Source organism: Balaenoptera borealis, assembly GCF_965194805.1.
Source record: "Balaenoptera borealis genome assembly, chromosome: 11".
Lineage (NCBI taxonomy): Eukaryota > Metazoa > Chordata > Mammalia > Artiodactyla > Balaenopteridae > Balaenoptera > Balaenoptera borealis.
The window spans coordinates 26,295,660-26,544,421 of NC_138868.1; the positions used below are offsets into that span (position 1 = coordinate 26,295,660).

Consider the following 248,762-nt stretch of genomic DNA (forward strand, 5'->3'; position numbering starts at 1 on the left):
CGCTATTTTACCTGAAAACACTTAAATCGAATGCTGGAATTCGAATCCAATCAATACATCTATGTATTGTATCAGAGTGAACTTTTCAGTAAAAACTTTAGACATCTGTCCTCTTCTATATATTACACTAACATATATTTAAAAAAATATTCCTCCTTGACTTTCAAAGCATGAAAGTCACAGAATTTCCCTTTCTCTAGATCCCACAACTGCTATCATCCAGGCTCAGAAGTAATTTTGTACAAACAAGTAAGCTTTTTAAAATCAAATAACTCTCCTCTAGAACAAAAGGGTTCTGGGGCTCCGGGTAGCCCAGGCAGGGAGAAAGCAATAAATAGTGGGTGCGGGAGGTGTGTGGAGGCAGTAAGACTATATAAAGTCCTTCCAACACAAAATACCTGGAAGGAGGAGGGCTGGGCTGGGCAGGAGAGGGGCAAGGGTCTAAACGCATCACGGCCTGGTTCTGTTCACTCTGGGGTGGCTGTCAGATACTCCTGGGTGTCTGAAAGAAAAACGAGCCAGATGGCACGAAGAGGTCCCAGGCTCCTGGGAGAGACGGGGCAGCTACGATCACGATAGGGTGTGAGTGGAGACACACGGCAATCCACCCGTTAAAAGCTGAGTGCTACCTACAAAACTAACGATAACAAAAAGCTTCTCTGATTTGTAAACTTGCACTCATAAACACAAACCCTCAAAACAGAATTAGGTACATTTTTCAACAAGTCTTTTCAACAGTGATACACAATATTCTTCCTTTTGGCATCAGTGCTGTTAAACAGAAATGTACTAAGCAGCCATTTTCCAAAGCAACACTACAGCTGAGAACAGGTCCAGTGGGTAACACTGCTGCTGTAGGGAGCAGAGGCGTTAGGGTCTGACAAGGATCTTACTGAGGATCGCATCATAGTAGGGACTGAAGACCATCTTGTTATAGTTGACCAGGCGCACGAACTTAATGGCAACTTCCTCCAGCTCTGTTTGAACGGGACCTAATCCCCCTGGGGCTGTGGGCAATGGCTTCTGATGACTGGAGACAAGGTAGGTTTCTAAGAAGGTCAGGACTCGGGAATCTGCGATAGAAAAGAATGCAGTTGTTTGCTTCTTGGTCAGGGTGACTTTACAAGCTTCTATTTATGCTTCAGTTTTCAGCTTAAACATCACCTTTTCGGGAAAGTCTTCCCTGACCATCCTGAGGCACCTCCCACGTCTGAACATTCATCCCATTTGTACTGTACCCACCCCCCCACCGCCACAAAGCTGGTCCGCTCCACGGGGTGGGACCATGCTCATCTTATTCATCATTCTCTCCCCAGCACCCAGCACAGTGCCTGCCATGAGGCCTGGCCACCAGGCAAAGCCCAAAATACACTTGGAAAGCAAGGATAAATGTATGAACGATTAAGGGGAGATTAGGGTGCTGCCAGGTTCTGCTCTCAGAAGAGCAAGGCACACTGAGACCAACATTAGCCATTGTTTAAGATCATATAAAAAGTGGGAGGAAAAATAAAGCAGGAAATGCAAGTTCAAAAAAGAAGAGAAAGGGACTACCCTGGTGGCACAGTGGTTAAGAATCTGCCTGCCAATGCAGGGGACACGGGTTCGAGCCCTGGTCTGGGAAGATCCCACATGCTGCGGAGCAACTAAGCCCACGAGCCACAACTACTGAAGCCCGCGCGCCTAGAGCCTGTGCTCCCCAACAAGAGATGCCACCGCAAGGAGAAGCCCGCGCACCACAACAAAGAGTAGCCCCCCCTCGCCGCAACTAGAGAAAGCCCGTGCGCAACAACGAAGACCCAATACAGCCAAAAATAAATAAATAAATAAATTTATTTAAAAAAAAGAAGACTCTTGGGCTTCCCTGGTGGCGCAGTGGTTGAGAATCTGCCTGCCAATGCAGGGGACACGGGTTCGAGCCCTGGTCTGGGAAGATCCCACATGCCGCGGAGCAACTGGGCCCGTGAGCCACAACTACTGAGCCTGTGTGTCTGGAGCCTGTGCTCCGCAACAAGAGAGGCCGCGACAGTGAGAGGCCCGCGCACCGCGATGAAGAGTGGCCCCCGCTTGCCACAACTAGAGAAAGCCCTTGCACAGAAACGAAGACCCAACACAGCCAAAAATAAATAATAAATAAATAAATTAATTAACTAAGCACTTTAAAAAAAAAAAAAAGAAGACTCCAGCACTATTGGCTTGTGATCTAGATTTTCCCATAAGCCCACATGAAAGAAGCCTAAGCCTCCTTCTCCAAAGCCTGCAATGAAGGCCATGGAGTTGTGGGCAACTTGTCCTACTCTGAGGAATCATTTAGTTTGATGGTTCTTTAGCCCACCCCCTGCTATGATATTTTTGCACTTTCCTGTGTACCCTCAGCTGCCAAAAAAGTGTGTGTGCAAGCCGCACCTTGCAGATTTTATTACAAAAGCAATAGCGGCATTTATATTAAATAAGCGTTTTCAAACTTCACACCCACCTCATGCCCTAGGGAACCTTCTCAGGTGCAACTGACTTACATCCTTTGGAGTCCAGTAACACACTTAACTGGCTGTGACTAAACAACCTAGATGACAGGACTAAGGGAGCAGCTTAGTAGCCAGTGGTCTCTTCGCAGCACTTCCCCACATCCCCACCCCGGTTGACAACAATGAGCTCGACAGTCCGAGGGCCCTGCAGCATCAGGAGGGTCCTCCTGAGGGACCTGAAGATGAAACTGTGACTAACGCGGGCCTGGGATGAAATAAAAAAAAGTCATGGTATTAGAAGCACACCCATGTCACTGGTTCAGCCTCTACTCCAACCTAGAATCTGATAACCACAGATCATTCTGCTTTTGCCTGAAGCCTGCTAACTTTTCATTATTTATAAGATGAACATCTATCTGAGTTCATAAAGAAGTTAAGGAAGGACTTTACAATTAATTAAATGACAATAATTAAAAAAATTAAATATTAGATGTATTAGATGTAAAAATTAAATATTAGATGTAGTGAACAGAATCAACCAGTGATGATGGAAAGTAACAGCTCATATAGCAGAGTTATATATATATATATATGCCCCCTGCACTGGAAGTGCAGAGTCTTAACCACTGGACCGCCAGGGAAGTCTGGAGTAATATTTTTAATAGCTGCAACTCGTTAGTGAGTCCTCCCTATGTGCTGCCAGGTTCTGCTTAAGCACCTTACATATCTTATCACCTGCAGTCCTCTCAGCAACCCTGCAGGTGTTGGTATTACCCCCTTTTTAGAGATGATGAAACTCAAATATCACGTCACTTGCTCAAGCTACACAGTAAGTGCTTGTAAAGAAAACCCGTCCTAGCCTTGTACTACAGCTATGCTTCTCCCTTACCCTCGCGCCACTACCACATTCAAAACGCTTCTGACTCCAGATCCGGGGGAGAAGGGTCCCCACGCCAAGCAATTCTCTGTGACCCCAGCTGGGCGTCCTACAATTTTACTCAGTTCTGACACTACGTGGAGATAGCCTCAGATCCCACAGGTTAAGGGCTCAGGTCCACGAGACTGCCCCTGACTTCAGAAGCCAATCACAAGGAGGAGGCCCCCAGGTCATCCACAACTTCTGACTTGACTACAAATCGGAGGTTGCCATGACGTCCTCTCCCTTGGATTTTGATGATTTGCTAGAATAGCTCACAGAACTCAGGGAAACGCTTACTTAGGTTTACCAGTTTATTAAATAATAAAGGATCTGATAAAGGATACAAATGAAGAGTCGGAAGAAGCCATACATAGGGTGAGGTCGGCGAAAGTCCCGAGGGCAAGAGCTTCTGTTCTCGCAGAGCTGGGGCGCACCACCCGTCCACTACACGGATGTGTTCAGCAAACCAGAAGCTCTCCAAACCTTGTACTTCTGGGACTTCTGTGAAGGTTTCATCATGTAGGCATTTCTAGCCCCTCTCCTCTCTCTGGAGGATGGAGGGCGGGGCTGAAAGTTCCAAGCTTCTAATCATGGCTTGGTCTTTCGGGTGACCAGCCCCCACCCAGGAGCCCATCAAGAGTCACCTACTCAGAACGCAAGACACTCCCAGCACCCAGGAAACTCCAAAGGATGTAGGAGCTCCGGGTCAGGAGCCAAGGTCAAAGACCAAACACCAGAACAAAAGATGCCCCTAGCGCTCTTACCACTGAGGAAACTACCAGAGTTTCAGGAGCTCTGTGCCAGGAGCCAGGGGCAGAGACCAATATATTGTTTCCCGCCACCTCACAGTGCTGGACGGAGCAGGGTTCTGAACCAAGACCGGTGATTGCAAAGCCAGAGCCCTCAGGACAGTGATGGCTGCCTAGTCACTTGGCCAAAGCTTCGGGTCGCCCTGATTGCACTATGGTGAATAATCACTCTCTCTTCACTCACTGGCACTCGTAATCCATCAAACCCTTCTAGATGTCCGCAGAGGGGCCTGTCTGCCAGCCCATCACAGGCATATCCCTGGTCCCGCCTTCGCCCAAACGTACCCACGATCCTGCGGATGGGGTTGTCAGGACTGGCCACGGCCTGGATCTGGCCCTTGAGCACGGCCTCCTTGTCCGTGGTGAGGGGGCTGAACCCGCACAGGGAAAGGCAGCTGCTCACCTCCAGGCAGACTTTCTCCCCAACAGTAGTCAGGGCATCCTCCAGATGGAAGGAGCTTGAGCAGAGAAGGGAAGGAGAAGCCAGTGAAGAAAGGGCCCATCAACAAAGTGCACATCCACCCCCCCCTCCCAGCCCCCGCTTGGGGAGAGTCACAGCGACCAATTCACAGACTGATGGGTTCAAGGGGAAAACTGTGCCTCTTCCCTGCCCCGAACCCCTCAGACTGCATCCATCCAACTCAGGGGACTTTGTCTCTCTACCCGTCTCTCTCTGCCAGAAAGAACAGTGGCAAGGGGAGGGCTCAGGTTATGCCTGGTCTAACAATCTAAAAGCTAACTTCTTGCTAGCATCTGAGTGGTGAAATAACCCTGGAACTGACTTAGGACTACCTTGGACACCTCTGGAGCAACACACCAGAAACCAGAAATGTGGTAGCCATGGGACGGAGTGGGAGAGAAACTTTTCATTGGATACTACTTTGTCCCTTTAGGCTTTTGAAACACAGTGTATTAACGACTTTCAAAGAACAAATAAAATTGAAATCTAAAAGTTAAAATTCACACCTCGATTCCCTGGGGCTCCTGGGCTCCCCTGGATTCTCTGTGGAGAGCCCTTGTGCTGGTGGGCGTTGTCTGAGAAGGCAATTGCCTTGGTCCTGGATCTAGAGGCTGTGTACAGTAGAATGAGTGGGAGCAAATGTGAGAGCCCCAGGACTTGCTGCTGGCGCCAGGGTGGACAAGGCAGGGCTGGCCTCCCAAGGAAGCGCCGGACAGGCCCTCCTCCTCAGTAGCTTTGACAGAGCAGTTTTACTGGAGGGGGACCTAGGTGACAGCCCAGGGCTACACCTGTGCAAGGGCCTCAGGCCAGGCCTCGCCTCAGCAAACACCCTGCAGGCCTGAGTCAAGACTGTTGAGCCCCAGGTCACAACTCGTGGACACGCCCCTCATCGCACTGAACACATGCAGGCTGTGTGCAAACTCAGCAGCCAATTCCTCCACTTTGTAAGGAGGAGGAGAAGGTTTGGGGACATTCCACTTGAAGAATCCTCTGAGGTGGACGTTGTCAGATACAGGTTTACTTAGAAACATTCAAAAATATTCTATATGCTGGAAACCACGTAAATCACCTAATCTGATTTCACTGCAGAAGCACTTGCCCTCACACAAGTGTGGATTGGTGCTGGTTGATAAATAATCCATTTACACTCAGTACAAAATGTCTATGAGGAGTGTGCAAAGGGCAGAAAACTTTAATCACATTCACACACTCTGGAGGAATGCAGCTTGTTTCTTATTTGACCTTTCCCTAGGACTGTGTTGACCAAACTATTAGTTGATTATGAAAGCAATTCACTGGGTAGCAACCAGTATTTTTTTTCTTTTTAATGGAACAAGAATAGAATAGAAATATCAGGAAGTATTAAGGACAGTTGGGTAAGTTTCACTTTGTCAAGTTTTTATTGCAGTTACATGTGTGTCCAAGTATGCACCGTAACCACAGAAGGTGAATTTCTCACTATGCGTCCTGGTCACAAACATTTGAAAGCCACTGTCCTAGAGCCTCGCTAATCAGCCCTGGAGCGGACTCTAACCTTGACCGTGTGACCCTGAGTAAATCCTGCGCTGCACTGCCAGGTTTCCTCAGTCTCTGGCGAGTTTCCCCGATTCTGCCTTACACCGCAGACCCCCGCCTCAGTCTGCTCCCTGCCCCCCGCTGCCTCCCACCATCTGTTGAAGGCCCTGGTCGCCACAGCTCTCCGTCACTTACGGCAGATGCATATCTGTGAGCAGAATCTTCACAATCATCTTGAGTTTCTCAGCGAAGTCGGCCTGGCTGGAAATTCCTGGGGCTGCCATGCTGAACGTGACCAGCAATACGGCCCCCAGGACGGTCAGCTGCTCCAGCTGGAGCTGGAACTCTTGGAAGCGAGAAAGGTCCATCAAAACTGTCTGCAATGAATAAAACAGAAATCATCCTGAGCTGCAGGTTCGGGCTGTGACCGGCAGAGGGCAGTGGGGCCGCAGCCCATACGGAGGCCTCTGAAGTTCCCCTGAGGATTTTCTAGTCCTTTCAGAGCCGGCCATAAGGGAGTCAGGTGTGAATTCTTCCACCACAGCGCCCCTCTCCCTTAGGAAGGCTGCAGTACAACATGAGCCAGACTGGGTGTAAACCCAGACTTCATCATTTAATAGCAGCACAACCTCATGCAGGTTTCTTCAACTCTCTGAGCCCTAGGCAAAATGGGGATTCCTCCTTCACAGTGCTGTTTTAAAGATGAAAAAAAGGGAGAGGGATAAGTTGGGAGACTGGGATTGACAATATACACTCTATATAAAATAGATAACTATTAAGGACCTACTGCATAGCACAGGGAACGCTACTCAATACTCTGTAATGACCTATATGGGAAAAGAATCTAAAAAAGAGTAGATATATGTACATGTATAACTGATTCACTTTGCTGTACAGCAGAAAGTTAACACAACACTGTAAATCAATTATATTCCAATAAAAATTAAAAAGAAAGAAAGATGAAAAAAGACCATGTATATAAAGTGGCTGGGACTTCCCTGGTGGCGCAGTGGTTGAGAATCTGCCTGCCAATGCTGGGGACACGGGTTCGATCCCTGGTCCAGGAAGATCCTACAGGCCATGGAGCAACTAAGCCCATGAGCCACAACTACTGAGCCTGCGCTCTAGAGCCCAGGAGCCACAACTACTGAGCCCACGCGCGGCACCTACTGAAGCCCGCGTGCTCTAGAGCCCGTGCTCCACAACGAGAAGCCACCGCAGTGAGAAGCCCGCGCACCACAATGAAGAGCAGCCTCTGCTCGCCACAATTAGAGAAAGCCCGCGTGCAGCAATGAAGACCCAACGCAGCCATAAACAAATAAATAAATAAATGTATTAAAAAAAGAAAGATAATAATAAAGTGGCTGGCAGAGCCAGCACTCAATAAATAGGAATTACATCATTAGACGGGAAAGAGTAATGAGGTACACAGGGGGCCAACTCATCCCAGTTTTTCCGGGCGTGGCCTGGTTTAAAAACTGAAACTCCCAAGGCCTGTGAACACTACCCCCTCCCCACTCCCATTCCCAGTCCTGGGCCAACCAGACAACCAGCCACCCCATCCAGGGCACAGGAGGGAAGGAGGGGAGAAATACACTTATTCACCTCAGTATCCCCCTCAGTATCCAGCACAAAGGAGGCTCTCAAGAACTGGGGCGTGAATAAAGAAAGAGAAAAATGAACGATAAGGAGAAAAATGAACGATAAGTAGAAAAAGTAGGAATGACAGATAACACCTGGAAAGTAGTCAGTGAGTGAATTTCCATGACGGCGTCCCTGTGTTACAGACAGGCCCAGGCCCTGCCAGGCCAAAGTCCCCTGTGTGGGGTGAGGTAAAGGGAAGTGGAAAGGCTGAGGAGATATGACTTCTGATCTGAGTTTTTACAGATTAATCAAATAAACTTTAAGGACCAGTCTTGCTGTACGAAATTGACACACCAAATCAAGACATTAACAATGTGGAGCCTTAGCCCAGAATTCTCCCTAAGAAGTAAAAACCATCTTTGAAGGGAGACTCCTCTATTGTTAAACAGAGAGGCTTTACCAGTCTCTTTTTTGACTTCATTTTGTTACAGGGCAGCATCCTTGCTTTGTGGCCTCCTAGCAGTATGCCGTACTTGGGTTTAGGACGCAAAGGATTTCCAAGGATCAATTCTGAGAGTAGACATCTGTCCCCAGTGAAAACACCATTTTCCCCAAGGCTTTTTTTTTTTTTTTTAAAGCTTAAATCTTGAGTGTTACATCTTTTTTTTTTTTTTTAAACTTCGGGTTTATTTATTTATTTATTTATTTATGGCTGTGTTGGGTCTTCGTTTCTGTGCGAGGGCTTTCTCTAGTTGCAGCAAGCGGGGGCCACTCTTCATCGCGGTGCGCGGGCCTCTCACTATCGCGGCCTCTCTTGTTGCGGAGCACAGGCTCCAGACGCGCAGGCTCAGTAGTTGTGGCTCACGGGCCTAGCCGCTCCGCGGCATGTGGGATCTTCCCAGACCAGGGCTCGAACCCATGTCCCCTGCATTGGCAGGCAGATTCTCAACCACTGTGCCACCAGGGAAGTCCCCCACGTCTATTTTTTAAGAGAAATGTCTGCAGGAGAGAGAAGAGAGCATGTCACTCTGCAGGAAGGAAGCTCCCCATCCCCACTTCAATACCCCCTTTAGAGCCTGCTCTGGCACAAAACAGGGAACTCAGAGGCAAGAGGTGAAACCTTAGGCTCACAACATCTCAAAAAGAAAAATAAGGAACTGAGAAAGAAACTTAGAGAAGTAGCAGGATCTGAGGCTAGAGATAAGAAGCCTGAGTGCCCTTAAAAAAGAGGGGGAGTCTAGACGCCAAGCCAGCTATTTGCTGGGGGGATCCCCCGTTAGTCATCTCCTTAAAGGACTCCTGCAGTTAGAAGCACTTACTACGAAAAACATACAAAGCAAAAAAATATTGCTCTGGGCTTCCCTGGTGGCGCAGTGGTTAGGAATCCGCCTGCCAATGCAGGGGACACGGGTTCAAGCCCTGGTCCGGGAAGATCCCACATGCCGCGGAGCAACGAAGCCCGTGTACCACAACTACTGAAGCCCACGTGCCTAAAGCCCGCGAGCCACAGCTAGAGAAAGCCCGCACGCAGCAACAAAGACACAACGCAGCCAAAATTAAATAAATAAAATAAATAAATAAATTTAAAAATATGTATATTGCTCTGCATGGAAGGGGAAGAAGTTTCTTTAGATAAAACTGAAAAGCACCGTCACTGTTAGGGTTTTCATCAAGATGAGTAAAAACAGGACAGAAGCTCGGCAGCACAAATTAGAAGCCCCATACACTGCTGGTGGGACTGTAAAATGAGGCAGGCACTTTGGAAAATAGTCTGGCAGTTCCTTAGAATGTTAAACTTAAGAGTCACCACGTGACCCAGCAATTCTAATCCTAGGTACATACCCAAGAGAACTGAGAACACATGGCCACACAAAAACTTGTACACAAATATTCAGAGCAGCACAATTCACAACAGCCCAAAAGTAGCCCATCAGTTGTCCATCAACTGATGAATGAATAAAGCAAAATGGGGTATAGCCATACAATGGAATATTATTCAGCCTTGAAAAGAAATGCTGCCACAAACAACATCGTGGATGAACCTTGAAGATATTATACTAAGTGAAATAAGCGAGTCACAAAAGGACAAATACTGTGTGATTTCACTCACATGAGGTAGCTAAAGTAGTCAGGTTCAGAAACACAGAGGAACCGGGGGAGGGAAGAATGAGGAGTTAGTGTTTAAAGGGTACTGGGTTCCAGTCTGTTCCATGAATGGGTGGCTGTGATGGCCGCAGAGTCATGTGAACGTACTTAGTGCCACTAAACTGTACACTTAAAAATGGTACATTTTATGTTGTGTATATTTTAACACAATAAAAAAGACTTAAAAAGAATGAAGTACTGATTTATGCTACAACATGGATGGACTTCATGCTAAGAAGCCAGACACAAATGGCCAATATTGCATGATTCCGTTTAAACGAAAAGTCCAGAATAGGCCAAATCCATAGAGACATAAAGAAGATTAATGGTTGCCAGGGGGTGGGGGGAGGGTTGTGACCGCTAATGGGTACAGGGCTTCTTTCTGGGTGACGGAAATGTTCTGAAATTAAACAGTGGTAATGGAAGCGTAACTCTGTGAATGTACTAAAAACCAGTGAATTATACAACTTATAAGGGAGATTTTTCTGGTATGTGAATTGTAACTATTATTTTTTTTAAAGTTCAGCAGCACAAAAAAGAAATGAGCAGTCAGACTGCTCTGGAGCACCTACTTCAGGGAAAGGTCTGTGGAGGTGGTCCCACTTCAGAAGCTTCAGGTATGCATAATTCTGGACAGCAACAGGATCTGGCCCGGGACCGTCCCCAGAGCCAGAGGCCTCTCCCACAGCCGGCAGGGCATTTCTACACTTCTGATTCATAAGGTCATCTGCGGCTTCTTCCAGCCACTGGGTGACAAAGTCCAGAGAATCTGTGAAAAGCAAGGCTTCGAACATTACTGGAACGCTCTGGATGGATGCTTCCCAGAATTACTTTAGGGAAGATCATCCTGGAACTGTGGTAAAGTATAAAGTACGGACTTTGGAATCAAATAGGCCTCGGTTCACGTCACAAGATTGCCAGTTACCAGCTGAGTGTTCTTAGATACGTCATAGTCAGTCTGACTATCAAGATTCTTAATACAAAGAAATGTCCACCACCACCTCACTGGCTGCTGTGAGGACTAACCACGACAGTGGATATAAATGCCACCTCGGATGTTCGACAGACCTCCACTCTCTTCTCTCCTACCCTGGCCACTCCTGCATGATACGTGGCTGGAAGCTCTGATAGCTCCAGCTCAGTGAGATGCAAAAATTCTTGCCCAGAGACAGATGGGATGAGACACTGACTAGAGTTTCCCAGTGTAAAGTATCCTCCACACTGAAGATGAGGCTTGTCCTTGTCTAGATCTTAGTCTCGTATCAATCTGGTTTACTTTCAGCCTTGCGGTGGCGGGGAGGGGTAAGTTCTGTCCCGTGTTTGACGCATACTGTGCAGTGTTTGGAGCACTGCAGGGGGTGGGGGGAACCTCAATTGTCTTTCATCCGCCAGCATGCTTCCCCTACTTTTCTAAGCTGAATAACGCACCAGGGACTCTGAGGGACACGAGAGAGAGAAGATGAGGTTTCTGTCCACAGTGTCTGAGCAAACACCCCTCTGACAGGGCCTGGAATAGGTGGCAGCCCTGCCAGTGGCGGCCACCTTAAAACAAAACGGGCAGCCGAGGGCACGGCTGGAGTCCACTCTTCACTGCTGCAACAGGACACACCTCTGGTTCTGCCCACATGCTGATCACGCCGAGCTCTTGGTTCCGAGCTTCGTTCTCCCTTCAGCCTCTGCAGACAGCATTCTGTAGGCGGCCAGCTCTGGAAAACCTCGGCTTTCATGCCGTGAGAGATAAGCACTAGACTCGGACCAGCTCAGCGCCTGGGCCCCGGCTGTCCGCACCTGGCCCTCCTACAAAGGCTCTTCAGCCTGTAAACTGCAACCCTGGTTTCTCCTGAGGGGCAGTAAAATACCGGTTGAGAAAGGGAGCTGTGTGGTCATCAATTCTGATCAAAAATCTCAAAATCTGGGGACTTCCCTGGCGGTCCAGTGGTTAAGACTCTGAGCTCCCAATGCAGGGGGCACAGGTTTGATCCCTGGTCAGGGAACTAAGATCCTGCATGCCGCCTGGCACAGCCAAAATAAAAAAAAAAACCTCTCAAAATCTCTTACCACATCTGTAAAACTGGTTTAAAAAATAGTGCCTACCTCATAGGCTTACTATGAGGTCACCTATGGCAACACAGGTACACCCTTGACACAAGCCTAGTACACAGTAAACACTAACCAATCTTCTAGTACTGCTCCTTCAACTCTGCCCTTTCTTGACTCCTCCTGGCCCTCAGGACCAGTTCCAACTTCTCTGCCTGGGGCTGGATGAGCAACTGCTGACCTGATTCTGGTCAGGCAACACAATCTATCCAGAGACTGCCATTTTCATCTTGTGACCCACAAACTTAGAGGCTAAACGGAACTCGTAATAAATTGGAACTGAAGACTGCAATTCACTTAGAACATCAGCTGCCAGTGCAGAGACCAAAAAAGCACCCTAGAAATGAAACATAGTTTGGATTCTAATTTATCTGTTTCCTGCAGTCATCTGAGAGGTTCATAAAAATGAGACTTTTTCTGGGTACAAAACCAGAAGATTTATGCATATAGAAGAGAAGCAAAGTGAAATTTCTTGACGTACCTCATAGAGGGGAGAAAAGTGAGCTAAAGAGTCCTAAGAAGTTTGTCATGTTTTTAAAACCAAGGCCAAGTATACAATTCACCTCAAACTGGTGTCTTCATAAAAACCCATTTAATTTAGGACTTCTTTTTTTAAATTTCTGTTCTCCTCTCCTGCTTATAGTTCTCTTGCTTGTCAACTAAGTTTTCAGGGCCTAACATCTTGTGCTTTTCTGTCTTCAAATTAGACTACTCCTGAAACAGGAGGGAAGGGGGCAGGGCACAACCTTTGAAAGAACGACATAGCCCGAGGACATGACATAAACTGACTAGAACCAAATGGGCCCAAGATGGCGGACACTTCCACTAGACCTTGTGCCTCAGTATACACATCAGCAAGCTAAATGACACATCCACAGGTGCCATGACAGTTCCAAGGCCAACCATAAGGATCAAAAAGTAGGTGGTGGCCCAATTCCTGGAAGTCACCGCCCCTTCCTGAAATAGCTGGAATACTCCTCCCACTCATTAGCCTATAAATTACCCACCCCTATAAAAACTGACAACCCCATACCCTGGTGCTTTCTCACCTTCTGAGATGGCCCATACTCTGTCTGCAGAGTGTTTCTCTCTAAATAAATCCACTTCTTACCCATCACTTTGTCTCTCACTGAATTCTTTCTGCGATGAGATATCAAGAACCTGAGCTTCATTAAGTCCTGAAACCAAGTGTGTGATCTCAGTTGGAAGACCGTGGGTTTTGGCTGGGTTTGAGTCCCAGCACGTGGGTTCAAGTCCCAATCTGAGGTGCATGGTTTCACTCTCATACTAAATTCTCATTTTGTTTTGAAAATATCATTATGCGGCAAGCTACAGCCACTAAAATGAAAAAACACAGACAACGAACAGGCACCACAAAACATTAAACATACTTGGCTGCTTCTCCAAAAACTCTTGAAACTGCTTCCTTTCATATTCAACTGACTGCTGCATGAGATGTGGCCTAATGCTACTGACAGCAAAGTTTGCCATGTCCACTTTCATTAGGTCCAACACGGAAAAAATTGCCCTGAAAGAGATAAAAGGATTTATCACTGGGCACTTGTAAAAGTAAACACTGCTGTTAAAAAAAATGAAGTGAGCTGATTTGAGACAGTTTTTTAATCTCAGAAAGGGTGGCAAGAAAAGTTGGAGAAGCCATGAGAACGCAGATTAAAAAAAACAAATTTAGAAGAAAGGACTGCAAATTTTTAAGCTGCTCTCTGTCCCACCCTTGCCCCTAGGCAAACATCACTTCCCCCACTGCCTGTCAGGCCCAGAGCTCATTCTTTGGCTCTGGGTCAGCGCTCTTGGCGGCCGCAAAGGAAGGACGGCCCCAGACCGGAGGTTAAGAGCAGAGAGTTCACCACCTGGTCTCCATGCTCACACAGGTTAACATGTTCACGGCAGGTTTTATGCTCTAGCTCTCATGGCATAATTGCTAGTTCACACTCTGAATGTAACCGATGGGCAGACGTGACCCAATGCCGAGGATGCCTTCCATACCATGCCTGTCACATACCAGCAGCACTCTTACCAGAGGTCGGGAGCTGCTAAGTGACCTACTTGCAGAAGGTGGATAAGAACCCAAGGTGCAGGTTTAGGTGTAGTCCTACACAGAGGTAAGAACAGGATCAAATGTCCTCCCAGTCCCCTGATGCCCTTTGGGACTGACTGAACATCGTATGACAGAATAAATTCACCCACACATAAGGTGATATGTATGGGAAAGGATACACATCTGAGGAACAACTCAGGGCCCCTCAGCCTGCCACTCTGTCCCTCTCCCAAATGCGTGGGGCAGCCCACTTTCTGGAGGGTGTTCTGCCTCTCCTTTGAGCATTCCCAACAGTCCCCTAAATCCACCTACTGGAAACCAGAGACTATTGGAGACTGCCAAGTGGCAGACCACTGACTGGAAGTAACCCACAATCATGTTTTATGCTCACAGTGTTTTTAAAAGCCAGGATTTCTAGCTTCTCTTGAAAAATCAAAAGATCTGGCAACCCGGGCCCAAACTCCATCACGACTACAGTCGGCTGGCACTAAGCGGCCACCGTGGCCTCCTTCAGATAGGGTGTATACTCCCAGGTTACCACTTTCCCCAGTCCCTTCTCTTTCCAGTAGGAATCTGAGTTAGGTTGAGTTTGCTACCAGCTATTTCCCCAGAGGACTCTCTTCCAAGGAATTCCTCATTTAACTTGGCTGATTTTGAGCTCTTACCGACTATATTATTTCTAATGTCTAGCACCGTGCCTAGCACATAAGAGGTAAGAGCTTGTTGAATGAATGAACAAATCAATAACTATATTTAGGCAGTCTTTGCAACATGCTCTCTCTAAACCCTGAGGGAACCTGACAATGAAGGGCATTTTTCTATGTAATGAACATTGACAGCATAATGATATCAAGAAGGCTAGAGATTAAACTTTTTTTACTTATAAAACTTTTGGAAAGCAACTTGGTAACATGCAATGAGTCTTAAAACTGTTCACATCCTCTGACACAGTAATCCCATTTTAAGAACCTATCTTTAGGAAATAACCTAAAATAAAGAAAAAAGTTTTGTGCAGAGATGTGCACTGCAGGGTTAAATACTAAATAACTATACATAATCTAATTGTCCATCTTAACAGAGAAACAGTTAATCATATCTATGTGAATGAATATTTTGCAGCCACTGAAAATGCTTATGGAGAGTTTAAAAAAGTAACGTAATGTAAGTTGGTTATAAAAGGGCAATGCAAGAGATCCTTGTGGTGTTGGAACTTGTTCAGTATCTTGAGTGTGGTGGTGGATATTCGAACTTAGGTGATAAAATTGTATAAAAGTTACTATACATAAACATATACATGTGTATACAGGAAATCTAAAAGAGATCAGTGGACTGTATCAGTGTCAACACCCTGGTTCTGATAGTTTTGCGATGTCACCACTTGGAGAAGCTGGATAAAGTGTACTGTATTATTTCTTACAACTCCATGTGAATATATAATTATCTCAATGATACTTTCAATGAAAAAATAAGTGAAATAATTAGGGTGTAATGTTAACAAAAAAAAGTCAGGCTTGCAGTGCCCACCGGGAAGTCTTCTTTGGTTCAGCTGAAGTCAGACTCACAAGACGACAATAAGCCACAGGTTTGGCACCATCTATTCACACAGCTTGCCAACGGGGCGGCACCAAGCACTCCTCTTCAAGAAGAGTTACAATACAGTCATGAATAGACAACTCAGAAATGTGGGAGCACCCTGACTTAAAAGCTCATAATCTCCACAGCATGCCTTCTAGGGTCTCTATGGGGGGCATGCCCAGTTATAAAAGTTTCCCCACTCACGGAAGCATCAAGTATGATGTGCCATCGAGTATTTATAGTTCATTATCATTTCTTTCTGTCTAGATGCAATTTACCAGTTAGAGGTCATTTTCCCCATAAGCAATGTTACCTAGTAGTATTTTGATACATAACACCTTCATCTGTTTACAGGAAAACAGTTAAGCAGTTAACCAAACGTCAAATTCTCAGGCAGCATCATGTCAATCCTTTGCCGATATTAGCATATAAATTATATAAATTTGATCACAATTGTATACATTTAAAAATAAACATTCAAAAGACTAAAGGAAGTTAACATGGACTAAACGTTAGTTAATAGGATTATATTAATGTTAAATTTCTTGAATGTCCTGGTTGTATTTTGATTATGTGGGAGAATATCCACATTCTTAGGAAGTAGTTGCTGAAATAGTTAAGGGTGAAATGTCATAATATCTGACATTAACCATCAGAAGGTTCAGGGGAAAAAATATACATACATACGTACATACTCAATGTGCACATACTCAGTGTATATATAAAAAGATAAAGCAAACTGACTAAATGTTAAAAACTGGTGGATCTATGTAAGGGTTGTATGAGTGTTGATTGTATTGTTTTTGCAACTTTTCTGTAGGTTTGTAATTTTTCAAAATAAAATGCTGAGGCAAAAAAAAACTTAAAAAAATTTATATATCAATATGACAATAGTGATTGTGCCTTTGTGTGGTAAAATTATGGGTGAATTTTTTCCTTCTTTCTCCTTTTCTACAGTTTACAAAATGTTTGCTTTTTTAAAAATATTTCATGCTTTTTTGTTTCATTGGATTTATATTGATTTTAGTAAAAAACGGATTTGAATTTTAACATTTTTAAAACATATGCTAATTATCAGTCTTTACCTTGACCTGCCTTCAACCAGTTAAAGAGTATACAGACTATAACCTCACCCAGAGTCTCAAGTTCACTGTCTTTTTCCCCTTCCTTCCTTCCTTTCAGCCTTCCCTTTCTCTTCCCTCCCTTCATTCCATCCCTCCCTCCTTTTCTTATCATAATCATTATTTTTAAAAAATACAGAACGCTTCACGAACTTGCGAGTCATCCTTGCGCAGGGGCCACGCTAATCTCTGCATGGTTACAATTTTAGTATATGTGCTGCCAAAGTGAGCACAGCAAAATATTTGCTTTTTAATTTTTTTTTTTTTTTAATTCATGAATACCTACACTTGAGGAAGTCTAACTCTGAAAATAGGCTCTGTATTTTAGGTGCCCTGAAGGTGATTAACACAGTGCCCATACCTGAAAAGGGGCACTATTTCCTTAAGGTCCTTTAGTTTCTTCACTTCCTCATCTCGAACAGGTGCGCACAGTGTCCCCATCATGCCAATAATGAATTCTGCCAGCTTGGAAATGTCCAGGGCCCCATTCTCTGCCTCCTGCTTTATCAGATCCAGATCCAAGACTTCTGTTATCTGGTTTCTCAGTCTAGTGTGACCAGGCAGCAAGAAAGATAAGAGTGTCTACAAGAGAGCACAGCCAAGTTTAATCAAAGCTTCCTAGTCAGAAGCCATTTTTGATTATATGTAAAGGAATTTACAATTATTCCAATAAGGGCTTACCAACTGTTATCGTAATGGTGCACACATTTTAACCTCTTATTCAACAAATCGACAGAAAAACATGTTTACAAATCATTTAGACTAGCTATTTAAGCTTCCATTTAAGCTCTAGGTAGCAATCAACTGGACGCAGTAAGAAAAAACTGTTAAAAGTGAAAAAAAAAAAAAACCCCACATTAATTAGTGTGTGCCTGTGAGCTAACGACAGATGGCAATTTCCACAGACACATTACTTCTTTGGAAAACTGTTGCTAAAGGTGTTACAAAAACAGTTCTACCTTTCACTTAATGCCTTCTCTATCCCAAAGACTGAATCGCTTTTTTGGTCATTATTTATTGAAGGTGTTTATTAAAATTTTTATAAATTATCTATATTTTATAAAATAACTTGTTTTCTTTAAATAATTCTGTTTTCAAAAATATGAACCTTCTTTTCATTTAGAAGAGTAATGCCCTCAGGTTATCACAGCTTCTTTGAAAATTTTTAAAGGGCAGTAAGCCACAAATACCCTAAATCCACATTTCAGCAAGCAATTTAAAATCCTTATCCTTCAATATCATTAAAGCCTTCTGGCACAGTAACACAGAGAGGTTGAATAAATACTCCTAACACACGAAGAAAGCACCACGACTTGCTCTTCGCCTCACCTCTTTAATCTCACCAACAAGCTTGATGGCCCGGTCATAAGTTGGGGGGTCTTCACTTAACTGGACACTCAAGCAATCCCAAAAAGCTTTATGTACAATATCCTTTACTTTCTTCTCCAAGCTGGAGGCAAATGGAAAAAAAAGCAAAAGCAAATAAAATATTATTGCCTCAAACTACTTTCAAAAGCACAAATTCTACAGGTTTAGGGTAAGAAAATTTTTTTAAATTATTTGGATGAGGGAAAGATTTCCCAGATATACCTAAACCAATCACATACTTATTTTTAGTTAGTGATTTATTTCAATGAGTACCTCATTGGAAAGAATAACTTTTAACTGATTTGACAGGTGACGTTAGTCCAAATAACAGCCCATAACAGTGCCATATGATAAAAAGAATACTGGAAAGTTCAGATCTGTTAATTTAAGTTCCCCGATACCAGCAAGTTTCCTAAGATGTTTATGATTAAGTAGTTTAAGACTTTAAACTTTAAGTTTGTTTCCTAAAATTATCCTATTCCCATGTGACATATTGGACAACTGTTTAATTAGGTACCAAACTACTGATATAACAACTTATATATAGCATTTCAGGAAAACCAGTCTTTATGTCATGAGAGCAAAACAAGTAATTAATTCTTCATGATTAATGTGAAAAAGTACTATCCTTGCAGAACATATAAGAAATGTTTGTCAAGTCATATTCAGAAGCCTCATGCGGGAGACACTATAGCTTGCTGACCCAGCAGCCATCGCTCCTCCTTTGTCAACAGAATCCCGATTTTTTTCATGGTACTTTCACAATTATAACGGGCAATGTTTTTTCCTTCTTGCGACAATCCATCTTTAAAAGGTGCACCTTACAATCAACAGAATTTTAGATTCAATATGATATGTGCCAGGCACTAGGTAGGGATAGAGAATAAAGCATAGTCCTTGTCTCTAAGGAGTTTACAATCTGGTGAAGAATGCAAGTAAACCAACAACTACAGTAAAATGTGATAGTTACAAAGAAGAAATGAAGGAGACAGTGCAATGAACACACAAGAGGAGGCAGCTAAACCCTATGGAGTGGGAAGAAGCTGACACGCAAGACTTCCACAGGAGGTTTCCAGACCTTTTATTACATTGTCAAGGATCAGTGGTCCTGAGATCTACTATCGAACTCTAGTAATTCCCAGGATAAGGAATATATTTTACCAACATACGAAAGGAAAAATATATTAGAATATATTGACATCAAGTGAAGGAAACATTTCCAGAACTGGGAAATGGCTTTGTTCTACCAAACAAGATAACTCAGTAACCACCTTACCTGTCTTCTGGTAATTCAACTGGTTTAATCCGAAAGTCTCCATTTATGACAATTTCATGGGCTATGGTCATGTTAGTGACTCCTTTTGCTGTCTCTAGAAGTTCTTCTACTGTCACGAATCGAGGAGGACTAGCTATAACAAAAACCCAGTGTAAGAGGTCTGTTCCTCTAGATTAGGATTTCTATTAAATTAAGGAGAAGGTAGTGGTTCTGGTACCAGCTAATAATTTCAGTTATCCCTTTACTTATGAAAATATTCTGGCAATTTCAAATAGAATTTTACCTATTTCATATTCTTTTTTTTCTTTTAACCTAGAATCCTAAAAGCACAGATCATTTACAATACTCAAAACATCTTTTTTTTTTTTTTTTTGCCAAAACTGGTCAATGGAAAATGACTACAGTAAACTAAGACTTAGAAAAACTTTTTAAAGTTACTGATTATCACCTTCCCAGCAAGCTGAGAGTTTATTTTCTAATCCCTATGCCTCCTGTCTACCCTAAATGGAAAAAAGACACCAGATTTAGGATCTTCTCTTTTGTTCCCATCAGCAGTTTACATTTTGCTCCATCGTTAGCACTGTGCCTTGAACGAGTCTCCCCAAATTAAAATAGCCTTGAGACAGGTGCTGTTTAAACAGTGCTAAAACCACTACCCTGTACAGGATACTAGGACAATATAAGAATTCTGAAGTTGACAAAGGAACAAATTAGAGTGTGTGACACAAGAATTTGTAGAATGCAGGCTCACTGAATCAAAAACCTCAGAGTCATCTCTGACTTCTCCCTTTCCACTGCGCTGCTATCCAGGTCCTGCAGATTTTACTTCTGTGTCAACTGTGGCAATAGCCTCATAACTGGTCTCTGTTCTTCGCTTTCTTTTGATAAAGTTTGAGATTTATCTTCCATAAAAAAAGTTCTCACCAATCTCCCCAGGTGTTCTAAGCCAAGGAACAAAGGGTAATTCCTACTTTTAAAAAGTCTATGATTAAATACTTGCATTTTTGGTTTATCAGTTATATCTCAATAAAGCTGGGTTATTTTGTTTGCTTTTTTATAGAAGTCCATGATAGCAGGTCTTTAGCTTATATCAGAATCACAGGGAAGGCTTATGAAGACAGATTGCTGGGCCCCCTCTCAGGGTTCTGATTTAGCCTGTCTGGGTGGGGCTGGAGAACTGCATCTCTCATAAGACTCCAGCTGATACTGATGGTTTCAGAAATCACACTTTGAAAAGCACTGGCCTAGAAGATGATTATATTAATTTTATGTAATGGTGATAAGATCTGGGCTTAAAATGAGATAAAAATGCCACTGGTTTACACCGGGTTTAATAGTTGTAAAGATCTTCCTAGGTTAGTGAAAAGTTATTTTCCCTCTTCTTTTACTTTTTTCTTTTGCTCACCAGAAAAAGGAATCAAATCTAAGAGCTGGTCATATTCCGTCTGGTAAAAATCTTTATTTACTCACATAAGGGGAAGTTGAGGAAACTCACAAAATTTTTTTCAGCATTTCCAGAGAATATTAATAAAATTAATAAAGAATATCAGCTTTGTGGATACTGGTAAAATGCAATAAATATCTAAAATCAAGGCCCAACAGATCTTTTCAATTCTCAGTATTATTTAGATGTCAATTTCTACCAAATGATCTACTGATAAAATGCAATCCCAATCAAAATCCCAGCAAAGTTTTTGTTGAAATTGCCAGACTGATTCTAAAATTTGTATGGAAATGCACAGGACCTAGAAAAGCCAAAACTATTTTGAAAAAGAAGAATAAAGTTGGAGGACTTATACTAAGTGATTTCAAGACTTACTATAATGCTAATAATCAAGACAGTGTGTGTCTGGCATGAGGACAGACATATAGACGAACTGAACAGAGCAGAGGATCCAAAAATAGACTGGTGCACACACATACATATGTATATTTGTGGTCAATAAGGCAAGATTAGTTTTTTTATCAAATAGTGCTGGAACAATTAGAAATCTATAAATAATAGAATGACCCTCAACCCTTACCTCACATGATAAATAAAAACTAACTCAAAATGAACTGCAGACCTAAATATAAAAGCTAAAACTGTAAGACTTCTAAGAGAAAACACAGACAAAAATCTTTGCGATCTTGGATTACACAGAATTTCTTAGATAGGATACAAAAAGCTTAAAATGTAAGAGAAAAAACTGATAAATTAAACTTTACCAAAAGTCAAAACTTTTGCTCTGTGGAAGACTCTATTACGAAAATGAGGGACTTCCCTGGTGGTCCAGCAGGTTCAAGACTCTGTTCCCAATGCAGGGGGCCCGGGTTCAATCCCTGGTTGGGGAACTAGATCTCGCATGTATGCCACAACTAAGAGTCCGCATGCCACAACTAAGAAGTCCACATGCCACAACTAAAAAAAAAAAGATCCCGCATGCTGCGTCACTTTGGAAAACAGTCTCTCAGTTTCTTATCAAGTAAAACATACATACACTTACCACATGACCCAGCAACCCCATTCCTAGGTCTTTACCCAAGAAAACTGAAAACATATGGCCATGTAAAGACTTGTACTCAAATGTTCATAGCAGCTTTCTTCATAACATTCAAAACCTGGAACTAATCCAAGTGTCAGTAAAAGAATGGACAAACAACTGTAGTATAACTATACCATGTAATACTACTCAGCAATAAAAAAGGAACAAACTACTGACACATGCAAAACCATGGATGAATCCTAAAAGCATTATCCCTAGTGAAAGAGTCAGATACAAAAGACTGTACAGTAGGGACTTCCCTGGTGGCGCAGTGGTTAAGAATCCGCCTGCCAACGCAGGGGACACGGGTTTGAGCCCTGGTCCAGGAAGATCCCACATGCCATGGAGCAACTAAGCCCGTGCACCACGGCTACTGAGCCTGAGCTCTAAAGCCCGCGAGCCACAACTACTGAAGCCCACGTGCCACAACTACTGAAGCCTGCGTGCCTAGAGCTCATGTTCCGCAACAAGAGAAGTGACCGCAGTGAGAAGCCTGCGCACTGTAATGAAGAGTAGCCCCCGCTCGCTGCAACTAGAGAAAGCCCGTGCGCAGCAACAAAGACCCAACGCAGCCAAAAATAAATAAATATTTTAAAAAACTGTCGCTAAATTGTTACAGCATTTGTGCACTGACGCTCTGTTACAGAAACTGAAAACCTCATTAAGTTAAACATGCCCTTTGGGAGCCTGGCAAACAGATTCCAAAATAAAATGAAGGTCTAATTCAGAATGGCTTACTCTCACCTTTCTTCACTAAGGGGTTCTGGGACCGGAAAAGTCTACACACTCTAAGAGATGCTTCCAGTCACACAAGTGGATGGACATTTATTGAGGGCAGATGGCAAATGTCACCCAAAGAGCTATACTATAGACTGAGTACAGTGAAGCAAGGGGTAAAGCTTATCTATTGAACATATTACACTGTGTGGAAATGGTTTGTTACAGTATCTTCCTCACTAGATTGCAAGCTCTAGGAGGACAGAGAACATGTGTGCCTGGTTCACTGCTGGACTCCCGCTACACAGTGTGCACTCAATCAACACTGACTGATTAACTAAATATAGGGACACCATAATTCAGTCTGGTCTTGCACTTTAGAAAGGTAAGAACTCGGTGTCACGCATCTATCTAATGAATTTCATAAGGACCTGATTTAATAAACTAAAATGCTAAATGGGAAATATTAACTGGAATAACAATTGATGTTTTTCATCTGAATATGGCAACTTTTACTGATCAACTAGGTGATTAAATGCTAGAGCAAAAGGTGCATTGTGAGCAGAGAATTAAAGTATATTAAAGGGACTTCCCTGGTGGTGCACTGGTTAAGAATTGCCTGCCAATGCAGGGGACAGGGGTTCGAGCCCTGGTCGGGGAAGATCCCACATGCTGCGGAGCAACTGGGCCCGTGCGTCACAGCTACTAAGCCTGCTCTCTAGAGCCTGCAAGTCACAACTACTGAAGCCCGCGCACCTAGATCCCATGCTCCGCAACAAGAGAGGCCACCACAATGAGAAGCCCACACACCACAACGAAGAGTAGCCCCCGCTCACCGCAACTAGAGAAAGCCCAAGCACAGCAACAAAGAGCCAATGCAGCCAAAAATAAATAAATAAATAAATTTTTTTTAAAAAGTATATTAAAAAAAACTCCAAAAAAATAAAATGATACAAATGAGTCTGTATACAAAACAGAAACAGACTCAGAGACACAGAAAAACAAACTTATGGTTACCAAAAGGGAAAGGGAGAGGGGTAGGGATAAGTTAGGAGTATGGAATTAACAGATACAAACTATTATACATAAAATAAGCAACAAGGATTTACCGTATAGCACAGAGAACTATATTCAATATCTTGTGATAATGTATAAAGGAAAATAATCTGAAAAAATATATATATATATACACATAACTGAATCATTTTGCTATACACCGGAAACTAACACAATATTGTAAATCAACTATACTTCAATTTTAAAAAATCACCATTAGAATAAAAGGGTAATATTGGTGCAGGCAAGATCATTGGCAAAGGCTAAAATCAGTGAGTTGAAGTTTAAGCAGAAACAGGATGTCTGCATAGTCCCCAAGTACTGTAAGCAGATAGGGTAGGTGGTCTCCAGAGAAGAAGAACCAGGCATGACTCTCTTGACATAAGAAGCCATTTTTTTTTTTATAAGTTTATTTATTTTGGCTGCGTTGGGGCTTCGTTGCTGTGCGAGGGCTTTCTCTAGTTGCGGCAAGCGGGGGCCACTCTTCATCGCGGTGCGCGAGCCTCTCATTGCGGTGGCCTCTCTCGTTATGGAGCATGGGCTCTAGGTGCGCACGGGCTTAGGTGCTCCGCGGCACGTGGGATCCTCCTGGACCAGGACTCGAACCCGTGTGCCCTGCATTGGCAGGCAGACTCTCAACCACTGCGCCACCAGGGAAGTCCCAAGAAGCCATTTTTGACCTAAGCCACTCTGTGATGTAAGCCTGGCCACAGTGCTTGCTCTTGAACAGATCTCAGTAATTTAGTAAGATATGCGTAACAATGTGATACATATCTTTGAGTTCTGCAGGAACTAAGGCCCCCACCCCGGTGGAGGATGGTAACTGCATGCTGAGACCCCAGACTGGTCAGAACCAGAGGAATGATGATGTTGACCTTTTTCTACATTCTGTATCTGTTACTAAAAGTTCTGAACCCAAATTCCATTACATGCAGGGGAAGTGGGGTGAAGGTTTTTTCCCCACACCACCAAGCAATTCTCTGACACCAGACGGGTGTCGTACAGTTCAACTCAATTCTGACACTATCTACCTGGAGACAGCATCAGATTCCACAGGTTAAGGGCTCAGTCCTACAAGACTGTGCCCCCTGCCCCCACCCCCACTTCAGACAACAGTCCCAAGTACAGATTGTCACTTTTTTTTTTTCCCCCTAACTGGATACCTTTTATTTATTTTTATTGCCTGGCTGGGATCTCCAGTTCAGTTTTAATTAGAAGTAATGAGAGTAAATATCCTTGTCTTGTTCTCAAACTTACAGGGAGAAACATTCATTCTTTCACCATTGAGTATGATGTTAACTGTAAGAGTCTCTAAATGTCCTTTTATATTTTGTGGATGTTCTCTTCTTTATTTGCTGAGAGTTTTTACCATAAACTGATGTTAAATGTTATCAAAATAAGTCTATTTGTTTTAAACAAACACATTATTTTGCTTCCTATGAACCAGGCACCGTTCTAAAATGCTTTACAAATAGTATCTCATTTAATCCTCTAACAGTCCTAGTAACATGAACTAGTTTTGAACTAACAGTGAATTACTATTGTCCCCATTCAGATAAAGAAATAGGCATAGAGAGGTTAAGTAACCAAAATGACATGGCTAGTAAGTAGCAAGTCACCTCTGCTTCTGACAGACTGGCTATGGATGGGAAGTTCCAATAACCTCTCTTTGCGTTCAATTAATTCGCTAGAGCAGCTCATGGAAGTCACAGAAACATTTTACATACTAGATTACTGGTTTATTATAAAAGGATGTAACTCAGAAACAGCCAGATGGAAGAGGTGCATAGGGCAAGGTATGGGGAAGCAGTGTGCCACTCTCCCAGCACCTCCACGTCTTCACCAACCCAGAGCTCCCTGAACCCCATCCTTCTGGGTTTTTATGCAGGCTTCATTACATAGGCAAACTTGATTAAATAATTGGCCATTGGCAACTGATACAACCTCCAGCTCCACCCTCCTCCCCAGAGGTGGGGGGTGCGTGGGTGGGACTGAAAGTTCCAACCCTCTAATCACAAGGTTGAGTCCCCTGGCAAACAAGCTGCCATCCTTTGGTTAGGTTACCTAGGTGCTTTCCAAGTCAGCATAACAAAAGCCATCTTTCTAGCTCTCATCACTTAGGAAATTCCAATAGTTTAGCAGCTCTGTGCCAGGAACAGGACAAAAACCAAACATGTATTTCCTATTATAAATCACAGTATCACAGTTACCAATAGCAGTTCTACCCTTAAAACATTACTCTGTATTATAGTTTGCAAGGCTAAAGGCTATCTTTTTGCTTTTAATTTGTAGAATCCCAGATGTGATTTTATGGTTACTTATAAATTCAGTTTGGGAGAAATGTCTGCAAACAGCTAATTTCATATTTTATGAATTCTTATTTATGCTCTATGCAGGCAGTGATGTCTCCTGACCTGGTCCCCAGACTATGGGGTCTTAGTTTTACCACTGGAGTCCACAGCCCTATACCTACCTATTACTACAAGGAGAAAGAGCAAGAAAGCCAGAAACAATATTTTAGGTCATTGATTTTAAACCTCATTTTGATATCGATCTCTATGAGAATTTAATGAAAGCTTCCATGACCTTCTTCCTAGAAAAATGCACATACACACACATGTTGATACACTTTTTTGACTGCTCCTGGGTTCCCCAACTCTTGATCATGGGTCCCAGGATAAGTTGCCTTAAGGACATAACCATATACAATTTCAGATAGTCTAGTGTTGGCCTGACATTAATTTGGAATCATGCCATCAAACTGACAGGATGCCAAAGACAAGGACATAAATCAAAGAACAACTGAAGATCTAAACCAAAGGTACTTCTTTACCAGAAACTGCAAGTGATAAAACTACCATATTGGCCATAGACAGCCACATTACAGCTATCAGTCCTCGGTATCTTTAAATGCAACAGATGGGGGAATTCCCTGGCAGTCCAGTGGTTAGGACTCTGCGCTTTCACTGCGCAGGGTGTGGGTTCAATCCCTGGTCGGGAAACTAAAATCCCACAAGGCGTGTGATGCGGCCAAAAAAAAAAAATTTTTTTTTTATAATAAGTAAATAAATGTAACAGATGACATGTTAGTAGCAGTAGTATTAACAACTAATGTTTACTGAGCATTTATTATGTGCCAAGCACTGTTCTAAGGGCTTTACATGAATTCATTTAAACTTTACAACGACCCTAAGAGATAACGTGTATTTTCCTCATTTTAAAAACGAGAAAACAGATGGTTTCTAACTGTACATATTGGAGACAAGGCCTAACACATGCATGATAGGCTGTTATTAACAGCATGTTTCCTTCCCTGAACACAATTTGACCTACCTAGCAGTATACTGATCAAAATCTATGTGATAATAAACCACAATAAAATGGGGTCCACCAATGTTTGCTATAAGAATACTTTGTTGACTAATAAATTACCTGGGAGGGGCTTTTATCATTTTAAAAGAAACACACCTTAAACCCCAAAATGTTTGTACTTCTTCCAAATATGAAGGATTACTGATCATCTATACTTTAAAGAGATAACATCAACACTAACATTCTTAGACTATGACACCCCCTCTTAAAACTTTCATTTTTGCACTCACTTCAAAAACCTTGAGTGTTCTTAATAAAAGACATGAGTTGGAGCAACCGCTGGGAATGCATGCGGAAACTGCCACCCTTTCATCTACGAAGCCTGCTCCCTGCCAGGGATCTGAAATGACTTCACCACACACAGTTAGCAAAGTGAATCCCCTCAGCCTCGTGGGAACTAAGCCCCCAGGCAGTGAAGTTAGGGTGTGGTGAACTCACTCACAGTCAAAAACTTTTTTTTTCAACCTGCACAAGCACAGTCCTGGCTGGGACCTGCCTTGGGCTTTTCAAACACTCTTTTAATTAAAGCTGCAATTTGCACTCAACCTTCCTATTTCTCAGAGCATTTCAGGCAAACTGGAATGTCACTGAGGCTGGAGGAAAGCAGGAATATTCTGGACATTATTCTAAAATTTTAATTTCTCATGCAATTGAAAACCCACAAGTGACTAGGCTGTCAGTTGCTAATGCTAAAATGTTAATTATTGGCAATGTTATCATATTATTAGAACCTAGTTCAAGGCCACATGTACAAGGAAGCATAATAAAAATATCATCTGAAAACAATGAAAATATTGCTTCTAACCAAAGTCAAATGTGCTTACAGTGAGGTCTTTGCACTCTTTGGGTGCTAGGAGAGCCCGACTTTATTTTCTGTAAAGCTTCATCAGAATCTTCCACAGCATCTTCAAGGCCTTGCTCAGAATCATTTGATTTTGATTTTCCTTCTTCATTTATATTGGACTTGTCAAGGTTTTCAGACATTCTCAATTAAGTTCATTCACTTTCCTAGGGGGAAAAAGAAAATGAACCAAAATGTTCTTGCTCTGACACTAACTAGCAGTGTGACTCTGGACAAATGATTTAACTTCTTTGGCTTTCAGATTTCCCATCTGTAAAAATCAAAGGGCTTGCTAAAATCTTATCCAGCTATAATATTCTACTTCAATGATTAAACAGATCACCTGTAAAATGACACTTGTAACTATCAAATTTATGGACCTGTACCTCAGAGAGTAACAAGTTCGAATACCTCTGTCCCAATCTGAGTACCATGTCATGAGAACACAGGACCTTAAACTGTTGGGAGGTAACACTATAAATTGCCTGCTTCTATTTTAATCAAAGAGTGATTCAATTCTTAAATTCTTTACTTTCAGTCCTGAGAAGTGATAGGAAAACTCTGGAAATAATGCTTTTCATCGGGCTTCGAAGTAAATATACACTAGGCTGAGGAGTTGGTTCCCTGATCCTATTATGTGGATAAAACACCTGGGGATGACAAACAGAAGACAGAATCTCATGAAGCATTTAAGAAAAACGTGTGGGGCAAATTATTTTTATTAACTCCTTGCCAGTCAGCAGGAAAAAATGGTGAGTAAAGTAGGAAGTTGCAGACAACCATAATGTATGTGGTTGGGAGGGATTTTAATTGTCTTAGTTGCTGATTAGAAGAGGAGTAACACTTAACACGCTGGTTTGGGCCTGGTTAATAAAGGCCTGGAATAGTAACCTCTTAATTACTATAAATGGTTTTTGTCAAGTTTTTTTCCCCTAGAGTTCTCTATTCTTAATGTGTTTCCAAATAAGGGCAAAGAAAGACACAACATTTTCTGCATTTATAATACTGAAAATAATTAGCATTTGTACTATTAGCACTTGGAGATCACAAAACATTTTCATAAGCACTAACAGACTTTATTACACACCTGGATGTTAATCCAGGGATCAAAAGAAATGTTGACTATTTTCAGGAGGTTTGGGCAGACTCTCTTCTGTACATTAGAAGAGAAGAATCACTTGATATAATTATCTGAACATCAGATACCCCCATTAAACAGAATGAAGTTATTGGAATTGACATTTCAGGCCTGTATTATTAATATGAAGGTTGCTTTACTGTAGTTCCCTTCTACCTTCTAGCAACCCACTCCAGACACCCATCTCCTCTGTCCTAAATCCTATCTGGCTCTGGAAATGCTCCAAGACCCAAAAGATAACATTACCAGCATATTCTATGAGAAAGGACCAACAAAAACACGTCTAATTTTATCCTCTTCACATGCTGGGAATTAGCTCAGAAGGATGAAGTAACGCATTCTGTGCAATAAGGAGGAAAATCAGGATTTCCAGGTCTTTAATACTAAGTTTAGTAAACTAACCCATCCTTGTAAAATTCGGCTCATGGCCTACCTCCTCCCAGGTCACTTTCCAACCTCACCAGTGTTTGCACCTTTCTCTGAACTCCTGTAGGGATGGTTATTAGACATCTGGCTTTCATCACTGCCTTAAATCCAATTCAAAATATCCTGATTTAAATAGGAATAGAACGATGAAAAGGCATGGTCTAGAGAGAGAGAGAGACATTCTTACAAGGAAATATAGTGAAACTTGAGCGTTAATGGCATTATGAAATCACTAGGGGAATACAGCAGGGGGAGAAACTAATTCTGCCTGGAAGGAGGTTGAGATAACCTTCCCAGAAAAGGTGACATTTGAGCTTGTCTTTTTGAAAAGAGTAGGATTTCACCCAATTAAAAACCATCTGGAGAGAATTCCCTGGCGGTCCAGTGGTTAGGACTCAGCACTTCCACTGCAGGGGACACGGGTTCGATCCCTGGTCGGGGAACTAAGATCTGGCAAGCCAGGCTGTGTGGCCAAAAACAAAAAACAAAAAACTATCTGGAGGTGAAAAGGGGGGCCTTTCACTCAAAGGGCAGCATTTCACTCAAAGGGCACAAGCGAAAGCAAAAGAAAATAAGTAGAAGAACAAGCAGCAGGTGATGAAGAAGGAGAGATGGGTTGGGGTCAGATGGTAAAATTACAAGTTCTTATTTTTTAAAAAACTCTTCACCTAGATTTTTAACTTCTTAAGGGCCAGACCAACCACATTCCCCACGTATGCTCCACACATATAAGTATATCCTCCAAACAGATACCCACTAAGTATTTGTTGATAGCTGTGTCATCTCTTTAATGTCAGTTTAAACGGGACGCATGGGCGTTGGTCTCAGACATAGCTGGGTTCCAATTCTGGCTCTTTACTAGCAGTGTTAACTTCAACTTCCTCATCTGTAAAATGCAGCTACCTACCTCTTGGGTTTGGAGGACGTGTAAACGACAGAGCGTACATAACGACAGCTGGTGCACAATAGGCTTCCCACAAATGGTAACTATAATTAGAGGACTACAGGATGCAACGAGGAACCATTTAACTGCGTACAGCGTGCTCATTCACTCAACAAGCCCCCTGCTATGCCTAAAAAGGGAACCGAGGGGTAGAAGACCCTCGCTCTTGCCGTGAAGACCGTCTATCTGAGCCGCAAGCCGAGCCCAAGCTGCTCACAAGAGACTCCCCAGGAGAAAGGGTCTTTCAGCAAAAGAAAAGAGCTCTGTCCAGCGCCGGCGAGAATCACCTCCCCTAGCACTCAGCGCCACTCACGCCCAGCGTCCGGATTCCGTTGTAAACAACTGTTTGGGCCGGCGAGGGAGTGGCCGGGCCGGGGGCAAGCGAGGGAAGCGGGGCGCGCCTGGAGGACGGCCTCGAGGGGTGGGACAAAGGCTGCGCTAAGACTCAACCCTCCCGCCGTCTCTGCCTCTTCCTCGCCTCCACCCGACATCGGGGGGAACTGACCGACGGAAAAAGGAGAAGAAATGACTGTAATCTCGACCTTGTTCCTCCTGTGCGGGCCCCGCAGGGCTGCCAGCCTCCGCTTCCGCTTCCCTCACCTGTAGCGGAGTCGGCGTCCTCCCTCCTGCCGCTCGGCCGGGAATCTGGCGGGGGCCGGCGCTGCGGCGGAGGCGGGGAGGATGCGCGGCGAGCAGGGCGGTTCAGCCTCTGCCCCTCCAAGGCCGCACCCCTCACTGCGCTGCGAGCGGTCCTCCTCGCCCGGCTCGGGTGGGTAGCGGCCAGGGCGGCCGCTCCTCAGCGTCTGACAGCCGGAGACAGCTCTTAGCCCGGAGGCGCCGGTCCCACGCAGGGCGACGCCATGTCTCCGTACAGAAAGGTGGGAGGCGCGGCCGGATGCCGGCGGAGAGGGCCCAGTGGGCAGTGACTCGGAGCCGGGAGGCACCCCACCACCACCCACGCCACAGAGGGCGGCGCCATGTTTGCGTACGGAAAGGCGGGCGGCGGGGGAGGGGTCGTGGAGCCAGTCAAGTAACGGAAAAGGGTTGGCCGTTTAGCTGCAAAGCCTTCCCCGCCCTGGTTTTCAAATTTAAATATTACCTCACGTTTTGTAGCAGCATATAGTTCGTTCCCCTCCCCTCATTTTGGCTGTTAGAAAAAAAGGCATGCCCACCACCTTGATAGCCAAGTCTCATTTTAATGGCACAGATTCGGTTTGGTTTGGGTCATCTCTTTTATCTAAGTGGCTGCTACACTTTGTCGACAAGAAGAGCGAGACTTTAGCCCTGAAAAGATGGAAGGCAAGGGGGCAAACACGTCCCATGAGGGTTCAGCTCGGTTTAGACAGTTGAGAAACACAGTGAGCACTCAGCATTTTATGTACCGTCTGTGTTCTAGAAAGGAAACATCCCATGTTAAGACAAGCTTGTTCTGGAGCCTCCTTTCCTTTTGTCCCAGGTACCCGGGCCGTGGCTATCGCGGCGCTGGATAACTAGAAAACCATGCTTTTCTCAGCCTGTAGTAGTAAGATAGCAAGCTAAACGAATAGACATAGCTTTGGGGCCTAATCTTAAAAAGTAAAAGCTACGTGACTCTTGACTGTTCGTTAGTAAAACGCTTTAAGACTGAGCATCAAACATATGTGCCTTAAAATGAAGGTAACAAATCAAGTCTCCTACCTGCAGCCTATAAAACCTGCTAAATTTAAGTAACTAGAACAAAACAAGATGGAGTGGAATTTGTGCTTTCAAACGCTGTATCTAGGGCTTCCCTGGTGGCGCAGTGGTTAAGAATCTGCCTGCCAGTGCAGGGGACAGGGGTTCAAGCCCTGGTTGGGGAAGATCCCACATGCGGCGGAGCAACTAAGCCCGCGCGCCACAACTGCTGACCCTGCGCTCTAGAGCCCGGGAGCCACAACTACTGAAGTTCGCGCGCCTAGAGCCCGTGCTCCGCAGCAAGAGAAGCCACCACAACTGCAATGTAAAGTAGTCCCCCCAGACCCCCTCCCTCCGAGGGGTGAAGAAACAAAGACCCAGTGCAGTCAAAAATAAATTAATAAATTTATTTTTAAAAAACACTACATCTAAATTGATCACACGTGGAAAGTTACTCCTAAAGTATTGAAGACTGATTGCAATACAGCAACCTCAAACCATTCACTAACTAGCACATTAAAGTAAGAATTTTTCCCTTAAACACACACAGTTCTCAGATGAGGATTCACTTTAGAGGGGGGAAAAACGTTAAGACACTCAGTTAACTGGAACTAAGATTTAGGCAGAAAACATTCAGTTCTCACTTCTGAGTCCAGACTAATATACCATAGTCTCTAGATTAGAGGTTCTCAACCCTGACTCCACCTCAGAATCTCCTGGGGAGCAGTGGTTCTAAAGCTATCATCTGAAGCTCAGGGGGGTGGGGTGGGTGGTGATGCCAGGCAAGAATTTTTAAGCTTCCCAGGTGATTCTAAGAGGCAGCCAGGCTAAAACCACCTTCCTAGAGAGATCTACCCCCACCTCCACGCCCCTAGCGAGAGTCCCTCTACCTTCCTTGAAGGATGAGTATAAACAATTTTCACAGGTGGAGAAGATGCTGCAACACCACCAAAACCACTGATTTGACTTGGATGGCTCACTTGTAATCTTTTGATATATTTCGAATTGTTTCCTTTAAATATTAAAAACATTGACACATGTTCCAGTTTGCTTTTTGGCTACAAGAACTGGAAATTCAAATTACCTCAAGGTAAAGGGATTTCACTGACAGGCTACCTAGGGTTTGGAAGAGGCAAGCTGGCTGCTGCTCTAGATTACTACTACTCTATCAACTCCCCAGGACACACAGGATCTCTTTCATCACACCTCTGCTTCTTGCTGCAGTTGGCTTCACTCCTCTCTACGCTACAGACTAGCTCCTTTATTTTTTAGTCGTTCCTCCTTCAAAATTTAGATCTTTCTATACAGAATTTGATTGGCCAAGCTGATTTTTGTGCACAGTCTCATTAGCCTCCAGGTAGGCTGTCCTTGGATCAGTGCTTAGCCCTGGGCTACTCGGCTAGAGTGGTGGGGAAGCTCTTAGTCACCTAGGCATCAGTTGTTTAAGTGGGGATGGCTTTCCAAGAGGACATCATGGATTAGTGAATGAGGGCAAGCAGCAATGACGATCGACAGTTCTAGTGATGCAAGAGGGTCGTCCAAGGCATCCAGGGTAGCACCAGACCTGTAGTTTAAAACTTTGACAATGCTTGCCATAAACATGACCAATTTTTCTTAAAACTTTGTGCTGATGAAGTTTGAGGTAAACTGCGGTTTTACTAGATTTTCCATGAAATTAACATTCTATTAGAGGGCCACTTCTTCTAGGACCGTGAATATAACTAGGCAGTTCTGCCTTCCCCTGAAGGAGAGGTGTTAGTTTTGTTGCCAAATAATCATGTTATTCCATGAAGTGCAAAATGAAGGTTGCAAATCAGGTAGTACCACACACAGTTGCTGTCAACTATGGTCTCACCACACTTTCAGTAGTTTGTTTCTAAAAACTTCCTCACCCCTAAATTATGAAGTATCTTCTCTTTCACTTCATTGTAGAGAGCTGCCTTCCTTTCTTGCCTATGCAACAAAGCAAAATACACACCACAAAAAACCCACCTGACATAGTTATTCCCGGCTTTATTAGGAGAATTGGTATTTTATACTACAGATATGCCCTCAACTTTTTCCCATTTAAAGACTAGTCAATATCAGTTATATCTTACAGAAGATTGACATGCTAGCATATTGGTACATCATTTTAGTTTTCCCTACCTCTCATTAAAAGTCTAAATTTAAAATTCAGCCTCATTTTATTATTTTGTCTTTGAATGGTCATAATTCCTTTTTCTTTTAATTTTTAAAATTTTATTTATTTTTGGCTGCATTGGGTCTTCGTTGTTGCGCGTGGGCTTTCTCCAGTTGCAGTGAGTGGGGGCTACTCTTTGTTGCAGTGCGCAGGCTTCTCATTGTAGTGGCTTCTCTTGTTGTGGAGCACGGGCTCTAGGCACGTGGGCTTCAGTAGCTGTGGCACGTGGGCTCAGTAGTTGTGGCTCACGGGCTCTAGAGCGCAGGCTCAGTAGTTGTGGTGCACGGGCTTCTTTGCTCCGCGGCATGTGAGATCTTCCCAGACCAGGGCTCGAACCCATGTCCCCTGCATTGGCAGGCAGACTCTTAACCACTGCGCCACCAGGGAAGCCCTCAGCCTCATTTTAATCTTTTGGTTTTATTTTTGTGAAGATGCACAATTTAAAATTGTATTATAGAAGTATTATATTGCACATCTATTTGCCAAGTATATCTTGACAGTGCAGTAGTTCCAAAGTAATCATTAACTTGGATAAAAAGTTGAAGACTTTAGCTCTAATTTACAAGAAATGAAGGACACAGAGGAACATGATAAAGGATAGTACAGGCTTGCAATCAGCTAAATCCAGACTGTGGGAAACTCAAGAACAGATGACCAGGTTTATTCAATGACAGAAAGAGAGAAAAGGAGAAGGAAGGAGGGATAAAGAGAAAAACCTCTAGAGTAAAAGATTTAAGAAGCACATTAACCAATTGCACTTTATGAACTTTGTTTGGATCCCTATTTGAATAAACTGTCAAAATCATTTGAGATCAGAAAATGTGAACACTGACTGCATTTTGATATTAAGGAATTGTGGCTTTGTGTGTAATAATGACACTGTGGTTATGTTTCTTTTTAATTTAATTTTATTTATTTATTTTTGTCTGCATTGGGTCTTCGTTGCTGTGCACAGGCTTTCTCTAGTTGCAGCAGGCAGGGGCTACTCTTCATTGCGATGCGCAGGTTTCTCATTGCGGTGGCTTCTCTTGTTGCAGAGCATGGGCTCTATGCGTGCGAGCTTCAGTAGTTGTGGCACATGGGCTCAGTAGTTGTGGCTCGTGGGCTTTAGAGCACAGGCTCAGTAGTTGTGGCCCACGGGCTTTAGAGCGCAGGCTCAGTAGTTGTGGCGCATGGGCTTAGTTGCTCCGCAGCATGTGGGATCTTCCTGGACCAGGGCTCGAACCCATGTCCCCTGCATTAGCAGGCGGATTCTTAACCACTGGGCCACCAGGGAAGTCCCTGTGGTTATGTTTTTAATGTCCTTATCTTTTAGCTATTCATACTGAAATTTAATAGATGAAGTGATAAGATATATTAAATTTGCTGAGGTGGGAGCACAGAATAGATTAAACAAGATTGGCCATGGGTTGACAACTGTTGAAACTGGATGATGAGTACATAAGAGTTCATTATTGGGGCTTCCCTGGTGGCGCAGTGGTTGAGAATCTGCCTGCCAATGCAGGGGACACGGGTTCGAGCCCTGGTCTGGGAAGATCCCACATGCCACGGAGCAACTGGGCCCGTGAGCCACAACTACTGAGCCTGCGCATCTGGAGCCTGTGCTCCGCAACAAGAGAGGCCGTGACAGTGAGAGGCCCGCGCACCGCGATGAAGAGTGGTCCCCGCTCGCCGAAACTAGAGAAAGCCTTCGCACAGAAACAAAGACCCAACACAGCCAAAAAAAAAAAAAAAGAGTTCATTATTCTGTTCTCCCCTTATTTATATATGTTTGAAATTTTCCACAATAAGCTTTAAAAGATGTTGAAGTTTTCAAAAGCATTAGGACAGTTCAATTTTTGACTTGTCTACAGTTTATGGTAACTGACAAATTCACTTTAGCATAGCCTAAGTTTCTATCTTGTATCTTTAAGAAGTATACCTTTCAAGGTACAAACCATACTCCTATTAACTTGTAATTACAGACTTCCTTACTGTTTAATACTTTCTTATATAAACACTGCAATGTCATATCATTTAAATTCCTAGGATGTTCTATAAAGTATTGTGCACAATAATTATAAATCAACCCACCTAAAAGAGGTCAATACTTAACAGCAATACACCATCTAATACTCAGTTTCAGACACAAAAAGTTATACAAAAAAGTTTTATTAAGTACAGTTTCATATTTAGAAGAACATCCAATATTACAATGTGATTGGATCTTTAGGATACATAATTTATTCTTAAAATACACAAGTTATATACAGACACTGGAACACTCAGTCCCCAAAATACTCAATAAAGATGTCTGGGTGACACTTATAGAACTGAGCTAGCAATTTTTTCTTCTCTTTGGCAGAAAGTTTTGAATCCTCATCAATATTTTTTAGTAAATTCATTAGCTCATCCTTGGTTGTCTTCCTTGTATGGTCAGAATAATCACTTTGATCAATTCTCTGGCAATAAATATATCCTTAAAGTTTAAAAGTAAAAAGTTCAGTTAATGAATCTATTCCTCAGATTTAACTAGAAAAATCAAGCAACACTTTTATACTTATATATTTTTCCCCATTTTGTAAAATGCATGTAAAGATGCTAAGCACTGCTGACTTTCTAACCCTGTCAAGTTGCTTTTTGACATAAGGAGGCTCTCAGCTAAGTCTGGATAGCTCTGAGGAGATTGATTAGAGTCTAGTTGAAATTAAAGTGCAACTACTTTACAGCAAAACACTTTCAAATAAACACCAGGAATTTATCCTTGTGAGACATGGAAGTAGTATTTCTCAGATTACCTGCGTCTCTGTTTGGATCTCTTCCCTTCTGAATGTCCATGAGCTTAACACTGACAATTTTATGTAGAGTTCCAGGAATCTTAAAAAAAAAAAAAAAAAAAGAAGGAACATGGAACATTATTCAAATGCATTTTAACCTAGTGATCTATTACATAAGTTCGACTTAACTACTTTCAGAGTTTTACCTTAAAAACATCTTTTTGATGATCCATTAAAAAGAGTACCAGAAGATCAGTTTTGCCTTTGGATAAATTTTTATTGTCAACAATAGCTTTTGAGAATATCCTTTTCACAACCATTCGGTTGTCACTCTATAAAAATAAAACACACACCCAACAGTATATATTTTTAAGAATTGTAATATAAAAGGGAATGTTAAATATTAATAGCTACTATCCATTTCAGCATAATTGATGCTGATGATGGAATAATACATCCTATAAATATTACAGATACTGAATACAATTAACATTTAGACAAAAGACTTACTTCTTTCTGTAATTTAAATTCAGAAGGATGTGCTGCAACAGCCATGAAATACAGTAGTCTTCTAAATTCTTCTCTATTTTGGGAATCCAAAAGCTTTAGAAAGAGCTGAGTAGCTTCTAGTGCTATTTCAGTCTTCCCATTCACTTCAGCCAAAAGAAAAAAAATGCTTTTAATTTTGACCAGACACGACTATATCAAAGGGAACAAAATTCAAGTTAGAGCTTACGCTAATCAGTAAACTTATCCAAAACGATGTTCAAAAGCAAAACAAAAAGACTAGGAATTACAATGAATGACCAATACCATCAAGAAAGCCTATACTTGGGACTTCACTGGTGGCGCAGTGGTTAAGAATCCACCTGCCAATGCAGGGGACACAGGTTCGATCCCTGGTCCGGGAAGATCTCGCGTGCCGCAGAGCAACTAAACCTGTGCACCACAACTACTGAGCCCACATGCCACAACTACTGAAGCCCGCGTGCCTAGAGCCCATGCTCTGCAACAAGAGAAGCCACCGCAATGTGAAGCCCATGCACCTCAAGGAAGAGTAGCCCCCGCTTGCCGCAACTAGAGAAAGCCCGCACGCAGCAACGAAGACCCAACACAGCCAAAAATAAACAATAAATTAATTAAAAAAAAAAAAAAGAAAGCCTATACTCGAATTGGCCAGTCCTAAGTCCTTGTCATACACAAATCTTAAGATGTTAAATCTAACTTGGCTTTGTAAATAAATTCTCAGCCTATGTTTTCCAATAATTCACTACATTTCGAGGGTACACTATGTATACAGTACTGATGTATCCAACTCTACCTGAGAAAAATAAAGGATTCTCTGAAACCTGCCACTTGTTTTCAACAAACCATATGGAACAGTCTGGCTCACTGGTACAGAGACAAAGCAGAGTGTCTGCCATTGTGAAGAGAATGAAGGGGGAATGGTGATAGTGCTGATAACACTTTCTGAAAAAGAGAATTGCTACTCTATGCTTATTAAGCTTCCAGTGAATGAGAGCAGCATTCTCCTGTGGCAACCAGAAGTCCCTGAATAACTTCAGAGCTTATTAAAGCCTCTTTCCAAATGAGGCCTAGAAGTTTTGGAAAAAACACACTTTCCACGGATTAATCCAGATCCACTCTCAGCTTGAAGTAGTACCATTTTGGTTAATTTTGAGGACAAGTAACATTTTCCTGTTCCCTCCAAAAGAGAAATTCTTGTATCCAGTAACATCTTACTTACCTAGGAGTTCTGCAATTCCATTATGAACATCAGATAGGTGATTTAACAGAGGTTCCCTACTACTGTAATATTTGCTAATGGCATCAAACAGAAGTTCTTTCACTAAGTCTATTCTATCTGGTTGCTCAGGAAAGTTTCTGCTTATGTCTACAACCATCTGGTCTGGAAGGTATTCCAAGCAGTCAATTGCTGAAGAAAGCCACTCATCTTCCCTATGGGAGAAAAGAATTATTATTTTAAAAAGCAAAGGATAACCAACGTACACTCAGTACCTAATTTACTAGCTATTTCAAGTTTCCTACCAGAATAAATCTCTATACACCTAGATAAAGAGATGTGTAATTCTTTTTAATATATAGCTAGATCATGAATCACAGATAAAAAGTTGGGTTTAATATGTCTTTTTTTTTTTTTTAAGTGAAAACAGAATCCATCCACTACAATATAGGCCTGAGAAAGACATCAAAATTCAAACTCTGCTCCTTAAATTTACTATGGAGGTCCAGAAACTCTAAGTTGCTTGCTCAGGGTCCCAGGTACGACTAGATCCCAGATCTGACTCCTAGACCAGCATTTTTCTAATATAGTATTGCTTACTTCAAAGCTCTGTGTATGATCTATCATCTCTGACTTTGGCTAGAAGAGAATACAGGAAGATAAGGTACAGTTTCAAAATAATTAAATATTAATTACCATTTCTAATAAAATGCCAGTTGGGTAACTTAAGAAAATTGCTACATTTCAAGAAACAGAATGACTAAGTTGTTTTTTTTTTTTTAACATCTTTATTGGAGTATAATTGCTTTACAATGGTGTGTTAGTTTCTGCTTTATAACAAAGTGAATCAGCTATACATATACATACATTCCCATATCTCCTCCCTCTTGCATCTCCCTCCAACCCTCCCTATCCCACCCCTCTAGGTGGTCACAAAGCACCAAGCTGATCTCCCTGCGCTATGCAGCTGCTTCCCACTAGCTATCTGTTTTACATTTGGTAGTGTATATATGTCCATGCCACTCTCTCACTTCGTCCCAGCTTACCCTTCCCCCTCCCCGTGTCCTCAAGTCCATTCTCTATGTCTGCGTCTTTATTCCTGTCCTGCCCTTAGGTTCTTCAGAACCTTTTTTTTTTTTTTTTAAGATTCCATATATATGTTAGTATACGATATTTGTTTTTCTCTTTCTGACTTACTTCACTCTGTATGACAGTCTCCAGGTCCATCCACCTTGCTACAAATAACTCAATTTTCTTTCTTTTTATGGCTGAGTAATATTCTATTGTATATATGTGCCACATCTTCTTTATCCATTCATCTGCAGAATGACTAACTTTTAATATTCAATTTGTTAATATATATAGTTTAAAAAAAATCATGTCCTCCACTGCTGTGAACTCAGGACAATTAATTCTGCCACCACCCAGGTCATGTCATCTCCTCTGGTCATCAGCTTCATCATAAGATGTAGATAGATGAACTTTAAGGTCAATTTCTGATTCTGTACTTAAAATTTAAGGTAATCATAAATTTTTTTTACATGTTACTTTAGATTGTAGAAATGTAATTTAAATTCTTGTAGAATAATAAGCTTCCTCTTTATATAGAGAGTTCAATAAGTAGTATGTCGGGATTAATTTTTTCACATAAGGACTTAAGCTACCTTTTGACATTCAACTGTTTATTAATAATTCATTAGAATGTAGAAATGGTGAAGTACTAAAAATATAAGTTGTATTCCTTTCAAACGTTTGCATATTCCTAACCACTGGAACACTATCTGCTAAGGCAAAAATCACTAAAAATTAAATAAACTAGAAAATACAAGATTTTAACATTTAATAATTTTACTTAGGGGAAGAGTTTCAAGGTTATAAGGAATATAGAACTCCTCCTTAAGGAAAAATAAAATCATAATTCCCTTAGCACCTGGAGTTAAACCTTCAAATTTTTAATCAGGAGAGTGTAGTCAGAGGTGAGAGCAAGAGTTATTTTCATTATGTTTCTTTAATAAAACCAGTTAATTTAAAAATACACTTATTTTTTTTAAATTGTTATTTTTAATATGGTTGTAAAACTAAATATAATGACAGAACTAATTCTTAAAAGAGAACTCATGTATGAAAAGTATAGTAAACTCAATATAAAATAATGGATTTTTATCACAACAACCCGGAAGTTGGTGATGCAGTAAAATAAATAAATAAATAAATAAATAAATAAATAAATATATGCTTAACTTATAATACATATGGAATAAGTATATATTCTTTCTTTTTTTAACATCTTCATTGGAGTATAATTGCTTTACAATGTTGTGTTAGTTTCTGCGGTATAACAAAGTGAATCAGCTATATGTATACATACATCCCCATATCCCCTCCCTCTTGCATCTCCCTCCCACCCTCCTTATCCCACGCCTCTAGGTGGTCACAAAGCACCAAGCTGATCTCCCTGTGTGATGCAGCTGCTTCCCACTAGCTATCTATTTTACATTTGGTACTGTATATATGTCCACACCACTCTCACATTGTCCAAGCTTACCCTTCTCCCTCCCCGTGTCCTCAAGTCCATTCTCTACATCTGCGTCTTTATTCCTGTCCTGCCCCTAGGTTCATCAGAACCATTTTTTTTTTTTTTTTTAGATTCCATACATATGTGTTAGCATATGGTATTTGTTTTTCTCTTTCTGACTTACTTCACTCTATATGACAGACTCTAGGTCCATCCACCTCACTACAAATAACTCAATTTCGAAAAACACATATTTAATACACATTCTAGAAGACTATAAAAGCATATATAGTCAAAGGAGTCTAAGAATTTGACAAATCTGTTCATTTTGTTCCAGGTCCCTCTGAAGACCAGACAGCTCTAAGAGAGCAGACAGCCCCACATTTTAACAAAGAAGATGGAACATAATCATTTTCTTCACTTGATGTGCAAGTGAGATATATGTGAAACAAAAATGAATATGAAAAATAATGACATTTAAATCTCCTTAATTTTGACCAAGGTTATTTTGTTCATTTTTCCCAATACTGATAATATCAACTGACAAAGCATATCTGATCGTATGGACAGAAGTCAAAAGATTATCTTAAAACTAATATCTTCCTATAAACACACTCAAATTATTATATGTATTTCCACATACTGAGATTCACCGTAAGCCTTGAGAATCCCTCGATCCAGATAGTTCCTGTTGTTGACCAACTCAGGCTGCCTCTTTGGTTGAGTAACTTTAGGTACCACCTCTTGCCGTTTGAGGAGGGAGTCAAGGAGTGGAAGGTCTATAAGTTGTAGCAGACGCCCAACTGTTTCTTCTTGCCATACTTCATTAATAACTGCACAGGGAAAATAACAAGGGGAAAAGTAACGATTAATAGTTACTACACGCTCACCACAATATCTGCCTAGGCAGGTCTAAGCTAATAAACTTGTGGCAAAAGAAAAAAAAAAAAAGGAAGAAGAAGAAAGAGAGAGAGTCAATTTTATGAAGTAGTTTCTTATAACAAAGTAAAACAATTCAAGATTTGTTTAAAGTGTAGGAGAACAGACATTGGACAACAGGAATTCTTTTCATTTTTGTACTGTAAAAAGCAATATGGCTTGATAAGAGATCAAGTCATATAACATGTTAATAAGGACCTTGGAAGAAAGAATGATTCATTCAATCTGAAAACTGGTTTGAAACCATTGGCTGCAGATTATTCTGCTCAGGGTTTCCACAACTGGGATGGGGGAGGGAAGGTGGAAATCAGTCATTAAAACCACATTCCATTGCCACAGACAAGGAAGAACATATAACCCTGTTAATGTTTTAATATAATTGTCAAATTTTTATTTAACCTAATAAAATCTTAGGGAAAGATATATCTGAGAGCAGATTTTAAATAAATTTTTTAAAATCTGCATGTAAAACATTTCAGATTTGAATCTCTGCCAGCTGATAGGACAAAAGTCAGTGTTCCAGAATTGCAACACTGATCTATTTGTTAAAGATAATAGACCTCTGTTAAAACTTAATATAAACAGCTTTAATACACAGTGTGCTCTTTCTTTATGCTCTGAATATCTAAATTCTAATAAAGGTTAAGATTGAAAAAATTTAAATAACTTTATTTGAAGTTAGTCTTCTATTTCTTCCTGTATCATCTTTAGCTTACCTTGTGGAGACAAGTTTGCAGAGATATTTACGTGAGGGGAGTCAGCAGGCTTTAAACTCAGATTTTCCCACAGATCCTCTAAACTTGCAGATTTGATATCGGAGGACTTAAATAATGCATCTGCATACCTAAAATAAATTTATTTCATAAATTCCTGTTTATTAGTAAGCCTACAGAAATATTTTTGAATTTGACAGCTAAGAGTTTCTAGAAAGTTTATGTATTTCAGAGCAAAAACATAACAAATACAAATTCTAAGAGTAGAATGAAATACAAAAACATCCCACCTTCTTTCTCAAGCCTGAATATACACACTCTACATAAATTCTCCTTTGAGCATTTAGATTTAAGTAATTCAATGACTAAAATGTTAGTCGCCAATTTTAAAACATAATCAAACACAGTCAAACTTCATTATGCTTACTGTTCTATTAGTTATCTCTCTTTCCGGGGCATTCTCTGGTAGATAGCGCTCAAATACATAACTATAATCTCTTATTCATAATTCTGAAACCCAAAAAGCTTTGAAAAATTTAAAGTTTATTCAGAATTCATATAGTGACAAAACCTGTTCTGAGACTATCACAGTCTTTATCTATCCCAGTTAGTATGAATATTTTCACTGCAGAAATACTAATGTATTTGATTACCAGATGCTGTCCCAGATCCCTCTCAGAGTGTTATCTAGTAAATGATATATGTACATAATGACCTTTCTAAAATCTCCAAAGTTCCAAATTCCTAAACGCATCTGTTCCCAAAGGTTTCAGATAAAGCACGTGGACCTACATTTGGAAAGTACTGACTGTGCCCTACCTTATCCTCCTACTTCCTTCCTATACAGAGAGAGGTAAATTTTATCATGTTTTAAATATAGAGTTAAAAAAAACATTTGAAAGTCAATACACTAAAACTCTGACTTTGGGACAGATCTGAATTGTAAGAGCTTCAATTACATGGTCACCTCTTCACAGCTTAGCTGAGGGGAATAAAAGGGAAAAGTTTTATCTCATGACAAATAACTAAGTTAGCTATGCACTTATCACCTACATCCATTTCAATCACTGGGTTCTACAATTCTGTCCCCCAGGCTCCCTTTAAGTGATTCCTGCTCCTCCACCACTGCTGCCTACTTCCCCCCTCATCTGTAGACCACAATATTGCAAGATTCCTCTCCCCATTAGGCTGTCCATATAGCTGCCTAAAATACAATCTCATCATGCTTAACATCTTTCTGTGGCCTCCCCAACATCTGTGTGATCACGTGCAAACTCCTTACAATGTCCTATGAAACTTTCTGCATACTGGCTCCTTTCATATTTCACACCTGCTATTTTCTGGATTCTAGTGACAACCCACCTGCTTGTCTTCACCTCTCCTGTTCTCATACCACTTAGTGTATAAACTCTCTTAACAGTTTTTATACTGTAATTGTAACTTGAAGCAGAAAAATCAAAGTTTGTTGATGGTTTCTGCTAAATATATGAACAAACAAGAATTCTAGGAGATACCAAATAAACAAAAGTTTGCTCTACTTTATCAAATTTACCCACAGACCCAGATTTTAGCCTAATTTACTGTTCCACAAATAACAAAGACAGTCAGCATCTCATTAAAAAGTAGACAAAATCCTGCCAATATCCCCCCTGCCAATATTATGAGACGGACGCGCTACCTACTGCACTAAAGAGGCCCCTCCCCCTGCCAATAGTAAATGAAAATCTAACATAGACTAACCTGGAAGGTGAAAACAGTTTGTTCTCTTTGCCTAATTGACTGTCTTGGTTAGGTATCGTTGTGAATCTGTAAAGACTGCAACTACTATCTTCAAATGTAGGTTTTTTGTCTTTTCCAAAGACTTTGGTCGGAACTGCTTCAAATACTTTGTAGTCCATAAGTGCTTGACATACTCTCACTACTTTGGCCCGAGGAATATCTACATCACCAAAGTATTTATTCTGAATTAGGTGAGAAAAAATGACATCCACAGCTTCCGAACCAACAAAACAGTCATTGTGTCTTTTTAAATGATGCCTTCGTTTTTTCACCTCCACTTGTGTTTGAAGAGTGTTTATAATGCTGCTCCATACATATGTGGCTCCAAACGGCTTCTGGGCTACACTGAAACCTGGAATGCGAAAAATCACAGAGTCACCTCACTCATTTGTAGTAAGGTCTAAGCAATCCTTAAGCAAATCTCCAAAGTTATTAATAAGAAACAATTATGAGGGCAGCTTGTTATTGAAATATGAAATTATTAGTAGCAACTCATTAAAAAATGTAGTGCCTACTATATGCTAAACACTGTTTGATGTGCTAGGATACAAGAGTGGGCAAAATAAAGTCCCTGTTCTTATAGACTTATTCTTTGTGGGAAGATACAGACATTATGTATATGTTAGATCAGTGCCAAGAAGAAAAATAAAGCCAGGTAAGAAAGAGAATGCTGTTTTAGATGGGAGGTCAGAAAAGACCTCTTTGACATGGTGATCTCTGATCAGAAGCCTACGTAAAACCTGGGGGCAAGCTGTGCAGTTATCTGGGGAAAGAACAGAGAGAACAGAAAGAGCAAAGGCCCTGAGGAGGGGGTGTACTCCACTATGAGAACAGGAAGGAGGCCGCCATGACCTGAGTAGGTGACCAAGGGAAAGAACAGTAGGAAGTGAGATCAGAGAGGAGTGACAATGCGGTTTGGAGTGGGGGGATGCAGATCAAGCAGGACCTTGTGGCAGTTACCAATTATGTACAAGAGCTCTATTAAATGCCTATATAAATGCTCTAATCTTCAACAGCAACCCTATGAAGCAGACATCACCTCTATTTGAGAGATGGAAAACAGATTCACAGAGGTTAAGTGTAACCTCCAGACATTATATTGTAAGAGGTGGTACTGGGATTTGGTTCACAGTCTATACAATTTCAAAGCATTTATCAGTCAGATAAGACAGACATACAGATAGACACATGTATAGTTATAGATATACATACACACACAATGCTTGTTGGAATAAACTAATTTTTTTTAAAGCTTTTTATTATGCAGACTCATGAGTTAAGTACTTTGTTATACAGGATAAACTAACAGTTTGGTTCCTGTTCAATAGGAGCTTATAGCCTATTGCAAAGATAGGAAAAGCACAGAAATAAAGTAAGGTTTTAGAAAACGTGCTTTCAAAGATCCATCATATTTTTCCTCATTTTATTAAGTTGATATTTGGCATAACTACAAAGAAGAAAAGGAGAAACAATTAAAAGAAAATGGGGGCTTCCCTGGTGGCGCAGTGGTTGAGAATCTGCCTGCTAATGCAGGGGACACGGGTTCGAGCCCTGGTCTGGGAAGATCCCACATGCCGCGGAACAACTAAGCCCGTGAGCCACAACTACTGAGCCTGCGCGTCTGGAGCCTGTGCTCCGCAACGGGAGAGGCCACGATAGTGAGAGGCCCGCGCACCGCGATGAAGAGTGGCCCCCGCTTGCCGCAACTAGAGAAAGCCCTCGCACAGAAATGAAGACCCAACACAGCCAAAAATTAATTAATTAATTAATTAAAAGAGAAACTCATAGCTAACATCTTAAAAAAAAAAAAAAATGGACCTTAAGTTTTAGTAAGATGATGGAACTAAGTCTAGCTAATCGTCAGCCTGGTGGCTAGCTGGCTTGCTCTCTTTTTATGTAAACACATAGTATGCCTTTTTATGTGTTATACCTTTTAATGACCCTCTGAATATTCAGTTGTTCTAATTTTTAAGCCCCCATTTTTGTTAAGTATATAACTCCTTTATTTCCAAGATATTTTGGCAGAGAAATTGAAAACTGATTACATCCCTTAAGGTAGTCTAAGAAGGAAAACAATATGCAACGGTACAACAATAACGAATAAGGGGAATTATAATTAAAGAAACTCCTACTTGAAATTACCTTCCTGCTTTTTTAGATAAAATAGAATATGTAAGATGAAAGCAAAGTTTCTGAAGCACATTAAAACTCCACTTGGGAATTCCCTGGTGGTCCAGTGGTTAGCACTTGTGCTTCCACTGCCAGGGGCCCGGTTTCCATCCCTGGTTGGGGAACTAAGACCCTGCAAGCCACGCGGCGCGGCTGAGAGAAAAAAAAAACTCCACTCAATGCACTAGAGTCATAAATTTTAAGTGGGTCATTTGAAATTCATCTTTTGTGCTGCAATAAATATAGGGAGTGTAGTGAACCACAGTGTATTCACCTATAGTGTAATTTTGTAGCTACCATAAAAATTACTAACATACACACACACAGAAAACCCTTTATTGTTTGTGTATTTCCAATACCAAAAGTAGATGGGTAATTTTACTATCTATCCATTATTATGATCTTAGTTTAAAATAATCAGCAAGATTATGGGTTTTTTTAATTAATTAATTAATTAATTTTTATTTTTGGCTGCAGTGGGTCTTCGTCACTGTGCGCAGGCTTTCTCTAGTTGTGGCGAGCAGGGGCTACTCTTCGTTGCAGTGTGCGGGCTTACTGCGGTGGCTTCTCTTGTTGCAGGGCACGGGCTATATGCGGGTGGGCTTCAGCAGTTGTGACACATGGGCTCAGCAGTTGTGGCTCGCGAGCTCTAGAGCACAGCCTCAGTAGTTGTGGCACACGGGCTTAGTTGCTCCGTGGCATGTGGGATCTTCCCAGACCAGGGCTCGAACCCGTGTCCCCTGCATCGGCAGGCGGATTCTTAACCACTGCGCTACCAGGGAAGTCCCAGCAAGATTGTTTTTAATTATCAAAATTATATTTTAAAATTCCAGATACTTCATAATCCATTACTAAACAAAGAAGTAATTGATGCTAGTTTTCCAAATATGTGAGCAGTTTTAAGAACTGAATTATGGAGACTCAACTAGATAAATCAAGCTGAAACTAGACTTACTACTGGTACTGTATTTAGTCTCTACTGAGTAGAGCCAGAATCATGCACTGGATGGAATCTCAAAATATGTCCAGGTCGTTCCCCTGGTATCCAGAACTAGGAGTAGCTGTACTGGTTCCAGCAAAGGAGGATTAGCACTTAATATTCTTAACTTCCTAACATACCAGAGATTATAGCTGAGATTTAAATGAACTTAATGTCTGTTCTTTAGTCTTTTTTCAAATCTTCATTATATTATTAATAGTAGCTAACATTTGAGGACTTACAATATGACAAGCTCTGCCTTCTCTCATTTAATCCTGATAAACTTCTCTAAAATAGTTATTAATAATCCTAGTTTGAAGAAATTGAGGCTCAGGGAATTAAACAAACTTACCCTCAGTTTTACAGGTAGTAAATATATACTAGCTTTTCTTAGTACTTAAATATAAATATATTAAAAGTAAGTCAGCAGGGCTTCCCTGGTGGTGCAGTAGTTAAGAATCCCCCTGCCAATGCAGAGGACATGGGTTCGAGCCCTGGTCCGGGAAGATCCCACATGCCGCGGAGCAACTAAGCCCATGCACCACAACTACTGAAGCCCTTGTGCCTAGAGCCCGTGCTCCACAACAAGAGAAGCCACCGCAATGAGAAGCCCGTGCACTGCAACGAAGAGTAGCCCCCGCTCGCCGCAACTAGAAAAAGTCCACGCGAAGCCAAGAACACACAGTGCAGCCCAAAATAAATAAATTAGATAAATAAATTTTTTAAAAAAAGAAGCTTTGTAAAAAAAAAAAAGTTAGCAGATAGTTTTAGCATTAACCTTTCATTGAAGACTTGGATTAACTGAAACAGCTTTAAGTGAGCCAATGAGATTAAAGAAACAAACAAAAAAACAACTTTAAGATTTGTGAATCCTTAACCAAGCTATTTAAAAACACTTAGTAGTCATTACTCCTAAAATAAGATAGGTATCATAAATTCTATGATATATACTATCCATAGTACACAGGAAAGGAAAATAAGCAAGGTTCAAACTTGTAGAGCTCAGATTGCCTATTAAGTACCAACAAAACAGACTTCTGGGCTAGTAATAATACTAAAGGTGAAACACATAAATCATGACAGTTGAGCTACAAGTAAGTAAGCATAAAAACCCTAAAAGATAAGGCTGACTCACTTATTAATTTGAGATCAATAAGACAACTGATGGGGGTGAGAGCCTCAATGACGTGAAAAAGGCTAATCTTCACAGGGGAATTAAGAAATAAAGAATATATTTCCCCATATTAACTTGCTGTTTAAATATGGAAAATCAGGAAGTCTTGCAGGTTGGATAACACAGTATAAAAGATTAAAGAACAGGTTAGAGCAGGATAGCAGGCACCTGTGAGCCATACAATGTTTCCAGAGTTCTCCAGGCATAATACAATTCAGCCCTTTCAGGTCCCCTCTGTTCTCACTGACCATTAATTCCCAACCATTGCATCCTGGTTGCAAATATCCTGGAGTATTTCCCCTTAAGCATCACCACCCACAGACCCAAACTCATGTTCATACAGATATTTTAATACATAATCTACCCTGGACTTGACGACTAACTGTGCCAAAACTCACACCAGGATAACCTGTTTTTTTAACGCTGACTTCACCAGTTGAACACAGATCCCCCACATGCTGGTTTGAAACTTCTTATTTATCATCATCTAAGAGCTGAAATGAACATTGGTATCGCTGACCATGGCCCAGTAAGATGAATTATTGTGACTTCTAAACAGGATTCGAGAGACCCGAAGTATACAATGAATGTTTTGTAAGTCTAGCAATCAGAATTTAAGCTTCAGCTTGTCCTCAAACTTCACTTGCATATGAGCTGGACAATTCTTTAAAATTCATCACTATCTACATCTTGATGCTTCTTTGTTTACATTTGGTTAAGCATGTTCCAAAAGCATCATGACCTAACGATCAAAGTCTAGAGACCAGCTGCGATAACCCTGAATAAGAGACTTAACTTTTATAATTTGTTTTCTTCATTTACTGATACAAGAATTAAACACTATGTTTAAGGTATGTTTCAGGTCTAAACTGCTGATTTGTAGGACTTTAGAGACTAAAATTATATCTCTCTCCATTTTAGACATGGTCATTGAACACCAAACAAAATATGTAAGAAATGAAGCATAGGAACAAATTTGACCTGTCGGATAAGAAGCTTTGAGAAGCTATCAAGAGGCTCAGAAACTGTTTTAAACTAGATCTATAACATACTACACATGCTCGTGAGCCCTATATAAATCTAGGCTAGTTAACATTCAGTTTTCAAGCAGGCTTATCTTTATCTGTGTGAAAACAATAGCTATTTTTCCAAAGCAAAGACCCATCCTCTGCATGTATTTGAAATCTACCCAAAAAAGTTTACCAGCCATAAAAAAGTTAAACTTCTAATATTGAACTTATGTGTATTTGTAACACTACTAATAATCATCTTTACTTCTAAAAAGGCACACTAAATAATCAAGTCATTATAATAATAATTCCTTAAAAATCAAGTCATAAGGCAGATAGGTCAAGAAATTATATTTACTCATTAAGTCACAAGGGGATAATCAGCATCAACCATGATCTGTGCAGTCAGCATCAACTATGGCCCTGCTGTGAAAACCAATTTAAGGGTGAAAACAATTCTATAATCATGCCAATCAGTGAGATTATATTAACTCCTTAGATCAATAGACACATTATAAAACTGGATCCCAATGTAAGGTAAACATACACACAGAGTTACTAAAACATGCTACTTCTAAATGAATATGTAACAATTTTATTTTCATTTTTGGATATTACACTGCCCCCACCCCCAACACACACAAAAGAAAAGAATTCAGATAGCTCATGTTAGGCAGTTTTGCACAAAGCTTAAAGAAATTGTGAGCTACTGCCTTATTTCATTCAAATTTCCTTATACTTCACAGAGGTTCAAATTATTCAATACTTGTTAGTTGTAGATTATTGCCAACTATTAAAATATTTTAAAGAAGGGTTAACACAGTGGTTCTTAGTAGGTGATTTTACTCCCCCCGGACATTTGGCAATGTCTGGAGCCATTTTTGGTTGTTATAAGCTGAGGAGGGAGAAATGCTACTGATGTTTAGTGGGTAGAGGGGCCAGGGACACCGCTTAACATTCTACAGTGACAGGCCAGCTCCCGCAACAGCAAAGAAAACGTCAGCAGAGCCAAGGTTCAGAAACCCTAGGTTAATTGAATACTGTTTAGACATGGAAACTTGTGGTAATGCAGCAGGCACAGTGCTAGGTTCTGTGAATAGAAAAACACAAGAGTGTGGGTTCTGGAGTCCCAGAGAACTTGGTTCTCTATTCTTGGCTCCATCACTACTAATAATGCAATCTTGGGCAAACTGCCTAACTTTTCTGGTGCAAAACAGAGTTAATTCCACTTCCCTCAGTTATTGTGAAGGTCATCTGCGATATATATGTAAAGTGGCTGGCACGTACCCAGCAATTAACAGACGTATAAAAACGAAAGGGGAAATTGTCTCAATCTAGAAGAGCCGAAGGACATGTGGATTCACTGTAATGTAATATCCTGGATGGGACCCTGGAACAGAAAAAGGATATTAGGCAAAAACTAAGGAAATCTGAGTAAAAGCATGGACTATCAATATCGGTTCACTAATTGTGACAAATGTATTACACTAATGTAAGATGTTAATCATAAGGGAAACTGAGTGAAGGGCATATGGGAACTCTAAGCACTAACTTAGTGACTTTTTGTAAATCTAAATCTATCCTAAAAATGTTTATTTAAAAAGTAAAAAAAAAAAAAAAAAAAAAAAAAAAAAGGAAGGCCTCTTTCTTTCTCTTCCTTTCTTTGAACTAAGAAGACACAGTCCCCACCCTCAAAGAGTTTACCTTTTACCTATTCATACCACTTGGATGATGATGTCAAGCTCTGAACAGTAGTCAGTCAAATAAAGACCACTAGCAGGTGAGATGACAAATGTGACACATACCAGAAGATTTAACTCCTCATCAGAAGATAACAAGTATATAAAATCCTAAATCATTTAGGATTTGAGAGAATTTTACTTAAGAATTATTTTTTTTCAAAAGAGGTTTTAAAACATTACAGAATTGTTAAGACAAAGGAAAAGGACTACATTTATTGGACATTAACCAAAATTTCATGAAAATAGATAAATGTAGAGAGCTGTGCTTTGAGTGTTAAAACTAGGCAGATGTGACTGAGTGGGGAAAACTACCTATACGCCAATATCAATACTGCAACACTTTTACTGCATATTGGTTTTGGTAATCCAAAGTTTGTTTTCCTCTTACACAGCATTAGAGATGTCATGCTGAAGACTGACACTGCCTCTGAAAAGAAGGCTGCAGGTAAACTATGTAAAATAAATAAAGAACAATTTTAGAATATGTTTAGAGAGCTATTAACAAAAGTAGGCACTGACCCCTGCTTTAATTCATACAGATTAATGAGATAGCATATGGGAAGTACTTTGAGCTCCCTGGAAAAGTGATACCAGGTGAATTCAAAGAATTAGGTTACAGTATAAAGGGATAACAGGATAACATACCACTTTCTTGCTTGTCTATATTAAAAGACAAATTTCTTCAAACTACTTACTAAAGGTTAGCATACAGACTTTATTTCTTCTACATAAATCAGGTCCCTGGTTGTTACAGCCCCTTTAAACTATGGAAGAATTACTAATAGGTAGAGAAACAAAAATACAAAGCTGCTTGCCAGAGCACACAGAAAGAGAATGGCAGGGAACCAAGAACACAGGCTCCCATTACCATGCTCGCTAGGACTGTGACAAGGCAACTAAAGAGTGGGAAGGGGGATGAACATAGGATAACAGGTAGGGTTCCAACTGTAGCAACCAAAACAGATGAGAAAATGCAGTGGGCCCTTCTCTGCCCACTGCACCTGGTGTGCAGAAGACAGTGGTCCTTTCCTTGGGTTCAAATTCGATGACCAGCACTTCAACTCTTCCCTCTGAGAGTCATCTACCTAATTTTGAATACATATTCCCTTATATGAAGAACCTGTTCACTAATGACCAAAGCTCAGAACAGGTATTTCAGCTGTTAGAGAAGACAGGACTTTTAATCACATAAAATTTGGCAGGCTTCCCTGATGGCGCAGTGGTTGGGAATCTGCCTGCTAATGCAGGGGACACGGGTTCGAGCCCTGGTCTGGGAAGATCCCACATGCCGCGGAGCGGCTGGGCCCGTGAGCCACAACTGTTGAGCCTGCGCGTCTGGAGCCTGTGCCCCGCAACGGGAGGGGCCGCGATGGTGAAAGGCCCGCGCAACGCGATGAAGAGCGGTCCCCGCACCGCGATGAAGAGTGGCCCCCACTCGCCGTAACTGGAGAAAGCCCTCGCACGAACCGAAGACCCAACACAGCCAAAAATAAATAAATAAAGTAGCTATAAAATTAAAAAAAAAAAAAAAATTTTGGCAATTTCTTTCACTCAGAAAGTAAGCCTAAAGACTTCTCAAGACTGTTTCCAATATTATTTGATTTTATATTCCTAAATGATGAAGTATTTCCCTTCTCTTCACACTGTAAACACTGGAGAAATTCTGAATGTAGCCATCATGTGCTTATTTGAATCCTGTTAATTGGATAGTAAGATTAATGTTAAGATCGTTCTTAGAAAAGTACAAATGAAAAGTGGTTCTCTATCACAATTTATCATCAGCATTTTGAAGATTAAAAGGAGCATTACTAATTGTAAGTTAAACAGAAAACTGAGGCCACTGAGATGCACCCAATTTGTCCTATGTCAATCCACTGACCACTGTCGCCTTGAGGAAGGAGTCACAGTTTCACTGGTTTGCTTTTACAAATGAAAGGCTTAATAATAAGGGAACTAATTCCTACAGCAACCCACATTGTAGCTACAGAAAGGGGGGAAAGTTGTAACTTCTCTAAAAGGAAAACAAAAAAGCCAAGTATTATCTGTACCCCTTAACTCTATTAACTGAGACGTAGGGTATGCTAAAATCGGAATTTTAGAACCGATCATCCGATTCTGTTCAATTGTTTGGACATTTAAAGAAACCAAGATGTTAGCATACTAACATCCTAAGTAACCTGCCCCCCAGGACATGATTTAGCTGGCAAAATTCACCAGTGTCTCTCCCTATCTCATGCAACCATTGAAAAGGAAAAGCAAAAACTTCTATTCACTGAAATACTGCTTATCCAGAAAGTGTAACTAATAAATGCCTTTTATGCCAAGTTCCTGCCGGTAGAACTTAATATAACAGAAACCTCTCACCACTCCCAGGAAGAGTCTGGGCAACAAACTGGGCAACAGAGGCACTGGGCCCCTGGTCATATTGTGGAGTCAAGGTTTGTGGCTGAGGCAGTAACCAGTAATGATGTGGAGCACGTCTGGAGACCTACTGCAAGCGCCCGGCACGCAGCTGGCGCACAGACTAGCGCGCGGTGAAGTTAAAGTCTAGGTAACTTAGGAGAAAGCTGGCTGCGAGGGCACCAGGGTCCGGCACAGCAGCTCACCGGCGGGGGCGCCGGCCCGAGCGGCCACAGCTGTGCGGAGCTCGCGGAGGCGGCCGCGGACCTGGCTGTACCTGGCGGGATCCCCCGCCCGCGCGAGAACCTCAGCCTGCGCCCCCCGCCCACCCCGTGACCCCCACCGTCCCCGGACCGGGTCCTCGGCACCTACCGGGAGGCCTCTGCGCGGGACTCTGGAGAGCCGACAGGTTGAGCGCCGCCGCCTTCTCCCGCACCGTGGCCATGGCCGCAGCCGCGCGGACACCGCCGCCCCAGACCGCTGCACTGCGAAGTGAGCGCCAGCACCGCGGCCGCCAGTTAACTGGCCCGGGATGGGGCGGGGCTCCCGCCAGGCCCCGCCCCCGCCCGGTGATCTGCCGTTGCGCGCTGCGCGCCGCACGCCGCCGGTCACGTGCAGGCCGGGGCCGACTGTAACCTGAGGCCCCGCGGGCGAGGAAAAGGTGCGGATCCCGCCCTCGAGGCAGCCAGGTGGGAAGTATTTCGGGGTGCTGCGCCCTGCGAGTCCGCGCCGGCCGCACGCGGCCCGCATCCCGCCCCCGCCGTCAGCACAGCCCACGTGCAGGCAGAGGTATGCGCGCGGCAGGCTCAGACCAGTAGGGTGCCGCGTCTCGCCCTGGATTAGTTCTGGGGCTCGGCCAGCTGTTTAACTGTCTTGGCCTTCTGTGTTCTCACCTGTGACGCGAGGGCAGTATTAGTATCCGCTTCGCGGAATTTTTTTAATGAAGATTACACGAACCAATTCATGTATTTTAGTTGTTGAGTCTGGAACATAAGTGCTTAAAATTATGTCATGGTAATAAGTGCCTCGAGGTTTTCACGCATCCCCACCTGTAAAGAACAAATCTTTATCTGTTTCAGGAGAGCAATGTCTAGAGGTCACAGTCAGGAGGGCAGCTGGCTGGCCTTGGGGCTGGCTGCCAAGGAAATCGGTGCCTCCTCCAAAGTAACTCTGGGTCAGGTGAGTAGGGACAGAGTTAAGAAAGAAGGGAAGGGGCTGTTAAGGGGAAGTTGAAAACAGGGAATCCAGGGATCCAGCGCTGGGGTACCTCTGAAAAGATGAGTGGTGTAAGAGACCGATAATTCGATTGCCAGATACTTAAACCCCGCCCCCCCCCTTTTTTTCCAAATTTGGGGATTTTGCAATCATGTTAAACCTTTGGTACCTACAATAAATGTCTTCTTAGAAGGAGGATGCCTGTGTGATCAGGTTATAAACCGAATGGTTTTTTGTTTTTTGTTTTTTTTACTTTTGGCTGCATTGGGTCTTAATTGCTGCACGTTGGCTTTCTCTAGTTGTCGTGAGCGGGGGTTACTCTTTGTTATGGTGTGCAGGCTTCTCATTGCGGTGGCTTCTCTTGTTGTGGAGCACAGGCTCTAGGTGTGTGGGCTTCTATAGTTGTGGTGCAAGGGCTCAGTAACTGTGGAGTGCAGGCTCTGGAGCACAGGCTGAGTAGCTGTGGCGCATGAGCTTAGTTGCTCCATGGCATGTGGGATCTTCCTGGACCAGGGCTCGAGCCCGTGTCCCCTGCATTGGCAGGCGGATTCTTAACCACTGTGCCACCAGGGAAGCCTCAGAATGGTTTTTAAATGGGAGTTCATTACTTAGCTTATTGGAGGAAGCTCCTACACGTAGTTGCTTCAAAATGCTAAGAAGAATACAAACATGTGGTTATTTCAAAGAACACATACCAAGAAATTGCGACCCTAGGGACCCCAGTTTAGTGGGTTAGACGTGGGCCATTGCTGCTCCTAAGATTTAGAAACGGTTGCCAGTATTGTCCTTTTTTTATGCGCTCTCTCCCCCTGGTGGTAGTAAAACCCAACCGCACCTCTGTTCAAGGAATTTCCTTTGTCATTTCTCAGTTGATTACTGTATCTCAGAGATAAGATATAATTTAGGATGGGTTTCAGGTACTCAGTAGACCAATTAACTTTAGTCTACCCCATGCTGTGTAACTGAATGAACATACAAGTCCATCCCCACTACTTGGGTAAAAAAAAGCTCATCTTATTTCTGAAAACAAATCTTGACAAACACTAATATTGGGTCTTTTGAAAAAGGCAGGTGACCTCAGTGACTATTTTGATGATTTATATAACATTTCAAAGAATTTTTACCAGCCTGTGCTATCTTTGTCTATCTTACCTGGTGAAATGCTCTCTTTTACTTGTCTGCATTCTATGTGTCTTGGAGGCCTAATTCAAATCCCACCTTCTTTGCTGGACAGATTTTTTCCAGATTACACTGATATATTCCGTCTCTACAGACCCATGACATTTATCAAATACATTACTGTTTTATGGCCCCATCGTACTGATACTACCTAATTATTTCAGCACACACGTCTTGATTGCCTAGCAAAGTTGGAAAACTGTTCAGGGCAGGGAGAATATCTTAACCTCTCAGATTTCTTTCAGTATCTGTCGTGTTGGGCACATAGTAGATGTCTTATATAGTAATGATTATCCTCATTAAAATACAGAGCTTTTAAAAATATCAGCTTCATGCTTTTAAAAATCTAGTTTTGTTGTTGTTTGTTTGTTTTTGTTTTGGCCACGCCATGGGGCTTGCAGGATCTTAGTTCCTCGACCAGGTTTTGAACCCACGCCCTCAGCAGTGAAAGCGTGGAGTCCTAACCACTGGACCACCAGGGAATTCCCCAAATTTAATGTTTAGGAGCCTCTAGTTAAAAAAACATTAAAAATCTCTTTCATATCTAGGAGTGTCACAATCAGTTTATGACATGAAAGGAAGTTTCATCCATCCCTTTCTGGATGAATCTAGTGCATTGCTGCACAGCCTGCAGCCTCTTTCTTTCTTTCTGTTCTATAAAACTGCTATAAAACAGCGTGCAACTAGGTAATTTTTGCACAGTTTTTTTTTTCTTAACAGAGTGCTTTAAAATAATTTTTATTGATTATTTCTCAACCAAGTGTGTCAAGTCAATATTATGTTTAGCATATGGGAAAACTTCACTTGGTCTAACTTGTCTAAGCCAGTTAAGAGGCAGGAAACAGAACTGTTCTGGTGCAATCCTGCATACACACACACACACATACACACTAAATCACCCCCAAACAAACAACCAGCACTACCATTTTCTCTAGCAGTGGAAACTAGAAATGTAAATCTAGAAGTGTAAAAAAATGATGAATAAAAATCTTCTGGAAAGAGTAGGGGCAAGATGGCGGAAGAGTAAGACGCGGAGATCACCTTCCTTCCCACAGATACAGTAGAAATACATCTACACGTGGAACTGCTCCTACAGAACACCCACTGAACGCTGGCAGAAGACGTCAGACCTCCCAAAAGGCAAGAAAATCCCCACGTACTTGGGTAGGGTAAAAGAAAAAAGAAATAACAGAGACAAAAGAATAGGGACGGGACCTGCGCCAGTGGGAGGGAGCCGTGAAGGAGGAAAGGTTTCCAGGCACTAGGAAGCCCCTTTGCGGGCAGAGACTGCGGGTGGCAGAGGGGGGAAGCTTCGGAGCCGCGGAGGAGAGCGCAGCCACAGGGGTGCGGAGGGCAAAGCGGAGAGACTCCCGCACAGAGGCTCGGCGACAACCAGCACTCACCAGCCCGAGAGGCTTGTCTGCTCACTCGCCGGGGCGGGCAGGGGCTGGGAGCTGAGGCTCGGGCTTTGGTGCTAGCCGGGAGGGAGTCCGGGAAAAAGTCTGCAGCTGCCGAAGAGGCAAGAGACTTTTTCTTGCCTCTTTGTTTCGCGGCGCGCAAGGAGAGGGGATTCAGAGCGCTGCCTAAACGAAATCCAGAGACGGGTGCGAGCCGCGCGGCTATCAGCGCGGATCCCACAGCAACAGGGGCGCAGAGGGAAAAACGGAGAGATTCCCGCACAGAGGCTCAGCGCCGAGCAGCGCTCACCAGCCCGAGAGGCTTGTCTGCTCACCCGCTGGGGCAGGCGGGGCTGGGAGCTGAGGCGCGGGCTTCGGTCGGATCGCAGGGAGAGGACTGGGGTTGGCAGCGTGAACACAGCCTGAAGGGGTTGGCGTGCCGCGGCGAGCCGGGAGGGAGCCGGAGAGGAGGTCTGCAGCCGCCGAAGAGGCAAGAGACTTTTTCTTGCCTCTTTGTTTCGCGGCGCGCAAGGAGAGGGGATTCAGAGCGCCGCCTAGATGAACTCCAGAGGCGGGCGCGAGCCGCGGCTAACAGCGCGGACCCCAGAGACGGGCGCAAGCCGCGGCCATCAGCACGGACCCCAGAGACTGGTAGGAAACGCTAAGGCTGCTGCTGCCGCCACCAAGAAGCCTGTGTGCGAGCACAGGTCACTCTCCACACTGCCCCTCCCGGGAGCCGGTGCAGCTCGCCACTGCCAGTCTCCCGTGATCCGGGGACAACTTCCCCGGGAGAACACACGGCGCGCCTCAGGCTGCTGCAACGTCACGACGCCTCTGACGCCGCAGGCTCGCCCCGCCTCCTCCGTACCGCTCCCTCCCCCGGCCTGAGTGAGCCAGAGCCCCCGAAGCAGCTGCTCCTTTAACCCCGTCCTGTCTGGGCGGGGAACGGACGCCCTCAGGCGACGTACATGCAGAGGCGGGTCCAAATCCAAAACTGAACGCTGGGAGCTGTACGAACAAAGAAGAGAAAGGGAAATCTCCCCCAGCAGCCTCAGAAGCAGCGGATTAAAGCTCCACAAACAACTTGATGTGCCTGCATCTGTTGAATACCTGAATAGACAACGAATCATCCCAAATTCAAAAGGTGGACTTTAGGAGCAGGATATATTAATTTCCCCTTTTCCTTTTTTTGTGAGTGTATATGTGTATGCTTCTGGGTGAGATTTTGTCTGTATAGCTTTGCTTTCACCATCAGTCCTAGGGTTAGGTCCGTCCATTTTTTTTTTTTTTTTTTTTACTTAAAAAAATTTTTTTTTCCTAATATATGCTTTCTTAATAATTTTTTCCGTATTTTCTATTTTTAGAAATTAAAAAATTTTTTAATAAGTTTTTTCATATTTTTTATTTTAAAAAATTAAAAATTTTTTTTCTTAATAAATTTTTTTCTTAAAAATTTTTTTCTTATTTTTTACTATAAAAAATTAATAAATCTATTTTTAAAAATTAAAAAAAATTTTTTTCTGAATACATTTACTCTTAATAATTTTTTTCTTACTTTTTATTATAATAGCTTTATTTTATTTTATTTTATCCTCTTTTTATCTTTCTATTTTTTTCTCCCTTATATTCTGAGCTGTGTGGATGAAAGGCTCTTGGTGCTCCAGCCAGGCATCAGGGCTGTGCCTCTGAGGTGGGAGAGCCAACTTCAGGACACTGGTCCACAAGAGACCTACCAGCTCTACGTAATACCAAACGGCAAAAATCTCTCAGAGATCTCCATCTCAACATCAAGACCCAGCTTCACTCAACGACCAGCAAGCTACAGGGCTGGACACCCTATGCCAAACAACTAGCAAGACAGGAACACAGCCCCATCCATTAGCAGGGAGGCTGCCTAATATCATAAGGCCACAGACACCCCAAAACACACCACCAGACGTGGACGTGCCCACCAGAAAGACAAGATTCAACCTCATCCACCAGAACACAGGCAATAGTCCCCTCCACCAGGAAGCCTACACAACCCACTGAACCAACCTTACCCACTGGGGACAGATACCAAAAACAACGGGAACTACGAACCTGCAGCCTGTGAAAAGGAGACCCCAAACACAGTAAGATAAGCAAAATGAGATGACAGAAAAACACACAGCAGATGAAGGAGCAGGGTCAAAACACACCAGACCTAACAAATGAAGAGGAAATAGGTAGTCTACCTGAAAAAGAATTCAGAATAATGATAGTAAGGATGATCCAAAATCTTGGAAATAGAATAGACAAAATGCAAGAAACATTTAACAAGGACGTAGAAGAACTAAAGAGGAACCAAGCAACGATGAAAAACACAATAAATGAAATTAAAAATACTCTAGATGGGATCAATAGCAGAATAACTGAGGCAGAAGAAAGGATAAGTGACCTGGAAGATAAAATGGTGGAAATAACTACTGCAGAGCAGGATAAAGAAAAAAGAATGAAAAGAACTGAGGACAGTCTCAGAGACCTCTGGGACAACATGAAACGCACCAACATTCGAATTATAGGGGTCCCAGAAGAAGAAGAGAAAAAGAAAGGGACTGAGAAAATATTTGAAGAGATTATAGTTGAAAACTTCCCTAATATGGGAAAGGAAATAGTTAATCAAGTCCAGGAAGCACAGAGAGTCCCATACAGGATAAACCCAAGGAGAAACACGCCAAGACACATATTAATCAAACTGTCAAAAATTAAATATAAGGAAAACATATTAAAGGCAGCAAGGGAAAAACAACAAATAACACACAAGGGAATCCCCATAAGGTTAACATCTGATCTTTCAGCAGAAACTCTGCAAGCCAGAAGGGAGTGGCAGGATATACTTAAAGTGATGAAGGAGAAAAACCTACAACCAAGGTTACTCTACCCAGCAAGGATCTCATTCAGATGTGATGGAGAAATTAAAACCTTTACAGACAAGCAAAAGCTGAGAGAGTTCAGCACCACCAAACCAGCTTTACAACAAAGGCTAAAGGAACTTCTCTAGGCAAGAAACACAAGAGAAGGAAAACACCTACAATAACAAACCTAAAACATTTAAGAAAATGGGAATAGGAACATACATATCGATAATTACCTTGAATGTAAATGGATTAAATGCTCCCACCAAAAGACACAGACTGGCTGAATGGATACAAAAACAAGACCCATATATATGCTGTCTACAAGAGACCCACTTCAGACCTAGAGACACATACAGACTGAAAGTGAGGGGATGGAAAAAGATATTCCATGCAAATGGAAATCAAAAGAAAGCTGGAGTAGCAATTCTCATATCAGACAAAATAGACTTTAAAATAAAGAATATTATAAGAGACAAAGAAGGACACTATATAATGATCAAGGGATCGATCCAAGAGGAAGGTATAACAATTGTAAATATTTATGCACCCAACATAGGAGCACCTCAATACATAAGGCAAATACTAACAGCCATAAAAGGGGAAATTGACAGCAACACAATCATAGTAGGGGACTTTAACACCCCACTTTCACCAATGGACAGATCATCCAAAATGAAAATAAATAAGGAAACACAAGCTTTAAATGATACATTAAACAAGATGGACCTAATTGATATTTATAGGACATTCCACCCAAAAACAACAGAATACACATTTTTCTCAAGTGCGCATGGAACATTCTCCAGGATAGATCATATCTTGGGTCACAAATCAAGCCTTGGTAAATTTAAGAAAATTGAAATCGTATCAAGTATCTTTTCCGACCACAACGCTATGAGACTAGATATCAATTACAGGAAAAGATGTGTAAAAAATACAAACACATGGAGGCTACACAATACACTACTTAATAACGAAGTGATCACGGAAGAAATCAAAGGGGAAATCAAAAAATACCTAGAAACAAATGACAATGGAGATACGACGACCCAAAACCTATGGGATGCAGCAAAAGCAGTGCTAAGAGGGAAGTTTATAGCAATACAAGCCTACCTCAAGAAACAGGAAACATCTCGAATAAACAACCTAACCTTGCACCTAAAGCAATTAGAGAAAGAAGAACAAAAAAACCCCAAAGCTAGCAGAAGGAAAGAAATCATAAAGATCAGGTCAGAAATAAATGAAAAAGAAATGAAGGAAACAATAGCAAAGATCAATAAAACTAAAAGCTGGTTCTTTGAGAAGATAAACAAAATTGATAAACCATTAGCCAGACTCATCAAGAGAAAAAGGGAGAAGACTCAAATCAATAGAATTAGAAATGAAAAAGGAGAAGTAACCACTGACACTGCAGAAATACAAAAGATCATGAGAGATTACTACAAGCAACTCTACGCCAATAAAATGGACAACCTGGAAGAAATGGACAGATTCTTAGAACTGCACAAACTGCCGAGACTGAACCAGGAAGAAATAGAAAATATGAACAGACCAATCACAAGCACTGAAATTGAAACTGTGATTAAAAACCTTCCAACAAACAAAAGCCCAGGACCAGATGGCTTCACAGGTGAATTCTATCAAACATTTAGAGAAGAGCTAACACCTATCCTTCTCAAACTCTTCCAAAATATTGCAGAGGGAGGAACACTCCCAAACTCATTCTACGAGGCCACCATCACCCTGATACCAAAACCAGACAAAGATGTCACAAAGAAAGAAAACTACAGGCCAATATCACTGATGAACATAGATGCAAAAATCCTCAACAAAATACTCGCCAACAGAATCCAACAGCACATTAAAAGGATCATACACCATGATCAAGTGGGGTTTATTCCAGGAATGCAAGGATTCTTCAATATACGTAAATCAATCAATGTGATACACCATATTAACAAATTGAAGGAGAAAAACCATATGATCATCTCAATAGATGCAGAGAAAGCTTTCGACAAAATTCAACACCCATTTATGATAAAAGCCCTGCAGAAAGTAGGCATAGAGGGAACTTTCCTCAACATAATAAAGGCCATATATGACAAACCCACAGCCAACATTGTCCTCAATGGTGAAAAACTGAAACCATTTCCACTAAGATCAGGAACAAGACAAGGTTGCCCACTCTCACCACTATTATTCAACATAGTTTTGGAAGTGTTAGCCACAGCAATCAGAGAAGAAAAAGAAATAAAAGGAATCCAAATCGGAAAAGAAGAAGTAAAGCTGTCACTGTTTGCAGATGACATGATACTATACATAGAGAATCCTAAAGATGCTACTAGAAAACTCCTAGAGCTAATCAATGAATTTGGTAAAGTAGCAGGATACAAAATTAATGCACAGAAATCTCTTGCATTTCTATACACTAATGACGAAAAATCTGAAAGTGAAATTAAGAAAACACTCCCGTTTACCATTGCAACAAAAAGAATAAAATATCTAGGAATAAACCTACCTAAGGAGACAAAAGACCTGTATGCAGAAAATTATAAGACACTGATGAAAGAAATTAAAGATGATACTAATAGATGGAAAGATATACCATGTTCCTGGATTGGAAGAATCAACATTGTGAAAATGACTCTACTACCCAAAGCAATCTACAGATTCAATGCAATCCCTATCAAACTACCACTGGCATTTTTCACAGAACTAGAACAAAAAATTTCACAATTTGTATGGAAACACAAAAGACCCCGAATAGCCAAAGCAATCTTGAGAACGAAAAATGGAGCTGGGGGAATCAGGCTCCCTGACTTCAGACTATATTACAAAGCTACAGTAATCAAGACAGTTTGGTACTGGCACAAAAACAGAAATATTGATCAATGGAACAGGATAGAAAGCCCAGAGATAAACCCATGCACATATGGTCACCTTATCTTTGATAAAGGAGGCAAGCATATACAGTGGAGAAAAGACAGCATCTTCAATAAGTGGTGCTGGGAAAATTGGACAGATACATGTAAAAGTATGAAATTAGAACACTCCCTGACACCATGCACAAAAATAAACTCAAAATGGATTAAAGACCTAAGTGTGAGGGCAGACACTATCAAACTCTTAGAGGAAAACATAGGCAGAACACTCTATGACATACATCACAGCAAGATTCTTTTTGACCCAGCTCCCAGAGAAATGGAAATAAGAACACAAATAAACAAATGGGACCTAATGAAACTTAAAAGCTTTTGCACAGCAAAGGAAACCATAAACAAGACCAAAAGACAACCATCAGAATGGGAGAAAATATTTGCAAATGAAGCAACTGACAAAGGATTAATCTCCAAGATTTACAAGCAGCTCATGCAGCTCAATAACAAAAAAACGAACAACCCAATCCAAAAATGGGCAGAAGACCTAAATAGACATTTCTCCAAAGAAGATATACAGATGGCCTACAGACACATGAAAGAATGCTCAACATCATTAATCATTAGAGAAATGCAAATCAAAACTACAATGAGATATCATCTCACACCGGTCAGAATGGCCATCATCAAAAAATCTAGAAACAATAAATGCTGGAGAGGGTGTGGAGGAAAGGGAACTCTCTTGCACTGTTGGTGGGAATGTAAATTGATACAGCCACTATGGAGAACAGTATGGAGGTTCCTTAAAAAACTAAAAATAGAACTACCATACGACCCAGCAATCCCACTACTGGGCATATACCCTGAGAAAACCATAATTCAAAAAGAGTCATGTACCAAAATGTTCATTGCAGCTCTATTTACAATAGCCAGGACATGGAAGCAACCTAAATGTCCATCGACAGATGAATGGATAAAGAAGATGTGGCACACATATACAATGGAATATTACTCAGCCATAAAAAGAAATGAAATGGAGGTATTTGTAATGAGGTGGATGGAGTTAGAGTCTGTCATACAGAGTGAAGTAAGTCAGAAAGAGAAAAACAAATACAGTATGCTAACACATATATACGGAATCTAAGGGAAAAAAAAGCCATGAAGAACCTAGTGGCAAGACGGGAATAAAGACACAGACCTACTAGAGAATGGACTTGAGGATATGGGGAGGGGGTGGGGTGAGATGTGACAGGGTGAGAGAGTGTCATGGACATATATACACTACCAAATGTAAAATAGATAGCTAGTGGGAAGCAGCCGCATAGCACAGGGAGATCAGCTCGGTGCTTTGTGACCACCTAGAGGGGTGGGATGGGGAGGGTGGGAGGGAGGGAGATGCAAGAGGGAAGAGATATGGGAACATATTGTATATGTATAACTGATTAACTTTGTTATAAAGCAGAAGCTAACACACCATTGTAAGGCAATTATACTTCAATAAAGATGTTTAAAAAAAAATCTTCTGGAGTTTTTGAAAAAACTTTATTATTAAGGTAGCAATTTAGTGCCATTTTTTTCACTATTAAAACATGGAAAGTGTAATTTTTAAATTTTCACCTCAAATTTTGGCTAAATCAAACTTCACGCTCATATCTTAACCAAGACTCACCCTCCCCAAAATTGCTGTAGTGGACTATTTGTGTTTTAGGAAAGGTATCCATCTCATATTCACTCCTGTTTTCAGTGACCAAGTGGTTGGGGAAATGAGGAGGAGGCCACCGAAAACAGAAAGGAATTGAAACCTGTTTTCTAGAAAAGATCTGATACACAATTTATAAAGTTGCTACTTGGTTTCCAGCCCATGACACTGAATATTTCCCCTGTCTCGCTGGTTGTTATTCCTCGGTCTCCCTTCCTCTGATTCCTCCTCTTCTCCCTGCTACTAATAATGTTCAGGTGTCCCAGAGCTCAGTCTTTGTTCTCTTCTCTATCAATCATTCACTCCTTCAGCCAACCTTGTGTTTTAAAAAATCATTTGAAGGCTCCCCAAATCATATCTCTACTGTAAACATTTCATTAAAACTGCAGCCTCGTTTATCTGACTGCCAGGTCTACATCTCCACTTGGATGTCCGGTAGGCATCCCAAACATAACATGTCCAAAACCAAACTCCTGATCTTTCCTCCTCAAAATCTCTTCCACACAAATTTCTCCAGCTAAGTTAATAGCAACTCCAGCTCTATAGGAGCTCAGGCCAAATATCTTGGAGTCATCCTTAACTCCTTTTCTCTCACTATACACCCACCCAATCCATGAGGAAATCTGTTGGTCTATTTTCAAAATATGTCCAGAATATGACCATGTCCCAATACCTCCATTCCTACTACTCTGGCCTGAATCGCTATCACCTCTTACCTGGGTTACTACGGTAGCTTCCTAATTGGTCTTCTTGCTTTGATCTTTGCCCCACCCTTTTCAGTCTCTTTTAACAGAGCAGCTAGAATAGTCCTTAAACCATAAGTAAGATCATGCCACAGATTAAACCTCTGCAAAGGCTACTCATCATTCCATTCCAGCCACACTAGTTTCTACCTGTTCTGTTAACACATCAGTCACATTCCTACCTTAGGGGTCTCTGTACAGTTGTTCACTTTGCCTGCAATGCTCTTTTCCCAAATAAACCCACAGCTAACTCTCCTGTATTCAAGTTTTGGTTCAAACGTCGCCTACTCGCTGAGGACTTCCTTAACAATCCTATTCAAATACTACCGTCATGACCTCATCTCTCATACTTATCCCTCAGCAATCCAGACCCTCCTTATCTTGGTCTTTTTCTCTTTTCCAAATTTCTTATCCTTTTCTAATACATGTACTAACTTCTAAAAATCTATGTTTAGTGTCTGTTTCTTCCCTCTCCCCCAGTGTAATCTCCATGTGGTTAAGATTCATCAACATATCCCAAGTACCTAGAACAGTGCTTGGCACACAATAGGCATTCAATGAATATTTGGTGAATTAAAGAATAAAAAATAGACTCCACCTTGCTATTAAGTTCTCTTATTTACATTGCAGAATTGTCGCATAGGTTCCATTTTGAGTTTTTTCAGTATTTTTTCATTCTTGAAAGAAAAGAGGTCTATTTAAGTCTAACGTTTGCTTAAAAACAAAAGAAGGAGATCCTCCTTGGATCGCCACATTACACACTGTTGTGTGGTTGAATATGTCCTCTCCAGTCTTTAAGTGGGAGAGCTCCTTGTTGTAAATGTGCATGACTAGGTCCATAATCCAACATCCTGAGAGTTTCTTTTTTGTGTTTGGTGAAATATCTGTACGAGGGTCAGCTTCCTAACTTTTTATTTGGTGCAGCTCCCATTCCACATAGATTGTGTGACTGTATTCTGTGTCTTTGCTATTGCAATTTCTTCCTAGGTGGGGAAATACCACATCACCTGCGGGCTTATGTTTGGTGTGGGCGTGCTTACCCTGAGGACTTCCAACTGCTGTGGCTTTCAAAGGCCTTTTAAATGTGGCCTTCAGTTGGACTGCTCCCCTAAAGTCTTGTGACCTTATTCTTTTTGCCACTCCCCCCCCTCTTTGGCCACGTCACTTGGCTTGCAGGATCCCAGTTCACCGACCAGGGATTGAACCCGGGGCCATGGCAGTGAAAGTGCCAAGTCCTAAATACTGGACCACCAGGGAACTCCCTTTCTGCCACTCTTTATTCCACTGAATTAGAGGTTGATAGTTGGATTCTACCAAGATCTCCTTTATTTACTTACCATACCACCATCCTTTTGTTTTTGTTTTTTGTTTTTGGAAGAGAAGTTGAATGTCATCTCTGGCGTGTTTTTCTTCAATCTGGTCTTGTTCAACACCCAGAATTTTTTTTTTTAAGTTTGGAGCATTTGGATCCTATCTACTTATTGATGCAGCTTTTTTCCTTGTTTTTAAGTTCCTTTGGCCTTTTCAGTTGTAGTTTGGCAGCAGCCTGTTATAAACTGGTGCCTGGAAGTCCAAGAGTATATAATTCAATAATTACCTGTAGGATGTGTACAAAAGTGTTCAATCTCTTTTGCACTTGGAAATAAGCTCCCTAAATGATTTCAGGTTGTAGCTAGATTTGGGGACTGCTAGATCATCAGTGAGGCTTATATTTAGGACTGAAAAACTTTGTGCTGACTACAAATGTACCTGAGAGCTTTAAGCAGTACCCTCAATTTGTCACCACTTAGCTGATTTCTCTTCTGGGAGTTCCTTTTTGTTTTCAAAACCAAAAGGCATTACCCCAAATAGCAAGATGCTGCAGACATCAAATTATCATCCCTGCTTGAGATGTATGTGGACAAAGAATGTTGCCTGCCATTTCAGTAAACAAAGACTGTTACCTGCCATTCTGGTGTTTTTTGAATGGATAGATGATGAAATCCCATAATTAAGATCCAGGGAAATTATGGCACTAGACAGTGAATCCTAGAAAGAATGGTTCCCCTTGAAACATTGGGAAATTATAAGGCAAAAAGTCTAATTTGAAACAACTGTTTTTGTTTTGTTTTGTTTTTTAGAGGATTTTATTTTCAAAGGAAAGTACAAGTGAAAACAATCTTTTTTTTAAAATTAAATTTATTTATTTATATATATATTTTATTTATGGCTGTGTCAGATCTTAGTTGCGGCACTCAGGCTTCTCTCTAGTTGAGGTGCGCAGGCTCAGTAGTCTGTGGGTTCTGTAGTGAACCCACACGCAGGCTTAGTTGCCCCACGGCCTATGGGATCTTAGTTCCCCGACCAGGGATCGAACCCGCGTCCCCTGCATTGGAAGGTGGATTCTTTACCACTGGGCCACCAGGGAAGTCCCAAAAGCAGTCTTGAAGAGTCAGCAGCAGTTAGTTCTGTAGTGCCAGGTAAGGATCTCGAAGTAGCACATGGGATTATATAAATGTGTACATATCTTTGTATGCATGGGGATTTTTTAAAATTTTATTTATTTATTTATTTATTTATTTATTTATTTATTTATTTATTTTTGGCCCACCACATGGCATGTGGGATCTTAGTTTCCTGACCAGGGATTGAACCAGTGCCCCCTGCAGTGGAAGCGCAGAGTCTTAACCACTGGACTGCCAGGGAAGTCCCTGAAGCACCTGTTGACAGAAAAAAACCTGCACAACCTAAAAGTTGAGAATTATGTTTTATTTGGCCTACTTACTGAGGTCTATAGCCCAGGATAGCAGCCTCTCAGATAGCTCTGAGGAACTGTTCCAAAGAGGTAAGAGAGTTGCCAGGAGTTGCCAGGATATATAGGAGTTTTTGCTGGGAAAAAAAAAATTTAGTTGAACATCAAAAGATTATTGCTGGGCTTCCCTGGTGGCACAGTGGTTAAGAACCTGCCCGTCAATGCAGGGGACACGGGTTTGAGCCCTGGTCTGGGAAGCTCCCACGTGCCGCAGAGCAACCAAGCCCGTGTGTCATGACTACTGAGCCTGCATGCCACAACTACTGAGCCTGTGTGCCACAACTACTGAAGCCTGCGTGCCTAGATCCCATGCTCCACAACAAGAGAAGCCACTACAATGAGAAGGCCGTGCACCACAACGAACAGTAGCCCCTGCTCGCTGCAACTAGAGAAAGCCCGTGTGCAGCAACGAAGACCCAATGCAGCCAAAAATAAATAAATAAATAAATACATTAAAAAAAAAGATGATTGCTAATCACAAAAAACAGACATCTCGAGTTAATGATTTTGGTGCTTTTCTATGTATGGGAAGATACAAGAGTCTCTGCTCATTGAAATTATTCCCGTGACATACATCTTAGCTACCTAGGGCCAGTACCCTGCTTTTCTCCATCCTGAATTACCCTCAGGGCACACCATGGGAGTGGGGGGTGGGCAGCTACAGTGGCTGATGGCTTGGTGGCAGCAACCTGTTTTTTTCCATCCTGAATTCCCATCAGGATGTACCCTGCAGGGGCAGCTGCAGTGGCTGATAACTTTATGGCTGCAACATCCTTTGTTTACTGAAATGGCAGAAAGAATATTTGAAGAACTAATGACCAAACAACTTTCTTAATTTGATGAAAAATCTAAATCAACACATTCAAAAAGCTCAGCAAACTCCTAAAAGGTAAAGTCAAAGAAATCCAAACCTAGGCACATCATCATCAAACTGTCAAAAGTTAAAAACAAAAAGAGACTCTTAAAAACAGTAAGGGATACTCAATTTGGTTAACAGATGACTTCTGAACAGAAATCATGAAGTGCAGAGGGACAGCATATTTCAAAGTGCTGAAAGAAAGAGACTATCAGTCAACAGTTTTATATCCAGTAAAACTATACGTCAAATGAAAGAGAAATTAAGACATTCTCAGATAAACAAAAACTGAGAGAATTGTCACTAGCAGAACTGTCTTACAAGAAATACTTCATCAGGGACTTCCCTGGTGGCGCAGTGGTTAAGAATCCACCTGCCAATGCAGGGGACACGGGTTTGAGCCCTGGTCCAGGAAGATCCCACATGCCACGGAGCAACTAAGACGGTGGGCCACAACTACTGAGCTTGCGCTCTACAGCCCACGAGCCACAACTACTGAAGCCCGTGCGCCTAGAGCCCGTGCTCCACAACAAGAGAAGCCACCGCAATGAAAAGCCCACTCACTGCAACGAAGAGTAGCCCCCACTCGCCGCAACTAGAGAAAAGCCTGCGCACAGCAACGAAGACCCAATGCAACCAATAAATAAATAAATAAATAAATTTTAGAAAAAGAAATACTTCATCAGGCTGAGATGAAATGACACTAGACAGGAACTCAAGTCCACATAAATTAATGAAGAGCACCAGTAAAGTTAAATACATAGGTAAGTATAAAAAAATATATAAATATATTTTTGTTTGTCACTCTTTTATTCTCCTGATTTTAAAAGACAACTGTGGGAGTTCCCTGGTGGTCTAGTGCTTAGGATTCTGTGCTTTCACTGCTGTGGCCTGGGTTCAGTCCCTGGTTGGGGAACTGATATCCTGCAAGCCATGCAGTGTGACCAAAAAAGAAAAAGACAAATGCATGAAGTAATAGTTATAAAACTGTACTGATGGGCTTTTAATATATAAAGATGGAATTTATATGACAGTAATAACACAAGGGAGGGGGAGGGAACAAAGCTAAACTGGAGCAAATATTTTATTATTTAAATTAAGTTGGTATTCATCTGAATTAGATTATTTTACATTAAGATGTCAGTTATAATCTCCAGAGCACCACTAAGAAAATAACTCAAAAAATATATAGTAAAACAACAAAGGGAATTAACATGGCACACTGTAAAGTACCTATTTTAACACAAAAGAAGGCAATAATGAAGGAATAGAGGAACAAAAAAGACATAAAGCATTTAGAAAACAAATGGAAAAATGACAGAAGGAAATCCTACTTTATCAGTAAAGACAATAAACATGAATGGATTAAAAAGTCCAATCAAGGGAATTCCCTGGTGGTCCAGTGGTTAGGACTCTGCTTTCACCACCAAGGGCCCAGGTTCAATCCCTGGTAGGGGAACTAAGATCCCCTAAGCCACATGGTATGGCCAAAACAAACAAACAAAAAAACATGATCCAACTATATGCTGTCTGCAAACAATACACTTTATTTCCCTCCTCCCCCAAGCAATACACTTTAGATTCAAAGATACAAATAAGTTGAAAGTACATAAATATTTATCAAGAAAATAGTACATTGCTAGTAGTGTGCTAGGATTAGGATATACAAAGGGAAATAGCACACTGTTCCTATTTTTAAGTTCCATCTAGTGGGAACAACTAAGATGTTTAGAAATAATTCCATGGCTGTGTGAGTACTGTTATAATAGAAGCATTTGCAGAGTTCTCTGTGACCACAGAAAAAGAAAGATCAGACTCTGTCTGAAGGAAAATAGAAGGCTTCCCTGTGGGTCTGTGTTAAAGTTGAGCATTTAAAGATGTTTACCTGATACAGGAGGAAGTACAGGACTTCCAGTCAGGCAGAAGAAATATCATAAGTAAAAGCATGATAACATGCTTAAAATGGTGTACTCAGGGCTTCCGTGGTGGCGCAGTGGTTGAGAATCTGCCTGCCAATGCAGGGGACACGGGTTCGAGCCCTGGTCCGGGAAGATCCCACATGCCGCGGAGCAACTAGGCCTGTGAGCCACAATTACTGAGCCTGCGTGTCTGGAGCCTGTTCTCAGCAACAAGAGAGGCCGCGATAGTGAGAGGCCCGCACACCGCGATGAAGAGTGGCCCCCACTTGCCGCAACTAGAGAAAGCCCTCGCACAGAAACGAAGACCCAACACAGCCAAAAATAAATAAATAATTTTTTTTTTAAATGGTGTACTCAGCAATAAAAAGCTCTGTAGGGCTACAGAGTAGGGTCCATAAGGGTAAAGATGGGAGAGCTGAAGGGAGATTACATAAGAAATATAAGGTAGGCTACATCATGAGGGGTCTTAGGTGATCAGAAAGCCAGTTTCTGCTGAGAGTGTAGAGATAAGATTGAAGGGTTAAGAATCTAGAAGTAAGGAGATCAGCGAAGCCATGAAAGATACAGATATGAGAACTAAAATAGTACTTAGTTTTTACTGAAGGAGAAATAGAAGGAAAAAAAGGGAAGATTTAACAGATTCCTTCCTTCCTTCTACATGTATTTCTTGAGCACCCACTAATGGACATGTATAGTGCTCAGTGAATATACAGAGCTAGGTGGACGATTACACATGGTCAGAGAAGAAAAGGAAAGAGTCAAAGATGATTCCTAGTATTTCCAGCTTGGGCAATTATGGACAGTGAGGGTATCCACATTTTCAAAATCAAGGTCAGAGAATTAGAGGGAATCTTCCAAGAATTCAACTTATGTATCAATATGTTGAGCTCAAGACCTTTTGTAATTGATGACCAAAGTGATAAGCTAAGGGTGGTGGGAACAGATGGCAGTTTTGTTTTCTAAATATTTTTAAAAATTTTAAATTCTGGCAAAAAACACACAGTATTAATTTACCCTCAACCATTTTTAAGTGTGCAGTATTGTAGTGTTAACTATATTCATACTGTTGTATAACAGATCTGTAGAATGTTTTAATCTTGCAAAATTAAAACCCTATACCCATCAAACAACTGCTCCTCATTTCCCTCTACTTGCAGCCCCTGGCAACCACCATTCTACTTTCTATTTCCAGAAATTTGACTGTTTTAGGTATCTCATATAAGTGGAATCATACAATATTTTTTCTTTTACAACTGGCTTATTTCACTCAGCAAAATGTTCTCAGGGTTCTTCCATGTTGAAGCATGTGACAGGATTTCCTCCTTTTTTAAGGCTGAATAATATTACATTGTATGTATATTTTCAACATCCATTCGTCTGTCAGTGGACATTTGGGCTACTTCCACTTCTTGGCTATTGTAAATATACTGCAATGACCTCTTTGAAATCCTGCTTTCAACTCTTTGGCTATAAACCAAGAACTGGGATTACTGGACCATATGATAATTCTAAGTTTTTGAGGCACTTCCATACTGTTTTTCATAATGGCGACACCATCTTACCTTTCCACCAACAGTATGCAAGTGTTCCAGTTTCTCCATATCCTCATCAACACGTGTTATTTGCTTTTTTTTTCTTTAAATATTGACCATCCTAATGAGTATGAGATGATACCTTGTGATTTTGATTTGCATTTCCCAGTTGATCAATGATGTTGAGCATTTTTTCAGGTGCTTCTTGGCCATTTGTATATGGAGAAATGGCTATTCAAGTCCTTTGACCATTTTTTAAAAATTTTATTTTATAATTATTTTTGGCTGTGCTGGGTCTTCGTTTCTGTGCAAGGGCTTTCTCTAGTTGCGGCGAGCGGGGGCCACTCTTCATCACGGTGCGCGGGCCTCTCACTGTCGCGGCCTCTCTTGTTGCAGAGCACAAGCTCCAGATGTGCAGGCTCAGTAGTTGTGGCTCACGGGCCCAGTTGCTCCGCGGCATGTGGGATCTTCCCCGACCAGGGCTCGAACCCGTGTCCCCTGCATTAGCAGGCAGATTCTCAACCACTGCGCCACCAGGGAAGCCCCCCTTTGACCATTTTTTAATTGGGTTGCTTGTTGTTGTTGAGTTGTAGGAGTTCTTTATACATTCTGGATATTAACCCCTTATTAGATATATAATTTGCAATTATTTTCCCCATTCTACAGGTTTCCTGTTCACTTTGTTGATTGTTTCCTTTTATTTGCAGAAAAAATTTTAAGTTTGATAGATTCCCATTTGTCTATTTTTGTTGCCTGTACTTTTGGTATTATAGTCAAGATGTCATTGTCACATTTGATGTCATGAAACACTTCCTGTATGTTTTCTTCTAGGAATTTTATAGTTTTAGGTCTTATGTTTAGGTCTTTAACTCATTTGAGTTACTTTTTGTATATAGTGTAAGGTAAGGGTCCATTTTCATGATTTCACATGTGGATATCCAGTTTTCCCAGCATCATTTATTGAAGGTAAATCCTTCCCCATTGTATGGTCTTGGCACCCTTGTCAAAGATCATTTTACCATATACACAGGGTTTAATTCTGGGCTCTTTATTCTATTCCATTTGTCTATGTATCTGTTTTTATGCCAATACCACACTCTCTGATTACTGTAGCTTTGTAATATGTTTTGAACAGACTGTTGTTTTGATAGGGTCATTACTTCTGGTACTTAGCAGAGGATTTAATAGAAATCCATCAGGGGTACTATTATCATTTACAGAGTATTGGACTAATGTTTCTCCCTATGTTAAGAAAAATATGCTAATTTAAAATAATATTTGCCGCAGACCGGCTGCAGAAAGCTAGAAGTTCCTGGCGGTGAGGGGTAAGGAACTGAAAAGCACCAGTATGGGGTCAGAAGGGCCAAGACAACTGATGGTTGCAAGGCAAGTTTATTCAAAGAGCATGAATGTATATATAGGTTTAGTACAGAACGAATATTAGACAATAAATCAGTAAACCTTGTATTTCCACATAATTCTGTCGCCACTATCTATGCGCCACTATCTATGCGCCACTATCTATGCGCCACTATCTATGCCTCAGCATGCCTTATGGGCCATTCTTTGGAGATACAGACTTCCTCCTCAGGGCAGCACGTCCTTCTTCTGGGGAACAACCAGGGGCTCTTAGATCCAGAGCAGGCACCTGGAACGAAACTGGCCGCAAGCCATTTTCCTTTTTTACGCTCAATACCGCAGCGTCAGGAGTGCATACCAAGAAAGAGACAAGCAGTTCTCCGGAAAGCAGAAAGCTGAATAAGCTTACAGCTTGGGGGCCACCACAAATATTTAAAACAATACTTGTTTGAGGATGTGGAGAAATTTACCCTCATATGTTGCTGGTGGGAATGTAAAATAGTGCAATCACTTTGGAAAACAATTTGGCAGTTCCTCAAAAAGTTAAACATAAGAGTTACTATATGGAGGGGGCAGACAGCAGAAGCAAGAAGAACTACAGTTCTGCAGCCTGTGGAAGGAAAACCACATTCACAGAAAGACAGACAAAATGAAAAGGCAGAGGACTTTGTACCAGATGAAGGAACAAGATAAAACCCCAGAAAAACAACTAAATGAAGTGGAGATAGGCAACCTTCCAGAAAAAGAATTCAGAATAATGATAGTGAAGATGATCCAGGACCTCAGAAAAAGAATGGAGGCAAAGATCGAGAAGATGCAAGAAATGTTTAACAAAGACCAAGAAGAATTAAAGAACAAACAAACAGAGATGAACAATACAATAACTGAAATGAAAACTACACTAGAATGAATCAATAGCAGAATAACTGAGGCAGAAGAACGGATAAGTGACCTGGAAGACAGAATGGTGGAATTTACTGCCATGGAACAGAATAAAGAAAAAAGAATGAAAAGAAATGAAGACAGCCTAAGAGGCCTCTGAGACAACATTAAACGCAACAACATTCGCATTATAGGGGTCCCAGAAGGAGAAGAAAGAAAGAAAGGACCCGAGAAAATATTTGAAGACATTTTAGTAAAAAACTTCCCTAACGTGGGAAAGGAAATAGCCACCCAAGTCCAGGAAATGCACAGAGTCCCAGGCAGGATAAACCCAAGTAGAAACACGCCGAGACACACAGTAATCAAATTGACAAAAATTAAAGACAAAGAAAAATTATTGAAAGCAGCAAGGGAAAAACGACAAATAACATGCAAGGGAACTCCCATAAGGTTAACAGCTGATTTCTCAGCAGAAACCCTACAAGCCAGAAGAGAGTGGCATGATATATTTAAAGTGATGAAAGGGAAAAACGTACAACCAAGATTACTCTACTGGCAAGGATCTCATTCAGATTTGACGGAGAAATCAAAAGCTTTACAGACAAGCAAAAGCTAGGAGAATTCAGCACTACCAAACCAGCTCTACAACAAATGCTAAAGGAACTTCTCTAAGTGGGAAACACAAGAGAAGAAAAAGACCTACAAAAACAAACCCATAACAATTAAGAAAATGGTAATAGGAACATACCTATCAATAATTACCTTAAACGTGAATGGATTAAGTGCTCCAACCAAAAGACACAGACTGGCTGAATGGATACAAAAACAAGACCCATCTATATGCTGTCTACAAGAGACCCACTTCAGACCTAGGGACACATACAGACTGAAAGTGAGGGGATGGAAAAAGATATTCCATGCAAATGGAAATCAAAAGAAAGCTGGAGTAACAATACTCATATCAGATAAAATAGACATTAAAATAAAGAATGTTACAAGAGACAAGGAAAGACACTACATAATGATCAAGGGATCAATCCAAGAAGAAGATATAACAATTATAAATATATATGCACCCAACATAGGAGCACCTCAATACATAAGGCAACTGCTAACAGCTATAAAAGAGGAAATCGACAGTAACACAATAATAGTGGGGGACTTTAACACCTCACTTACACCAATGGACAGATCATCCAAATAGAAAATTAATAAGGAAACACAAGCTTTAAATGACACAACAGACCAAATAGATTTAACTGATATTTAGAGGACATTCCATCCAAAAACAGCAGATTACACTTTCTTCTCAAGTGCACATGGAACATTCTTTAGGATAGATCACATCTTGGGTCACAAATCAAGCCTTGGTAAACTTAAGAAAATTAAAATCATATCAAGCATCTTTTCTGACCACAATGCTATGAGATTAGAAATCAATTACAGGGGAAAAAACGTAAAAAACACAAACACATGGAGGCTAAACAATACGTTACTAAATAACCCAGAGATCACTGAAGAAATCAAAGAGGAAATCAAAAAATCAAAACCTGGAGACAAATTACAATGAAAACATGACAATCCAAAACCTATGGGATGCAGTAAAAGCAGTTCTAAGGGGAAGTTTATAGCAATACAAGCTTACCTCAAGAAACAAGAAAAATCTCAAACAATCTAACCTTACACCTAAAGGAACTAGAGAAAGAAGAACAAACAAACCCAAAGTTAGTAGAAGGAAAGAAATCATAAAGATCAGAGCAGAAATAAATGAAATAGAAACAAAGAAAACAATAGCAAAGATCAATCAAACTAAAAGCTGGTTCTTTGAGAAGATAAACAAAATTGATAAACCATTAGCCAGTCTCATCAAGAAAAAGAGGGAGAGGACTCAAATCAATAAAATTAGAAATGAAAAAGGAGAAGTTACAACGGACACGGCAGAAATACAAAGCATCCTAAGAGACTACTACAAGCAACCCTATGCCAATAAAATGGACAACCTGGAAGAAATGGACAAATTCTTAGAAAGGTATAACCTTCCAAGACTGAACCAGGAAGAAATAGAAAATATGAACAGACCAATCACAAGTAATGAAATTTAAACTGTGATTAAAAATCTTCGAACAAACAAAAGTCCAGGACCAGATGGCTTCACAGGTGAAGTCTATCAAACGCTTAGAGAAGAGCTAACACCCATCCTTCTCAAACTCTTCCAAAAAATTGCAGATGAAGGAACACTCCCAAACGCATTCTATGAGGCCACCATCACCCTGATACCAAAACCAGACAAAGATACCACAAAAAAAGAAAATTACAGACCAACATCACTGATGAATATAGATGCAAAAATCCTCAACAAAATACTAGCAAACAGAATCCAACAACACATTAAAAGGATCATACACTATGATCAAGTGGGATTTATTCCAGGGATGCAAGGATTCTTCAATATATGCAAATCAATCAATGTGATACACCATATTAACAAATTGAAGAATAAAAACCATATGATCATCTCAGTAGATGCAGAAAAAGCTTTTGACAAAATTCAACACCCATTTATGATAAAAACTCTCGAGAAAGTGGGCATAGAGGGAACCTACCTCAACATAATAAAGACCATATACTACAAACCCACAGCAAACATCATTCTCAATGGTGAAAAACTGAAAACGTTTCCTCTAAGATCAGGAACAAGACAAGGATGTCCACTCTCGCCACTATTATTCAACATAGTTTTGGAAGTCCTAGCCATGGCAATCAGAGAAGAAAAAGAAATAAAAGGAATACAAATTGGAAAAGAAGAAGTAAAACTGTCACTGTTTGCAGATGACATGATACTATATATAGAGAATCCTAAAGATGCCACCAGAAAACTACTAGAGCTAATCAATGAATTTGGTAAAGTTGCAGGATACAAAATTAATGCACAGAAATCTCTTGCATTCCTATACATTAACAACGAAAGATCAGAAAGAAAAATTAAGGAAACAATCCCATTCACCATTGCAACGAAAAGAATAAAATACCTAGGAATAAACCTACCTAAGGAGGTAAAAGACCTGTACTCAGAAAACTATAAGACACTGATGAAAGAAGTCAAAGATGACACAAACAGATGGAGAGATATACCATGTTGTTGGATTGGAAGAATCAATATTGTGAAAATGACTATACTACCCAAAGCAATCTACAGATTCAATACAACCCCTATCAAATTACCAGTGACATTTTTTACAGAACTAGAACAAAAAATCTTAAAATTTATATGGAGACACAAAAGACCCAGGATAGCCAAAGCAGTCTTGAGGGAAAAAAACAGAGCTGGAGGAATCAGACTCCCTGACTTCAGACTATACTACAAAGCTACAGTAATCAAGACAATATGGTACTGGCACAAAAACAGAAATATAGATCAGTGGAACAGGATAGAAAGCCCAGAGATAAACCCACACACCTATGGTCAACTAATCTATGACAAAGGAGGCAAGGATATACAATGGAGAAAAGACAGTCTCTTCAATAAGTGGTGCCTGGAAAACTGGACAGCTACATGTAAAAGAATGAAATTAGAACACTCCCTAACACCATACACAAAAACAAACTCAAAATGGATTCGAGACCTAAATGTAAGGCCAGACACTATAAAACTCTTAGAGGAAAACATAGGAAGAACACTCTTTGACATAAATCACAGTAAGATCTTTTTGATACACCTCCTAGAGTAATGGAAATAAAAACAAACAAAAAAAAAAAAACAAATGGGACCTAATGAAACTTAAAGACAAAGCAAAGGAAACTACAAACAAGACAAAAAGACAACCCTCAGAATGGGAGAAAATATTTGCAAACAAATCAACAGACAAAGGATTAATCTCCCAAATATATAAACAGCTCATGAAGCTCTATATTAAAAAAACAACCCAATCCAAAAATGGGCAGAAGACCTAAATAGACATTTCTCTGAAGAAGACATACAAATGGCCAAGAAGCACATACAAAGCTGCTCAACATCACTAATTATTAGAGAAATGCAAATCAAAACTACAATGAGGTATCACCTCACACCAGTTAGAATGGGCATCATCAGAAAATCTACAAACAACAAATGCTGGAGAAGGTGTGGAGAAAAGGGAACCCTCTTGCACTGTTGGTGGGAATGTAAGTTGGTGCAGCCACTATGGAGAACAGTATGGAGGTTCCTTAAAAAACTAAAAATAGAACTACCATATGACCCAGCAATCCCACTACTGGGCATATACCCAGAGAAAACCATCATTCAAAAACACACATGCACCCCAATGTTCATTGCAGCACTATTTACAATAGCCAGGTCATGGAAGCAACCTAAATGCCCATCAACAGACGAATGGATAAAGAAGATGTGGTACGTATATACAATGGAATATTACTCAGCCATAAAAAGGAACGAAATTGGGTCATTTGTAGAGACCTGGATGGATCTAGAGACTGTCATACAGAGTGAAGTAAGTCAGAAAGAGAAGAACGAATATCGTATATAAACGCATATATGTGGAACCTAGAAAAATGGTACAGATGAACTGGTTTGCAAGGGAAAATTAGTGACACTGATGTAAAGAACAAACGTATGGACACCAAGGGGGGAAAGCGGGGGGTGGTGGTGGTGGTGGTGGTATGAATTGGGAGATTGGGATTGACATGTATACACTAATATGTATAAAATAGATAACTAATAAGAACCTGCTGTATAAAAAAATAAATAAAATTCAAAAATTCGAAAAAAGAAACCTTAAAAAAAAAAAAAGAGTTACTGTATGACTCAGCAATTCTAGTCCAAAAATATACCCAGGAAAATTGAGAGCACATGTCCACCAAAAATTTGTATACAGATGTTCACAGAAGTGTTATTTATAATAGCTAAAAATGGGAAATCAACTCAAATATTCATGAACTGATGAATGGATAAACAAAATGTGATATATTGATGCAATGAAATATTATTCAGCCAAAGAAAGGAACAAAGTACTGATACATGCTGCAACATGGAAGAATTTTGAAAACATTATGCTAAGTGAAAGAAACCAGATGCAAAAGATCACATATATCATATGATTCTGAAACCATGTAACTCATATTGGGACTTGAACCCACACGCTGGGACTCTTACCCAGCCAAAACCCAGATTGGGACTTGAACTCACTGAGGTCACACACCTGTCTCAGGACTTAATGAAGTTCAGGTTCTTGATGTCTCATCATAGAAAGAATTCAGTGAGAGACAAAGTGATGGGTAAGAAGTGGATTTATTTAGAGAGGAACACACTCCACAGTCAAAGTGTGGGCCATCTCAGAAGGCGAGAGTGGCCCCAGGGTATGGGGTTGTCAGTTTTTATAGGTGTGGGTAATTTCATAGGCTAATGAGTGAGAGGAGGCTTCCAGTTATTTTGGGGAAGGGGTGGGGATTTCCAGAAATAGGGCCACCGCCCACTTTTTGACCATTATGGTCGGCCTTGGAACTGTCATGGTAGCTGTGGGTGTGTCATTTAGCTTGCTGATGTGTTACAATGAGCGTATACTGAGGCTCAAGGTCTAGTGGAAGTCGATGTCTGCCATCTTGGACCCATTTGGTTCTAATCTGTTTATGTCATGTCCTTGGGCTATGTCATTCTTTTAAAAGTTGTGCCCTGCCCCCTTGCCTCCTGTTTCAATTTCATTTATATGAAATGTTTAGAATAGGCTAATCCATAGAGATAGAAAGTAGATTATCCAGGGGATGGGAGGAGAGGGGAACTGGTATGAGGTTTCTTTTTAGAGTGATGAAAATGTTCTGAAATTACACAGGTGGTGATGGTTGCACAACATTGTGAATATACTAAAAACTGTTGAATTGTATGCTTTAAGGGTAAACTTTTTCAAATGTGTATTATATCTTAATTAAAAAGAAAACTGGGAATTCCCTGGCGGTCCAGTGGTTAAAACTCAGCGCTCTCATTGCTAGGGCTCCGGGTTCGATCCTGGTTGGGGAACTAAGATCCCACAAGCCACAAGGCGTGGCTGAAAAAGAAAAACTTTGCAAGACACCTATTTTTTTTTTCCTAACCACTGGACCACCAGGGAGTTCCCTGTAAGACTTTTATCTTTTTTTTTATACATTTTTATTTATTTATTTTTAAAATTTTTATTGGAGTATAGTTGCTTTACAAGACTTTTTTTTTTAAGTGTAATGTAGATTTGCTTATGCTTTTTTTTTTTTTGGCTGCATCGGGTCTGAGTTGCGGCACGTGGGATCTTCGTTGCGGTGCATGGGCTTCTCTCTAGTTATGGCACTCGGGCTTATTTGCCCACGGCATGTGGGATCTTAATTCCCTGACCAGGGATCAAACCCGTATCCACTGCATTGGAAGGCGGATTCTTAACCACTGGACCACCAGGGAAGTCTCACAAGACTCTTAAAAGCACATCATTGTATAGTGAAAACTTTGAAATACATGTGCTTGATATAAGTGATATATGTGATAGATGACTTCAGGACATATTTATTGCCATATTTTGATCACCTTTATTTTGTTACATAAGATTTCTAATACGAAGAGTTTGATAATTACTAGTGTAACATATATCTCCAAGGATATGTCTGTATTATTGTCGACAACATTTCCTGTCGTAGATTATCAAACTCACTCAATGCTAGGTACTTATTATTTGAGAGTTGTTCAAGTGTTTGTCCAATTGTGTGTACTATGGAATTAGGACCTTGATTTTCCAGTTAAGACAATGAGCTTTGGAGTCACAAGACTTACATTTAAATACTAGCTCCACCACACAGCTTTGGGTTATTTACTTAATTTCTCTAGTTTCCTTGCCTACAAAATAGGATAACAGTAATTGCCTCATAGCTCTGTTATAAAGATTGAGATATTAGATAGTTAAGCATTATTAAAATGTATGTTATTTAAACTGATTGTTTATGGGGCTGGGATGAATTGGGAGATTGGGATTGACGTGTATATACTATTGATACTATGTATAAAATAGATAACTAATGAGAACCTACTGTATAGCACAGGGAACTCTACTCAATGCTCTCTGATGACCTAAATGGGAAGGAAATCCAAAAAAGAGGGGATATATGTATACGTATAGCTGATTCATTTTGCTGTACAGTAGAAACTAACACGACATTGTAAAGCAACTATACTCCAATAAAAATTAATTTAAAAAATAAACTAATTGTTTAGCATATAGTATGTATTTAATAAATCATTCTTATTCCTGTTGTATTATGTGCCCCAGTTTTTTAAAGAGCCAAGGATGAATGGCCCAAGCATCCAGAATAAATAATTTGTACTTCTACTACTAGTGGAATCTTCACTTATCTTCATCTTAATTTTTATTGCTGTGTAAATTTCAAAAGCAGAGCACCTAACACAAAGTGGGTACTTAATAAACTAGGTGATGATTTATAAATATTGTTTGCCAGTTAGCCAAAAAAAAATTGTTTATGAAGAATGGGATTTGGGTATGCCCACTAAGTTAATCATCTACTTTAATAAAACACATAACACACAAAGCACTTAGGGCATGCACCTTAATAGCATATATAGCTAGATAAACAATGAGTGCGATGACAGTTAGGTTGTGACTTCAAAGTTCAGAAGAAGCAGTTCTAAATCCAATGACAGTTTCTTTTGTTTAAACAACTGGTTGCAATGTCGTTAGTAAATCACTTTCCTGTAGTCTTAATATGTAATAAAAAACTAATCATACCAACATGTGTATTTGGAGTAATGCTTAATCCCAGTTGAAGGAAGGTTTTGATGTTCTCCGATTTTAAAAAAATACAAACCCTTTTTCTATTAAGATTAATATTTGTAAATAATATAATAAGAAAAAATGGAACACAAAGGACTAAGGGACAACAAAAGATAAAATAAAAATATATTTCTTACTATTTCATGCATATAACAGCTTCAAAAACCCTAATCTAAATTAGAAAAATTATTTTTATTATACATACGTTATATATAATTATATTTTACAAATTTTATATGTTTCTTTTTTTTTTCTTTTTTGGCCTCGTGGCATGGCTTGCAGGATCTTAGCTCCCCAAACAGGGATTGAACCCAGGCCCACAGCAGTGAGAGCGAGGAGTCCTAACCACTGGACCACCAGGGAATTCCCATTTAATTATTATTTTTATCAAATGCAAACATGGTACAAAGACTCTTATGCTTATATTAAACATGGACCATTGCATTTTTGCACAAAAACTTACATTTAAAACTTTAAACAGCTGGAGATTCCATGTTAGTGTGAGGAGCTTCACTGACCCACTCACCAGTGAAATTGGTGAAAATTATTTTTAAAAACCCAACAAGTTAAAGCCTCTAGGAATGATGCTAAGCACAAACAACAAATGAAGAAACATCTATTCAAGAAAATGTATGAAAATTGAGTAAGAAAGGCGAGTCTATGATATTGAACCAAGACCACTCTCTCCTTCTTCCCAACTCAGCAAGGCAGAGACTGCACTCCAGACAGCTGCAGGGCTCCCTATTCCCCCAGCTCCCAGTGGGAGGACTTTCTGGGTGGAGCAAAACATCAGCATTTCTCACCCTGCCCCCAACTACCTCTTCTGAGGCTATGTCCTTGAGTATGGTTGAAAGGTGGGGACTCCCTTCTGCCCAGCTCCCACTCATGGAATGTAGGCTCTACCTTGGGTGTGACATGCTGAGAACCCTGGGATCCTGATCATCCTTGCCCTGGTTCATAAAGCAGTGGTTCTGTGCCAGGAGAGGCAAGCCAAGAGGACCCCACGCAGCTGCCCCCACACCCCCACGAGCACCCGGCTCCTAGAATGGGGGTGTTATTTAGAGAGAAGCTTGCCATCATGCCCCACCCAGCTTCAGAGGCCTGGCTCCGAGATTATCTCTGGCAGCAGAAGCAGGTCATAAAAAAAGATAACTACTAATCTCTTTCAGAAGGAACTGACTTCACTTGCAGCAGAGCATGGAGAAGACCAAGCCTAAGAGCATTCACAAGGACAGTGCATGTTTTGGTGAAAAACATTTGGAAGGAGATTCAAGATACATGCTAAACTGTAGGCTGGTTAATTTTCGGAAGAGAACCAGAAATAAGGCAGCAGGAGGAACCCCCCTGGAGTCAGAACAAATATCGAACACTGACCTCAGAAACTATCCCTTCAAGTGAGTCTTGATTGGAGTAATCTGAACAGAAATTTATGCCCAGGCATAAATTAAAAACAAGAGAGCAATCGGCTGGAAATTAGTGAAGTTTAACCCCCGGTGTGTTCAAGGAAAGACAGGAAGACAACTCTACCAAAACCACTGTCATCTCGGCGTGACTGTGGGCATACCACTTCCCTGAGGGGCAACCCCACAGCTGACGGAATACTGAAAGGTGAAAGACTGGATGCTTCCTCCTAAAATCAGAAAGAAGACAAGAAGTCTGCTTTTCAGCATTGTATTAGGTGTCCTAACTGGAGCAACACTGTAAAGGAAGAAGTGAAACTTTCCCTATTTGTGAATGATATGATCTTTTATATAGAAGATCTCAAGGAACCCATTAAAAAATGATTAGAATGTTCACCAAGGTTACAGGGTAAAAACCAAATATACAAAAAAACAAAAATTCAAGTTATCTATTTTTTCTTCAATGAGCTCTGATAGTTTCTATTCAAGGAATTTGTCCACTTTAACTTGTCAAATTTTTTTTGTTTCTTTTTTGCCTTTCTTGATTTATTTTTATTTTTTATATATGTATTTATTCTTTTTCAGATTCTTTTCCCATTTAGGTTGTTACATAATATTGAGCATAATTCCTGTGCTGTACAGTAGGTCCTTGTTGGTTGTCCATTTTAAATATAGCAGTGTGTACATGTCAATCCCAAACTCTCTAACTATCCCTTCCACTCAGCATTCTCCCCAGTAACCATAAGTTCATTCTCTGAGTCTGTGAATCTGTTTCTGTTTTGTGAATAAGTTCATCTGTATCATTTCTTTTTAGATTCTGCATATAAACGATATCATATATCTCCCTTTCTCTGCCTGACTTACTTCACTCAGTATGACAATCTCTAGGTCCATCCATGTTGCTGCAAATGGCATTATTTCATTCTTTTTAATGGCTGAGTAATATTCCATTGTATATATGTGCCACATCTTCTTTATCCATTCCTGTCAATGGACATTTAGGTTGCTTCCATGTCTTGGCTAGTGTAAATAGTGCTGCAATGAACACTGGGGTGCATGTATCCTTTTGGACCATGTTTTTCTCTGGATATATGCCCAGGAGTGGGATTGCAAGATCATATGGTAGCTCTATTTTTAGTCTTTCAAGGAACCTCCATACTGCTCTCCCCAGTGGCTGTACCAATTTACATTCCCATCAACAGTGTAGGAGGGTTCCCTTCTCTCCACTCCCTCTCCAGCATTTATTGTTTGTGGATTTTTTGATGACAGCAATTTTGACTGGTGTGAGGTGATACCTCATTGTAGTTTTGATTTGCAATTCTATAATAATTAGTGATGTTGAACATCTTTTCATGTGCCTATTGGCCATCTGTATGTCTTCTTTGGAGAAATGTCTATTTAGGTCTTCTGCCCATTTTTTTACTGGGTTGTTTGCTTTGATGATATTAAGCTGCATGAGCTGTTTGTAAATTTTGGAGACTAATCCTTTGTTGGTCACATCATTTGTAAATATTTTCTCTGAATCAGTGGGTTGTCTTTTCATCTTGTCTATGGTTTCCTTTGCTGTGCAAAAGCTTTTGAGTTTAATTAGGTCCCATTTGTTTTTATTTCCATTACTCTGGGAGATGGATGGAAAAAAATACTGCTGTGATTTATGTCAGAGAGTGTTCTGCCTATGTTTTCCTCTAAGAGTTTTAGAGTGTCTGGTCTCACATTTAGATCTTTAATCTATTTTGAGCTTATTTTTGTGTTTGGGGTTAAAAAATATTCTAATTTCATTTTTTAAAAATATTTATTTATTTGGTTGCACCAGGTCTTAGTTGCAGCAGGTGGGCTCCTTAGTTGCAGCTTGCGGGCTCCTTAGTAGTGGCATGCAAACTCTTAGTTGCAGCACACATGTGGGATCTAGTTTCCTGACCAGGGATCAAACCCAGGCCCCCTGCATTGGGAGCACGGAGTCTTAACCACTGTGCCACCAGGAAAGTCCCAATATTATTTTTCTTTTTAACATTTATTTATTTTGTTTTTTGTTGTTTTTGGCTGTGTCAGGTCTTAGTTGCAGCACACGGGGTCTTCGTTGAGGCATACGGGGTCTTCATTGAGGCGTGTGGGATTTTTCATTGTAGTGCGTGGGCTCTTCGTTGTGGCACCAAGCTTCTCTCTAGTTGTGGTGTGCAGGTTTTCTCTCTCTAGTTGTGGCGCATGTGTTCCAGGGTGCATAGGCTCTGTAGTTGTGGCGTGTGGGGTGCAGAGCACGTGAGCTCCCTAGTATGTGGCATGTGGGCTCTCTTGTTGAGGCGCGTGAGCTCAGCAGTTGTGGTGCACGGGCTTAGTTGCCCCACGCCATGTGGGATCTTAGTTCCCCAACCAGGGATTGAACCCATATCCCCTGCATTGGAAGGCAGATTATTTACCACTGGACCACCAGGGAAATCCCCCAGTATTACTTATTGAGATAGGTTTTACAACCCATTTTATTTCTGTCCTTCATTTTTTCTGATATAAGAACTAGGAAACGTCCCGCCCAGGCAGAACGATACGGCAGTGCCGCGGGAGCCTCGGTTGGCCTCGGATAGCCGGTCCCCCGCCGTCCCCGCCGGCGGGCCACCGCCCGCGTCCCCCAGGGCGCGGCGCGGCACGCCCCGCCGCGCGACGGGACCGGGGTCCGGTGCGGAGAGCCCTTCGTCCTGGGACACAGGGTGTGGCCGGAAAGGCGGCCGCCCCCTCGCCCGTCACGCACTGCACGTTCGTGGGGAACCTGGTGCTAAACCATTCATAGACGACCTGCTTCTGGGTCGGGGTTTTGTATGTAGCAGAGCAGCTCCCTCGCTGCGATCTATTGAAAGTCAGCCCTTGACACAAGGGTTTGTAATAAAAAACAAACAAAAAAAAGAAATAAAATAGCAAAAAAATAAAAAAATAAAATAAAATAAAAACGAAAAATAAAGAAAGGAGAAAAAAAAGAACTAGGAAACGTTGTTCTTATAAATAATGGATGAATGAAGGAATAAAAGGTATTTTATTCCCTTTTATGCAATGTCACTGAATTTTGAAAATACACTCTAAGTTACATGGCAAAACAAATCACATAGCTATCTATGAACAAAAACAGAGATACGGCCTCCAGCAGACCCTCAGAAAAGAAAACTGTAAGGGACATGGTTTAGTCATAAGCTTGTCATCCCAAAGAGAAGACGTAAGGTGCAAGAAAGAATGGAGGGCCATATGGTAAATATAGAAATAAACCTAAGCAAACACTATTTAAAACACTATTGCTTGTTGAGTATTAGAAAACAGGATAGAATTAAAATACGTGGGGGGTGGGACTTCCCTGGTGGCACAGTGGATAAGACTCCACACTCCCAATGCAGGGGGCATGGGTTTGATCCCTGGTCAGGGGACTAGATCCCACATGCATGCTGCAACTAAGAGTTTGCATACCACAACTAAGGAGCTCACGTGCCGCAACTAAGGAGCCCACGTGCTGCATCTAATTTCATTGTTTTACATGTAGCTGTCCAGTTTTCCCAGCAACATTTGTTGAAGAGACTGTCATTCCACCATTGTATAATCTTGCCTCTTCTGTCGTAGATTAATTGACCATAGGTGTGTGGGTTTATTTCTGGGCTTTCTATCCTGTTCCATTGATCTATATTTCTATTTTTGTGCCAGTACCATACTATTTTTATGACTATAGCTTTGTAGTATAATCTGAAGTCAGGGAGCCTGATTCTTCCAGCTCTGTTTTTCTTTCCCAAGATTGCTTTGGCTATTCGGGGTCTTTTGTGTCTCCATACAGATTTTAAGATTTTTTGTTCTAGTTCTGTAAAAAAATGCCATTGGTAATTTGATAGGGATTGAATTGAATCTGTAGATTGCCTTGGGTAGTAGAGTCATTTTGACAATATTGATAATTCCAATCCAAGAACATGGTATGTCTTTCCATCTGTTTGTGTCATCTTCAGTTTCTTTCATCAGTGCTCTTATAGTTTTCAGAGTATAGGTCATTTGTCTCTTTAGGTTTTCTCCTAGGTATTTTATTCTTTTTGATGTGATGGTAAGTGGGATTGTTTCTTATTTTTTAATTAATTTATTTCTTTGGCTCCGCTGGGTCTTAGTCGCAGCACACGGGATCTTCATTGCTGCGTGTGGGATCTTCGTTGTGGCATGCAGGATCTTTAGTTGCAGCATGCGAGACCTTTAGTTGTGGCATGCAGGACCTTTAGTTGTGGCATGCAGGCTCTTAGTTGTGGTATGCGGGATCTAGTTCCCTGACCAGGGGTCGAACCTGGGCCCCCCCTGCTTTGGGAACACAGAGTCCTAACCACTGGACCACCAGAGAAGTCCTGGGATTGTTTCTTGAATTTCTCTTTTTGATCTCTTGTTGTCAGTGTATAGAAATGCAACAGATTTCTGTGTATTCATTTTGTAACCTGAACTTTACCAAATTTACTGATGAGCTCTAGTAGTTTTCTGGTAGCATCTTTAGGATTCTTTTTTTAAATTAATTAATTAATTTATTTTTGGCTGTGTTGGGTCTTCGTTTCTGTGTGAGGGCTTTCTCTAGTTGCAGCGAGCAGGGGCCACTCTTCATCGCAGTGCGCGGGCCTCTCGCTGTCACGGCCTCTCTTGTTGTGGAGCACAGGCTCCAGACGCGCAGGCTTAGTAGTTGTGGCTCACGGGCCCAGTTGCTCCGCGGCATGTGGGATCTTCCCAGACCAGGGCTCGAGCCTGTGTCCCCTGCATTGGCAGGCAGATTCTCAACCACTGCGCCACCAGGGAAGCCCCTTTAGGATTTTTTGTGTGTAGTATCAGGTCATCTGCAAATAGTGACAGTTTTACTTCTTCTTTTCCAATTTGGATTCCTTTAATTTCTTTTTCTTCTTCAATTGTTGTGGCTAGTACTTCCAAAACTATGTTGAATAAAAGTGGCGAGAGTGAACGTCCTTGTCTTGTTACTGATCTTAGAGGAAATGCTTTCAGCTTTTGACCATTGAGTATGATGTTAGCTGTGGGTTTGTCATATATAGCCTTTATTATATTTAGGTAGGTTCCCTCTATGCCCACTTTCTGGAGAGGTTTTAATCTTAAATCGATGTTGAATTTTGTCAGAAGCTTTTTCTGCATCTATTGAGATGATCATGTGGTTTTTATACTTCAATATGTTGATGTGGTGTATCACACTGATTGATTTGTGGATATTGAAAAATCCTTGCATCCCTGGGATAAATCCCACTTGATCATGGTGTATGATCCTTTTAATGTATTGCTGGATTTGGATTGCTAGTATTTTGTTGACAATTTTTGCATCAATGTTCATCAGTGTTATTGGCCTGTAATTTTTTTTTTGTGGTATCTTTGTCTGGTTTTGGTGTCAGGGTGATGGTAGTCTCATAGAATGAGTTTGGGAGTGTTCCTTCCTCTGCAATTTTTTTGGAACAGTTTCAGAAGGATAGGTGTTAGCTCTTCTCTAAATATTTGGTAGAATTCACCTGTGAAGCCACCAGGTCCTGGACTTTTGTTTGTTGGGATTTTTTTAAAAAAATCTGTTTTATTTAAAAAATTAAAAAAAATTTTTTTTATTATTATTTATTTATTTATTTATTTTTGGCTGTGTTGGGTCTTCGTTTCTGTGCAAGGGCTTTCTCTAGTTGCGGCGAGCGGGGACCACTCTTCATCGCGGTGCACGAGCCTCTCACTGTCACGGCCTCTCTTGTTGCGGAGCGCAGGGTCCAGATGCGCAGGCTCAGTAGTTGTGGCTCACGGGCCTAGTTGCTCCACGGCATGTGGGATCTTCCCAGACCAGGGCTCGAACCCGTGTCCCCTGCATCGGCAGGCAGATTCTCAACCACTGCGCCACCAGGGAAGCCCTGTTGGGATTTTTTTAATCACAGTTTCAGTTTCAGTGCTTGTGACTGGTCTGTTCATATTTTCTATTTCTTCCTGGTTCAGTCTTGAAAGGTTGTACTTTTCTAAGCATTTGTCCATTTCTTCCAGGTTGTCCATTTTATTGGCATATAGTTGCTTATAGTAGTCTCTTATGATCCTTTGTATTTCTGTGGTGTCAGTTGTAACTTCTCCTTTTTCATTTCTAATTTTATGGATTTGAGTCCTCTCCTTTTTTTTCTTGATGAGGCTGGCTAAAGGTTTATCAATTTTGTTTATCTTTTCAAAGAACCAGCTTTTAGTTTCATTGATCTTTGCTATTGTTTCCTTCATTTCTTTTTTATTTTTGGCTGCGTTGGGTCTTCTTTGCTGCACGTGGGCTTTCTCTAGTTGCAGTGAGCGGGGCTACTCTTTGTGTGGTGTACAGGCTTCTCATTGCGGTAGTTTCTCTTGCTGTGGAGCACGAGCTCTAGGCACACAGACTTCAGTAGTTTTAGTGCTCAGCCTCAGTAGTTGTGGCACATGGGCCCTGGAGTGCATGGGCTTCAGTAGTTGCAGCACGCAGGATTCAGTAGTTGTGGTGCACAGGCTTAGTTGCTCTGCAGCATGGGGGATCTTCCTGGGCCAGGGATTGAACCTGTGTCCCCTGCATTGGCAGGCGGATTCTTAACAACTGCACCACGAGGGAAGTCCCCTGTCTCTACCTTCTTGAGCATATATATTTAGAATAGCTGTTTTATTATCCTTGTTGACTAATTTTATCATCTGGATCTTTTCTGCTTCTGTTTCTATGGATTGATTTTTCTTCTCAAATGAGATGTATTTTCTTGTTCTTTGCATTCCTGGTAATTTTTGATTTGATGACAAAGTTAATTTTACATGGTTAGGTATTGGAAATTTTTTTGTATTTCTTTATATATTTTGGGGCTTTGTTCTGGGATGCAATTAAGTGACTTAAAAACAATTGAATTTTTTTCAGGATTGCTGTTAAGCTGTTAGATGGGTCCAGAACAGCCTTTATTCCAGGCCCAATTTTGTTGCACTAGTGAGACAAAAATCTCCTGAGGATTCTACTAATGCCCAGTGTTAGGAAGTCTTTTCAATCTGCCTAATGGGAGCATGAACGCTGCTAGTTCCTGTGTGAGTCAGGAGATTGTTCTATCTGACTCTTTCTGGTGGTCCTTTACTTGACCTTGGTAGTTTCCTGCCACATGTAAGCTGGTCAGTCAGTACTTAGTTGGAGTCTTGATGGGAACCCTCTGCAGATCTGCAGAACTCAATTTTTGTGCAGCTTTCTCCTCTCTGGTACTCTGCGCTTCACATTCTAGGTGTCTAGGCCTCCCCAAAATCTGAAGTTTGTCTCAATTTAGCGAGACCTACAGGCTCTGGGTTCACTGTTCCTGTACCGTGTCCTAGAAACTTTCCAGATAGTGAGCTGCGACAATTGGAGGGCTCAAGTCATTTGTTTCCCTTCTCTCAGATTACTATCCTGTGCTGCCTATTGTTTAAATGTTTGAAAACCATTTTCATAATTTTGTCCTCCTTTATAAAGCAGAGTTACATCTGGTCCCTGTTACTCCATCATGGCTGAAAGTGGAGGTTGCCAGTAAAGTTTTGGCCTTTATCCTAAGAGCAATAGACGGCATTGAAGGGTTTCCAGTGGTGTTTAAAATCACTGACTGCTCTGTAGAGAATGGATGGAAGGAAAGCAAGATGGGAAGCGGGGGAAACAGCAATTCACAGATTACTATAGGCCATTACTACAGTTGATGGTGGTTTGGACCAGTAAAATGACAGTGGAAGAAGAGAACTGGGGAAAGGTGAGGTTTAGTTAGGAACTGACAGGATGTTATTGCCTGTGTGAATTTCAAAGAATATGTCTCAGTGATGAAAGTCTTTGATCTCTATGATGAGGGAGTCTCATTGTGAACCTCTGAAAATCTTATAGCAGATGAGAGCAGTGTATATAAACTGTGTTCTTGCTTCCTGGTAGACCAGAGATAATTTCAAGAAAATCAGTGATGATTTTCACTTTTTCTGTGCCTTAGTTGATACGTTAGTGGTTGTTATGGACTGAATGTTATTTGTCCCTCCAAATTCATACGTTGAAGCCCTAACCTTCAATGTGGTAGGATTTGGAGATGGAGCCTTTGAGAGGTAATTAGAGTTAAGTGAGGTCATGAAGTGAGGGGCACTCATGGTGGGATCAATGCCTGTATAAAAGACACCACAAAGCCTGCTCTCACTGCCATTTGAGGACACAGCGAGAAGGCAGCCGTTTGTAAGCCAGGAAGAGAGCCCTCACTAGCAACTGACTTTGCTGGACCTTGCTAGCCTCCAGAACTGGGAAAAAATGTTTCCCTGGTTTAAGCCACATAGTCTATGGTATTTTGTGATAGCAGCCCGAGAAGACTAATGCAGTGGTGTTCAGACTCCAGTCAGTGACGACTTCTCATCGTTCTCATTTGGATGGCCACGTGTTTGTTAATGAGCAGTACGGGTATACCTTAAAAAGGCAAATTTTTGCTTTGCAATGCTGCGTGAATGGTGCTTTAATACATAATCTTTTTGATAGTGAATTGTTTGCAAACTCCTGTGGTAATGTTAATGTATTTGCATTAGTATTGGCTGTGAAAAACCTTAACTTCCTGACTTCTACTTTAGTCAAATAACATTATCTTATAATAAACTCAATGAAGGACTGGCATTGGAAAGACCTTCTGCTGATTTGCCCATTAACAGTTTTTAAGTCATTGATAAAGAGTCTATGTAAACAAGGATAATTTAAAAAAATTCATTCTGAAGCCAGGTTCTGTTAGGCTTGTTACTAGCGTTTTGAATTTCTCTGCTTCACTGCTTAAAGACAGCTGCTCTCTGATGATAGCCCATTCACTTCCATAGACTAAATGGAAGTTAAACATAAGAATTAAGAGAATGGACGCTGGTCTGTTGAGAAGTAAGCACAGAGTGAGAACTCAGTGACATGCAAAGGATGCGTTCTGTAAGAGATGTTTTCTTCTAAAAATAGAAAGAGAAAGCAGGGAATGGGCCACTGACAATATTATATTTTGAACTACTTAGAGGTCAACCTGAAAACACTTTAAACTGATTCCAAAGAAACCCCCATTTATCCATTCACCCATCTACTCAACACATACCTATTAAGTGCCTATTGTGTAAAAGTCTCCATGCTATTGGAGATATCAAGATGAAGACTATGTGGATACTGACCTTAAGTACTTCACAACTGACCGGTGACATCAGACATGATTCTACTTAATCTTATGCTAGTGTCACAGATGAACTAAGTGCTGCTAGGGTGTGTGCGTGTATAAGATACCTACTTAATGACTGTGATATAGTCTTGCAAGTTAGTAAAATACGGTAAATAATGGAGTAAGGCCATTTGTACCATTCTGCTGTCCCTCTCTTTTGGTGCTGCCAAACTGAACCACCTTGCATTTCTCCCAACATTCCAGCCTCTCTATCCAGAATCAGAGAAGATTAACAGCTTTAGAAGACTTTCTTACCTTACTTTCGGGATGAGAAAACATCCAGATTAGGCTTCACATGACATGCCTGAGTATAGAGCTAGTTTAGTGACAGAACTGAAACAAAACCATTCTCCTGAATACAAACTAAGTATTATGCCTTCTTCATCCAGCCCTGTTTAGAAGTCCTCCCAAACTCTGAGGCTCCACTTGATCATTACTGCTTCCGTGAAGCCTTCCCTGACCCTCCCCAAGAAATGAACCCTCATCCCGAGTATTCTGCTCACAGTGAGTACATCTAACAGAAACATTCATTTATTTTTACCAGGACTTTGTTCCCTAGTTATTCTGTCTAGAGAGTCTCAAGCCCAAAAGACAGAGGAATGTGAAGTCCTCATCCCTGGGCTCTCTCTGCATGAGGGCAAAATGGAGAAAATCATGGCCGCTACATTTCACTTTTTCATAAAATACCAGCAACTTTCCTATTATACAAACTCTTGGTATTGTCATTTTCTTCTGATGTCGCACTTACTATTGCTCATTAAGATCATGAACACCTTTACTGCAAAATTCATTGTATACTTTTCTGTTTTTACCTTTTTAATGTTCCCTGTAAATTTCCTTTCATATATCCATTTATTCATCAAATATATAATGAGAACAGATACTGCACTAGATGCTGGGAATACAGTGGTGAGGAAAACACACATGGTCCTATCATCAGACGACAGGACCAAGCAGCCACAACAGTGTGGTAAATCCTACATGAGAGGAATCACAGGGCATATGATCTGGTCCAGAGGGTTAGAACCTAGTCTGATTACTTTTTTCTAAAGAAGACATACAGATGGCCAAAAGGCCCATGAAAAGACGCTCAACATCACTTGTTATTAGAGAAATGCAAATAAAACTACAATGGAGGTACCACCTCACACCGGTCAGAATGGCCATCATCAAAAAATCGGCAAACAATAAATGCTGGAGAGGGTGTGGAGAAAAGGGAACCCTCCTACACTGTTGGTTGGAATGTAAATTGGTACAGCCACTATGGAGAACAGTATGGAGGTTCCTTAAAAGACTAAAAATAGAGCTACCTTATGATCCAGCAATCCCACTCCTGGGCAGGTATCCGGAGAAAACCATAATTCAAAAAGATACATGCACCCCAATGTTCACAATAGCCAGGACATGAAAGCAACCTAAATGTCCATCAACAGATGAATGGATAAAGAAGATGTGGTACATATATACAATAGAACACTACTCGGCCATAAAAAATAATGAAATAATGCCATTTGCATTAACATGGATGCAACTAGAGATTATCACACTAAGTGAAATAAGTCAGAAAGACAAAGACAAATACCATATGATATCACTTATATGTGGAATCTAGAGTACGACACAAATGAACCTATCTACAAAGCAGAAACAGACTCACAGACATAGAGAACAGACTTGTGGTTGCCAAGGGGGAGGGAAGTGGGGGAGGGGTAGACTGGGAGTTTGGGGTTAGTAGATACAAACTATTACATGCTGAATGGATGGACAAGGTCCTACTGTATAGCACAGGGAACTATATTCAATGTCCTGGGATAAACCATAATGGAAAAGAATATAAAAAAGAATGTGTATGTATCTATAACTGAGGCACTGTACTGTACAGCATAAATTAACACAACATTGTAAATCAATTATACTTCAAAAAAAACCACAAAACCTAGTCTGATTAAACAGAAGTGATGTTAAAGTGAAATCTGAAGATTAAGAGATGAAGAATAGTTCAGCAGAGGGAATCTGAAGGCAAGAAAAAACATACACGTTCCTTAAGCCTGGGCCACAATGGGGAAAGAAGAACCATTCCTTAGAGGGCTTTGTAAACTGTGACAGAGTCTGGGCTAAAGGCAATGAAAAGCCATGGAAAGGTTGTGAAGAGGGGAAGGACAGGAGAAAGATAATTTTGGCTGCAATTTAAGAAAAACATTGCTACCATGTCCATTATTTTTAACTCTATGTCTTAAATGATTTTCATTGTTGCCTTATTCTAAATACTGTAAGGAGCTAAATTAAAAGAAAATCTGTTATTTGATTTGAGAGAAAACAATAAACTATATACATCATATAGGTAAATTACATAAAACATAAGCTATTCTTATAAAGCAATTTCTTGACTCCTGATTAACATCACAAAATAGATAAGGCTTAACAATAGACTAATAGGTAATTGTATCTTCCTTTTATTTGAAACCAGTCAGTTCTAAATTATTCATGCTAACTGAAGAACAGATACATACGTAACCTAAAATGATCAATGATCCAGATAATTTCTGTTTCACTTAGGAATGTGCTTTTCAATTTTCATTTGAACATGGGTGTCTCTGAAATTTAGGACTTTACTTAAAGCCATACCACAGAAATGGGCCAATCCATACAGGCATAAATCTTGTGATCCATCCCATACTGGGAACTAACAGTATGTTCTAGGCTGATGTCAAGACTTAGTAGAGAGTGATTTATATCTTTTTAAAATACATTTTTCGTATTCTTTGACTTTTTTTTGTACAAGAATGAGTAGCTTTATTATTTTTCTGGTAATAAAAACATTTCCACATGGAAAGCAAAGAGTAGAAGTATCCTCTTTCCCACCTTCCTTGAGAAGGTCACGTTAAATAATTGAGTTTAGAGAGCTTCTCTGAGATACAAAGTATATTTTTTTTAAAAATGCTAATAAAAAGAACCATATAGTAACAAGGCATTAACAAAGCAGTGTAGTATAAGTACTATTATTTAGGTTTGCCATATGTATAATTTGAATAATGACTATTTTCTAAAATATATGAATGATGACCATTTTCTAAAATGAACAGCAATTTCAGCAGCCAGTGGAGAATAAAACAGAGATGTTACAGAATTTTAAAATTTTTTGATAGAGGTCATTGATTAAAGATTTATTTTTGTATTGTGTAAAAAAAATCAAGGAATGAAAAGTAAGTGCTTTTATAATCAAAACTAAAACCTAGCAAATATGCTGACAATATTTTTACTTGAAATACTTAACATTTTTACATATTACATGAGAGTAAAGGCAGAATCTTATTCTGAAAATTAAAGGATCAGTCAAGACAAAATCCTTTTTACTTATTCAACAGTTTATATAGATAAAAAGTATCTGGATATCAGCAATTACTTCTAGCTATGCATTATTTTCAAATAAAAATTAGAAATTATAGAACTTATACTTCTTTATAGGAGGAAAAGGGCTAAAAGAGTTGTATCTTAACACAGAAACTCCTAAATACTTTCTGATATTGTCAGCTGAAGCTGAATAATTCATCAAATATTGACTTAACCATTTGAAAAAATGATGGGTGGGCCCTTTACCATTTGTACCTAATAACTTTACTTAGGACTCTATAATGTACGTTGAATCTGTAACATGATGATACATGGATAATACCTCAGTTTTCACTTCTTAAAAATAAAAAAACCAAACCCCAAAACATTCTGATCTTGTTGTTTAAAAAATTGTTTTCATTTTAATGATCTGAGTTAGTAACAAACAAATATACAAAATTGTCTTTCACATTTCCATACATTGTATTATGGACCACTTAAAAACTCTGGACTACAAATGCAGGTTTCTTTGTATCCTTAACTTCAATTATTGTCACTTATAAATAACAGTGATTTGCGAAAACATGCATTTGTGAACACAGGTGCCAAAAGTCGTACGTGTAAGTTAATGTACAACCAGTAGTGTACATTGTTCATTTGTGCAGTTATGTGTCAAGTGTAATTGACACAGAAGCAGTTATCCTGGGATATTTCACTCTTTGAAAAGCATTTCTGAGAAACAGATGGAACTACAGTTTAAAACAAAATTGTATTCTATAGATACAATAAAATTCACAACGTGTACATCTGAAGCAACTTCTGGGACCCAAAGCTGATTCAATAACCCTGCTGCCATATTAGCTTTATGGGTATATCTCCAAAATCACAGGTTGGAAAATAGCTGCTTTAACAAAAATAAATATGTATATTAAAAGGAAAGTGAGACTTTGAAAACAGTAATGATGTGAGTCATCTATAATTTTCACTGTTTTAGAAATTAAAAGAAATTTAGAAATTTAAAGGTAATCTGAATATTTTCTAGGCCATTTTAAATTTAGATTTTTCCATCTCATCAATGTTTTCTATCTGATAGTATAATAGAAAAATGGGCAGTTTCTATTGTTTACTATAATTCATAAATCATTATAAATTTATGACTTCATTAGAAGATCAATTAAGTAGAAACTGGGTCATCATGAAATGGGAATAAGGAGGCCCCTTTTCTCTAACCACTAATCTGAACTAGAAGTAAATACCAATACAAAGTGATTTTTTTAAGGAGTAAATCGTTTCTAGGTTTCTGTAGGTAGGAAAATCCAATCTCTCTTAAACAGGTTTTCCTGGGTTGTGGCAACATGTGCTTTATCTCTTGAACTCTATCTACAACCTAAGGTTATTCCTATATTATACATTTCAAACTCCCTGGCAAGGAATGTGAATGCTAACCATCTAGGTATTTATTCAACTTCATACAAAGAAAGGACTCGTGTATGGATGTCATACTAATAGTCCCACTTCACTAAGGCCTGAGTTTGATGTCTTTGCCTATGCTATATGGATCAAATGACAGAAGATGGTGCAAAGCAACTGGCTCTCCTCCAGGCAGTATCACACACTTGGCCTCTGATTTGACTAATATGAATACAACTGCAAACAGTTGGAAGGGCAACTGCAGTTGAAAAGGAAATGGGTTATTTTCTACAGGAAACAAGGAAAGGTCTCTGTTTTCCATGGGTCTTATCATGAAGGAAATGTGGCTAGTGATTTCAAACGTCTACTTCAAGAGTTACCTAAGTGCAGGATGGCTTTTAAAAATGTTTAAACCATCAATGAATCAGGGAAGTAAGCTGGGGGAAATAACGTAAAGGTGTATACTTACAACACTACGTTAGGAGATGTAGTTATCTATTTCTGCACTTTGGAAATGAAAGAAACCAATTCTGTCCAGAGTCAATATCAGAAAGAAATATGGCTGCTTCCTACTCTTCTCCACTTAGCAAAATTAATTTTATGATGCTCTCACTGCTGATATTCTCTCATTTGAGTTAGGCAAAATGAATCTAATAGGTTATTTTGTTTTCAAAATAAGCTGCCTAAACAGGTTTTCAAGCGACTCTCAGAAATGGAACATTTAATCCTTGAGAAATTTCCATGATTACCTTGTCTAATGGCAGGTACAAGGATTGTTGGATTAAGGATTATTGCTTTCAATAAGATAACCATCAGAAATAAATATGTAAGCTTAACTCAAATACTCATTTTTCACCCAATGCTACAATGTTTATTCTCAAATCAAGTCACATGTTACTTTTAATTCTTTGCCAGTTTACCAAGGTTTTAAGTGTAAGAAGTTGGCCTGTTAACTCAAAATCAAGACAATAGCAATATCCACATAAGCACGTCTTATTTGGGCATTGAGCAGTAACACTGCTTTCTCGATAGGACTTACTTAAGGCACTAAATGGTGGTAAAATAAACAAAAGTATGATGATTAACAACTTCTTTAGAATCCTAAAAAAGGAGATCATTTAGAAGGACACTAGTAAATCTTTTTCTCAAACAAATAAGGCATCCTGTTGGCAAACACAAATAAAACACAAGGTCATGTTGAACCTAATACATTCATGGTCTCAGCTAAACTACTTGAAGAAACACTAGCTATCAAACTAAAGAGAGCTACAATAGCATGTATAAAGGTTGGAAAGGCACCAAAAGGAGGGCTCTACCACTTCCAGTTCTAAGAGTTGGGTAAGCTGTGTTTAACACTGCATGTAGTCTAATTATAAAGTTTATTCTTCAAAATGTATAATGTGGTTAATTTTTACTTCAACAAATCAGTTAACCAAGTGCTAGTTTACTAAGAAATTTATTTTCATGAATTAGAAAATTCCTGCAGTGTCTAACACAACCCCATTTATAAAGCTAAACTAATTCTAGTACTGAATGCATATTCTGGATAACACTGAAGCAAATCTGTATCAACAAAAATGGTTACCTCAAGATAGAATTCACAATAGAAATTCAATATATAACTAAATAAGATTTACTGAAAATAATGAAAAGTGTAGTACAGATACATCAAACATAATTATAACCACAACACTTTCCTTGTGAAAAATACAACTATTAGTGAAATAAAATGTACAATTGAAAATTTTTCCAAAGGAAAAACACTATAAAGGAAAATACTTTTCTTTGAGATAGGGAAAATAGTATGTCATTGTTTTTTCATCACCATATAATTTGACACAAAAAGCAGTCATAGAATTGCACCAATTCCACATCCAGTTTCCTGAATATGTTAAGAGTAAAAGGAGTTCATAAACCAGAATGCAGTTTCTGAATTTTACATTTTAAACTGATGATGTTCTCATACAGAATGTCACATCACACCAGATAGGTTTACATAATGTACAATACTTTCCGTTTTGTGGTCAGACATGAATATTAACATACGTTTTCTGCCACCTCTCTTTCATTCTGGTGTTTAGTCAGAGTCAGGAAAAAATAATCATGTTACTTAAGTGTTATCTCTCTAGCAATAAAGAAAAATTATATTTAGTGCATGCTTCATCATTTGTCAAAAAACATTTCTGAAAATAAAACTCAGTTACCCAATGGTTTACAAAGTAGAAAAATCATTCATTAGGATAAAAACGTGGTGGGATTTGAGGTCCATTTCCAAAGGACTGACTTCCTTGGCAGCACCACTGTCCTTTAGCAGAGGCCAGGATGCAAGTTCATGATCAAAGCAGGCGTGCTTGCAGGAGACCACTGCTTGACATTCAATTATCTGAGGCCCCTAGACCCCCTTTGACCACCCGCCTCTGCCGTCTTATTAGTGCTAGAAAATAGATGGAATTTTTGTGAAAATGTTAGGAGCATTTCTGCTGTACATGATTTAGAAGTTCTCCAAATTTTTCAAATAGGTCTTCCACCCATTTTACATTTTTCATACAAAGTTGGACAATTTCTTCCTGTCCTAAATCTTCATTTTTTTTCTGCACAGAAGAAATCTAAAATAAAAAGAAATACCAAATTGGTTTATACTTATCACTTTATAAGCTCTTCATGAGGGCTTACTGTTTCTATATCCTGAATGAAAAGAGGATTTATAAATTCACCTACAAGTACAGATTTTTAAAAAAAATTCCATCCATGGAGAATGACTATTTCATATAAATTTGGGTGGTCTAATCCTATCATTTTTGACTACATGGGGGCAGGGAGGAAGGCTAGGAAAAGTGGTTCAAACTTTCTCAATTACTTCCATTTGTGTTAAAAGCCGAATGACAAATTTTGGGGTAAGTTCTGCGTTTCAGAGCATTGTAAAAATAGCCAGCATACTTTACATGACCATCTTTACTTTCTCCTTTGCTAGACAGAGGTTAGATTTATGAACGTCTTTCCATACCAGACCATTATCAAACACATGATTGTACAGCCTTGAGCCAACTTAACCCTTTTTAATTAAAAAACTGATAATGCTTGTCAAAAAAGCTTACTGTCTACAACCATTTAACCTCTGAGTTAATCCTTACATCCTATCCACCAAGTGTTATTATGGTCATACATAATTTCTGAGCAACTTAAATTGATACTTAAAAGTTACAATTAAATTTTGATTATCATTTCTTCATGCCAAGGGACAAAACTCCCATTTTCTCTGCAATTAACTGGGATAAGGCCATTCTACAGATAAGGAGGACAGCAAGATATTCAAAGCCGTGACTAACGTGAATTAATTAAAGCAGGATCATTATACATTATGAGAGAAGAAAATGCAATAAAGTGCCATTTATTATGGCAACATAAAGCAAGTATAACAGCTTAAAAACATTACCACTTACAGCTCCTATGTGATGGTGAGCCTCAGATTACTCTGAGCACAACGCTTAGAGTACAGACACATATTTTTTAAAACAATTTTTAACAATTCTCTTTAAAACATTAAAAAATACTGTAGCTAACTAGTGCATATAACAAAAAAGCAGACTCACAGATATAGAGAACAAACTAGTGGTTACCAGTGTGAGGCGAGAGGGGCAATATAGGGGCTGGGGAGTGAGAGGTACAAACTGTTGGGTGTAAGGCTACAGGGATATATTGTACAACACAGGGAATATAGCCAATATTTTGTTAATAACTGTAACTGCAGTGTAATCTTTAAAAATTATATATATAAATGCTGCAGCTACAGTCTTCTTAAAGTTCAGAAAAACATACATTTCTTTTTTAAGTAAATGAAAAAGTAATTACCTCATCTTTACATATGAGATAAACATGATATTTATAATGATGGAGTGAATGATACAAAGAATACAACTGTATTTTCTCTGGATCAACGGCAAACTCCTATAAAAAGAAAAGAGTTTATAGATACATTTATTTCATGGAGCATCTGAACTAAGAATACTTTTATGAAAATACTAGACCAAAAGTCTCAATGGAAATCTTAAAAATGACTTATATGGCTAGATATTAATATGTATTAATATGGACAAGAGACTTATTCAAAATAAGATTTTAAATTGTATTTTAAAATCTTTATTCTTTTTTCCTGAATATAAATATACACTATTTCAAAAGTTCAACATTACAAAAAATTTTAACAGTAAACATAGAAGATGACTTACAAGGTAAAAGAATTCTATAATTCTTGCTTCAGAGGTAAACAAGGTTAACAGTATGTCACATATTCTTCCATGTGCATGCTTCCATATGTATAACATATATCAATAACACTAATTTTGTAATGGGAAGGGAATCATACTATACATATTGTTCTGCAATTTTATTTAACTCTTTTTCTTTAACCAAAGTAAAACTTGGATATCTTTCTATTTATTAAGCACCACTCTCCCAACAGAAATTATATGAGGGCAGGATTTTGGACCATTTTTCGCTGTTGTATTCCTAGTACTCAAAACTATATTTGGTGTACTATAGGTACCAAATTTTTTAATTGAAAGAATGAATGAATCTATCTCTTCTTTTTAAAAAGTACATAATATTATATTATCTGGGTGGCTCTTTATTTATTTAGTCTCATGCTGGTGATATGTAACTGGAATTGTTCTTACAACTAATTCTACAATGAGCAAAGGCATACAGTTTTATGCATTTGTGAACGATTCTACAAAACACATTTTTGATGGGGAACTGATATGTTGCTAAACTGCTTTCTGAAAAGGCAATAATTTAGACTATGTTTGAAAGTAAATGAATTCCAATTTTAATAATTTTACAGATATGGAATATTGAATCTTATGGAATGTGTGCACATTCACTTATCTGTATGCATTTGTACCCAGTGACACACAAAAATATTAAAAATATAATTATAAGCATGGGATGATTATTAGTCTTATTTAGAAAATTTGTGAGCACTCACCATATGCCAGATACTGTGCTAGGCAATGGAGAAAAACAAAGAGTAAGAACGAGTCCCTATTCTGTAGGCCAGAGCTGCTCATTCCTACCTGAAAACACTTCACATTTAACAACAGAGTAAAATATTTGCTTGTTTCAATGTTTGAAGTAGGATTTATATTGACAACTAGAAAAGGTATAATTACATCAATCAATATATACTTACTTGTGCAGATTTAGTAGTTGTTTTAGAAGTTCTTAGAGTTTTTTTATTATAAGCTTTGCCATTCATTTTGATTTTAGAAATAGCAGATCCCCCACTTTTTGCTTTAGAGTCTCGAGTAATTATTGTTAGTTCAGGAAAACTTTCCAAGGCATTCTTTAAAATAAAATAAAGCAAAAATAACTGACATCAGAAGAAAAGTGATCTGAACTACTTCCAGCTATTCAAAACTTATTTTTAAAAAATATAGAAATATATTCATACATGTACATAGACACAAAAAATATATGTGGGGGGGGTACTGATGGGGTGGGGTAAATATATACAATCTATACACACATACACAAACATATGTGGGGTGTTAAACATGGCCACAAATTCCCTGTAGCTCCTCCCATCAAGATGTGGAACCTATTTCCCCATCCCCTGGATCTGGGCCAAACTTATGACCTGATTTAAGCAACAGCATGTGACACTATGGGGACTCCCTAATGAGTCAGAGTGTTCCTTCTAGTAATGCCTCTCTGGCTTCAAGGCAGGGGAAAGGACATTTATAAGCTTCAACTGTTTATAAACAGTTTCAACCTTCAAGGCCACTCTTTTCCAAACTCTGTATAGGTTCCCAAGCATCTGGTATTGTGACCCCTCAAACAGTGCATTTAAAACAACTTAATTTTTTAAATAAAAGTGTAGGAGTGAACTGTTTCATTAATAGAAATAATAGAATTTTTGGCATTTCCTACCATAGTGAGCTATTTGTTTCTAGCTTCATTCTAACTTTTAATACTGTGTGCATATTTTGGCTTTGAAATGCAAATTGCTATAAATGAAAACTATCTATCATAGACATCACTATTATCATTTATAGTTATATTAAATAACTATAATTTCAAAATTAGAAATTTTGTGTTTTTTTCTGTGAAAACAAGAATATGAAAATGAATTTTTCAGTTGTTCCCCATAAACTATTGCATAAGATTTAAATATCTACTGAGTCTATTAAATTCCAAGTGGTGGCTTTATTTTTCTTTTTTAAGATTTATTTATTTATTTTATTTATTTATTTTTGGCTATGTTGGGTCTTAGTTGCGGCAGGCGGGATCTCCGCTGAGGTGTGCAGGCTTCTCTCTCTAGTTGTGGCATGCAGGCTCCAGGGCATGGACTCTGCAGTTTGCGGCACACAGGCTCTCTAGCTGAGGTGCGTGAACTCAGCAGTTGCGGCGCACGGGCTCAGTTGCCCCGCAGCACGTGGGATCTTAGTTCCCCGACCAGGGCTCGAACCCGGCTCCCCTGCATCCTAAGGTGGATTCTTTACCACTGGACCGCCAGGGAGGTCCCGGTGGCTTTATTTTAATACAAGTTGTTAGAGAACTGGTTTGACATCTCTAAAATGGTTAGCCAAAACCGGTCATTTTTAAGATTTAGTAAATATTCAGATAACAACATTCCATTGTCTGCAGAAAACATGGTATTTCTACCCAAAATATTTCATTTGAAGACAGCAGTTAAACAGAAAATACTGGACTAGGAGTGAGCAGAACAAATTCTTAGCATGGGGTGTCTTACTAGCTTCTGACCTTTTTCTTTCCCCTCTGCAAGTATCAATACATGTCAGTGAAGAATACAGGACTACTAGTCAGAGTTTGGTGTCCCATAACCTCTAAATCAATCTCAGAGCCTTAATTTTCACCTGGCTAAAATGAAGTCGATTTTCACTTTTATGTGGAGTTCAGATAAAATAGGGATGTGAGAAAGCTATACAAATTGCCCAAAGGAGTTGACAACTTATGTCCACACATAAGTTCACACAGACTTGTCTAGCAGTAATTGCCAGGACTAGGAAGCAACCAGTCCTTCAGTAGGTGAATGGATAAACTGTGGTGCATTCAGACAATGGATTATTATTCAGGCTAAAAAGAAAGAAACTATTATGCCGTGAAAAGACATGGCAGAACCTTAAATGCATATTAGTAAGTGAAAGAAGCCAATCTGTAGCCAAAGCTACATAGTGTATGGTTTCAACTATATGACATTCTGGAAAAGGTCAAATTATGGAGTAAAAGTAAAAAGATCAGTGGTTGCCAGAGGCTGGGGGAGAGAAAGGGATGAAGTGACAGAGCACAGAGGATTTGGGGGGGCAGTGAAACTACTCTGTACGATACTATGATAGTGGTTATGTCTGTCCAAATCGATGGAATGTACAAGAGTGAACTCTCACGTAAACTATGGACTTTGGGTTGTAATGATGTGTCAGTGCAGGTTCATCAGCATGACATTCTGGTGGGAGGCGCTGGAAATGGGGGGTTATTCAGGTGCCGGGGCAGGGGACACACAGAAACTCTGTCCTTCCTGCTCAATTTGGCTGTGAACCTAAAACTGCTCCAAAAAATAGTCTATTTTTTAAAAAGCTAAAAACTTCTCTTTAGAGAGATATAATCAAATGATTCTAGGTGTTACATGTTATACTTTGAATAAGAAAAGCCGGGAAATTTTTGACTACTAAGTAGCTTCTATGATATATTTTCTGAGTTTAGATTAGCTTTTTGTTCGCTATTTCTAGTAACACCAAAAACCAATTTATAGTGCCAAGATAACGTTAACAGACGTATATACCTCCTACCATTAGGTGAGGATCAATTTTTCCTCAGATACTGAGTAATGCAGGCAAGTAAAGGGAATTTTGATAACTGTGCTAAGGCCAATTTTAAGTATATATGAAATGTGAAATTTTTAAAGAGGTTTAAAAGGAAAAACAAGATTGGAATACAGTAGTTTAAAGGAAGTATTTTTGAAAACATTTGGAAATTATTATATATAAGGAATACTAGATGAATATAAAAACCTGAAAAATGAATTTAAGCAGAGAAAAGCAAATGATTAACACTAAGAATATACTTAATAAAATAAAAAGACAAGCTCAGACAAGACTCATAATGAATAAAAATCAAATTTTTGTTGGGTGGAAAAATCTTATAAAACTGAGAATGGGGCTTCCTTGGTGGCGCAGTGGTTGAGAGTCTGCCTGCTAATGCAGGGGACACGGGTTCGCGCCCCGGCCTGGGAAGATCCCACATGCCACGGAGCAACTAGGCCCGTGAGCCACAACTACTGAGCCTGCGCGTCTGGAGCCTGTGCTCTGCAACAAGAGAGGCCACAACAGTGAGAGGCCCGCGCACCGCGATGAAGAGTAGCCCCCGCTTGCCACAACTACAGGAAGCCCTAGCACAGAAACGAAGACCCAACATAGTAATCAATCAATCAATCAATAAATCTTTAAAAAAAAAAAAAAACTGAGAATGACTTCCAAAAATTTTCTTTCCTATTATATCTAAGACTATGATTGCCACTGAGTTTGCTAATAAACCACCTGATGGAAATACCTTGAATGACTGATCCAAATGAAGATTCAAAAGGAGTCTCTTTCGGTTATCATTCAGCATGCTATCTATTTTTTTCATATGAGGCAAAAGTAGCTCATCTAAAACAAGATAAAAATTTATTGTGACAGGATAAACTATCAACAAAAAAACTTGTTAGAAATACAGCTTTTCTTAAAACATTAATAGATTGACATTAAATTCACTGATTATGTAAAGTATTGATTTTAAAATATTGCACATGAGGCTTTTTGAACAAAAGTTACCTTGAAAAAATAGGTTTACAATAGCTAAGTGAGAAAGAAGCAGCATAGTGTGATGACAGAATCAAAAGTCCTGGGTTTTAACCCCATCTATGCCACCAGAATTGATCAACCAGTGGGCAAACTGCCTAATCTCTTCAGACCTCATTTACCATGTGAACGATAACAGTATTCCGAAACATAAATTTAACATTAAAATTTTTAATAAAATACTGAGCATGATATTCTTAATTCACTATAGTTTGGGGCAAAGAAAAAGTAGGGCAAGAAAAATAGTCAAAATCTAGTTTCAAATACACAAGGGAAGAGTCAAAATAGTTATTTGAGAAAAGGGGAGAGTAAAAGTATGATGAAGGTTTCTTACCCAAAGATTATGATTTCTTTTTTACCCTTCTGAAACTTTAAGCTCTTTTAAGAGAAACACTTTCAGAGTATAAGTTAATTACTTTTAGTGCTGTATTAAATATTTTAGGTTACTAAACTATTTCTTAATTTATCAGCATAACAACATTTTATAATACTAATTAGCTTTAATGACCTTTCTGAAAATGTATATATAACCCTCAGAATCTGGTTACTAATTTCATAGCTAAACAAAATGACTCTTTATATTTGGAGAATAAACACAAGCACAGAGACCTAAGAACACTTTGCTCAAATTGAAGAAAAAGTCCTCAGTAAGGAATGCTTTCTAAGGTCACCACAACACACCTGATAGCTTTCTTTTTATCTTTCTAGCAGTGATTAAATCTATTCAAATATTATAAAAATTTACATTTCACACAAATAAGTTTTAAACATTTGTAGATTATTTTTAAATATAACCATTAAATTTTTCATCCCTCATTTTAAATGGAGAAAAAATTTTTAAAAAATGATAAGCAATAGAAAAAGAATCATTTAAAATACAACCACCCAGAAATGATCACTACTAAGAAACGCGTATTTTATGATGCAAGGAGTTTTGATTGAGAGAGAAAACGTTTACTGGCAAAAATGCTGACCTAGGGAATTAATTTTGCGTTTTGATTGTGGCTCTTCTACCACTAACTTGTTCTGTAACTTTAGGAAACACATTTAATATCTTCTCTAACGTCTCTTCCAGCTCTACAGTGGTTGATGTATGAATTACTGCCTCTGATTATATAGTCAAAAAAGCAAGACTAGAAATTAGAAGACCTTGGATTTAATCCTTTCTCTGCTACTTGCAAGTTGTGGGCTCTTAAGCAAGTCACTTAACCTTTTTGAGCGTCACTGTCTTCACCCAAAAAATGGCTGTCTAAGTTGTTCTGGGATTAATATAGAATAATGTATGTCAAAGTATGTGGAAATAATAAAACAATATACATTATTAGGCATTGCTGTTGAAGTATATTGTTACTGATTATTCATTGTTACTATCTTTTTGATCTTACACTTGTTCAACTCATTTTGATAGAAGGATAATGGAAACTGACTCGTTAATCCTTTTATTCTCTCTTCTAGTTGTCCCTGGTGAATGCTATAGTAGCTGAAGGGTAAATGTTAGTGAGCAACATTAGATATATAAATTACCAGTTTATTTCATATGTCAATTTCATCCCTACTCTACCATAAGAAGAAGTTACTAAAGGAAGAGTAAAAAAGGAATAATATTAATAAATATAACCCATGGTATTTATTGTTTTACTACTAATTGAATAGAAAATAATTACTCGGTGATGTATCTTTTACTGGACACGAATATACAATTTTAATCTTTACACCATTATTATCTGGTTCATCTTTCTAATTATTAGAAAACAGAATATATTGACATCTGGACCTTCCACGCAACTCAGACAATTGGTGAAATGTTATGAGGATGATAAAGATTCTAGAATTGAAAGAAACTAGTGGGTAGTTACATAATATTCTCATGAGTAGAAATCAATAAAAATATATTCAATATAAAATTGTTCATATATTCAAACAATTCATGAAAAGCTATGACCCCATTTTATAAAATCAATATATCAACAGTTTGTTAACTGACAACATATACAAAAACCACATATTAAACATGTAACTAACAGAGAAGAATAAAAAAGATCTAGAAAGTACTACCAAGAAACTACTACTTAGCAGACTGTACCGTTGCTCTTCTCTAAGGCTTGCATTGTGTCAGGATCCAAAGCAATGCTAACAAGCAATTCCATGTAACTCTTAAAGGTTTCCTTCATTGCTCTTGTGTTCAAAAAACGAGTGACAAAGGGAGCTGGAGGATTAAATTCTGGGAGGGAGAAAAGATGAAATATTAAATACTCCTTCCTGACGACTTTAAAAACACTCTGCTCTATAGCAAGTGCCTATAAGCAGATAAAAGGCTGTAAATAAAATTTCTTCAAATTCAAGGTTCTCCCACTCTGCCTTTAAAAACACCCTGGGTAAGAGATTCTCAAAGGTGGTTTTGCACATCACAATCACTGGAGAGCTTTTAAAACAAAACAAAAAAACCAGATTGCTGGACTTATTAAATAACAGAATCTGGGGTGGTAATAGTGGTAGTGGTGATGAAGCTTAAATGTTATACTTTTTAAAAAGTTCCCAGGTGCCTCTGAAGCCCAACACCAGCCCAGCATTTGGAAACATCTGCCCCATAGGAACCTGCTTCTCCTCCCCTGGCCCTACCAGACATCTGCTGCCAGGTCTTGCTACTTCAAAACTGATAGTTTCTCTACAGTATTTAATTAGTAAAGAAACCATAAAACACCTAATGTATGAGTTAATATATACATATCTCTTCTTTTTACTTCTACACTTAAATTACTGTAAAATTCTGGTCTAGAGTCAACACATATTAAAAAAAAATTTTAATGTAAACATAGCCTGTGCATAAAGAAAATTTCACTCAAATTCAATGGCAAGAACTGCAAGATTAGAGGTGTGTCTGAATTCTGACTCTTTTCATTCAAGTATAGAACTATTACCACGGCCTTTAACAGGGGTTCTTAGACTTTGGTCCACGGACCCCTCGGCGTCTCCCCCCATAACCATTTCAGGGGTCTCTGATGTCAAATTGTTTTCCTAATAATATTAAGATGTTATATACCTTTTTCACTCTGTTGACATTTGTAAAAGTAATGTTGGGTAAAACTGCTGGGGCCTTACCTAGCCTGAAGTGAGGCAGTGACACCAAACTGTACTAGTAGCCATATACTTTGCCATGACTATCATCTAACTGCCATGAATTTGAAGGAAAAAAAACCAGTTTCCCTTAAGAATAATCCTAGATGAAGCAATAATAATTATTAATTGTATTAAATCTCTACTCTTGAGTAAATGTCTTAAAATTCTGTGGGATGAAATAAGAGGTACATATAAAGATTTATTTATTTATTTATTTATTTATTTATTTATTTATTTCTGTGTTGGGTCTTTGTTTCTGTGCGAGGGCTTTCTCTAGTTGCGGCGAGCAGGGGCCACTCTTCATCACGGTGCGCGGGCCTCTTACTATCGCGGCCTCTCCCGTTGCGGGGCACAGGCTCCAGACGCGCAGGTTCAGTAATTGTGGCTCACGGGCCCAGTTGCTCCGTGGCATGTGGGATCTTCCCAGACCAGGGCTTGAACCCGTGTCCCCTGCATTGGCAGGCAGATTCTCAACCACTGTGCCACCAAGGAAGCCCCATATAAAGCATTTCTGCTATGAAGTATGACAGTTTTCTCCAGGAAAAGCATCCATGTAATTGTTTGAATTACAAGATGAACCAGCCACCTTTTCCCCCATTGGGATACCAATTTTATTTGAAAAAAATGACTGACAGATACACTATGCCTATTCAGACTTGGGTATTTGGCAGACATTTTCTTAACGAAGTGAACCTGTCACTGCAAGGAAAACAACTGACAGTATTTGTTGCCAATTATAAAATTTGAGGTTTCAAGTGAAAATTAGAATTCCGGAAAACTTGTTTCCACCACTGTGAGCCTGACAACATTCCAATACTTAAAGACTTCATTGATGAAATCAGTGTTGATATTAAAAATGTTATTTCTTTGATACTGCAAAAATGTATGATGTAAATGTAAGAACTAAAACCATAAGACTCTTAGAAGAAAATACAAGGATAAATCTTCATGACCTTGGATTTGCAATGGATTCTAAATATGACACCAAAAACGTGAGCAATGAAAAAAAAATAGACAAATTTGGCTTCATCAGAATTTCAGACTTCTGTGCACCAAAGGACATTATCAAGAAAGTGAAATACTGTGCTCACTTCAGCAGCACATATACTAAGAAAAAAACAAAAACAAAACTGAAATATCTACAAAATGGGAGAAAATGTTTTCAAATCATATGCCTAATAAGGGTTTAATATCTATAATATATAAAGAACTCCTACAACTCAAGAACAAAAGGAGACATGAACTGGGCAAAGGATTTGAATAGACATTTCTCCAAAGAAGATAAGCAAATAGCTAGTAAGCAACTGAAAAGATGTTCAAGATCATTAGTCATTAGGGAAATACAAATCAAAACCACAATGAGATACCACATCACACCTACTAGAATAGCTATAATCAAAAAACAAAATATAACAAGTGTTGGTGAGGATGTGAAGAAATTGGAACCCTATGCATTGCTAGTGGGAATGTAAAATGGTGCAACCACTGTGGAAAAAGTTTGGCAGTTCCTCAAAAAGCTAAACATATAATTATATGACTCAGCAATTCCACTCTTAGGTATATAAATAATTGAAAACAAGGACACAAACAGATATTTATATGCCAGTGTTCACTGCAGCATTATTTACAACAGCCAAAATGTGGAAGCAACCCAAGTGTCCATCAATAGATAAAAAGATAAACAAGAACATACAATGGTTAAACTTACAATGGAATTGTGTTCAGTCATAAAAACTAGTAAGTTCTAATATGTGCTATGTAACATGGATGAACCTTAAAAACATTATGCTAAGTGAAATAAGCCACGCTTACATGAGATATGTAGAGTAGGCAAATTCATGGAGACAGAAAATAGATTAGAGATTCCCAGCAGCTGGGGGAAAGGGAGAATGAGAAGTTATTGCCTAATGGTTACAAAGTTTCTGTTTGGGGTGATTAGGAAGTTTTGGAAATAGCTGTGACAGTTGCACAACAGTGTGAATATAATTAATGCTGCTGAATCGTACACTTAAAAATGGTTAAAAGTGGCAAGTTTTATGTTAAATACATTTTACCACATTTTAAAATGTGGGAAGAAAATGAAATAGACTATGTACATCAATGAGCTAACAGGTATTTTCACGTGACCAAAAAATGTTATAAAATCATTCATGGATGAAAGATACCTCAAAGGGTAAAACAAACCAATAGATTTTCATGTAACAAGCATGAAAAGTTGAAGAAGCTACCACTTGTCAAGTTGATCAAATAAAATCCTTTGAGTATCAAAAAAAAATATCCATAATTATCTGAAAAGGTAATCAAAATACTCCTCTCTTTCCCAACTACATAGCTAATGTGAGGCTGGGTATTCTTCATATACTTTAACCAAAATAATATATAATAACAAACTGAATACAGAAGCAAATATGAAAATGCTATTCTTCTAACTAAATACAATTGTTTAAAAAAACTTATGTGAATGGGTTTATTTAAAATATCTTAAAATTGTCTGTTTTAACTGATACTTGGTGATATACATAGATACAGGCCACACACACACAGAAAAAGTGTTTTGGAATCCTCAGTAAATTTGAAGATTATAAAGAAGTCTTGAAACAAATAGCTTGAAAATCACCAGCCTATAAATCTATGTTTATTATCAATATTTGCCTTCTTTTTAAGAAGTACTAAAAATGCTTGCCTGTTAGTGACACCTAGTGGTAACTCAAGTTACCAATGAAAGAAAATTTTCACCTTGATTGTCATTTGAGGAAGCTGTATAAATAACTGAGTGCAAATTCAGAACCCAAACTTCTCTAAACAGTAGGCAGAAATGCTAACTGCGAAATTACGTATAATGCCTTCCACACATACTCAAAGCACTAAATTTCTTTATAAATTCCGACGTGCCTACTTCTAAACAACAGTTCACAAGTAGCTTTTAAAAACAATACATTTAAAGTAAACTTCTGTACTGAAGAGTTTTTATTATGATTCTGTTTCTATCCAAGTAATCTCTAAGATCAGCTCCCAAGCAGTGATACTTACAATGTCAGAAACCATCCTGGACATCAACCTCAACAGTGCCCCCCAACACCCGATTCATCATTCAAGTTCTGCCAAGATTACATCCTGAATTTCTCAAATGTGTACTCTCTCCTCCATCCCTGCTGCCAAAACTTAGGTTCAGACTTTCAATTTATACCTGAACTGTGATGTCACGTAATTCAAATTCAGATTTTACCATGTTGCTCCCTTACTTAAATCCCTCCAAGGACTCCCCTTTGCTTGCAGGATCCCAAGCTTTTTAGCTTTAGCATGGCATATGCAGCCTTCCATCATCCTTTCGTCTTTTCCTGACTACCTTCAAATGTATGCTCTAGAAGAAGAAGGGTCAGCAAACTTTTTCTGTAAAGGGCCAGATGGTAAATATTTGGGGCTTTAATGGTCATATACTCTCTGTAGTAAATACTCAAATCTGTCACTGTAATGGGAAAGTAACTGTATGAAAATATGTAAATGAATCCCAGTGTTCCAATAAAACTTTATTTACAAGAATAGGCTGCAGATCAGATTTGGCCCACTAGCAGTAGTTTGCCTACTTCTGCTCTAGACTACTGAACTGCTAGAAATTTCTTGCATATATTACACAAGTTTGATGGCTGATGGACTGTTTCCTGGTATATGCTGTGTTTTACAGCTATCTCAGCTTTAAGTTCTAATGAAGTAAATTTCAATATATATAGCCTACATAAATGCTCTTTGGTGTCTTCAACAGTTTTTAACAGCGTAGAAGGGTTCTAAGGTCAAAAAGTATGATAACTGCTATCTATTTCAACCTTTTCACTTTATAAAAGAGAAGCTAAGGCACAGTTATCTAGCTTAGTCATGGGCAAATATATGCCTAAGCAGAACTTAATTAGGTAGCTAAATTCCCTAATTAAGGAAAATTAAATACATTTTGAATTGTCAGCATCACTGCTCCTCCCCATTAATGTACATAATCTAAAGTTATCAAGGTTTTCATTTCATGGAGAACTCACCCTCATCATCACTACTACTAGAGTGGATCTCGGGAGATGAGTCAGATTGGGATGATGAAAATTCTTCTTTCCATTTCTTCCTTTTCTTTGGTGGTGGCTCAGCCTTTACTTTTAGCTGTTTAACTTTGGGTTTCATGGAAGGGGCTTTTGTCGTTGTAGTTTTTGGTGTTGGAGGATCAGAAGTTTTACTGCTACTACTTGGCTTAGCCTGAACAGTTCTGCAATGTTACAAACAGACTTCATTAACGCACTGAAACCTTGTCAAATGAAAATAAATTAGACAAGGGATTTCCCTGGCAGTCCAGTGGTTAAGACTCTGCGCTTCCACTGTAGGGGGGTGGGTGCGGGTTCGATCCCTGGTCAGAGAACTAAGATCCCACATGCCGTGTGATGCGGCCAAAAATAAATAAGATAAAATAAATTAGACAAAAACCCGAGAAACACTGGTGAAGAAAAGTTTATTTACCTCACCAGTATCTCCGAAATAAAGTCTAAGTCCTACACATCTCCAATGGTGGTTCCTCCAAAAGTCTTTTGAAATATACTCTTTAACCACTGACATTCAATATTCATTTAATAAGGGACTATATTAATTCCATCCCTATTTCTCTCTCTCCCTCCACTCTTCCTTTCCCTTTGTAAATTCATTTTCCTGACTATGAGGCTGTACACGGCAGATGAGCAATGGACTTATAGTCACGTCAGAAACTCTCGCAGGCTCTGGTGGTGCCAGGTTTTGATGTGGAATCCCAACTGCACCTGTTCTAGAGCCCCTCAATAAGATTTGCTATATACTAGGTTCTGGAGATTTGAGGGAGTGGATAAAATTGCATCATAAAAATAAGGTGGGCTGTGTCCAATAAGTTGGAATCTTCATTAAACTAGATCTTCCTAGCACTAGATTGAGAATATCAAGGTTCACACTCCCTTTTCCCACACAGATCAAAGGGAATGTGGCTAGGTCATCTGTTTTCCAAATTCACGCTCTAGACAACCCAGAGTCACATTAATACATGATGACAATTCTACTGTACTTGTAATGTACAGGCTCAATTTTTTTCATTTTAAATTTGACATTCCATTATTATTTTCACTTTATTTATGGATAAAAAAGAGGGCTTAGAAAGGTTATCTATTTTTTCTTTCTTCCTTTTTTTTGGCCACACCGCATGTGGGATCTTAGTTCCCCGACCAGGGATCGAACCCAGGCCCTCTGCCGTGGAAGCATGGAGTCTTTTTTTTTTTGAAGCATGGAGTCTTAACCACTGGCCCACCAAGGAAGTCCCTAGAAAGGTTATCTTAATCTAGGTCACAAAAAGATGGATTCAAACCTTTAGACGGTAAATCCAATTTTTTTCACTATACTAGGGTGACACCAAAAGGACTCAGGGAAGAAAAGGGTACCCATCCCACCATGATAGCGATGGGCTTTACAGTTCCCATCTCATTACTTCAAAAAGAATCACTTATTACATCAGGCACTGAATTTTCAGACTTGTACATAATGGCAAAAAAAAAAAAAAATCAGCCTCTTTAATTGATGTAATTCTTTGTACAAGACATTGCCAATAATAAGCCTTCCAATAATTACTACAATACCTGATAGTTTGTGAAGGCTTATTTCTTGGCTTTTTGGAACACACTCTGACATACTCCTTTTTGTTAGTGTTTTCAATGAACTTCACATATATCCTTTTGTATTTACTCTTTGCATCTCCAAAATATCCAAGGTACTAAGGAAAGAAACACTTTGAATTACATAATTGTACATTCTGTACACAAAATATTACTTTGTTGTCTTGATAGACTATCATAGAGCCATCCTTCAAGGTTTTCAACATGCAGCTCTGGTCAGGCTAATTGTACCCTCAATAAAAATAATTCCAGCCTCACTCTTAACTGCAAGCCCATATATAGATGCAATCTTATTTGGCTAATCGTCAGATGCTCACTTACTCCGTGCTATTAAACAACTACTTAGGTAGAAAATAATTCTGTAAGTCTTCTTGGTAAATCAGGATATTTGACTGGCAGAATAATCAATATAAGAGTCTCTGAGTCCATCTGAATTCTTCACAGACTAACACTAATTCCTTTCCTTTATTTAAAAAATAAAAAGTTAAGCAATTTAAGTAGCTGGTATTTAGACATTAATTTTATTTTAAAATCAGTATCATATACTCTGTAGTTCAATTTTAATATTTTATCTCAGAAATGCTCAATATACATACATTAAACAATACATTTAAATTTACATCATTCTGTATTTTACCCAGGATCACTGTCAAAAAATAGGAAGGTTAATGTAAACAAGCATTTTACTTACACTATTTGTAGCAGCAAATTCTCTTTGCCCATCTCGAATTTCAGGAACAAACTTCTGTAATAAAGCTTTTTGTACTTTCCAAATAGCTGGGGGTTCTTTTCCTGCTTTTAAAGCCTCCTGTAATAAGAAGTATTAACAACATTTATAGAAACTAGCAACATATTCTAGATTTATAGAATCTTAGAGCTGAAAGGAATCTTAAAGACCTACCTAGCTCAACCTTTTATCTTTTACCTAGCTGAACTTTTGCAGTAATTCTTTTAAGTCGGCTATTCAATCTCTGCTTAAATTCTTCCAGAAACAGGGAGCACAAACATGCAAAGTAACCCATTACCCTTTTGTATAGCTATTGGAAAGTTTTCCACTAATGATATTGTCATACATTACTTATGCAATTTTATAACAGTATGTACATATTCAAAAAGACCAGAAACAGATATGCTAAAATATTAACAACAGTTAATTGTGAATGGAAGGAATATGGATAATTTAAATATTATGTTCTTCATTGTATTTTTAATACCATTTCTCTCCACCCCAATTAAAAAATAAAATCAAAAGCAAGCAAACAAAAACCCAAAAATAAGTTTTCTTAAACACTGCTAAAAATTTCTTATATGAAATTGTAACATTCTGCAATTTGAAATTGTGAAAAAAGTCTAATTCTACTTTTACATTGTATTCCTGTTATTTTCTTTAAACTTTTAAATTAGATAAATAACCATTTTCTCCAAACTTCTAATAATACAAATGACTTGGAAGCTTTGAAAAAAATTAACATTTCAAAACTGCTCTAATTACTAGTAGCTAAATGCAATATACTGACCAGTCAGAAATACACAAAACTCAGAGATGAGTTAAAATTATTTTAAGCTATTTTCCTTTTCAAAATACCTGACAGCTCTAGTTTGATTTCATTATTTAACAATTATGACAACAGAATAATTACAAAAATATAACTTTTCACAATTCAAGCTAGATGCATGGTACTAAAAGTCATCATGAAGGCTACCATAGGGCACGCCCATTAAGCTATGACCTTTATACCTGTGAACATTCACATCACCTTAAAAGTCTCTATGTCTTCTATCTTTACCACAAATTCATCACGCTCTCTGTATTGGCCTTCTCCTCCACTTTCTGTGTTCTCCTCATCTGTAAAACCTTCTATGGCAACAGTGTCCTGTCCTTTTGCAAACTGGTCTGAAGGAAGACCATCAAGTTCGATGGACTTTGGGGGTTCTGCAGAGTTTATATTTTCCAGGATATTTACTGCAGATGAAGTAGAGTAGAGAGGTTCTTGCTTAACTGCACCCACAGTGGTGGAGGAAGTAGTAGCAGTACCAGTGGTATTGGCAGTTGGACTAGTAGTTGCCACCTGTAGGGCTTCTGAAACTAGATCAAGCAAATGCAAATTAGTAATACAAATTATTAAACATTTACTTGCTTTGAGTAAAATCTGAACAGTTTACAAAGAAAGAGCTTATTATTTTTGCCATCAAATTGTTTGAAACAATGAAATTAAAGAATGGTTGTTAACTTCCAAGAACCGAAGTGATGAGAATTACATCTGGATGACAATTAGACAGAGAACAAAAAAGTGATGCAAGACAAGGAAGGGTCAGCCAACTGAAACTGTGAATTCCTAGAAGAAGAAAAGCTGACTGGACGTGGAAAACAAAAACAGCACCCCCCCAAATACTTTGAAATAGCAGTAGAAGCTACCGAAATAAAAAGGATTATAAAGTAATGTTATGAAAAACTGTATGCTAACAAATAACTTAGATGAAATGGACAAATTCCTAGAAAGACACAAACTACCAAAAGAACTCAAGGAGAAAGAGAACATCTGAATAGACCAATAACAAGGGAAAAAAAGAAATTAAGAACATCCCACAAAGATAAGCACAGACCCAAATGGGTACACAGGTGGGTTCTATCAACAGTTAAGTAAGAATTAATACCAATCCATTATAAACTCTAAAAAATAAGAGGAAACACTTCCCAACTCATTCAAGGCCAGTATTATTCCAGACAAAAATATCATGAAAAAACTACAGACCAGTATCCCTTATGAATACAAACACAAAAACCTTCAGCAAAATATGAGCAAATATACCAATATATAAAAGAATTATACATCATAACCAAGTGGCTTTTATCCTAGGAATGCATGCTTGGTTTTTAACAGCTGAAAATCAATCAATCACCATATTAATATAATAAAGGACAAAACCACAGGATCATCAGAATAGGTACAGAAAAAGCATTTGGCAAAATTCAGTATCATGAATTTAAACACTTTCATGATAAAAACACTCAAGAACCTAAAAATAGAAGGGAACTTCTTCAACCTGATAAAGGCCATCTACAAAAAACCCACAGCTAACATCATACCTAATGGTAAAAAATGAGCTGCTTCCCCCTAAGAAGGATGTCTGAAGAAATAAAACTGTATTTGCAGATGAAATGATCTTGTATACAGAAAGTCCTAAGGAATCCACTAAAAAACTATTAGAATAAATAAATTTAGCAAGTTTGCAGGGCATAAGATAAATATATAAAAATCAACTGTATTTCGAAATGCTTGCAATGAGCCATCCAAAAACGAATTTAGAACAAAATTCCATTTATAATATCATCAAAAAGAAGAAACTATTTAGGAATAAATTTAACGAAAGAAGTACAAAGTTTACATTCTGAGACCTATAAACATTGTTGAAAGAATTAAAGGTCTAAATAAGTGGAAGAACATCCTGTGCTCATGGATAGGAAATCTCAACGTTGTAAAGATGGCAATACTCCCAAATTGATTAAAAGAATCAAGGACTTCCCTGTCGGTCCAGTGGTTAAGACTCCATGCTTCCACCCGTACTGTAGGGGGTGTGGGTTCGATCCCTGGCCAGGGAACTAAGATTCTATATGCTGTATGGTGCAGCCAAAAAAAAAAAAAAAAAAAAAAAAAAAAAGAATCCGCATAATCCCTATAAAAATCCTAGCTGCATTTTTGGCAGAAGCTGACAAACTATTCCTAAAATTCATATGGAAATGCAAGAGAGCCAGAATAGCCAAAAAAAAAATCCTGCAAACAAAGAATAAAGTTGGAAGACTCACATTTCAGAAATTTCAAAACTTTACCACAAAGCTTTAGTAATTAAGACAGTGTGATAGTGGCATAAGGATAGACATATAGATCAAGAGTAGAATTAAAGTCCAGAAATAAACTCTGTATTTATGGTCAAATGATTTTCAACAAGGGTGCCAAAACCATTCAATGGGGGAAGAATGAAAACGCTTTTTAACAAATGGTGCTGGGACAACTGGATAGGAATGAAGAATCAAGTTGGATGTCTACCTCACACCATATACAAAAATTAACTGAAAGTGGATCATAGACATAAATGTGGAAGTTAAAATCATGAAACTCTTAAAAGAAAAATAGGTGTAAATTTTCATGACCCTACAAAGTAACAAAAGAAAAAAATAAGCTGGACTTCATCAAAATTTAAAACTTGTGCTGCGGGCTTCCCTGGTGGCACAGTGGTTAAGAATCTGCCTGCCAATGCAGGGGACACGGGTTCGAGCCCTGGTCTGGGAAGATCCCACATGCTGCGGAGGAACTAAGGCCGTGTGCCGCAACTACTTAGCCTGCGCTCTAGAGCCCGCGAGCCACAACTACTGAGCCTGCGTGCCACAACTACTGAAGCCCGGGCGAGTAGAGCCTGTGCTCTGCAACAAGAGAAGCCACCGCAATGAGAAGCCTGCACACCATGACGAAGAGTAGCCCCCGTTCGCCACAACTAGAGAAAGCCTGCGTGCAGCAACGAGACCCAACACAGCCAAAAATAAATAAATAAATAAATTTATATATTAAAAAAAAACTTGTGCTGCAATTGATGCCATCACAAAAGTGGAAAGATAACCTACAGAATGGGAAACACTGCTTACAAATCATGTACTTGCCAGAGATTTGTATCCAGGATATATAAAGAACTCATACAACTCAATGATAAAAAAGACAAATAACCCAATTTAAAAAGTGAGCGAGGGCTTCCCTGGTGGCGCAGTGGTTAAGAACCCACCTGCCAATGCAGGGGACACGGTTCGAGCCCTGGTCTGGGAAGATCCCACATGCCGCGGAGCAACTAAGCCCGTGCACCACAACTACTGAGCCTGTGCTCTAGGGCCCGTGTGCCAAAACTACTGAGCCCACGTGCCACAGCTACTGAAGCCCGTGGGCCTAGAGCCCGTGCTCCACAACAAGAGAAGCCACTGCAATGAGAAGCCCGCGCACCGCAACGAAGAGTAGCTCCCACTCCCCGCAACTAGAGAAAGCCTGCGCGCAGCAACAAAGACCCAACACAGCCTAAATAAATAAATAAATAAATAAAATTTATTTTTTAAAAAAAGAAAGTGAGTTAGGGACCTATTTGTCCAAAGATATAAAAATTGTCAATAAGCACATGAAAGGCCGTTCAACACTATAAGTCCTTAGCTCAACGCAACTTCAGTAGATAATTGCAATCTCACAGCTATTAGGATAGCTACAAAAAATACAGGCAATAACATGCTAGCAGGTGTGAGGAGAAACTAGAACCCTTGTACCTTGATGCAGAGAATGTAAAATGGTACAGCCACTATGGAAAACAGTTCGGCCATTCCTCAAAATGTTAAGCATGAAATTACCATATGACCAAGGAATTCCACTTCTAAATTCCACTTTCTAAATAAATAAATCCACACAAATACCTGGTATGAGTGTTGACAGCAGCATTATTCCTAATGGCCAAAAAGTGGAAAAAACCCAAATGTCCATCAACTGATGAATGGATACACAAAATGTGGTATATCCACATTATTAGGGAATAAAAAGGAATGAAGTACTGATATATGCTACAACATGAATAAACACTGAAAACATTACATTAAATGAAAGAAGCTAGTCACAAAAGGTCAAATATTATATGATTTCTTTTACATGAAATGTCCAAAAAAGGGCAAATCTATAGAGAAGATAGATTAGTGGTTGCCTATCATTGGGTGTGAGTGTGGGTGTGGGGACTGACTAATAATGGGTTTCTTTTTGGATGATGAAAATATTCTAAAATTAGATTGTGGTCACGGTTATACAACTCTACAAAACCACTGAATTGTACACTTTAAATGGGTGGATGTTATGATATGTGAATTATAATTTAACAAAGCTGTTATAAAAGGACTTTGAAGCCTAGAGCTGATAGAGAAGCTCCAGGTTGAGAAACAAATATAAAGAACATGTAGCACTGCAGCGGTAATTTTGAGTAGTGCTGATGAACTAAAATAATAACATATACAATAATAAGTAAATAAAACAGGAAGGGCAGTGATCCCCTTGCTTATGCTGAGCTGTAGGCAGCAGGGGTGGCTTGATCACAGGCCAAAATGGAAAAACTGTTCCCTGAAGAAAGTGAACTCTACCTGCCTACAGGAGGGGTTGAGAGGGAATCAAAGCAGAGCCCAACACAAATCCAGACCTATGAAACACAGAAGAAAATGGAAAAGCAGATAGGCAAGGGAAATGAGTGAACTACAGTGCTTGGCAACTAGAGTACATCTCTCCCGTATTCTAGCTAATTAGGGGGGAGGAGGGGCTGGGGGGGAGGGTATAGGAGCTGTCACCAGCCAGCCTACCTGATCTGTATCCCAAATTAAAACTATCCTCATACATTTATATGACTCCTCCCAATCAAAGGGAGAGGCCTGTTGAGGAAATACAAATGAATAATCTAATTATCAAGTCACTCTGCTGTGTATCTTGAACTTATACAGCCTGTACGTCAATCATATCTCAGTAACAATGAGAAAATAATCTAATCATTCAAGATTAGATTACAGAATTTTATCCTAATGTAATATATTTTTATGCTACTATAACTATACATCATACTTTCTGCCTCAAAAATGTATATAAATGGAAATCAATTTTTTATGTCTTGTGACTGGAAGGCTCTATATATTAAACACTTCTAACATGATAATACTTATAATACATTATAATACCGTAGATCTAAATTAATATTTTTTCAAATTTAATGTAAAACAAATGTAAATGTAAAAAGAATGCTTCTTTTGAGTGGATGTGGCATTTAAAACTTACTCGTTTATGGACTCATGGGTGAATATTACTTATTGAGATAGGTTTTACAACCAATTTTATTTCTGTCCTTCATTTTTATTGATAAAGGAACTGGGAAACATTGTTCTTATAAATAATGGATGAATGAAGGAATAAAAGGGATTTTATTATAGCAATGTCACTGAATTTTGAAAATACACTCTAAGTTACATGGCAAAACAAATCACATAGCTATCTATGAACAAAAACAGAGATACGGCCACCAGCAGACCCTCAGAAAAGGAAAATTGTAAGGGACATGCTTTAGTCATAAGCTTGTCATCCCAAGGAGATGTGAGGTGCAAGAAAGAATGGAGGGCAATATGGTAAATATATAAATAAACCTAAGCAAACACTGACTATTTAATACACAATTTCTTGTTGAGTATTAGAAAACAGAATAGAATTAAAATACGTGGGGGAATTCCCTGGTGGTCCAGTGGTTAGGACTCCGCACCTCTACTGCCGGGAGACAGGGTTTGATTCCTGGTTGGGGAACTAAGATCCCGCAAGCCACGTGGCGCGGCCAGAAAGAAAAAAACGCAAATATTAAAATACATGGTAACATTAAAGTTAGGAGGGGGTAAAATGGAGTTTTAGTGCTCAGAGTCTTTATGTTATTCAGGAGGAGAGTAAGATACTAATAGATTTTGAGAAAAGTGAAAATGCATATTGTAATCCCTATTATCTCCAGGTAAAGAACAGAAATATTTCATCAAAATCATCAGGGCGGGTGAGAGGGTAGGTAAAGATAAGAATGAAATAAGACTGATCATGTATTGATGATTACTGAAACTGAGTGATTCATAAATCGGTTAATTATACCAATCTTTGTAACTTTATGTTTGAAATTTCCGTAATAAAAAGTTAAGGAAATATTTTATAAAAAGAATAGCTTCCAAATTAGCGGAAGGAAAAACTTATCAATACTGTATGATGCTCTTTATGAGAAGTTTTAAAATGAGCCAAACAAAAGTATAGGGATACATACACAGGTGGTAAAATTTATAAAAGAAAAGCAAGGAAGTGATTACCATCCAACTCAGACAGTGGTTAGTTCTACAGATTATGAGCTGGATTTACTTTAACACTCAATTTATTTTTGAACTTTCTTGCTTTCTAATGAGTAGCATTTAACACCATAAATTTTCTTCTTTGCCCCACACATTCCTGGCACATCCCCTTGGTTCCAAAATATAATGCTCCACTGTCCTAAGTGAGTTGTCATTTCAGCTTTGGTTTCCTTTTAAAGCCATGAGTTATTTAGAAGTTAGCAGAAGTTATTTAGAAGTTTTAGAAAGAAAAACTTACTTTTATTTCTTTGTCTCTTTTTTCCTTTCTGCTCTTCTTTTATGAAATTACTGCACTGTGGTCAGGGAATATATCTTAACTAATATCTGCATTTACAAATTTATGGGAATTTTCTGTGTGTTTTCCTTATGTGTATCATATTTCCATATGTGAGTTATATCTCACAAGAAAAAAATGTGAAAGAAGAGATATGGAAAATATACTAAAAATGCTAACAATAACAAAAAGATTAGTATGGCAATATTAAAAACCGAAATGAGAAATTAAATGTGAAAAAGAGAGATTTTATTATGCTAAAAGGAAATTTAACTGTAGTAAAATTTTAAACACCCAATTACATGGGTTCAAAACATCAACTACACAGTATTAGAAAAACAATAAAACATAGTTGTATACTTTAACACACCGTTTTCAAGAATCAACAGATGAAGCAATCTAAAAACAAATAAGGATAGGGAGGATTTAAAAAAACCTTTTTATTAAAGATTTAAAACATACATAAAAGTAGAGTATACAAACCCTCACATACCATAACCCAACTGTAACAAGCACAAACATTTTGATAAATTTATCTTTCTGTCATCTCTTTTATATTTGCTGGGATAGTTTAAGGCAAATTCCAGACCTATCATTTACTTGCAACATGTACATATACATTTTCTTAAATAACCTAATATCATTTATTACATTACACAAAAAATAAAAAGATATAAAGGACTTGAACAATATTACAAATAAAACCTATTAGCACTTGGTACTCATGGGATATTTATAAAAATTGACCATTTACCAAGCTACTAACACAATTTCCACAAATTTCAAAATGTAGATATTACTTAAGCCATATTCCTTTGACCACAATACAACAGGGCCATAAGTTAGTACTAAAGGAATACCAAAAACAACAAAAAAACCAAAAATCTACTGGGAAACAGGCAAAACCCCACTATTCTTAATAACTCTTGGGTTAAAAGGAAATCAAATGAAATGACAAACCATTTAGAAAGGACAGTGAGAGCATTAAAAATTGAAACCAGAGGGATAGAGCCAGAGTGTGGTGAAAAAAAAAGGAAACTTACAACTTGAATGCCATTCATTAGACAGCAAACAAATAACAAACTAGCCAGCAAGAGAATATTCAACCCAGGGAAGATAGGGAAAAAGAACTGATAAAAGCAGAAATTAAGAAAAAGTGAGTAAAAAATGATAGGAGCAAAAAAAAAAAACCAAAAACAAAAGTACATTGGTTCTTTGAAAAGAACCATTAAATAGGCAAATCTTCCAAAAATTGATAAGGAAAAAGATTCAAATAATCACTTGGAACAAGAAAGAGAACATATCTACAGAAACAGAGGAGACTACAAACTTATGAGGTAACAGTATGTACAACTTTATAACAACAAATTTTAAAATCTAAATGAAAGAGATGATTTTACTAGAAAATATGCCATTCTTAAATTGACCCAGATAGATCAAACTATCAGGAAAAAACTAGAAAGTCCCAGATATATTCTTAGAAATCCCAATTATATATAATAAGCTTTTTCAAATTTAAACAAATATAAAAACTTTCCTAATTCAATTTGTAAGGTCACCATATTCCTGAATACAAAAGTGAACAAGATTAAGACAAAAAATACTATACATTCACTTCATTTATGAATCTAGGTGTAAAAATCCCAAATAAAATACTAGCAACTTAAATCTTACAGTGGACTAAAGCAATTCATCATGACCAAGCAGAGTTCATGGTAGAAATTTTTACAAAGAGGTTTAGCATTAAGAAATCAAGTAATAGATGAATGTGGGGGTAAAAGAAAGCAGATTTATCAGAACCAGCTCAAAAAAGCATCTGACAAAATTCAATGCTCACTGTTAATTTTTAAAAAATCTTAAGAACTTCAAAACATAAGGATATCTTCTTAAAGAGTATGGTATACTAGAAACTGACAAATATATTTCATAGTCAAACACTACATATTTTACTAAATATCAAGAAGGAGGCCAGGATGCTTGCTATCATTGCTACTATTAAACAACAGAGGCCTGAGCCAATAAGATAAGTCACCAAAAAAAAAAAAAGAAACAGATAAGTTACCATTATTTTTAGAAGATATAATTATCTGCTTAAGAGTGCAAGAGAATCAGGTGGAAAAACTGTTAAAATAGAAATTCAACAAAAATGCGAAACCCACGATGGAGACACAAAAATCAATCATTGCCATATATTATCAGTAACCAATGAGAGAACACTATGGGGAAAATTATATTTAAAATACTAGTAAAACTATAATATAGAATATCTATGTGGAAAAAATGATAAGATATTAAAAGACATAAAATGACATCTGAATAAGTAGAAAAACACTACATTCCATAAGTGGATGAGAAGACAATATTGTAAAGATAACAATTCTCCCTTAAAATTAATTTATGAATTCAATGTAATCACAATCAAAATCTCAAAACATTGAAGAGGCTCCTACTGGCCCGTTACAGGACAGTTTGAGCATCAGAAATAACGACTGTAACCTGTAAGACAATAAATTTTTAAAAATTCATGAAAGGCTTCTGGTGCCAACCAAGATGAAGTTAAGTCCACTAGACCTACTTATTACAAATAAAAACTCTGGACAAAACATAAAATGCAACTACGTGAAGACTCTGCAAAGTTAGTAACTGCAGGCAGACTGGGGAGGGAAGCCCAAACTGAAATAATCTTTATATAGAGGTGTTTCCTCACTTTCCTTCCTCTCTTATCACCTAGCATTGACTAGAGGGTGGCCCCTATGCAGAACTACACAGGACACAGACAACATAAACTCCAAGAAAATCTGTCTTTCTGGACAGAGGAGTGGGGAAAGGAGCCCCATGCAAAGTGAGAATGTGGGGGGCCACTGTCATTTCTTTTTTCTTCTCTTTCTCTCTCCCAGCCCTGCCCCAAGGGCAACCCAAGTCACAGAGCTGCAACGCAGAGGCAGTAAACCTGACATTTTAAACCCGAACAGAAGACCTGTCTTTTTGGTGTACCAGAGGCACCTGGATGGGGCATGGGCTCCTATGGCATGAAGAGAGTAGAAAATGTTGTATGTCAATTATATCTCAATAAAGTTGGGGGAAAACATGTAGGAGGATTCCCTGTCCTTTTTTCTCTTCTCTCAATGTGCTGCCCCAAGGGCAGTCCTAGTTGTACAGAACTGTGTTAAAGCATAAGCAGCTAAAAAAAATCCAAGGAAAATTCCAGCTTTCTAGCCAAATGTCTAGGAAAGGGAACCCTGAGAGCTGGGCATGTAGGGAAATTCCCAAGGAAGAGAGAACTGGAGAGTGGTATCCTCTAATTCTGTGCATGAACCCACACAAATCTTAGTTTCATGCCTAAACTGCACATATGCAGAATAGACCCAAACTAGTATAGCAAAGTCTTTGAGATCTAAACTATAACAAACTCTACCATCCACCCAAGTTCCAGACTAACTGCTCTGACAGATCCAAAGCACCAGAGCAAAGGCTTTGAAAACTGAACTAACTTCAGACCATCACTCAAAGGTGAGACAGAACTTATGGTCTGACTGCTTGCTAAAACAAAACAAATCAACATTCTGCAGAGGATTTTAATAGAACCCAGAGTCTTACAGTATTGTACTCAAAATGTCCAGGATATAATCCAAGACTGCTCAATATATTAAGAACCAGAAAAATGTGACCAATCTTCAAAGGGAAAAGATAATTGGCAGATGCCACTCTAAGGTGACTCAGATGTTAAAATTATCAAAGACTTGAAGGCAGCTATCATAATCATGCTCCCTGAGGTAAGGTGAACATACTTTTGAAATGAATGGAAATATGTAAGTTCTCAGCAGAGAAACTGGAACTAGAAAAAAGAACCAAATATAAATTTTAGAATTGAAAAAAATATCTGAAATAAAAAATTCACTGGATAGGCTCAGTATCAGAATTGAGAAGGCAAAAAAGTCAATGAACTTGAAGACAGACCAACAGAAATTATACAATCTGAAGAACAGAGGGGGAAAAAAAGATTGAAAAAGAAATAAACAGAACCTCAGGAACCTGAGTAACAATATAAAAATATTTTACATTTATGTCATTGGAGTCCCATAGGAGAGAAAGAGATGGGTGCAGAAAAAAATAATGCCCCCAAACTTCTCTAATTTGGAAAAAGATATACATTTTACAGAATCAAAAAGCTCAATGAACTCCAAACAGGATAAACCTTATCCAGACAAATAATTACAATCCTGAAAATCAAAGAAAAAGTCTTAAAAATGGAAAACTTCTTTGTGTTGAAAGGAAATGATACCAGAGGGAAACCTGGAACATCAGGAATAAAGGAAGTGCAACAGCAATTATAACTATCTGGGTAAATATAATAGACTATTTTGCTCCTGTTAAGTTATTTAGAATATATATGACTGTTGAAAGCAAAAATTACTTCTCTATCAGGGTTTTCAATATATGTAGAGGTAATATATAGGACAGATATATATAACATAAGGGCAAGGGTAAAGAGATCTCTATGGTTTTTAGGTTTTTACATTTTAAGTAGCAAAAATATTAACTAAGTGGATTGAAATCACTATGTCAACCACTAAAAACATAATACAAAAAGATATAGCCGGGCTTCCCTGGTGGCGCAGTGGTTGGGAGTCTGCCTGCCGGTGCGGGGGACACGGGTTCGAGCCCTGGTCTGGGAAGATCCCACATGCCGCGGAGCGACTAAGCCTGTGAGCCACAATTGCTGAGCCTGCGCGTCTGGAGCCTGTGCTCCGCAACGGGAGAGGCCGCGATAGTGAGAGGCCTGCGCACCGCGATGAAGAGTGGCCCCCACTTGCCGCAACTAGAGGAAGCCCTCACACAGAGGCGAGGACCCAACACAGCCATAAATAAATAAATAAATAAATTAATTAATTAATTAATTAATTAAAAAAAAAAGATATAGCCAAAAAAAAAGAGATAAATTTAAAAATAAAATGGTAAAAAGTTCAAATAATTTTTTTTTTAAAGATAGGAAAGAGGAGACAGGAACAAGAAAGGGGGGAAACAGAAAATGATAAAATGGAAGATTGAACTATATCAATAATTACATTAAATGTAAATGGTCTAAACATACTAGCTGAAAGACAGAGATTATGAGATTACAGTTTTTTAAAAAAAGACAAAATTGAACTATATACTGTCTACAAAATACCCATATTAAATATAACGTCACAGATAGGTTAAAGGTAAAGGATGGAAAAAGATATACATGCAATTCATCAAAAGAAACCTGGAGAGGCTACACTGATAACAGACAAAGTAGACTTCAGAATAAAGATTGTTACCAAGGATAAAGAAGGATATTATATACTGATAAAAGGGTCAATTTGCTAAGACTTAACAATCCTAACTGTGTACATATCTAAAAACAGAGGTCAAAATACACAAAGCAATAACAGATAGAAATGAAAAGCAAAACAGACAAATCTACAAGCATACTTGGAAGCTTTGGAAATCCTCTCGCAGTAATTGACAGAACAAGTAAACAGATAATCAGCAAGGAGAAGAATCTGAACAGCATTAACAACCAACTTGATCTAATTGACATTTATACAACAATCCACACAACAGCAGAATACACATTCTTTTAAAGTGCACTGGAACATTTATCAAGATCAACCATATTCTGGGCTATAAAGCTAACCTTAAAAATTTTAAAGAATTGAAATTACACAAAGTAGAAATCAATAAAGGACAGATGTCTGGAAAATTCCCAAATATTTGAATATCTTTAAATATGATTCTAAATAACTCATAGATCAAAAAGAAAGCACCAAATGGAATTTTTAAAACTTTTGGAACAAAAGAAAATGAAAACAAATAATAAAAATAAAATCTGTGGGATATAGCTAAAGCAGGGCTTAGAGAGAAGTTTGTAACATTAAATGCTTAAAGCAGAAAAGAATAGAGGTCTGAAATCAGCAATTTAGGCTTCTACCATATGAAACTAGAAAAAAAGTACTAGCGTATAATAAACCAAAATCAAACAGAAAAAGGAATTAATGAAAATAGCAGAAATCAGTGAAATTGTCAACAAAGGAGAAAAATCAATGACACTAAAAGCTGGTCTTTTGAAGAGATCAATAAAATTAATAAACTTCTATCTAGACTAACGAAGATGAAGAGAGAAGACACAAATGACCAACATCAAGACTGTAAGAGTGGGACCCGTGCACTACAACTACTGAGCCTGTGTGCCACAACTACCGAAGCCCGCATGCCTAGAGCCCGTGCTCCGCAACACGAGAAGCCACTGCAATGAGAAGCCCATGCACCGCAATGAAGAGTAGCCCCCCACTCGCTGCAACTAGAGAAAGCCCACGTGCACCAACAAAGACCCAGTGCAGCCAAAAATAAATAAATAAACATTTTTTTTAAAAAGGCCATATTTTATTTAAAAAAAAAGACTAAGAGTGGGAGTCACTACAGGACCTACAGAAATTAAAAAGATAACAAGGAAATGCTACTAACAACTCTATATTCATAAATTTGACAACTTAATGAAACGGACCAATTCCTTCAAAGATACGAAACACAGTCAAGAAGAAATAGACTAGTTGAATAGTTCTGTCAGAGAAATTTAATTCATAGAAAACTCCAGGTCCAGATGGTTTCACTAGCAAATTCAACCAAACATTTGGGGAAGAAACAATACTACCCAATCTCTTGCAGAAAATAGAGAAGAAGGGAATACTCCCCAACTCACTTATGAGGTCAGCAATAACCAGATACCAAAACCAGACAAAGTCATTACAAAAAGAATACTACAGACTAATATTCATTGTGAACACAGATGCAAAAAAATTAGAAAATTGAATCCATCAATGTATAAATGAGATAATACATCACAGTCAGTGGAGTTTATCCTGAGAATGCAAGGCCACAGATACATTTAACAATCAATGTAACTTACCATACTGACAGACTACAGAAGAAAACTACATGATCATTTAAATAGATGAAGAAAAAGCATTTGACAAAATTCAACCTCCATTCTATTATAAAAACTGTTGGCAAACTATAAAATATAAGGAACTTCTTTAATGCAATAAAAAAAGGCATCTACAAAAACCTACAGTGAACATCATAGTTAATGGTGAAAGATTGATTTCTTTCTCCCAAAGATCAAGAACATGTTCAGGATGTCCACATTCAGCACTCTTATTAAACACTGTATAGGAAGTCCTGTATATTAAGACAGGAATGAAAAAGGCATTAGACTGGAAAAGAAGAAATAAAACTATCCTTATTTGCAGATGACATCATTTTCTACATAGAAAATCCTATGGAATCTAATTTTTAAAAACCATTTTTTTTTTTGGCCATGCCACATTGCTTATGGGATCTTAGTTCCCCAACCAGGGATCGAACCTGTGCCCCCTGCAGTGGAATCGCAGAGTCCCAACCACTAGACCGCCAGGGAATTCCCATTAAAAAAATCTTAAAATAAATCAGTTGTGCGGATTTAAGATCAATGTATAAAAAATAACTATTTTTATAATCTACTAATGCATAATTGGAATTTGAAAATTTTAGAAAGTGTCACTTACAATAAATAGCACCCCAAAAAACTTAGGAATAAATCTAACAAAGCAGGATCTATATGTCAAAAACTACACAAGGCTAGTGAGAGAAATCACATGTGTGCATGAATTAAGGCTCAATATATTGTTAACAGTTTAGTGTTCCTCAAATTGCCACAGATTCAAGGAAATCAAAATCCCAGAAGGATTTTTTTGTAGATACCAACAGCTGACTTGAACATTTAAATGGAAAAGGAAAGGAACTAGAATAGGCAAAACAATTTTGAAAAAGAACAAATTTGGAAGACTCACACTGCCTTATTTCATTCAAGATTTACTGTAAAGCTATAGCAATTAAGACAGTGTGGTACTGGTGAAAGCATAAACACATAGATCAATGTGACAGAATTGAGAGTCCAGAAATAGATTCATACAAATATGAATTCATACAATTAATTTTTGACAAAGGTGCAAAAAGCACTCAATGGAGAAAGGACTGTCTTTTCAACAAATGTGTTGGAAAAGCTGGACTTCTATGTGCAAAAAAATTAACTTCAACCCATACCACATATCTTATACCAAAAAAAAAAAAAAAAAAAAATTCAAAAGGGACCCTAGACTTAAATGTAAAATGCAAAACTCTAAAATTCCTAGAAGAAAACAGGAGAAAATTTTTGTGACTATGGGCTAGGCAAAGATTTCTTAGGATACAAAAAGTGCAAATCATAAAAGGAAAAATGGATAAACTAGACCTTGCTGCAATTTAAAACTTCTGCCCTTCAGAAATATTTAAGGGCTGTGGGAATTTAGAGGATATAAGCACTAATTCTGCCAGGAGTAAATTCCACAAAGTGACTTTGAAGATGGTCTTCAAAGATAACTAAGTGTCTGCTGGGCTAAAAAATCAAGAGGAAGGCCTAGGTAGAGAAAAACCTGCCCAAAAGGAGCACAATTGTGACAGGGGCTCACAGGTCCAAGGAACAATGAGAAATTCAGTTGTCACAGAAGAGGGGAAGTGCAAAGGGTGGAGCAAGAGTGAAACATGGAAAGGGAGAATTTTTACACATTATTTTAATTTTTTCCCATGGAGCAACAAGAAGCATTTCAAAGCAGAGAAGTAACAATTGGTTTTCCTTTTTTATAAAGATAAGTGTGATGACAATGTGGAGGACGGACTAGTGTAGAGACTGATGGGAAGGATTCTAATGAGAAGTCTGTTGCAATAGTCCAAGCAAGAGATGATGAGTTCTCACAGATGAGGAGGCAATGGGGATGGTAAAGGGAGAACTTCAAAGACCTATTAGTAAGGATCGGGTTGATGGTGGTGATTTTTAACTAAAAATGAGATAATAACTGTTGTCTGGAAGAAACTAGTTCTAGATTCATGTTTTATAACAGAGATTATAAAATGTTTGCTCTAGGAACATAGGAGGGAATATAACAGTAATTGCAAAGAACTCTGAATTGGGGGAATAGAGTGTAAAACCTTACTAGGATTAGCCACATCTGTACTGTTTTGACTCTAACAATGATTTTCCATTATGCTAATTTCCTTGTATAACAAAATGAGAATTCTTTACAAATGTTTTAGCAGAAATTTATGCTAATAGAATATTTGGGATACCAGCTGTTTCATATTACTTTAGTAGTTAAAAAGGTAGTCTCAAATCTGGAGAGAAGCTGAAAAGTACATCACAAAACAAGGTTTTACTCATAAAGCACCACTCTATTCATACAAAAGAGGTAGGCAGGGGCTTCCCTGGTGGTGCAGTGGTTAAGAATCCGCCTGCCAATGCAGGGAACATGGGTTCAAGTCCTGGTCTGAGAAGATCCCACATGCCATGGAGCGATTAAGCCCGTGCGCCACAACTACTGAGCCTGCACTCAAGAGCCCGGGAGCCACAACTACTGAGGCCACATGCCACAACTACTGAAGCCTGCACAGGTGTGCTCCGCAACAAAGACAAGCCACCGCAATGAGAAGCCCGTGCACCGCAACGAACGGTAGCCCCCGCTCACCGCAACTAGAGAAAAGCCCGCATGCAGCAACAAAGACCCAACACAGCCAAAAAATAAATAAATTAAAAAAAAAAAAAAAAGAGGTAGGCAGGAATACAGGTTCTAGAACTAGATAAACCTGAGTTTGGATTTCAGCTCTGTCATTTACTGACTGTATAGACCTGGAAAATTCATTTAGTCTGTTATATCATCTGTATATTGGAGATAACAAAGCACATCTTACAGCACTGCTAATAGTTCCTGGCACAGAGGTGGTAGTTATTTTACTGTTATAAGTACTTTTTTCCTTAGCATTATTTTTTTTTTAAAGCTTTTGTTTTTTCAAATTTATTTATTTTATTTTTATTTATTTTTGGCTGTTGGGTCTTTGTTGCTGTGCGCAGGCTTTCTCTAGTTGTGGCAACCGGGGGCTACTCTGCGTTGCAGTGCACAGGCTTTTCATTGCGGTGGCTTCTCTTGTTGTGAAGCATGGGCTCTAGGTGCGCGGGCTTCAGTAGTTGTTGCTCGCAGGCTCAGTAGTTGTGGCTCGTGGGCTCTAGAATGTAAGCTCAGTACTTGTGGCACACGGGCCCAGTCACTCTGCAGCATGTGGGATCCTCCCGGACCAGGGCTCGAACTCGTGTCTCCTGCATTGGCAGGCGGATTCCTAACCACCACACCACCAGGGAAGCCCAGCATGTTCTTTAAAATAGTAACTTTTATACTACTTGTCAATCATTTACATGAGGCAGTGCTTCTCAAAACAGTTCCTTGAAATGTTCCCTTAACTACAGAGTAAAGTGAAACACACACCCAAGGATTTGGGCATATACGTCGGAACCAGCACAAAATTTTAGAAGTTTTAACTTAATTATATTAATCTGCATGCTGCACACAAAAGAACCATATTTAATGGTAAAATGTTGATCTTTAGGTAAAATTAGCATATCAAGAAAATATGCCAGTTTATATAACAACATGGCCCTCAATACAATGCCTCATATCCATGAGCCACTTCAAAATGTCTCAGGTTAGAAAAGTGTGGATAGTGCACTATGTAAATTATGTTGCATGTGGTAAAAAGCTGAGAAAAACCAGAACTACTCAGCCTAAAACTCAGAACTTTCCTATAGACAAGGAACATTTAAAAAAGTAAGTCTCTAAGATACCTACCCTTGCATTTTGGCCTGCTTCAAGCTAAGAAAGCATAAAACTTGGTATAGAGCCAGAAAAATTAAAGTGGAAAGCCATAATTATGAATCTAAATTTTAAAACTTTACCTGTTTTCTTCTTTTTATCAGAAGTGGCATCCGAAGTATTTAAGGTAGTAGAGGTGCTTTTATAAATATCACGACTGCATACTCCAGGATCATCTTCATCAGAAGAAAGTGAAGATAAATGTTCCGAGTTTTTAAGCTCGTTATCAGCTTTTTCTGACGGACTGTTACCCCCAGTTTCAGACACTAAAGTTGTGGGTGTTGCAGATGCAGTCTTTGGAAGTGGTGGGGGACAAAATGTACGAACAGTCTGGGTTCCTGGTCGTCTAGTCCTGTTAGGCATCCGTACAGCAAGAGTGGAAAACTGCTGCTTGGGCCCAGATTTCAGAAAATCTAAGAAAGAGGCAATGAATCCGGTTTTGACTTCTGGCTGTTTTTCCTCTACTTCTTTGATCTTCTGTCTCATTTTTTCTTGATGCTGATAACCATCATGGCAGCTTTCCGAGGAAGGGGGAGTATACGGCAAATATATATCTGCTCCCCTTGGATTCTGTCGTTTGCCTTGGGCAGGTCTTTTCAGCTGTTTTTGATTACTGTTGTCTTCCTCTTTAGTTTGCCCTTTTCCTTTAGTTTTCTTCTTCTGAAGGTTAAAATGCATTAAATCTTGGTTTTCCTCTTCAATCTTGACGCTGATTGGCTCCCCAGGTTGGGCCATGGCCAACAGTGCCAGTGTACTCCTAGTCGGGTTCATTGACACACCACTGTCATCACCCCCTAAAGTGAATTCACTCTCCGATGTAGCACTCTCTCCACTTATACTTCTACTACTAGAAACAAACTCTTGATTTCTGTTATTATTTAATATACTATCAACAGGTACTTCACTATCTTCTTCAGGTTCATGATTGGTAGCAGACTGTTTCTTGAATGGGCCAGAACTTTGCTCCTGGACTTCATGACCTGGCCCAACCACTGGTGAAGTTACTTTAGAAGCTTTATTTTGACCAGGTGTTTCAATGTGCTGTGGATCAAGAGTCATCTTTGACTGAAGAGTAGGTACTGGTGAAAGGTTTACAGTAACTTGATTTCCATTTAAGGAAATATCATTTATATTCGGTGGCTTTCCTACTGTAGCTGCTATGGAGTTAAAATCTGACGTCACATGCCTGACATCTAATGATTGCTGAAAATGAGATTTAGAATCACCATCTTCAACAGCAGGAATGGTTTCATTTGAAGTTGACTTGGAAAAATCAGAAGGTGTGACCCCACAAGCTGCTGCTGTAGCTGCTAAGATATCATCTACATTTGATAAAATATTTCTTTCATCACTGAGGAGCATTGCCTCTGGGAAACATATTGATCCAAGAGAAACAAAATGATTCTTTGAATCATGTTGATTTGTTTCACTAAAATGGCCCTTTGTTGTTAGATGTTGTTGTAATGGTTTTGAAGACTCAGAGAGGTCCATTTTCATAATTTCAGAATTTTGAGGATGGAGTTGCTGCTGAGAATGATCGCCATTGCTCTGAATAATATGACCATCCATTTGAAGGAAAGGATGTACTATTTGTTGAGGACTTTGAACACGCTGTACTTGTAGAGATGCCTTTACTTGTCCTAAACCGGCCTGTAGTATTGACTGCTGAAGAATTTGTAAATCACAGGCAGAATCTAAAAGGACCTGTGTATTAGGAAGAGATGCCTGATGGCCATGCCCTAAAGCATTATTTGGAATTTGAATCTGAGATGAGGCATTAATTATTTGATCATGCTGCTCCTGGACCTTGGCTTCATGTACCTTCTGTATAAGAGAATGCTGCTGGTTTAGGTCTTTAGTATTCAGCCTTATTTGTGGAGTTTGCATTAAATTAGTTGTCTTCTTTATATCAAGGGTTGCTGCATTATTGACTTGGCCAACTTGTTGGTTAAGCTGTGCCACTGAACCAACTATGTTTTCTTCTTTTTTTGGCCCTTGTAGAACAATCCCAACAACTTGATCTTCAAGATGGGAATTACTTCTGATTATGCTCTGGGAATATCTGTCATCTGTCTTTGACACCTTATAAGCTGACTCTGGAACATTAATTTCCCCATCAGATAGCCTTTGGGTTGATGACTCAAGAGATACTTGCGGCTGTAATACCTGTAACTCTTGCATTGGAAAATCATCCTCTTGCTTTGAAGATGTATACACATTTGAGTCAAGTTTTCTTTCAGCGTAAGACTTTGGATCAGGGGAAGGTATGTTATTCTGTAATGTCTGACAATGAGTAGAGGACGCAAAAGATGATGACTGGACAACAGGCAAAAACTTTTGGGACTGGGGAGATGATGACCCTTGAGTCTGAGCATTTTGGGAAGAATGCATAGAAATATAATTCTGAGTTGGGCTAGAATCTGGCATATTCTGAGCCCGAGAGGCAGAAGAATAAGAAAGAGAAGGGGCTGTTAATGTTAGGGACTGCCCTGAAGCATAGCTTTCTGAAGGACTAACAACTGACAAAACTTGTGACTGAGATGAATAACTAACCTGTGTCTGACTAACTGGTGATAAACCCTGAGAGTGACCAGATGAGTAACTCTGAGACTGGCTAACTGAAGATAGATCTCTTGTTTGAGCAGGGTAATTCTCATTTGTAACTGAAGATAATACCTCTTGCTGATCAGAAGAATAATTAAGTGTTGGATTTTCAGAAGTTATAGTCTGAGATGACCCAGAAAAAGTCAATGTTTTATATAAGGATGGCAACTTCTCAACTTTGCTGGACCTATAAACATGTGAATGAACAATAGATGGCACATTATGTGGCTGTACTAAACCATAATTTTGAGACTGACTAACTGATAAAAGGCTTGGTAGCTGCGCTGTAGAATAAATTTGTGCTTGGCCTGATATTACAGAACTCTGGTTATGTAAAGGTTTGGAATAGCTTAGTGTTTGCACAGGAGGAATTATACTTTGAGGTTTGGGGGACTTGGTTGATGTTAGTGGTTGTTTTGTAGAACAGCTTTTTACTTTTGTAGTAGAAGGAGGATACCCTGATGATGGAATTGCAGATGAATAGGACTGAGCAAGTTCCACTGAGACCTGGGAGGTCTTCTGTTGCAATCCTCCATTGCTCACCTGAGTAGAATCTCCAATTGGGTTACAGGATAAAGATGACTGCCTGCTTGTTTCCTGAAAATTAACCACACTTGCATTTGATAGATAACCGTGTAAAGAATGCTGTGAACCAGTCAGTTGTGCCTGAATAGACTGGGTACCTGAAGGCCGCTGATGGTGTTTAATAACACTACATTCTCGAAGAAGAGCTCTTTCAATGGAAGCAGTAGAACTAGTAAAGAGAGTTGAACCGTAGGCTTGAGGAGTTTGCTGGGCTCCTCCAAGTGCTGAAGGCAACAAACTAAATTGAGGTTGTAGAAGATGGGGTGCAGACTCTTGAGCTGAGCGGTATGTTGAAGACTGAGGTGGTATGCTGTTACTTATCGCAGAACTGCCCAGGCGCTCAAATGCCAAAGCGGTTGGAACAGTTCCCTGGGAAGTCTTGATTTGCAGCAAAGGATCATGAGGATTTAAAATTCCATTTGATGTAGTGTTAAAAGTTGAATCCTGAAGCACCAAAGGTGAGGTGGTGGCAAAGTTTCTATTGCTGAAGGTGGTGGGATGCTGATAAGCAGAGAGGGCAGAGGGTGGAAGTGCTCCAGTGGTTGGCAAAGGTCCAGTAACAAACAGCTCAGTTGCTGCTGAGGAATGCATACCTACGAAAAGAAAACAAATATACTCATGCAGTTACAGCACAAACACTTATATCTGCTTTCATAATACAGACTTATAAAACTTATATGACCTTCAATCCATCAAAATCTCTTTAAAACTGAAAAGCCTGACAAATTAGTTCTGCACATAAATTTTCAAAAATACATTTCAAAATAGCTAGCTTTCATAAGGCAGGAACAAAATTACAAAGGTATCAGCAATTCATATGTATGATTGTTACATAAATATGAGATTATACATATATATAGTCAGATAAGGTCATTTGATAATTAAGAAAACAGTAAAAATGTACATAATCTCTAATGATTAATTTCCCTTGAAATCCCAATGCAAAATACCAATGGACAAACTAAAATGTTCATAACATTAAAATTGAAACTGAATTGCCTACATTTAACGTAATAAATCTGAAATAGTGAGATTAACAGTGCAAAGTTTCTTTTATCAAAATAAATGCATTTAAAAAATTCCTTGCATTTCAAGTTTTGACTTCCTATGAACAACTTCTAATAACAATAGATGCATGCTTATCAAAAAAAGCTAATCAGAAATTAATAAAGCACTGTCAAGAAGAGAGTATTAACATTTCAGGACAGCATTCTTGCCACATACAGCAAAAGTAAAAACATGTTATACCCTTGCGATCCAAAAGTTCCACTTCTAGAAATTTACCCTATGGAAATAAGTGGACACAAAGATTCAAACAAGATATTCATTATAGTTACTGTGAATAACAGATAGAAACAACCTAAATATCCATCAACAGGAGACTGGTAAAATAATTATGGCATATCCTAATAATACTGATGCTATAAACATTGCTTAGGTGGATATACAAAAAAAGTTTTGATGTACAAAGATATTAAAGAAGAGTAAATACCAAACTGTTAACTCTTCTCTAAAAAGGGGGACTGTAATTAGGAACTATCACTTTCCATTTTATACACTTTTTTATTGTTTACATTAAAAAAATTTTATCTTATATTGGAGCACCATTGATTAACAATGTTGTGTTAGTTTCAGGTGTACAACAAAATGATTCAGTTATACATATACATGTAGCTATTCTTTTTCAAATTCTGTTCCTATTTAGGTTATTAACAGAACATTGAGCAGCATTCCCTTTGCTATACAGTAGGTCCTTGTTGGTTATCTATTTTAAATATAGCAGTGTGTACATGTCAATCCCAAACTCCAAGTCTATCCCTCCCCTCTACTCTTCCCCCCGGTAACCATAAGTTCGTTCTCTAAGTCTGTTTACACATTTTTTAGTGAATTTCCATTAAAAAAAATTCTTTTTCATTTTGGCAAAATTGGGGAAAAAAGATTCTCTGGCCCTTTTCAAAAATATTCTTCTTTCACCTCTTTCCATTAAATGTCAAAAAAGTGGGAATTCCCTGGAGGTCCAGTGGTTAGGACTCGGCACTTTCACTGCTGGGGCCCAGGTTCAATCCCTGGTCAGGTAACTGAGATCCCACAAGCCTCGCAATGCAGACAGAAAAAGGATTACCGTTACAAGGACAGAAAATATCTAGCTACTCTTGAAGGAATAAATAGTGCTTAGAATTAATGTTTAAAATAATGTAATTATAGAAACTGAGATAGAAAGTCTAACTAAATACATGTAATGTAAAATTATTCCAGGAAGCAAAAAATAAAGCTATTGTGTAGTTTTATTTTTTTAATATTTATTTATTTATTTGGCTGCATTGGGTCTTAGTTGCAGCACATGGGATCTTTTGTTGTGGCGCATGGGCTTCTCTCTAGTTGTGGCACGTGGGCTCCAGAGCGTGCAGGCTCAGCAGTTGTGGCCCGCGGGCTCTCTAGTTGTGGTGTGCGGGCTTAGTTGCCCAAGCAGGGATTGAACCCGCATCCCCTGCGTTGGAAGGCGGATTCTTAACCATTGGACCACCAGGGAAGTCCCTTATTGTGTTTTTTAATATTGCTTTATTTCATACTAAAACATTGTTTCTTTGGAAGCAGAAAAAATGTTTCTAAGACATACGGAGAAGCTCTATGAATGGAGTTTACATCAGAATGTAAAATATTATTTCCTATAGCTATTACTTAAAAATATATTCTTTAAAATGAAACCTTAAAAAAAACCTAACCTTTCTGTCATCCTGCAAAGAATAAAAAAATATACAAACAATTTTGGCGGGGGGGAAACAGTTGAAAAATGAAATAAGAAAAATAAAATAGAAAACTACATAATAGGACTTCCCTGGTGGTACAGTGGTTGAGAATCCGCCTGCCAGTGCAGGGGACATAGTTCGAGCCCCGGTCCGGGGAAGATCCCACATGCCACAGAGCAACTAAGCCTGTGCGCCGCAACTACTGAAGCCCACACACCTGGAGCCCGTGCTCCACAACAAGAGAAGCCACCGCAATGAGAAGCCCGCGCATCGCAACAAAGAGTAGCCCCCGCTCACCCCAACCAGAGAAAAAGCCCGTGCACAGCAACGAAGACCCAACGCAGCCAAAAATAAAAATAAATAAATAAAATTTAAAAAGAAAAGTACATAATATATCAACTTTTAATGGCTTTTATTAAAGACTGACTTACTCTGTTCAGTTAAGGATAACTTTACATAACTCTAATGATGAAATCAGTTCCAAGACTGTTTTTTTTACTGTACCACACCTATCCAGCCCAAAGTCACTAAAAGAAATGAAATTTAATCTTTCACCAACCGCCCCCCACAAAAGATAAATATGTGAAGTGATAGCTGTGTTAATTAACCAGATGTGGGGATTCTTTCACAATGTAAATGTATATCAAATCACCACAATGTACACTTTAAATATCTTACAGTTTTATATGTCAATTACACCTCTATAAAGGTGAAATAGGAAAAAAAAATAAAAATAAAAATTTAATCTTTCCTCCTCTCAAGTAAACAAGTAACTACTTAAATTGCTAGATAAAAACTTTATATCTAGGATTTATCTTTAACAATTACCTGCCTTCTTCAACTTGCTAGTTTTCATCAGAGTGCTAAAACTGAATTTCTGCTAGTAACAATTTCTTGAATTTTGTCCACCTTAAAATAGTGAAAAATTCCAGGTTTTAAAGTTCACTGGAAAATCAATAATTAACATCACTCTCAGCCACACTACTATAATGACAAGACTATCAAAAGTGAAATTTTATCCATATTTTTAAAGGACTTAAAAATTCTGAAAACAAAGAATCACCTGTCTGCCAGGATGGGGCCCTGAATTGTGGTAAAAGAGTAGTTCCTGAAGAAGCAGCCTGAGCAGTTCGGGATTCAACAGCAGAGAGAAAATTCATCACTGAAGATTCTTTAGTGTTAGTGCTGGCATTGTTCACACTAGTATCAAATATTCCAGAAAGACCTACATTTGAAGATAAAATGTATCCCAAAGTAAAAATATATGTTAATATAAAATGATATTCTGGATCCTATTTTAAAAAGGAATCTCTGACATTTGAGGCCAGAAGTTCTACAATCCTAAACTGTTTTATTATGAATAGCAACAAATATTAATTTGCTCAAGCATAATTATAATTTAAAATCTACAGAGATGCATGAAAAAAAGATCTCCCTACTAATTAGTTATACAGATATTCCCTAGCAGTAAAAGACAAAGCTTTTAATCTCATTTTCATTTTAACATTTCCCATGAAACCGTTATGTCTGTATACTTTCATAACCCAACATGTGAAAATTGATTTTTCTGCTTATTCACTAAATGTACCCAGATTTGTGGTATATTTCACAAGAGAATTTTTACCGGTTGGCTGAGGTGTGGCAGCATATCCAGGAAGCTGATGAGAGGCTGCAAAAGTCTGTCTCTGAAGGAGATCTGTTTCAGAGTGAGAAGGATGTCCTTCTTCATAGCTTAAACTAGAGGATGATAAAAATAAATGACAAAAAACACACAGCTCAAACCAGATGATCAAAAAATTTCTAGGAGAGCAATTATGAAAAGTAGCATAAGTCTTTGACTAAATTCCTGACCTACAGATCAAGAGATCAAACACAGTCTGACAATACTGTCAAAATGCGGGGGAACATGTTGAAGATACACTGGGAAGAAAAGTAATACACAGCATTTTTCTTAGTTCAACTTTACCTAAAACAAAGTCCTTTTACTGGAAGAGGTAACATGGTACATTGGGAAGAGCAATATCCTGGAAAATAGGAGAGCTGAATTCACTGTCCAAGTGCTATTACTGGCTTACCATGTGATTTCAATAAGTGACTCTATTACTGTTGGACTTATCTCCTCACCTGTATGAATAAGGGACCCAGATAGGATAATCTCTAAAGTCCCTCTAATTCTAACAGTCTCTGGAATATAGTAGATAGTTCAAATGAATTGATAATTAACACTATTTCCCAATAACTCTCCTAGAAAATTTCAAGCTTATACATCTTGAGAGTAATTCAGAACGAGATATTTTTCTCCCCTTGATTTTTATTCTGAATATTTTAAACCCACAGAAAAACTGAAACAGTACAATGAATAACCTGTATACCCATCACTTAAGTTTCAACAACTGTTAACATTTTGTTATATTTGTTTTATCTTTATACACAGACATATATACTACTTTCTTTTAATCTATTTGAAAATAACTTGTGGACATCAAGAAACTGTATCCTTAAATAATTCAGTTGCATCTCCTAGGAATAGGACATTCAGCTGTATAACCAAGTATCATTATTAGACTTGAAGAAATTCAACACTGTCATTATAACATGTAATACAGAGGTCACATTCCAATTTTCCTCAATTGTTGTCAAAATGTTTGATATTTTAAAGCTCTCTGTAGGATGCAATCAAAATTCAACAATTATATTTGGTTATGTCTCTTTACATTTAGAACAGTGCCTCCACTCTGCCTCTAATGCCAGACCCCTTTTGCCTTGACTTCATGACATGGACTTTTTATTTTGAGGAATCCAAGTCAGCTGAATGTAAGCTATCCCAAATTCTGGATTTGTCTGATTGCTACTTCATGAGAAGTACATAATGATGCTTCGTAATTCTTATTGCACTCATGAGGACACACATAATGTCAGTCTGTCTCACTGGTGATGCTAAACTTGAAGTGGTTAAGGTACTGTCAGATCTCTCAATGTAGTTATTTCTTCTCTTTGAAATAAGTATGCAATTGTGAGGTGTTACTTAAGACAGTGTCAGTATCTTGTCCCAACAGCTAATGGTTTCAGACACCCTGCATTCATGATCTTCATTTCAATTACTGCACTGAAGATTAGAAACAGTAGTCTTCTAATTACACTACCTTCCATATTTAAAAGTTAGCATTCTTCTATAAAATAAAAATTAGATTTTTTCCCCTTTTCTCTCTCTTATCTATATACATACTTAAATATAATATATAAAAAATATACTAATATGTTTTTTAATGTGTATACGTTGTGCTTAAAAAAAATATCATTGTAGACTCTTCATATTTAATTTATAGTGTCCCTTCAATCTTGTTTCCTTTTGACATATCCTCCTTGGTGCTCAGACACATTCTTACCTCCTAGCACAAGATGCTTCAGGTTCACCTTGGTTTTTTAACCCTGTACCACACCTGAAATCAACCATTTCTACTCGGAGTTTTTTAGTGGGCAATGGCATTTTGAAACCAAGATCTGGGTGTCAGGTGTATTCAATGCCTGAGGTGTCACTGCTTCTAGGCCCTTTAAGTGGACAAAGCTAGGAAATACATGTCTTTTTAAAAACATGAGTTCATAATGACAACTCTAACTCAAATCCAATGTAGTATTCCTCACCTTCCTCCATTTCACATGTATTTCCCTCTTCCTACAGTCAGAATCCCAGTTCACAACTACTGATACATCAACATATTTACTCATTAGCTCTATCCGAAAATACTGTAACACAACCTCTTTCAAAAACAAAACCATCAAGTAAAGTTAAGTATTTCTTCACAGTACTTTCTGTCTCAAGATCATGTCCCATTAAGTATATACAGTTAGAATACTGATGTGAAAGTTAAGTAAATGATTGTTTTAGTTTGAAGATTCAATTTTAGGATTAATTTAAAATCTATTTTAAACTTTATAAATCAACTTAAGGTGTAAGTTACATACAGTAAAGTGCACCCATTTTAAGTGTACAGTTCAATGTGTACACATTTTTCGATAAATGTACACACCAGTATAACCATAATCCCAACCAACTTGCAGAACATTTCCATCACAACAGAAGGCTTCTCATGCCCCTTTGCAGTCAATATCTTTTTCATCTCACCCCTCGCCCCAGACAACCACTGAGAAACCTAATGTTATGAAAATTTAGGCTTGCTTGTCCTAGAATTTCATATAAATGGAATCATACAGCCTGTACTCTTTTGTGTCTGGCTTTTTTTCATTTCAGCATAATGTTTCTGAGATACATCCATGTTGTTGCATACATAAGTAGGTCATTCCTTTTCATTGAATTATATGAATTTATCACAATTATGTTTATCCATTCACTTACTGATGAACATTTGGATTGTTTCTAGTTAGAAGCTACTATGAATAAATGTACTACGAACATTTTGTATACGAGTCTTTTGTGGACATATACTTTCATTTCTCTAAGTTAAATATCCAGGAATGGAATTACTGGGTGATAAGGTAGGCGCATGTACCATTTTACATTAGCATCAGTAATTAATCAACATTCCGTTTTGCTTTACATCCTTGTCACCACATGATCTTTTCAGTCTTCTTAATTTTAGCTATTCTAGGTAGGTTAAGTGGTATCTCACTGTGGTTTAATTTGCATTTCCCTAATAACAAATGATGAGGAGCATCTTCTTATATGCTTATAGACTATTCTTGTAGCTTCTCTTGTGAAGTTTGTTCAAAGATTTTGCCCTTTAAAAAAAATTGGGTTGTTAGCCATCTTACTGGGTTGTAAAAAGTTTTTAAAATACAGTCTGGGACTTCCCTGGTGGGGCACTGGTTAAGAATCCTCCTGCTTATGCAGGGGACACGGGTTCAATCCCTGGTCCGGGAAGATCCCACATGCCACGGAGCAACTAAGGCCATGCGCCACGACTACTGAGCCTGTGCTCTAGAGCCCGCGAGCCACAACTACTGAGCCCGTGCGCCACAACTACTGAAGCCCGCGCACCTAGAGCCCATGCTCTGCAACAAGAGAAGCCACCACAATGAAAGGCCCGCGCACCGCAACGAAGAATAGCCCCCGCTCGCCGCAACTAAAGCCCGTGCACAAACGAAGACCCAATGCAGCCAAAAAATAAATAAAAATTAAAAAATAATAATAAAATGTTTAAAAATAAATAAATAAATACAGTCTGGATCCACATTTTCTTTGGTCAGATAGATGTATTGTGAATGTTTTCTTCCAGGCCGAAGTTCTAACCAATTAATTTAATTGTGGTAAGAGCACTTAACATGCTATCCACCCACTTAAAGAATACAATACAGTATTGTTAACTATGTGCACCATGTTGTACCGCAGATCTGTTCATGAACGATGAAGAGCTTACTCATCTTGCATTAACCAAACCTTTGTATCTGTTGAACAAATAGATACGCCTGTCCTCCTCTGACAGGCCCCCATTCATAAACTGCGCGGCCAGGTTGCCCACCAGCCCTGGCCGGACGCCGCACTCCATCCTGTCTGCTACTTGGACGAGCTGCCTGGCGATGTCCCAGATGACTTCCTCTTGACTCTCAGAATCTCCCACAGCGGCGCAAGGCAGGTGGGAAAAGACCAATGCCCTCAAGGCGTGGAGCGTGCCCACTTCCAGTAATTCATTATTTTTTATTGTGGAGTAGCACTCCATTATATAGATGTACCAAAGGTTGATGGTTGTTTTAAATCCGCTCATCAGTCAAAGGACCTTTGGGTTCTTTCCTGTTTTGGCAATTATGAATAAAGCTGCTATAAACACATGCCTAAGGTTTAGTCTGAACATAAGTTTTCATTTCACTTGAGTAAATAACTTAGGAGGGGGACGGCTGAGTTCTATGGTAATATGTTAACTTTAGAGAAACTGCTTGTTTTCCAAAGTGGCTATACCTCTTTGCATTCCCACCAATAATGTACGTCTCGTCTGGTTACTCTACATCCTCACTGGCACCAAGTATTTTAAGTTTGTAAGTTGTTTCTTTTCCTTTTCTTTTAAAAAATTTGAGCTATTCTAATTGGTGTGCAGTGGTATCTCACTGTGGTTTTAATAAGCATTTCCTTAATAACTAAAATGTTGAGCATCATTTGTTTATCTACCACGCAGAAATCTTCTTTGGTAAAGTATCCACTCAAATCTTTTGCCCATATTTTATTGGGTTGTTTGTTTTCTTATTAATGTTTTAGGAGTTGCCTATATACTCTGGAACCAAATCCTTGGACAGATACATATTTTGTAAACATTTTCTCCCAATCTGTGGCTTTCATTCTCCTAACAATGTATTTAGAAGAGCAAAATAATTTTTTATTTTATGAATTGTACTTTTGATGTTGTAGCTAAGAAATCTTTGCCTAATCCAACATCTCATAGATTTCTTCTTATGTTTTCTTCTAGAAGTTTTATAGTATTAATTTTTCCACTTAGGTCTATGATTCATTTGGAATGCACTTTTTGTACATGGTGTGATGCAAGGCTTGGGATTCTTTTTTTTTTTTTAATTTGGATATGCAATTATCCCAGTACTACTTATCAAAAAGATTATTCTCTATCTACTGAATCTTTACCTATTGAAACTATCTGAACCTATGTCCAAAAAAGTCAACTAGCCATATATTTGTGGTTCTGTTCTTAACTACTGTGTTACATTGATCAATGTCTGTTCTTAGGCCAATAACACACAGTCTGATAAATGATTCAGGTTGTACAGATTTTCTAATTTTGTTCTTTTTCAAAATTATTTTGTCTATGCCAGGTATTCCCATATAAATTTTAGAGTCAGCCGGTCAATTTCTACAAAAACACTGCAATGACTCTATACATCAACTGGGGAAAACTACCATCTTAAAGAGTATTGAGTCTTCTAATCCATGAGTATATCTATTTATTTGGGTCTTTAATTCCTGTCAGCAATCTTTTGTAGTGTTTAGTGTATGATTCTTACAAGTATAAATCCCTAGGTATCTCATTTTTGTTTTGTTCTAAATTTTTTTAAATGATATGTAATTCACATACCATAAAGGTCACCCTTTTAAAGTGTACAAATCAGAGCTCTTTTAGAATACTCAGGGTTGTGCAACCATCAACATAACCTAATTTTAGAACACTTCACTGCCTCAAAAATAAACCTGTACCCATTAGCATCACACCCCATATATCCTCCTCTACCCAGCCCCTGGCAATCACTAATTTTTCTGTCTCTATGCATTTGCCCACTCGCAACATTTCATATAAATGGAATCATATTATATTATATGCAGGCTTTTGTGACTGGCTTCTTTCACTTAGCATAATGTTTTCAATGGTCATCCATGTTACAAACATGGATATATCAGTACTTCATTTCACGGCTGAATAACATTCCATTGTATAGATATACCACATTTTGTTTAGCCATTCATCAACTGATGGACACTGGGGTGTTTCCACTTTTTGGCTATTATGAATTATGCTGTGATGAACATGCACATACAAGTTTTTGTGTGGATGTATATTTTAAATTCTCTTGGGTATATACCTAGGAGTGGAATTGCTGGATCTTATGATAACTCCATGTTTCACATTTTGAGGAATGGCCAACCAAACTGGCTGTATCATTCTACATTCCCACCAACAATGTTTAATGGGTTACAATTTCTCAACATCTTTACCAATACTTGTTATTGCCTATGTCTTTACTTTTATTATAATACCCATCCTAGTAGGTGTGAAGTGGTATCTCATTGTGGTTTTGATTTTCAGTTATCTAATGATGTTGAGCATCTTTGCATTTTCTTCCTGACCAAACAAACAGAAAGAGAGAGGGGGAAAAACCTTACACTTATGGGGATATGTCACAGGGACAAAGAGGCAAATTGAAAGAGCTCCCAATGACCAAAACTGGAACATTTTGAGCAAAAAAAACTTAGTAGTATATATCTGTGAGTCCATACTGATAAAATTAAATGACTAATAAATAAATAGAGGAGGAAACACAAATCTCCCTTGAAGAATTCTAAATAATTTACGTAGCAACTCTACATTGAAGGAGGTGGACCATAACTCCCCACTCCTTAATGGGCTGCACATAGCAACTTTCTTCCAAAGAGGGTAGTACTGAAAGGAGGAAAAAAACAACAGAAGAGTAACTTTACAGTGCAGAAACCTCACAAACACTACCTCAGCCAGGTGGTAAAAATCAAAATCAACAGTGATAAATCACATTGATAAGATATACCCTTAATATGATGTAATGAAAGTAACACTTTACCTCTGTGATCTCCCTCTGGAGAACCCATAACTCCAGTCTGATTATGAGAAAAAAAACATCAGGCAAATTCCAAGAGAAGGGCATTCTACAAAATACTTGACAAGCACTGCTCAAAAATATAAAGGTCATCAGAAACAAGAAAAGTCTGAGAAATTGTGATGGCAAAGAGGAATCTACTGAGACAAGATAAACAAATGTAAAGGGGTATCCCTGGAGAGACCAAAAAAAGACATTAAGTAAAAACTAAGGAAATTTGAATAAACTACAGATTTCAGTTGACTACAGATTTCAGTTGACTACAATGTATCAGTTAATTACTAGTAACAAATGTACCATAAGAATATAAGAACTTAATAATAGGGGAAAGTGGGTGAGGGTGTATATGGGAACCCTGTACTATCTGTAAATCTAAAACAGCTCTCAGGGAATTCCCTGGTGGTCCAGTGGTTAAGACTCCATGCTTTCGCTGCTGAGGGCTGGGGTTCAATCCCTGGCTGGGGAACTAAGATCCCATAAGCCACGTGGCATGGCCAAAAAACCCCCCAAAACCCCACAAAAAACAAAAGAGGCTCTCAAAAATACAATCTACACTAAGAAAAATTTGTAAGCCATGTCAAATCTTGAAACCTCTTTAAGAGTAAGAATAATGATCAAGATAAACTGTAAATATCAGGAGGTTCTAGGGGTGGTTTTTTGTTTTGTCTTGCTTCTTAGAAATCCATGCTAACTCCACTTCTTTAACAGGCAAGGAATAATTATAACCTCCTAATTGGTCTCTCTGCTTCTGCCCTAACCCCTCCCACCCTCTATTCTCAGCCTGAATCACTCTCTTAAAAAATGAAGTCATATGATAGTTCAATTTTTAGTATTTTGAGGAATCTCCATACTGTTTTCCATAGTAGCTGCACCAATTTACACTCCCACCAACAGGGTACAAGGGCTCCCTTTCCTCCATACCCTCTTCAACACTTGTTATTTGTTGTCTTTTTGATAATGGCCATTCTGACAGGTGTGAGGTGGTATCTTATTGTGCTTTTGATTTGCATTTCATTGATGAGTGTTACTGAACATCTTTTCATGCGTCTGTTGGCCATCTATATGTCTTCTTTGGAAAAATGTGTATTCAGGTCCTCTGTCCATTTTTTAAAAACTGGTTGATTTTTTTTTAAAAAATTGAGCTATATGAGTTCTTTGTATATTTTGGATTTTAACCCCTTATCAATAGAATTAAAATTAAAAATTAAATTTAAAAAATTGAACTACCATACTAACTGGCAATTCCACTTCTGGGTATTTTTCTGAAAATTAAAAACACTAATTCGAAAAGATCTATGCACCCCTATGTTCACTGCAGCATTATTTACAATAGCCAAGATATAGAAGCAACCTGAATGTCCATTGATAGATGAATTGATAAAGATGTGGGGGGTGTGTGTGTATATATTACACATATAATGTGTGTATCACACACAAATATATAAATAAAATGGAATATTACTCAGCCATTAAAAATATGAAATCTTGCCATTTGAGGCAACATGGATGGACTTAGAGGGTACTGTGCTAAGTGAAATAAGTCAGAGAGACAAATATGCGGACTCTAAAAGACCAAATAAATGAACAAACATAACGAAACAAAAACAGACTCATAGATACAGAGAATAAACAGGTGGTAGGTGGGGGGATGAGCACAATAGGTAAGGGAGATTAAGAAGTACAGACTCCCAGTTACAAAATAAATCAGTCATAGGGATGAAATGTACAGCATGAGGAATATAGTCAATAATGTTGTAATAATTTTGTATGGTGACAGATGGTAACTATTTCGTAATGTACAGAAATACTGAATCACTATGTTGTGCACCTGGAACTAACACAGTGTTGTAAGGTCAATTATGTTTAAAAAAAAAAAAAACGTAAAGCCAAATCATGAAACTCGTCTGCTCAAATCCTTCCAATGGCTTCCCATCTCACCCTAGTAAAAGCCAAAGTTCTTACAATAATCCTCAATGTACTAAGTGACCTAACTGCTGCCCCCTTAAACCTCCAATTTTATCTATTTTCCACTCCAGCCACACAGGTCTCCTGGCTCTTTCCTCAAACATACTAAGTTGGTTCACCTCATTTCCCCTCAGGTCTCTGCTCAAATTTCATCTCACTGAAGACTTCCCTGACCACCTGATATAAAATAACATCCTTCCTCTATCCTCCCTACACATTGCCTAATCCTCTTTTCTTGCTTTATTTTTCTCCATAGCACTAATAAACATTCAACATTATTTACTAGTTTGCCTATTAGCCACTGAAATGAAAACTCCATTAGGACAGGGTCTTTGCTTTCATCACTGCTATAACCCCATCACCCAAAATATTGGGTTGGCCAAAAAGTTCCTTCGGTTTTTAAGTTAAAAAAAAGGCACATTTTCCATTTTCACCAAGAACTTTATTGAACAACGTATTCACTGTTTTGTTCCACTACCTTCTGCCATTTTTCAGGCAACTTCATTAATTCCATCTTCTCAAAACTTTTTATATTTTTGAGCAAAGAACTGTTCCAAGTGCCTTTTACAGTCTTCCAGAGAATTGAAATTTTTTCCATTAAGAGAATTTTGTAAAGACCGAAATAAATGGAAATCCAAAGGTGCAACGTCTGGTGAATATGGCTGATGAATCAGAACTTCCCAGCCAAACTGTAACAGTTTTTGCCTGGTCATCAAAGAAACGTGCGGTCTTGTGTTATCTTCATGGAAGATTATGCATTTTCTGTTGACTAATTCCGGACGCTTTTCCTCGAGTGTTGCTTTCAGTTGGTCAACTGGAAGAAGTACTTGTTGGAATTAATCGTTTTGTTTTCTGGAAGGAGCTCATAACAGAGGACTTCTTTCCAATCCCACCATGTACACAACATTACCTTCTTTGAATGAAGACCGGCCATTGGTGTGGTTGGTGGTGGTGTATTTCGCTTGCCCCACGATCTCTTCCGTTCCACTTTATTGTACAGTATCCACTTTTCATCGCCTGTCACAATTTGTTTTAAAAACAGAATGTTATCGTTACGTTTCAGTAGAGAATCGCATGTGGAAATACGGTCAAGAAGGTTTTTTTCGCTTAACTTGTGTGGAACCCAAACATCAAAGCGATTAACATAACCAGGCTGGTGCAAGTGATTTTCAACGCTTGATTTGGATATTTTGAGTATGTCGGCTACCTCTCGCGCGGTATAACGTTGATTGTTCTCAGTTAATGTCCCGATTTGATGGCTATCAACTTCAACTGGTCTACCCAACCGTGAAGCATTGTCCAGCGAGAAATCGCCAGTATGAAACATCACAAACCACTTCTGACACATTCAGTCAGTCACAGCACCTTCTCCATACACCGCACAAATCTTTTTTTGCATTTCAGTTGCGTTTTTACCTTTCTTGAAATAATAAAGCATAATATGCCGAAAATGTTGCCTTTTTTCTTCCATCTTCAATATTAAAATGGCTACACAAAAATTCACCAATTTTGATTTTTTTTTTAAATTTTATTTATTTATTTATTTATGACTGTGTTTCTGTGCTAGGGCTTTCTCTAGTTGCGGCAAGTGGGGGCCACTCTTCATCGCAGTGTGCGGGCCTCTCACTATCGCGGCCTCTCTTGTTACGGAGTACAGGCTCCAGACGCGCAGGCTCAGCAACTGTGGCTCACGGGCCTAGTCGCTCCGCGGCATGTGGGATCCTCCCAGACCAGGGCTCGAACCCGTGTCCCCTGCATTGGCAGGCGGATTCTCAACCACTGCGCCACCAGGGAAGCCTGATGTTTTTTTTTTAAATGCACGCTGATATGACAGCTGTCACAATACAATCGAACAAAATTGTTTCAAATGAAGTTGAAGACAACTAGGCGCTACTAGAGCCGTCTTACGGAAAACACCAAACGAACTTTTTGGGCAACCCAATAGTATCTGGCACATTGTAGATACTCATAAATAATTACAATCTATGTTCAGTTTCAGAAGAGAAATCACCTTTAAGTTACAGCTCAATCACCTCTCAAGCAAATATGTACTGAGTACCTAACCTGATTGCCAGACATCCTGATAAGAATTGGAAAATAAAAAAATGAAGGATCAAGCTAGTAGGTCAGCCCTTTCTAGAAAACTGAATACGTGTAGACTTCTATCAATTTTAGGCATTGTACAAGAGTTTTCAATATAAAGTAGAGATCTAACTGGGCCACTATTCAATGGATTTAATTATTGAAGCCCAAATTAAGAATGTTCTACACCATACGTCATAGAGGGAGCAAAACAGATAAATATCCTCTCAATAATTATATAAAAATAAATTGGCTTTTCTTAAAAAAATAACTTATATATAAAGCACAATGGGATAAAGATTATACGTGATATAAAAATTAGCTTTGAGTGAAACAGTAGTTCAATGAATTTTTAAAAACCAGTTAAAATTCCACGCTTCCCGCATTTTCAAGGGTGGCAGCGAGCGCAGATGGAGCGCCATGAAGGCCTCGGGCACACTTCGAGAGTACAAGGTGGTGGGGTGCTGCCCGCCAAACGGCCCACACCGCCCCTCTGTCCCATGCAAATCTTTGCACCTAATCATGCTGCCAAGTCCCACTTCTGGTACTTTGTGTCTCAGCTGAAGAAGATGAAGAAGTCTTCAGGGGAAACTGTCCACTGTGGACAGGTGTTCAAGAAATCTCCCAAGGCTGAAGAACTTCCGCATCTGGCTGCACTATGACTCCTGCAGAGGCCCCCACAACATGTACCAGCAGTACCGGGACCTGACCGCAGCCGGCACCACCACCCAGTGCTACCGAGACATGGGCACCCGGCACCTTGCCCGGGCCCACTGGATCCAGATCATGGAGGTAGAGGAGATCGCAGCCAACAAGTGCCGCCGAGCAGCAGCCGAGCAGTTCCACGACTCCAAGATCAAGTTCCCGCTGCCCCACGGGGTCCTCTGTCACCAGCACAAGCCACACTTCACCACCAAGAGGCCCAACACCTTCATTTAAATGCAGGCCCTCCCCATCCCCAGGTCTGCCCAAATAAAGCTCATTGGGAAAACCAGAAGAAAAAAAAAAAAATTCCATGCTTCCCTCAAAAAATTAAACATAGTCACCATATGGCCCAGGAGTCCCATTTCTAGGTATATATACTCAAGAGAACTGGAAGTACATATATGTTCACACAAAAACTCGTACATAAATGTTCATTAATCAGCAGCATTAATTAAGCAGCATTAATCATGACAGTCAAAAGGCAGAAACAATCCAAATGTCCAACAATAAATGGGTAAGTGTGATACAGCCATACAATGGAATATTACTCAGCCATAAAAAGAAATGAAACACGAATACATGCTACAACATGGATGAACCTTGAAAATACTATGCTAAGTGAAAGAAGCCAAATACAAAAGTCCACATATAGTATGATTCCATTTCTATGAAATGTACTGAATGAGCAAATCCCTGGAGACACAAAGTAGATACTGTGGTTGCCAGGGTTTAGGGAGAGGGGAGAATAGGAAGAGACTGCTTATGAGCATGTGTTTCCTTATGGGGTGATGGAAAATGTTCTAGAACTAGATAGTGGTGATGGTTACACAGTCTCATGTAACTACTCCTGAACTGTACATTTTAAAATAGTGAATTATGGGAATTCCCTGGTGGTCCAGTGGTTAGGACTCCGTGTTCTCACTGCCGAGGGCCCAGGTTCGATCCCTGGTCGGGGAACTAAAATCCCATAAGCCATGCGGCACGGCCAAAAACAAAACAGTCTTTATTCGCAAACAACATAATTTTAAAAAATTAAAATAAAATAAAATAGTGAATTATATGATTTGTGAACTATAGCTCAATAAAAGTTACAATCATCCAAACTTAGTGATTATGGGTAATTTTTCATGAAGTGTGCAACATCATCAAACAAGAAGGTGGTTATAGATAGGCTTGCTGTCATGCATGTATTTAATCTCCCTCCTGTGGTTGGCCCATCTCCATATACCATATAATAAGGATTTTTTTTTTGTTAATCTGTATATAATATTTTTAAGGTTTTAAAACAAGTTTCAAAAATATATTTTTTTTATGGTTTTAAAATAAGTTTCAAAATAATCTGATGGTCACTGGCTTGCTGAAGTTGTTTATTTTTTTCAAACAAAAGCCAGATTAAGAAAATAAAAATTTATCCTGGAAAAAAAAAAAAGGCCTCAAAACATGGTCTTTGTTTCTAATTCCTATACCTAAATATGAGCTCCTTTGAATAAATGTACATTTATTTAATATAATAGTACCTACCGTAGTATAGCCCTTTCTAGCCCCCAAGGCCTGGATGGGTGGTAGGGTGAGAGAGAGGACTTTTACTACCCCTACACACTCCAAGCACTACAGGAGCTAAGGTCTAGGGAAGAGGAAGGAGCCAAGGGTTAACAGTCACAGTTGTGTCGATCTTCAGATTCCCAACCAAGCACAAAACTTCCATCTTCCATCCCCTCCCCATACTTTCAAAGTGGGGTACAGACTCAATCTTGAGGATAAGAAGGGTCAGAATTTTGCAGGGGGATGTAACATTTTCCTTCAATTGCTGTTACTTAAATTCCAAATTTAAAAACTGATGTTTTCCTAAAAATTAAAACAAACCAAAAGAGATTATTCAGTTACCACTCTCTACCTTGTTTACTGTATGACATTCTTTCCGTAAGCTTCTTTCCTAATTTTAATCTAATTTGTTTAACAAAGAAAATTAAGTTTTAAGGCAGATGAGAAAGCTGTGACAAAAATCTCATCTAAAATGGCAAATTTGTGCAGTGAAGATGGCATATGATCATAAGAAAAAATGCTTTGAGTGTATTACTGAGAATAAGCTGTCTTATGGTTTATATCCAGATATTAATAACATGTACAGATCTTCTCCTTGGGTAGCATACTCTTATTTCCATAATACTTAAGAAATAAAACACATTCCAAGTTTTAAAATCAATCAGCAAAAATTCCATGAAATATGTTAAATCCCAGGTAAACAAGCCAGTACTTGCACACAAGTAATAAGTTACCCAAGATTGAATGAATGATTTTGCCTTAAGTAGTCATATTATTTTCTTCTCTGTTAAAGAACTTGGTCACTGAAAAAATATATATTCTATAATAAAAACAGAATTTTCTTTAAATTTGGAAAATATTGTTTTAGTCTTAGGGTATTATCAGCTTTTCAGAGTTGAGAAAGATAACCCTGGATTGGAAGTTAGAAGGCCCAGATTCCAGTCCTGATTCTGCAAATGTACGTACTTCGAGACTTTTAGCAAAGCACAGGGAGTCCTAGTTTTCCTCTTTATGAAGCCTAATGTTCTGCATATTTCTACTATTCTGAGTTAAGCTAAATATTTTTACTTCATCTATCACACAGTATTCTTCAGTATAAAATCTGTCTTCAAAATGAGTACAGTGGTAACACCAAGTTCACTGAATTAACTTTGCATGTAGAACTCTGTCTAGCATGTCTGTCCTACTCATACCTAAATGTCAAGTAATATAAATCTTTATTTTATTTTAGCTAATTGTAGTCTGAGGATTAAAAACAAAAAATACCCCTGAAGCATAAGAAGAATCAGGCCTTATTAAGGAATTATTTATTGTGAGTTTGAAAAAATAAACTAATGAATCATGAAACAACTATGTAACAGCTGTAAAAAAAAAAAACAAAACACACAAGCTTTGCAAATAAGCCACAGGATGCAAATCCAGCTCTGTACTTTACAAATTCTGCAACTTGAGGCTAACCACATAGTCTCTCTCTGTCTCAGTTTCCTCAACTGTAAAATATGGTGAATAGTAACATGCACATTCATAAAGTGAGAGTAAACAATAAGGCATATATATATATATATATATATATATAGCATTTAGCGCAGTACTATGTTTGGCACATAATGTTCAATCAGTGCTATTATTACTGCACCTAAAGGTGAGGTCTGAATTTATACAACTGACATTTACTGACTGCCAAGCATTATGCTAGGCACTAGAAGGCACAGAAATAAAAAGGCATAAGTAAATAAACAAACATTACATAGTATAAGAGGCTTACCTCTAGGAAATGCAGCTGAGTACTGAAAGAAAGAGGAGAAAGTATTCAAGGAAAGAAAAAGAAATTATTTCAGGAAGAGATAATACCATATGTAAAGACCTAGAAATGTAAATAAGATGGTACATTAGTAGACCTTTCAGTAATTCTGTATGGGTGCACTAGGGATAGGGCTATGAGTCAGACAGGACCCAGATTATAGAAAATTATATGCCAAAATCACATTTATATTCAAGGGAATCAAGAGCCTCTAAAGAGTTTTAATCAGTGTTAAATGATTAAATGTTATTTTAAAAGAATGGTTTTTAACCAGAGGTGCTCATCAGCATCATCCGGTGGGTTTTTTCAAACTGTACACTCCCAGTTCTCACTTTCAGAAGTTCTTTATTAGTAATTCTAAGATGGGACCCTGTAAGTCACTTTGAAAAAGCTCTTAAAGCAATTCTGCCATATACCAAGAGGAGAGAATCACTCTTAGAAGGATAATCTGATAAGCACTGTGAAGAAGAGCAAGCCTAAAAGTTGGAAGGCCAAGATCCTACTGCAGAAATCCAGGTAAAAAATTATAAGGACCGAACAGTGGCAATAGTTAGACATTTGAGAACTCTTAAAAGGTGTTCATAAGAGATAAAGTGGGAAATACTCAAAAGAGGGCTAGTGAACATTCCCACTTAGAGCTGGAAATTAAAAGTTGGGTATCATTACCAGTTGGGTTATTTGTGAAGTCATGAAATGGATGCAATTGCCAAAAGAGTGTCCTCCCTGAGAAATGGGGCTGAGGGCAGAAGCGATTGAGACATTACTTTTGGAAGACACAGCAATCAGCGAAAATCTCCATGGAAAGGGGATATTAAGCTAACCCTGTGCCAAACCACAGGAAGAGGAGAGGAAAGAGTTATGCATGGCCTGAGGTTGGAAAGCCTGCTATATAGAGCAGCTGAAAGAAGACTAACATGCTTCAAATGTACCGAGGGAAGGGGAGAATGGCAGGAGACCCATTCACCTGTAAAGTAGTAGGCAAGGGGCAAACATGAAAAACCTATGGGGGTACAGTAAGGAGTCTGGATTCTATTCCATGCTCAATGGAAAACAACTGAAGGATTTTTAAGCAAGGGAGTGACTAAATACATTTTTAAAAGGTGACTGTAGTTGCTATGTGCTACAAAACTTACCCTCAGTTCCCAAACTAAAATTGAAAGCAAAGGGAATCTTAAACTCAAACAGGCCTTTCATTGTCATAACAGCCCTTTCATACAAGCATTACTATGTAAGTAGCTCCAAGTTTCACTAAAAATTGCTTTAAAAGCAAGTGTTAAGGGATGTAGAGCTTAATGAACTTGGCTACCAACTGCTGAGTAATTCCACTGTGATGTCCTGTAGTTTAAAAAACAGTGAAAATAATAAAGTTGTCGATGGTAAAAGATACCTCCCTTCTCTTGAACCTGATTGCAGAATATCATGTGAGAAGAGACAACTCTGTGTTAAAAATAGTGAACCTTTCAGGAGATTAACGGCTATAGTAAAAAAAAAAAAAAAAAAAAGGCTATAATCACAAGTGTTGACAAGGATGTGGAGAAACTAGAATCCTCATACACTGCTGGTGGGAATGTAAAATAAAATGATACAGTCACTTTAGAAAAGTCTGGCAGTTCCTCAAAATGTTAAACACCATTATCATATGACCCAACAATTCTACTCCTAGGTACGTGCACAAGAAAAGTGAAACATGTTTTCATTTAAATACTTTTATGAAAATGTTCACAGCAAGGCTTCCCTGGTGGCGCAGTGGTTGAGAATCTGCCTGCCAATGCAGGGGACACGGGTTCGAGCCCTGGTCTGGGAAGATCCCACATGCCGCGGAGCAACTAGGCCCGTGAGCCACAACTACTGAGCCTGCGCGTCTGGAGCCTGTGCTCCGCAACAAGAGAGCCCGCGCACCGCGATGAAGAGTGGCCCCCACTTGCCGCAACTAGAGAAAGCCCTCGCATAGAAACGAAGACCCAACACAGCCAAAAATAAATAAATAAATATTTAAAAAAAAAAAAAAAATGTTCACAGCAGCATTATTCACAAGAGCCAAATGGTGAAAACAACCCAAATGTCCATCAACTAGTGAACAGATAAACAAATGAGCTATATCTAAACAATGGAATATTATTCCATTATAAGTATTTATAAGTACTGATACATGCTACAACATGGATAAATCTCAAAAACGTTATGCCTAGGCAAGGAAGCCAAACACATTTTTTGATTCCATTTATATTAGATGTCCAGGAAAGGCAAATCTATAGAGACAGAAAATGGATTAATGGTTGCCTAGGGAGAATGGGGAGTGAGGTTTCTTTTGGGAGTAATGAAAATGTTTGAAGATTAGACTGTGGTGACACTGTGGTGACATAAACATACTAAAAATTATTGAATTGTACGCTTAATACAGGAGAATTTTATGGTATGTAAATTAAATCTCAATAAAGCTGTTAATTAAAAAAAAGTGCCGGAGGAGTCAAAGGCCTGGAATCACTATCTCTAATGGGACCTCAGCAACTTACAGCTTCTTTGGGCCTTCATTTTTTTTTTTTTAAAGACTACCTCACAGCACAGGTAACTTCTATATACTGCATCACCTTGGCGCTTCAGGGGCCATTCGGGGTAGGTTCTGCAGGAGATCAGAAGGCAGAAGAGAGGAGCCTGAGTATTATTTGTCCATTCCCTCCCTGTATCACAACCATGGTTCCAGCCATGCTGCATCTCTACACAACTACAGTTCCTTCTGGGCTCCAATAACTGGTGCCCAGAAGTGGCCCTTCACAGGCCCAGAAGTGGCTTCACACTGCTGCTACTCACTCAGTGTCTCAGTATCTCTTTTTGGTTCCCTTAACTCTGCTCCCAACCATAATACTGAGCCCTTCACCAAAGTAACCGTAAATGGATCATCTAAGAGAAATTATGTTTCATGCAGGCCCCCAACTGACAATCAGTATAAAGGAGGTACAATTGGTATTTTGTACCAACAAGTTACTGTTAAATCAAGTATGATTTCTTGAGATAAGTAAATGTATTTTAATTTTATATACATCATTAATGATCTTTATAAAAAAAATCCTACTTCATTTTGTGTAAACAACACATTTAAGTTTATTAAACAGAAGGTGTTTTTGTTTTCACTAACAAGGTGAAATGAGTAGTATGGTATTTCCTGCCTACTGGAGCAGTAGAACATATTCAAAAACCAATCTACCAGTTCCAAACATTATCCACAACAAAGAGAGAGAGATTTTGGCATTTGTAACAGATGCCCAAGAAAGACAATGCCAAAGTCAAGGCTACTCAGAGTTTCCGTCTGTTGTTCTGTCAGAAAATAAATGAAATGTGTTGGTGATGTGGCATATGCTTGGCTATATGCATGATAACAAGAGTCTCCAAGACCTGGATTGGACACAATTCCAAAGTTCCATCTCATCTTCCTTTTTTATTTCTGTCATCACCTGTATTACTGACCTTTCCATTGAACAAAGAAAACATTTCAGGTCCAATTTTTCCCGACCTCACTATTTTTCTAGAACACTTTTCTTTTAAAAGAAATATGTCTGTCAAAGCAAATTATTTTGTGATTTGAACTGCTGCAGTAATGTATTAACTATCTGTAACGTCCAGACATTAACATTCATTTAACAGGTAGACAAAAATAGTCACGTGGGCCCTGGATGATTCTCTCTCATTTCAGGCTATGAAGAGATTATTGAAAATGAATTAATACATAGCTGGTTACTTCTTACAATACACAATAGAGTCCATATTTCCATGATTCAAATGTATAGGTGCTATGAAATATTTTAGTTTAGTTTCTTCAATGCATCTTATTGTTTGTGGCTTAGTCTTTCCCTTACCAAATTAAATTTCTTCCTTGTTTGAGAAACTAGTAGAGCTGAATTTTTAGTCATCACAATTTTGTTCACTAATATTAACATGGTCTAGGATTTCTGGCATTAAGGAAGGAAGTCTTTCTAAAGATATACACTTATCACAATAATTCACACTTGTGAATAGTTTTGTAGACAAACATTTATACATCTTTGGTTTAATATAAGAACTTAATAAATAACATTTTAGAATAAGGAAAAAGATTTTCAGGAGAATCAAAATCCAAAGCTTAATATTCATTTTGATACTCAATGTACTATTTCTTCTTTCCCTATAAATTTTTTAAAATTAATTTTTATTGGAGTATGGTTGCTTTACAATGTTGTGTTAGCTTTACAATGTTGTGTTAGCTTCCACTGCACAACAAAATGAATCAGCCATACACATATAGATATCCCCTTCCTTTTGGACTTCCCTCCCATTTACGTTACCACAGTGCACTAGGTGAGTTCCCTGTGCTATACAGCATGTTCCCATCAGTTGTCCATTTTATACATAGTATCAATAATGTGTATGTGTCAATCCCAGTCTCCCAATTCCTCCCACCCCACCCTTTTCCCCCTTGGTACCCATACATTTGTTCTCTACATCTGTGTCTCTATTTCTGCTTTGCAACTAAGATCATCTATACCATTTTTCTAGATTCCAAATAATATGCGTTATTATATGATATTTGCTTTTCTCTTTCTGACTAACTTTACTCTGTATGACACTCTCTAGGTCCATCCACGTCTCTACAAACGACCCAATTTCATTCCTTTTTATGGCTGAGTAATATTCCATTATATATCCCCTATAAACTTTTTAAAAAATTTTTTTGTTGGAGTATAGTTGATTTACAATGTTGTGTTAGTTTCAGGTGTTCCCTATAAATTTTAATAAAAATTAATCAGAAATCTTCCAGATGCTCAAAAGGCTTTCCTAAGGAAATTTCCAGAAATCTATAAGCCCATTAACCAAAGACTTATAATAAAACCACTAGTATTTTATACAATTGTAATTGTATTATATTATTCATACTATTTTAAGATTGACTTCAGGGACTTCCCTGGTGGCGCAGTGGTTAAGAATCCGCCTGCCAACGCAGGGAACACGGGTTTGAACCCTGGTCCAGGAAGATCCCACATGCCGCAGAGCAACTAAGCCCGTGCACCACAACTATTGAGCCTGCACTCTAGAGCCGGCGAGCCACAACTACTGAGCCCATGTGCCACAACTACTGAAGCCCGTGTGCATAGAGCCCGTGCTCTGCAACAAGAGAAGCCACTGCAATGAGAAGCCCACGCACCACAAAGAAGAGTAGCCCCCGCTCGCCGCAACTAGAGAAAGCCTGCCCCAGCAACAAAAACCCAACACAGGCAAAAAATAAAGAAATGTATTAAAAAAAATTAATTATATATATATTTTAAAAAAAGACTGACTTCAGATACCAAAGCAGGTAGAATATTTGTAGATTGCCTTAAAATATCCTACATGTTGTGGTTATGTTAAAAAAATTTTTAAAGCCTTTATCTTTCAGAGACATACTATGGTTGAAAGAGGCACATACATGGCATGAAATCTGCTTTGAAATAAAACAAAGCAAATACAAAGTAGGGAGACAAAGCTGGTAGGGACATATATGAAACAAGACTGACCATGTGCTGAAACTGTCGAAGCTGGCTAATGGATACATAGGGATTCATTATACCAGTACTCTCTAAATGTGTTTGTTTTGAAATTTCCCATAATAAAAATGTTGCTGTTGTTTATAGTAGAGAAAATCAACTTCTAAGTGGCTAATTCGTGTTCTAGATTTGTTGTTGGTCCACAACAAAGGTTAATGCAGAGGAAGAAATTATAATGAACATTAGAGAAAAGGTATATATTTTGAAACAACAGTTAAAGAAGATTTCATAAAATGTTATTCAAGTGCCATAATTTACAAGCTGAAGTACCTTAAAATTTCTTAATAAACATGTCCATTAAGCGTGAATAACAGACATACTCATTCCAAAGTATATTTTAGGAGGAGGATGCTAAAATGTCCATAAAAAGGTGCACAATACATAAATGTTAATTAGCTGGTATACTACATTAGCTGTTAATAGCAAGTTTGGAACCATCATCTTCTATGCCATATTAAAAATACGGGAAGTTAAAGAGGATCATATTCAGCCCAAACTTGATCTTGTTAAAAATGAAAAAATACAAAGATATTAACTAACAGCAAAAGACCCTCTCTAGTTTTTGTTTTTTGTATAGCCACAGTTCTACTTAAATCCCATCCTTCCAAATGGCTCACTTTTATTTTGGCACTATACCACTAGACCTTTTGTGGCTCTGGCCAAATCAAACTCTGACTTCAATAGTTTACTGTTTAAGTGGGGATAGTATCAGCTGTTTTTACCAGATTAATATTCATTTTTGCAGTTTGCTCAATATGAGATATGTTTTAAAATGTTAAGCCATCTTTTTAAGCAGATCCAAGCAAAAGTACTTTAGCTTATCCACATTTTTGTGTTTGCCAAGCTTCATTGGGTCAGACAAATCTGGTCTCAAGTTATTTAAATAAGATCAGTGATCACACAGTAATGAGAATGATGGCATTAAATCATATGAAAATTTCCTTATTTTATGTTTAGTTATATCCCATAAATGCCTACAGGCTTACCAACATAGGTTAGGCTACATGGTCAGGATCCCTAAAGAACCTTAAACTTATGGAGGGCAAATTTAAACTCTGAAATATTAGATAATAAGTCAAAGCAGAATATACTCTAGTATTAAATATATTCTTTATTAAAATCAATATCTATTGAAGACTATTATGTGACATATATTGGGGAGGGGGAAGGTGGGAGGGGAGGACTAAGCAGCTCAAGTTAGATTGTTAAGAAACATCCAAGGGTTAATGGACAGGGACCGACAATAAACAAGAATAAAGAAATATTTAATATCAAGGACTGATAAGTGCTATGAAGAAACGTAAAGCAGGGTACTAGGCAACACAGTGATAAAGCAGGGTATTGATGGGGGCAGGGGTACTAAGGAGAGGCCTCTCTAACAATGTGACATTTTGAACTGAACGCAGTGAGGAAGAAAGCCATGTAGATAATCAGAGGGAAGAGTGGTCCTAGTAGAGGAAATAGCTCAAAGACCCCGAGATAAGAGCATTCCCGCTGCTGTTCAAGAAACAATGGAAAAATGGCATGTTTCACTCAGAGATAAAAGAGACAGAGGGCAAGGGAGAATCTGTGGTCATGATTCTAGAAAAAAATGAAAGAAAAATGAGTGGATATGCTAAAACCAGGTCCATGTCCTCCCATTTACCTCTTCACATTATATAATATCTTCACACATTTTCTAACACAGCTGGCACAATGATTAACAAATACTTACTACTGATCAAAAAGAAAAACTGATTGCAAAAAGGCCCAGGCTGGAAAAGGCCTAGCTAGATTGGCCCAAGTGAAAATTCAGAAACTGTGTGTTGGCAGCAGCCTGGTAACAAGTTATCTAGCATGTTCCTAAAATTTAAAACCGCAGTAGCAGCAACAAAGCATAAACAGTTAACAAAGAAATAAGATTTTTTGTAAGCAAGTTTAGCAAAAGAGCAGGCAATATGTTTTTAAACAAAACCTGCAGTCTCATTTGAATCACTGGAAAAAAAAATACTCTTATTGAAGATTACCACCATCAAATCTTTGTTCAAATATCACTATTTCAATTAGCCTGCTATTTAAATCTACAATGCCTCCCCCATCCACCTTCCATTCTTTGTAACCCTGAGTTTTCTCATATCACCTACCAACATACTAGATAATTCACAAAGTTATGTTTATTATTTATCATCTGTCTCACTCCACATACCCAGTTTAAATTCCACCAGGGCAGAGATCTTGGTTTTGTTCGCTGATGTATTCCAAGCTCCCAAAGCAGTGTTTAATACATGAGAGGTGCTCAGTAAACATCTCTAAAACTCCCATACCTTATGGCAACCATTCAAACTGGTGTAAGCCCATGTTCCCAAGTTTTCTCCAAAAACTTTTGGTCAAAGTATGCTCTGGGAAAATAATTCTGATTTTTAAAGTAACTGAGAAAGTACAACCTTCCAGCACAAACATTAACACCCAAGAGACCCAACATTTTTTCCCCCCCAACACCCTTCTGAAAAGTTTCCCATCACGAATGACTTTGACTTTTTTCATCTGCCAATTCTACTTCATTCTAAATCCCCACAGCCAAAAGTTTTCCCCGAGAGCCAGGACACCTTGACTAACAACTTCAGTCTCTGAAGTCACACTTCATGGGCAAATCCTGCCTCTGCCACTGACTAGCAGTGACCTTGAACACGTAAGAGCTCTCTGTTTCAGTTTCCTTGTCTGTGAACTGGCTAACAACACTACCCATCTCACAGAGTTGTGAGAATTAAATGAGATAACGCATATAATATTAGACCAGTGCCTGGCACATGGTAGGCATTCAGGATCTGCTAGTTATCACTAACAGCTAAGGCTCAGGTCTCAGTCCTCTACCCTTCCTTCCCAGAAACCTTAACCTCTGAGATTCCACTGTTGTCTCTATACAAATGTCTATTCAGACTCCCTAAATTCACCTTTCTGGTCTTGTCGGCTGAGGACAAATATTTCAAAGAATATACAAGTGTTATAAAAGAAAACTTGGTAGGGCTACTTAAACTTGGCAGTAAGGAAAGACCTTTATGAAGAGATGATTTTTAAGCAGAGATAATAATGGCAAAAAGAGACTGATAAGATGACAAACAGCATTAGCATCACCTAAGAACTAGTTAGAAATGCAAATTATTGGGCTCTGCCTCAGACCTACTAGTTCAGAAACTCTGGAGTTAGACCCAGCAACCTGTGTTTCAACAAGCCTGCTGGGTGATTCTGAAGGACTCTTAAATTTGACAACCACTGATCTAGGGTTAGATTGTGTCAGAGAAGGGAATTACCAGACTTGCTTTAGCCTTAGGACATCTGCACGTGCTCTTTCCTCACATTTCAGGGAAATGCTACTTCTTCAAGCAGGAAATTTTCTTGTTTGTCTACTTTCTGACTCCCACTCCCCGCAAGAAAGTAAACTCCACAACAACAGATGTTGTCTATCTTAATTACCATCGAATCCCCAATGCCTAGAAGAGGTACATGGAATATCTGTTGACCAAAATGAATGAACATTTTAGGTATTTTTCTTCACTGCATCATTCTCCAGTCACCAGAAAAAGGTCAACAGTATTTCCCTTTTTCTTACTTTTTAACATGTACCCTTGTCAACAATCTCAGGCAATTTGATCTTTAATGTCTCTCACATCCATTCCTTCCTTTCTATATACCACCAGTCTCCTATCCCCTCTGTGATGATTAATTTTACGTGTCACCTTGATTGGCCATGGGAAGCCCAGATTAACCACTGTTTCTGGGTGTGTCTGTGAGAGTGTTTCTGGATGAGTTAGCATTTGAATCAGTGAAGTCAGTAAAATAGACTGCCCTCCCCAGTGTGGGCCAGCATCATCCAATCCATGAAGGGGCTGGAGGAATCTGTCCTCTTTTGCCTGTCTCTCAGTTTGAGCTGGGACACCTCATCTCATTTTCTCCCACCCCTGGACTAGGATTTACATCATGAGCTCCCCTGGTTCTCAAGTCTTAGAACTCAGACTGAATTACACCACAGGCTTCCCTGGTTTCAAGGCTGCAGAGAGCAGACATATTTATATTATATATCCCCTATTGGTTGTGCTTCTCTGGAGAACCCTGATACCATCTCCCTCCTGTCTGGTCTGATGAATTGCCTCTCATTTGGTGTCCTGTTTTCTACCTCTGCCAATTTTAATCCATTCTGTACTTGACTGCCAAATTAATCTTATTAAAACACTTTTCTTGCTAATATCATCATCGTTGTCATCATCATCATCATCATTCTTCTCAAAAACCTGAATTTCAAAGCTCCCTACTAGGCTGTAGAGACTGAACTCCATGTCCTGTCATCAAAAGCCCTCCAGGGGCTTCCCTGGTGGCGCAGTGGTTAAGAATCCGCCTGCCAATGCAGGGGACATGGGTTCAAGCCCTGGTCCCGGAAGATCCCACATGCTGTGGAGCAACTAAGCCTGTGCGCCGCAACTACTGAGCCTGCGCTCTAGAGCCTGCGAGCCACAACTACTGAAGCCGGCGAGCCTAGAGCCCGTGCTCTGCAACAAGAGAAGCTACCCAATGAGAAGCTTACGCACCGCAACGAAGAGTAGCCCCTGCTCGCTGCAACTAGAGAAAGCCTGCGCTCAGCAACAAAGATTCAATGCAGCCAAAAGTAAATAAATTAAATAAATTTTTTTTAAAAAGCCCTCCAAAATTTAGTACTGGTACACTGTGCAAGAATATTACTCTGGTGACCTCCCCAATGAAACACACCTTTGTGTAGTCTCCCTCCCATAACTCTTCACCAGGCCCAAGACTGCTTTGACCAGCAGACTGCGACAGAAGTGATGCTGTGCCAGTTCAAGCACCAGCCCTAACTAGTCCAGCAGACTCCACTTCCTCCCTCTTTGGAACACCTGCTGTTGGAAGCTCCCTCTTTCTGCGAATACTTTATTCCATTTACTCAACGTTAACAATAATTCAGATCAGTTTGTATGCAATACACCTGAAAAATGCTTCCTTGATCCCCTTGAATTCGATTATAATTTTTCCTTTGAAGCCCCCGAACATTTTCATACTTCTTAAAAAAAAACAAATAGGGCTTCCCTGGTGGCGCAGTGGTTGAGAATCTGCCTGCTAATGCAGGGGACACGGGTTCGAGCCCTGGTCTGGGAAGATCCCACATGCTGCGGAGCAACTAGGCCCGTGAGCCACAACTACTGAGCCTGCGCGTCTGGAGCCTGTGCTCCGCAACAAGAGAGGCCACGATAGTGAGAGGCCCGCGCACCGCAATGAAGAGTGGCCCCCGCTTGCCGTAACTAGAGAAAGCCCTCGCACAGAAATGAAGACCCAACACAGCCAAAAATAAAAATAAATTAATTAAAAAAACAAATATTCTGCCTAGTACTATAGTTATTTCATTCATTCACTGAATGTTTAACGGGCACTTACAACGTGCCAGACATTGTTCTAAGTGCTGACAATATCACTAGTATTCTATTTTTTTAAATCAATTAATTAATTAATTTATTTAAATTTTTGGCTGCATTGGGTCTTCATTGCTGCGCGCCGGCTTTCTCTAGTTGCAACGAGCGGGGGCTACTCTTAATTGCGGTGCGCGGGCTTCTCATTGCAGTGGCTTCTCTTATTGCGGAGCACGGGCGCTAGGCGCGCAGGCTTCAGTAGTTGTGGCTTGTGGGCTCTAGAGCACAGGCTCAGTAGTTGTGGCATGAGGGCTCAGCTGCTCCGCGGCATATGGGATCTTCCGGGACCAGGGCTCGAACCCGTGTCCCCTGCATTGGCAGGTGGATTCTTAACCACTGCGCCACCAGGGAAGTCCCAATACTGCTAATAGTCTATACGCTATTCTATATGCTAGACACCATTCTAAACACTTTTCTGTGTTCTCATTTAATCTTCAAAAAAGCTTCCTCCTTTCACACAGGGAACTTCAGGCACAGGGAAATTAAGAAACTTGTTTAAGATCATACTGCAAATGTTGGAGTCAAAATATAAACCCCCCCAAATTCTGACTTCAGAGCTTATGCTATCAACCATTTCTCTAAACTGCCTTCTACAGATATGAACAAGACAGCTTCCTGTTCTCATGGAACATGCATTCTACTAGTGGTGGTTAGTGGTATGGGGAAAGGGTAGTGATAAATGATACATATAAATCCATAAAATTACTTCAGAGAGTGATAATGCTATGAAGAAAATAAAACTCTGTGCTGTAATACAGTGACGAGAAGTTACTCTAGATAGGGCAGCCAGAGAAGGCCTTGCTGAGGAGGTAACATGTGGGAGAAGATCTAAATGTCCAGAAGAAGCAGCAAAGCAAAGACCTGTAAAGGAAGTTCAGATAAAAAGAACAACTAGTGCAAAATTCCTAAGACACAAATAATCTTAGCATGTTTCAGGAACAGAAATAAGGCCCATGTGGCTAAAGGATGGTGGTGGGAGCGGAATGATGAGGTTGGAGAATTAGCCAAGGCCTTGTAGGCCACGATAAGGACTTTGTATTTTCCTCTGAGTAACACTAGCAGGTTTTAAGGAGGGTAATGACATTACCTGATTTATATTTTGAAATGTTAACTCTGGCTGTTGCATGTTTAATAAACTCTAGAAAGGCTAAAGTAGAAACAAGGAAAGCAAGAAACAAGGAGGCAACTGCAATTGTCCATGTGGGAAATTATATATATGGAGATCAAACCAACAGGATTTACTGAGGGAGTGGATATGAGAGGAAAGAAATGAATCATAGATGGCTCCAAACTCTTAGGCATGAGCTACAAAGTAAACGGTAGTATTATTTACTGAGGTAGGGAAGATTAAAGGAGGACTTGGTTGGGGGGTTAGGGTGATAATCATGTTTTGGACATATTATGTTTGAAATACTTATTCAATATCCAAATGCAGATGACAGGAAGATACCTAGAGATGACTCTAGAGATATAAATTTGAAAATCTTTTAATATATATGGCAACTCACCGAGGGTGAGTTGAAAGAGAAGAAAAAGGATGGAGGTCCAAGTGTCGCTTGTTGAAGGGCACTCCAACATTTAGAAGCCAAGTAGAGAGGCAGCAAGTATATCATCCTGTCACCCTTCTGGATTACAAGTTTTGTTGTTGTTGTTGTTGTTGTTGTTGTTTTTTTAAAGATTGATTGATTGATTGATCGTTATGTTGGGTCTTTGTTTCTGTGCTAGGGCTTTCTCTAGTTGCAGCAAGCAGGGGCCACTCTTCATCGCGGTGCGTGGGCCTCTCACCATCGCGGCCTCTCTTGTTGCGGAGCACAGGCTCCAGACGCGCAGGCTCAGTAGTTGTGGCTCACGGGCCTAGTTGCTCCGCAGCATGTGGGATCTTCCCAGACCAGGGCTCGAACCCGTGTCCCTTGCACCAGCAGGCAGACTCTCAACCACTGCACCACCAGGGAAGCCCCTGTTGTTGTTTTTTTAATTGAGGTATAGTTGATGTACAATATTATATTATACCTATATGTTACAGGTGTATAATATAGTGATTCACAATTTTTAAAGGTTACATTCCATCTATTGGATCACAAGTTCTTTCAGAGGCAGGACAGTGTCTCCTTCATCTTTATGGTACCCTGGAGAACTTAGCTTAGTAACAGAAACTCAGAGATGCTCAGTACATTCTAATGAGTGAATGAATGTTTGCCATTTGATTTCTCAAGCTTTCACTGAAGAAATATAATACTTGATAAAGGCAACAGTGCCTTGCATATAGCGGACACTCAAATATTTGTTTAATGAATGAAAGAAAAATCCTGGACTGTGTTTTGCTATACACATTTTAGTACTCAAATTGTCCCAGAGAGCATGGCAAGGAAAGGTAGCAAGCAAGCAGCAGCCTACATCTCCATACTTCCAACCAATGACAATCACAAATGCCCTAAACCCTTCATCCTGGTCCCTACTACAGGGTAGCGGGGGAAGATGGGGAATGGTACTAGAGACTGCAGCAAGGAAAAGAAGGGCTTTCAATTCCTACACTAAAGCAGAGTTCTGGCTTTCATGTCATAAGTATGTATTAAGCACCTATTATGTGCCAGACACTAGAGTAAGTACCAGGTATACAGCAGCAGGCAAAACAGATAGTGTCCTTCAAAGAACTTCCATTCTAAAGAGGAAGGTATCTATTACATACATAGCATATAGGTATGTAGTTATATTTCTAAGAATTTTGTGGAAGCACAGTAAACATATACCATTACTCAAAATAACAGGGGGCCGAGAGTGGAAGGCAGGAGGTTTCTAACATGAAATACCTTAAGAAGTCAGGTTGGGAGGTAGGGAAGGGGTGAGAATTAGTTAGGTGGAGGTAACAGCATGTATCAGGGTTTTAAGGTAGAAAGGAATTTAGGATGATTCAAGGAATTTTAGACTGGCCAGTAAATGCAGGGCCATGCACAGCACATTCCAGATTTTTAAAAACTTGACCTTAAGGTGTAGGAGTAGCAATGGAAAGGTTTCAAGCAAAGAAGCAACACTATCAAACTGGCAGATTTGTGTTTTTAAAAATCACTCTGAATGCTATGAAGAGAATGAATTGAAGGGGGGGAGGAAGAGGGAGGGACTGGGAATTTAGGGTTGGTAGATGCAAAATATTACATTTAGAATGGATAAACAATAAGGTCCTACTGTAAAGCACAGGGAACTATATCCAATCCATATTTTAAAAAAGAATATATATATATGTGTGTGTGTGTGTAGAACTGAGTGACCTTGCTGTACAGCAGAGATTGCCACAACTTTGTAAATCAACTCGACTTCAATCAAAAAATAAAGAATAAAAAAATAAAACAATGAATTGAAGGAAGGAAAGAAAAGGTTTAAGATTACTTAGTTATCCAAGTGAAAAATAATGGCTTGGATCAGGGTGGAGCAGTAGAAACAGACAGTAGACAATTTCAAGATATATTTAAGAGATAAAAAAAAAAATAGCAAGGCTTGGTGACTGAGCACACACAACTCTCAGGTTCTGGCCTGAGCAGCTAGGTGGACAGAGGTGTGACTTACTGAGAAAGGATTCACTAGACAAGCAGAGGTGGGTGGATGGGGAAAGCATGAGCATCACTAATGATTCTCGCTATACACCCAAGTAAAAGCTCAAAGAGGTAGATGGATATGCGATTAGGTGCTCAGAAGAGGTCTGGGCTTTAGACACATATATGGGCATCTCCAGAGATGGTATTTAAAGTAACGGGCATGGATATGATATCCTCAGGAGAAAGCACAGAATGGACAAGAAATCCTATCAATCCCAACCCCCAGGAAACAACATGTGGAGATTAGAAGAGTATGAACTAGTGAAGAACAGGAAAAAGCAGTGGGCCAGAAGGGAGGAAAACCAGAATATACAGTGGTATGGAAGTGAAAGGAAGCATGTTTCAATTAGGAAAACAAACGGACAATGGTGATAAAGAACACTGAAATAAGGATATTAATGACGGTTAGGTTTCCAGGCCAGTTACAAAAGGTCATTAACACATTACATAGGTAGATTACAGCATTAGACTATCTTACCATGACGCAGTGCAGTACAGTAATGAAGCATGCAGGCTTTAGATCCACAATGCCCAGGTTTAAATCCCAGCTCCACTACTAACTTGCTATGTGGGTCTAAGTTTATTAATGTCACTATGCCTCAGTTTCCAATTCTTAAAAGAGAAGGTAAAAATAATACCTACCTTAAAAGACTATTGTGAGGATTAAATAAACTAGTGTGGGTGTTTATCACTTAAAACAGTAGCCAGCACAAATAAGTTGTCAGTTTATGATAGCTACTATTACTTACAACATTGTTTTTATGGGAAAATACTTTCTGAACAACAGAAGTTTATAACCTTTCACTAATTTGGGATTGTCTCTACTCCTTATAAATTGTGATCTTACAGGTCTCATTACAAAAGCCTTGAGGGAAACGTTAGATTTAAAACTTACTCAAAAAGTCCTCAATATAGTGGCTGACCATTTTTAGAGAAGCTAATCATTGTTTTCTTTTACGGAAGGGTACCTCTCACACTCACTGCACATTCATACTATAATCAGAAGGAACTTATATATTAAGAAATTCTAAAAATTGGTGGCAAAAAAAAAAAAGGCTGTTTCAAGTCAAAAAGGCAAAAAACAAATATAATTCTATTTTAAAACAAAATATTTCCATTTAGTCACTTTCTGGTGTGACTAAACACAACATCTATCATCACCATGATGAAACAGTCTGTCTCTTCCTGTTCTGTACAAGATATAAATGTCAGGGAGAGAAAAGGCGCAGGTCTGTAGCTTCCTGATGATCATCTTATTTCCAAAAGCATGGAAAGGTATTTATAGTATCCAAACTAGCGCCACAAAGAGTATTTCCAACCACATGGTGATAGGCAAAGGTATGCTCATTTGGTCCCTGAAACTGAGAAGATCCCAAATAAATGAAGATTTATCAATATATGACCAGGTCCTATCTCTGAACTTCCCATATACGTACCAAGCACTATTTTAGAAACATTCAGAAATCTCTCTGTACACTCTATTTAAGGTATCAATAAAATGCTTGAGTTTTCCCATTAGCGCTTTATTTTTCAATTGTTAAAACAATGGAAATACCTAATATCTTATGGAGCTGTTATACCAAAAAATTGTTTACTACGCTGTTTCCTATCAACTGATGAAAATGTTTCATTTCAGGACCAAGTAAAGACATAAGGTAGGATGTAAGATCCCATGTCAGTAACAACTGAATGTCATTACCATCTGTTAGCTTCTGAATATGTTACTGGAAACAAGGTGACAGGCTAACTCCTTATGGATAAGTTTCCATACTACATCATCACAACTAGTATTCATTTCCACCTTCAAGAAAAACTGCCAAAAGGGGGAACAAAAATATTCAACTGATACACGAATTATGAAACAGCTTTTTAAAATGTTACAAAAATATGAATAGGCTCCTGAAAGCACAGAATACTTAAAGGGCATATTTCAGATTCAGTATTTTTTATAGAACTGAAATGAGCGAGCACATCACAGTTTGAGGAATAAAATGAGGTACAATTAAGAAGTGTGTGTAGCCCTGTACAGATGGCCTGATCCTAACACAAGATGTTAACAAAGCAAGTTGATGGGGGAGGGGGAAAGCCTGCATTTTCTATGCTATAATTTAGCTAACTCCACCCCCAAAATAAATTTTAAGAGGGGAGGGGCTTAGCATTTAAGAATCAGTAATTTCCAATAAACAGAAAATAAATCCCTTTTAGATTATGTGTTCCAAATAAATCTACTTACTGTTTTCAAATGTGTTTGGGAAGTCATTCTTTGTTACTTTGATAAATAACATTTGGAAAATATGACAAGTAGATTTTAGTTTCTTGACTCAGAAGTATTCTGCTAAAAGAAATAACAGAAATAACTAGATAGCATTTGTTTCATGTACCTAATAAAACAGTTGTCATTTAAAACATAAAATACGCTGCACAAATACCTATCACTGCTGTTCCCTGAAGAGAAAGTAATTTTAATTTGTAAATTATGGTATTTGATGAAAGATACTTGAAAAATGATAGTCAAATTACCACCAAAAAAAACCACAAAAAAACAAAAAAAGGGAAAAGTGCCATACATTTTTCATAAAACTCCTTAATATGTCTTAACTGTATATAATACAAAGTTATGACTATTTCTGAAAAGTCTCAGCATTTAATTATTTAGCTCCAAATTGGCACATCACATTATTATTTTTTTAACCCCATCTCTTTTAAACAAAGGACCTAAAATTTTCTAAGAAAGCGTACTTCCCTTTTCTTGAACAAATTTTTTCTCATTCTCTCACAATCACCCCAAGGTACTATCTAAGACAAAGACCAGCTACTCTTCGCACATATTTTCCAAATCATGAACGTGGAACTTTTATGAAAACAAAGAAGATAACCTAGAATACTGTAATATATAAAGTAAAAAAAAAAAAAAAAAAGTTCACTTCTGTTGTGACAATAATAAAGAAATCTGATGAGATCATAAAACCACGAAGCTTCCTGTTGGTAGCTGAGGATGAAGTCATTAGCAACCCAGGATTCCCTGGTCCTTGTAATCAGAAGCTGCACCTACCAGATTCTTCATTGTTCGGCAGAGGTGTCTTTAAAACACCCCGCTCCCGAATGGTCCAAACCAAACCACGCCTTCCAGTTATCATTCAAATGGACCGTTTCACGTTTCACAGTGTGGCACTACTACACGTTTCCCGCGAGCTTAAATATCTAGTAAGAGTCAACATTTTAGATTCCCTTGGTCATGCTGGAGCAAAGATGAACTCTTGAACCCCACGCTACATAATGAACCGGGGCTTCAGAAACCGAGATGGAGAAGCATGCTTCTGTTCTTCAACCTTTATGGCCTTCACCGACCGCCCCTCACCTCCAATTTCTTCCCAACTTTAGTCACCCCAAGGCAAAGAGAGATTCCATACTTCCTGCTGTTGTTAAAAGAGGAGGACACCCAAGAGTAACTTTGAACGCGTATACGAGAAATAGCTTCATCTTGGCCACCACTGCAAACATATGTCACCCAGCCACGGCGCAGCGTTCGCGCCCCAACGGGCCCCCTCCTAGGGCCCACGCCCCCCGGGTTCTCCCGCAGCACAGCCCTCCCGGGTCCCCCAATGTCAGGGACGCGGCTCCGCGCCTCTTCCTCTCCCGCCTCCCCCACCCTCACACTCAACGCCGGGGCCCCCAAGACCACATTGTCGGTTCCAATACAATGGAATGTCACTGCCCCGAACCCCTCGGCGCCCCCCTCGTACCCCCGGAACCAGTCCCGAGTCTCCCTGATCGCCGAGTTCAGCCACGAACCCAAACTTCACCATGTGAGAGCCCGGACCCGGGAGGTGACGGGGACCCACGACTCCCGCCCAACCCTCCCTTTTACCCACGGTCCCCGACCAGCCCTGGCTGCGAGTCCCGCACTGGGCGCCCGCACCCACCCCGAGACCACCCCACAGGAGTCATGAGCTGTCTCTCCCGGCCAGGGCTAGGGCGAGGAGACGAGCGGAGGGCTCCCAGCCGGCCCGGACCCCTGGGCGGGGCTGCACAGGGGCGAAGGCCCCAAACGCATCCCTGGCCTTTCCTGGCTCACCACGACCCCGCCGCCCACCCTCCCTACCTGGCCTTGAGGCTGGGGCTGCTGCCGCTGCTGCAGCTGCTGCTGGAGGCGGCGGCCGCGGCTCGGGGTTCGTAGGCCCAGGCGGGGGCGGGGGGTTGTGCGGTGGCGTTGGCGGGGGCGACGGGGGGTGCGGACGGCGGCGGCGGGTCGGCGAAGCCGGAGGTCGCGTAGTTCCTGTCCATCGTGGGGGTTGCGTAGGGAGGGCGGGCAGCAGCGGGGGCTCCTCTAGGGCCCAGCGAGAGGGGGGCGGGAGGGGAGGGAGGGGGCGGGGGGAGGAAGAGGAGGAGGAGGAGGCGGCGGCGGCGGCGAAGGGAGCTGGCCCCCTCACATGGCCCCGGCGGGCGGACGGGCGAAGGGCGCGCTGGCCGGTCTGTGTCGGGGGAACCCGGGCCGCGGTGCGCGGCGAGGCCCCAGCTGGGCGTCAGGGAAGCGGCGGCATCCGCGGCCAGGACTCACGGCGGCAGCGGCGGCGGCGGTCGCTGCGCCCCATGTTGGTGGATTTCCCAGGATGCACCTCCCGCCCCCCTCCGCCCCGCGGCCTCGCCCCGCCTCCCCTCGGCGCCCCGTGCCCGCGGCTCGCGGGCCAGGCGGACAGCCAGAGAGGCCTCCGCCGCCACCGCCGCCTCTGGAAGGCCAGCCGGGGCGGAGAAGGCTTGAGGCCTGTCCGGCCCAGCCGGCTCCGGGAACGCGGAGGGGCGCCCGCCAGCCCTAGCCCAACGGGCCGCGGACTTCCCGCCCTCGTCTGCTCCAAGGGGAGCTGTCCGCGCTCGCCGCGCCCCGCGTGGGAAGGGGCCGCGCCTGCCGTTAGTCCTCGCGAGGGAGGGGAAGTTGAACGGAAACCCAGCGCAGGGTGCTGCAGAGGGGGAGGCTTGTCAGCGCTTTGCCTGCAGTTCGTTATTTGACCCTTCTAGTTATTTTGAGCGACTCAAATACTCAGTTCCCACATCGCGATTCCTTTCTCTGCGCCTCGTCCCAAACCAGAAACAGCTGAGCGGGCTGTTTTACAGTTCCGTTTACTCCCTTCCTGCCCAAAGCTTGGTGGGCTAGAGGACCCTTTTCCTGCTGTTAGGGGAGATTTACATTCAAAGAGATTCCAATTCAAACGTATTATTTGCCAATCCTCGTTGAAGGACTTTTCCCAGGGGCTCTTATTAACTGTCCCCACCCCCTCCTTGGGGATTTTTCTCATTCTGGGTTTCAGAATCGTCTGTCCCAAGATAAATACTGCCTCTTCATTGATTAATGCAGCTACCATCTGGATGACTTTAATTACTATAAATTTAAACTCACTGTGCACACGTTGTGTTGGACTTTTTGTTTGAGACTTGGAACTTCAGCAGGACTCTACCCAGACATTTCCGGTCAGACCTCCAAGCTGTTTGGTGGGGGGTAAATTAAAGATTATTTGCGGTTCTTCTAGTGTATGTCAGAGCTGTGTTTCTTTAGTAACTCACGAGTAGTGAAACTTAGGGATCATAGAAATCATCATTTGGTCCTTAAGGCATAAAGTAAAAGTTTAAAAAAACCGTAAAGTTTATTGACCACCACCCTTAAAAAATCAATACAGGTTTAACACCTATTTATGTGCTTAGCAGAGAAATCTATCCCTCAAGATAAGCCTGACATAAAGGTTAAGCAAATCAGACAGGCATAGTAGAAGTAATAAATTTGATACATTATCTCACCATTTAAAAAGCAGTTTAAACTTCGGTAATACCTGGTATTGGATCTGCTATTCCTTCTGAGATTAATTTTGTTCTGGGAGATTCTGTTTTTCTCCTGGCGCCTACATCCTTTTGTTCCTATTCATTCCTTTTTGTAAGTCTTTCGGCACCTGTGATGCTTGGAGTCTGGTCCGGGGTGGGGAAGCAAGGAAGTGAGTAGTCGTTATTTACAAATGAATTCAAATGTGTGGACCCAAGTGACTTTGCCAATTTTATGTTAATCCCAGTATGCATTTACTGAGGATATCTTTGAAAAGTGGTTTTCTTTGGGGAAGGAATTTGCCAGATAATATGAGATCCTGCAGAGAAGTAACATAAATCTTCCTTACAACATTTACTTTTCTTATTGCAGACTGGAGATCTGTAATCCAAATAAAACAAAAAAATTTTTTTCACTACTAACTATTCATTTATAAGTATTTTTGTGAGCACTAAAGTTTTGTCTGTATGGAAGGTGTAGGAAGTGGAGTGGCATGCTATAAATGTTTTATGGCACTTAGTTTGATACCCACAACTGGTACTCAGAATGAGTTATGCAGGCAATACCAAACAAGTGGCAATAAAACCTTTATAGTCCCTCACACCATTATGTAGTTTATGTCACATAAATCAGAGAAAAGATATTAAGGGGGGATTTTAGTATTTTATTTATTTATTTATCTAACAGTAAATTTTATTTTTATTTTTTTATTGGGGTATAGTTTTACAATGTTGCTTTAGTTTCTACTGTACAGTGAAGTAGTGAGTATTTTATAAATAATATTACTCTGTCACCATATATGATGTTCCTTTGCCCACTAAGTGAAATTTCCCTAGTTTACCCTAAGTCAATGCAAGTATATTTCCAATGTTACAACATGTCTACAAAATAACATCATAAAATCTTTTTGGTAAAATTGATGGCATTATCTGAAGAATGTTTCTTCCCTACTGAAAATATACTCCCAACTCTGCAAACTTTTCATGTTCTCTTTCAAATAATCCCCAACCACACTGTTTAAGTCTGATCTAGACCTCCTCAAAAGTCTACAGTGAGCTTTGTTGTTCTTGTTTTAAGTAAAAATGTTCATTCCAGTCTTTGCCTGCGGAACTTAAGATCCAGGTCAACTGTTATGTCTTCCATGACATTTCCCCAACTTTCCAAGGCAAAACCAATTGCTTCCTTTTCAATTGCTCTATGGTGCTTATTATATTTATTATATTTAACACCATCTTGTTGCATTGCAATTCGTTGTGTATTTGCCCCTTTCCCTCACAGATCATGAGTTCCTTAAAGGCAGGAGTTGTGGTTAATTCATCCTTGTATCCTCAGTACTTACCACTACTCCTGACATTATATTAGGCTCTAAATACATATTTATTGAATGAATAAATACAAATACTATTTTTTAAATACCCATTCAGAAATTCCATTTAATCATTTACATACTCCTTTCTAGAAACAAACAAACAAAGACAATTTGGTTGCAAGATGAATTGGGACCCTCCACTTAAAAGAGTGTTTCCTCCTCCCCTACTCTCATCTTCACTTCCTTCTGAGTTTATTGACTGGAAGTTAGTGATGCCTTAGAAAATGTCCATGAACACTCTCCCCACATTTCCCAACCTTCCTTCCATCCCATTAGAAAATCACTGAGTATTTCAACTGGTAGGAAGCTTGGAGTAGTTCATCACCCTCATTCTGTTGTTGATGAAACTGAAGCCCAGGGTTCAGCTTGTTTTAAGGTGATGGAGGCAATCAGTTGGGGGAGGGAGTAATGGAACTCTATCTCCACTGAGGCAGCCTTGTTTATTAGCTTGTGGGGAAATGAAGAGTTTAGGGTTAACTGATGAGAAATGTAGTCAGTAACTCTATGTATTCCAATGTTACAAATAGACCAACCATTAATTAGAAAGATACAAGAAGGTCAAGTTTTGTGGGAAGTGGGTTGATTAAGGGAGGGGGCCTTAATTTTCCATTTTTCCTTTCTCTTCTGGCATTGGGAGGGGGAACTATAAGCCCTGTCTTTGCCAGGGGAGAACTCATTTCAGTCTCTTAGGTCAACATCAGAAATTAAATTAAAACATCAGAAATGAAGTAAGTCCCACTATCATTTTCTCTGAGGCTTGACCATACCAATCATATTTGGCTGCTCTCTCTGTTGCCTATCATACCCTCCAGGGTGACAGCAATGGAGTCAGAAGAGCTGCATTTAAGCCTGCTTCTTTGGAAGCCACAGGTGTCACTGAAAGACAGTGATGAGTCACATTCCTCCCAGTGAGGAGAACTTCAAGAAACATACTTGATCATCAATTTTGTATGTAGAGGAAGGGTCTAACTACGGATATGGATGATCTCTTGAACTCTGGTGACTGGCTTAGCTGATAGGGGTCTGGAAGAAGCCAGGTTGAATGACCAGAGACCAAAGCACAGTTTAAGTATGAGCTGGAAAGACAGGGGTGTGGCCTGATCATGAAGTCTATCACTGAGTGATATCTTTTATCTCCCTGAATAGATTACAGGAAATTTACACATGTTTCTGTGGATGATAGCTCTTCTCATCAGAATAACCAATATGCAGAGCGGGGGAGGCGTCACCAACGCCACTGCCATCACTTCCTCAGTCATGCCAAAGCACGAGTTCTCCATGGACATGACCTGTGAAGGCTGCTCTAATGCAGTCACTCAGGTTCTCAATGAGCTGGGAGGAGTTCAGTTTGACATTGACCTGCCCAACAAGAAGGTCTGCATCGACTCTGAGCACAGCGTGGACACTCTGCTGGAGACCCTGGGGAAAACAGGAAAGGCTGTTTCCTACCCTGGCTCCAAGTAGTGAGGGCCTGGGCCTCCAGCCTGCAGGATGGACCAACGTAGACACAACTCTGATCCTCTCCTGCCTTCCAGACAGATCTAAGACCTGGCAATCCTGCTCAGTGATGGGAGTTCCTGCAGAGACCACTTGCCCTGCTCCTCTGTAACTTCCCTGCAATAAAGTCCAGCTGCTTTTGTCGGGGGAGGTGGGTGGGCAAGAATAACCAATATGTATCGAATACATATGTGCTAGGTCCTGTGCTATGGGCTTTGCATGGTTTATCTCATTTAATCTTCAAAATATCCTTACAATGTGGGTGTTGGTCACTATTATTTCCATTTTATAGGAAATTGAGGCTTAATGACATTAACTGCCCAAATCATATAAACTAATATAAATTGTTAAGAGTGCAAGTGGAGCTTCAAACCAGCTATGTTTGACTCCAGAACCCAATAGGCTTGTTTAAAGTGCTACTGCCAGGTATCTCCACTAAAGAGTTGCTATGTTTTCTTTTATAATTGATGAATGTTTTGTGGGTACTTTAAGACTGTAAACTCCTGAAGCATCATTCCTTCACCACTGGTTTTAGTACCTGTATTAGTTTCCTGTGGCTGCAGCAACAAATTATCACAAACTGGGTGGCTTAAAACCATAGAAATTTATTGTCTCAAAATTCTGGAGGACAGAAGCCCGAAATCAAGATGTCTGCAGGGCTCTGTGTGCTCCCTCTGGAGGCTCTAGGGGAGAATTCTTCCTTGCCTCTTCCAGTTTTTGGCGGCATTCCTTGGATCAGCTACCTCACTCCAGTTTCTGCCTCTGTCTTCACATTGCCTTCTCCTCCAGGTATCTTTCTCATCTGTCCTTTATAAGAACACTTGTCACTGGATTTAGATTCCCCCCGGGTAATCCAGGATGATCTCATCTCAAGATCCTTAACTTAATGACATCTGCAAAGACCGTTTTTCCAAATAAGGTCTTATTCACATGTTCTATGGATTAGGAGATGGACATGGCTTTTGGGGAACCACAAATCAGCTCACTACAGCATATCCACTGATGATTCTTGATGAAATCAATTATTATTATGGTTGCCAAATTGTAATTTTTGTAACTCCATCCTTTCTTCTATAATAATTAGTTATCATTCTTCTACAAGAAGGAACTTTTCTTTATCTCCTATTTGTCTACCTATCTATTTATTTCAGTATAGATTCATGAATTTTTTTATTCAATGGATTTGTGCAGAATAGAAATAACTTAGCAGGTTCAGGTTGTCCAAACCCTGTGTATTCCAGAGAAAGGTTTGGCCCTTGCCAGGCTCCAGGGCCATAACTTCTAAGCACTTGGAATATCCTACCTGTTAAGAGTGGTTTTGTTTACCTGAGGCCTTGGACCACACTAGATAGCTACGCTAACAATGTGATTTATGGTGGGGGCTTTGGACCACACAGTATCAGCTTGACCGCTGGAGGGGTTAGAGAATTAAGGTCAGCCACCAGGGAGTCAGCCATGCCTATGTGATCAACCTCCCCCCCCCAAAAAAAAACCCTGGACATCAAGGCTCAGGTGAGCTTCCCTGGTTGGCAACACATCCTGTGATGAATGTCCACAGGACTCCACTGGGAGAACACAACTTCAAACTGCACCTGGTCTCCCTTAGACTCTACACTCTGTGCCTTTTTCCATTATTGATTTTAATCTGTATCCTTTCATTGCAACAAACTGTAACCATCAGTATAACAACTTGACTGCCTTGTGAGTTCTTATAGCAAATCATTGAATACAGGGTGGTCTTGGGAGTCCTTGAACACAGGATTATAGTCTGTTACCATATTTATTTATTTTGATGTTCAAATAGTGCCATATTTGGCCCAATACCCAAACATTTAATTACTTTAGTATACTTCCTCACAATAAGGAGCCATGTGAATCTCTTAAACAGGGAGTAAATGATCAAAGCTATGGACAACATTCCCTTGCTCTTCCCAAAGTCCCACCCCATTCCACATCTTCAGCCTGGATGGAACATCAGTGTATCAACATGAGAAGTACAGTCTCTTCATAGGTTTACACACGTATATACCACCACCACCACCACCAACAACAACAAAAAGAAAAGAAAACAATATTCCACTACTTTGGACAGTCCTATTATACTCCTGTTCTGGTTGTTTGCAAACACAACTTGAGGCAAATATCTTCCAGAGGTTTTGCTGCTGGAGGATTGAACCTCAAACCAAGGGTGGTAGAGCATGTGTTCTCAAGCCTCCAGTTTCTCATCTATGGCCTAAGAGTAGGGCACTAAAGCACACTCTGCCTGAGCAGAAATCCCCCTGCATAGCTGGTTTATATCCTCTCCCTTCTCTTGTTGCTTCTCTGTTCCCTTTATCACAAAGCCCCAGATATGGTGGTGGTAAAGGAAGCTTGTTGGGAGAGATCTAGACTTCACCTAATTGTCGTGCATGTTAATGTTAGTATATGTATATTAACTACTAAGCGTATCATTACCTGGTATCAGATTCAATTTTGTCAAATGGGATTTCTCCGTTACTTAAGATCCAGATATAGTAGGCTCAAACATCATGTGGAAGTCCAAAACCCTCTAACAATTTTCTGCAAAGTCTAGGGAAACTTACAGTCTCTTGCTCAACATGTCTTCAAGTTTCTTCTGCTTCCATGAGTTGTTTCTCTGTTCAAGGGAGAAATCGAAATTCAGTCTCTTTATAGAGTTACGCACATACACACTCTACTCGTAGAGAACATTTTTTGAAAGTAACAAAGCACAGACTATTCATTATACTAGTTTTATTATTTTTATGCATACTCATTTGTTTTGCTACTCATGTAACGTGGCTGCTTGCTCACAACGTTAAAAACTCAGAGGAAGCATTGGTCATGACATGTTGTAGCAGACTCCTCTGGCGCCCACATCACATCCCTTGGCTCACCTCTGAGACAGTGCTGACTTACCTTGTGTGCATAGCAGCCTACCCCACGACCCTGCCATGCATCTTCCTGCATTCTGCTTTCTTGGGCCTCACTGGAGCTCCCCAGAATGCGGGGGAGTTTGTATTTCCCCATCAGGAGAAATCCTCAATCAATGGAGAATGGATGTCCAGCCTCCCAGCTTCCAGGTGGGCTGTTATGGGAGGCATTTTTCATCCTTCTCAGAGAGTGGTCCTTACAGAAGTGAGCCCCTGCTGCCGACAACAGCAACTTTGATAATATGCCCTTTGGTTTGTTCTCCTGTCCTGCCTTTCTCCCTTCACTGTCATTCTTGCTCCCTCCCAATTAAACTACCTGCGCCCAAATTGTTCTGCTTTTGGGAGAACATGTCTTATACTAGTGTTTGATATAACTACTTAATTTTAGTGTTGTGATTTAAATTTATATGTATGAGCTGTCCCAAGTCTTAGTTATTGAATCTTCTCCTATCAGCTATGGATTGGCTAAGGGGACAAGGCAGAGTGAAGGAAAGAATGTTGCTAAAAGTGCTAGAAGCTACATCTTGAAAACATGTTCAAGAGGTCAGAACTGGGACAATTCCAAAGAAGTTATGGATACAAGGGTGAAACAAGTGGGCTGGGGTCTTTAAAAAAACAAAACAAAACAAAACTGTAGTCCTTCCGAACAAAAGCTTATATGCCCTCCCCCACCCCCCAAATAAAAACTAAAGCTATACTCTTTGGAGAGACAGAATAGCATAATGCTTAAGAGCATAGACTCTGAAGCCAGGCTACATTCACTCAAATACTGCTTCTGCTGCTTACTGTGTGAACTTGGGTAGACTACTTACTTCTCTGTGCCTCAGTCTCCTTTTCTGTAAAATACCTGCCTGTAAAATTATTACTTAGTAATAATACTTGCCTCATAGAGGTATTAAGAGAATTAAATAACAGTATGTGCTTGGAACAGTGCTTGGCACATAGTTTTCAATTTTTTTTTTAACTTTTTATTTTGACATGGAGTAGAATAAAGAATAATACAAAGCATATCCTATATCATTCATTAACATTTCATAAATGCTAACATTTACTACATTTGCTTTCAAACTCTCAGGCACACCATTCTTCTCAACATCATACTGGAGGTTTGGCCAGAGCAATAAGGTGAGGAAAACAGAAAGAAAAAAATAAAACTCTCTTTATTTGTGAATGTCATGTTTATGTCATAGGAAATCCTAAGGAATCTATTTTAAAAAGTAGAACTAATAATTGAATTTAGCAAGATCACAGGATACAAGGTCAATAAGTAAAAAACAATTGTATTTCTACATAGTAACAGTAAACAGTTGGAAAATACAATTTCTAAAAATTGAGATATTCACAAATTCTTAATTTCAAAGTATTCAGTCCAGTGGCTTTTAGTATATTCATAAGGTTGTACAACCATCGCCACTATCTAATTCTAGAACACTTATAACACCTCAGAAAGAAACCTCATGTCTAATAGCAAACACTTCTCATTCCCTCCTCCCCCTAGCCTTTGACAACCATTAATCTACTTTCTTTATGGATTTGCCTGTTCTGGACTTTTCATATAAATGGAATCATACAGTATGTGTGGACTTTTGTGTCTGACTTCTTTCACTTAGCATAATGTTTCCAAGGTTCATCCATGTTGTAGCATCTATCAGTACTTCATTCCTTTTTACAGTGGAATAATATTCCATTATATGGATATACCACATTTTGTATATTCATTCATAGGTTGGTAGACATTTGGGTTTTCCACTTTTTGGCTATTATGAATAATGCTACTATGAATATTTGTACACAAGTTTTTATGTGAATATGTGTTTTTAATTCTGTTGGGTATACCTAAGAGTTGGAAAATTAAATTTTAAAAATAGCATTTTGAATAGCATAAAAAGACATGAACTGCTTAAGGATGAATTTAACAAAATATATGCAATCCTTGTATACAGAAATCTATGAACATTGCTGAGAGATATTTTCAATATCTTGAAAAATATATTATGGATTGGAGGACTCATAATTGTTGAGGGTGATTCTCTTCAAATTTTTCTATAAATTTAATGCAACTCTAAATTCCCAAAAGTATTTTGATTTAGAAGTTGACAAGTTAATTCTAAAATATACATGGAAATGCAAAGTGCTTTGAATAGCCAAAATAATTTTGGGAAAGAATAACGTTGTAGGACTTACACTACTTCTTTTCAAGACTTACTACAAAGCTTCAGTGAGCAAAACAGTACAGTACTGGCATAAGGATAGACAGAGATGAATGAAACATAAAAGAGGGCCCCAGGTATATCATCAATTGATTTTCAACAAAGATTCCAAGATAATTCAGATAATTAGGTGGGGAAAGGATAGCTTTTTAAACAAATCTTGCTAAAACAATTGCATAGTTGAATGGAGGAAAATGAATCTCAATCCTAACTTCATATATACACAAAAATTAGACTTACATGTTAAAGCTGAAACTGTCAAATGTCTAGAAGAAAACAGAGGGAAATCTTCACAATCTTGGGGCAATGATTTCTTGACAGGACACACAAAATAATGAACATAAAAGAAAAGCAGATAAATTGGACTCCATCAAAAATGGAAACTTCTGCATTTTGAAAGACACTGCTAAGAAAATGAAAAGGCAAGCTATGACCAGGAGAAAATATTTGCCAAACACATATCTGACAACGGACTTGTATCAAGACTATACAAAGAACACTTGTAACTCAAAAGTAAGAAGAGAAACTAACCAATTAAAAAATGGCCACAGATTTGAATGAACACTTGATAAAAAGAAGATATGCAAATGGATAATAAGCATGTAAAAAGATACAAAAATAAAATTTTTAAAAAAAGATACTCAATATCATCAGTCATCAGGGAAATGCAAATTAAAACCACAATGAGATACCACTACATTCCACCAGCGTGGATAAAATTAAAAGACTGTAACAGCCAGTGTTGGCAAGGATGTGGGAGCCACTTGAACCTTCATACGTTCCTGTTGGGAATGTGAAATGGTTCAACCACCTTGAAAAATAATTTGGTAGTTTCTTATAAAGTTAAACATACACCCATCTATTACCAGCAGTACTACTCTGAGGCACTTACCCAAAAGAACTGAAATTATATGTCCACACAAAGACTTGTAGATGAATGTTCATAGTAGCTCTATTCACAAATACTTACCAACAGGTGAATAAACAAATTGTGATATACCAATACAATGAAATACTATTCAGCAATAAATAGGAATAAACTACTGGTATATGCAACAACATTCTGCTGAGTAAAAGAAACCAGACACTAAAGTATATATGTCATATTATTTGATTTAGTATATAAAATTCTAGTATAGGCAAAATTAATCTATAGTGACAGAAAATAGGTTGGTGGTAGCCTGAGGCTGGAGAGTCAGGGAATTGATAGTAAAGGGGCAGATGGGAAATTTCTTCAGTTGGGATGATTGCTACCTGGGTGTCTACATTTGTTAAAACTCGTGGAACTGCTCGGTGAAGATGGCTCCATTTTATGGCATGTAAATTATACACGAATGAAGTTGTTATATGTGTAAAAATAAAATCAGAGAATACAAAAGTGCTCTTGGAAATTAAAAACATGACAATCTAAAAATTTTTCATTTAATAGAGTTAGAAGTTAAAGTATAAGAACTTATGCAGAAAGAAGAATGGCTGGAGAAAGAAATTGGAAATAGTGGCTCAATCCAGAAAGTCCAATATTCAACCATTAGGAATCATACAAAAAGTAGAGAAAACTGAGGAGAAGAAAGTGGCAAAAAATTATACAAGAAAGTTTTCTAGAATTACGGGGCACAGATCTTCACATTAAAAGGAGGCACTGGTTGCCATGAACAATAAATGAAAACCAAGGCCCAGAATTGTGAATTTGAGATCACCAGGGATAAGAAAATTTGCAAGTTACCAGAGGATGGAAACTAGACCTCAGGAGACAAGAACAAAAACAGGGAGACCAGTGTTATGAGTGAATTGTGTCCTCCTAAAATTTTAGATGTCGAAATCCTAACCCTTAGTATCTCAGAAGTGACTGAATTTGGAAATAGGGTCTTTAAAGAGGTAATTAAGTTAAAATGAAGTCTTTAGGATGGGCCCTAATCAAATATGACTGGTATCCTTACAAGAAGAGGATATTAAGACAGACGCAGAGAGAGAAGACCGTGCAAAAACAGAGAGAAGATGGCTAATCCACAGGCCAGCTAGAGAGGCCTCAGAAGAAATCAACCCTGCCGACACTTTAATCTCAGACTTCTAGCCTCCAGAATTGTAAGAAAATAAATTTCCATCGTTTAAGAAAAAAAAAAAAAAAGGTTTCAGAGGGAAATAAATATGTCAAGGAATGGAATCAGAACACTGTTAAAGTTCTTAATGGCGATTAGATGCTAGAAGATGTTAGAGCAATATCCACATTATGCCAAGTAAAATGATTTTTTAACCTAGAACACTACACTTAGCTAAATTATAAATCAAGTGTGAGAGTAAAGAAAACATTCAAGGGCATGCAAGGATGAGGGATTTGATCCACTCTTTTCAACTACTTTTCCTTTGGGCGTGCCTTGGCCTGCTAAGGAATAGGACCAATTTCTCAAATTGTTCTCAATATTATAATCTCTGATATAAGTACTTTAATCTGTTTAATGCTAGGAATTGTTGGAAAATGAACAAGAATGAAATGAAATGAAAATGGTAAATAATGAGACATTACAAAGTTTTCAAAAGCTGTAATAATACTATTAGGTGTTAACTCACGTTTACATAAAACTTTACAATTGAAAGACTTTTAACATGGTCAGAAGAAATGAAAGATCCTGTAGAGCAGCGGTCCCCAAAATTTTTGGCACCAGGGACCAGTGGTTTCGTGGAAGACAATTCTTCCTCGGATGGTGGTGGTCGGGGGCGGGGTGGGGGGATGGTTCAGGCAGTAAAGCAAGTGATGGGGAGCGACGGGGAACAGTAGATGAAACTTCAATCACTCGCCCGCCACTCACCTTCTGCTGAGCGGCCCGTTCCTAACAGGTTCGTGTTCTGGTCCGCCGCCCAGGGGTTGGGGACCCCTGCTGTAAAGTAAGCGTTTGGCCTAGGGACTGGCACATGATAGATCCTTATGGTGGACACACCCTAAGGTGATCCCCAATGATCTCTCACCTCTTGTATTCAAAGCTTTGTAGAATCTCCTTCCTTAAGTGCAGGTGGAAACTGCGACTTTGTTCTAACCAACAGAATATAGCAAAGATAATGGGATGTCTCCCTTGTGATTATGTTACATTATATAAGGCTTTATTTTGCTAGCAGACACACTCTAGCAATCTATCTCTTGGCTTGATGAAATAAGCAGCAGTATAGAGGAATCCCATGTGGCCGGGAACTGCGGGCGGCTTCTAGGAACTGCAAGTGGCTTCTGGAGCTAAGGTTGGCCTCTAGCCTCCAGCCCATAAAGGCCTTCAATTCTACAGATGCAAGGAGATGAATTTTGCCAACAACCTGACTGAGCCTTAAAGTGGATTCTTCCACGATACAGCCTGCAGATGAGAACACAGCCTGGCCAACACCTTGAATGCAGCCTTGTCAGATCCTGAGAAGAGGACTTGCTAAGTGGTGCCTGGACTCTTGACTCACAGAAACTGTGGGAAAATAAATGTGTGTTTGTTTGAAGCCGTTAGATTTGTGGTAATTTGTTATGCAGCGAAAGAAAACTACTACAGTGCTCAACAAATGTTAATTGATTTGAAATGTAAATGAGGTTAGGTCTACTGTCTAATCACCTTCTTTCTGACCATCCTCTTGGTTCTGCATTGTTTAACCCCTGCCCCACATCATCTGGTTTGTGACAAGAGATTCTGATTGATCTTGCTGCCTGCCTTGGGATGATTCTTGATGTCTGAAGTAGAGAGCTGTTAGTTTTTCTGCCCAATATCCACTTACCCCTGATTTAGTAACAGCATCATCTTCTTTTAGGGAACTGTCTTTCTCCAACTTCCAATCATGGTATGCTATCCTCTGGATACAGGGTGGGCACATGAACCAGGCCTGCCCACTCATTGGCCCAGCTAAGGTCATGTGACCCAAGCATGGCCAATTAGAATCTTGGTGGTAACCTGTGGGCTTTGGATGGGAGAAAATTGCTTCTCTGCAGTCACTAAGCAGGTATAATGTAAGCCTGTGGCTGTGCCTTCCCCTGAAAATGGAGAAAGCCTGTGGGCAGCAGGACAGCGTTAACACAAAGAAGCAAATTTTAGAACTTGAGATATTAAGTCCCTGAGGACTGTTCCAACTGTAGACTTCCCAGTTTTGTAGACCAGTTTGAATTAAGTTTTTGTGACTTTCAACTAGAGTTCCGACTTATATAGCATCTTTTAGACTCTGCCTCCTAATCTATTTACCAGTGCCCCTGACATCATTTCTTCTGGTCCCTGAGTGAGAAAAATACGCTGAGTCAGCAATGGACTTGACACTCCTGCATTAACTTTGTAAGGACATTTCTAATCACCCTCACCTTCCAAATCTCTGTGGTTTTAGCCCTCAAAATTCTCCTTCTTAAGCATATTTAATAAGCTGTTGTTAGGACAAGTTCTATCTTTAGATGAAATGTGGCTATTCCACCTAGCTTTTTAGAGTTTGTGTCTGTGTTTCATTATCTTGTCACAGCAATCAAAATCTAGGAGATATATACATATATTTTATAACATTTTTTTAGAGATTCATATATTGGTTTTTTTTTTTTTTTGGCTGCGCTGGGTCTTAATTGCTGCGTGCGGGCTTTCTCTAGTTGCGGCGAGTGGGGTCTACTCTTTGTTGTGGTGCGCGGGCTCTTCACTGTGGTGGCTTCTCTTTACTGTGGAACACAGGCTCTAGGCGCGTGGGCTTCAGTAGTTGTGGCACACAGGCTCCGTAGTTGTGGCTTGTGGGTTCTAGAGCACAGGCTCAGTAGTTGTGGCACATGGGTTTAGTTGCTCTGCGGCATGTGGGATCTTCCCAGACCATGGCTCGAACCCATGTCCCCTGCATTGGCAGGCAGATTCTTAACCACTGTGCCACCAGGGAAGTCCGAGGATATATTTTTGAATTTCTTGAAATTTTACTTATAGACTTCACCTAGTTAAATATTACATAAAAATAATAACTAAAACAATACACTCTTTTTTCCTACTCTTCAACAGAATATAAGGAAGTATTTAAAAAAAAACTTTCAGTTGGTCCTAAGAAAACTTTTCGTCTTAAAAGTAATTTTTTTTATTAATAAACTTTACTTTTTAGAGCAGTTCAGAGCAACATTGAGTGGGAAGTGTAGAGAGTTCACATATACCCCATCCCCACACATGAACAACCTCTCCCACTATCAATATTCCACATCATAGTGGTACATTCATTATAATTGATAAACCTACATTGACACATCATTATCACCTAAAGTCCATTATGGTTCCCTCTTCATGTTGTACATTCTATGGGTTTGGACAAATATATAATGACATGCATCCACCATTACAGTATCATACAGAGTAGTTTCACTGTCCTAAAAATCCTCTGTTCTCTACCTATTCATCCTCCACGCCCACCCCCTCACCCAATCCCTGACAACCACTGATCTTTTTATATCTCTATAGTTTAGCCAATTCTAGAATGTCATATAGTTGGAATCATACAGTTTGTCGCCTTTTGAGATTGGCTTTTTTCTCTTAGTAACATTCATCTAAGTTTCCACTATGGTCTTTTCATGTCTTGATAGCTCATTTCTTTTTAGCAATGAATAATATTCCATGATCTGAATGTACCACAGTTTATTCACCTACTGAAGGACAACTTGGTTGCTTTCAAGTTCTGGCAATTATAAGTAAGGCTGTTATAAACATCCATATGCAGGTTTCTGTGTGGACATAAGTTTTCAACCCATTTGGGTCAGTACCAGGGAGCATCATTGCTGGATCAAATGGTAAAAGTATGTTTAGTTTTATAAGAAACTGCCAAACTGTCTTCCAAAGTGGCTGTACCATTTTGCATTCCAACCAGCAGTGAATGAGAGTTCATTTTGCTCCACATCCTCACCAACATTTAATGTTGTCAGTTCTGGATTTTGGCCATTTTAATAGGTGTGTATCTCTTTGTTGTTTTGATTTGCAATTCCCTAATGACACTCTGTTGGACATGTTTTCATATGCTTACTTGTCACCCAAATATCTTTTTGGGTGAGGTATTTGTTCAAGTCTTCTGCCCATTTTTTTTTTTTTAATTAATTAATTAATTAATTTATTTTTGGCTATGTTGGGTCTTTGTTTCTGTGCGAGGGCTTTCTCCAGTTGTGGCAAGCGGGGGCCACTCTTCATCGCAATGCGCGGGCCTCTCACCATCATGGCCTCTCTTGTTGCGGAGCACAGGCTCCAGACGCGCAGGCTCAGTAGTTGTGGCTCACGGGCCTAGTCGCTCCGCGGCATGTAGGATCCTCCCAGACCAGGGCTCGAACCCGTGTCCCCTGCATTAGCAGGCAGATTCTCAACCACTGCGCCACCAGGGAAGCCCCCTTCTGCCCATTTTTTAAATCGGGTTGTTGGTTTTCTTACTGTTGAATTTTGAGACTTCTTTGTATAATTTGGATAACAGTCCTTTTATCAGATGTGTCTTTTGCAAATGTTTTCTCCTAGTCACTACCTTGTCTTCTCATTTCCTTGATTAAAGTAATTTTAAGGAGTATAAGTATTAACATTTATGGATTATTCAATTGGATAAAAAAATTGAAGGTGGTCTAAATGTTGAACATGAAGTTATGTTTAATAATAATCAGAGTTTATGTGTATGATACATAGTATTACTTAATGTGTTTCTCTTAAGTTGGAGGTACTATTACTCCTATAATTTAGTATAACATTACTATATTTTTTTGATTTTTAATTTATGTATAGATATACGTCACAGAAGTAAATTCAGTTTTAAGGAGTAATATATTATAAATTTGCCTCAAACAATATATTAAATATTAAAACTGTGTTAAGGAATATTGCACTTTCACAACTGCAACTAAACTGTTTAAATAGAAAGCTAGCACCACTGGGTGAAAGATACATACAGCAATACCATGCTGTAAACATTGTTTTGAAAACATGCAACATGTTGTTCACATTTAACTCATATAATTGTATGCCACTATATGAAGAAGAATGTTTAATTGAAACAAGCAACAAAAATTTACTTAGCGTAAAGTTTATTCACATGTATAAAAAGTGTCTGTGATAACAAATCCGTTAAAACCAAAATATAATCAAACCTGTAGGAAAAATATGCATTCAAAAATGGGTTGCTTTTTCCAGATAATGAAAATGCTGATAAATTTGTACTGAATTGCCTTAAATTCTTGAACTGTTAGGGAAACATTTGTAAACAACAAAAAAATGTTGAAGGAAACACACAATACAGAAGATTGAAGGCATCATTATATGTCATATGTGTTCCAAAATGCTACACAGGCAGGATCTGCAAAAGAATCTAGTTTTTTTAAAAACTACAGAAATTCTAGACACTCTTCTAGTAGTATAAATGTCACATACAACATTTCAAATCAAACTGGTAACTAATTTATTTCACATTCAGTTAGAACAAAAGCAAAATGAATAATATGAAATTAAGCTTTTAAACAGCACTAACAAACTTTTTCTCACTAAAAAATTCTCTTGCACATATAGGAAAAGTACACACATACATAACTTCTCGGAGAAATAGGAAAAAATGATTAGAATTTTACAGGCAAACGGGAAACCAGACACAGAGGACGCTGTTGCTCTAGTTTTTAATTGTTCTGAGAATTTTCACCCAGCTCTGTATAATCACTCAGAGGGCACAATATTAACAGATGCAAAACTTTGACACAGTCATAATTTGTGCTCTCTTTGATTTTTTTCATCTTGAAAAAAGAATATTCTGTGTAGAATTATCTAGCCTACTGCAGGTATAACCCTATTAATGTGTATTTGTCTTTTTCTAGGCTTATTCCCTTTTCATACCCATATTACATTCATTTCCTGATTGTGATAGAGGGGAAAACTGATCTACCTAACTAGAAAGCTTTGTGTCAAAAACAGATTTAATGGTTAACACTAATCAGTTACCCAGGGAAGAAGCACAAACAAATTAATCAAACCAGAAAACCCACCACCAAAAGTATACAAGGAATAGAAAAGCGTGAATGGGACAGAAATATGTGTCAATAATTTTATATTGATATTTTCCTTTTAATTATTATAAGTATTTGTTGATTATGGTTCTATCACATTTTCTTTTTTATATTTAAAGTAATATGAGCTCAACATTGGATGCTCTACAAATACCAGTTATTTCATAATCTTAATGATAAATTCTAGATTTGTTCAAGTCAGAGCAACAGTTTCACACTTAATGATGGCACATGACAAATCTAGGCTACTGCGGGGGTGACGGGGTTGTCACAGGCTCTGAAGCTAGATTTGCAGTTAGATTCTTGTGAGTCAATGGGAGTAAACAAGTTCATGGAATATTTCAAATTGTGATTCAATAAAAGATATATCGTATCTTGTATTTTTATTCATCCTAAGAAACACATGTGTGAGAATACATATACAGATATGTAATATATGCACCCATATACATTTATGTATATATGACAAATGTTTATACATTTCTCATACAGACTTAGAATTGTCTCTATTTTATAATTTCATAATTTGAGACAGTGTAATTCTATAGGTATGAGATGGGCCTAGAAAAGTGTGCTTGCTCATTCTAAACCTAACTCTCACCAACATGTTAGATTTTGGTCAAGCTATCCTTCTATGCCTTAGTGTGATTGCTAAAGTGAGTAGAGTTTGCCTCCGACCTTTAAAGAGGATTAAAATAAGGGCAAAGTGCAAAGTTACATGAGGAAAAGTGCTTATGTAAGCCAAGGTATGACAAACAGTAAATTTTTTATAGGTAATGTAGGTGGCTTTAAAAAGACTTCTTCCTAATTATATCTAAATGTTGCCAGATGATTTCTTTGTAACACGCAACCAAAGAGACTCTGAAAATATAAAAGGTAAAGTCTTCAGCAGTCTATAATGATTAAGATCTTTCTTTTATCTGCATTAAGATCATGCTGTCTTAAAAGAGAGACATACACTCAAACACAGTATAATATGATTTATATTTTCTAAACATTTAATTTGGAAGGAATTATCAAATGCATGTAAGTTTTAATCTCACCTCTGTAAAAATTACAAAACAAAATACAATTTTATAAATGGTCTTAAATAGGAAAAAAGCAATGCCTGGCAAAAAACATAAAGAACAGAATTTTCTATTTCTCAAGGAGTATTTTTTTTTTTGAGCTCCTGCAAAGAGGAAACAAATTCACATATACATACACACCCACTCAAATAAATTTGTGCACAAACATTCATTCCAGTAGTTTATAGCTTATACTCTACTATGTTCTTAAGGGAAGACTGGTCATATATACAATTAGAAGAAAATACAAAATATAGGTCAAAATGATTACCTGTGGTGTTCTGTGTCTAGACATTAAGAGATACAGGGGGTTGCTGGTAACTTTAATCAATATTATTTTGATAGCAGAAAAGTAAGTTACTTCTTCCAGGTTCTCAAACTATTATTTATAAAATTCAACAAATTTTCCAGATTAATAGTTATAGCCGGATACAGATAATGTAGCAATGAAAATGGGTGTGTCTACTCATCATTAATATGTACAACTTATCAAGTTCTAGTCACTCCTAGATTTGAGGCCTGTATCTTTATTTGGTGGTATAACAACCCTTGCAAATCCGTAACATTGCAACACTGTTTCCTCTGAAGAACTAACTCTCTAGCAAGTGTTTGTTTTGTTTTTTTTTAAAAGAAAACTATTGACCCCACTCCCCATAATAAAACATGACTGATAGCAAGAGTTCACAATAAAAACGTGCAAAATATGGTGAATGCTATGCAATAATTTAAAATAAAAAAACAAGTGATTATATAAAGGCCACCAATTTATATTTAAATGCAAAATTCTGTGAAGTATTTCCAACCAAAAAGAAATCCTAAAAAAAGAGTAGGTCAAATATTATGACTTGGGATAATCTAACGATTAGAAATTCTTACCTTTTTAGTATTCAATACAAGAAATCTACAAACTTTTTCTGTACAAAGGATACAGATAGTTCCCCAGTTGTAGCTGTGGCATCCATAACAGATTTTTTGAACCATTAAAAGGAACAAAAAAGTGTTCTCTTCTTAACTGCAAAGATACAAAGTTCCTTATCCAGCTGATTATGATCAAGTTCAGGTCCAGGATGCTGACAGATCTCCAGTGGCATAGTACACGTGCTTATTCCTCCTTTCCTCTCTGCAGTTTGTCATAAAGGGCTGAATTGACATGTCTTTTTGGTTCAGGGAAAACAAACCATTTAAATAATGTGAATGTCCTATATCACCAAGACAACAAGGTGGGCTTAGTGAGATGGGAGTGACATAGATTTTTTAAATACCCTAAACCCTTTTGCTGGCCCAGGATATGGTGGTGGCGGTGAAACATTGTGTTTTCTGGTCAGTGCCATTGCCTGTTCATAAGAAGGTAATCCTGTGTCCTCCACTGAAGGTGGCAATGGAGACAAGACAGGCTCCTCAGGTCTTCTGAAAATGATGGAGGGAGTGTGTCTGCCCCTTCTTGCGTAGGTGGCTGAAGAACTAAACAGAGACAGCATTGAGGTCTAGGAAAAGCAGCATTTTTAGGTTAAGATGGTAATATTAAAAAATCCAACCATTTTGATAAAGGTGAACCCAATTTATTTTTAGTTTTAATTTTTTTGGCCATGCTGCGTGGCTTGTGGGATCTCAGTTCCCCAACCAGGAACTGAACCCGGTCCATGGCAGTGAAAGCACTGAATCCTAACCACCAGACCACCAGGGAAGTCCCTGAACCTGACTTATTAATATAACAACAGTTTTATTTTACCCATAAACTCTGAAAGAATCTTGATATAATGGAAAGATCAAGAACTTTGAAGTCAGTCACGGGTAAGAAACAGGATCTTGTCATTTCATAGCTATGTGACCAGAGGCAAGGTAACGTAACTCAGCTTTCCTCCTCTATAAAATGGGGATAATAGATACCTCAACAGAGATGTTTTGTGTGGATTGAGAAAGATGTCTTATGTAAAGCATCTAAGCAATGTCTGGAACACTGTAACAAGGACTCAAAACACGTGAATTCCCTTTTTCTCCTGCTCCTGAATTAAAATTTTCTCAAAGTATGGTGTGAAACCAAATCCAGGCTTTGTTGAAAGGCAGCATAACTCCAAGCCTAGGAAATTGATGCCACAGAGATAGTCAGAACAGCGATGCCCGTCTCTCTCTCCTCTGTTCCCCACTGAATCCCTGCTGCCTTGGTCATCCCTCCTAAACAGGACTTCTATCATATCATTCTTCTCCGCAAAGTCTAACCTGCAGCCTACTTTCCACTGAATCAAGTTCTAACTCCTGTGCCTCCCTTTTCAAAGCCTCCCTTATTCTGGCCTCACTTTATTTTATAGCTCTCTGCTCTTGCCAAGGTAGCCTCTTTACTCTCCTCTGTATGTGCAATGAATTCTCTGGTCTACCTCTGTGGTTTCACCTGTATTGTTCCCTTTCTCAGATTATTATCTTTTCCCCATTGACCTCCATTGATTTAAGTCCAACAATTACAAAAAAATTTTTTTTAATTAAAAAAAAAAATATGGCCTAGTTCAATATGGCCACTGTTTTCACAAAACTCTGTCACCGGGCTTCCCTGGTGGCGCAGTGGTTGAGAATCTGCCTGCCAATGCAGGGGACACGGGTTCGAGCCCCGGTCTGGGAAGATCCCACATGCCACGGAGCAACTAGGCCCGTGAGCCACAGCTACTGAGCCGGCGCGTCTGGAGCCTGTGCCCCGCAACAAGAGAGGCCGTGATAGCGAGAGGCCCGCGCACCGCGATAAAGAGGGGCCCCCGCTCTTTGCAACTAGAGAAAGCCCATGCACAGAAACGAAGACCCAACACAGCCAAAAATAAATAAATAAGTAAATAAATAAATAAAGTAAAATAAAAAAACAGAAACCAAAAACTCTGTCACCTACACCACCAGCCAATGAAATTTGAAATGCAACACAGGTCTGGTGTTTTGAAACTACATTTTCCCTTCTCACTTGTGAATTACAAATTAAAATTTAGACATTAGTAAATTGATCTGTTTAGACTGTGAAGTTGGCTGCCTATGAAGCATCTATGCATAAATTAACCTCTTATCGTTATGACTAATAAGATAATTAAAATGTATAGGTAATCCCCAACCTCTAGTCAATATTTACAGTATTCTTCCCAATAAAAGACAGCTTAGCAGACCCAAAATACTGCAAACTTTTGCAAACTAAATCAATCAATTTGCCCCTTAGAATGCCTTTTCCTTTGGAGGTTATAATGATATCTGGAATTGGACGGGAGGAGAGAGGAAAATTGCAGAGAGAAGAAAAGAAAAAAATCTGTGTAAATCTAGGAACTGGATAATCAGCCCTTCAATAGTTGAGAGGTGACTGATAGCCTCAGAAGTTTACTTAGAGGAGTCAACACAATTCCTCCTCTGTCAGAAATCTGGAATGTATTCACGGTAGGCTTGTCACTTGCCACATTCATTAGCTTGTGACGAAAAGTTCTACTTGTTTGTTTATAGGAAACAGGAGAGACAGATGTTTTATTTGAAGAAATGAATTTTTCCATGTTGACCTTCAAAATTTAAGTTACAGGAACACTATAATTATATTAAAGTCATTAAGTGTCTCCACAGTGATTTCTTACATGATTGAAATCAGAAAGTATGCACCAGGAACATCTCAAATAAGCTGACAGCATTATATTATGCCTATTTTCCTCCATAAAATATAGGGACTAAGAAATGAAAAGATCCTGTTTCCCATTTCTTGGCATGTTTTTACAGAGGAATGAGACAAACTATTCTAACAATGATCTTATTTTTTACTCTTTTCTTTTTCAAATATTCCTCACCCTTCCCCCACTTCCAGACTTGCAAAATGTAGAAAAAGAACACGTAACTCTGCCGCAAGAATTTCTTGGGACAATTGCTGAACGGTACTTTACTAAGTATTTAAAAGTTAATCTTAACACAAGTGAATGTCTGGTTAACCTAGTTTGAAATGTCCCCTATAAAGGGTTTCTGTGAGAATCAAAGTGAGACAGTAGATGTAAAAGTGACCTGTAAACAGTACAGCATTATACTGTACTAACATTAAGTATAACTTTTATTTTTATTTTTTAAAATTTTTTTAAAAACTTTTAAAATAAGAGATACCCAGGTTTTCAAAATTTTATAATAACATACATAGAAAATATGCATAATAATGGCACCTCTTTATTCCCTGTGTCTTTGAATTCTGCTTCTAACCTCATGCAGGAAAGAAGCTAGAAGGTTTCAGAGAAAAAAAGCATAAGGTAAGAAGGTGTAGTGGTGCAGAAAAGTAGAAAAATGAAGAAAAACCGGAAAGAAGAGAGAAGACAATGTCGAGCATGAGGACACTGAACAATGCCTGTGCTCACAGACCTTGAAGGAAATTATTAAATGTGAGGGCACACAGGGACTTCTTGGGGAAAATACTATAAATGGGGTGGAAAAGACGGAAAGATAAAAGGCAAGGAGAGTCTTTAAAGACATATTTTCCGATTTCTTCATTAACCTGTGAGTTTCCAGGTATGCTACAGCTTGTGGGGAAAGACATACTGAATAAAATCTTAGTCAAAAGCCCTAGAAAACAGGAAGAACTTGCTCATTTCCTGTCTGTTAAGTAAGGGAAACCTCTCAGCTTAAAACAGTGGCTTAAGAAAAATTGCACAAAATTTTCCTTATCTTCTCTCACTTTTCAAAATTTTATAGGATTTACAGAAGTCTCAGACAATCTCCTTAGTCCCTGCCCACGATCATATTAATGCCTCAGGGAGTTGCTCAGGAATGCCAGCTTGGGGATAGAATTACACTATACTTTGCCCCTGTCCTCTGCCCCCTTTGCTGGCATGTCCTCCTCTGCACCCTTACTGTGGGCATCCTTTAAGACTCCGTCACTTGCCTTCTGTCCTTTCATCACACTCAGAGAACTTGCCTACTCTCATGGCTTCAGCTTTTATCCTCCAATGGAGTTATCTTAATTCCGTATCTGTTACCCTAAACTCTTACCTTAACAATAAAGAAAAAGTTTTTATTATGGTAAAATACGTATAACATAAAATTTGTCGTTATAACCATTTTCAAGTGTACAATTCAATGGTATTAATTATATTCACAATGTTGTACAACCATCACCACTATCTATTTCCATAATCATTTCATCACCTGGTTACCATCATTAGCTTCTTCATAGAATTTGAAAGTGTACATAGGGATATATAAGCATTAATTTCGATAGCCTGTTTCGCATGTGGTACTTTTTGTCGAATAAGGTTAGTTCTACACTTTCTCATCTATACTTACAGATAATAGAGAAGATAATAACTTTTTATTCTAATAAGGATGCTGAGATTCTATTATGCAAACAATTATGGCCTTTATGAAGCTTTACTAATGTGTTGGAACTCAGTTAATAGTAATGTACCAATGTTGGTTTGTTAGTTTTACAAATGTACTATGGTAACATAAGATGTTAGCAACAAGGGAGCTGGGTGAAGGATATAAGGGAACTCTCTGTGCTATCTTTGTAACTTTCCTGTGTATCTAAAATTATTCCAAAATCAAAAGTGTATTTTTAAAAAAAGGCAGCCATTTTTTTTAGCCATTTAAAAATGACAGTATAGAACGTATAATAGTGAATTAAATATTTTTATTTGGTACTTACCCTGGATGTCGTTGCCTGTTACACTTAGTGATACAAAGATAGTAACCAAGTAATCCAAAAATAACCAAAAATACTCCAGCAGCAATTAGTCCAGTCAGAAGGCCCATAACATCGATTTTCTCTCTGTTAGCATCTTAAGATAAATCATTAAAATAACATGAATATAACAACTGAAAAGCACCACTTATGATTTCAATAAATTTAATGCTGGGTGTAAGCATGCTATTAAGCATCTAATAATTAATACAGATTACTTTTAAAAGTCTGTGCTAGAGACACGACCAGAAAAAATTTAGATACACTTCCTAAAAGCCCTAGTTCTGACTTCATTTATTTTTAATTTTTTAAAGTTTTTGACCACACTGTGCAGCATGCAGGATCCCCAACCAGGGATCAAACATGCGTCCTCTGCATTGGAAGCGTGGAGTCTTAACCACTGGACCACCAGGGAAGTCCCTAGCTTCATTTATTTTAAATGTTATATTAAATGGATGAAAGTCAAGACTAAGTGGGATAAACATGTTCTTTGTTCAACTATACACATTTTGGTATTAACTACTAAGATAAATGTAGTAAGCAATTCCAGTGTAGCTATGTAATACAGTCTCCCTATAGCTGGGGCCCGACCTAGGGGGAATGAAAAAAGAGCTGGCAAACACAAACAAAACAAAACAAAACAAACCTGACTAAAAAGCAGCTAGAGATGATAAATGTAGATAAAATAAAGGATCTCCTCTCTCTAGGAGATACTTAATTCTACCTAACAATCCTAATTTACCTACTAGCATAAGTATTCCATTCACTTGTAATGGTAAAAAAGAAAAAAAAATTAAAATAGTTTACTATTTGAAACTAATAGAGTCCTACTTTTATTCTGTGCAAGTCTTGACTTAGCTGAACTGTTTAAAATAGCATTAAGCCTATTATCTCATTTCCTTACTATCTCACCAAACTTGATTTTCAGTGTGTAAATAGATGAATGTGGCCTTCTCTGTCTTAGATAGCCCAGTGTATAACTGAGAAATCTCCCTTGGCTTTACAAGGTATGTATGTTGTGCAACAACCAAATTCAAACAATGAAACTAAAAATGTACTATGATAGAGGGTGGGAAAAAACATGAAAATTGATCAATTCTTGTCTTACCTGATTTTGTGGTTGGTCCTTTAATTGAATATTCTTGCCAAAATGTCATCTAAGAGAAAGGTAAAATTTCCAAGGTTATTTAATTTCTTTATTGTCATTTCATTTGGTCTCAATGACCTAGACTAGGGGTGGTAAATGCTTGGCATGTGCCACGGGTAGGATACCAGTCCATTCATGCTGGAGGGCGTGGCTCACTCTAATAAAGTACTGCCACCCACCACTGTTTCTTCCAACTCTGGAATTGGTCAGGGGATTATTGCCAGCACTAGCTCTCTACTACTGTGCGCTGATAGTCTCCCTTCACCTGCCCAGAGCCCTCGCTCAGGCATCCGGGGACGCTATCGCATTAGAGAGTCGATGAAAGTAGCAGAGGTGGAAGTTGAAGCAGAGGACTCATTATCATGTTTGAAAAGGAGTCTGATTTTTTTCTACATTAGGTGAGCCCTCAGTTTCCTAGGAGATTTTATTGAAAGTTATTTATTGATTTGGAAAGACATCCCTGAGACTGTTTAAATTCAGTGTTACTTGAGAGAATGGAAGCCATTTTTAAGGAACTGTGATAAAATTAGAAGATGGGTTTGTGAAAAACAATAGAATTTCAACAGGCACAACTACAAAGCAGAGTAGACTTCCTTTCCCTTCTCTAATAGATGCAGCAGATAATAGCAGGGAATGGAATCTGGGCAAAGTTTTGGAAGAAAAAAGAACTAAGTTTCAGTAACACCTGAATTTAAAGGATACCTAAAGAGGTTCTTATTGACCAAAGAGTAAAATGGGATTCTTGAGGAAGGGGAAAAGGAGCTGGGGTTATTTAATCTACAAAAGTGAAAAATCTGGGTCACTTGTCATTCTTAAAGAATATGCCAGATTATAACAGGGACAGTGCTGGCTGTTTGTTTTGTACCTTTTCAGGATTAACAGATAGGATTTAATTATATTTTAAGGGAGAACTTCTAAAAGTTTATTGCCAAGCAATAAAATCCTGAATGCAGGGACTATATATCTTATCTTCAGTCTCTAGCAGAGCACTTGGCACATAGTAGGTCGTCAATAAGTACTTGAAATATAAATACAGTAATCAAAAATGGTTAAGTCCTAATAGAAAAAATTGCTCTGAGTCTTGAATGATTGAAGCCTGAGTCAGAGAGCTAACTCAAACAATATCCTGAAGTTTAATTCGCTCTGCTTCATGACTGTCTTTGAATATCATAATGTTACACACAGAAAATCACGACATAATTGATAATTTGCTAATTACTATAAGCCCAGTTAAGTATAAAGCCAAGTCTAAATGGGCTAATTACAATATAAGAAAGTAGAAAGAGATAACAGGTATACAATCTGAATTTTATTTAAGGCACATAATCTCTACTGACTGAAAGTGCCACTTTCTTAAGTACAATTTAATAGATGTCTAGCCAATTAACATCATCAACCAAATTACCGTTTTATCTTCATCCACAAAAATTTCTCTGGCTTCCTCATAATTACAAAGTTCTTCTCTGCATTCTCTTTCTAGGTCACTGGGAGTGAAGAGCTCCAAATCAAATCGATTATATAGGAGGTGTCTACGTATGAACAAGTTTGCTTCTTCTTTTGATGTAAAGACTAGCAAAGAAATAGAAAGATTTCAAACACTGATAAAAAATAAGGCAGAAAATTCCTGTTTTAATTATGGTAAAAGCATATAGTTCTTTTGATGTGGTTAAATTATACCAAACTTTCTTGTGTGGTTTTAAAATCTGACAAAAAGAAATATCATCAGTAAAAATAATTCCTGCTAACTATGAAATACAGATATTAACAAAATTCCAGAACATACTTGAGTAGATTATGTCCAAAATTATCAGCATAAATAAAAATTATTTGAGTACCACTTTTCCCTCTAGACAATTATTTTTCCAATAAATGACAGGCCAGATTATTCTATTTCTAAAGCGTTGGTTTCCTATTATCTTGACTGAGAAAAATTAGTCTGGTGTAATGGACAGAGTACTGGACTAAGAGTTAGAAGACAGAGACTCTTCTTTTTGATTTGGCTTAGCTATCAGCTATATCCTGGGATAAGTCACTTATATCTCTGGGTTGCCATTTCCTGAAACAGTTTTTTTTTTTTTTTGGCTTCACCGTGTGGCATGCGGGATCTTAATTCCCTGACCAGGGATCGAACCCATGCCCCCTGCACTGGGAGCATGGAGTCTTAACCATTGGACCTCCAGGGAAGTCCCTGGGTTGCCATTTCCTCATTTGGAAAATGGGAATATGAACTAAATAATAACTAAGATCTCTTTATGTTTTAAAATTATAAATTCATACATTTATATTAAAATTGTTCTATCAGGTTTATACCAAAAATTTTTAAACTTCTAAGCTAATAAAATCATAAGTTAATTATAAGATTAATTAAAAGCCATTCAGTCCCTCCCAAAGGACTAGCTCCCTCCACTCAGCCCCTAAACATGTGTCTACAAAGCTTTATAAGACTCCGTCTACATGCGCATGTAGGGAAGGTAAATGGTAAACACCATAGCTAAGCACAGGTTGACACAAAACCAAAATATCCTACCAAGGCAGTATTTTCAAAACCTGAAAACTTCAAACTCGTTCTGGTGTCACACAAAGCTGAAGCGATCTTGCTCCAGATCATATTACTGAGACTGGAACTCAGAAACTCTCTGAGAACTATCCCAAATGCTTATAAGAATTTAATAAAAGTGTTGGTATTTCTCACTGCTAACCATTACTAAAGGAAGAATATATTAAAGTGGGCAACTGAAAGATGGATCAAGACTGATGACAGGGATTTCCCTGGTGGCGCAGTGGTTAAGAATCCGCCTGCCAGTGCAGGGGACATGGGTTTGATCCCTGGTCCGGGAAGATCCCACGTGCCGCAGAGCAACTAAGCCTGTGCCACAACTACAGAGCCTGTGTTCTAGAGCCCACGCACCACAACTACTGAAGCCCACGCACCTAGAGCCCGGGCTGTGCAACAAGAGAAACCACTGCAATGAGAATCCTGCACACCGCAATGAAGAGTAGCCCCCGCTCACCGCAACTAGAGAAAGCCCGCGTGCAGCCAAAAATAAGACCCAATGCAGCCAAAAAAAATGACTGACGACAGTGCATGGTCTGGAAGACTAATACTGATTTGAGAGTGACCTCAGGTTGGCCATTTATTCTTAGCCTTTGAGAACAGTCACACCTTGGCCAAGATATTTTCCCTACTAATCAATCACCTTTCCAAGCAGGTCTGAATCTTAACAGAGCTGGATTTGTCCAATACAGTAGCCACTAGCCACATATGGCTATTGAGCACTTGAAATGTGGCAAGTGTGAATTGAGATGTGCTGTAAGTGTAAATATACAGGGGACTTCAAAGACATGGTTTAAAAAAATATGAAATATCTCAATGTTTTCTATTGCTTATATTTGGAAATACTGGGTTAAATATTTTGGATATATTAGGTTAAATTAACTACATTATTAAAATTAATTTCACCTTTTTTTTTTTACTTTTTAAAATATGGCTCTAGAAAATTTTTAATTTTTTATGTGGTTCATATTTTATTTCTATTGGCCAGTGCTATTCTAGTGTATTCATTTCTATGTTAGAAATAACACATATGAGCTATTTGAACCAAGGGGGAAGCTAGAATGGGATCATTGGTGATAGTTGTTTTGAGAAATATTCTAAAAGGTAGACCAGTGTGATAAAATATTTTTGTTCTTTCTTCTTCTTAGTCTTCTTGTAGATTTTACACTACCACCTAATGGAGACAGAATGAAAAATTTTCCAAGTCTCCATCATCTCTCATTGGGAATCTTGCAATGGCCCTCTAAGGCAGGGGTCCCCAACTCCCGGGCCACGGACCACTATCGGTCTGAGGCCTCTTAGGATCCGGGCGGCACAGCAGGAGGTGAGCAGCGGGCCAGCGAGCGAAGCTTCATCTGCCGCTCCGCTCCCCATCGCTCCCCATCACTGGCATTACTGCTTGAACCATCCCCCGGCAACATCCGTGGAAAAATTGTCTTCCACGAAACCGGTCGCTGGTGCCAAAATGGTTGGGGACCACTGCTCTAAGGGCTCTCCTTGTCCCCTACAGCTACACCGGTTTCCAATGTGCCTGGTTCTCTCCTGCCTTTGAACTTGCTGTTTCCTCTAAATAGAACTTTCTTCTTTCACTCTGCTCTCTCACTTTCTTCAGGATTTTGTTCAATGTTACCTTGAACCCCATCCCCACTCACCCACCTCTGGCAATCCCCATCTCCTACTATACTTTGTTTTTCTTCATAGCACTTATCACCATCTGGTGTTCTGTATGCTTTACTTACTTGTTACCACTCTGTTCCGCTAGCTAGAAGGAAAATTCCATTAAAGCAGGGATGTTGACACATAGAGGTGCCCAAAAAATTACTTATAAAAATAAATGAATGAACTTGACTTTCCTATAGTGGGAAGGAACTCTTGGACCTAAATTCTACCAGTTGAAGCAATTCAGAGGTATAGTCCGTTACTCAGCTTGGCATAGGTTTAAAATATTAAACCAGTGATGAAGTAACTCTGAGCCTGCCTAACTTAGCTATATTGTACTTACTACATGAAATCTAATTTCAGAATGGAGAATTAGAAATCTGCCTCTGTATTGCTACTTCTCAGACACGCCCAGATCTTTACATTTTATTGGCTAGAAAAGGAGTGCCAAATTTCTCATTGTCGGTCTCCTATTCAAGTCAGTTATCTGAGTTATAAAATGCCCCTGCCCTCCAAATGGGACTTTCAACTTAAAAGGAAAATAAAAAAGCGAGTCATAAATATTTTTATTGTTCCTGAAATGATATTTATGCCAATGAAAGTCTTCACTGGTGTATAAAACATGCCCTCCAGGAAGGGCTGCTGTTTACCACTTCCCTGAGTGTGAAAGTTCTGAATCAGTCCGTGGTTGACCTTAGACTTTCAGTGCCTTATCAAACATCTTCCTGCCTCCCTTATGATCTTAGGAGAAATACTGTCCTTTGTTATTTGGGTTCTAAGTAGCCCTGGGTTTGCTTTTAATTGAAAGAGGCAAACTTCCTTGCCCCTGGAGCATCCCGAACTTCCAGTGAGAGTTCCTATTTTCCCTCTGGCCATTGCTGGAGGATGTACTGGCCTTTGCACTTTTGCATCTGCCTCCTCAGATTGTCTTTCCATCTCTATGTCTCCTGTCTTAGACCATCCTAGGAAGTTGCCTGTGCATTCCCCTATTTTAAGCCCACCAACTGAGATATTCTATTTTCCTCCTCTCTCCTGTCTCCCCATGCTTTCTAAATAAATTCTTTTTAGGTCATTTCAACCCCACCTTTGGGCTTTATCAGAATGCAGCTGAAGGTCCTCTATTTCCCTAATTATTTTTCATATCTACATTTATTATATCTCATTTGCAGATAGAGAGCACTGGCTTCTGTGCCATACAACTCTCCGGAGACAGAGTTACTGCTAACTCACTCTTTCCTCTGCTCTTGAAACTCTGTTTTTACTTCTGTCATAGAGTTTATGGAGATTATCAGTTTACACCCTACCTCTCCCACTAGATGAAGTAGTCCTCCCGGTCAGGGATTACAGTCTTTCATTTCTACATCTCCAGTGCCTAGCAGAGGGCTTGGCACATAGTATATGTTAATAAAGAGGTTATTACTGAACAAATCAGCTTTTTAAATATACAGGATTCTTCATTTACGTTTCCCACAGATATCTCCAGCCTTCTGCACTCAAGTATGATCTCTAAATTCCTTCCATAGTTTGTGATGTCCTTGAGACTGTCTTTTATGCTGTATCGTGTGAATGAATGAATACACTCACAACCATTCTGGAGATCAGCATCTGGTCCTGCTGAGTATGGATCATCCACCTTATATATGAGTGGACTTACATATATGGTGCAACTTGGGAGGCACCAAGAAGGATTTCCTTCCAAATCTCCCCCATCCCACTGGCTAGCCTATCCAATTGCCTAGAATTCTGCTGTCAGTGTTTGATTCCTTCAGGTTAAGAAATTGCCCTATCTTAACACACACACACACACACACACACACACACACACACACACACACCCTCCTAAAAGGTCTGAGACACTAAGCTGTATTAATCATTAATAAGTCATCCAGGAGTATTAGTGTAACGGATCCTTCCCAAAAGAAAACAAAGAGTAGGATCTGATGAGAATGAATAAGGGACAGGAATGTGTGGAGAGGTAGATCCAAAGCACTGGCACTGAGTAGGGAAGTACAATGACTAGGCAGGGAGAAATGAAAGCCAATTTTTTTTTCTTTTCTGTTTTTTCTGGTTAGGCTTTCAAAATATGGGCAGGAATCAGTCTAAGACCTGGAGTCCACAAGGTATGGAATTCTAGGTTAGCAAGCCCCAAACCTAATCTTCTCACACCTTCTGACTTTACCCAGATAACCAGGCATTTAAAAGTAAAAAAGGACCTCAGAGATCATTCCACTCCCCACCCCCCATCATTTTACAAGCTGAAAGGGGTTAAGTAACTTGCCCAGAGTCTCCTAACACATCCGGACTAGATCCTGGTCTCCCTGTCCATCTTTCCAGGAAGAACTGGAAGAATTATGCTCATTATAATTACCACATAGCTTCATCTAGAAAAATGGCACTCACTGATTTTCAGAAGTTGAAATAGGTTTTCCATTCAGTTAACCACCAACCTGGTCTTAAATATATACTTACCAAAAGTAACTCACAGAAATGAATGTGTATAAATTGCACTTAACATAACAAACCACAACATTACCAAATAAACCACAAATTAAAGGACATTCTAGTGCTTCTATGATTGATGGGGGCATGTAATTTCAAAGACTGCACTTTCTGGTTTGAGCTCTGCAATCCGACTCGGGTTTCCAGGAGGGTTTTCTTGGAGCCGGAAGCCAGGCTTACCTTCTTCTCCTGCATGCCTAGACTCCTCTGGACCTCCTGTGCCATGAGGAAACGCGAAGGTAACTATGCGCAGCTGGCTGAGTAGCAGCAGGAGTGTAAACATAGTCTGGCAACTGTCAAACAAACCGAAACAAACAAAATAACCAACCAACCAACAAAAAACACGTCAAAAAAGCCCCCGGCTCAGCACTTTGAGTTCCTGTGGGAACTGAGTCACCTACCTGTTGTGCTCAAAGCCACCGCGCGACTGCGCCCCGCGCGCGGTTTCGGTCGCCGGCGTCCGACCCGCGCCCGGAAAGCGGCCCCGAGAGCGTGCCCGGGGACAAATGCCGCCTCCGCCCTACCCCTCGCCTCCCCACCCCACCCTCCGGACTCCGCCGACGGCAGAGCGGGCACCTATCGCCGCGGCCTCCCTCTGCTTTCCGATGGAATCGAACCCGGTCCGCCGAGGTGGCCCCCTTCGAGTCACCCACTCCCCGTCGGGGCCGAGCCGCCGGACCCCGCACCTGCAGCTCCGGGCGCATGTTCCAGCAGCTCCCGGGCCGGAGCCCCGTGCTTGGGTAGTCCCTGCGGCCGCCAGACCCTCCGTCTCGGCGCCCCCAAAACCCTCGCCTTGCTCTCCACAGGGCCGGAGTGGCCCGCACGCTCGAGGAAGCGCCTGGGGTCCGCGGAGCGCCGCCCTGGCCGGCACGGGGACGCGCGGCGCAGGCCCAGCCTTGATCCCGGGAAGCCGCGGAGCTGTGGGAAAAGGAGGAAGCAGCTCCTTGGAAGTACCTGGCCGCACTCCTCCTCCCGGGGGCCGGCCCACCTGCGGCGGGCAGTTGGCAGGCGTCTCCGGGGAGCCGCCCCTCGCTGTCGCTGTCGCCGTTGCCGCCGCAGCTTCTGCCCTGAGCCCTGGGCGAGCCCGGCCGCCCGCAGCCAGTTCTGGCCCCGCCTTGGCGCGCCGGGGGCAGGTTTGGGACTAGTTTCTAGATCCCGCGTCCTCCGCCGACTCAGGGGAGCGTGTTCGGCTCCCAGTAGCTAAGCAGAGCGCCCCACGGAGCGTCCGCGGCTTTTCGCTTTGGGTTCCACTAGGCTAGGGGCTCTGTCTTGAGACCTTAGGTCTCAAAGGGTGGTCCGCGAAGGAGAACAAAACATTCATCGGAGAAGTACTGTGAAATGGGAAGTGACCTTAAAAATTAATCGATTACGTTGGTTCTCAAATCGTGGTCCCCCAGGTCTGGGTCATCTCCAAGATCCTTTCAAGGGGTCTCCGAGGTCAAAATGATTTCCTTTATGGTACAAAGACATGATGTGCCTTTTTCACTTTCATTCTCTCATGAATATACAGCGGAAATTTCCAGAGGCTGTTTGACGTGTAATGATGTTATCACTCAGCTAACAGGGCGCCTGCATGTGTATTGTGTTTTCCAGTATTTTCTATGGTAGTAGGTTTAAGTATCAATATGTACATTTTTATAGAGATTCAAAGAGATTAATAAAATTTGCTTGTTCTTAGTGCTTTCTGTACTGTTATTCGCTATCTTTAGTCATACCTGGCAGGATAGCTGTAACATCATTTTTTCAAACAAGTAGTCATCTGAAATCTTGAGCTTTTCTTTGAGCCTAGGCAGGAACACAACAAAAACTAAGTACACTTTGTTGTCTTGATTTGAAATAATATTTTGAAAATTTCTCAGTTTAACAGGTAATATGATAAATACCATTAGATAGAATTCACATAAGTAAAAGCTCTTTGGGGTCCACCACCTATAATGACTTAGAGCATTTGGCAGTATGAACACAAACTTCAACCACTATGGAGCTGCAAGATATTTTGAGATTAGGTAGCAAAGAGAGAAGAGAGAGAGTCAGTAACAACATTGTTCAAGATTGTCAATTTCTTCTGTTATTTATTTGCTGTATTCATCTTCTTATTTTGTATCATTTGCTTTTTTAACGTCACAGTATTCTTACGCTTTTCTCCCAAAACATTTTAAATGCTTTTATTCTGGCCATCTGTAGAATTGGGCCAGATATTATGAATCTCATTTTACAAAGGATACTGAAGCATGAAGAAGTAAAGGATCTTGGAGAGTCACTGGTCAAGTAGTAGCCCAGCTCTTGACTCTTTCCAGTGCTTTTTTGAGTTATTACCAAGCAGTGGAGGGCAGGAGAGAAAGAATTATTTCATTTCAAAAGAAAGAAAAAAAAATCAGAGCAATGAGATTAATGGACTTGGATTAGTATGATAATGCATCTCTGAGTTTGAGCACATACCCACCCACCTACCTGTGTGAACTCAAGAATGAAATGGAAACTCGCTCTATTGTGTGGGCATGAGGATTGACTCAAAGACTGTGACAGGAAATGTTAAGGTTGCAGCCACGAAGCTCGGGGATGTTAAGGTCACATCCACATCCTTAAAGGCACAGCGATAACTGTGTCATCAGACTACTCAGAACAGAAGATGCTACTTTACTGAACTTATGTTTCTGTGACATTTTAGCCTTGACATTTCAACATTGGCTGTTTGCTGTTTTAATTTATCCCCGTAAAATCAGTAGGTGGAAAATGAAAGACTCCTACTGTTCAAGGCTGATTATATATCTCTATGCAGGTATTTTCAGATTCAACAAATAGGCAGAGGGGTTAAAGTTTTTACTTTAAACATTTGCTTAAAGCCCTCTAAAGGAACTTTTGACTAGAGCTCACATTTAATTCTATCATTTAAGAACAATGATTGTTAATAACAAAATAAAATAAAAAACAGTGTGAGAGGTTATCTGGTTTCCTGGTCACCTGATTTTATGCCATGCTGTGGTTAGTAACGAGAACTACATGTCATGTTAAAAAAAAATAGTAATCCTTAGAGTAATCCTTAGAGTCCTTACAGGGCACATAGGAACCTGAGTCAGTGTGGTTCTGAGCTGCCCTCTGGGGCCTGTGACAAGGACCTGTGTCATAGCTGGTCACAAAACTCTCACTGTTTGTTCAGACCTTGGCATTTTGACAGCTATGATTAGTTCTTTCACTCATTGGACTCATTTTATCATCATAATCTTACTCTGTGATTGCCGCACAATTTTTTTTTTGTGCTTTCCTTTTTTTTTTTTTTTTTAATGTGTTTTCTTTTTTTTTTTTTTTGTCGTAGGGCATAGTTATTTATTTATTTATTTTTGGCTGTGTTGGGTCTTCGTTTCTGTGCGAGGGCTTTCTCTAGTTGAGGCAAGCGGGGGCCACTCTTCATCGGGGTGCGCGGGCCTCTCACTATCGCGGCCTCTCTTGTTGCGGAGCACAGGCTCCAGACGCGCAGGCTCAGTAGTTGTGGCGCATGGGCTTCGTTGCTCCGCGGCATGTGGGATCTTCCCAGACCAGGGCCCGAGCCCGTGTCCCCTGCATTGGCAGGCAGATTCTCAACCACTGCGCCACCAGGGAAGCCCCGCACAATTTTTTTTGGCCTCTTTTTTGTAAACCCAAGTTCAGGTAATAATGTGCTAAGTAAACAGTTGTTGTTGTTGTTGTTTTTCATACACAAGTTTATTTGGCATCAATTGCAAAACCATACTTTCATGCACAATGTTTGAAAAGAGAGTTTAGACAAATCATGTATTTTTAGCTATACAACTGACAGTGTTTAAGAATCATTCAGGGACTTCCCTGGTGGTCCAGTGGTTAAGATTCTGCCCTCCAAATGCAGGGAGCCCGGGTTCGATCCCTGGTCGGGGAACTAGATCTTGCACGCCGAAACTAAGAGCCCGTGTGCCACAAGGAAGACCCATTATGGCCAAATATATAAATAAATATTAAAGAAAAAGAGAATCATTCATTTATTCTGCATCAAAGAAGGGTAATAATGGAGTGCTGATGTTGCTGGTACTGATTAAAGACATACATTATATGGAAGACCTGTTAGGAAATCTACAACCTAGGATCCTATTTATCCTTCTTTGGTGAAGGATTCTCCTTTGTTATTTTATGTACCACCCTGGTTTGAAGCTCTCAAAATGAGAGTTCTCAATGACTGAGTTTTGACATATAAAATGTGGGTTTTAAAGCACTGTTTATTTTACTGATGCACACTAATAGCTTTAGTAGAGTTTATGGGTCTCTTTTACCCACCCTCAACACTGCCACTCTGACAGCAACTTGAGAGCCAGGAACAAAGTTCACCAATTTTTGTACCTTGTCGGGCACATGGCAGGATTTCCTGACCACTAAGTGAATGAAAGAAGGAATAAGTTCTAGTCCTAAGTCCGCTTCTCTCTAGCTTTGAACAAATCACTTCTCATCACTCTCTCTGCCTCTTCTGAGACATTGAGGGTTTGGTGTGAATGAACTCTAAGACTCCTTCTTATGCTAAAATTGTATGGGTCTTTGACCATTCTTAATCATGAAAGTATAAAGAGGGCTCTATTTAAGTAATTTTCTAATTTATTCTTTCCTGTCTGGATAGTTTTGGATTATTTGCTTTTATATAATTTATGTTATTTCAAATGAAGTCATTATATCAAAATATAAAATTTGGAATTTATCTATATACACAAATTACCTATTTTATTATTTGTTCACCCTTAATTGTACAAAATGGGAAGTTAATATAATTTTCTACATGGCAAAAGAGATAGTAAAACATTTTAAAATTTACTTTCTTTGGCTTCTCTGATAACTTGATTTACACTTTTCATTCTTGTGTTATCAGGAGACATTGCTGCAGAATCTTTTTCCTATTATCAGGACTCCTATTTTATTTCTTTTCAACTTTGCTTTTTCTTGGATTTATATTGAATTTATATCTATTTTTTTTTTTGTATTTCTACTACCATTTTCCCTGTTTTGGCTCTCCAACTGCCTCAATATTTTTTTCATTTTCTCTTTTATCCTCAGAATTTAGAATTTTAAAATATGGGGCACATTGATCTGTCTTTCTTCTCTAAGGAGAATAATGTTTTCTCTTTCTTTTGAGGTACACGTTGTGCCTACCATGAGATTATCTATATAGTGTTGGACACAATATACATTGGATGAATTAAATTATTTCAAATTTATTGGGCTTCCCTGGTGGTGCAGTGGTTAAGAATCCACCTGCCAATGCAGGGGACTCAGGTTCGAGCCCTCGGCCAGGAAGGTCCCACATGCCATGGAGAAACTAAGCCCGTGCACCACAACTACTGAGCCTGCGCTCTAGAGCCCGCAAACCACAACTACTTAAGCCCATGTGCCACAACTATTGAAGCCCACGTGCCTAGAGCCCGTGCTCTGCAACAAGAGAAGCCACTGCAATCAGAAGCCCGCGCACCACAAAACGAAGAGTAGCCCGTGCTCACCGCAACTAGAGAAAGCCCACACACAGAAACGAAGACCCAGTGTAGCCAAAGATAAAGAAAGAAAGAAAGAAAGAAAGAATTTATTAGTTTTCAACAAACAAACTAACAAACAAACAGAAACCTAAGCTCATAGACACAGGGAACAGATTGGTGGTTGCCAGAGGTAGCGGGTGGGGAGTAGGTGAAATGGGTGAAGGGGGCCAAAAGGCGCAAACTTCCAGTTCTAAAATAAATAAGTCATGGGGATGTAATGTACAGCATGGTGACTATAGTTAATAATACTGTATTGCAAATTTGAAAATTGCTGAGTAGATCTTAAAAGTCCTCATCATAAGGAAAAAAATTTTTTCTGTAAATATGTATGGCGATGGATGTTAACTAGACTTATCATGGTAATCATTTCACAACAGTATATACAAATATTGAATCATTATGTTGTATACCTGAAACTAATTGTTGTGTGTCAATTATATTTCAATTTAAAAAATAAAAAGTAATTTATTAGTTTTTATTGCCATATTTTTTTAAAGAAATTTATTTATTTTTGGCTGGGTTGGGTCTTCGTTGCTGTGTGTGGGCTTTCTCTAGTTGCAACGAGCGGGGGCTACTCTTCGTTTCGGTGCTCGGGCTTCTCATGGTGGTGGCTTCTCTTGTTGCAGAGCATAGGCTCTAGGCACGTGGGCTTCAGTAGTTGTGGCACACGGGCTCTAGAGCGCAGACTCACTAGTTGTGGCACATGGGCTTAGTTTCTCTGCGGCATCTTCCTGGACCAGGGCTTGAACCCATGTCCCCTGCAGAATTCTTAACCACTGTGCCACCAGGGAAGCCCTCCATATGTTTTTATTGTTCTATTCTATTTTTGTTTACATGTTCCCTTTTTCCTGTTTCCCAATCCTATTTTTTTCTTTTTCCTTTTATTCCCTCTTATTTCTTCTAAGTTGCTATTTTGGAAAATTTTGTTTTTTCTCATGATTTTCAACTCTGTCTTCTTTCCCTCTCTAAGGAATTTCTGTAATTTTCTTAGGTTGAACTACATGAAATTGCCATTGTTGTAAGTTTAAAAAAATGCTTGACTATCAGCAATTTCATGTGGTTCAACCTAATAGTTTTCCTCAGTGCTTAGCACAGCGCTTGGCAGATGCTCAATTAATATTTGCTGAATGAATTAATAAATAAATTCTTTTCGCTGGTTTCTCTGAGGGCCTGGATAACATTAAGCAGAGAACTCTTTACCAGTTGTGGAGTCAGAAATTTTTCATCATCAATAATCTTACTGATTTGCTCATTACCTGGTCTTATTAGTTCTTTTCATTAATGTGCTCAGGGTAAACCTGAGGATATGCTTATGCACAAGCATGTGGTTACCCACATCAGTGTTATTATATACATATTTGCGTGAACGTTAGTAAACGTAAATTTCTGGAGCATGTGTCTTTTTGTGAGCTTTTGTGGACATCTATATGATTAGCATCTCAAAAAGCTGAAATCTGTTGAAAGAGAAGTAGCAGAAATAGAAAGGAAGGCTAGATTTCTTAAAATACTATTTCAGCCTCATTAACAGTAACAAGAAATATCTGTTATTCCCAAAACATTCACCTCTGATATTCCGCTACCCTCAGTGAGCCTTTGAGAATTTATGCACACTGAAAGAACAGCTGAGCCTTGAAGAGGAGACATTAAATAAGGAAATTTTTAGGTTTCCTGAGTTGCTGATGACTAGAATTGCTGACCTTGTTCATGAAGATATTTAGTTCAAGATGCTTTTAATACTTTAACATGTTAACTCATAAGCCCATCTTTTCTGACAACTAAGATCTTTGTTTCATGCACTGACAAACAGGTGCAGATATTTTAAGAAATTTAAGGAAATTTAACAAGTGAATCAAGGGGAGCACTGAAACTAGGGTTTGTGGTTTCTACCCAATAGGATTTCCACTTCACCCCGTTGTCATTAGACTTACTTAATCATTCAGTAATTTCGTTTATGATTCATGCCCTATGAATCATGAAGAGTTTCTTTTGTTTTCTTTTAGTCACGAAAAGGTGAAATTCAAGATCTGTCTCTGACATGTGGCATCAACTTCTCATGCAATGAAGCGCATACTTTTTCTTTCTTTTTTAAGAAAGCAATATGTACGCTTTGTAAAACATCCAAATAATATAAAAGTTAATTAGTAAAAAGACAACTGCTCCAAAAGAAAACTGTTATAGTAGGTTTCAACACAGCCCAATCCTTTTTTAGTGAACTCTGAAGAACTGTTTAAATGCTATGTCATAGGAAATTTTTTTTATGTTAAGTGATGACTCCTTGGGCACATTTAATACTGCAAATATTTTCTTTGCACAGACTCTTTTATAATGTGTAATGTTTTAAAAATGTGTTTTTAAGAGTTGTCTCTCTCACATCTTATTCCAAAATAAGCTCCAGATGGCTTTAAGAATAAAATGAAAAAAAATGACCCCATAAAAGAATTGGAAGAAAATACAGGTGGAGAATATCTTCTCCTAGAGTGAAGAACTCTCTAATAATAAAAGCAAAGGAAAAATGATAAAGGAAAAGATTGATATATTTGACCTCATAAAAATTAAACATTTTTAGATGTTATAAGACACCATTAAAGTTAAAAAGCAAATGACAAACTGGGAAAAATATTTGAAACATACATGACAGACAAGGAGTTAAGATCTTTACCCTTTAAAGTACTGTAACAAATCAACAAGAAAAAAGATCTGGCTTCCCTGGTGGTGCAATGGTTAAGAATCTGCCTGCCAAAGCAAGGGACACAGGTTCGAGCCCTGGTCCAGGAAGATCGCACATGCCGTAGAGCAATTAAGCCCGTGCGCCACAACTACTGAGCCTGAGCTCTACAGCCCGCAAGCTACAACTACTGAAGCCTGCACGCCTAGAGTCCGTGCTGTGCAACAAGAGAAGCCACTGCAATGAGAAGCCCGCGCACCACAATGAAGAGTAGCCCCCGCTCGCCACAACTAGAGAAAACCCGCATGCAGCAACAAAGACCCAATGCAGCCAAACATAGATAAATAAAAATAAATAAATTTATATTTAAAAAAAAGATCACCTAAAAACAGAGATGACAGGGCTTCCCTGGCAGTCCAGTGGTTAAGACTTCACCTTCCAATTCAGGTGGTGCTGGTTCTATTCCTGGTTGGGGATCTAAGATCCCACGTACATGCTTCATGGCCAAAAAACCAAAAAACAAAATAAAACAAAACAAAACAAAAGCACCATAAAACAGAAGTAGTATTGTAACAAATTCAAAAAAGACTTGAAAAAAAACTTAAAAAATACACATGAACAGACAACTCACAGAAGAAGAAATATGAATAGCCAATAAATAAACCTTAGAAAATGTTCAGTTTCACTAATAATTGAAGAGATGAAAAATAAATGAGATTCCTTTTTTGTTAGTTACATCCTGTACTGAGAAGGGTGTGGTAAAAAGGACATTCTTTGTTCACTACTGAAATAACCATTTTAGAAGGCAATTTAGTAATTCACTTCAATTAATGTGGAGATTCTGCTCTTAAACATCATGAGAGATTATTGCCTTGTCCATTTTCATCAACCTAACTATTGCACTTTTGTACTGATGGTTTGTAAAGATAATACCTCATGGGTTATCTATCTAATTGTAGATCTAATGTCTCCTCAGTTATTTCTATATTTTACCTATTTATCATTTTCTAGGTATACCACTAACAACCTCAATAAAGTTCTAGTTTATTCATAAAAGTTTAAAAAAATTAACAAGTTGACTTCAACAAAGTGAACTGGTTTCTCCTGCCTCCATTACTTTTCAAAAATTTAAGATACACTTTTATTATTTTCTGTTACAAAAGCAATATTTATGTTTATTGTAGAAAAATTTAGGGGATAAGGACAAGGGAGAAAGTTGCCTCATTCCACCTCCAAGTGTACCACTTGGAGGACATAATTCTTAGACCTTTTTCTAGCCATAAATATATGTATGTAGTATACACATTGTCAAATTAACCTCCAGAAAGCTTATAAATGTATATGCCCACCTACATGCAGTGGGAAATGACAAGCAAGATCATAATTTTCCCTTGTCAACAGTGGATATTGATGTTTTCTTTTTTTAAATTATTTATGTATTTTTATTTATGGCTGTGTTGGGTCTTCGTTTCTGTGCGAGGGCTTTCTCTAGTTGCGGCAGGTGGGGCCACTCTTCATCGCGGTGCGCGGGCCTCTCACTATCGCGGCCTCTCTTGTTGCGGAGCACAGGCTCCAGACGCGCAGGCTCAGTAGTTGTGGCTCACGGGCTTAGTTGCTCCGCGGCATGTGGGATCTTCCCAGACCAGGGCTTGAACCCGTGTCCCCTGCATTGGCAGGCAGATTCTCAACCACTGCGCCACCAGGGAAGCCTGATATTAATGTTTTTAAAAATGATTTTTAAATGGTTTAAAAATAGTTTTTTTGTTTTAATTAGTTGTGTTTTTTTTTTAACATACTCAGTGAATATTTATAGATCTTCTTTTTTTGAGTTCCCTATTAATATTTTTTGCTGGATTGTATTTTAGCCAAGTGTAATCCCAAGATTGTTGGAACTGTTTTGTTTTAGTTGGGCCCAGTCGATTCTTGGAATTTCTACAGATCAATAAATTACCTTTTATCTATGATTTGTTCTACATGCAAATTGTAATCACTGTAATTTATAGAAGTTGCTCAAATCATTTCACCTTTGCATTTAAGGTCATATTCAATCTCTCTCCCTTAAAAAAAACCACACTTCCTTAATGATGTCTCTTTAGGCACTCTAGGGGACACAAAGATGAATAGTAATATAAATAACATTTTTTAAAATTGAGATAATAGTCACGTAACATAAAATTTATCATTTTAACCATGTTAAAATGCACAATTCAGTGGGTTTTAGTATATTCACAATATTGTACAACCATCACCACTAACGAATTCTAGAACATTTTCATCACTCAAAAAAGAAGCCTCATAGCACAGGGAGATCAGCTCTGTGCTTTGTGACCACCTAGAGGAGTGGGATAGGGAGGGTGGGAGGGAGGGAGATGCAAGAGGGAAGAGATATGGGAACATATGTATTTGTATAACTGATTCACTTTGTTATAAAGCAGAAACTAACACACCATTGTAAAGCAATTATACTCCAATAAAGATGTTAAAAAAAAAAAAAGAAGAAGCCTCATACCCCTAATCAGTCACTCTCCACTCCCCCTCATCCTCACCCCTGGCAACCACTAATCTACTTCTGTCTCTATGGATTTGCTTATTCTGAATATTTCATATAATGGTCTTTTGTGACTGACTTCTTTCACTTAGCATGTTTTCAAGGTTCACGCATGTTGTAGTATGCATCAGCACCTCATTCAATTTTATGGCTGAATAATATTCCATTGCGTGGATATACCACATTTTATTTATTTATCAGTTGATGGACATTTGGGCTGCTTCTATTTTTTGACTCATAAATAATGCTGCTATGAACATTCATGTACTGTATATGTTTTTGTGTGAACATATGTGAACAAAATTCTCTTGGATTTCAACCTAGAATTGGAATTGCTAAGTCATATGGTAACACTACGTTTAAATTTTTGAGAGATACATAACATTTCTGAAGACTTAATATGTGTGTGACACTTAGTAAGCACTTGACTTGCATTTTCTCATTGAATCCTCACAACTTTCTGTGGTTGGTCCAATTATTATGTCCATTTTACAGAAGAGAGCAACTCAGAGATGTTAGAAAACTTGCTCAAATACCCACAGCTAGTTGGGACAGATCCAGGATTTGAACTATGGCAGTCTGGTTACAGAATCTGAACTCTTTACTACTTATTGCCTTGACACATATGGTTCGAATGGGCAGAAGATAGCTCACAATAATGAAACAAGGTGAAATGGAGTAAGAAGTATAAGTCCCATGTAATGTGTTAAGAGGATTATAGAGCTGCAGAGTAGATTCAGGAAAGGCTTTCTAAAGGGAATATTTGAAGGGAAACTTAATTTATGGGAACAAGTTCAAGAAGAGGAGCTGGGGTGAAAGCCAACTAGGTGAAAGGACTATTACAGGCATGGCAAGTTAGTTTTACATCAAGTGCCAATTCCAGTTCATTGGTAGTGACTGTCTATAGCACTGTGTGGAGATACTGTATGCCAGCTCAGTGGGAAAGAGTATGATGAGTAATTAGCAAAATCTGCCATGGGTGAGGGAGGGGAGATTTGAAGACCTCGTGATACGAATTTTCATCGCTGGACTATTACGCTATGGAGATGAGAAATTATGGGTCATGTTCTGGAAAACAATGACTATATGATTTTGACTGGATCATAGGGTATGTGTAAGAAAGTGGAGGCCAAAATAAGATTGGAAATATGTGATGAGGCCATATTGCACAGTGTTTTAGATGACAGGCTGATGAGTTTGTACTTAATTCAGCAGACAGCGAGAGTCACTGAAGATTTTCAAACAGGGGAATATTGTCATAGGAATCCTACTATAAGAAGATTAATCTGGTGGCATACAGAATGCATTGACATGCAGAAAGGTTAGAAACAAGGAGGCCAGTTAGGGTAATGCTAAAAAATTTAGTAGATGGTGATAAAGTCATGTTAAAACAAGGAACTACCATTTTTTCCCCCATTAATTCCTTAAAGATTAAAATGTAGGTGTGAGGAAATGAACACTCTAATACTCTGATGGTGATACATTGGTTCAACTTTTCTGAAGGACATTTTGGCAATGTGTATAAAAAGCCTTAATAATGGTTTATTCTTTTTAATTAAGTATCTGTAAATTTATGCCAAGGGAGTAATTCTGAACATATGCAGAGATGTAGCTCCAAAGGTGTTCATTGCATTGCCATTTTAGAAAACAAATGTAGCCCAGTTACTGGCTGGGCAGTTTCTCTTGTCACCAGCCCATCTGAGTCAGGACTTGGCTTTTTTTTTTTTTTTTAAAGTTTAATTTTTATTTATTTATTTATTTATGGCTGTGTTGGGTCTTCGCCTCTGTGCGAGGGCTTTCTCTGGTTGCGGCAAGCGGGGGCCACTCTTCATCGCGGTGCGCGGGCCTCTCACTATCGCGGCCTCTCTTGTCGCGGAGCACAGGCTCCAGACGCGCAGGCTCAGTAGTTGTGGCTCACGGGCCTAGTTGCTCCGCGGCATGTGGGATCTTCCCAGACTAGGGCTCGAACCCGTGTCCCCTGCATTGGCAGGCAGACTCTCAACCACTGCGCCACCAGGGAAGCCCAGGACTTGGCATTTAATTCACCATGGAGAACACACTGCATGAAAAGCATTTCGTTAGCAATGTTGAGTTTACTGAAGATTATGTAGGGGACATGGAAAAAAGGCTTTAAAAAAAATTGAAAAACATTCAGGAGGGGGCTTCCCTGGTGGCACGGTGGTTAAGAATCCGCCTGCCAATGCCGGGGACACGGGTTCGATCCCTGGTCCGGGAAGATCCCACATGCCGCGGAGCAGCTAAGCCCGTGCGCCACAACTACTGAGCCTGCGCTCTAGAGCCTGCAAGCCACAACTACTGAGGCTGAGTGCCACAACTACTGAACCCCGCGTACCTATAGCCCGTGCTCCACAACAAGAGCCACTGCAATGAGAAGACCGCGCACTGCAACTAAGAGCAGCCCCCGCTCGTCGCAACTAGAGAAAGCCCATGCACAGCAATGAAGACCCAACGCAGCCTAAATTAAATAAATAAATTTTTAAAAAATTCAGTAAACTTGATAAATATTCCTTAGACATTTCTGCTTCCTCCACAGTGCTGAGCAGGGATCCTCATCTCTCTGCCCCTTCGCTACACAGAACTTAGCCCTGCTGCCCCTCCTCTCTTTTACTCTTCCAAATTACTTTTTCTGCTTGATTTTGGGAATCAAAGTCTATTCCAAGTGGGCCTCTTTTTTTTGGGGGGGGGCCTCTTTTTTTAAAAGCTGGTTTCTAGGGCTTCCCTGGTGGTGCAGTGGTTGAGAATCTGCCTGCTAATGCAGGGGACACGAGTTCGAGCCCTGGTCTGGGAAGATCCCACATGCCGCGGAGCAGCTGGGCCCGTGAGCCACAATTACTGAGCCTGCGTGTCTGGAGCCTGTGCTCCGCAACAAGAGAGGCCGCGATAGTGAGAGGCCCGCGCACAGCGATGAAGAGTGGCTCCCACTTGCCACAACTAGAGAGAGCCCTCGCACAGAAACGAAGACCCAACATAGCCATAAATTAAAAATAAATAAATAAATAAAGATTTAAAAAAAAAAAAAAAAAAAAAAAAAAAAAAAGCTGGTTTCTATTAGAAACAAAAAGTGTCATAAATATTTATGGAGGATATAAAAATTACTTATGAATTACACAAAACATTGGGAAACATATGTTAAAAAAATAGGAGAGATTTGTTGAATAAATTATGGCACAGCTTGTTACTACCTAACACTTATTGAGTGATCACTCTTTGGAAACCTTTTCTCCCTAGGTGTATCCATTTCCACGGTTTTAAACATTACTTATGTGCTGACAACTCCCAGTTTTATACCTCTAGCACAAATCTTTCCTCCGTGTTCCAGACACATATTATCTCACTCCGGACTAATATATGTGTACTTGGTATCTCTACTTGATGTCTCATAGACGGCTCAGAGTTGCTATGTTAAACCTGTTCCTCCCTGATCCTGGTCTTCCTAAACTTGGAAAATGGCTGTGCCATCTGAAAAGTTACTAAAGTTGGAAGCTTAGTAGGCAATCTTGATTCTTAATTCCTTCCTTCTTTCCTACCCCATATCCAATTTATTTCCAAGTCCATTGAGTACTGTCTCCAAAAGAATGCCATCAATCTCTTTTTATATCCACTGCTACGCCCACACCAGAAGTTTCCATGCAGAGAGTACATGATGTGTAAAGGCACAGAGACCTAAGAGGACTGGATTGTCTGAGGAAACTACAGGTACATTAGGGTAGTAGGTCCATGTGGTTTTAAAAAGATGCTGGAAAGGATGTCCTTGCAGAAGTGGGAGAGGATGGGATTCAGAGCAAAGGCAGCAAGCAGGTTTGGGTGAGGACCTAAGCAGGGACCTGGAGGAGACACTCAGGCCATCTCTTTTTAGAAATATTAGTAAAGGAAAAAATCATACCAACAAGGCAACATAAGTCACAGTCTTTTTTTAAACAGGTACAATGTTTGTTATTAGAGACATAGCACAACAACAAGTGGGAGAGCACACAGAGAAACAGTTTTTTTTTCTTTTTTAATAAATTTATTTATTTACTTTAGGCTGCGTTGGGTCTTCGTTGCTGCGTGTAGGCTTTTTCTAGTTGCGGTGAGCAGGGGCTACTCTTCGTTGCGGTGCACGGGCTTCTCATCGCGGTGGTCTCTCCTGCTGTGGAGCACAGGCTCTAGGCACACGGGCTTCAGTAGTTGTGGCACGTGGGCTTCAGTAGCTGTGGCTCGCAGTCTCAGTAGTTGTGGCTCCCAGGCTCTAGAGCGTAGGCTCAGTAGTTGTGGCACACGGGCTTAGTTGCTCTGCGGCATGTGGGATCTTCCCGCACCAGGGCTCAAACCTGTGTCCCCTGCATTGGCAGGTGGATTCTTAACCACTGCACCACCAGGGAAGCCCCAGTCACAGTCTTTTAATAAGCAAAGAGATGTTACAAAACTGTTGCCATCCCATCTGGAAGGATAGGTTTTCCTAAATGTACAACATCAAAGGTGTTACTATTAAAAGCAGTTATTAGAAAAGGAAAAATAATACAAACATAAATGTTCTCTCTTAGTCATGAGTGAACTTGTTTAATCTCAAAGTCAGAAGTAGTTTTATATTGGCAGATTTTGACTTTGGAGGAAGGCCCAATACATACTTGCTTTCTTTTCTCTCTCTCTCTCTTTCTTTATATTAAAAAATTTGAAATAAAGATGTAACTCGTATACTATAAAATTCACCTTTTTAACATGTATGATTCAATGTTTTTAGTATCTTCACAAGGTTGTGAAACTGTCACAACTAATTCCTGAACATTTTTATCACCTCCAAAATAAACCCCATATCCACTAGCACTGACTCCCGATTCTCCCTCTTTATAGCCCTTGGCAATTACTAATCTACTTTCTGTCCCTATGGATTGGCCTATTCAGGATAGCTCATGTACACAAAATCATACCATATGTAGCCCTCTGTGATTGGCTTCTTTCACTTAGCATCATGCTTTCAAAGTCCATCCATGTTGTAGCATGTATCAGTACTTCATCCCTTTATATGGCCAAGTAATATTCCATCATGTGGATATACCACATTTTATCTATCCATTTATCACTTGATGGGCATTTGGGTTGTTTCCACTTTTTGACTATGATGAATAATGTTACAATGAACATTTGTTTACAAGTTTTTGTGTGAATGTATGTTTTCACTTCTCTTGGGTACATATTTAGAAGTGGACTTGCTGGGTCATATGGTAACTCAGTGTTTAACTTTTTTGTGGGACTGCCAAACTGCTTTCCAATGTGGCCCACCATTTTACATTCCCCCTAACAACAGATTACAATTTTTCCACATTTTTTTGCCAGCACTTGTCATTTTCTGTTTTTTTGTTGTTGTTTTTTTTTTATTACAGCCATCCTAGTGCCTTCCTTTCCTTTCCTCTCTCTGAAGTCCTATCTCATTTGCTGGCTGAAACCTGATATTTCACTTATCATTCTTCATTTTAAATCATCTGAGGATGATTGAAATTGGCAGTCTACACAGTGTTTTAAAAATCAAGAAATTTCTAGAAAGTCTAGAATATTTGGAAGTTCTGGTAATACTGGGCAACATTTAGCTGGAGCTGAGTAGAGACTCTCCAGTCTTCATCATCTTCTACTGTCTTACACTTAGGTCGCTTTCCACGTTGTTCATTTTTACTTGTCTCCATAGATAATTGAGCTTTCAGGTCCTGGTTAAAGCCATTTGGCATAACTTAATTGTGAATACTGACTCTCAGAGCAAAATATAATGTCCTCCACATAGAAATAGAGGAGGTACATAAACTTCATGGGGAAAATTATAAAACTTTACTGAAAGAAATCAAGGAAGACCTAAATAAATGAAGAGAAGTAACATGTTCAAGGATAGAAAGATTTAATTCTCCCTAATATAATCTAATTCAGTGCAAAATGATAAAAATTCTGACAGGCTTCTTTGTGGAAACTTGACAAAATAATTCTAAAATTGATTTGGAAAAGCAAAAGGCAAAGAAAAACCAAAACACTCCTGAAGAAGAATATGGTGGTGGGAGAGTTGCCCCACCAGATTAACACATGACTTAGTACGTGAAGAAATCTGGCATTACAAATCATAAGGATAAAAGGACTCTTCAATAAAGGGTGCTGAAACAATTTGTTATCCATGTGGCAAAAAAATTCAGTCCTCATATGATATATGAAAACAAATTTTAGGCTGTTTAAAGACCTACATGTAAAAAGCAAAAGTTTAAAATATTTAAGAACAAATATCGAAGAATATACAATATCAAGGAAGGAAAGGATTTCTTAAGCAAAACACTCAAAAAAGCACATCCTCAGAGAAGAATATAGATAAATGAAATAAAACAATTTTCAGCAGAAAGACATAATGAAAAAATGTGACAGGACAATTTACAAACAAGACGAAATATTTTCAAAACACATAATTGGCAAACAATTGGTATTCAGAATATATTTTTAAAAACCTCTTTCAAGTCAATAAGACAAAGGCAAACAACCCAATAAAAAATGTGCAAAGGAGAAATCAGAATGGCCAGTAAATATATGACATGTTCAATATCATTATTAATCAGAGAGATGTAAAATAAAACTAGTACCTGATTGGAAGAAATAAAAACATCTGACACTTCCAGGTGTTAGAAAGGATATCAATCAATGGAAACTCATAATTACTGCTAGGTAGAGTGAAATTGGTAAAAATAACTCCAGAAAGTAATTTAGCATTTTCTCAAATTTGAAGATGCCCATACCTTACCACTCAGCAATTCCACTGCTGGAGTACTCTTGCGTCCATGAAACAGGATAGAGGTACAATAATATTCTTGGCAGTATTGTTTGTAATAAAAAAATTGGGTTGGCCATCAACCAAAGAATGCGTAAATACATTTTGGTGTATTCATCTAATGACAAGCAATACAGCACTGAAAACAAATACTTTAAGACAACGTATAAAAATTTTTAACAAATGAAATGAGTGAAAAAAGAAAGTTATAGGAACATATTTACATTTATGCCAATTATATTAAGTTTGAAAGCATGCACAAACTAAATAGTGTATTGATTAGGGGAACATTCACATGTAGTAAAACTATAAAGAAAAGCAAAGAAATGGTAGAAAAGAAGTGACAGTTACTTCTGAGCATGGGAGAAAAGATGCAATCGAGAAGGGATAAAGAAGAACTGGTATACAAATGGTGTGTGTGTGTGTGTACACACATACTGTTTATGTATGAAGTAGTATAATAAAATCTCAGAGGAGTTTTCACGAAGAAAGGTAGTGGAGAGAGGAATGGGTTAATTGGGAACCTGGGTTTGTGTAGGAGTATAAAATGGGGAAGGGAGGTATTGAAGAAAGTCTTCACTTCACAGTTTTGCCTAAGGTTGGCCTTTTCCAAGATAGGGATTCTACTTCTTTACACCTTAATGTCACAAAGAATTGGGAAAATGTACATTTTAAAAAATTATTTTGCATAAGAGATGACTACCCCTCAGGGCATAGGAACTGCAAACATTACATACATTAACAATGTGAAAAGTACAATAAAGGAATTTCCTTTTTTCCCCTTTAAATGGCTTGGTAAATTTGAAAGAGCCCTGGATTAAGAGTCAGAGAACCAAGATTCTAGTTTTGCTCTGTCCTAATTAATTGTGTGACCTAGGGTAACTAATTTTGTCTCACTGAATCTCAGTTTCCTTAGCAAGATTATTTCTAAGGCTCAGCTTTAACTTCAGTCATTCTGTGAGTTAGAGAGCCTCTCAACCAAAAAGAAAGTAGGCATGTTCATCTTTTTAATTCATTAAAATTCATCATTTTAATAAAGATATATTCTATTAATTTGGAAAAGCAAAAGAGAGTATTAATTTTCCTCCCACAGTCTTAATGAAGAAATAAAGAAACTAATTTTCCATTACCATTCAAGGGGCAATCCACTCCTTCAGATTGTGAAACTAATGTAACAGATTCAACCAACTGAACGGTCTATGCATCTTTCTTCCCCTCTCCCATTCCAAGCCTGGGAACTATATTTTATATAAACAAAGTTTAAATAGTTAACTAAAAATGAATGCCGTTTTAAAACTTAAGTTTATATATAGTACTGTAGTTAGAGCAAAATACCTGCAGACAGTTTCCAGTATCTTTGACTTTATAACATTTCTTATCTTCTGTGTCTGAAGCACAGCAGACATTATGATCTTTACTAATTATAATTTTCCTAATTAAAGTAACTTGTATCTATAATGCCTAATTTTCCTAAGGTGTTCAGTGTAGTTAGCAGATATTAAATCATTTATCTTTATAACATATCAGTGAAGCTAGTAGAAGTATTGTTCTCATAATTTAGAGGAGAATATGAAAAGTCAATGATCATAGGTCATGATCATACAGTAATTTTTGTCATGAACATTAAGATTAGATCTCTCTCTCTCTATATATATATATATTTTTTCCTCCCCCACCCACTTCCTATTTAGGGGAAATTCCCTACCATGCACAACCCTAGTGGGATGCAGGGATCTGCCTTCCACTACTGAAACCAAAGGGCAGTGATATCCCCTCTCTCTGGCTTGGGGCAGCCAGAGTATGGGCACATTATCCAGAATATAGGATTTAGACATTCTAGTTCACGGCCTTGAATTTTTTTCTTTTTTAAAAATAATTTATTTATTTATTTATTTATTTTTGACTGCGTTGGGTCTTTGTTGTTGCCCGCGGGCTTTCTCTAGTTGCAGCGAGCGGGGGCTGCTCTTTGTTGCGGTGCACGGGCTTCTCATTGCAGTGGCTTTTCTTGTTGTGGAGCACAGGCTCTAGGCACGAGGTCTGCAGTAGTTGTGGCACGAGGGCTCAGTAGTTGTGGTTCGTGGGCTCCAGAGCACAGGCTTAGTAGTTGTGGCACACGGGCTTAGTTGCTCTGCGGCATGTGGGATCTTCCCGGACCAGGGCTTGAACCCGTGTCCCCTGCATTGGCAGGTGGATTCTTAACTACTGAGCCACCAGGGAAGTCCCCTTGAATCTTTTCTTAATTTTTATTTTATATTAGAGTATAGTTGATTTACAATGTTGTGTTAGTTTCAGGTGTACAGCAAAGTGATTCAGTTATACATATATATATATTTTTTCAGATTCTTTTCCCATATAGGTTATTACAGAACACTGAGTAGAGTTCTCTGTGCTGTACAGTAGGCCCTTGTTGATTATCCATTTTACATATAATAGCATATATATGTTAATCCCAACCTCCTAATTTATCCCTCCCTCCACCTTTCCCCTTTGGTAACCATAAATTTGTTTTCTTTTTTTTTTCAGCATCTTTATTGGAGTATAATTGCTTTACAATGTTGTGTTAGTTTCTGCTGTATAACAAAGTGAATCAGCTATATGTATACATATATCTCCATATCCCCTCCCTCTGTGTCTCCCTCCCATCCTCCCTATCCCACCCCTCTAGGTGGTCACAAAGCACCGAGCTGATATCCAAAAATTTGTTTTCTAAGTCTGTGAGTCTGTTTCTGCTTTGTAAATAAGTTCATTTGTATCATTTTTTTAGATTCCACATATAAATGATATCATCTGATATTTGTCATTCTCTGTCTGGCTTACTTCACTTAGTATGATACTCTCTAGGTCCATCCATGTTGCTGCAAATGGCATTATTTCATTCTTTTTTATAGCTGAGTAATATTGCATTGTGTGTATGTACCACATCTTCCTTATCCATTCATCTATCGATGGACATTTAGGTTACTTCCATGTCCTGGCTATTGTAAATATTGCTGCAATGAACATTGGGGTACATGTACCTTTTCGAATTATGGTTTTCTCTGGATATATGCCCAGGAGTGGGGTTGCAGGATCATAGGGTAGCTCTGCTTTTAGTTATTTAGGGAACCTCCTTACTGTTCTCCATAGTGGCTGTACCAATTTACAGTCCCACCAACAGTGTAGGAGGGTTCCCTTTTCTCCACACCTCCTCCAGCATTTATTATCTGTAGACTTTTTGATGATGGCCATTCTGACTGTTGTGAGGTGATACCTCATTTTAGTTTTGATTTGCATTTCTCTAATAATTAGCAGTGTTGAGCATCTTTTCATGTACCTTTTGGTCAGGGCCTTGAATCTTGAGGGAGTAACGCACAGATGCAGAAACTATTAAGAATTACTTGTACATAGTAGCAAAGACATCCAGAATCTACAATGGTGTTATGTGTCTGCTGTCAATCGTGTCCTGTGGTGTGACCTCTCCCAGCGTCCTAGCCAGATGATTCCTCTGGTGTTATCTGGGTTCTGGTTCCTGATGATCAAGCTTCCTTGGCTTCTGCCCATTTTCTGAATCTCCTTCTCCAGGTTTCTCATTGATTTTGTGAGCTGCCCAATGCCCTTCCAATAAATTCCTCTTCTGCTTATGTTAGTCAGAGTTGATTTCAATTACTTGCACACAAGAGCACAGAGTCCCTTAATCCATCTGCTTTTGAAGGCATGATTTTTTTTTTTTGGCTGTGCTGCGCGGCATGCAGGATCTTAGTTCCCCAACCAGGGGTCAAACCTGCAGTGGAAGCACAGAGTCTTAACCACTGGACTGCCAGGGAAGTCCCAAAGGGATCATATTTTAATCACTAAGTTGTTCTGTATACTTAGGATAGTTAAGTTTTGCACTAAATTAAAAAAATTCTCTGCTATATTAGTTGAAGTCTAGCTGCAAAATCATAAGCCTTTGTATATAGCCTTTAGGATAATGTCAACCGCATATTTTTTATTGGACCTAATCAATAAAGTTAAAATGGAATTACAGATTGGAAATATTTCCATTATATCGAGCAAGGAAAAGCAAGATACAAAGCAGAATGTATAAAATATTCTCAATTTTATACACATATTGGTGAATAGAAAAAAGTACTGGAAGAATAGGTAATAAAAACACTCAGACTTCCCTGGTGGCGCAGTGGTTGAGAATCTGCCTGCCAATGCAGGGGACACGGGTTCGAGCCCTGGTCTGGGAGGATCCCACATGCTGCGGAGCAACTAGGCCCGTGAGCCACAACTACTGAGCCTGCGCGTCTGGAGCCTGTACTCCGCAACAAGAGAGGCCGCGACAGTGAGAGGCCCGTGCACCGCGATGAAGAGTGGCCCCCGCTTGCCACAACTAGAGAAAGCCCTCGCACAGAAACGAAGACCCAACACAGCCAAAAATAAATAAATAAATAAATAAATAAAATAAAATAAGGTACCACTTACTTTAAAAAAAAAAAAAAAAAAGAATCCACCTGCCAGTGCAGGGGACATGGGTTCAATCCCTGGTCTGGGAAGATCCCACATGCCACGGAGAAACTAAGCCCGTGCGCCACAACTACTGAGCCCATGTGCTGCAACTACCGAAGCTCACATGCCTAGAGCACGTGCTCCGCAACAAGAGAAGCCACCACAATGAGAAACCCGCATACCACAGCGAAGAGTAGCCCCAGCTCGCTGCAACTAGGGAGAGCCTGCGCGCAGCAACGAAGACCCAAAAACAAAAAAGAACCCAAAAAAACCCCAAAACACTAATAAGTGTAGTGGGAATATAAGTTTGATTTCTTTGTGCTTTATTTTGACATTAAAAAAATTAACATGTATTATTTCATAATTAAGAAAAACCCATAATAACTTAAATTTCTGGTTTTTTTTAAGTGGAAATTTACTGTTAAAAGAAACATTTCCACAGACTATTTACTGATTTAGTAGGCTTTTAGTCAACGATTCATGAATCAGGCAGCATTCAAACTAACAGATAGAGAGGAGCTCTGAATAACTGCACAAGATGAGAGATTTTTATAGACTAAAGTGAGGAGAACAAGGAAGTTATACTGGGCATTTGCTGGTTGATTAAAGCAAAGTTACTTTCCTTATATGGAGCAAAAGAGCATCTTGGAGCAGGTCGGGTAACTTGTGCTGAGCAGGCAAGTACTGATTGGTTGACCTAGGACATCATTTCTTGGGAGAGCCAAGCATAGAAACATAGTGAAGTTTTGTTTTGCTGACATGGGGCTTAGCATGAGCGACTCCAGCTTGGGCCTCATCTGGTTACTTTATACCATTACAAAAATAGAAAAAACTAGATTTCATTTTGCAAACATAGAAAGAAAATTAGTCGTAATTTGGCTTCAACAATTACCAACACATGGCCTTTCTTGTTTCATCTGATATACGCTTTACTCCCACTAATGCTAAATTATCAGCTCAGAAAGATTTTTTTCATTTAATTGATTATTCCTTCTTTTGCATATGTTACTCTCCCTTTTAGGAATTCTTAATCAACATCTGTTTCTTTCACTTCTTTAAACCTTATTCTCGTATTTTTCTTTCCTTTATCCTTTATCTCTTTATTTTGGTTAAATTTCTAAGTTTGCCTCCTGCTTTACTAATTCTGCTTCTAACTTTGTTGTGTACTGTCTTCAATGCAATTTTAAATCTAATCTTTTCTATTCTCAAAGGGTTTCATTTTTATGAATGCTTATTTTGTTCTCATAAACAATCAATTCTTCGATCTTATTGAGAAAAAGAATCAGAAAATTTTCTAGACTTTTCCTGTTTTTGTATTAAATTTATTTTAGAGGGATCCATTCCTCTGATCATTCTAGATCAGGGGTGGTCAAACAGCTCTCAGGTGCCTGTTTTTGAAAACAGTTTTATTGTAATACAGCCTTGCCCCTCTATTTACATAGTGTCTAGGGCTGCTGTTGCATTATAAAGGCTACAATAGCTGCTTTCCTGCTACAATACCACTCTGTCTAGTTGCCACAGACTGTATGGCCTGCAGAAGCTAAGATATTTACTATCTGGCCCTTTATAGAAAACGTTTGTTGACCATTCCCAGGTGGTATCTTAGTTTTGAATTGCAGAGTATTTTCATAATTCCAGAGATTTTTCTTTATTTGCCTATCAACAAGAATTATGAACAAAGGGTTAGTACCAGAATCAAAAGGGGGCCCTTTCAAATTTTGCCTGCCTGGACCCACATTAGACCTACCAAATCGGAGTTCTCTGTTGTGCCAACCTTCTTTCTCTCACTACCCTGGCTCCACTGTCAAGAAGATGCTTTGACCGTCTGCGTTTATGGCCAGCTGTGTAATTTGTACCTGGGGAGGCTAACTTCCTGGACGTAGTCTACTTGGAAGACTAGCTTTTTTCTCCATGCTTTTTCCAGTTTATCCGCTATGTTAATACAAACCAATAGGAATCAAAGTGTTATTTTAAGCTGCTTTGGCTTGACATAAACAGCTATAATAAGTAACCAAAATAAACTTGCATTTTTAACCTCCTTTAACTGGTTTCTTACTCAGACTATAGATTATACCCATATACTTATGTTAACTCACACAGGGCAATGTTAGTTAAACACCATTATTATCTCAGGTCAGATTAGTTTGCTACTTCAGAACCAGAAAATAGGACTTTCCAAAAGGAGTCTTAGACCCTGAGTAGGAAAAAATGAACCATAGATTTGGTATTAGTGTTAGCTTATTTGTGATTTCTGGAAAAATCTTTGAATTTTCTGTCCTCTGGTTATTCAAGCTTCAGAATTGTAGTTGGAATTGAGACTTTTATCTCCTTCCAGCTCTAAAATTCTTTACTATAACAATACTTGAGTATAGTCCTGGAGCCTGTACTAGTGCTAAGCTCCAACGAGTCTCCACAGAGGAGCCCTGGTTCATCAGAGGGCCGGCTAGGAGGCAGGGGAAAGGCATAATGATGTAGAAAATAATTGAAAAGTAATACCATGGTTTTTCCCAAGACTGGTCCAGATCTCTCTTACTTGGTCTTATGAAATTGTTTTTAACTGACTTAATAGGGATGTTTCAAGCCACATTTGGCCAGAATATAAATTTATTAGATAAATCTGATCTTCAGAAAATTATGTCAAGTTGGCCTTGTGTTTTATATCTTTATTTAACTTAGATCCACATTTTGGATACAGTTTTTTACTGAACTCTGTGAATAAAGGAGCCCAACAAGCAGTGTATTTTACAGCAGTATAAGTTTTAAGAGCTCTTTCATCCTTTCCCTACTTATGTGGAATTCCTGTTAATGTCAGCGGGATTTACTATGATTGAAATGAAGGGAGTCTGTGTCCTTGAAAAGTTTGTAAGCAGTCTTTAGATATATAAATGATATTACATACTTATGAACAACATATAAAAGTTTAAATAGCATTAACATGAACAGAATAAAATAAGATAAAGATATGTCTGTATTAGCAATTGAAGAGAATTGGAGAGGAAATTGAATTAATTATCTGGGTAATTGCCTTGTTTTTTCACTTTAAGTTTGGGACAGAGTATTGGGAGAGGCTCACTACTCAGGTTGAGTAATGAAGTGCCTTCTTTCAGATATAAGGTTCTGTATATTTGCATTAGTAAATCAAGGACTGCAAGGATAGAACCACTTTCTTCCAGATGAATTTTTTTTTTTTTTCTTTCTTCTCTGTTCTCTTAAGATGGTTTGTCTCTGCATCCATTCCTTTATCCCAAAGTTTGAGTCAGGGAAAAATAGGTGGGTGTTTTATCTATATTCTACAACTAATTTTGGAGGAAGAAGGGGGTGGAGGTTGAACATTCCATTATACATTCTGGCATAAGTGGGTCTCTTTTTTTTTTTCTTAATAGATTTAATTAATTAATTAATTAATTAATTTTTTGGCTGTGTTGGGTCTTTGTTGCGGTGCGAGGGCTTCTCATTGCAATGGCGTCTCTCATTGCAGAGCACAGGCTCAGTAGTTGTGGCATGTGGGCTTCAGTAGTTGTGGCTCATGGGCTCTAGAGCGCAGGCTCAGTAGTTGTGGCACACAGGCTTAGCTGCTCCTAGGCATGTGGTATCTTCCCAGACTAGGGCTCGAACCCATGTCCCCTGCATTGGCAGGCAGATTCTTAACCACTGCGCCACCAGGGAAGTCCCAAGTGGGTCTCTTTTTTATCTCAATGTAAATACTCAGTGAAGAATATCCCAGCTTCATTCATCAAAGATATACAGACAGGGCTTAAGTAAACCTTTGTTTTGAGGTTATGGACTAAATCTTTAATCTAGTAAAAAAGAAAGAGAGGAAAGAAGAGTGTGGAAGGCTCAGAGCAGCCCATCCACACTATTTTAGAAAAATACTTGGCCTGTTGAACAGAGGAATAGTTCGGTATTTGAAACCCTAGGCAAAATCCATCAGTAAGTCCTAAAACTTGGAGTAAAGGAATAAGAGACAGGAAAAGACAAGAATACTGTTACTCTGAAGTCTTTACCTTGATTAGGAGAATAATGCCAGCAATGGCATAATACAAGTAAAGGGGTCAGAAAGAGGATCTGGTTGAGGGGGCAAATAAGATAAATTTTATAAACTTGCTGGATTTGTCTCATTGCTTTTCATTAAGATTTGGATTGGAAGTTAAAAGAAAAACCCAGTATATTAGGAAAAAAAATAAAAGTCTTAGGAAGAATATGTTTAATGCAAATTTTCTGATATGAGGATTTTTTTTTTTTTTTTTTTTTGCTGCAGGGCTTGCGGGATCTTAGTTCCCCTAGTTTCTCCAACCAGGGGTTGAACCCCGGCCCTCGGCAGTGAAAGGGCAGAGTCCTAATCACTGGACTGCCAGGGAATTCCCAAGGAATTTTTGATTTGTTCTCCTATGTAGTATACATACAGCATAAGGTTAAATAAAGTCAAGTAATCATAAGCTCCAAAAAAAAAAAAAAAACCCACCAAATCATAAGCTCACAATAAAACCTCTCCTGTAGTATGTGTAGTACATATAGTAAATGTTTTGTAGTTGATTAATCTATTGACACCTAAAATTCAATAGCTAATTGACATGTTACATTGTTATATATGTCAAATTGAAAAGCCAGAGTGAAGACCCAATATGTACCGCAAATTTTAGAGAGATTTCGACTACAATTTGTGACACTACCAACATGAAATTCTTTAAGTTATATGCACATTTGACTTTAAATTTAAGTATATATCCATAAGTATTTATTAAATGTGTGTCATGTGCTGAGCACTGTGCTGAGGCTGCAGATACAAAGATGAATAAGATACAATCCTTTCCTACAAACATGGAAACAGATAACTATGATGAAATGTGATAAACGCTGACTAACAAGTTACAAGCACTTGTTTTCACTATAGCATTTTGATATAAGCTATAGAAACCTGTTCATTTACTTTGTGCATATAACATTTTTCTTTGATGTACATATTATCTCCTGTTATTCTCCTAGGGAGTCATTGTGCTTATTCATGACGAACTCTTAAGTAGCTCCAGGCCTATTAATGTAGGATGTGAAAACTGTGATTATAGAGAACCTAGTTTGGGAGACAGGTAAATATGCTCACTCGCTTTACGACACCAGGTAAAAATGACATACTTTCATTCTCTGACAATTATGGTTAAGGTTGGATTAAGACATTCTGAAGCCTTAATCTGTGTCAAGTGTAAAAGTGATTCTACATTATAATAAAGATTCACAATCTATTTATAAAAGAACACACACTTTGTAGTGAAGAAAGTTCTTACTTTGCATATATGTAAAGTTACATCAGATTAGTTGAGAGGAGGAAATGAGGACAGAGAGCTAAAAGGGAAAAAAGAGAGAGCACAGAAGAAAGAGGAAGAACTTCCCATCAACTGGGCTTGGACTTAGATGCCTGATAGCCACTTAATCAATTAATACTTATTCATTCATTAATTCACTTAATTAATACTTACTGAGTCCTTAAAAATAACAGGCATAATAACAATAGTAATACATAATAGTGATAATAATAATAATAACAGTTATCAGGTATGAAGTGCTTACTACTTACCAGGCACAGTAGTGGGCCCTTTATGCACCTTACCTATCATAGTTATATCTTATAGGTGGATACTATCATTATTCCCATTTTACTGATGTGGATTTTGAGGCACAAAGAGATTGAATTACCTTGCCCAAGGTCATCAGCTAGTAAATGACAGTCAGAATTTGTATCAAGCCATCTGCTCTTAACCACTAGGAATGTGCCATCCACTGTGCTAGCCTTTGGGGATTTAAAAGTAAATATGACCAGATTCCCTGTCCTGAAGGAGTTCACAGTCTTACTGGAGAAAGAAAGTGCAAATAATTGCCCTGCAGTGTGATAAACACTACAATAAACATATGTAGAATCCAGTGATTATACAAAGGAGGGAATGATTAATTCTGCTTAGATGGGAGTAAAGGGTTGATAAAATTTCAAAGAGGCAAACTGTGAGCGGGAATTTAAAGAATGAGAAGGTGATTTTTAGGCAGTCAGGGTAATAGTGAAAGTAGAAGGAGCAGCATATGTAAAAGTTAAGGGAACTTCAAGCTGGGGCGAGGTACTGGGGAGGGAGAGCCTGGAAAGGAGGACTCCAAGGATATGCCAGGCAAGTGGAAAAAGTGTATGGAATTCTAAACAGTTTCATTATGTTTATTAACTTTTAGATAAGGCATGTCTGTATTAGCAATTTATTCAAAGATAAGATAGCCATCCATAAAATAGAATTCATTATAAAATGTAACAATTTTGATAAAAACTTTAAAAAGTAAAAGACTTTCCCAACAGTTATTTTCACTTCGAGGGTATCACTTTCACTTTGGGGATATCACTTCTGGGTGATATCCATTGTACACACAGACATTTCAAAAAACAAAGTTCCATCTTATTATACTGTATTAAAATACCTCTTAGATATTTTGACATAGATATCTGGACCAGGTAGTTTCCATCTGGCTACTAGCATCAAAAGTCTGGTGTTCAGAGACAGAAAAAACAAGGTCGGCAACATAACTTACAGAATGAAGTCCTAAGGCTTCTGTTTGTGAGGTATGAGAGAGAAAATCTCAACTTGGGGAATGGTGTCTAGCTTGAGTCCTCACTTAGGTCCTCTGAGTTTTACAGGCCCTTTCATAAAGAATCTGGGGCTGGGGTCAAAGAATCCTAAAGCCCTCTTTAGGATTTTTCACTTTTAGTCTTTAGACTGACTCTTCCTTTCACCTCTTCCCCACACAATTGACTAATACCATGAATTAGATCTCTGACAGATACAGAGGGGCAGGTAGCACTGTTTCTAGTATGAGTCCATTAAATAATCATGTGATAATTATGTAATTAAGTATTACGGTAATCATATGATAGTTACATACAATAAAAATGTTATGATTACAATAGAAAGGTGTTTGTTCCCTCACAATTTCCCTATTATTTTCTGTGTAATCTTCAATTTTAGTGTACTATAATTTACTCAATCATTCTTTAATATGATATTTAGGTTATTTTCAATTGCATGCCATTATAGATAATGCTGCAAAAAAGAACACTGTGTACATATTTTTTCCCACATGTCATTTCCTTAGTATAAATTCCCAGGAGTGAGAGAAAAAAATAATATTTTCATAGCTTTTCTGTGTATTACCATATTGCTTTCCAAAAAGGGTATGCCATTTATAAAGGTACCAAAGGTATGAGTGACCAATTTAATCACGTACTTCACTGGCATCAAGTGTTACAATTCAACAACAAAAATTGCTGATATGATAAGAGTAAAAAAAATCTCAAGTTTATTTTGACCTGCAACTCTTTGAGGAACTACAAGGATGGTCATTTCATGGGTTCTCTTATTGTATGTAAAAGAAAATTCCAATTTTGGCTTAAGGCAAGTCTACATAGTTATAACTTAAAAGAATAAGGTGTTAGAATTTACCAGGTTTTGTTAAACATTTTAATAATTTAAAAAATTCCATAAGTTTACACTTAAACTTGGCAAGTTACACTGTGCTAAAGTTTTCTCTTATCCTTCTCAGAATTCAAAGACATATTTGTAGTTTTAATCAGTGTACTCATTGCTGTGTTCTTTGAGATTACTTATATTTTATGCACTGAAACAGTATACTTATTTTTTAAAGGTTATGAAGGCTTTGAATATATTAATATACTATGTAATTTTCTAAATATCCAACATTTCAGAATAATTATTTCAAAGTTTTCATTACTATAAATAGCACTGTTATGAACACCTTTGTACAATTGTTATTCTCCTTTCTCCTGTCTCCATTTGATTATTCCCCTTGGAATGTTATCTCAAGAATGGGATTATGGGGTCAAAGGATGTGCCTAATTTTAATTGTTAATTGTTGTTAACATAATGATGGGTTATTTTTAAGTGATTAACTACTCTTGTTTTAAAATAGACACTTCAGTTGGAACCAAGGTGTTTTCCATTGAACCAGACATCTATCATGAATATTTTAGAAAAGGAGAAGTGGCAAAAAGTTCTGAAAACTACTTTAAATATTTCTTCTAGGGACAAGTTATATTTTATATTTACTAACCATTGGGACATATGCATAGAATTATAAGGGGATCAGAGGTCATTAAGTTCAATTCCTTAACCTCTGAACACCTTAGTTTCTTTTGTTTTTTTAGCATCTTTATTGGAGTATAATTGTTTTACAGTGTTGTGTTAGTTTCTGCTCTATAGCAAAGTGAATCAGCTATATGCATACATATATCCCCATATTCCCTCCCTCTTACATCTCCCTCCCACACTCCTTATCCCACCCCTCTAGGTGATCGCAAAGCACGGAGCTGATCTCCCTGTGCCGTGCAGCTGCTTCCCACTAGCTATCTATTTTACATTTGGTAGTGTTTATATGTCAGTGCTACTCTCTTACTTCGTTCCAGCTTACCCTTCCCCCCTCCCCGTGTCCTCAAGTCCATTCTCTATGTCTGTGTCTCTATTCCTGTCCTGCCCCTAGGTTCATCAGAACCATTTTAATTTTAGATTCTACATATATGTGTTAGCATACGGTATTTGTTTTTCTCTTTCTGACTTACTTTCCTCTGTATGACAGACTCTAGGTCCATCCACCTTACTACAAATAACTCAATTTCGTTTATTTTTTTATGGCCGAGTAATATGCCATTGTATATATGTGCCACATCTTCTTTATCCATTCATCTGTGGATGGACACTTAGGTTGCTTCCATGTCCTGGCTATTGTAAATAGTGCTGCAATGAACATTGTGGTACATGACTCTTTTTGAATTATGGTTTTCTCAGGGTATATACCCAGTAGTGGGATTGCTGGGTCATATGGTAGTTCTATTTTTAGTTTTTTAAGGAACCTCCATACTGTTCTCCATAGTGGCTGTACCAATTTACATTCCCATCAACAGTGCAGGAGGGTTCCCTTTTCTCCACACCCTCTCCAGCATTTATTGTTTGTAGATTTTTTGATGATAGCCATTCTGACCGGTGTGAGGTGGTTTTGATTTGCATTTCTCTAATGATTAGTGATGTTGAGCATCTTTTCATGTGTTTGTTGGCAATCTGTATATCTTCTTTGGAGAAATGTCTATTTAGGTCTTCTGACCATTTTTGGATTGGGTTGTTTGTTTTTTTGATATTGAGCTGCATGAGCTGCTTGTATATTTTGGAGATTAATCCTTTGTCAGTTGCTTCATTTGCAAATATTTTCTCCCATTCTGAGGGTTGTCTTTTGGTCTTGTTTGTAGTTTCCTTTGCTGTGCAAAAGATTTTAAGTTTCATTAGGTCCCATTTGTTTATTTTTGGTTTTATTTCCGTTTCTCTAGGAGGTGGGTCAAAAAGGATCTTGCTGTGATTTATGTCATAGAGTGTTCTTCCTATGTTTTCCTCTAAGAGTTTTATAGTGTCTGGCCTTACATTTAGGTCTTTAATCCATTTTGAGTTTATTTTTGTGTATGGTTGAACACCTTAGTTTCTTAATGTGCAAAAAGTATATAATAATAGTGCTGTTGTGGAGACTAAAACAAGATAATGCATGTAAAACACTTAGCTCTTTGTATGACACATAGTAAATTATAAGTAAATATTAGTCATTATCAGAGTATAGCTGCTATAGTTAGCATATACCATATTGAAAGGTCATATTCTATCCATTTGTCATATGTGCGAGGCATTTTTTGAGAATTTGGTGTGTAAAAGTGAACAAAGCTACACAGCAAAGGAAACCACTGACAAAATGAAAAGGCAACTTACTGAATGGGAGAAAAAATTTACAGATGATATGACTGATAAGGGGTTAACATTCCAAAGTACAACTCAACATTGAAAAAACAAACAATCCGATTAAAAAATGGACAGAAGGGCTTCCCTGGTGGCACAGTGGTTAAGAATCTGCCTGCCAATTCAGGGGACACGTGTTCGAGCCCTGGTCTGGGAAGATCCCACATGCCGCGGAGCAATTAAGCCCGTGAGCCACAACTACTGAGCCTGCGCGTCTGGAGCCTGTGCTGCGCAACAAGAGAGGCCGCGACAGTGAGAGGCGCGCCCACCGCGATGAAGAGTGGCCCCCGCTCGCCGCAACTGGAGAAAGCCCTTGCACAGAAACGAAGACCCAACACAGTCAAAAATAAATAAATAAATTAAAAAAAAAAAAAAAAGGACAGAAGACCTGAATAGACATTTTTCTAAAGAGGACATGCAGATGACTAACAGGCATATGAAAAGATGCTCAACATTGCTAATCATCAGGAAAATGCAAATCAAAACCACAATGAGATATCACCTCACACCTATCAGAATGGCTATCATCAAAAAGAAGACAAATAACAAATGTTGATGAGGATGTGGAGAAAAGGGAACCCTCATACACTGTTGGTGGGAGTGTAAATTGTTGCAGCCACTTTGGAAAACAGTATGAAGGTTTCGCAGAAAACTAAAAACAGAACTACCATATGGAGTAATTCCACTCCGGGGTATATATCCACGAAAAACCAAAGCACTAGTTTGAACAGATACATGAACCCCAGTGTTCATAGCAATGTTATTTACAATTCTCAAGGTATGGAAGCATCCTAAATGTCCATCAATAGATGAATGGATAAAGAAGTTGTGGTATATATACACAATGGAATACTACTCATGCACAAAAAAGAATGAAATTTTGCCACTTGCAGCAACATGGATGGACTTGAAGGGTGTTATGCTTAGTGAATTTAGTCAGACAGAGAAAGACAAATACTGTATGATATCATTTATATATGGAATCTAAAAAATACAACAAACTACTGAATATAACAAAAAGAAACAGACTAACAGATATAGAGAACAAACTAGTGGTTACCACTGGGGAGAGGGAAGGGGGGAGAAGCAAGATAGGGGTAAGGGATTAAGAGATAGAAACTATTATGTATAAAATAAATAAGATACAAGGATATATTGTAAAACACAGGGAATATAGCCAATATTTTATAATAACTATAAATGGAGTATAACCTTTAAAAATTGTGAATCACTATGTTGTACACCTGTAACATATAATATCATACGTCAACTATCCTTCAGTTTAAAAAAAAAAGAGACGAAAGAAAGTGAAAAAACTAGTCTCTGACTACATGGAGCTTATGTTTTAGGATATAGACAATAAACAAATATACCATGTTAGATGGTAATTGTGTTCTAGAGAATAAAGTGAGGGGGGGGAGAGGGTGGAATTCCCTGGCAGTCCAGCGCTTAGGACTCTACCTTTCACTGTAGTGGCCTGGGTTTCCTTGTGGGGGAACTAAGATCCTGCAAGCCAGCCGCGTGGCTCCGCCAGAAAAACAAAACAAACTCAAGACCTTGCAGAAGCGCAAGAGGTACCATTTAGTACAGTCTATTGTGAAGTTTCATCTTAGGGGCACTGTTTATATAAAAAAGCAAGGGAGGGGGTAGTAGAATATGTGTATGTGTGTTACTGTTTTATTTAGGGTAGTCAGGGATAATATGGTGACATTTGGGCAAACACCTGAAGGAAGTGAGGGAGTTAAAAGAGAGTTCCAGATAGACTTTTACTTGCAAATATGGTTAAAATTTTGAGGACAGGGACCATTTCTTTCAGATTTTGGTAGCAGAGCAAAAACTATGTAGGAGGCCTGAAACATACTGCATTCTATATTAGTTAGGTGCCAGAATAGGTGTGATCATCAGTGTGATTAGATGTACAGTTTTTCTCTTTATTATTTCATTTAAAAAAATCAGTGTTTAATTTTTTTTTAAATGTTAATATTTAGTTTTTTTTTTTAAACGTTTCTTTAATTTATTTATTTATTTTATATTTAGTTTTGGCTGTGTTGGGTCTTCGTTTCTGTGCAAGGGCTTTCTCCAGTTGCGGCGAGCGGGGGCCACTCCTCATCGCGGTGGGCGGGCCTCTCACTGTCGTGGCCTCTCTTGTTGCGGAGCACAGGCTCCAGACGCGCAGGCTCAGTAGTTGTGGCTCACGGGCCCAGTTGCTCTGCGGCATGTGGGATCTTCCCAGACCAGGGCTCGAACCCGTGTCCCCTGCATTGGCAGGCAGATTCTTAACCACTGCGCCACCAGGGAAGCCCTTAACGTTTAATTTTTTGCATGCATAACACTTTCATACGATTCAAACATAAAAATACAAAAAGATATTCAGTGAGGTCTCCCTCTCTCTCCTGTCCCCATTTGCAGTTCCTATTGCTCCTATTTTCTTTATCCTTCCAAAGTTTGTTTGTTTTTCCTACTTAGGAGGTCTCTTTGAAAACTTGAGATCATGTAGCCATGGCTGCCGCTCATCAATCTCCTGTACAGCTGGTTCTGTTGGATACTTGTCAGCTGTGAACCGTTCACTCTCAAAAACACACACTCTGAAGAATCCGAAGGATTTTTATTTTTAACATGGATATATAAACCAATACTGAAAGTAAACAGAGAAAAGCATCGAACACCCAGAGACAACTTTCCAGGAGCTTTATTGTAAAAAAAAAAAAAAAAAAAAAGCAAAAAACAAAAAAACCACAATCATATTGCCCCAGGTGCTCAAGATTCCCCACCCACGCTCGACTAGGGTCCCAAAGGCCTGAAAACCGGAAGTGCCCTAGGGTTGGGAAAGGTGAACCGGAAGCGCTGGGGCGGCGGGGCTCCAGAGCCCTCTGGCTGAGGTAACTCAGAGCAGTCGCTAGCTTGCGGGTGACCGTTTAGAAGCAGTCCAGATTGTTTTCATCCAGGGTCCATTTAAGAGTTTGACCTGCATCTCTGGCTGCTCAGGGGCTGACTGTGCGTTGGTGGCGTCTAAAATCTTCCACTCACTGGATCAGGGAGAGGCTGGCACCCTCGGACCTCCCCCTCTTTGGGCTTCTCGTGACTTTTCCTGAAAACGATGTCAAGGCTGCGGTTAGTAATGTGTGTCTCGTCTGTTCGTCATAGGGAAGCGCAGACGCGTCCATCCTATACTTGTGCTTTAGGGTTGTTTTGTTTTTAAACCTCGCATTCGCGTTTTGAATAAATGTAATCATGTTGGTCATTCTTGTGAAAAATTTCGAATGAGTCTGGTGCTCAAAGTTTCTAACATTTCAGACTGTGACTGGTGAGTCTCGATTTTCTTTGGTGGATGTTACGTGGCGGAACGTTTGAAGTTTAGTGCAAAAATCCTTCTAGGGCTATGAGCAGTTACCGAAGTGTGTACATTCTCAAGGAAAGTTTCTTTTTTCTTTATTCTTAGGGTTATTTTATTCTGAAGTGCCTTGCACAAGCAAACTGGAATGGAATCTCCCTGGTTATGAAATGACTGACTTCATCCTGATAATGCTGAATTGTACATTTAAATTACTCATGTTATTGTCTTAATTTGCCACTTAGCTTTGCTTTTGGACATAGTCAGTGATGACTCTCAAGGCGTTTATGGGAACCTTTATAATCAGTATAGTTCATTTAGGGGACTGCCCTGGCGGTCCAGTGGTTAAGACTCCGTGCTTAGAATGTAGAGGGGCATGGGTTCGATCCCTGGTCGGGGAATGAAGATCCTGCATGCCGCCTGGTGTGGCCAGAAAAAAAAAAAAAAGAGCAGTATAGTTCATTTAGAAAGAAAATGTGAATATTCCACTAACAATCTTCCCCTTAGATTAGTGAAATACTTTAACTTTGATTGTTTGCTATTTTGTCTTGGTTGTGATAAATGTCTATGGCTGTTTTTGTTTTGTACCTTGAAGGAAAAACCCTTGCTGAAATATTCCAACCTGAAAATCAGCAAATGCTATGTAGGTGGAATTTATTCTGCAGGCCTTCACAGTATTCTTTGCTAGCCATTTCTTTAGCCAATTTGAGTGTTTATTATAACCTTCCCTGGTTTCAGGGTTGGTTTGGAGTAGTTAGTGAATTTTTAAAAATTATATTCCCCACTTGATGATTTATGAAGTATGCTAATGTAACTTGAGAGAATATTTTAAATTTTATACTGCTTCATACCATATTATCAGGAACTAGTATCAGTTTTAAAATTTTTTTAAATTAAAAAAATTTTTTAACATCTTTATTGGAGTATAATTACTTTACAATGGTGTTTTAGTTTCTGCTTTATAACAAAGTGAACCAGCTATACCTATACATATACATATACTAGCATCAGTTTTTATATCATAGTGCCCACTGGGTGGCAGCATGGTGTTTTTCAGTTTCTTTAGCTTTGACTATGGATTTCATACTTCCTCTTGCTATAATAGTGATATTCTGACTGTAGTAGATATCTATCATATGCTGAATGCCAGGCACTGGACTAAGTACTTTATGCATATTATTTCATTTAATCCTAAAAAACAAATCCCAAACCCTCTGACATAAGTATTTCCATTATTCTTATATCATATGAGGAAGCTGTGGGAAAGAGATTAAATAATAATGCAAGGCTGATAAACTACAAGGCTGATAAACTACACAGCCAATAAGTGGTAGAGCCAGAATTGGAATACAGGTGTTTAACTGCTACTTCTTGCTAGTCAAATTAAAGTTATTGTAAGTTTGACCAAATAGTGAAGAACCAACAGTTAAAATGAGAAATGTGGATATTCTGAAAGAGGTGAGAACTGAACATTGGTTTTATATAATGTGCCTCAAGACAGTTGGGGGTGCATGGTTTCCAAAAGGCAGTATTTCCTAAATTGTGTTCCAAGGAGCACCAGTCTTGGGAGATGCTTCAATAAAAAAAGGTTCCTGTGACCAGAAATGCTCTTGGAGATTCATTAAAGGCTCTCAGAAATCCTGCAGTAAAGGAACCTGTTTAACCCAACTTTTTTGGAACTGATAGCGTTCTTAAATTTTCTGATTATATCCCACATTAAAAATTACATTTTATATGCAGGCCAGTATAATCATATGTATATACACCTGAAATAAAATACTAAAATAAATACACATGAGGCAATACTTACCTTTAGTATGAGCAATATACTCTTATATTTTCTATTTTATTTTTTTCTAGTCTTTTTTAAAATGGTAAATATCTTTGTTGATATTTATTCTTTTATTAGTCCTGGTAATAGTTGAATGAACACAGTGTTTCTTGTTGGGAAATTATCCTTTATAATCAATTCAGGCCACTGGCAAAGTAAGAACACAGGAACAATTTTATTGTTAGAATTCTCCAAAATACATTCTTTGGCACACATGTTCCCCAGAATATTAGTTGGCATTGTGAATTCTCAAAAAAGTGTTCCACAGTCAAGATAAACTTGGGAAATTTGGTTTAAAGTTAAACAGGTTCTACCTATGCTAATGGTATTGTTAATCTCTGAGATGGGGAGTTAGTATGCAGTGTTTCCCAGATTTATTTGACCATGAAACCTATTTTTAGATCTTGTGGCTTTTGTGCCTGTTAGAATACACTTTGGGAAATGATCATATTGATAATTAGGGCAAAATGTTTTTGTTGTAATGTATGCATTTCAGTTGAAAATTTTTATTGTAAATTATTCACCTAATTTTCGTAAGTCATTTATCCTATTTGCTAATATTGACATGGCAGAGAAATATGTCAGAAAGCCTTTTAGCTTCTTAGTTTTCTTCTGACCCATGGAAACTTTCTGTTAATAATAAGAAAAGTCTTTATGAAATTCTCTGGCACTGATTAATTTCATATAAACTAAAACTTTAACTTTCAGTTTAAATTCAATGAGCAGTAAATTTCCAGGTGTGTTAGAATCAACCGTATTAAGACATTTGGGCAATTTGTGTTTCATATTTGGAAACATTTGGAGTTTAGTTAAAGGTTATAAGTGTTTAAGAAATGTTTAAAGGATTTTCCTACATTTTATGTATAAGCTGGACAAAATCAGTGCTTATATATTTGATCCAGAGATCTCTGTTGTGTTGCTTTAGATTAGTTGAATTTATGGTACCTTTAATAGTTTATTTCATGTTTGGTTCCATAATGATCCCTAGGGAGAGAATTTCCAATTCTCTCATTTCCTTCACACATCTCAGACCATTCAATTTTAGAATTTAGGTATTTCTAACTTTCTAAAATTTGTATATGAAATCCCTACTCCTTTTCTTAAATCAAGGAGAAATTTGGCAAAAATTTTACTAAATGTGAATAGAGAATGTTTTACTCATAATAGTGTAAAACATTTTCTGTGAGAAACTCACTGTTTTAGTAATTACAAATAATTTATAGAAAATTTAAAGAAATACTTATCAAGTGTTCCCACAGTGCATTTCCCACTGGAGCTTAAGAAACCTATAAACTAGGGACTTCCCTCGTGGAGCTGTGGTTAAGAATATGCCTGCTGATGCAGGGGACATGGGTTTGATCCTTGGTCTGGGGAGATCCCACATGCCGCGGAGCAACTAAGCCCGTGAGCCACAACTGCTGAGCCCGTGCACCACAGCTACTGAAACCCATGCACCTAGAGCCCGTGCTCCTCAACAAGAGGAACGACCGCAACGAGAAGCCCGCGCACTGCAACGAAGAGTAGCCCCTGCTCACCGCAGCTAGAGAAAGCTCATGTGCAACAAGCAAGACCCAATGCAGCCAAAAAATAAATAAATAAAATTTTTAAAAAATTAACTTAAAAAATAAAGAAACCTATAAACTAAAACAGTTAATGAAAAATAACTTTTATGGCAGCATTATCAGTTGACGTAATAAAGTACAAGATTACCTGAACTAGACAGTAAGAACAGGCAGTATACACAATAAGGTACTAATCATATGATATGGGCAGCAAGTACAGTTCAGAAAAGGAGCAGTTGGTGTCAGATGGATTCATAAGAAAGTTTCATGGAGGATATGGAATTTGATCTGATTTTTAAATATGTTTAAACAGAAAAGGTAGAGGAAGGCATTCTGTATGAGAGAGCAGAATGTGTGAAGGTATTAATCAGTTCAAGCTCCTTAACATGGCATGAAAGATCCTCAAGATGTGCCTGCTTCTCAAGCCTCATCCCAATCATCTCCTAGCTTTACATGTTAGACTCTCATCTCCTTAAACTGTTTTTAGTTCCTTATATAAAATGATGTTTCATCCATCTGTCTTTGCTTATGCTGTTTTTCCCCTCTAAAATGCCCTTACCACATTTTCCACTTTGCTAATTTCTTAACTTTTAAGATTTTTAAGTCTCAGCCTAGAACTCACCTCCCTTAGGAAATCTCTGACCTTCTCAAGCCTTCCTTGATCTTCCATTTCTGTTTTAGAAGCCCCTTCTTCCTGATACCATAATACTCTGTAGGAGAAATCTCTACCATTACATGTAACCACATTGTATTATAATTATCTGTATATATCTGTATCTTTCCACCAGAGTTAGTTCCTTGAGGACAAGGTCTCTATTTTTTTTTTAATCATTACATTTTGAATATAGAAGAGGCTCAACAAATGTTTGTTTAATGAATGAATTTTTTTTGTTTCCTTTATTTATTTACATTAATATTTTCGGGCTTTAAGATTCTCCTTAGTTCTGGTATTTTGAAATTTATTGAACAAGATCAGGTCTACAATGTTATAATGTCCTATTCCTCTCTGGAATCTCAAAAATCTTTGTATCTTGGCCCTTGATCTTATTCTTCACTCTAATTTCTAAGAAAGAAAGGAGTGTTGTTCTCTTTTTTTCTGAAGGCTAATCATTCTCCCAGACCTCACTTCTTCAAATCCCTCTCTTTTCATATTTAATCACATGATCTTTATTGGCTTTCTTCTATAAAATGTAAAATGTTTGAATTTCTTCTCTTCTGTTCCCTACTTTTCCTTGATCACTTATGACCTTAAACTACTACCTTATATCTCACTTAACATATCATTTTGTGAAAACTGCTCATCAACAACCTCCTACTTTCCAAATCAATTTGTGTCAGTAAGAACTACCCTCCTATCCTTCAGCCAAATTTGATTTCCCCTTGCTCAGGGTGTATCTCAGAATCCTCCTCCATGAACTATTTCTTGAATTCCTCAATAGCTTAAATCTCTTCTCCGAAGGTTAATTAAATCAGAAATTTACTGCTAGAACTAGCACTAGACACCATCTGCTTCAATTTGCTATTGCACTTATAACTATTTGGGTAATGAGACAGGATATTTACAAATTAACAATCAAATTAAAATTTAAATTTAGTTTAGCATCCTTATTTTATAGGTGAACAAATGAGGCTTGGTCACTGTGTGCTTTGAACTCTGAACCCTTAGAGAACCCTTTTTTATCTATCATGTCTTTTTTATCATGCCTAGTGTTATCATGTCTGGGATTACACTTATTTGAATAAATGCTTTACATTTCTAGACTTTGAAGGTAAAGACCATTAACTCACATTTGTATC

General features: G+C 38.9%; 5 protein-coding genes, 1 long non-coding RNA gene and 1 pseudogene across 25 annotated transcripts; 2 read left to right on the top strand and 5 right to left on the bottom strand.

The window, feature by feature from the left end:
* Positions 1 to 710: 710 nt before the first annotated feature.
* Positions 711 to 31,280, bottom strand: TCP11L1 (t-complex 11 like 1). 14 transcript variants are annotated; one of them, XM_082343795.1, is made up of 11 exons: positions 30,948 to 31,280; positions 29,510 to 29,623; positions 27,882 to 28,065; positions 19,388 to 19,520; positions 18,073 to 18,193; positions 17,105 to 17,325; positions 13,383 to 13,519; positions 10,467 to 10,663; positions 6,361 to 6,542; positions 4,476 to 4,648; positions 3,523 to 3,882 (listed from the first exon to the last, which is right to left on the bottom strand). In XM_082343795.1, exons 3-11 carry the CDS (start codon positions 28,039 to 28,041, stop codon positions 3,644 to 3,646), a joined length of 1,563 nt encoding a protein of 520 aa, XP_082199921.1. In that variant the 5' UTR covers positions 28,042 to 28,065; positions 29,510 to 29,623; positions 30,948 to 31,280; the 3' UTR covers positions 3,523 to 3,643. The 14 variants fall into 14 exon arrangements, with proteins under 14 accessions (XP_082199914.1, XP_082199917.1, XP_082199918.1 ...); XM_082343794.1 differs by having other exon boundaries at positions 3,524 to 3,882; positions 29,498 to 29,585; XM_082343788.1 differs by lacking the exons at positions 3,523 to 3,882; positions 30,948 to 31,280 and adding an exon at positions 711 to 1,073 and having other exon boundaries at positions 29,498 to 29,585.
* Positions 31,281 to 36,373: 5,093 nt separating this feature from the next.
* On the bottom strand, positions 36,374 to 54,906 carry DEPDC7 (DEP domain containing 7). Its single transcript, XM_082343818.1, has 9 exons — positions 54,533 to 54,906; positions 44,648 to 45,038; positions 42,911 to 43,038; positions 41,899 to 42,088; positions 38,744 to 38,955; positions 37,507 to 37,649; positions 37,203 to 37,328; positions 37,018 to 37,096; positions 36,374 to 36,698 (listed from the first exon to the last, which is right to left on the bottom strand). Exons 1-9 carry the CDS (start codon positions 54,603 to 54,605, stop codon positions 36,505 to 36,507), a joined length of 1,536 nt encoding a protein of 511 aa, XP_082199944.1. The 5' UTR covers positions 54,606 to 54,906; the 3' UTR covers positions 36,374 to 36,504.
* A 35,347-nt stretch (positions 54,907 to 90,253) lies between these two features.
* On the bottom strand, positions 90,254 to 176,633 carry QSER1 (glutamine and serine rich 1). Of its 3 annotated transcripts, XM_082343663.1 has the most exons (13): positions 176,162 to 176,632; positions 142,702 to 142,814; positions 142,141 to 142,302; positions 135,225 to 138,923; positions 117,971 to 118,299; positions 116,905 to 117,021; positions 116,178 to 116,311; positions 114,579 to 114,796; positions 109,520 to 109,657; positions 107,147 to 107,244; positions 103,770 to 103,922; positions 102,431 to 102,526; positions 90,254 to 101,187 (listed from the first exon to the last, which is right to left on the bottom strand). In XM_082343663.1, the coding sequence occupies exons 1-13, from the start codon at positions 176,341 to 176,343 to the stop codon at positions 101,047 to 101,049; spliced, it is 5,580 nt and encodes a 1,859-aa protein (XP_082199789.1). In that variant the 5' UTR covers positions 176,344 to 176,632; the 3' UTR covers positions 90,254 to 101,046. The 3 variants fall into 3 exon arrangements, with proteins under 3 accessions (XP_082199789.1, XP_082199790.1, XP_082199791.1); XM_082343664.1 differs by lacking the exon at positions 102,431 to 102,526 and having other exon boundaries at positions 176,162 to 176,633; XM_082343665.1 differs by lacking the exon at positions 142,141 to 142,302.
* Positions 142,822 to 155,643, top strand: LOC309606567 (large ribosomal subunit protein eL20 pseudogene; annotated as a pseudogene). Its single transcript has one exon. The product of its transcript is annotated as a large ribosomal subunit protein eL20 pseudogene (transcript).
* Positions 176,634 to 176,649: 16 nt separating the features above from the next.
* Positions 176,650 to 193,186, top strand: LOC309606571 (uncharacterized protein; the record flags this gene model as incomplete). Its single annotated transcript, XM_082343905.1, has 2 exons — positions 176,650 to 176,964; positions 180,381 to 193,186. 2 exons carry the CDS (start codon positions 176,650 to 176,652, stop codon positions 180,696 to 180,698), a joined length of 633 nt encoding a protein of 210 aa, XP_082200031.1. The 3' UTR covers positions 180,699 to 193,186.
* PRRG4 (proline rich and Gla domain 4) lies at positions 192,864 to 211,973 on the bottom strand. 4 transcript variants are annotated; one of them, XM_082343882.1, is made up of 6 exons: positions 209,389 to 211,973; positions 208,615 to 208,727; positions 203,128 to 203,291; positions 201,684 to 201,732; positions 200,540 to 200,672; positions 192,864 to 196,397 (listed from the first exon to the last, which is right to left on the bottom strand). In XM_082343882.1, the coding sequence occupies exons 2-6, from the start codon at positions 208,715 to 208,717 to the stop codon at positions 196,235 to 196,237; spliced, it is 612 nt and encodes a 203-aa protein (XP_082200008.1). In that variant the 5' UTR covers positions 208,718 to 208,727; positions 209,389 to 211,973; the 3' UTR covers positions 192,864 to 196,234. The 4 variants fall into 4 exon arrangements, with proteins under 4 accessions (XP_082200008.1, XP_082200005.1, XP_082200006.1 ...); XM_082343879.1 differs by having other exon boundaries at positions 192,864 to 196,374; positions 209,389 to 210,587; XM_082343880.1 differs by lacking the exon at positions 209,389 to 211,973 and adding an exon at positions 209,121 to 209,382 and having other exon boundaries at positions 192,864 to 196,374.
* A 9,896-nt stretch (positions 211,974 to 221,869) lies between these two features.
* LOC309606606 lies at positions 221,870 to 223,178 on the bottom strand. The gene is made up of 2 exons (XR_014231985.1): positions 222,244 to 223,178; positions 221,870 to 221,906 (listed from the first exon to the last, which is right to left on the bottom strand). It is a non-coding gene; the product is annotated as an uncharacterized lncRNA (long non-coding RNA).
* Between the last annotated feature and the right edge of the window lie 25,584 nt (positions 223,179 to 248,762).

What these genes read in the sequence shown, in the direction of transcription:
- DEPDC7 (XM_082343818.1), bottom strand. Translation starts at nt 54,605, where the DNA reads ATGGCCACGGTGCGGGAGAAGGCGGCGGCGCTCAACCTGTCGGCTCTC. An exon ending in AAGGCTTACGGTGAATCTCA is followed by an intron (nt 38,956 to 41,898) that starts GTATGTGGAAAT and finishes TTTCTCCCATAG; the next exon opens with GGAAGATGAGTGGCTTTCTT. An exon ending in TGGAATTGCAGAACTCCTAG is followed by an intron (nt 37,650 to 38,743) that starts GTAAGTAAGATG and finishes TTTTGGCTGAAG; the next exon opens with TGAATGGGAAGACTGAAATA.
- PRRG4 (XM_082343879.1), bottom strand. Translation starts at nt 208,717, where the DNA reads ATGTTTACACTCCTGCTGCTACTCAGCCAGCTGCGCATAGTTACCTTC. An exon ending in TAGGCATGCAGGAGAAGAAG is followed by an intron (nt 203,292 to 208,614) that starts GTAAGCCTGGCT and finishes TTTCTTTGCTAG; the next exon opens with TCTTTACATCAAAAGAAGAA. An exon ending in AACAGGCAACGACATCCAGG is followed by an intron (nt 196,375 to 200,539) that starts GTAAGTACCAAA and finishes GTCTCTGTTTAG; the next exon opens with TTCTTCAGCCACCTACGCAA.
- QSER1 (XM_082343663.1), bottom strand. Translation starts at nt 176,343, where the DNA reads ATGGACAGGAACTACGCGACCTCCGGCTTCGCCGACCCGCCGCCGCCG. An exon ending in TGCCACACCTCAGCCAACCG is followed by an intron (nt 142,303 to 142,701) that starts GTAAAAATTCTC and finishes CTTCAAATGTAG; the next exon opens with GTCTTTCTGGAATATTTGAT. An exon ending in ATTTGGATCAGTCATTCAAG is followed by an intron (nt 103,923 to 107,146) that starts GTATTTCCATCA and finishes TTTATTTTAAAG; the next exon opens with AATGCCTTGGAAAGTTTTCC.
- TCP11L1 (XM_082343795.1), bottom strand. Translation starts at nt 28,041, where the DNA reads ATGTCTGAAAACCTTGACAAGTCCAATATAAATGAAGAAGGAAAATCA. An exon ending in GAAATAGTGCCCCTTTTCAG is followed by an intron (nt 13,520 to 17,104) that starts GTATGGGCACTG and finishes TATCTCTTTCAG; the next exon opens with GGCAATTTTTTCCGTGTTGG. An exon ending in CCCCATCCGCAGGATCGTGG is followed by an intron (nt 3,883 to 4,475) that starts GTACGTTTGGGC and finishes AAACCTTCACAG; the next exon opens with AAGTCCCAGAAGTACAAGGT.